This window comes from Heteronotia binoei, chromosome 14, assembly GCF_032191835.1.
Source record: "Heteronotia binoei isolate CCM8104 ecotype False Entrance Well chromosome 14, APGP_CSIRO_Hbin_v1, whole genome shotgun sequence".
NCBI lineage: Eukaryota > Metazoa > Chordata > Lepidosauria > Squamata > Gekkonidae > Heteronotia > Heteronotia binoei.
The window spans coordinates 57,846,196-58,134,553 of record NC_083236.1 but is presented as its reverse complement, the minus strand read 5'-3'; the positions used below and the strand labels follow the sequence as shown (position 1 = coordinate 58,134,553).

General features: G+C 45.9%; 1 protein-coding gene across 1 annotated transcript; it reads left to right on the top strand.

Annotated features, from left to right (window-relative positions):
• The first annotated feature begins 81,873 nt into the window (after window positions 1-81,873).
• Window positions 81,874-266,208, top strand: TOX3 (TOX high mobility group box family member 3). Its single transcript, XM_060254450.1, has 7 exons — window positions 81,874-81,999; window positions 209,390-209,455; window positions 220,694-220,951; window positions 250,383-250,652; window positions 257,800-258,027; window positions 260,999-261,079; window positions 264,377-266,208. Exons 1-7 carry the CDS (start codon window positions 81,898-81,900, stop codon window positions 265,112-265,114), a joined length of 1,743 nt encoding a protein of 580 aa, XP_060110433.1. The 5' UTR covers window positions 81,874-81,897; the 3' UTR covers window positions 265,115-266,208.
• Window positions 266,209-288,358: the final 22,150 nt, after the last annotated feature.

Sequence of the window (288,358 nt, the reverse complement as noted above, 5' to 3'; positions counted from 1 at the left end):
CAGGCCTCTGAGCAAATGGCTGTCATCTGCTTCCTTCTCCCTCTCACTTGCTTCCTTCTGCACCATAGCTTTCCTAGCCAGGCTTCCTCAATTGCACAGGAGCTACAGAGCAAAGCCTCTATTTTCTCCATTGGCTGAGGCTCCTCTCTTGGGGATGAAGGGGGAGAGGGATAACTTGCTTTGCCAGGCTCTGAGCCAAGCCTCTCTTCTTTCTATTGGCTGAGGCTCCTCCTTCTCTCGGTCCCCTAGGGAAGGAAGGAAAGAGCCAGAGCTTCCTTTGCCCAGTTCCTTGGGTTGCACAGGAGAGATACAAAGAAAGAAAGCACCATTAAGACCAACAAGTGCCAATGTTTTAAGCATGTTTTATTTTAAGTTTTAAAAAATCTTTAATTCTGTTTGTCTGAGTTCTTTATAAAGTTTATATCTCTGCTACCTGGCATTACATTTTATGACACACGTGGCCCGGTCCGACAAGGACTCATTTATGTCAGATATGGCCCTCATCACAAATGAGTTTGACAGCCCTGACCTAGTGTATGTGCCTCTCTCTACAAATTTTTAGTGTTCTTATCCCCAGTTTCTGGCATCATACGAGGCTTTGAATTATTGTCTCGCTCCCCCATACAATTTAGTTTAAAGCCCTCCTTATTAAGTTAGCAAGGCTGTTACCAAGCTCCCTTTTTCCTACCGTTGTAAGGTGCAAACCATCAAAAGTATGTCTGTAACTTACAGACACATACCTGAATAGCCTACTCAAGATTGCTACAGCACAGACATTGTCTCCAGTTTTTGATGTGGTAATTCAGAGCAAGAGGTGTCAGTTATCAGAAACTGCTGTTAAATAAACAAAATATTGCAAGATAGCTAATTGGTTAAGCATATTTTATTTTAAGTTTTTTTTTTTTTTTTAAAAAGATTTAATTATGTTTGTCTGTGTCCTTTATCAAATTTTTTATTTCCGCCACCTGGCATTAGATTTTATGACATGCATGGCCTGTCCTAACAAAGTCTCATTTATGCAGGATCCTGCCCTCATAACATGTTCCCCAGAGAGTACTGAGATCGGGAACCCAATATCTTCTCGCTATCCCCGGGCCAAAAGAAGCCCGCCTAAAATCTACTAGGGACAGGGCCTTCTCTGTTATGGCCCCTACATGGTGGAACCAGCTGCCGGAGGAGGTGAGGGCCCTGCGGGACCTTATTCAGTTCCGCAGGGCCTGTAAGACAACCCTCTTCCGGCTAGCTTACACCTAATGGACATAGGAAATTAAATGTAGCTCTGCCAGATTCTTGCTATACATACTGTTGTAATGCTTAATGTTTTTAAGGTTTTAAATGTTTTGAATGTTTTAAATGTTTATATATTTAAATACCAATTTAATTTTATGTTTGACTACCTGTTGTGAGCCGCCCTGAGCCACCTTGGTGGGAAGGGCGGGATATAAATCATAAATAAATGAATAAAATGAGTTTGACACCCCTGTTCTACCTACTTTGAGGACCTATCTGGTCACCAGCATGTCCAAGTTGTCAATATCCCCTTACAAATATTAGTTAAGTAATATGCAATGGCAGCATTTCAGCAATGTGATTGGCCGGGTAGTTTGCTTGCTGAACACAGGGCTGGCACTAGGGAGTTGGTCAGGTAGGCCATTGCCTAGAGTGGCACCTGGCCACAGGGGTGAGCTCCTGCAGGCTCCTGCATGAAGCGCTCGTTCCCAACCTCATTGCCGCACTGCCGCACTTAGGCCCGCCCACCTCAGTGGACCCTGGCTCATGTAGGGGAAGCAGGCCTGTGCTGCTGGTGGCCTTCCTGTGCCATGGAGAGGTATGAAAGGTGGTAGGGAGGAAGCCAGAGGAACAGGGCCCCACTTGGCCCATGCTGGGATTGGCGATGGCAGTGCTGGATGCTGGAGTTGGCAGCCGGGGTCACTGTGGCTGAGCCACCAGGTAGGGTTGCTAAGTCCTCTTCATCCCCCGGAAGGGGACATTTGTGTGCATGATGCACGCGATGAAATGATATCACCCGGAAGTGACGTCATCAAAATGGCAGCACCCGCACGGGGCTGCTCTAGCTATTTGCTTGCTGAACACAGGGCTGGCACTAGGGAGTTGGTCAGATAGGCCATTGCCTAGAGTGGCACCATACAGTTTTACCTCCCAAATGGCTAGAGTGTCCGGGAAAACCATAGGGTTTTCACAGAAACGCCTAGAGCGGCCCCGCATGGTTGCCACCATTTTGATGATATCACTTCCGGGTGATGTCATTGCACCAGCGATGCAGGGAGAGGTTCGTCCCGCTGGCCCAATGTGAACTAGTGGTTGAGAACCTCCTGGGCGGGAGAGTCCTCGCCCGGACCGGGGGGGGGGGGGTCGGCAGCCCTACCACCAGGGGTCATTGCCGCTGCCAGAGCCACTTCCTCCATCCATCAGAGACAGTGATGAGGGGAGGAGAGGCGGGCAAGATGACGCAGGAGGAAGTGGTGGGCACTCCAAGGGAGGCAGGTGGGGAGTGGTTTCTTCAAACCCAGGGCTTGGTGGGATTGGGAGGGGTGAAGTAGGGTGTCTTGGGGGGGGGGGAGGGATCAGCTGCCCTCCCCACCTGGATTGGGAGAGTCCCAGGCTGAGCTCCGTTGTCGCATCTCTCCTCCACCACTCCTGTGTTCTACAAAATCATCCCATTTAAATGCTTCAGGTATTTCCAAACCCAAAGTTGGCAACCCTACTCTATCTCTGTTTCAATCCCTATCTCTATCCGTTTCTGTCTCCACCTTGACACAGCGGGTACTTCCCTTCTGCCACAACACAAACTGACCAAGAAATAGCTGAAGTTTCCTTCACGAATACAACCATGAATAAAATCAGCCTCCACAGCAGGCTTAGAGAATCTGTGCATTAAAGATTAATTTTCATATTATGAAAAAAAAAGGTGCACTATCTACATCGTCGCTGGAAAATGAATTAGATCAACTTCACTGGCGGCTTAGAGGCATTCTGTTTGAAATACCGGAATCTAATTCAAGAACGCCGCGCTCTGGTATTGTAATGATTTATATTCCCCTCAATAAGCTCTTCTTTTCACACAGCATTAAATCCTCGCACCATCTTGTGGAGTCAGACAACATCATGAGGACTAGACCATCCTGATACCTTAATTGCTATTATAACCTTAAAAATCAAGGCAGCAATTTTTGCAACTGTTCTATTGACATTTTTTTAAAAGAATGTGCATTCAGAGAGTTTGAGATGGATTGCGTTTTTTAATTTTAAAATGAGGCAAATACCTCTCCCCCCCCCCCCCCCAGCCTCCCCGAATATTCTGCTGTGGATTAAAACCCAAACAGAAAGAACTGCCAGGGTGAAAACAAAAGAATTTATCTCCACTGATGTAGCTTGACATATGAACAAGAGACTGAAGTGTTGCCATGGCAATAAATGTGTTGGACTTATGCATGCATTTTCTGCTATAGGATTTTGATTAATGGCATCGACTAAGTAGCCAAAGGAAGAAAAGAAAAAAGGACAGAGAATAGAGATGGCCTGGAATGAATGGGCTTGTTTCACTATGTATTACAACAAACCAGCCATTTCCTGGTACCTGTCCGTCGTACATCACAGAATCTCTTCGGTTTCTCGGTTTGACTTTGGGAGTTGCCTTGTTAACATTAGGGGGAGTTGTTAGTATTGTCTTCCCCGGGGCATCTGTAAGCTAACAGCACAAGCCTAAATAGAATTATACCCTTCGAAAATTCAGTGAAGTTAATAGGATTAGAAAGGTAGAACTCTGTCTGGATCCGATCGCACAGAGAATCTTAGGGTAGGTAGCAGTGTTCCACCCAAGCTGCAGAGTCTTGTGAGCAAAAATTCTACTTTGTGAGCTACTGGCATTGAAGTTGTGAGCTACTGCATAAATTAGTGTGCCTTGGGGTCATTCCTTCCTGAGCTAAGACAAAAATGTGTGAGCTGGAGGCTAAAAATGTGTGAGCTAGCTCACGCTAACTCAGCTTAGAGGGAACACTGGTGGGTAGGCAGCTGGATGCCTCTTGTCTCTAACATGGAGGATAGGCTGTCATGCCTCCCCTCCTGGAATATACATGGACTTCCCAATTGTCTGGGCCTGACAGGGTGTTTGCCACCCAATCTCCAACCCTTCAGACATGGAAGAGTGGGAGAAAAAGATGGCCCCCATGGTAATGGTCTAGGAATTCCCCTTTAAGTCTCTATGGCATTCACCACCCCTTTGAGTGAAGGGTACTATCAGTGAGAATTTCCTTCCAGTCATTTGGGACGGGGGTGGGGGGTGGAATTACAAGTAGAACTAAATCTGTATATTGGGATCGATTGTCACAAGAATGCTGCTGATGACACCCAGCAATATCTGTTGATGGATGGCCAATCAAACGCTGCCCCAGAACATCTGGCTAGGGCATTAGAAGCCATGGCTGTCTGGTTACATCAGAGTCACCTGAAATTGAATCCATCAAAGATGGAGGTCCTAGCTCTAGGTCATGGAGGGGCGGATTTAGGGATTTTGGGTTTTTTTTTTAAAAAAAACAAAACTATTATTGTAAGCCACCTTGAACCATAAGGAAAGGCGGGGTATAATGGTTTTAATTAATTAGTTAGTTAACAGGGAAACACCCTTTTGATTAATCCCGATTGGGGACCCTGGCTTGGAAGGAAGAGTACAACCGTACAAGTGCTATTGAAATTGAAATTAAATTGAATTGAGTTTTTATTGAAAATGTATACAAATAAATACAACATACATGTTTAGAGGCACTAAACCCTCTGAATCCCAGAGCCAGGAGACGATGTCAGGGGAAGGTTTTGGTTTCTATGCCCTGGGCTTTTTTTTTTGGAAGCAGGAACTCCTTTGCATATTAGGCAACACCCCCCTGATGTAGCCAATCCTCCAAGAGCTTACAGTAGGCCCTGTAAGAAGAGCCCTGTAAACTCTTGGAGGATTGGCTGACTCAGGGGGGTGTAGCCTAATATGCAAAGGCGTTCCTGCTACAAAAAAGCCCTGTCTATGCCCCATCGTTGGCCCTCCAGAGGAAATGGTTGCCCACTGTGTGAGACAAGATACTGGACTAGATGGACTACTGGTCAGATCCAGTAGAGCTTTTCTTACGTTCTTATAAATATATAAATATTTTAAGCAAAATATTTTGCAGTTCAGATGTAACCAACCAACTCTGGGTTTTTTTTGTGACAAGTCTTTAATGGTCAAGAGCCAGTTTGGTGTAGTGGTTTAGTGTGCGGACTCTTATCTGGGAGAACCAGGTTTGATCCCCCACTCCTCCACTGGCACCTGCTGGAATGGCCTTGGGTCAGCCATAGCTCTGGCAGAGGTTGTCCTTGAAAGGGCAGCTACTGTGAGAGCCCTCTCCAGCCCCACCCACCTCACAGGGTGTCTGTTGTGGGGGAGGAAGGGAAAGGAGATTGTGAGTCGCTCTGAGACTCTTCGGAGTGGAGGGCGGGATATAAATCCAATATCTTCTTCTTCTTCAAGCCCCATTGACACCTTGGATTCATTCTCATAATCATGAGCAACCGTTCGTCATTCAATGCAAAGTATATCATTTTTTTTTCTGAATGGAAGACAAAAAAAAGTGGCATTCAGGAGAGTCAGAAACTGCACTCATTTGTTCAGTATTAATATTTGAAATAAACTTCAGTCTAGGGGCGTCCTTTTGGAAACAACCACTGACATTGCAAATACATTATTGTCTGTAAGGAAGCTTCCTTTGTTCTGTTCTTTCTAAACAAAATGGTATGCGTTTCTCATTTTCTTTCTCTTTTTTTTTCCTTTAAAAAAAAATCCGTTTCATCTTATATTGGAAAAATACAATGTGACATCTGGAGAATAAATCGTTCAGTCAGCCAGAAATACGCCTTGTAAAAATTGCTTAGGTTTCTGTAACGAGATTATTTACTGCAACTGTTCACCTAAAATGCAGTGCACTTTTGAAATGGACCTTTTATGAAACGCATCAAGCTCTGTGGAAATGTATTCAGCGCATTAATCTACAACACTGCACACTTTACAACACTTTGGGAATGGATTTTGAAACTCAAAGCCATCTAATGAGACTCAGAGATTGTACACATGCCTGCAAAGAGCGGTCACGTTTTATGTTAAATCCCGACAATATTTTACATAGTGCAATGGGATTGGGGGGAAATTAAGAAACAAAAAAGGGTCCCAATCCCCTGCTGAGCATTGCCCGCTAACTTTGGTGGGCTACAATTTTCTTCCTGCTCGTGGAAAATGAATTGTGAGCCTTCAGGAGCAGTTGTCAGACTTTCTACATTCAACCTTTCACTGTTGACAACTGGATAAATGCATTGGGGATGCTCTAGGTTGATCCTGCACTGAGTAGGGGGTTAGAGTAGATGGCCTGTACGGCCCCTTGCAGCTTATAGAATCATAGAATTGGAAGGGACCTCCATGGTCATCTAGTCCAACCCCCTGCACAATGCAGGAAACTCACAAACACCTCCCCCTAAATTCACAGGATCTTCATTGCTGTCAGATGGCCATCTAGCCTCTGTTTAAAAACCCCCAAGGAAGGAGAGCCCACCACCTCCCGAGGAAGCCTGTTCCACTGAGGAACTGCTCTAATGGTCAGGAAGTTCTTCCTAATATTGAGCCGGAAACTCTTTTGAGTTAATTTCAACCCCTTGGTTCTGGTCCTACCTTCCGGGGCCGCAGAAAACAATTCCGCACTATATGACAAGCCTTCAAGAACCTGAAGTTGATCGTGAGTTCTTGCAGAATGCAGAGATCACAAGTAATCTACAGCTGTTTGACTTCTTGGGATTATTAAATAATAATAATATAATAATAAATTTTATTTCTACCCCGCCCTCCCTTGCTCCTGAATACAATATTCCATCTTGTGTCATGTTTGGGACTATGTATATCCAGGGAAGCTTGGTCCAGGGTAAACGTTTCTCACGCAACATACTTGCTAGCTTATACATTCTTTGATTCCTATGAAGTGGATTCCCTGGAGACTAACTTCTGAAAGTACTTTGCAAACAGCGGCTGTCCTACAACAGAGTTAGCTTCACAATTACCTGTGAAAATCCAGGTTCTGAGTCCGCTATCTAAACCAGGGGTGTCGCTCATTTGTTATGAGGGCCAGATCTGACATAAATGAGATCTTATTGGGCCGGGACATGTCAGGTTGGGCCAAGCCATTGGGCTAAGCTATTTAAGATTAGGTAGCAGAGATATAAAATTTAAAAAGAACACAAACAAACACAAATATATATATAGTTTAAAAAAACTTAAAACATGCTTAAAAGGTTAGCACTCCTTGGGTTTAAAGATGCTCTCTTTGTATTTTTCCCAGGAAGCTCTGGCTCTTTCTTTTCTTCCCTAGGGGACTGGGTGTGGGGGGAAGGAACCTCAGCCAATAGAAGGAAGAGAAGCTTGGCTCAGTAGCTCTCTGTGCAGTTGAGAGAGCCTAGCAAGGCAAACTATTTCCCCTTCCTCCCCAAGGGAGGAGCCTTAGCCAATGGAGAAAGTAGAGGTTTTGCTCTGTTGCTCCTGTGCGATTTAGCAAGCCTTGCAAAGCAAGCTGTGACGCAGAAGGAAGCAAGAGAGAGGGAGAAGGAAGCAGATGACAGCCAGTTGCTCAGAGCCCTGCTAGGAGCCCTCTGGAGGCCTGATTCGGCCCCCAGTCTGCATGTTTGACATCCCTGACTAAACTGTGTGTCTTGCAACGTTTGTTTATGTCTGAGTTGTCACCAGCAAGTGGCCTCCAGGAATTCTGGGCTGCTACTTTTGAAGTGTCCTTGAAACGAAGGAACTCCTGTCAGGGAGGAATAAAATAAAGAATACAACAGAGATCACACATGGGAGCGACGTGATTTATAATGACAAACTCTTATCCAGGAAGTGTCTCAGCTGTGACAGAGATGTACTGCTTGACATAGGTGGACACCAAGTTCAACCACTTGAAAAGGTGTTTGCAGACCGGGAGGGTTTTTGATGACCTTTCTGTTAAACCGAGGGAGAAGTGTGTTGTCTTGAATGATCACAATGAAAATCACAGTTAAAAGAAATGATCTCCGTCAAGTTCACAGCGGATGAAAATGAAGAACCGGGGGAAGACGTGCAAAATCAGATTGAAAGACAATATTTCTCCTGGCATGGAGATGTAACAGGAAATGCATAAGTCCCCAGAGAGGGGCTGTGGCTCAGTGGTAGAGCACCCAAAGAGTGATTAGCACAAGGAATTCACTGCCATAGGAGGTGGTGGCAGCTACAAGCATAGACAGCTCCATGGGGGGATTGGATAAACATAGGGAGCAGAGGTCCATCAAGTGGCTATTAGCCACAAGGATCAGAGGTGTCAAACATGCATCCCAGGGGCTGAATCAGGCCCTCGGAGGGCTCCTATCAGGCCCCTGAGCAACTGGCTGTCATCTGCTTCCTTCTCCTTCTCTTTTGCTTCCTTCTGCATAACAGCTTGCTTTGCAAGGCTTGCTCAATCGCACAGGAGCCACAGAGCTTTCAGACCAACGAGTGCTAATATTTTAAGCATGTTTTATTTTAAGTTTTGTTTTTTTTTAAAAAAAATATTTAATTTTCTTTATCTGTGCCTTTTAAAAAGTTTATATATCTGCTACCTAATCTTAAATAGGTACACACATGGCCGAACCTGAAATGGCTCAGCCCAATAAGGCCTCATTTATGTCAGATCTGGCCCTCATTACAAATGAATTTGACACCCCTGGATGTGGGAACTCTCTGTCTGGGACAGGTGATGCTCTGTATTCTTGGTGATTGGGGGTGGGCAACAGTGGGAGGGCTTCTAGTGTCCTGGTCCCACTGGTGGACCTCCTGATGGCACCTGGGTTTTTTTTGGCCACTGTGTGACACAGAGGGCGTTTTCGCACTGACCTTCAAGTAGCGCGACCACCCTCTTCACAACGGAGGATCTGCCCGGATTTCGCACAAGAAGCGCCGGCGCACCCAAAAGAGCCGGCTACTTCCGTCGCGAAACCTGCTCAAACGTTTTCCTGCTTCTTGGCGGTTTCCGTTTGAGCGGGTTTCGCGACGGAAGTAGCCGGCTCTTTTGGGTGCGCCGGCGCTTCTTGTGCGAAATCCGGGCAGATCCTCCGTTGTGAAGAGGGTGGTCGCGCTACTTGAAGGTCAGTGTGAAAACGCCCAGAGTGTTGGACTGGATGGGCCATTGGTCTGATCCAACATGGCTTCTCTTACGTTCTTATCCCCTTGGCATGCCACAAGGAGTTTGACTCCCTTTTTAAACGAGTCAGGTTGGAGGTGATGCGAAACGCTTCCAATTGACAACCTGGAGAGCTGCTGCCAGTCTGAGGGGACAATCCTGACTTCGATGGACCAACGGTCTGATTCCCTAGAGGACGGCTTCCTGTGTATATGTACAGTTTCTAAACTTCCGTGCACTAGCAAGTAAAAAGATGGAGACTGAGATGTATGAGCAGAGACATCCTCAGCACCTCCATATGTCTGGCTTCCAGCAGCTGACGGACCAGTAGTCTGACTTGATTTTAGACAACATTATATGTTCATACTGGGACAAGAGATAAAGTTGTCTTCCGTTCTTCCGATGACCAGTGTTGATGTTTGCAGAATGACTGCAAACCACAAAGCTCCTTTTAAATTCTGCTCCTGACCTGCTGGTTCTGTTTTTAGACACACTTGAAGAAGAACATAAGAGAAGCCATGTTGGATCAGACCAATGGCCCATCCAGTCCAACACTCTGTGTCACATAAGAACATAAGAGAAGCCATGTTGGATCAGACCAATGGCCCATCCAGTCCAACACTCTGTGTCACATAAGAACATAAGAGAAGCCGTGTTGGACCAGGCCAATGGCCCATCCAGTCCAACACTCTGTGTCACATAAGAACATAAGAGAAGCCATGTTGGATCAGACCAATGGCCCATCCAGTCCAACACTCTGTGTCACATAAGAACATAAGAGAAGCCATGTTGGATCAGGCCAATGGCCCATCCAGTCCAACACTCTGTGTCACATAAGAACATAAGAGAAGCCGTGTTGGACCAGGCCAATGGCCCATCCAGTCCAACACTCTGTGTCACAGAAGAACATAAGAGAAGCCATGTTGGATCAGGCCAATGGCCCATCCAGTCCAACACTCTGTGTCACATAAGAACATAAGAGAAGCCGTGTTGGACCAGGCCAATGGCCCATCCAGTCCAACACTCTGTGTCACACAGTGGCCAAAAACCCCCAAGTGCCATCAGGAGGTCTACCAATGGGGCTAGGAGCCCTCCCACTGTGCCCCCCCAAGCACCAAGAATACAGAGCATCACTGCCTCAGACAGAGAGTTCCAAAAATATACTGTGGCTAATAGCCATTGATGGACCTCTGCTCCATATGCTTATCCAATCCCCTCTTGAAGCTGTCTATGCTTGTAGCTGCCACCACCTCCTGTGGCAGTGAATTCCATGTGTTAATCACCCTTTGGGTGAAGAAGTACTTCCTTTTCTTCAGTTCTAACCTGACTGCTCAGCAATTTCATTGAATGTCCACCACAGATTTATACCCTGCCCTTCTCTCTGAATCAGCGACTCAGAGCAGCTTACAATCTCCTTTATCTTCTTCCCCCACAACAGACACTCCATGAGGCCGGTGGGGCTGAGAGAGCTCTCTCAGAAGCTGCCTTTTCAAGGACAACCTCTACGAGAGCTATGGCTGACCCAAGGCCATTCCAGCAGCTGCAAGCGGAGGAGTGGGGAATCAAACCCAGTTCTCACGGATAAGAGTCTGCACACTTAGCCACTATACCAAACTGGTTCTCTTGATGGTCATTCCTATTCAGGGAGGCATATTTCTCCCCCACCCCTCTTAATTCTTGAATCCGATGCTATCTCATGCTAGAGAAGAATACTCCAACAAAGAACTAGCAGAGCTACCCAAATGCAACAGCGGGGATTGTGTTTACTTTTGATGTGTGTGTGTTTTTTTTGAGGTTGGCTCCTGCGGTTGCCAGTTTATTGCAGATTTGGTACTTAATAGAGCTAAACCAGCTGGTCAATTTAAACAAGAGAAGGACCTACTAGATGCTACTGTATTCCGAAATGGTACTAATAAACTTTAATAGATTCCATCTAACAACTGGGTATGAATTAGACACAGGGCTGGTGGCAGAGGTAATAACTCCAGGCACTGAATGATAGTGGGATCAGACTCTGCACTGTGTTTCAAAAGCACTTTCATCAAGGTTCTGAGATTCGAAGCAGATATTACTATTGATTACCACTTACTCTTCCCTGAGTATTAAAGAAAGCAGCAGACCGCTCCGGCATGAAGCGAAAAAATAAAAGGGGAGGAGGGGGGAAGAAAGAGAGAAAGGAACACAGCAATTTTCTTCCTCGGTTCTTTAACTGGGAACAGAGTCTTCTCTTGGGGTTTTTCTCTCGCAACTCACACAAAGGAAAAAAAAGGAGTTGGCAAGCAATTGGTGGAGATGTCAAGGGGGGAAAAACTGCAACTGTGTCTTTTCAGAGGGCCGGTGTGCCCTAGCTGTTGGAATGTCAGATGGAGAAGGAGGAGATCCAAGGTCGAAGCCACCGCTCTAAAGTTAACTGGATGATCTTGGGCCAGTCACCAGCTTGGGTCCACTGTTAGTGAAACTGGAAAGACGCAGGGGTGAAATTCTAGCAGGAGCTCCTTTGCCTATTAGGCCGCACCCCCCCCCCCTTGATGTAGCCAATCCTCCAAGAGCTTACAGGGCTCTTATTCCAGGGTCTACTGTAAGCTCCTGGAGGATTGGCTACATCAAGGGGGGTGCAGCCTAATATGCAAAGGAGCTCCTGCTAGAATTCCACCCCTGGAAAGAAGGGTCTCCTTCGACCACCAAAGAAGGCTTTGTTGGGCACCTGCGGGGAGAAAAGCCATGTGCCATGGGTCCTATAGTAAGGCGAGGAAGTGCAGGAGAATCAATGAAAAACCTGGCAGGATCCAATTCATGATGGTGAATCCTACCCCCACTTCACTGAGCAAAGTTCAAAGCCTTCCTCCACCTAAGAAGTCTTCTTCTAACTTAGGGTTGCCAAGTCTGTGTTGGAAACTACTTTGGGGGTGGATCTAGGAGAGGGTGGGGTATGGAAAAGACTTTGGGGCTGGATCCAGGAGAGGGTGGGGTTTGGGAGGGGGAGGGGCCTCAGCATGGTACAATGCCATAGAGAGTCCATAGAGAGCCAGTTTGGTGTAGTGGTTAAGTGTGCGGACTCTTATCTGGGAGAACTGGGTTTGTTTCCCAACTCCTCCACTTGCACCTGCTGGAATGGCCTTGGGTCAGCCATAGCTCTCGTAGGAGTTGTCCTTGAAAGGGCAGCTGCTGTGAGAGCTCTCGCAGCCCCCACCCACCTCACAGAGTGTCTGTTGTGCGGTGGGGAGGTAAAGGAGATTGTGACCACTCTGAGACTCAGACTCAGATAGAGTCTGTCTGACAGCTGGTCAGATAGAGCTGGGTGTCATCAGCCTACTGGTGGCAACCCAGCCCAAAACCTAGGGCAATCTGGACAAGGGGGTGCATGTAGATGTTAAATAACAATGGCGAGAGAATGGCTCCCTGCGGCATTCCACATATAAATGGATGCAACAAGGAAGCCTGCTCGCCAAGCGCCACCATTTGTCCCTGTCCCCGGAGAAAGGTGGAAAACCATTGTGAGGCTACCCCAAACTCCGACGACGGTGAGGCGGTGAGTCATAAGGTAGTAACCGACGGTGTCAAACACTGTCGACAGATCGAGATGTATCAGCAGCGCTGACTCACCTTGATCCAGATGCCGTCTTAGGTCATCTGTGAGACCAGGACAGTCTCCGTCCCACGGCCCGGGTGAAAGCCGGACTGGAATGGGTCCATGGGATGTCTCATCCAGGAAAACCTGTAACTGCTCCGCCACTGCTTTTTCAACTATCTTACCCAGAAACGGCAAATTCGAAACTGGGCGGTAGTTGGCCAAGACCCTGGGGTCTAATGATTTTTTCCCCCCAAAAGTGGACGGACCACTGCCTCTTCAATTTCTCTGCAAAAGTCCTGTGGAAAGGGACGAAGTTGACAATATCACCCAGAGAGTCCCTGATACCATCCCAGCAGGCTTTCACCAGCCAGAATGGACAAGGATCCAGGGGCAAGTGGTAAGCTTCACTGCAGCCAGAATCCTCTCCATATCCTCTGCAAGAGCCTGCTGAAGCAGTCCAATATAGGACCAGAAGACAGTCAAGGAGCTTCCAGTTCGCATACTGTATCAGTCGTGGTGGGTAGGTCCTGGTGGAGAGTCAAGACTTTATCTGAGAAATATGTCGCAAAGGTCTCAGAACCAATATCCAATTCCCTACCTTTTTGATTGCCCGATGGCTAAACTGTTAATGATCGAATTACTATGCAAAGGAATTCCTGCTACTAAAAAAAAGAAGATATTGGATTTATATCCCACCCTATACTTTGAATCTCAGAGTCTCAGAGTGGTCACAATCTCCTTTACCTCCCCCTCCCCCACAACAGACACCCTGTGAGGTAGGTGGGGCTGAGAGAGCTCTTACAGCAACTGCCCTTTCAAGGACAACTCCTGCGATAGCTATGGCTGACCCAAGGCCATTCCAGCAGCTGCAAGCGGAGGAGTGAGGAATCAAACCTGGTTCTCTCAATAAGAGTCCGCACACTTAACCACTACACCAAACTGGCCCTGAGGAGATGGATGTTTAGACAGGGGCAAGTTATGCCCTACCCTTCCACAAAGGAAAGACGACTTGGAGGTGCCTGTAAGCATCTTCTATCACTGCCACCATTCGTCCCACTGACTGGCATGCCATCTTTTGTGCCGGCCTGATGCCATCATGACAGATGGCTGACGGACTGGAAGCAAAAAGCAATGATCTGAGAAGACCAACCACCCGAGTGTGCTTTTCGTGGTTCTCCCCCCCCCCACTTTTAAACCCGAGTTTCTATCCCGCTTTCTCCTTCGTAAGACTCTCCAAGCGGTTTACAAGAGACGAAACTATGAAGGCGGCATAACGACAGCCCCAAACTTCCCGCTCAAAAACGGTTATGAAAATAAGACGGCAGGCTATACTAAAAAAAATAATAATAACGATCAGCTGCTTCCAATACTGGCATAAGCTTGGCAGAAGAGTTTGGCGAGAGGTTTCTCTGGAGATCTGCTTCCCGGAGAAGTACATCCAATTTTGTTTCGAATGGTAATTCAGCCTATACTCTCTACACCTATAATTAAAGAGCTGTGACAGGTGACAGCCGATGCTGGATATTCCGGTGCCTGCGCCAATTCAGTTGAACTCAACATTGTTCCGTATCGGTTGAAGGAGAAGGGATTACGAAGGATCGGGTCTTCACCTCTGGCGTGATTCTCCTGCATTCTTGCCGTTTCCTCTGGCTGTTACAAGCGGGGTATGGAACGTTATCCCCCCCTAGAAGGAGATTCAAAGTATAGAGCGGGATATATACTTTTCCTTAAAGCTGGCAGATAACAGTTTGCTTGCTGTACCGTCAAACTAGACGCCAAGTCCCTGACATGATAAATATTTGATAACTGATGCTAATCATTTGCGGTTGGCAGTTCTGCGTGGGTCCTTCTTTACCGTGTGACAGAACTGCATTGGCAATCCTCATTCAAATGGGCAAAGTCAATTTGCGCTTCCAGATATGAAGGACACCTATATTTGAGGAGGGGGGAGTGAAGGTATCCCAAGAAGCTGGGATGAATGTGAAATAGGATTATGATCTATGAATCTAGCTGTACTATACTTGGCATGCAGAAAGTCCCAGGTTCAATCCCCGGCATCTCCAGGCAGTATGTAATGTCGCTCTGCCTTAGACCCTGGAAGGCCACTGCCACCCAGAGTAGCAATACTGACTTTGATGGACCAGTGGTGTCTGATTCAGTAGAAGACAGCTTCGTGAGTTCGTGAGTCAAGGGCGAGACACAGTTATTTGTGAAAGGAGGGAGGAACTGGAAATGTTGTAGAAGATCCACGATCAGGGTTTCTCACTTTTAAATAACTGTTTCTCAGTCCTTTTAAATAACTGTTTATCAACCGTTTACCAGTTGCTGTTTTGCTGCAAAGAAACCTCAAGAACAGAATGGAGAGGGAAATTGCTGAATTTCAAATTATTATAGAACGTGGAACAAACCCCTTCTCGGGACTGAACAGGGATATTGGGTTTTTTTTATCTCATCACATATACTAAACCCACTTTCACCAAGTATGGCGATATATCCACAGTATTCCAATGTATTTCTCTTTTAGGATAGTGTATCAGAATAATGGTTTTTTTTTTTTGTATTGACATACTCAAATAAGGGATATTGGGTATTTATCTCATTACATATACAAACCCATCTTCCACTATCTTTTAATCTATTATTTTTTTCTAATGGCAAACTAAAATGATGTTTATATGTGTGTTACATGTTTAAATTAAACCTCTGAGAAACCTATGCCCTCATTTTAACCCAGAGCTAACATTACAACAGACTCCTATTTATTGCGCTTCACACCCAGGATACCTTAATGACATAGACATCAATTTGCTGTTCTGATTTATATTGCCTTGGTTGTTGTCTCAGCCCAGTCAACACAAACTAACAATCACCAGACCCCAAGTTGTGATTCTTTCAATCTTTCAAACATTTCCATGACTTTGCATACCAACTCACTGCCCACTTTCTCTATATTTAGGACTGCTTGTCATTCCATCCTATTGAGAGCCAGTTTGGTGTAGTGGTTAAGTGCATGGACTCCTATCTGGTTTGAGTTCCCACTCCTCCACTTGCACTGCTGGAATGGCCTTGGGTCAGCCATAGCTCTCGCAGAGGTTGTCCTTGAAAGGGCAGCTGCTGTGAGAGCCCTCTCAGCCCCACCCACCTCACAGGGTGTCTGTTGTGGGGGGGGGGAGAAGATATGAAAGATTGTAAGCCGTTCTGAGTCTCTGATTCAGAGAGAAGGCCGGGGTATAAATCTGCAGTCGTCTTCTTCTTTGTCATGTTGGGTCTTCCTCTTTTGCTCTGTCTTCTTCAAATCATAGAATCATAGAGTTGGAAGGACCCCCAGGGCCATCTAGACTAACCCCCAGCACAATGCAGGAAACTCACAAATCTTCTTCTTCTTTTTCTTCTTCTTCTTCTGAAGTGTGCTTCCAGCACACAAAAGCTTCCATTCTGATTAAAACTTTGTTGGTCTTAAAGGTGCAACTGGACTCCTGCTTTGTTTATCAGCCCTGTTAGTGATACAGCAGACACTGTGCTGTCCTTCAGACCCCCATGGAGGTAATTGGGATTTTGGCAGGAAAAGTGATATTTAAGTGGGAGAAAAATCAAAGGAAGGAATAGTTAACCAGCTCCCTCCCCCCAATTCTCCATCCTTCAAAGCAGCTGCCGGGTGTGGGGAGGGGGCTGCTAATTAATTTAAACAAACAGTCAGAGATCTTAATCACAGATCTTCCCGCTTGACCCTTCCTAGGCCACCTAGTGATTTCATGGGGATATTCAAACCAGGGACTTCTTGTATGTTTAAAAGCTTAATCACCACACAGGCATTTGATTGAGGCGGCGGGTGTCCTATCCCATCGGCTGACCCTATGCTGCAAGACCACCTCTTCTGGACTACTGAGTTCAGTATATTATGATGCGCCTGACTGAGTGGCCAAATTGTACTGTTAGCTTTTATGGGTTTTTAATTGTTGTTTTACTGTTTTAAAATGTTGTTATGCGCCCTGAGCCCATCCAGGAAAGGGCTGAATATTAATTATCTAAAATAATAATAATAATAACAACAATAATAAAGCCAACAATAAAGCCAAGTCAAAAATCAGTGGTAAATATCAGCAGGTTCCAATGTGAGCGAATAATAAAGTCAAAAAACACCGGAATAACAATAACACTTTTACACAATATGGTGTATATGCAAGCTACATTTATCAAAATACATACATAGCAATAGTCATCATTAGTAACTTATAAACCACTCCTGATACTAAATTCACAAATGATCATAATACAAACGCAGCTGGAAAAAGAGTTCTTTTCACTCCCCCATACTGTCTGCTGTATGAAGATAATAAGGTACAGTTCCTCAGAGGCAATTGCCTTCCTGCTGTTCTCCCTTATGTTCAGCAACCTGGGTGGAGTCCTCAAATCTCCAGCACAGCTTGTCTCCGAGAGAGTATGGGACCGCAGCCGGGGATTCCTCACGGTTTCAGATCTTCGTCAGCCTTTTTCCCCTCAGTATTTTATCCTGGAGCCTCAGTACAACATTTAACGACTTGGATTAATGCATGTTAATTGCTCTTTCTGTTTCCGGCTGAAGCACGATACATCAGTTCTTCACCCCACTCAGAGATGAACGGATATGAACATATGAAGCTGCCTTATACTGAATCAGACCCTCGGTCCATCAAAATCAGTATTGTCTACTCAGACTGGCAGTGGCTCTCCAGGGTCTCAAGCTGAGGTTTTTCACACCTATTTGCCTGGACCCTTTTTTGGAGATGCCAGGGATTGAACCTGGGACCTTCTGCTTTCCAAGCAGATGCTCTACCACTGAGCCAATAAGATCATGCGGGGTTGCCAGAAATTTTTGTGTTTCAGGACCTTCATGCAGTAAGAGACGTTGCCTCTGCTCATAGGGATGCCAGCCTCCAAGAGGGACCTGGCAATCCCCCAGGATTGCAACGAATCACTAGGCAACAGAAATCAGTTCCCCTGGAGAAAATGGCTGCTTTTGGAGGATGGATTCTATGCTTTATACTGAGGTCTCTGTCCTCCCCAGGAGTCTGTCCCAAATCTCCAGGAGTTTCCCAGCCTGGATCTGGTAACCCTATCCCCCCATTCCTTGATGAAGACCGGGGTGGGGGGCTTGGCAAACCTAGCTATAACTCCTGCCCCAGTCCTTCCCAGTTCCCTTATGTGTAGTGTTCCCTCTAAACTGAGTTAGCGTGAGTTAGCTCACAGATTTTTAGCCTCCAGTGCACACATTTTTGTCTTCGCTCCGGAAGGAGGACCCCAGAGCGTACTCACTGATGCAGCAGCTCACACCACTTTAATGCCAGGAGCTCACAAAGTAGAATTTTTGCTCACAAGACTCTGCAGTTTAGAGTAGGGTTGCCAAGTCCAATTTAAGAAATATCTGGGGACTTTGGGGGTGGAGCCAGGAGACATTGGGGGTGGAGCCAGGAGACATTAGGGGCGGAGCCAGGAGCAAGGGTGTGACAAGCATAACTGAACTTCAAAGGGAGTTCTGGCCATCACATTTAAAGGGACAGCACACCTTTCCAATGCCTTCCTTCCATAGGAAATAATGAAGGATAGGGGCACATTCTTTGGGGGCTCATAGAATTGGACCCCCTGGTCCAATCTTTTTGAAACTTGGGGGGGTATTTTGGGGAGAGGCACTAGATGCTGTACTGAAAATTTGGTGCCTCTATCCCAAAAAACAGCCGCCCCAGAGCCCCAGATACCCGCGGATCAATTCTCCATGATTTTCTATGGGAATAAATCTCCATAGGGAATAACAGAGTTCTCAGCAGACATTTCCCTCCCCTCCCCCCGCTTTCTGACGACCCTGAAGCGGGGGGAGGGCCTCCAAACCGGGGGATCCCCTGCCCCCACCTGGGGATTGGCAACCCTAGTTTAGAGGCAACATCATGTGTACTCTTTCTTCGTTTGCTATGGAGAAAAAATAACTTAAAGGGAGAGAGACAGGCCTCAGATTCAGCAGGAGCTCACAGTAGTGCAGCTCCTGAACTTTTCTGAGGGTTCCCCCTCTTCCTTCCCACCTACCTTCTCCACTGAATAGTAGGTGTATCTGCATAACAATCGCTGCATTAGGAGGGTGGGCACTGGGCAGCCAGCCAGCCAGCCACCAGGGGCTTTGCCACACCCCCAACAGCCCTCATTAACCCCTGGAGAAGCCTGCACCACCCCTTTCTCCACTTCATATGTGATTTTGGGCTGGCCTTTTGATTGGGGGGGTGGGGTGGCCCAGGAGAGCAAAGCCTGCGTCGGCTGGCTGGATCTCTAGACAGGCCAAGCAGGCGTCACTCGCCCAGGGCTCTCCATTCTTGCATTGGGTTGCTTTTGGCTGGTATATGCTAATGAGTTATACTAATCAGCTCCACCACCTATTTTTCTACAAAACAACCCCTGAGTGTGCTGACTCTTTTCTGGGAGAACTGGGTTTGATTCCCCACTCCTCCACTTGCACCTGCTGGAATGGCCTTGGTTCAGCCATAGCTCTCACAGGAGTTGTCCTTGAAAGGGCAGCTTCTGGGAGAGCTCTCTCAGCCCCACACACCTCACAGGGTGTCTGTTGTGCGGTGGGGAGGTAAAGGAGATTGTGAGCCGCTCTGAGACTCTAATTCAGAGAGAAGGGTGGGGTATAAATCTACAGTCTTCTTCTTTGTCATGTTGGGTCTTCCTCTTTTGCTCTGTCAACGAGAATTGTCGTATCAAACCCATACAAGAGAAGTGTTTCTGGTTACTGTAAATCAGGGCCTTTTTTGTAGCAGGAATTCCTTTGCCTATTAGGCCACACACCCCAATGCAGCCTATCCTTCAAGAGTATACAGTGCTCTTTGTACAGGGTCTACTGTAAGCTCCAGGAGGATTGGCTACATCAAGCAGTGTGGCCTAATAAGCAAAGGAGTTCCTGCTACAAAAAAAATAGCCCTGCTGTAAATCGACACAATACATTCTCCTTAAGTCATTTTGCATTAGAGGCATTCAATTTCTTTCTCTCCCCCTCCCCCATTTTAAAAATCTTTATTGAATTATCAAAGCGCCAATCTAAATAACAGTAACGGTTAAAACATGCATTGGCAAAAAAAAAAAAATTAGAATAACATTGAAACCAAGGTGTGCAGAAATAAAAGAAAAAAATACATCACTACATAAGCAATAATACATATTGATATTTAACAGGGACTAATGCATACTCAATAGCTTTTCAGGAAATTAGATTAACCACGTTTAAGAGAGAAGCAAAGTCTTCCTTTGATGCCAAGTAATCAAGAAATGGGAACCACATGGAGACAAATTTTGATTCCAAAGAATCGTATGTCTTAGACAAAATGGAGTTCAATTTCTTCCCGGTTGCTCGAGTCACATTTCCAGAGTTTTGAGGGGGAGTGGGGGGAAGTGATTTTTTGAATTGTCAAGATGGCTATTGCTTGCCTGCACCCAAAACAAAGCATACCACCTCACTTCACTCTATACTTATTTGTTTTGTTGTTGTTGTTGTTGTTTTTTGCTATCCAGTCAAATAGATGGGGGGAGAGGTGGAAAGTAAGCAACTTTAACTTAATCAATTTCCCAAGCTGCCAGCTGGTTTGGCAAACTGATTTAAAGAGGGAAATGCCTTCTCCAAGCCAGCCAATGGGGTGGTGGGGACTTTGAGAGCCACACAACATGTGTGGAAGAGCCATTGTGGCTCCTGAATCACAGTTTGGCCACCCCTGCACTACTAGAACAAAATCCATGGAATACAATGTTCTCTGTCTTGGCTACTCATACTTCAAAGTCAAAGCAACGGGGCTTCCATCCAAAGAAATGTCTTTAGGATATTTGATCGTAAGTGTGATTCATTCAGCCATGCGAATTTTGTAACCCCTTAAATCAGTGGTCCGCAACCTTTTTTGCACTAGGGACCAGTTTCGTGGAAGACAATTTTTCCATGGAACGGTGTGGGGGGGGGGGGTGGGCGGGGGATGGTTTTGGAATGATACAATTGTGCACTTTATTTCTATTGGTTTGGTGTGGTGGTTAAGTGTGTGGACTCTTATTTGGGAGAAGCAGGTTTGATTCCCCACTCCTCCACTTGCAGCTGCTGGAATGGCCTTGGGTCAGCCATAGCTCTTGCAAGAGTTGTCCTGGAAAGGGCAGCTTCTGTGGGAGCTCTCTCAGCCCCACCCACCTCACAGGGTGTCTGTTGTGGGGGAGGAAGGGAAAGGAGATTGTGAGATTCTCTGAGACTCTGAAATTTGGAGTAGAGGGCAGGATATAAATCCAATGTCGTCGTCTTATTATTATTGCATTGTAATACATAATGAAATAATTATACAACGCACGGCCCGGTTGCTAACAGGCCATGGACCGGTACTGGTCCACGACCCAGGGACTGGGGACCCCTGCCTTACATGATCGTAGAGAGATCATCTCTGTTCCTTCTCCAGATATATCCTAGGCTACCGTGGCATATAACAGAGTCGTTTTCCTCGCATTAAATGTCTGACAAGATGTGCTGTGTGCAAAGTGGTACCCATCTCGGTATTCCGAGAGCAGCCAGATTCAAGATAGGCCCATGCCAGGGCCATATGGTGCGATGGAAGCCACTGGAGGCTCAGAATAGCTGTGGATTGGAATCAGAGTCAGGAAGAAGAAAAAAGGCCTCCTTGAGTGACGTGGCAAGCCAAAATTTTAGATGTCTTTTTTTGTCCTTCCCGCAGTGAAATCCAACCCTACATTGGTGCTTCTGTGTCTGAATAATCTCCCAGATCTGTGTGCCAAGAAAGAGGAGGAGGAGGAGAGAAGAGATTGGATTTATACCATGCCCTTCGCTAACCAAAGGAGTCTCAGAGCGGCTCACAAATCCCCTTTCCCTTCCCCTCTCCACATCAGACACCCTGTGAGGTAGGTGGGGCTGAGAGAGCTCTCCCAGAACTGCTCTGGAGCAGAACAGCCTTGAGAGAACTCGTAAATAACAAAAATACTCTCCATGTCCAAAACAATTATTCAAATCTAATTGAAGATTTCAACATTTCATGTGCAAATGACAATAGTACAGCGAAACAACCATCCTGTGCGTGCAACTACGCCACTGTCCGTAATAACGTTCATAAAATAAAGTCCGACGAAAAAAGAACCGGTCCAATCTTGTTTCAGATCTTTCTTCAGGGACCGTCTTTCTCATGCATAGGTACAGTAGTGTGAAGGTCCCACAGTTCATTTATAATTCACTGCATTCCAGGCTTTCTCTAATTTCTATTCTCCTAAGGAAACACCGCTGCCAATTTCCTATCTGTCGGTATAATCAACGAAAAGGGATCACAGTTAATAAGACAGGTAACACAAAAAACAACTACTATGATGTGCTGGCTAACAATATTTATTAAAATCATTTTAAAACCTTTGCAAATATCTTTTTGTTCTTCATATTATGACAGAGATCCATTTTCACATTTCAATATGACAAAAAAAAAGGAGTCCTATATGAGCAACCAGATGTAAGCTCATTTCATCAATGGACTTCCTCAGGAGTAATCTTACATGCCATTCTTCCAGGGTTACCAGCCTTTTTGTTACAACCCAACGTAAATGCTCTTCTACACCATCTTCAAGTTCTTTCATCCCGGAATAAACCAAAATTCCAACAACAAGGCATACCACAAAGCTGAATGGGAATACATAATCCTTGCGATTTTATATTGTTGTGAAAAACTTACCACTCAATAACATTTAAGTGCATGTACTTCTATATATAGGACTTTTTTGTCATACTGAAATTTGAAAAAGTACAAAAAGATATTTGCAAAGGTTTTTACATGATTTCAATAAATATTGTGAGCCAGCACATCACAGTAGTACTTTTTTGAATTTCCTATCTGTCAAGCATTTGATCGTGTTCCTCCGTGGTCCCGCTACCTACTTGAGAGAACTTGTGGCTGATCCAAGGTCACATCAGCAGGTGTATGTGAAGGAATGGGGAATCAAACCCAGTACTCCCAGGTAAGAGTCTGCATACTTAACTATTACAACAAACTGGCTCTAAGTATAGCTACAACAGGAAGTAGGGATTAGATTTATATGCTGCCCTTCACTTGTAGTCTCAGAGCGTTTTACAATCTCCTTTCCCTTCTCCTCCGCACAACAGGCACCCTGTGAGGTAGGTGGGGCTGAGAGAGCTCTGACAGAAATTGCTCTTTCAAGAACAGCTCTGACAGAACTTGCGACTGACCCAAGGTCACACTAGCAGGTACATGTGGCAGAGCAAGGAATCAAACCTGGTTCTCTCTGATCAGAGCCCATGCTCTTAACCACGACACCAAACTGGCTCTATATGTATCTATATGATTGTGTTCTTAATGGTAGGTATCAAAATAAGGAGGCGGCATGGATTCAAACAGCCGCTCAGTTCAACTAGTCCAGTTCTTTCTCTGTCTGGAGCCGCAGTAGTACAACTTCCTTTCTCCCTGTTCCTGGTGCAGGTGGAGATGAGGTGATGGATACATGGTACGGACGAGGGCAATCTAAAACACTGGTCTGGATTGAAAGAATGGAGTTGTCAATACACCACCAATCAGTCTGGGAAGCCATGCGCCCATCGTTGGATATTGCAGTATTGTTGTACTATACCAGCCATCTGCAGCTGGATATTTCAGTGGGAAACAAGCCGGTTCACTTGTGAACAATTGCTATAGCAGATCGATTGCTCGGGCGCCAATGTTCCAACATGGATCTGGCTTGCCCTTGGCTGAAAGTGAAAAGGTAAAGGTGGTCCCTTGTGCAAGTACTGAGTTGTTACTAACCCATGGGGTGTTGTCATGATGTTTTCTTGGCAGACTTTTTGGTATGGGGTGGTTTGTCATTGCCTTCCCCAGACATCTACTCTTTCCTCCCAGCGAGCTGGGTACTCATTTTACCAACCTCGGAAGGATGGAAGGCTGAATCAACCTTTAGCCAGCTACCTGAATCCAGATTCCGCTGGGATTGAACTCAGGTCATGAGCAGAGCTTGGACTGCAGTGCTGCAGCTTTACCACTCTGCGCCACGCTGGGTCCATTTTTTTGGAAAGGCCAGGATAGAAATCTAAAAATAATAAATAAATACATATCATGAATTCCACTCTTGGAGTCTCAACGTAACACCTAGTTTGCTTCTTCCCAAAGAAGTCCATGGTTTCTTAGCAGCATTGCTTAACAGTGAATGTGGAAGAAGGCAGTTTTGGTGGAAGGGGGCATGGTGAAGTCATATCTCATCGGATCTCAGAAACTAAGCAGGATCACCGAAGAGGGCACCAAGGAAGACTCTACAGAGGAAGGTGATGACAAACCATCTCTGCTTCTCATTTCCCTTGAAAGCCGTTTGCTGGGGTCACCAAGGATGGATGGGAGACCACCAAGGAAGACTCTGCAGAGGAAGGCAATGACCAGGTTGAAGGAGCTGGGGATGTTTAGCCTGGAGAGGAGGCGGCTGAGAGGTGATATGATCACCATTTTCAGGTACTTGAAGGGCTGTCACATAGAGGATGGTGTGGAATTGTATTCTGTGGCCCAAAAAGGTAGGACCAGAACCGATGGGTCGAAATTAAATCAAAAGAGTTTCCAGCTCAACATTAGGAAGAACTTCCTGACCGTTAGAATGATTCCTCAGTGGAACAGGCTTCCTCGGGAGGTGGTGGGCTCTCCTTCCTTGGAAAATTTTCAAACAGAGGCTAGATGGCCATCTGACAGCTATGAAGATCCTGTGAATTTAGGGGGAGGTGCTTGTGAGTTTTCTGCATTGTGCAGTGGGTTGGACTAGATGACCCTAGAGGTACCTTCCAACTCTATGATTCTATGACAAATCCCCTCTGCTTCTCATGTGCCTTGAAAGCCCCTTGCTGAGGTCCATACTTGGAAGGGAGACCACCAATAAAGACTCTGCTGAGGAAGGCAATGGCAAACCACCTCAGCTTCTCACTTGCCTTGAAAGCCCCTTGCTGGGGTCCATACTTGGAAGGGAGACCACCAATAAAGATTCTGCAGAGGAAGGCAATGGCAAACCCCCTCTGCTTCTCACGTGCCTTGAAAGCCCCTTGCTGGGGTCCATACTTGGAAGGGAGACCACCAATAAAGATTCTGCAGAGGAAGGCAATGGCAAACCCCCTCTGCTTCTCATGTGCCTTGAAATCCCCTTACTGAGGTCCATACTTGGAAGGGAGACCACCAATAAGGATTCTGCAGAGGAAGGCAATGGCAAACCCCCTCTGCTTCTCACTTGCCTTGAAATCCCCTTGCTGAGGTCCATAATTGGAAGGGAGACCACCAATAAAGATTCTGCAGAGGAAGGCAATGGCAACCCCCCTCTGCTTCTCATGTGCCTTGAAATCCCCTTGCTGAGGTCCATACTTGGAAGGGAGACCACCAATAAAGATTCTGCAGAGGAAGGCAATGGCAAACCCCCTCTGCTTATCACTTGCCTTGAAATCCCCTTGCTGAGGTCCATACTTGGAAGGGAGACCACCAATAAAGATTCTGCAGAGGAAGGCAATGGCAAACCCCCTCTGCTTCTCACTTGCCTTGAAATCCCCTTGCTGAGGTCCATACTTGGAAGGGAGACCACCAATAAAGATTCTGCAGAGGAAGGCAATGGCAAACCCCCTCTGCTTCTCATGTGCCTTGAAAGCTCCTTGCTGGGGTCCATACTTGGAAGGGAGACCACCAATATAGATTCTGCAGAGGAAGGCAATGGCAAACCCCCTCTGCTTCTCACTTGCCTTGAAATCCCCTTGCTGAGGTCCATACTTGGAAGGGAGACCACCAATAAAGATTCTGCAGAGGAAGGCAATGGCAAACCCCCTCTGCTTCTCACTTGCCTTGAAATCCCCTTGCTGGGGTCCATACTTGGAAGGGAGACCACCAATAAAGATTCTGCAGAGGAAGGCAATGGCAAACCCCCTCTGCTTCTCATGTGCCTTGAAAGCTCCTTGCTGGGGTCCATACTTGGAAGGGAGACCACCAATAAAGATTCTGCAGAGGAAGGCAATGGCAAACCCCCTCTGCTTCTCATGTGCCTTGAAAGCCCCTTGCTGGGGTCCATACTTGGAAGGGAGACCACCAATATAGATTCTGCAGAGGAAGGCAATGGCAAACCCCCTATGCTTCTCATGTGCCTTGAAAGCCCCTTGCTGGGGTCCATACTTGGAAGGGAGACCACCAATAAAGATTCTGCAGAAGAAGGCAATGGCAAACCCCCTCTGCTTCTCATGTGCCTTGAAAGCCCCTTGCTGGGGTCCATACTTGGAAGGGAGGCCACCAAGGAAGACTCTGCAGAGGAAGGCAATGACAAACCATGCTGCTTCTCACTTGCCTTGAAAGCCCCTTGCTGGGGTCAGGACTTGGATGGGAGACCACCAAGGAAGACTCTGCAGAGGAAGGCAATGGCAAGCCACCTCAGCTTCTCACTTGCCTTGAAAGCCCCTTGCTGGGGTCAGGACTTGGATGGGAGACCACCAAGGAAGACTCTGCAGAGGAAGGCAATGGCCAACCACGCTGCTTCTCACTTGCCTTGAAAGCCCCTTGCTGGGGTCCATACTTGGAAGGGAGGCCACCAAGAAAGACTGCAGAGGAAGGCAATGGCCAACCGCCTCTGCTTCTCATTTGCCTTGAAAGTCCCTTGCTGGGGTTACCGTAAGTTGGTTGCAGCTTGACAGCCTTTACATAGTTTCAGTGGACATGGTTTGGTTTTTTTTAAAACTTACCAAAGTGGAAGGTGAACTTGACTAAGCTGACAGGTTGGGTTTATTTACCTGCCGCTAAGGAAGGGAGAGAATTATTGGTCTGTTTTTAGTATTTCAGTCCCATGAACACTGAAGTAAGCAGGTTTTCAAGGTAGAGGTTTTCAAGTCCCCCCTGACCACCAGTAGAGGGTCGGGGGGTGGGGTTGCCAATTCCCACTTGGGAAACTTCTGGAAATCTGGGAGACGAAGCCTGGAGAGCACAGGGATTTTAGTGGGGTTCAGTGCCAAAGAGTCCACCCTCCCAAGCATCCATTTCTTCCAGGAGAATCGATCTCTGCTGTCCGGAGATGAGCTGTAATTCTGGGCGATTCCCAGGTGCCACCTGAAGACGGGTGTCCCTATTTCAAGATGGCTCTCAAACAGGGGAATGAAACAATGATAACGGTTTGTCAATAAAACACTCGCCTCGATAACGACATGATAAACAGCGTCCTAAGTTAAGCAACATTACTTTCCCCCTCCTTTTTTTCTAAAGGAAATGTTTTCACCAGACTGCGCTTTCATATTGTAAAATCAATGATTATAATGTGCAAGGGAAATGATGGCCTGTGTATGATTTGTCGGATATATTAATTACTGATCTCACCACATGAGGGTGCATTGAGAAGACGGCCTTGTCAGTGACAAATTGCCACTGGAAAATGCTGAAGCTGTCTTGGGGTGTTCTTGCGACACGAACAACAGTGACGTCTGTTGGCCAGGGGTTTTTTTTTTGTAGCAGGAACTCCTTTGCAGATTAGGCCATGCACTCCCGATGTAACCAATCCTCCTGGAGCTTACAGTAGGCCTCATACTAAGAGCCCTGTAAGCTCTTAGAGGATTGGCTACATCAGGAGTGTGTGGCCTAATATGCAAAGGAGCTCCTGCTACAAAAATGAAGCACTGATATTGGCTAACAATAGGAACAATACATAACAATAGGACATGACTTGCTTGGTCAGAGCAAATAGGCCAATATTAGGCTTCCAACATTGATCCAAACCAGGGCTTTTTTTGATGGCAGGAACTCCTTTGCATATTAGGCCACATCCCTCTTATGTAGCCAACCCTCCAAGAGCTTACAGGGCTCTTATTACAGGGCCTACTGTAAGCTCCAGGAGGATTGGTTGCATCAGGGGTGTGTGGCCCAGGGGTGGAATTCTAGCAGGAGCTCCTTTGGTTGCATATTAGGCCACACAGCCTTGAGGCAGCCAATCCTCCAATAGCTTACAAGGTTCTTTTTTGTAAGCTCTTGGAGGATTGGCTATATCAGAGGTGTGCGGCCTAATATGCAAAGGAGTTCCTGCTACAAAAAAAAGCCATGTAAAATAATGGAGTTTTGTGTCCGATGGGGGAGAGAAAATATGTAGGAGGAGGAAGGAGCCGCGGCCTGGGGAAAGGTTTGGAAAAGTTTCGCCTGTTTTAACTTCTCTCCTTCCTCCCTCCCTCCCCTTTCCAAGCAACAGAAAGAGCAGCCAAGAGCACAAGATATGAAACATGGCACTACAACCCTACTGAACCCATAAAGATAAAAGACGGTCCCTTGATCCTATCCAAGTTTGCGGATGACACTAAATTGTTCAGGGTAGTGAGAACCAGAAAGGATTGTGAGGAACTCCAAAGGGACCTGTTGAGGCTGGGTGAGTGGGCGTCAACGTGGTAGATGCAGTTCAATGTGGCCAAGTGCAAAGTAATGCACATTGGAGCCAAGAATCCCAGCTACAAATACAAGTTGATGGGGTGTGAACTGGCAGAGACTGACCAAGAGAAAGATCTTGGGGTCATGGTAGATAACTCACTGAAAATGTCAAGACAGTGTGCATTTGCAATAAAAAAAGGCCAACGCCATGCTGGGAATTATTAGGAAGGGAATTGAAAACAAATCAGCCAGTATCATAATGCCCTTGTATAAATCGATGGTGCGGTCTCATTTGGAGTACTGTGTGCAGTTCTGGTCTCCGCACCTCAAAAAGGATATTATAGCATTGGAGAAAGTCCAGAAAAGGGCAACTAGAATGATTAAATGGCTGGAACACTTTCCCTATGAAGAAAGGTTGAAACGCTTGGGACTCTTTAGCTTGGAGAAACGTCGACTGCAGGGTGACATGATAGAGGTTTACAAGATAATGCATGGGTGGAGAAAGTAGAGAAAGAGGTACTTTTCTCCCTTTCTCACAATACAAGAAGTCGTGGGCATTCAATGAAATTGCTGAGCAGACAGGTTAAAACGGATAAAAGGAAGTACTTCTTCACCCAAAGGGTGATTAACATGTGGAATTCACTGCCACAGGAGGTGGTGGCAGCCACAAGCATGGCCACCTTCAAGAGGGGTTTAGATAAAAATATGGAGCAGAGGTCCATCAGTGGCTATTAGCCACAGTGTGTGTGTATATATATATAAAAAATTTTGGCCACTGTGTGACACAGAGTGTTGGACTGGATGGGCCATTGGCCTGATCCAACATGGCTTCTCTTATGTTCTTCTGTGACACAGAGTGTTGGACTGGATGGGCCGTTGGCCTGATCCAACATGGCTTCTCTTATGTTCTTCTGTGACACAGAGTGTTGGACTGGATGGGCCGTTGGCCTGATCCAACATGGCTTCTCTTATGTTCTTCTGTGACACAGAGTGTTGGACTGGATGGGCCGTTGGCCTGATCCAACATGGCTTCTCTTATGTTCTTATGATGACGGGTTTCCCCGAAACGAAATTGGACTGGTTCTTTTATGATTTGTTGGTCTTTAATTATATATGGTTTGGGGACAGTAGGAGTGTTGTGCACAAGACGGTTTTTTTTGTCTGTACCACTGTATTGTTTAAGAAATCATAGAAGACTTTGGATTATACGGAATACTTTTTTCTACACGGGGTGAGAGTGTCATTATTCTACAGATCTGTTTCCCTTCGTGGTCCCATTCTCCACTGATGACAAAAAAAAAAAAGCCCCAGCAAACCGTGATTATATCCAAAGGTACCCTTCTGCTAGAAGCCCAGGTTAACTCAATCTTGCCAAATCTCATAAGCTAAACAGGATCAGCCAAGGTTAGTGCTTGGATGGGAGGCCACCAAGAAAGCCCGGGGTTGCTATGCAGAGGCAGGCAACGGCAAACCACCTCTGTTTGTTTCTTGCCTTGAAAACCTTGTGAGGTAGGGTTGCCAATCCCCAGGTGGGGGCAGGGGATCCCCCGGTTTGGAGACCCTCCCCCCACTTCAGGGTTGTCAGAAAGCGGGGGGGGGGGGGGAGGGAAATGTCTGCTGGGAACTCTATTATTCCCTATGGAGATTTATTCCCATAGAAAATCACAGAGAATTGATCCGCGGGTATCTGGGGCTCTGGGGGGAAGCTGTTTTTTGGGGTAGAGGCACCGAATTTTCAGTATAGCATCTAGTGTCACTCCCCAAAATACCCCCCAAGTTTCAAAAAGATTGGACCAGGGGGTCCAATTCTATGAGCCCCAAAAGAAGGTGCCCCTATCCTTCATTATTTCCTATGGAAGGAAGAAATTGAAAAGGTGTGTTGTCCCTTTAAATGTGATGGCCAGAACTCCCTTTGGAGTTCAATTATGCTTGTCACAGCCTTGATCTTGGCTCCACCCCTAATGTCTCCTGGCTCCACCCCCAAAGTCCCCAGATATTTCTTGAATTGGACTTGGCAACCCTACGGTGAGGTTTCCATTACTTGACTGTGAACTGATTTTAAAAAAACCAAAACCCTTCTGCTCACAGAATGAGTCCCTTTGCTTACAGAAAAGACCTTTCCATGAGTGAAAGGACACCTTTGAATCCAGCTTCATGTTTCGAATCCAGCCGAATGACTAACTTAAAGCATCTCTTTATGGCAGATATCACCAGATCCCGAGGCAAGAACGTCTGTGCCATAGTGATCTTAACTCCTTAGATACAATCATATAAGTGTAGACTGCCCTCTGTATGAATCCCCTTGGAAAAGATTGCTTTCAAAATTATTAAATTCTAAAAGATACCTGAGTAACTATCTTCAATGTCAGTTCCTTCTGGATGATTTGACTCCTGAAATTTCCAAGGTTCTTGCCATTTTTCTCGTTGAAGTTCTCAAAATTTGAGGAAATTTTAGATAGCATCAGGGCTTTTTTTTTGAGCAGGAACGCACAGGAACGCAGTTCCGGCTGGCTTAGTGTCAGGGGGTATGGCCTAATATGCAAACAAGTTCCTGCTGGGCTTTTTTGTGAAAAATGGTGATGTCAGGGGGTGTGGCCTAATATGCAAATGAGTTCCTGCTGAACCTTTTTCTGAAAAAGAAAAAAGCCCTGGATAGTATTATCTTATCCTTTGTAATTTTTTATGGAATTTTACGCATGATTGATTTTATATATTGTGAACTGGACATTTTATGTATTCTGTGATTGTTGATATGCCAATAAGGGGTCTATGATGATGAACTAAGAGCATCTGGAAGTCAATCATGAAGACAATCTGATTTTCCAGTGTGTTCTTCTTCAGTATTTGGAGGTTAGCTAGCCTGGATAATACTAATGGATAGATTTATCATTATATATTTGCCCCCCCCCCCCCCATGTTAAAGCCATTTAAGTGAGTTAGAGATCACCATATCTTCTTGGTGATGCCAAGTTTGGTGTAGTGGTTAAGTGCGCAGACTCTTATCTGGGAGAACCGGGTATGATTCCCCACTCCTCCACTTGCAGCTGCTGGAATGGCCTTGGGTCAGCCAGAGCTCTGGCAGAGGTTGTCCTTGAAAGGGCAGCTGCTGCAAGAGCTCTCTCATCCCCACCTACCTCACAGGGTGTCTGAGGTGGGGAGGGGGGGAGAAGGTAAAGGAGATCGTGACCGCTCTGAGACTGATTTCCCACTAGCCTTACGCTGCTCTCACGCTCCTCTTCTCTGTGTGGCTTCCATTGAATTTCACACTATCTGCCCCGGGGCTGCAACTAGCTTCGTCTTTTTCGTGTGGCAAATAGAAACTGATTTTTAGAGGATCTTGTTTGCTGCACAAAAAAGGCAAAGCTAGCTGCAGCCTCGGGGCAGATAGTGTGAAATCCGACAGAAGCCCCACAGAGAAGAGGAGCGTGAGAGCGGCATAAGGCTAGTGGGGAATCGGTCTGAGACTCTGAGATTCAGAGCATAGGGCGGATATAAACCTGATATCATCATCATCATCATCATCATCATCATCATCATCATCATCATCATCTTCTTCTTCTTCTTCTTCTTCTTCTTCTTCTTCTTCTTCTTCTTCTTCTTCTTCTTCTTCTTCTTCCATTTTTCCCATTTCATTTATTAGCTTCTATGACCAAAGATCTTAAGCTCAATCAGGATGTAACAATCGTCAAAACATGCATTGGTATACAACAGAACTAACCATATTCACAGAATTCAAATATTACAGTCAAAACATTCAAATCTAAAAGTGAATAAAATGTTAAAACAGGAATTTCTAATAAAACCTATCGTACAGTTAAGTAAACCTAAAATAGTCATGTTAACCACATATATGACAGATTCCATTACCATCAGATCAATCCAGATTACTGTCGCTTTGCAGATAAGATTGTCGTTAAAAATCTTCTTCTTCTTCTTCTTTCTTTGAGAAACCTATGAACACAAAAGCTCAATTATCAGACCCTTGGTCCATCAAGATCAGTACTGTTGAGGGGTGGCAAAACGTGCTTAATGTTAAAGCCACATAGAATAAAAGTGAGATGTTTGAAAGCTGCAAGACGTGTCAGAGTTTGAGGGAGGGAGGGAGGGAAGGAAGGAAGGAAGGAAGGAAGGAAGGAAGGAAGGAAGGAAGGAAGGAAGGAAGGAAGGAAGGAAGGAAGGAAGGAAGGAAGGAAGGAAAATAGGGAGGGAGATGTGGAAAGAAAGCAACTTTAAATGCATTCTCCAAGCTGCTGTCTGGCTTGGCGAAGTGATTTAAAGAGACAAATGCCTTCTCCAAGCTGGGCAACAGGGCAGTGGAGGTTTTAAGAGCCACACAGTGTGTGTGAAAGAGCCACAGTTTGGCCACCCCTGGTATTGTCTATTTAGACTGGAGGTGGCTCTCTGGGGTCTCAGGCAGAGGTCTTTCACATCACGTATCACCTGGCCCATAACTGGTGATTCCAGGGATTGAATCTGGGACCTTCTGCATGCCAAGCAAAGGCTCTACCATCACTGAGCTTTGGCCCCTCCCCTACACTGATCTGCAAGGCTCTTTTCATATGTTCTGAAGGACAAGAGAAACAGTCGTAAGATGACAACGATCAGCAAATGACAGGGAGCCAGTCAGCAAAACAAATGAGCATCTGGCACTTCAGGATGTCCATCATCAAAGAGAATGGCATGCTAGTCAGGCCCTGGAAAGAGCATAAACATAAATGAGGCAATATAAATCCTTGTTTTGTTAATCTGCCTTCTGTTACTTTAGCTCTGCAAAGGACACACTCTCTCTCTCTCTCTCTCTCTCTCTCTCTCTCTCTCTCCAGTTGGTGCTCCTAATTGTATGACCTGATTCAGCAAAGCTGAAGGGAAAAGGTTCTGCATTGCAGACCCAGCTTCTTGTTGGAGAAGATGGTCAGGATAAAAGTTGCCCATAACAAGGGAGTCGGGATGACAGCATAAACGTGAGCCTTGAGCCTCAGTGAGAAAGGCGAGCTATAAATGCAGGCAATACGCAAAGAAATGCAGCTGCTCCAGTCTGAGGTTTACCAAAATCAGCAGGGCTTTTTTTTTGGTAGCAGGAACTCCTTTGCATATTAGGCCACACACCCCCTGATGTAGCCAAGAGCTTACAGGACTCTTAGTACAGGGTCTACCGTAAGCTCCAGGAGAATTGGCTACATAGGGGGTGTGTGGCTTAATATGCAAAGGAACTCCAGCTACAAAAAAAGCCCTGTTTATGCTTTTGTAATGTACTGGGTTTGGAGACATTCAACAGCAAACATACTTTATTGCATAGTACATCACAAAGACAACCTGGCAGGTCCGGGTTCCCGCTTATATGTATTTACCCGGACAACCCACTTCTCAGTCAGGTTCAATCCAGACCAGTTAAAATTCATGTCACAGATCTTCATAGGCGGATAGCATCTGTCCCTTACAGTCAGGTGACCCGCGGTTTCCTGCAGTTCACCTCAGTGTGCGTAGCTGCGCTGTGTTGGAATTTCAGGGACTGAAATGCAATGCACGACAGCATCAGTTCTCTTTTTGGACTTCCGGTCAGTTCCACAATCGTAATTCCTATTGCATTGTTCGCTTCATGTCCCATCCTGTCGATTTGCATTGCCTCACTCTGCATAATCCGCTTGAAGCCCAAGAAAGAAAGGCGGACTGTGGATAATGTAAATAAATAAATTTTATATCGGCATTAATAAAGGAATTGCATATGCTCCCCCCTCTCTTTTATCGCCTGCTGGTTTTGCTCCTACGGAGCCGTGCTATCAGTTCTGAAACAGCTAGGTCAAAACCGTGTCATGATGTAAAAAAGAAATGGATGGAGTGGGAATTTGTCTGCAATTTGATTGATAGAAAGCCCCCAAATCTGTTGTTTCATTATAAGCAGATGTCACGTTGAAAAGGTTTTCTCCCCCCCTCTCCCCCTCCTGGATGTTGTCTTTGCCGGTTTTGTCTTCTGATCGAATGCCAAAGAAGAAATCTGCTTGTTATTTTGGATTTGGGAATTTTCTTTAAATAAACATATTAGTTAAGTATGTAAATCTGCTTATCGTTGCTTAAGGAATACTGCCAGGGTGTGAAACATCTGGGACTCACGATCAACTGATGAACTAATTTACAAATTTAGTACGCTGAGCCCCGGCTCCTGTCGAGTTATTGTGTTTGCTTCATTCGGCTGTTATCAGTACAGCGATTTTCTAGGAGTTTGGCTTGTTGAAAAAGTTCCAAGCCTTGCAAAAGCCATGGCCCCCTGCTCTGCTCAGGCCAATAGCATAACCTCCCGGTTCCCAGGGAGAATTGATTCTGAACATTAATTGTTAATGTTTCGGATTAAGACTGGCATAGTTCTTGGTTCAGTTCTCTGACCTAGTCGCCATCGAATTCTAAAGACGGATTACGTGACCTGTAACAAATAAAGCACATAAGAACAGTCGTTAATTGGGGATTGTTTGACGGAACGCTCTCTCGTTTTTTATGGACCTTCCTCTTCTGAGATTAGAGATGATTTTCTGTTTGCTTCACCTTTAAAATCTGCGATGAATCATTTACATAATGCTTTCTGTATGGGTTAGTCCGAGCCATGAAATTACCGATCGCTTGTATGAACTGAAGCTGCCTTCTACTGAATCAGACCCTCGGTCCATCAAAGTCAGTATTGTCTATTCAGACTGGCAGCGGCTCTCCAGGGTCTCAAGCTGAGGTTTTTCATGCCTATTTGCCTGGACCCTTTTTAGTTGGAGATGCCAGGAATTGAATCTGGGACCTTCTGCTTACCAATCGGATGCTCTACCACTGAGTCACCGTCCCTCCCCAAAGCTCCCTGTTTTCTCGTTCTGAGCTGGAACAAGATCAGTTCTTCCAGGGCTTTTTTGTAGCATGAACTCCTTTGCATATTAGGCCGCAGCCCCCTGATGTAGCCAATCCTCCTAGAGCTTGCACTAAGAGCCCTGTAAGCTCTTGGAGGATTGGCTACATCAAGGGTGTGTGACCTAAAATGCAAAGGAGTTCCTGCTACAAAAAAAAGTCCTGGTTCTTGCAGACCTAAGTTCAGCCAGGGAATACAAAGAACAATTAAAACTTGACTCTTTCCAATTGAAGGGTCTCGGATAGCAAAAACATTTCCCTGCTCAGTTCTTGGAGTGCCACTGCCTGTCAGAACTGACAGTACTGAGCCTGACAAACCAAGGGTCTCACACAGTACAAGACACCTTCATATGTTCATATGATCAGCAGTCATTAGTTTGGAGCCAGTTTGATGTAGTGGTTAGATACATGGGCTCTAATCTTGGAGAAATGGGTTTGATTCCCCATTTCTCCATATGCAGCTGCTAGATGACAGCTCTCAGAGCTGTCATCTCAAGAACAGTTTCTGTCAGAGTTCTCTCATCCCTGCCTACCTCACAGTGTCTGTTGTGGGGAGAGGAAAGGAAAGGAGTTTGTAAGCCACTTGGAGACTCCAAGTGAGGGACAATATAAATCCAATTTCTTCTTCTTCTTTTTGTCCTCCTCCTCCTCTCTTCCTCCACCTCCTCCACCTCCTCCTCCTCTTCTTCTTTGATGATGACTGGAAACATTTGCTGCATTGTTTCTAGCTTGCAGAAACAGCTGTAATGATACTAGTGTTCCAGACTTACCACTTACTCAACAGTGACAACTGCAAAATGAATAGCTCATTACAAGATGACATAAGATTCCGGTATTCTCAGATCACGAGAACTCTGAAGCTGATATTGTTTGGAGATGAGCACCATCAACATGACCGCTTGGTTCTCATCTGCTCAGCCTGTATATGTGTAAACAAAGGATCCATATATTTCCAGTATTTCCATTGTGCAAAACTACTGATCCTAAACTTTGCCCTGGAATACCTTTCTTGAAGTACAATATTTGTACAACAATAATAAAGCTACCATTGAGCCTTGACCTCAAAAACTGACTTTTTCAGGTATGAGGTGTCAAGAATCTTGTAATTTAGAGATGCTATCCTCCAGGTGGGGCCTGGGGATCTCCCAGAATTAAAACTTATCTCCAAACGACAGAGATCAGTTCCCCTGGAGAAAATGGATGCTTTGGAGGGTGGACTGTAGGGTATTGTGCCCCCCTGAGATCCAGGGGAGACCTGGCAACCCTACAAAGAGGTCACTGTTGAATTCAGTAGGCCATACATACCATGGATCCATGTCTTCAGCTTACAGTTCTAGGAACACATAGAAAGGGGAAAGAATGGACACGGTTATGTTAGGGGGGGCAGTGGAGAGAGAAGAAATGGTTAAGAATTCATTGGCTTGCATCCGCGGGGCAGAGTGGTAAAGCTGCAGTACTGCAGTCCAAGCTCTCTGCTCACAACTTGAGTTCAATCCTGGCAAAAGCTGGGTTCAGGGAGCCGGCTCCAGGTTGACTCCAGGTTGTCTTCCATCCTTCAGAAGCTGATAAAATGAGTACCCAGGTTACTGGGGGTAAAGTGTAGATGACTAGGGAAGGCAATGGCAAACCACCCCGTCATTATGTGACATCACCCCAGGGTTGGAAACAACAGGTGCTTTCACAGGGGACCACCTTTACCTTTTTAAGTCTAGAGCATTTAGCATCAATAAACCTCAAATTGAACCAGAAGATAACCACAGCGGTCGGTTAAGTTCATATAGGTGTAGGGCTGCCAACTCTGGGTGGTTGAGAAATTCTTGGAGATTTGGAGATGGAGCCTGCGGCGACAGGGTTTGGAGAGGGGAGAGACTTCCGTGGGGTATAATTTCATAGAGTCCACCTTCCAAAGAGGCCATTTTCCCTAGGGGAACTCACTGGGGTATTTGATTAATATAGCAGAGTTTTGCTCAGTCATAGAAGCATGATACTGAGTGCAGTCAATAAATCTCCCAAGAAGTATATTGCAAAAAAGGAGAGGTAAACTTACATTTATTCATGTAGATCCAGTTCACATTCAGTTTGCAGTCAAAAGAAGACAAAGAAGCCTATTCTAAAGAGTACCTTCCTTATTACAAATGGCCAGCTTGTCCAGCATCATGAGTGGAGGAGCATGAGGGCATTGTCTCTATAGGAGAGACCCATGAGCAGTGCGCCCTCTAAGCTGAGCGTGAGCTAGCTCACAGATTTTTAGCCTCCAGCTCACACATTTTTTTCCTAGTTCAGGAAGGACAACCCCAGAGCACATTAATTTATACAGCAGCTCACAACTTTAATGCCACTAGCTCACAACTTTAATACCACTAGCTCACAAAGTAGAATTTTTGCTCACATGACTCTGCAGCTTAGAGGGGACATTGCAATTGGAAGTGTGCCTCCATGGAAGGCCATGTGTAGCGAGAGGACAAAGGGAGAGAGGAGGGGTCAGAGGGCAGCTCTCAGGTTAAGACAAACGGAGGCACTCCATTCAATGAGATAACAATGAGACACACATGGAGTGATGTAGCTGCCCATAGTGCCCTGGCATGCTGAGTCGCTCACTCCAACAGAACGACTATCTTCATTCTGGAAATCAGCTGTTATTCCAGGAGATCTCCATATCCCACCTGAAGTTTGGCAACTCTATTTGGATGCAGGAGGCCCTTATGGTATACTGGTTCCCAGCTGGCCCTCAGCAAAGAAGGGCACTCATACCGGCCAGATTTAATGAACTGCCATTGGCTACCTTCTTGTCAAAAAATGTCAAAAAAAATTCCCTATGAACGTAGCCGATCCCCCTGTAGTTTGGGAACTATTGAATCCGATCGATTTCCCACTAACGTTATACTGCTCTCACTCTCCTCTGCTCCTCAGGGCTTCCACCAGATTTCACTCTATCTGCCCTGGGGCTGCAACTAGCTTCGCCTTTTTCCTGCAGCAAACAGAAACTGGTTTTTAGAGGATCCTTTTTGCTGCGCAAAATAGGTGGAGCGAGTTGCAGCCCTGGGGCAGATCGTGTGAAATTCGACAGAAGCCCTGCTGTATCCTTGCCCCAGCACTTTTTAATCTTTTTTAAAAACGATCTAGCCCCTGTTTTATATGCAATTGATGGGCATGCCCCCAAAATTGCTCACCGTCACGTTCCCATCCTTCTGTATGCGGATGATGCCATCTTGCTGTCATGTTCCCAAATTGGATTGAGGCGTTTATTGTACCAGGTTATGACCTATCTCAATAATAACGAGTTAACCCTGAATTATGGGAAAACAAAGATCTTAGTTTTCTCTAAATCCTGGAAGCAACAACTATGGTCAGTCCAGGGTAACCCTATTGAACAGGTCAAAACTACCAAATATTTGGGGATTAATTTTTCCTACAATGGGAGCTGGGCAGCCCATCGTAAGTGCGCTCTAACAGTGGCAAGAACTAGTGCCTTGGCTATTGCCCGTTTTTTCTATCTTAAAGGGAACCGATTTGTCCCCATGGCCCTAAGAGCTTTTCACGCGAAATCTAGCCCCCAACTCTTATATGGTGCTCCTATATGGATCAGCGCCTTCGATTACACCACTGAAGGCCTGCGATCCTTCTGTTTGAGGAAAATACTGGGATTACCCAATTGTGTTCCTTATGCTGCAATTTGCATGGAAACTGGACTGTTGCTGCTGGAAACTCGCGCCTGGCTTTTGACTTCTAAGTTTTGGCTGCGCCTTTTATTCAACTCTGATCAGAACTCTTTCACCTTTTTGATGCTGATGGACCATCATGCATCCCAATGGTTGACCCTGATCCAAAAGAAAATCACATCCATAGGAATTTCCTTGGATGCATTTTACCTATCTTCTGCTCCTGCCGTATTTCAATCCATCAAACGCAGATTACTAGACATCCAGTCGCAACGTCTAACTGAGGCAGCTCAGAAAACTTGCTCCCCAAGCTATCTGGGTTTATCCCAGACCCCCGGGCTATTAGCTCCCTATTTCCTCTCCTTAACTGACCCTCACCAAAGAAGAGCATTCATGCTGGCTAGATTTAATGCACTACCTTCGGCCATTCTCTCTGGAAGATACCACAGAATCCCCCACAATCTTAGACGGTGCCCTTGTAGCCAAGGAGTCATCGAAACGGTCCCTCATGTTCTTCTGGACTGCCCTTTCTATAGCAGTCCACGAGTAAAATACCTAGACGCTTTGCTCTCTGACCATCAAGGCCTTTCTGACAATGCCAAGGCCCGCTTTTTACTTCACGGGAAACACAACTTTGTTACCACTCATGTTGCTTGCTTTTTACAGGTTGCGATCCAAATCAGAGAGGCTTTTACTCATGCATAGCCCAAAGCTATTTTTATGTCATTTAACTTTTGCTGGTCTTTTATTATATCCCATTGTGTCACTGTTGGTTTTAAGGTATACTGTATTTTTGTATTGATGCCAATAAAGGTCTATGTATGTATGTATGCACAGACAGAAGCCCTGCAGAGAAGAGGAGAGTGAGAGCAGCATAAAGGTAGTGGGAAATCGGTTTCTGTTTCTCACATTTTTTTAACTTGTCCGCTTTACATTAAGTTCCGAGGAAAATTTTTGAATCCCTTTCTTTGTACATGGTGTGGCCTTCCTGACAGAGGTAAGGTCCAACAGTTACTTTCTGGTTATAACCCTCTTATAACCTCTAATGTCGCCTCTTTCCTTCAGCTTGCAATTCGAACCAGGGAAGCTATTAACAGGGTGTCTGTTGTCGGGGAGGAAGGTAAAGGAGATTGTGAGCCACTCTAAGACTCTTTGGAGTGGAGGGCGGGATATAAATCCAATATCTTAATCTACCTCACAGGGTGTCTGTTGTGGGGGAGGAAGGTAAAGGAGATTGTGAGCCACTCTGAGACTCTTTGGAGTGGAGGGTGGGATACAAATCCAATATCTTAATCTACCTCACAGGGTGTCTGTTGTCGGGGAGGAAGGTAAAGGAAATTGTGAGCCACTCTGAGACTCTTTGGAGTGGAGGGTGGGATATAAATCCAATATCTTCTTCTTATGCCATGCTTTGTTCTTTCACTGCATTTTAAAACTTTTAGCTCTTAACATCTTTGATATGCCAATAAAGGTTGTCTGTCTGTCTTTCTGTTTGGTCCCAAGCTGTATGTAACCTCATCCACCCATAACATACACATTTTCTGTGTTTTCTGTGGCCGCAGAAGGTAGGACCAGAGTCAGTGGGTTGAAACTAAATCAGAAGAGTTTCTGGCTCAACATTAGGAAGAACTTCCTGACAGAGCGGTTCCTCAGTGGAACGGGCTTCCTCGGGAGATGGTGGACTCTCCCTCCGTGGAGATTTTTAAACAGAGGCTAGATGGTCATCTGACAGCAACGTAGATCCTGTGAATTTAGGGGGAGGTGTTTGTGAATTTCCTGCTCTGTGCAGGAAGTTGGACTAGATGACCCTGGAGGTCCCTTCCAACGCTATATGATTTTGTGAACCACCTACAGACCAGTTCTCCCTATTCCCACCCGAATCTGATTCCTTACACAGGCTGCTGTAGGGGCTATGCTCTCCAACTTCTTTGGACACGAACTAGAGCTGAAGGGAGCTGCCAGTTTGGTGTAGTGGTTAAGTGCATGGACTCTTATCTGGGAGAAGCGGGTTTGATTCCCCACTCCTCCATTTGCACCTTCTGGAATGGCCTTGGGTCAGCCATAGCTCTGGCAGAGGTTGTCTTTGAAAGGGCAGCTGCTGTGAGAGTCCTCTCAGCCCCGCCCACCTCACAGGGTGTCTGTTGTGGGGGAGGAAGGTAAAGGAGGTTCTGAGCCGCTCTGAGACTCTGAGTGGAGAGCAGGATAAAATCCAATATCATCATCTTCTTCTTCTTCTTCTTCTTCTTCTTCTTCTTCTTCTTCTTCTTCTTCTTCTTCTTCTTCTTCTTCTTCTTCTTCTTCTTCTTCTCCTCCTCCTCCCCCCCCCCCGGCTATTTCCTGCCAGCGACAGAGCCTCCGAAGTATATTTCCCCCTTTTATTCCCTACATAAGGTAACCCTCAGTCTGCTATGATGACGCTCGCGTGCAAGGGAGACCTTGCATACATTACCGTGCAATTCGTCTGACCTTGTCCCTTCCCATTTGTGTTGCTGTGGCTCTGAAAGACATAAAGGGAAGTGAGTGAAGGGATGACGAGGACAAAAGCAAGAGCATCTGGGGATGCCAAGTGTCACTGGCAATCGACTTGTCACTTAGGGCAATTATCCCTAGACAAACTACGGCAAGGTCAGGCGATGATGTCTAAAACCGGCGGTGGCACTTTGGGGTGGATGGTCATCGCAACGTCCGCATGGATGCCTGCTATGGAAACGCCACACGGCCTTGGAAAGCTGTCAGGTCCCAGGTGTTATCAGTCGTTTATGGATAGAAGAAAGGACATATGTCCTGGGGCAGTGATCTTGGAACTATCCATCCATCCATTCATGTTATTTATATTGTAGCCCACCTTTCTCATAGAGACTCGAGGCAGATTACAGGCTGTAAATCAGTGCCATCAACGGTATGAGACATCTACTAAGCCAGGGGTGTCAAACTCATTTGTTATGAGGGTCGCATCGGACATAAATGAGACCTTGGCGGGTCGGGACATGTTGGGCTGGGACATGTGCGTACCTATTTAAGATTAGGTAGCAGAGATATGAACTTTATAAAGGGAGGAGCTTCAGGAGGAATGGTGGCTCAGTGGTTGAGCATCTGCTTGGTAAGTAGAAGGTCCCAGATTCAATCCCCGGCATCTCCAACTAAAAAGGGTCCAGGCAAATTGGTGTGAAAAACCTCAACTCGAGACCCTGGAGAGCCGCTGCCAGTCTGAGTAGACATTGCTGACTTTGATGGACCGAGGGTCTGATTCAGTATAAGGCAGCTTTCATATGTTCGTATATTCATATGACACAAACACAACTAAAGATTTTTTTTTAGAAAAACCCTTAAAATAAAACATGCTTAAAACATTAGCACTTGTTGGCCTTAAAGGTGCTTTCTTTGTATTTCTCCCATGGGATCCAGGGAACTGAGCAAAAGAAGCTCTAGCTCTTTCCCTTCTTGGAGCGCAGAGACCTAGCAACTGTGATCCACGCAACTGTCACCTCAAGACTAGACTACTGCAATGCTCTCTACATGGGGCTGCCCTTATACCGAACACGGAAACTTCAGGTAGTCCAGAACGTGGCGGCCAGGCTGCTATTGGGACTACCACGGTGGGAACATGTGCAGCCTAGGCTGCGGGATCTGCATTGGCTGCCGGTTGTGTACTGTGTTCACTATAAAGTGCTGGTCATCACCTTTAAAGCCCTATATGGCCGAGGACCTGCCTACCTAAGGGACCGCCTCTCCCCATATGTTCCCCAGAGAGCACTGAGATCCAGCTCTCAAAATCTTTTAACAATCCCTGGGCCAAGAGAGGCTAGACTGAAGACAACCAGGGAGCAAGCCTTTTCAGTAACGGCCCCTCGATGGTAGAATCATCTTCCAGAGATGGTACGAGCCCTGCGGGACCTGAATCAATTCCGCAGGGCTTGCAAAACATTTCTTTTCCAGCTTGCCTTTGAAACAGAACCTGGCTAAACTGATGTGTAGCCACCCAGCCATCTTGTGGATATTATGACTCATAGTAATTTAGCACCTATTTTATTTATTTTAACTAATTTATTATGTAATTGATTATTTAAAATTGTTGTTTGTATTGTATTGTTTTATTGAATCATGGAATTCCATGCCTGTGAGCCGCCCTGAGCCCGCCTTTGGCAGGGGAGGGCGGGATATAAGAATCAATTTATTATTATTATTATTATTATTATTATTATTATTATTATTATTATTATTATTATTATTATTATTATTATTATTATTATTATTATTATTATTATTATTATTTCCTTCCCTCCCCAGGGAGCCAAGATGGGGAGTAGCCTCAGCCAATAGAAGGAAGAGAGGCTTGGCTCAGTAGCTCTACTGTGCGATTGAGAGAGCCTGGAAAAGCAAGCTCTGCTCCCTCCCCGTTCCTCCCCAAGGGAGGAGCTTCAGTCAATGGAGAAAATAGATGTTTTGTTCTGTAGCCTCTGTGCAATTGAGCAAACCTGGCAAACCAAGGAAGCAAAAGAGAGGGAGAAGGAAGCAAATGACAGCCAGTTGCTCAGGAGCCCCCAGGCTGCATGTTTGACAACCCTGGACTAGGCAGTAGGTGATGTGAAGAACCTTTACCCAAGGCCCTGAAGAATCACTGCCAGTCTGAGTTAGGGCTGCCAATCCCCGGGTGGGGGCAGGAGATCCCCTGGTTTGGAGACCCTCCTCCCGCTTCAGGGTCATCAGAAAGAGGGGGGAGGGGAGGGAAATGTCTGCTGGGAACTCTATTATTCCCAATGGAGATTTATTCCCATAGGAAATCATGGAGAATTGATCTGTGGGTATCTGGGACTCTGGGAGGGCTGTTCTTTGGGGTAGAGGCACCAAATTTTCAGTATAGTGTCTAGTGCCTCTCCCCAAAATACCCCCCAAGTTTCAAAAAGATTGGACCAGGGGGTCCAATTCTATGAGCCCCAAAAGAAGGTGCCCCTATCCTTCATTAGTTCCTATGGAAGGAAGGAATTGAAAAGGTGTGCCGTCCCTTTAAATGTGGTGGCCAGAACTCCCTTTGGAGTTCATTTATGCTTGTCACACCCTTGTCCTGGCCCCGCCCCTAATGACTTCTGGCTCCACCCCCAAAGTCTCCTGGCTCCACCCCCAAAGTCCCCAGATATTTCTTGAATTGGACTTGGCAACCCTAGTCTGAGTAGATAGTATTGACCTTGATGGGCCAAAGGTCTAATTCAGTACAAGGCAACTGCATGCCTTCCTTGATGGTCTCCCATCCAAGCACTGACTCTGCTTAGTTTTCAAGATCTGATGAGACTGGCATGCCACCTTCTCTCCACAGTAGGACTAGGACTACAAATGTTTAAAACACAGCAAACTGTATTAGACAAGATCTTTCAAGCGGTGCAGAAAATGGCATTACGGAAGCAGGCAGTGCAGTGAGAACTGGAGAATACATAACACGATAATGCAACAGACAAGAGAGACCAGAGCATGAATGCGAATTAAGATGGCTACTTAGCACCACAATCAAGTCTTGTTTTGAGCAGGAGCTCACAGGAGCGGAGCTCCGGAACCTCTACATTTTATTGTGCTCTTTCTTTCTTACCTCCCCCCCAAATACTTGCTTCTGGACTCCACTGTTCAACCCCCCCCCCCCCAATGAGAATTTTGCTGAACTCTAAAATTTGACAAACTTTCTAATATTTCCCCCACACACACACAAAAAAATGAGAAAATAACCCAAACGTATAAAGCAGACAGAAGGAAATCTTCCTCATGCCACTGTGGCCACATAGGAGAAAGTAATTTAAAAAGTATGCGGGGAGGAAGGTTTTATGATGACCATTATAATTCAAAAACCCTTTTAAGGTAGATGCTGACGTGATATAATTTTGTATACCTTCCGGTTATGTCAGGTATGTGTGGCATTGAATCACTTCTCCAAGCCAAGCCAGCTGGCGGCTTGGAAAATGCATTTAAAGTTAAAGTTGCTTTCTTTCCCCTCTTCTTCCCTCCTTTCTGCCCTCCATCTATTTTCTTCCTTTCCTCCCTCCCTCCCTCCCTCCCTCCCTTCCTCCCTTCTTTCCTTCCTTCCTTCCTTCCTTCCTTCCTTCCTTCCTTCCTTCCTTCCTTCCTTCCTTCCTTCCTTCCTTCCTGTCTTGTGACTCTCAAACATCTGATGTTCACGTCTTGCGGCTCTCAAATATCTGATGTTTATTCTAATCAAGTTTGGCCACCCCTGAATCACAGTAAATCTATAAGTAAAAATTTCACAAGTCACCACAGAGAAGGAACGGACTGTTGTAGAGGTTAAGTGAACCAGGGAGTTCAAGTGAGCTGGGAAACAACATTAGATGAAGACAACCATTGTAATTTCTACAGCTGGAGTGTATTCCCTGGGAATAGAAGAAATTTAGATTCCTTACCGCCAAATGAGACCTTTTAAAGCTGACTTAACGTCTAACAGAAGGCTGCCTCCTATAACAGACTGAATTTTTTTTTTTTTCGAAATTATTATAATCCGCCGCTTGACGGCTAGTTGCTTGTCGTGTTTTCTGATTGGCAGGCTGACACAGGTCAAAGCCCCTTTCTCGTTTCTACGGTATGATCTCATTGATGGGCTTTTGTCGGAATGATGGTGTGTTAGCCCCACACAAATAGCCAGTTACTATAACAGCAGTAACTGAGCAGCAAGTGTGAAGAACAAGAGGGAACTCAGGAGATGTACAAAGAGGAGATTGACTGCAAGGAAGGCTCGGAATAAGATTTCCTGCTAATGCTCTTCACAATAACAGATTGTCAGATCACAAATGAACTTACTTGGGGAGGGGTGGGGAGAGACGTTCACTGTCATGTGTGAAAAGAGAAGGCCGTGTCAGACTTTCTTTCAGCTGCACGAACAGCTGAATTGCACTTGCCGAGAAAGCGTGTGGGGAGATCTGTCAGGAAATCGATTAATAACCCTTTAAAAGGCTATAGAATTCCTTTGGTAACCGAATTTCGTTCTGTTATTTTCAAATAACATTCCCCCCCCCCCCCTAATCTGCAACATCATCTTTAATATCGAAGCGGAGCCTAAACAGGGTTTTTATGCCCACACAAAACCCATGTTGACACGCTCTGTTTTACAAGATAAAATGAATGAAGGCGTCGTATCGTGGATGCTGATCTATCCCTTTCGTTTTAAGTGAGAGGGTGGGGGAGTTGACATTTGTTTTATAACGATGAATCCAATCCCCGAGCTTATTACTGTAGTTTTCTAAGCAGACAATGGGTTTTACTAAAAAACTGATGCTTCTGAAATTCTCTGAACAACTCCCACTCCTTGCAAGTCTCCCCACACCCTCTACTGCTTGCCAAAAGGGATTTGGCCAGGGTTTTTTTTTTTTTTTTGTAGCAGGAACTCCTTTGCATATTAGGCTACACCCCCGGATGTAGCCAATCCTCCTGGAGTTTACAGTAGGCCCTGTATGAAGAGCCCTGTAAGCCCTTGGAAGAGTGGTTACATAAGAGGGGTGTGGCCTAATATGCAAAGGAGTGTTCCGGCTACAAAAAACTCTCCCTGGATTTGGCAATGATAGCTGTAATTCCAAGAGATCACCAGGCCATACCTGGAGTTTGGTAGCCCCTTAGAGAATCATTCTGGGGGAGGAGGGCAGAGGGCTGGTGTCTTGGAAGTCATTTGCTAGATACAGGGGTGGCCAACAGTAGCTCTCCAGATGTTTTTTGCCTACAACTCCCATCAGCCCCAGCCATTGGCCATACTGGCTGGGGCTGATGGAAGTTGTAGGCAAAAAACATCTGGAGAACTATCGTTGGCCACTCCTGTGCTAGAACAAAGGACCTAATCCAGACATACAGCTGAATGCCGCAGTCCTGGCAAGGCCAGCAAGTCAGCAATGCTTTTCCCTTCCAGATCCCACTCTGCTGCGGGGTATGGGGGGGGGGGGGGGACTTGTTCTTCTCATGCATGAAGCTTGCAAGGCACAATGACATCACCCAGATGTGATGTCATCATGCCGGGGGTGCTTTTGGACTCACGCTAAAAACTCTATGGTACCATAGAGTGTTGCCGTTAGTCCTAGAGTGTCACACTGGAAACTCTCTAGGATTCACGGTAAAACTCTATGATACCATAGAGTTTTTAGCGTGAGTCCTAGAGCGTCCCTGTGTGATGTCCAAATCTCTGCTTGCCCAGTCCAATCACCAGGACCCTGTTTGTTCAAATGACCCAATGGCATTCTAGCGTGGGAACTTTGAAGTGTATATAGTTGGTCTCATTGGCCCAGTTTAGGAGACTTAGTGTGTCTATCACCATGCTGTAATCACTAATAAAGAGCTGTGATCAACTGCAACTAAGCCTCCTCATGCATCGAAAGGGGCCACAAGAATTTTAAAAGGTAAAGGTAGTCCCCCTGTGCAAGCACCAGTTGTTTTCGACTCTGGGGTGACGTCGCATCACAACATTTTCACGGCAGACTTTTTACAGGGTGGTTTGCCATTGCCTTCCCCAGTCAGTTACAAGCAGGGTACTCATTTTATCGTCCTTGGGAGGATGGAAAGTAAGTCAACCTTATCCTTATTCTGTCATATGTTTTTACTGGCGTCTTTGTTCTATCTCATGTCTTCAAGGAATCTTACATCAAGAATAGCCCCCATTCCTGTCCTGTACAGTTTCTACCCCTAGCTTGACATTAAAGTGACATCGAATTCCTCACTCTTAATAAAACACACGCACACGCTAATTTAAAAGAATAAATAAATCATCAACAAACATATTTTTAACATTTATCCTACTCTGCCCTTCATCTATTAAAATCTGTTTCTCCCCCACCTTCCGCTAGTGCAGAGAAACTGAGCCATTCTAAGGGAACTTTACTCGGTGAATCTTAAATAGTCTGCTTGAGAAAGATGGTGTTTTGTTGTCAGACCCCTTTCAGTTTCGAAAGATTAGAAAGTGATAGTTGTGTCAAGTCCTCTTAAAAATAATATGCCTTCATGCAATGTCTTAATGTAACACTATCTTACATAGCAGATGTTCAGGGAGCGCTTTCTCCCCTTACGCAACGATGAAGGCATACCAATGTTCTGAGAGCGATTTACCTTTTAGAACTGACAAGTGTCAGAGAGAGAAAAGGAGGGGGGAGGGGCGAGAGAGGACAGGTTTTCTAATCTACATCAGAGGGACACTCTGGAAATGAGTTGGAAACGGGCGCTGGCAAAGGGGAGAAGGTAAAAAATAAGAAGCATTAAATCAAATATATATATATATATATATATATATATATATATATATATATATATATATATATATATATATATATATATATATATAAATAGCAACGGTGGAAGTTATACAGCGATCTCTAGTGCCGTCAGACCCATGAGCTGCAGAAGGAGGGGGAAAAAAACACACCCCGCTATTTCTTATGGGATGCGGTGATAAAGAAATTACATACTTATTTGAGAGGAACATAAATAAAGATTAATAGGTTAATGAGTTATTTTCCTTTCATTACTACACCATTGTACTTTATTATAATTGCTTTGCACTCATTTAATTAAATTTGAACCGGGGCCAACGCGAGATAATTTGTTTTCCCTGTACTAAACAATGAGTATGCAGATTGGAAGTAGTGAAGCAGTAATCAGCCCTGTGTTTTGCAACACTTTTCTACTCGGAGTAGACATTACAATTGATAATTTGATTGTTGCGGCACTCTGCATAATATATTTTAAAGCAACATTAACATAATGGAAATTATGTTGTGTGCCTAATCTGGGCTGTTCATTGTGCTGGCGGGTGAATGAATCCCCTGTCAGGTTGACAGAGGAATAGAATGAATGGCAGGTGTGCCCGAGGTCTTACCTGTCTCCTTTTGGTTGTGTCTGGCCTATCTATGTCTTTAAAGGTTTCTGCCAGCTTGGTGTTGTGGTTAGGGGTGCAGACTTTTATCTGGGAGAAGCAGGTTTAATTCCCTACTCCTCCTCAGGCGCCAGCTGGAGTGACCTTGGGTCAGTGATAACTCTCTCAGAGCTGTTCTGCGCAACAAAAGTTTCTGTCAGAGCTCTCTCAGCCCCACTTACCTCACAGGGTGTCTGTTGTGGGGAGGGGAAGGGAAAGGAGATTGTAAGACACCCTGTGACTTCAAGTGAAGGGTGAGGTTTAAATCCAATCTGTTCTTCTTTTAAGCAGAGGTTTTTTTTTTTTTTTGTGGGGGCTACTCACTTTTGATCTGTGAGTAGTGAATATCATGGTGAAGAAGAAAAAGGAATCATTGGTCAGATTCCCAACTGACATTTTGCCTCCTCTACAATATGTGGTGTTTGGTGGGTCACTCACATCTATCCCATATGCAACGTGAGAGAAGAATTTTGGGCCTACTTTACAGGCCTGTCTAGTGATGCCAGCCCCCAGGTCCCAGCAGAAACCCAACCCCCAAACAGTGACATCACCATGTGACATCCTCAATGACATCACTTCCAGGTGACATCATTGTGCCAGGGATGTTGCATGGTGATACATGGGCTAGGGCCTTCTCAGTGGCAGCACCGACACTATGGAATGCTATCCCAGAGGCCACAAGAGCCCTGTGGGACCTCTCCCAACTCCACAGGGCCTGTAAAACTGAACTCTTTCAACAGGCCTACAACAACTAATGTGGGATGAGGCTGCCACTGCTATGCCGCTGAGCAATGCTATCTGTAAAACCACTAACAGAGTAACAGATTAAAAGAACTGAGGTATCGATATAATCCGCCTGTGTTACAAAATGTCTTCCACAGCACCAAATGTTTATATATATTTATAAATTGTTTATATATGTTTTTTTATCCTTTAACAGCTGTGATTTAAATTGTTTTTATTATGACTGTTAGCTGCTCAGAGTCCGCTTGCGGAGTGGGCAACATATAAATCCAAAGTAAATAAAAATAAAAATAAATTAAATTAAATAAATTATGGTTTGGGGGCAAACTCATAAGAGAACATAAGAGAAGCCATGTTGGATCAGGCCAGTGGCCCATCCAGTCCAACACTCTGAGTCACAGAAGAACATAAGAGAAGCCATGTTGGATCAGGCCAATGGCCCATCCAGTCCAACACTCTGTGTCGCATAAGAACACAAGAGAAGCCATGTTGAATCAGGCCAATGGCCCATCCAGTCCAACACTCTGTGTCACAGAAGAACATAAGAGAAGCTCTGTTGGATCAGGCCAATGGCCCATCCAGTCCAACACTCTGTGTCACAGAAGAATATAAAAGAAGCCATGCTGGATCAGGCCAATGGCCCATCCAGTCCAACACTCTGTGTCACACTGTGGCCAAAAAACCCCTAGGTGCCATCAGGAGGTCCATCAGTGGATCTGACAAAATGGACATGTAATGTTCAGAACTTTGGAAGCGTTCAGCTGTTACTTAGAATTATGATGTAGGGTTGCCATGTCAGGAGTGGGGAGAGAAGGGTTGCCAGCTCCAGGTTGGAAAATTCCTGGATATTTGGGAGGCGGAATCTGGGGAGGACCTCACTAGGGATACAGTCATACAGTCCACCCTCCAAAGCATCCATTTGCTCCAAGGGAACTGTTGTCTGTAGTCTGGAGATGAGCTGTAATTGTGAAAGATCTCCAGGCCCCATCTGTAATTCCAAGATCCTTGGCTCTTGGAACCTCAGGGGCAGTCCGGTAATGGGTCTGGGTTGGATCCAATAGTCTCCCCCTTCTGCTAAGCCTTCCTTGGATGGAGATAGACTTCCTTCAATGGGGGGCATTTTTCTCCAACAGAGGACCAACGGGTTAGATCTTGGGTTAGATCCTGAGGACCAGTCCTGCTAGTGGTTTCCTTTCAAATGATAGGGAATCCTGTTTCAGTTAGCAAAAACAAGGTCCGTTTGAAAAGTGCAATGCCTTTTCCATTTCCCATGAGATCTAGAGCCAAATTGTAGCAGCTCATATGTGCAAAATCATGTTTTTACATACCTATGGGTATCCATGTATTCTTTCTTTCATATCCACATAAATTTCTTTCACATTTGTAGTCTTTCTCCCTGGGCTGTAGCCAGGATTTCATATTTGGTGGGGTCCACAGCAGGTTTTGTTGTTGGGGAGGGGGGTGCTGTGGGGCCACCTGGCTTGGCAGCCCAGAGCTCTTGGCACTGTAAGCTGCCTTGAGTCCCACAAGCTAACCCCCCTTCACCTGGGCACTCATAGCAGCTCTGCTCCCTCCACCCCTTTCTTAAGTACTCCACTCTCAGAGAGACAGAAGCCTGACTCCCCCCCCCCCTTTGCTCTGCAGGGTGTGTTAGTAGGGTTGCCAATCCTCAGGCGGGGGCAGGGAATCCCCCAGTTTGGAGGCCCTCCCCCCATTTCAGGGTCATCAGAAAGCGGCGGGGGGGGGGAATGTCTGCTGGGCATTGACATCTGCCTCCGTTCCTGAGGACTGGAAGGTAGCAAATGTCACCCCCATCTTTAAAAAGGGTTCCAGAGGAGATCCGGGAAACTATAGGCCAGTCAATCTGACTTCAATACCGGGAAAGTTGGTAGAAACCATTATCAAGGACAGAATGAGTAGGCACATTGATGAACACAAGTTATTGAGGAAGACTCGGCATGGGTTTTGTAAGGGAAGATCTTGCCTCACTAATCTGTTACATTTCTTTGAGGGGGTGAACAAACATGTGGAAAAAGGAGACCCGATAGATGTTGTTTACCTTGACTTCCAGAAAGCTTTTGATAAAGTTCCTCATCAAAGGCTCCTTAGAAAGCTTGAGAGTCATGGAGTAAAAGGACAAGTCCTCTTGTGGATCAAAAACTGGCTAATTAATAGGAAACAGAGAGTGAGTATAAATGGGCAGTATTCGCAGTGGAGGACGGTAAGCAGTGGAGTGCCGCAAAGCTCAGTACTGGGTCCCGTGCTCTTTAACTTGTTCATAAATGATTTGGAGTTGGGAGTAAGCAGTGAAGTGGCCAAATTTGCGGATGACACTAAATTGTTCAGGGTGGTGAGAACCAGAGAGGATTGTGAGGCACTCCAAAGGGATCTGTTGAGGCTGGATGAGTGGGCGTCAACGTGGCAGTTGAGGTTCAATGTGGCCAAGTGCAAAGTAATGCATATTGGGGCCAAAAATCCCAGCTACAAATACAAGTTGATGGGTTGTGAACTGGCAGAGATTGACCAAGAGAGAGATCTTGGGGTCGTGGTAGATAACTCACTGAAAATGTCAAGACATTGTGAGATTGCAATAAAAAAGGCCAGTGCCATGCTGGGAATTATTAGGAAGGGAATTGAAAACAAATAATCCAGTATCATAATGCCCGATGGTGCGGTCTCATTTGGAATACTGTGTACAATTCTGGTCACCGCACCTCAAAAAGGATATTATAGCATTGGAAAAAGTCCAGAAAAGGGCAACTCAAATGATTAAAGGGTTGGAACACTTTCCCTATGAATAAAGGTTGAAACGCTTGGGGCTCTTTAGCTTGGAGAAATGTCGACTGTGGGGTGACATGATAGAGGTTTACAAGATTATGCATGGGATGGAGAAAGTAGAGAAAGAAGTCCTTTTCTCCCTTTCTCACAATACAAGAACTTGTGGGCATTCGATGAAATTGCTGAGCAGTTGGGTTAAAACGGATAAAAGGAAGTACTTCTTCACCCAAAGGGTGATTAACATGTGGAATTCACTGCCACAGGAGGTGGTGGCAGCTATAAGCATAGCCAGCTTCAAGAGGGGATTGGATAAAAATATGGAGCAGAGGTCCATCAGTGGCTATTAGCCACAGTGTGTGTGTGTGTGTGTGTGTGTGTATATATATATATATATATATATATATATATATATATATATATATATATATATATATATATATATATATATATATATATATAATTTTTTTGGCCACTGTGTGACACAGTGTTGGACTGGATGGGCCATTGGTTTGATCCAACATGGCTTCTCTTATGTTCTTATGTACACCATTATTCCCTATGAGGACCGATTTCCATAGGGTATAATGGAGAATTGATCTGCAGGTATCTGGCGCTCTGGAGCAGCTGTATTTTGAGGTAGAGGCACCGAATTTTCAGCATAGCATCTGGTGCCTCCGCACAAAGCACCCACCAAGTTTCAAAAAGACTGGACCAGGGGTCCAATTGTATGAGTCTCCAAAGAAGGTGCCCCTATCCTTCATGATTTTCAACAGAGGGAAGGCATTTACATGTGATGGCCAGAACTCTCTTTGGAGTTCAATTATGCTTGTCCCAAACCTTGCTCCTGGCTCCACCCCCAAAGTCTCCTGGCTCCACCCCCAAAATAACCTGGCTTCACCCCTAAAGCCCTCAGATATTTATTGAATTGGACTTGGCAGCCCTATGTGTTAGGGAACATAAGAACATAAGAGAAGCCATGTTGGATCAGGCCAGTGGCCCATCCAGTCCAACATTCTGTGTCACACAGTGGCCAATATATGTGTGTATATATATACATACACACACACACACACACACACACACACATATATATACTGTGGCTAATAGCCACTGATGGACCTCTGCTCCATATTTTTATCCAATCCCCTCTTGAAGCTGGCTTTGCTTGTAGCCGCTACCACCTCCTGTGGCAGTGATTTTCACATGTTAATCACCCTTCGGGTAAAGAAGTCCTTCCTTTTAAGGGAAGGGAAGAGAAACAAGCGAAAAGACCAGCGGCAATGCTATTTCTTGTTTAGAGTGGCGGTGAGCAAAGAGGACAGATTGGGGGCCCTCCAATGGAGGAGCCATAGAGTTGGAAGGGGTGGGTTGAAAGGATGGGCCTGGCCCTTCCCAGGCTCCACTGTAGCTACAGGCCTGCTTTCTCATCCGTTTTGGTCCTCCATTTGCGTCGATCTGCTCATAGGGAAGATGCCTGCTTTGGATTTCCACATTTCTTTTTAAAAAAAAAACCGTACCAATGTCTTCTGCCAAGTGCCTTGTGTATCCGGCCCACCCTGTATTCGCATCTGAGAGCAGCTCTCCAAACCAAGCCTGTAAGAGGAGCCGTGGGCTAAAGCCGCGTAAAACAGAATACTTTCTGAGCTAAGCAAACATTCAGTCGGTGTTTGTCCTTTGACAAGGGACAAGTGGCTCTGCTTGCGCAGGCGTCTGACTCATCCCATTATTTACCTACTCACATTTACCAAGTGAAGTGTTTTTGCTCTGGCTGGAAATGAAGATTGATCATATGTTGCAACAGTCACATTAACCTGCCTACCGGGTGGTGCTTGCGTCGTTTGGGGCACACGGCACACTCCCCTTACTCCCAAGAACATGATGAACCATGGTCGGGGCTGGCGTCAGCATACTTCGAGATAGGACAGTTGCCTGAGCCCAGGTTTTTTTGCAGGGGAAGAAGAAGAAGAAGACTGCAGATTTATACCCCGCCCTTCTCTTTGAATCAGAGTCTCAGATCGGCTTACAATCTCCTTTATCTTCTTCCCCCACAACAGACAACCTGTGAGGTAGGTGGGGATGAGAGGGCTCTCCCAGCAGCTGCCCTTTCAAGGACAACTCCTGCGAGAGCTATGGCTGACTCTGGGCTATTCCAGCAGCTGCAAGTGGAGGAGTGGGGAATCAAAACCAGTTCTCCTAGATAAGAGTCTGTGCACTTAACCACTACACCAAACTGCGGCAGAGCCCCCTTCCCCAACCACATACTGCCAGGGAAAGACGGCACTCCTGAAAATGAATGGTGGTTTTCATGGTGTTCCCATCTGTAAGAACATAAGAGAAGCCATGTTGGATCAGGCCAATGGTCCATCCAGTCCAACACTCTGTCACACAGTAGCCAACCCCCCCCCCCAAAAAAAAACCCCAGGTGCCATCAGGAGGTCCATCAGTGGGGCCAGAACGCTAGAAGCCCTCCCACTGTTGCCCCCCAAACACCAAGAATACAGAGCATCACTGCTCCAGACAGAGGGTCCAACAATATGCTGTGGCTAATAGCCACTGATGAACCTCTGCTCTGTATGTTTATCCAATCCCTTCTTGAAGCTGTCTATGCTTCTATGCTATGTCTACGTACTAGAGCTGCCAAGTCTCTCCAGGCAACCAGTGGGTATGGGGGAGACTTACAAGGAGATAGAGAAAGGCCTAAGTGCTGATGGATCTAAAGTCATACTTTAAAAAGTAAAGGTAGTCCCCTGTGCAAGCACCGAGTCAATACCGACCCATGGGGTGATGTCACATCACAATGTTTTCTTGGCAGACTTTTTATGGGGTGGTTTGCCATTGCCTTCCCCAATCATCTACACTTTACCCCCAGCTAGATGGGTACTCATTTTATCGACATCAGAAGGATGGAAGGTTGAGTCAACCCTGAGCCAGCTACCAAACCCAGCTCCTGCTGGGATCAAACTCAGGATCTGAGGCAGAGCCTGGACTGCAGTACTGCAGCTTACCACTCTGTGCCACGGGACTCCTAAAGTCATACTTAAAATGGACTATCTACTTCAATGCTTCAAATTACAGTGGAGCTGTTAAGAACCAGGATCACATCGTCGTCGAATTTATACTTGCCCTTCACTCAGGGTGAGGTCAGACGTTCATTATATCCCGTTACCGGCATGAGTGGAGTCCGGAAGCATGTCGGATTTTCAGTGGTTGTCCATACGTCAGCATCTGCCAATGGTGGTTAGGCCGTGAAAGTCCCGTGCTGATGCGCCTTGATTGTGGATTACTTTGATACTGCTTTAAATCCGGAGCAGAACACTTACAATGTTTCCTGAGCGGATTTTCTGCGTTTGAATGCGCTATCGGTGGCGACTCGTCGGAAGTGCACTAGCGCTTCCCGCCACAAGCACCCTACAAGGGATATCATTGCGCAATTGAATGATCGAACAAGAGTTGGCTCGATAAATAGCTTATTTACGGAAATAAAACTCAATTTCGAAAATAAATGTTAACTACATTAACTATGGATGTGAGCTGCTTAGAAATCCTGCGCTTTTTTCAGCATGCGAAGCATCTCATTCCAAAAAAGTAGTGCAAACCTCTTAACGAACGTGCATGCGCAGAAATGCTGAGTCTACTTCCTCTTAACGAAACCAAACAGCGATAGCGGGCGTCACTGCGCCTGCGCTAATGCGGATCGCCGTCTCTTGAAAAGAAGTCCGGTAGAGTGCTCTGATCAACCAGCGACGAGATCAACACGGGCAAGCATGGGAATACGACTGCTGTCTGATCGGGGAATTTGTGCAATGGATTATAATAGAGACGCTTTAAAGATGGATCTAATGGTAAGTGTGACCGCAACCTCAGAGTCTCAAATGCTGAGTTCCATCGACAGAACAATAAGCATTCGTTGTAGTTGTTTTCAAACTCTGCAGAAATGCTAGGCCCCAATTTGGATTGGAACCACAGGAAGAAGAGGGGGGAGAGGGAGGAGAAAGAAGAAGAGGAGAAGAGCTGGATTTATACCCTGCCCTTCATTTGGAGTTTCAGAGCAGCTTACAATCTCCTTCCCTTCCTCTGACCATAACAGACACCCTATGAGGTAGGTGGGGCTTAGAGACCTCTGAGAGAACTGTGATTGGCCCAAGATCACCCAGCCAACCTCATGGAGAGGAGTGGGGAATCCAACCCGGTTCTCCCAGATTAGAGTCCACCGCTCTTAACCGCTACACCAAACTGGCTCTCTGAAAGTTGATTCCTTCTTTCTTGGGTTAGAAGTCTAAGGATCAGGCCAGGTGCTAGAGGTTCTAATGACCCAGGCCAAAACCCGCCCCCCCCGCCCCCCAAATGGTACTATGATGTCACCGGAAGAGACGTCATCGGGACACGAAGCCCAAGCACTTGGCCCACCTCTGTGCCCGGCCCTGTCCCACTTCAAAGAGAGCTGGAAAGACCAGGCATGGGGCAGGCCGAGCCATGCATTCTTTCTTTAAGAACGCATGGCTTGGCTCGCCCCTTGCCTCCCCCGACTTCGCCAAGGCTTCCTGAGCCTCAACGAGGTCCAGATGGCAGCGGGCACAATCCGAGCACACTCAACGTGCTCGCTACCATACCCCCTCAGCTCTCAGAACTGGGCTCTGAGCATGATAGCTGTCATGCCCCCCAACTTCGCCGAGGCTTTCCGAGGCTTGGGAAGCCTCGTCAAGTTCAGGAAGGCAGTGGGCGCACTCAGAGCCAGACTCTGAGCATACTTGCTGCCACACCCCCTCAACTTCATCGAGGTTTCCCGAAGGTCGGGAAGCCTCGGTGAGGTCAGGAAGGCAGCGGGCACAGCGCTTGAGGAGAGGGGGCGCCTCATGGCACACCTAGGCCAGGTGGCGCCCTAGACGGCCACCTACTTGGCCTACTCCAACGCATCGGCCCTGAAAAGGATTAGCACAGGCAAGGTCAGCTGTGATATCACATTACTTCCTGTCCAAAGTTTGCAATTCATTGGGTTCCATGCTACCTGGGGGAGGGGAATTAAATTTGATTTCCCAGGTTAAAAAGTTTGGAGACCGCTAAGCTAAAGGATTACCTGCTGAGTCTTAGTTACTGTGGTAATCCCTAGCATAGCCATAGTAATTATAGAACTGCCCACTAATTCGCTTTTCTTTCCTTCTACGCATGTTGGCTGTGTTGGTCTGAAGAAGTAGAACAAAAGAGGAGTCAATAGCACCTTTAAGTCCAACTCAAGTTTTATTCAGAACTGTGCCGGATTCCTCGTCTGATGAAGTGTGCTTGGAGCACACGAAAGCGTACGTTCTAAATAAAACTTGGTTGGTCTTAAAGGTGCTATTGACTCCTCTTTTGTTCTTCTATGCATGGGATTGACTTTACTCTTCTCTTTTCAAGACAATTGATTTTTTTAAATTAAAAGGATCCTGGTCCAGGGACCTTGGTTCCGCCACATCCAATGGGCGAATAAACAGGTGTGGTTGTATCTCTAGAAAAGGGAGGGGGGTGATAATGTATTATTCTGCACACACTGGCCTATGATAGAGGTTTACAAGATTATGATAGAGGTTTACAAGATAATGCATGGGATGGAGAAAGTAGAGAAAGAAGTTCTTTTCTCCCTTTCTCACAATACAAGAACTCGTGGGCATTCGATGAAATTTCTGAGCAGTCGGGTTAAAACGGATTGAAGGAAGTACTTCTTCACCCAAAGGGTGATTAACATGTGGAATTCACTGCCACAGGAGGTGGTGGTGGCCACAAGCATAGCCAGCTTCAAGAGAGGTTTAGATAAAAATATGGAGCAGAGGTCCATCAGTGGCTATTAGCCACAGTGTGTGTGTGTGTGTGTGTATATATATATTTGCCCACTGTGTGACACAGAGTGTTGTACTGGATGGGCCATTGGCCTGATCCAACATGGCTTCTCTTATGTTCTTATATATCCAGTCATAGATGGCAGGAAGTTGGTTTCGGAGAAAGAGTCATTTAATCCAGAGGAACCCTCCGTAGGCTGAAGAAGAGCTTCAAACTTTGCTCCGAAGAGTGACAAGATAAGTGAGACTTTGCTATGAGAATGCAAAGCCATGAATTGCAGGTACATTTCTAACCCAGTTGATGAATGTCAACTGGACACACAGGTAATAATAATAATAGATTTTATTTGTATCCCGCCCTCCCCACATAAGCGGCTCAGGGCGGCTAACAGCATTCTATACATTTACATTAATGGATAAAAACTTTAAATTTAACAATTAAAAGATTAAACATATAAAAACCAGTTAGTATATTTAAAATACATAATTTAAATTAATTTAAATTTATCTTTATCTTTATCTGGCAGCAATAGTGATATTCTGACGCTGGTTCTGCCAGTTTAAGTAGTTCCATAGTAATGTAGGTGGCGGATCCCTCAGGTAGGGCGTTTTCTGGTTGGCTCCAGAGTTAGCTTGGTATAAACCCCCTACTTCAATAACTTTTTAGCATTCGGCGTGAGTTCCAGCACAGTGGCTGTGCTGAACCCCCTTGGAAAGCGCAATAGTAAAGATAGACAGACAATAACCTCTATTTAAGAACAGACAGGAGGCATATTTGAAGCACTGCAGACCTGTAATCTTGACTTCGGCTCTGGAAAAGCTACTGTAAACATTAATCAGGGAGAAAATTGTGCAACCAGCAAGAATGTCCTGCTTAGAAGAAGAAAAAAACAAAACTAAAAAAAAAAGAAAAGCCAGCAACCTCAGGTAAAACGAGACACGTCCTTCAGAGGTATAAAACCAATGTGGCTTCCAAAAGGAACAGGTGAGATTGGGGGAGAGTGGATGATACAACTAAAAACACCGATTCGCGTTGCTTGGAATGGCATAACACCAAACTGTTCTGGACACAGAATGGCAATCTATCGGCACAACACAATATTATTCTGTCAGTGCTCAGCAGGGCACTTTGAAGGGTTTCTTCCCTGATTATGGAGTGAATCCAGAACAAACAGAAAAAGGCGCAACGAGTGCTTACGCGTGCATACCATGAGAAGCAGTCGGGGCAGGAAGATATTGGCTACTTACAAAAGGTTATAGAAATGAAATCTGTGCTGTTCTGAAAAGGGGGAATTAGGAGGGCGAATCTCAGGGTTTCAGAGAACACCACAGGGAATTGGGAAGATGAATGCTACAAGGTTGGTTTAAGGTATTCTGCAATGAAGAACAAGGGATTGTGACCCAAGGAGACCTGGAAAATATACAAAAGAACACACACACACACAAATGAAAGTGTCTGTGGGTTGTATAATTCCACTTAGTTCAGTTAAGCATAGAGCCTTCCTTTGGCCCAAGCAGCCTGATGGGACAGCCTCTTCCATCAGAATAATACAATGTAGTTGGTTACAGATTTAGAAGGTGGAGGAAGATATGAAGATGAGGCACTCCACAATTAAGAAGGATACATTTACACATCTCTCTCCAATTTTGAAATACTAATTTGCTTCACTGTTCCCCGCCCCCCCCCCCCCCGGAATTAAATCCAAACAATGGTGACCTTATTAACGTAGCTTGTTATTCCTGTTTGCTTAAGTTAAAACATCTTCATTATATCGTATGCCAACTTGCTGCTCATACATTGAATGCAGCTTTGTTGGTCTTAACGGTGCCACTGGACTCAAGCTTTCTTCTACTGTCACAAATCTGTTGGCCTTTAAGGTGCGACTGGACTTTTACTCTTTTCTACTACCGCAAGAATATGAGTCCATCAGATGGACTCACATTCTAGCTGTGTTGGGGAGCGACGGTGGCTCAGTGGTAGAGCAGCTGCTTGGTAAACAGAAGGTTCCAGGTTCAATCCCCGGCATCTCCAACTAAAAACGGTCCAGGCAAATAGGTGTGGAAATACCTCAGCTTGAGACCCTGGAGAGCCGCTGCCAGTCTGAGTAGACAATACTGACTTTGATGGACCGAGGGTCTGATTCAGTAGAAGGCAGCTTCATATGTTCATATGTTTGGGGAAGGATGGTGGCTCAGTGGTAGAACATCTGCTTGGTAAGCAAAGGGTCCCAGGTTTAATCCCTGGCATCTCCAACTAAAAAGGGTCCAGGCAAATAGACATGAAAAACCTCAGCTTGAGACCCTGGAGAGCCGCTGCCAGTCTGAGTAGACAATACTGACTTTGATGGCCCGAAGGTCTGATTCAGTATAAGGCAGCTTCATATGTTCATATGTTTGGGGAGGGATGGTGGCTCAGTGGGAGAACATCTGCTTGGTAAGCAAAGGGTCCCAGGTTTAATCCCCGGCATCTCCAACTAAAAAGGGTCCAGGCAAATAGGCATGAAAAACCTCAGCTTGAGACCCTGGAGAGCCACTGCCAGTCTGAGTAGACAATACTGATGTTGATGGACCGAGGGCTTTTCTTGTATTTTACAGCCACCTGGTTCAGTATAAGGCGGCTTCGTATGTTCATATGCTTCATATCTGAAGGAGTGAGCAGTAACTCATGAAGGCTAATATCCTGCGTGACTAATTTTGTTAGTCACTAAAGTGTTACTGGGCTCTTGTTGTTTTCTGCTGCAACATGGCTATCCGTCTTCATCGGTCATCTTACAGTTTTCTTTATCAAACAAGTTTGGTGGTAGTACTAAGCAGGCCTGCCGAAAGCCAGGAGATCCTGCACTCCAGGCTCCCATCACCAGGGCTTTTGTTTTTGTAGCAGGAACTCCTTTGCATATTAGGCCACGCCCCCTGATGTAGCCAATCCTCCTGGAGCTTACAGCAGGCCCTGTACGAAGAGCCCTCTAAGCTCTTGGAGGATTGGCTACATCAGACGGTGTGGCCTAATATGCAAAGGAGTTCCTCCTACAAAAAAGCCCTAACTCTAGTAATTGCTGGAAAGGGATTTCAGGACCTACCACAATCACGTCTGCATTTTCTCTGTAAGTGATACCATCATGCTCAGAATGCCAGCCTCCTGACCGTTTCTCCACCCCTAGCTCTTCCAGCCCTAAAGCCCCACAAACCGAATGGCCACCAGGGGCAAAGACAGGTCTACCAGACAGCTCTTTTATTCCATGAAGAAAACAACCAAATGTCTCTATGGCTGCGATCACACACACACAAAAGGATGCACTTTCAATCCACTTTCGGTGCACTTTCCAATTGGATTTTGCCAGTTTACACAATAAAATCCAGTTGGAAAGTGCATTGAAAGTGCATTGAAAGTGGATTGAAAGTGCATCCTTTAGTGTGTGTGTGATTGCAGCCTATCTCCGTTTGCAGGGCTTTTTTGTAGAAAAAGCCCAGCAGGAACTCATTTGCATATTAGGCCACACCCCCTGACGGCAGCATCGTTTCGCGCGGGGCTTTTTGTGGGAAAAGCCCAGCAGGAACTCATTTGCATATTAGGCCACACCCCCTGCTGGCACCATTGTTTTGCGCAGGACTTTTTGTGGGGAAAGCCCAGCAGGAACTCATTTGCACATTAAGCCACACCCCTGATACCAAGTTAGCTGGAACTGCGTTCCTGTGCATTCCTGCTCAAAAAAACCCCTCTATCTGCAAACAACCTATGTTGTCACTAATCACTTATCAAGGAGCTCTTCTGCCATGAATGGACCTTAACATGTGATAGGGATGTTTTTCCTTTAGAAGCTTCTCGTAGTGTGTCCTCTTTGTGGTTCCTCTTCGTCAGTTGTAATAAAATGAATAAACAGAACCGAATGCCCGAACAAGCCATTTGTCTCCTTCATTTCCTAGGCCTCCAAATCATCTCCATTGCAGTTCACTTGACTTTCGCCGGGCTGCTTTTTTCATGCAAATCTTCTCATCTGACTCGTAAAACATTTAATATTTTGCATATACTCCTTCAGAGTCCATCATAAAGAGGCAGAGTTGCTCCACAATGGTTTGTGGCTGGCGTATTGTGAGGCTGCTACAAAAGAACAAGAGGAGGTTTTTTTGCTTTCTTTCGGGTCACAAGGTCAAGCCTGGGTGGATTAATTTTGCAGAGTCCCTTTGTTATAAATAACAAACAAGGCCATTTATTTTCATTGCCTTGTTTCTAATTGCATGCATCTCCTTTGGAGTATGAACTCACTAAACAGGTGGCTGAAATGCTGGAAAGGGGGAAAGGGGGGGGTGGTATTTGAAACCATTCCAGAAAAGCCGGCAGGTCCCACTCTAATAAAGCAGCAACAGGAGTTTAAATTTTTCACTGGAAAGTAGGATACACACCTACCAGAAAGCAGAGAGACTTTAGTGTGCCATCGGTGGATTCGTGCACACAGAGAACAGAGAGGAAGGGGGTGAATTTTTTCACTGCCGAAAGCTGTGCTAATGTTTCAACAAATTTAGCATGGTGCATTTTTGAAGCGGGGGGGTGGGGGGGGGAACCGCGGCCGCAATCCATCTCTCTCCACTGTTTCAGGTATTATTTTACTGCCAATATTGTGTTACTGGGAAATAATGTAATTTGTCTTTACTGCAATGTGTTAGGATTAAAAAAAAAAAAATTGGAATTTTTAGGCTGGGACTAGGTGTATGGCTGGTCCCCAAACCAGTAGTTTTCTCTCTGTTTTTGGCAATTTATAATATGTTTCATTGCAATCCCAACCAGACAAGAATCCTTTAACAAGCGACGATGTTGTGACATTAGGCAGCCAATGAGAGGTGCATATGTAATGATGTCACCAAGCCAACTTCGAATAAGAGCAATGCTTCCTAGATCCATGTTACCCTTGTTCTTCAGTGGCAAACTTTAACCTTTTATTCCAGACAAGTTTCTATAACACATTGGCTTTTAGACCCCCCCCCCCCCAAAAAAAAGTTAAAATACAAAGGAACAGAATATTAGTCCTTCATTTCATTATTAATCCCCCTATTAATCCTGGGGGATTTCAATGCCCATGTTGACGATGCAGCACCCTCGGAGGCCCGGGACCTAGTGTCATCCATAGAGACACTGGGACTCAGCCAATTGTTTCGATTCCCACTCACCAGGCTGGCCATATGCTCGACTTGGTCTTTGAGGCTGGGATAACCCCGGATCTGGTAGATGTGGATACAGTTCCATGGTCAGATCACAGTGCCTTGAAAGTCCGTCTGGACTTGCAGCCCTCCTCCTGCTTCGGCGAGGAGCAGATTTATGTTCACCAGCGGAGCCAACTGGACCCGGAGTGGTTTCGGGAGGCTCTGCAGGATCCAATGCCCCCAGGCGGTTCGTTAGATGAGTTAGTGGAAAACTGGTATTCCCGGCTATCCATGGCCATCGACGATATCGCGCCCCGGCACCCTCTTTGCCGCCGCACCAAACAAGCCCCTTGGTATACCTTGGAGCTGCAGAGGATGAAACGGCAGCTTAGATGGCTAGAGCGAGTGTGGCGGAGATCTTATGACAAGGAGTCTAGAACTTCCTATAGAACATTTACAAAGGTCTATGAGAAGGCAGTGAAGTCCGCTATGAGAGATTTCTATGCGGCCTCCATTGCATCTGCGAAATTGCACTCAGCTCAATTATTTAGAATGATTCGATCACTGACTACGGTGCTGGCAGGCAATCAAAAGTTTAGAGAATTGGATATCGGCTGTGAGACTTTTGCGACCTATTTCGCAGATAAGGTCTTGACTCTCCACCATAACCTTCCAGCCACAATTGATACAGTATGTGAACTGGAAGCTTATTGCCCGTCTTCGGGGCCCATGCTGGACCGTTTCAGCTGTCTCTCCCAGGAGGATGTCGACAGGATCTTGGCTGCAATGAAGCCCTCAACCTGTCCCCTGGACCCGTGCCCATCCTGGCTTGTTAAGGCAGGTGGGGATGACATTCAGGGGACCTTGGTGGAGATTGTTAACCTATCTCTGTCATCAGGGGTATTCCCAGCCAAGTTAAAAGAGGCAGTGGTGCGCCCGCTTTTGAAGAAGTCTTCTCTGGACCCTTCGGTCCTGGCCAATTATCACCCAGTCTTGAATCTAATGTTTCTGGGTAAGATAATTGAGAAAGCGGTGGCAGAGCAGTTCCAAGCTTTCCTGGAGGACACATCTGTCCTTGATCCCTTCCAGTCTGTCTTCCGCCCTGGTCATGGGACGGAGACTGTTTTGGTTGCCCTCACAGATGACCTTAGAAGGCACCTGGATCAAGGCGGATCAGCGCTGCTGTCTTTCAGCAGCATTTGACATGGTCGACTATGATCTAATAACCCACCGCCTTGCCAACATTGGAGTTCAGGGGATGGCCTTACAGTGGTTTTCCTCCTTTCTCTGTGATCGGGGACAAAGGGTGGCGACTGGCGAGCAGTCCTCCCTATGTCACCCACTAGAGTGTGGTGTACCACAGGGAGCTATTCTCTCGCCAGTGATGTTTAACATCTATATGCATCCCCTTGCCCAGATTACCAGAGGTTTTGCGCTGTGGTGTCACCAATATGCAGATGACACTCAGCTCTATCTGTTGATGGATGGCCATTCAGACTCCACCCCAGACCATCTGACCAGGGCGCTGGAAGCAGTGGCTGGTTGGTTGAAGTTGAGCCAGCTAAAACTTAATCCAACTAAGACTGAGGTCCTGTATATGAGTCGCGGGGGGCTGGGACCAAGCATCCGGCTCCCCACCCTGGATGGTGCACCTCTTGTACCAGCTCAGAAGGTGAGGAGCCTGGGTGTGACACTGGATGCCACCTTTCTATGGAGGCCCAGGTCAAAGCTGTTGCACGGTCTGCCTTTTTCCATCTCCGGCAGGCCAGGCAATTAGCGCCTTTCCTAGTTCCTTGGGACATAGCTACAGTGATCCATGCCTTGGTCACTTCCAGGTTGGATTACTGTAACTCGCTCTACGTAGGCTTGCCCTTGAGGCTGACCTGGAAACTCCAGCTGGTGCAGAATGCGGCAGCACAATTGCTGACTGAATCGCCTGCACGGGCGAGCAGTCAGCCGGTGCTATGCAGTCTGCACTGGCTACCAATTGAGTACCAGATCCACTTCAAGGTGTTAGTATTGACGTTTAAAGACTTGTGCGGCCTGGGACTGGCATACCTGAGGGATAGGCTTCCCAAACCTCCCGCTCTGGCAGGAGACTTCTGGGTTCGCAACCTCATCTCCCGCTCTTCAAAACTCTGGAAGCGGGGGTGGGGGTGGAGGGGGGGGAAGAACATACCTTTAGGCTTCATGTTGTAGAGCTCCTGAGCCGTTTGCAAAATGTCTGCCCCTTTAAGGCTGGGCAGGAAGCAGAAAGGGCTTCTGAGAACGGGCCCTCCCTTTCTTTTGCTTTCGTTTTCACAGGAAGTAGAGTTGTCCGGAGGAAGATCTGGTAAGTGTGTGTGTGTGAGAGGGAGGGGGCAGGGGATTCCCTAGTTTGGAGGCCCTCCCCCCTTTAGAAAGCGTGGGGGGGAGGGAAATGTCTACTAGGCACTCTATTATTCCCTATGGAGAACGATTCCCATAGGGAATAATAGAAAATTGATCCGTGGGTATTGGGGCTCTGGGGGGCTATTTTTTGAGGTAGAGGCACCACATTTTTAGTATAGCATCTAGTGCCTCTCCCCAAAATACCCCCCAAGTTTCAAAATGATTGGACCAGAGGGTCCAATTCTATGAGCCCCAAAATATGGTGCCCCTATCCTTAATTATTTCCTATGGAAGAAAGGCATTTTAAAAGGTGTGCTGTCTCTTTAAATGTGATGGCAAGAACTCCCTTGGAGTTCAATTATGCTTGTCACATCCTTGTTCTTGGCTCCACCCCCAATGTCTCCTGGCTCCACCCCCAAAGTCTCCTGGCTCCACCCCCAAAGTCCCCAGATTTTTCTTTGATTGGACTTGGCAACCCTACTGAGGGACCGCCTCTCCCCATATGAGCCCCGGAGGTCACTGCATTTGGCCTCCCAACATCTTCTGACCACCCCTGGCCCAAAGGACATCCGCCTTGCTTCAACCAGGGCCAGGGCTTTTTGGCCCTGGCCCCAACCTGGTGGAATCGGCTCCCTCTGGAGATTCAGGCCCTCCTGGATTTATTACCATTCCGGAGGGCCTGTAAGACGGAGCTGTTCCACCAGGCCTTTGGCTGAGGCGGGCTGGCATCCTTAATTAGTCACACCATCTGACTGGCCTCCCCACAGTGATACTGACTACCATCTGAACAGGGACTACCATCTGGACTGGAGATCAGGCCGACGTAACTGCCATTTTTGGACACCTAAGTTAGGCGTCTACCTTTTCCACACTGCCTTGATTTGCACTTAAAATTGAGCTATTGGCTCAACTGTCTTAAATTTTACCTTTTAAAATGTCTTAACTGTTTAATTTTTTAATTTATCTATGGATGTATTGTTGGTTTTAATAGTGTGATATGTTGGAATCCGCCCTGAGCCCTCTGGGAAAGGGCGGAATAGAAACCCACCGAAATAAATAAATAGAAATAAATAAATGATCACATATTCAGTCTTCTGTCTGGGAATGAAATTTGCTCAACTCTAGCTGCTGCCAAATATATTTCAGCTGCTCTTAAAACTCTGAACCATGCCCATTATTAAGCATTAAGTTAATCAAGAAGCCGGCCTGTTGATTCTTCAGCACGTGCTAATTTATGCTATTTTAAAATTGGAGGGTTTTTTTCTTCTAAATTCAGAAATAAAATACTGTTCCTTGGTATCTTAACTTTTAATTATTATTTTTGTCTAAATGCCAATGTGCTATATAGACTTCTTCTAGAATGAAAGTTAGCTTAGAGAAAATGGCCAGTATTCTAATACCTCAGTAGAGATCTATGGTGTGACCTTATTAGGAAGGCCGGCTCTAGACCCAGGGGTGGAATTCTAGCAGGAGCTCCTTTGCATATTAGGCCACACACCCCTGATGTAGCCAGTCCTTCGACAGCTTACGAAATAGAGCCTTGTAAGCTCTTGGAGAATTGGCTACATCAGGGGTGTGTGGCCTAATATGCAAAGGAGCTCATGCTTGAATTCCACCCCTGCTTAGAATGACTGGCACCCTAGACAAGGCTAGCTTCTGCCGCCCCCGCCCCCCCCCACACTGATGATGTCACCGAGTCACATGGGGTGCCCAATTTGGCACCCACAGAAGGCTAGTGCTCTAGGCAATTGCCTACGTTGCATCACAAGGCAATCACAATTGCCCACGTTGCATTTCAATCCCCAGTGAAGTTTCTGTTCCTATGCTCCTTTCCTCTGTCAGAAAACTGTTATCGCCTGCAAAGAAAATTAGCGTAGTTTGAAGCCTTTGAAAGATCAAATATTTGCCTGGTCTATGAGAAAGTTTTTTTATTAAAACACTATGCAATTTTAACTGTGTTTGGAAGAGTGGGCTGAAACATATCTAAAGATTCTTCTTTGTACTCGTGGTCCCAGAAAAACCAGTTGTACCAGCTGTGGATTGGTCATTGGTCAACCTTCTTTCCTTGAAATAAATAAGACTGAGGAATCACCGGACCATGTGCTGTATAATTTCTGATCTGCTTTCATCCGTTTGCGCAATCAAACACATACTGAGAATGTTGACCATGCACAAGTGTTTTCTTCACTCCTTAGATAATGAATTTCAGGTAGGGTTGCCAGGTCCAATGGGGAAGGCAATGGCAAACCACCCTGTAAAAAGTCTGCCGTGAAAACGTGATGTCACGTCACCCCAGAGTCGGAAATGACTGGTGCTTGCACAGGGGACTACCTCTACCTTTACTACCAGGTCCAATTCAAGAAATATCTGGGGATTTTGGGGGTGGAGCCAGGAGACATTGTGGGGTAGAGCTGGGAGCAAGGTTGTGACAAGTATAATTGAACTCCAAAGGGAGTTCTGGCCGTCAGATTTAAGGGACTACACAGCTTTTAAATGCCTTCCCTCCATTGGAAACAATAAAAGAGAGGGGCACCTTTTTGGGGTTCATAGAATTGGATCCGCTGGTCCAATCTTTTTTAAACGTGGAGGGTATTCTGCGGGGGGGGGGGAGGGACTGAATGCTATGCTGAAAAATTATGCCTCTACTTCAAAAAACAGCTCCCCCCAGAGCCCCAGATACCTGTGAATCAGCTCTCCATTATACACTATGGAATTGGTCTCCATAGGGAATAATGGAGTGCCCAGAAGACATTCCCTCCCCCCTGCTTTCTGATGATGCTGAAGTGGGGGGAGGGCCTCCAAATTGGGGGATCCTCTGCCCCACCTATGGATTGGCAGCTCTAATTTCAGGGGTAGACAGGTTGGTCTGCAGTAGAATAGCTAGATTCAAATTCAGTAGCACACAGAGACCAACAGAATTTTCAGGGTAAGAGCTTTTGCAAACCTTTATTCTTGGAAGCTAATCCCTCAGAAATCTAGAATGCTACTGGACTCAAATTTAGATAAATTAACCTTCTCAGATTATATTCACTATCTAGGGCTGCCAAGTTCCCAGGCCGGGCAGGTGTTCCCCTACCCCGGAGATTCCTAACCTGCCAGCCCATATTGGGCCGGTGGGGGGATCCTCCACCGATATCACCAGTGTGATGACATCACTTACAGTGACATCATCACACCAGTAATGTCACATGCCGGCCACTCTAGGAGCTTCCAGGAAAACTCTATGGTTTTCTCAGACGCTCCAGCAATTTGGGAGGGAAAACTCTATGGTACAATAGATACCATATTGTACCCTCCCAAATTGCTAAGAGTTTCTGGGAAAACCATAGAGTTTTCTTGGAAGCTCCTAGAGGGGCTGGCATGTGACATTGCCAGAGTGATGACATCTCTTGCCCACACGCTCCACATGCACGAAAACAGTCCCTTGGTAGAGATGCGAGCGACTTGGCATCCCTAGCACTATCTCAATTATTGCACAGGAAAATAGAAAGTTGGGCCAGATGGACTTCAGTTCTGAGGTTCTTAAGGAGGTGTGCTAAACCGGTGTCAGAAGAAATCTGCTCAGTTCATCATCATTTTAAGAACATATGAAGAGCCCTGCTAGGTCAGACCACTGTGGGTCCATCTAGTCCAGCATTGTGTCTTGCACAGTGGCCAACCAGTTCCTCGAGAGGGCACAGAGGCCAAGGCCTCATAAGAACATAAGAAGACCCCTGCTGGATCAGACCAATGGTTCATCTAGTCCAGCATCTAGTCTCACACAATGGCCAATCAGTTTATCTGGACAGTCAACAACATGGCATAGAGGCCAACACCTTCCCCTGATAAGACCATAAGAAGATCCCTGATGGACCAGACCAATGATGGTCCATCTAGTCCAGTATCCGATATCACACAGTGACCAACCAGTTCCTCTGGATAGCCAACAACTGGGTATAGAGGCTAAGGCCTTCCTAAGAACACAAGAAGAGCCCTGTTGGATCAGACCAATGGTCCATCTAGTGCAGCATCCTGTCTCACAGTGACCAACCAGTTCCTCTGGATGGCCAAAAACAGGGCGTAGAGCTTGAGGCCTTCATAAAAACATCAGCAGAGCCCTGCTGGATCAGACCAGTGGTCCATCTAGACCAGCATCCTGCATCACACAGCGACCAATCAGTTCCTCTGGATGGCCAACAACATGGCATAGAGGCTGAGCCCCCCGCCCCCCCACAATGTTGCTTCCTGGCTCTGGGACTCAGGACTGTAGTGCCTCTGAACCTAGAGGTTCCCCTCAGATGCCATGGCTAGTAGCCACTGATAGACTTCTCCTCCATAAACCTACATGATCTCCTCTTAATAAGAACATATTTTTGCTTTTAGCACTCATTCACACAATCAGTTTCACCAATCAAGTTCAGTCTGGGTTTGGGAGAACAACACCCCTCCTCTCCGCTTCGTTGGCTGTTCTATAAGTTTACTCAGGGCTTTTTTTTTTTTTTTGTAGCAGGAATTTCTTTGCATATTAGGCCATGCCCTCCTGATGTAGCCAATCCTTCAAGAGTTTACAGGGTTCTTCATACAGGGCCTACTGCAAGCTCCAAGAGGATTGGTGGGAGCACATACAGCCAGGTGGGAGCAAATACAGCCGGGGCTGCGGGAACTGAACTGGCTGCCAATAGTATACCAGATTCGCTACAAGGTGCTGGTTATTACCTTTAAAGCCCTGTATGTCATAGGACTTGCCTACCTTGGGGACCGTCTCTCCCCACGTTCCCCAGAGGGGATCACAAAATCTATTAATGATCCCCAGGCTGAAGGAGGCCAAATTAAAGACCATTAGACAGGGCCTTCTGAATTGCAGCCCCCTGCTGGTGGAATCAACTGCCAGAGGAAGTGAGGGCCTTGCGGAACCTTGTGCAGTTCCGCAAGGCCTGCAAGACCATCCTCTTCCAGCTGGTGTTTAATTGACATGGAGCTTCTATCGCAGAGAGTTGGAAGAAATACCGTCGTCACTGAAGTATATAACATTGAAGAGTTAGCACTAAATTAATTTCTCTGTTTTACTTATCGAATGTGTATTTTATAGTATTTATTGATTTTAATTGTTGTGATTTTATATTGTGAGCCTCCCTGAGCCTGCCTCGGCGGGGAGGAGGGGATATAAACAAACAAACGAATAAATAAATTGGCTACATCCAGGTTGTGCGGCCTAATATGCAAAGGAGTTCCTGCTACAAAAATAGCCCTGAGTCTACTTGCAGTCTGCTCGCCTGAGACGGAAAAGACTGTATTCTTTCCTAAGACATTCTCCAAAGCCACCAGTAATTCAGCTGAAAAGCTGTGTTTTCTTCCTAATCACGGAACGAGATCTTTGCTTACTATGCCAGCTATTGATTGATTCTAGAGGTTTATATACGGCTGCCTAAAGGGTACTTTACATTTTAAAAAAAAAAATCGACAAGGTTACCTATTATGAACGAAATCCTTGGCTGAAGTGTTCCACTCACTGTACGACATCAGGCTGTTTTAATTACACTCTCCGAACAGAGCGGGCTACTTACGGAACATGGAAAACACATCGCCTATGTAAATGTTCTGAAGGATCTGTCTGGTTATAAATGGGATTCTAGAAGCTTTGATTAAATTCAAGATGCGAAAGGCTGAAACCTTTTACGAACCTCCTGAGGATAAATAGAGGAAACGCTCAGCCTGTGCCAAATATCCCAATTTTTTTACCGTTTTGGACCCAAACAGAAGGCTTTTTATGGGGTGGAAATGCACAAGAAAAAGACTTGGATGGTGCGGTCATCCGCTTCTGTAGAAGCAAAAAACCAGTCCTTTGGGGCCGTTTCCCCCCAGACCCCTGAATCCTTTCCTTCCACCTTAGATACAGCAAGTCTCAGGGCTTTCTTGTTGTTGTTGCAGGAACTCCTTTGCCTATTAGGCCACACAGCCCTGATGTAGCCAATCCTCCAAGAGCTTACAGTAGGTCCTGTAAGAAGAGCCCTGTAAGCTCTTGGAGGATTGGCTAAATCACGGGTGTGTGGCCTAATATGCAAAGGAGTTCCTGTTACAAAAAAAAGGCCCTGGCAAGTATTATGGTGTTACGAGATACTGGGGGTAGCCATTTCGATTTGGCTTTTGACTACGCTGAGAGCAAGTGGAGGAAGAGACTGGGTGAAGCTGAAATTACTTTGAGGGTGATATTCCGAGACAGATCGACACCTTACCTATGTAAGTGCATGAAGCTGCTGTATGCTGAGACAGAGCACTGGTTGATCAAGGTTGGGGAGCGACGGTGGCTCAGCGGTAGAGCATCTGCTTGGGAAGCAGAAGGTCCCAGGTTCAATCCCTGGCATCTCCAAAAAAGGGTCCAGGCAAATAGGTGTGAAAAACCTCAGCTTGAGATCCTGGAGAGCCACTGCCAGTCTGAGAAGACAATACTGACTTTGATGGACCAAGGGTCTGATTCAGTATAAGGCAGCTTCATATGTTCATATGTCCTGTCTGCTCTGAACGGCAGCAGCTCTCCAGGGTCTCAGGTGGAAATTTTTCACATCACCTTCAACCTGACCTTCTTAACTGGAGATGCTGGGGATTGAACCTGGGACCTTCTCATGAATGCTTGATACGAGTAAACTCCCAGACTGACAACAGGGCAAACACCCCCTTCCTCGAGGCTGTATTTGATCAGGAAAATAGTGTGTGTGTGTGGGGAAGCCTTAGCAACCCCATTGCCTCTTTGAGAGCTAGTGTGGTATAATGGTAAAGAGCAGTGGACTCTAATCTGGGAGAACCAGGCTTGACTCCCACTCCTCCACATGCACCTGCTGGGTGACCTTGGGTCACTCACAGTTCTCACAGATTTGCTTTCTCAAGAACAGTTATCTCAGAGCTCTCTCAGCCCCGCCTACCTCACAGGGTGTCTGTTGTGGGGAGAGGAGGGGAAGGCAATTGTAAACTGCTGAGACTCCGAGTGAAAGGCGGGGTATAAATCCAGTCTTCTCTTTCACCACCACCTCCTCCTCCTCCACCACCACCTCCTCCTCCACCACCTCCTCCTCCTTCTCTTCTTCTTCCCCCCTTCCCATGGTTCCAATCCTGTGGGACCTCAGCATATCACATGGTTAGGCCCTAGAGGCTGTATTCAAATCTCCACTCTGTTTAAAAGCATGCAGGGTGAACGGGGGCCTGTCACTCTGTCTCAGCCTAATCCGTCTCTCAGAGTCTGTGAGAAGATAAAATTCTGTGTACGTGTGTTAGGGTTGCCAAGTCCAATTCAAGAAATATCTGGGGACTTTGGGGGGTGGAGCCAGGAGACTTTGGGGGTGGAGCCAGGAGACAGTAGGGGTAGAGCCAAGATCAAGGCTGTGACAAGCATCATTGAACTCCAAAGGGAGTTCTGGCCATCACATTTAAAGGCACAGCACACCTTTTCAGTGCCTTCCTTCCATAGGAAATAATGAAGGATAGGGCCACCTTCTTTTGGGGCTCATAGAATTGGGCCCCCTGGTCCAATCTTTTTGAAACTTGGGGGGGGGGGTATTTTGGGGAGAGGCACTAGATACTATATTGAAAATTTGGTGCCTCTACCCCAAAAAACAGCCCCCCCAGAGCCCCAGATACCCACGGATCAAGTCTCCATGATTTTCTATGGGAATAAATCTCCATAGGGAATAACAGAGTTCCCAGCAGACACTTCCCTCCCCTCTCCCCGCTTTCTGACGACCCTGAAGTGGGGGGAAGGCCTCCAAACCGGGGGATCCCCTGCCCCCACCTGGGGATTGGCAACCCTAGCGTGTGTGCATACAATTCAATCTATTATTTATTTATTTTATTGAATTTGTATCCCACTTTCCCTGCTTAGAGGCTCAGAGCGGATAACAGCGTGACGACAATATTGTAAACGTGCATACAATAAATATAATAAACAGCCAGTAATAAATATGATAACACACCATGTTAATATTGACAATATAACAAATAGCAATGAAAATGGCATAAAACTCAGGGGGGAGTGGTATACGACATGTCTGGTCTAACAGGGGAGGGGAGAAAAGGGGGAGAGAGGAGAGGCCCGTCAAAGATGGAACCCATTGCTTTCCTCAATCATAGGTCCAGCGGCAATATTTCACAGACCCTGCGGAACTGCATTAAATTGTCAGCTCCTTGGAGATAGGTAGTAGGGGGATGCATAGCTCAAGGGTAGCCAAAATTGCTTAAGGTAAGAGCCACATAGACTAAACATCAGATGTTTGAGAACCACAAGACATGAATGTCGGATGTTTGAGAGCTAGAAGACAGGAAGGAAGGAAGAGAAAGAAAGAAAGAAAGAAAGAAAGAAAGAAAGAAAGAAAGAAAGAAAGAAAGAAAGAAAGAAAGAAAGAAAGAAAGAAAGAAAGAAAGAAAGAAAGAAAGAAAGAAAGAAAGAAGTACTTTTCTCCCTTTCTCACAATACAAGAACTCGTGGGCATTCAATGAAATTGCTGAGCAGACAGGTTAAAACAGATAAAAGGAACTACTTCTTCACCCATAGGGTGATTAACATGTGGAATTCACTGCCACAGGAGGTGGTGGCGTCCACAAGTATAGCCACCTTCAAGAGGGGTTTAGATAAAAATATGGAGCAGAGGTCCATCAGTGGCTATTAGCCACAGTGTGTGTGTATATATAAAATTTTTTGCCACTGTGTGACACAGAGTGTTGGACTGGATGGGTCATTGGCCTGATCCAACATGGCTTCTCTTATGTTCTTATGTTCTGAAAGAAAGAAAAAGAAAGGAAGGAAGGAAGGAAGGAAGGAAGGAAGGAAGGAAGGAAGAAAGAAAGAAAGAAAGAAAGAAAGAAAGAAAGAAAGAAAGAAAGAAAGAAAGAAAGAAAGAAAGAAAGAAAGAAAGAAAGAAAGAAAGAAAGATAGATGGGGGAGAGGTGGAAAGAAAGCAACTTTAACTTTAAATGCATTCTCAAAACCACCAACTGGCTTGGCTTGGCAAAGTGATTTAGAGAGACAAATGTCTTCTCTAAGCTGGCTGACATGGTGGTGGGGGCTTCGAAAGCCACATAATATGTGTGAAAGAGCCATATGTGGTTTCCTAGTTGCAGTTTGGCCACCCCTGGTATAGATAGGTGTTGCTAGTGCCCCCCCCCATGAGGTGGGGCAGCTGGCCAAGGCCGGGGTCTTCTGGTGGGACCCACTGCCATCCCCCTCCACCCGCTTCTCTCCCCTGCTGCCCATCTACTTGCTGTGAGCCCTCCCACCACCCGCACTCCTAGCTGCACCCAGTGTCCAACATCAGGGCTTTTTTGGCACAGGAACGAACAGGAACAGAGTTCTGGCTGGCTTGGTGTTAGGGGGTGTGGCCTAATATGACAATGAGTTCCTGCTGGGCTTTTTTTCTACAAAGAAGCCTTGTGTGAAATCGGGTGGAATTCTAGCAGGAGCTCCTTTGCATATTAGGCCACACCCTCCCGATTCAGCCAATCCTCCAAGAGCTTACAAAAAAGAGCCTCGTAAGCTCTTGGAGGATTGGCGATGTCGGGAGGGTGTGGCCTAATAGGCAAAGGAACTCCTGCTAGAATTCCACACTGTGTGAAATAATGGTGACATCTGGGGGGGTGGCCTAATAGGCAAATAGGTTCCTGCTGGGCTTTTCCTATAAAAATAGCCCTGCCCAACATTTTATGGGAAGAGTGAGGACTGGAAAATGAGCAGCTGGGTGGGGGAAGGTCAGGAGACTAGGCAGTAGGGGAGGAGGATGCAGGCAGGTGGCAAGGAAGTGGTCACCATCTTCAAGGACTTGAGGGCTGTCATCTAGAGGAGGGTGTGGGATTGTTTTCTGTGGCCCCGGAAGGCAGGACCAGAACCAGTGGGTTGAAATTAAATCAAAAGTTTCCAGCTCAACATTAGGAAGAACTTCCGGACTGTCAGAGCGCTTCCTCAGTGGAACAGGCTTCCTCAAGGGGTGGTGGGCTCTCCTTCCTTGGAGGTTTTTAAACAGAGGCTAGATGGCCGTCTGACAGCAATGAGGATCCTGTGAATTGAGGGGGAGGTGCTTGTGAGTTTCCTGCATTGTGCAGGGGGTGGGACTAGATGACCCTGGAGGTCCCTTCCAACTCTATGATTCTAAGTGGGGGGGGGGGGCATGATGGAAGCAGAGGAAGGGAAGTGCCCCCAAACCCCAGGAGCTCTCTGCACAGGGTTAACTGGAACTAGGGACTGTCCCTCAGTGTTGCTCGCAGACGCTTAACACTGCAGAGCAGAAGACTAAGATGGGCTGTTTTTCTTTCAAGTTTCCATTGAGACCATGGTAAAGCCGGTGTGGTGTAGTGGTTAAGAGTGGCAGACTCTAATCTGGAGAACCGGGTTTGATTCCCCACTCCTCCTCCACATGCGGCCGGCTGGGTGACCTTGGACCAGTCACATAGCTCTCTCAGCCCCACTTACCTCCCAGGGTATCTGTTGCAGGGAGGGGAAGGGAAGGCGATTGTAAGCTGCTCTGAAATTTCCTCGGGTAGTGAGAAATGAGATATAAACCCCAGTTCTTCTCCTCCTCTTCTTCCTTCAGATGAGAGCCAGTTTGGTGTAGTGGTTAAGTGCACGGACTCTTATCTGGAAGAACCAGGTTCGATTCCCCGCTCCTCCACGTGCATCTGCTGATGTGGCCCTGAGTCAGTCACAAGTTCCCACAGAGCTGTTCCTCTCCAGAGCAGTGTCTGTCAGAGCTCTCTCAGCTTCACCCACCTCACAGGGTGTCTGTTGTGTGGAAGGGAAGGGAAAGGAGATTGCAAGTCGCTCCGTGACTCCTTTGGGCAGTGAAGGGCGGGATATAAATTCAGTCTCTTCTTCTTCCTCCTCCTCCTTCATGGTTCCTTCATTTTCTTCTCAATTAGCAAGATACCAGTATGAATCACTAACTATATTACATGCAGGAAGGTGCTACAGTACAGGGAAACCATAGGGGTGGGAAATAATTCACTTGGAGCATTTTGCAAAATTAGGAAGAGATCGGAAAGGCATATGTAACACCTTGTGCCTTTGGAATGAAAAAAATAAGGAATTAATGTCGGAATAGCCACTTGCATAGAGGGAAAAAATACAAATCGGGCTGACTCAATGAAGCATTTAAAAATATATATATATTTGGGATATGTTCCAAAGGGTTGGCTTTTTGGCCCATAGAGGCCCACAACTCCGTCTCATGTCTGTTAGCCCCCATCTCTTCGTCTGCCAACACTCCTTCCTTACAGCTCCTGAACATGTGGTGTGGACTGGACTTCCCTCATTGGCCACTGTGTGCAATTATTCACCTCCCCCACAATCTTAACTACCCCCCCCCCAGCCCTCCTAATGTTCTTTAGCTTCCCACAGCATGAAACCCTTGAGTACGTCATCACAAACACCACTCAAAACCATGTCTGAATCACTGTATTCACATCCATTCCTTCTTGTTTTTCTCAATCTGGGCAACCTACATGCAAGATTCATGTTATTTTCTGTACCAAACTGGCTTTCTCCCCCTCCTTTGGAACCAGACATTCATAATGCATGAAGAAACCCTATGTAAGATTCAGGAATCACAATGCAATCCTAAACAGAGTTTCAGCCTTATAAAGAAGGAGGTCACTCTGTTTAGGATAGCGCTAGCAATATCTTCTGGGCATTCCATACTAGGGTTACCAAGTCTAACTCAGATAATATCTGGGGACTTTGGGGCTGGGGCTGGGAGACTTTGGGGGTGGAACCGGGAGATTTTCCCTAAAATAAGTAAATAAAAACACAGCAGTGCAGTTCCCCTGAATACAGTCTCCGTTTCCTCACCCGAGCAGTTGCAAATCATCTCTCTCTCTCTCTGTCTCTCTCTCTCTCTCACACACACACACACACAAACACACACACACATAAGCAAACATAAAACAATTTGCAATCCCACACTCATTTGGTCTCACTGGGGCAATTTACTCACAAGTTGCTGAACTTCCAATAACACAGAGAAACCAAAGGTTCAAGTTTATCCTTTACTATGCAAACAACCTCTGAAAAGCTTGTACAACCAATGGAGGGTCTGGGCTGCTTCACAGCTACTGGCAGCAGCCACGTTGTTCTCCCTGCTCACCCCGCCCCCATTCAGCCTTAAAGACACAGACACACCATTCAAAAAGGAAGCCTTTGAAAGCTTTCTCCTAGCGTTCTGAAGGGGGAAGGCACATGGTGGCTGTGGGGGCAGAGCTTCCCCACCCACTGGGGAGGGACGGTGGCTCAGTGGTAGAGCATCTGCTTGGGAAGCAGAAGGTCCCAGGTTCAATCCCTGGCATCTCCAAAAAAGGGTCCAGGCAAATAGGTGTGAAAAACCTCAGTTTGAGACCCTGGAGAGCCGCTGCCAGTCTGAGAAGACAATACTGACTTTGATGGACCAAATGTCTGATTCAGTATAAGGCAGCTTCATATGTTCATATGTTCACTGCTAACCAGCTGACTGGGAGGGGGGGAATGGCTGCTTTGGAGGGTGGCATTACCCCACTGAGGCAAAGCCGTAGCCAGGATTTTAAAAGTTGAGGGGCTTTTTAAAAAGTCAGGGAGCACCCTTCCCCATCCACCTCTTCTCAGAAGCTTTCTGGGATAGGGGCAAAAGCTGGAGGCTCTGAAAGTGGCCAGGTTGAGGCAGCTAACCCTAAAACTTAGGAGTCAAGAAGGAAGTGCATCTCATGTGCAAAAAGAAAAAAAGTAAACTGTGCCCTGGAGAGTCCCCAGGAGTCAGGGGACCCTGCCTGGAAGTCAGGGGGCAGTGCCCCCACAGGCCCCTCTGTGGCTACAGGCCTGCACTGAGGTCCTTCTCCAAACACTGTCCTCTTCAGGCACTGCCTCCAAACTTCCAAGAAACTATCAACCCGGATTGGCAACCCTTGCTGGGATGCTGTCTACCCCATTTCCGCCTCCCCTATTAATTTTCTGGGGAACTCAGGCTGGCATACGTGAGACTCTCCTCCTCTATTTTTTCTACACAACAACCCTGTGAAGTAGATTAGTAATGAGAAAGCAGCTGTTCCAAGATCCTTTAGGGTAGGGGTGTCAAATTCACGAGGGCCGGATCTGACATAAATGAGACCTTGTTGGGCCAGACTATGTGTATACCTATTTAAGATTAGGTAGCAGAGGTATAAACTTTATAAAGGACACAAATACAATTATATATATATATATATATATATATATATATATATATATATATATATATATATATATATATATATATATATATATATATTTTAAAAACTTAAAACATGCTTAAAACATTAGCACTTGTTGGTCTTAATGGTGCTTTCTTTGTATTTCTCCCATAGGACACAGGGACCCGGGCAAAGGAAGCTCTGGCTCTTTCCTTCCTTCCCCAGGGGACCAGGAAGGGGAGGAGCCTCAGCCAATAGAAGGAAGAGAGGTTTGGCTCAGTAGCTGTGCTGTGAGATTGAGAGAGCCTGGCAAAGCAAGCTATTCCTTCCTCTCCAAGGGAGGAGCCTCAGCCAATGGGGAAAATAGTGGTTTTGCTCTGTAACTCCTGTGTGATTGAGCAAGCCTGGCAAAGCAAGCTGTGATGCAGAAGGAAACGAGAGAGAGGGAGAAAGAAGCAGATGACAGCCAGTTGCTTGGGGGTCTGATAGGAACCCTCCGGGGGCCTGATTTGGCCCCTGGGCTGATGTTTGACACCCCTGGTGGAGATGGCATAGTTTAATGGTTAGAATGTTCGACTTGGACCTGGGTTTGAATCCTCACTCTGGGTGACCTTGGGTCAGTTGCTGTATCTCAGCCTAACAACCTGCCTCGCAGGGCAGTTGTTGTTAAACCAAATCAGAGCCAGGGAGAAGACCGCTATGCAATTTGGGTCCTCGCCAGGGAGAAAAGTGAGCTACACACGAAGCCAAGAAAACGAAAACATTCCGACCAAGACTGCATGCGGGCTCTCATGCGAGGGTTTTTTGCCTGCCACTTTGTGCACGCATACCCTGTTGCAACATCTGGATGTGTGTGGCCCGGCCTGAATGTCCGAAAACGTGTCCCGGCCTGAAAAACAAACCCGTTTGGATCGCAGCCGCGGAATGATCTGTGGGCATGCTCATGAGACCTGGGCAGCTCACGCAGAAACAACATGACCCTCTATCCCACTCCCCCCCAAACTTCGGGGGTTCAATCCTCAACGCCCTGCCCGGCCAACCAGTCCATAAGAACATAAGCGAAGCCATGTCGGATCAGGCCAGTGGCCCATCCAGTCCAACACTCTGTGTCACACAATGGCCAAAAAAACCCGAGGCGCCATCAGGAGGTCCATTAGTGGGGCCAGGACATTAGAAATCCTCACTCTGTTGCCCCTCCCAAGCACCAAGAATACAGAGCATCACTGCCCCAGACAGAGAGTTCCAACAATACACTGTGGCTAATAGCCACTGATGGACCTCTGCTCCATATGCTTTTCATAAGAACATAAGAGAAGCCATGTTGGATCAGGCCAATGGCCCCTCCAGTCCAACACTCTGAGTCACATAAGAACATAAGAGAAGCCATGTTGGATCAGGCCAGTGGCCCATCCAGTCCAACACTCTGAGTCTCATAAGAACATAAGAGAAGCCATGTTGGATCAGGCCAGTGGCCCATCCAGTCCAACACTCTGAGTCTCATAAGAACATAAGAGAAGCCATGTTGGATCAGGCCAGTGGCCCATCCAGTCCAACACTCTGTGTCACACAATGGCCAAAAAACCCCGAGGCGCCATCAGGAGGTCCATTAGCAGGGCCAGGACATTAGAAGTCCTCACTCTGTTGCCCCCCCCCCCCCAAGCACCAAGAATACAGAGCATCACTGCCCCAGAAAGAGAGTTCCAACAATACACTGTGGCCAGTAGCCACATATGGACCTCTGCTCCAGATGTCGATCCAATCCCCTCTTGAAGCTGGCTAGAAGAACACAAGAGAAGCCATCTTGGATCAGGCCAGTGGCCCATCCAGTCCAACACTCTGTGTCACACAGTGGCCAAAACCCCAGGTGCCATCAGGAGGTTCATCGGTGGGGCCAGGACGCTAGAAGCCCTCCCACTGCCCTTCCCAAGCCCCATGAATACAGAACATCCCTTTCCCCAGACAGAGAGTTCCAACAATACGCTGTGGCTAATAGCCACTGTAGGACCTCTGCTCCAGATGTCGATCCAATCCCCTCTTGGAGCTGGCCGCGCTGGTAGCCGCCACCTCCTGTGGCCGTGAAGTCCCATCTCGCCCGTCCAAGCTGGCACCCTAGGCCAGGCTAACTTCTAGCACCCCCCCCCCCCACTGATAACATCACCCAGTCACATGGGGGGGGTCCCAATCTGGTTCCCCCAGGAGGCCGGCGCCCTAGGCAATTGCCTAGTTCGCCTAGTGGCAGGGACGGCCCTGCGTCCAACCGCCATAGGATCGGTCTGCGCGCTGGGGGAGGGGAGGTTAGTAGCGAGCCACCCCACCCCACCCCCCCCGCCGCCGCCAGCGGCCAAAGCCCCTCGAGGAGCGCAGCCGGGGCGTCCCTCTCCGCAGTCCCCCTCGCTAAGACCCTCGGAGGGGCGCGGCTTGCCCACCCTCGCGGGCGCCCCTCCCTGCCGGCTTGCAAGAGAAGAAGGAGGAGCGGACGGGGCGGGCGGAGAGAAGAGGGGTGGGGAGGGGGGGGATCCGAGGGTCCCTCGTGCCTGCCGCCGAGCGCACGCGCCCCCCTCTCCTCTCCCGGGGCGGGGGGGAGCCGAGCTGCCTGCGCCTGGCTTCCTTTGTGTTGGCTCGGCTGGGGCTGGGGAGGCAGGAGCCCGGCGCTGGCGAGGAGGAAGGCTTCGTCCCTGCCTCTCTCTCTCTCTCTCTCCCCCTCTGCGAGCGCCCCCCCTCTCTTTGCAACGCCCCCTTCCCTCTTCTGCAAGCGCCCCTCTCTCCCCTGCAAGCGCCCCCACTCTGTTGGCAAGCGCCCCCTCTCTCCTCGCGACGCAGGACCCTCCTGTGCCTCCTCCCTCTCTCTCCCCTCCTGCCCACTCTCCGCCCGCCCCGCGCCCGGCCGGCCCCTTTCACCTGCGCCTCCCTCCCCTTCCACCCCCCCCCTCCACCGGCTCACCTGCCGCCGCTCTCCCTCGGCACTCCCTCCCCCCCCCCTTCTTGCGCCGCCGTCTCGCTCGTCCCCTCCCCTCCCTCCTTCCCTCTCTCGCCGGCTCCCTTCTCCTCCCTCCCCACCCCCAGTCCGGGAAGCCCGGCTTCTCCCCTCTCGCTCCACTTTGCGCAGCCCCAACAACTTGCTGGACGGTCAGGTCCCTCCCTCTCCCCAAAGCCGGGGCCAACTTGGGAAAAGGTGGATCTATCGGAGGGGGGGGGAAGGGGGGAAAACTGAACTTGGCGCGGAACCCCCCCACCTCTCCCCCCCTCCCCAGCTGGGACCCTTCCCCTGCCGGCCCCCCCTGCCCTCTCCGGGCGCTCTCTCGTCTCCTCCGCCTCCCCAAGCGAGGCGCCCCTTCTTCGACATGGATGTACGATTTTATCCCGCTGCCTCTGGAAGCGCTTTACCCGGAGACCCGTCCAATCTGGATTTTGCCCAGTGTTTGGGTTACTACAGCTACAATAAGGTGACTCTCTCTCGCTATAATAACTCTCTCTCCTCCCCTCCCCCGCTTGCACTGTTGTGTTGATTTATTATTATTATTTCTTTTTTTGGGGGGGGGGTCAGGTTTTAAAGTGGGGGGCTTGGATCGGGCTGCATCTTCAAACTTTATGGTCCGGTGGGACTTGCATTTTTTTTTTTTTAAAAAAGAAACTTTCACAAGCCTTATCTAACTCTGCCCCTCTCCAATTTCTGTCTCTCTGCGAGGGACAAACAAAGCCATCTCTGATTCCGTCCGTCCCCCCCGTCCCCCCCACCCCGCCAAGAGGGGGGGGGGGGAAATAATCTTTTAATTCGGGTCGTTTTGAAACAAGAGCATGATTTGCACCCAGAGCTTTATGTTTATGTGCGTGTGTGTGTGGGAGGAGAAACTCCATGCTCACGCGTAAAATGTGTGACTTGCTGAAGGTCCACTGTTTCACCGGGCAAACTGCTGAGAAAGGGAAAAAAAAGTCTGTTGTGTTGTTTCTGGGCAAAATGGGCTTGTGCGAGTTCTTTTTTAAAAAAACAACAACAACCCAAAAACAAAAAAAAAACATGCAGTTTTCTTTCTTTCTTGGAAGCCGGGAACAATGGACAGTTTTGCTGAGCCTAGGAGAAGCAAATTGGGAATTGTTAGCTGGGAGTCAGCAGCTGCTGGTCTCTTTCTTTCTTTCTCTCTCCCTTTCTCTCTCTCTCTCTCTCTTTGGCTTTTTGTTAGGTTGAGTCAGCCTCCAAACTGTTTCTTTGGCTCTTGGCGTTTGGAGATGTTGAAATGAAGGCTGGCCAGAGAGGACCCATCTTCCCTGACCCCCTTCTTTCCTCTGTGTCCCCCCCCACCCCAGCCCTGTGTTCTTTTTCACTTTCTGCCAGTTAAGCAAAGACACGAGTGAATGCTCCCGGTTCCAGCTGAGTTTGCTTGCATGGAAGTTTTTATGGATATCCACACGTCTCACTCTATGTGTTCACTCTATTTACATCTCACTTTATGTGCTCAGGATGGAAGCTCTGCGGGCAGCTCCAATCCGTTGTGGCTTAAGTGTGCATGTCTGAACATCCTAAAAGTAACAAACCTTCCCCGCCCCCCCCCCCTCTCCAATCTGTTGGGGAAGTTCTGGCACTGCTTAGCTCTATGCCTTATTTACATCTTTTTTTCTTGAGGGATGGTGAGAGAGGGCAGAGCCCCTGTAACAGCCAGAAGGGGACGGGCATTCCCTGCGGCTAAATGCATTTGCGAAAAAATATGCTTCAACCAGAGCGAGTCTTGTTTTCGCCAACAGCCGGCGGAGGACAGGGAAATGCAAAAAGAAAAAGAAAAAAAACCACCTCCCCGGCACAGTGACACCGTGACTCATGCTATTCAGAAAGGGACTGCTCTGTTTGCACTGTGCTGTGTCAATAGCAGATGAAGTTAATAGCAAGGAGCCTTCGTATGGGCATATAAAGATCCCTTTCACAGCAAGTGCCCCCCCACCACCCTGCAGCCCCCCAGACCATGCTGTGTTTACCCAGCCCTCTGGGGCCTCTTGCAAGATGCTGCCTGAGATTCTGAGAAAGGATGCTATATGAACTGTTCGCTGTTGGGGGGACACTGGTTTTTGCAAACGCCGCTTTCTGGATAAAAGTTGGAGAGGGTGGAACGTTCTTCTAAAGAAGGAGTGTGTATGGCAGGGGGCGGAAAGGACGGTGTTCTGTCCATGTAGCCAGAAGTTGGTTGTGGGAAAACGGTTGCGCGGCAAAGGTGTTATCGAGACAAACTTTATTTGAAGGTGGCGGAGGTTTCAGACGATCCCTGGGTGCGCCAGGTGTTGTTGACAGCTGATCCGATGTTCGCCTTGTCCTATCCAGCCAAAATGTGCAGAACTCAACGGGTACTAATTGAACCAGTCCTGGGATATGTACGCATGCGCATGCTCTTGAGAAATGCAACCCTGGGATAAGCGTGCCGCTGTGTTGATAGTATTTTTTAAAAAGCAGAAGGAGGGATTGGAAGATAAAATTTAGGGCCTGGATTGGAAGACAAAATTTAGGGGCCTGGAGAATCATCCTCGAGTCGCAAGTCTTTTAAGAAGCTCGGCAGACTCTCAATAACTTTGCATGCCCCTCTGGAAGTGCAGCCCCGTGTGGAAAAAAAAAGACTTTAAAAGTTGCTGTTATTTCAAGCATTAGCTCGCTGCAGTTTGTATTCGTGTACAGAACTTTGGTACTGTGCACTACGCCCCGCGTGCCTTTTGGTGTGGGCGCTTCCAAGCGTGGAACTCTGACTCTTTCTTTCCTTTACTGTTGCGCCGGGCTTCTGTGGAGCTCAAATAGGTCCAGAATTAGATGTCTGTGAAGGTAGATCGATGGTAGGACGTTCTGAGTGCATTTCTCATTCATCTTTGCGGCGACGAGGGAGGGAAACGGGGGTTGATTTGTCAGCACACAATGTTCTGCTTGCGTCTGAATGCCGTTTTGGACCTGTGGCAGGTACCGGTAGGGCTGACTCTAGACTGTCTGGCACCCTAGGCAAGGTTCGCTTCTGGCGCCCCCCTGCCCTGATAACATCACCAAGTCACATGGCAGCGTCACCTAATTTGGTGCCGCCAGAATGCTGGCGCCCTAGGCGATCACCTAGTCTGCCTTTTGGAAGGGCCGGCCCTTGGTATCAGGTGCCTGGGGATTTGATCCAAAGCGTGGTGGGAAATGAGAGCTGATGACATCAATAAGATGAGCTAGAAAATCAGTTTTTAGGTTCATGTTATGGCTGCGATCCTGGTGCGTTCTTTCCATTGCGGGACGATCGTGTGTGTTGTTAGGTACCAGTTGTTCTGAGAATCAGGTTGTCTGTCTGTTGCCACAACATTGTTAAACGCAACCGTACAAGTTGCATAATTGGGATTGGATCATTGTTTCAGGCAAAAACATGGTGCACACAGAGCAGGCCAAGCACCTGGAAATTGGCGTCCTCCTCTAAGAACATTTCTGTATAAGGCTGGATTAGAAAAGGTTCGCTCCAAATACATAATCCGTGTTTTTCAGCTCCTGATGGTATGCTCAAATCCTCTAGCACTTCCCTGGAATGAACGGGGTATCCTTGGAACATATGGGTAGAGAAGATACAATCAGCCATTCAGCCTTAACACCTTATGGCATTGGGCAAGCATTTGTAATGTTTCTGGACATTATGTGGCTGGCTATAACTTTGCATATGTAGTGTTCTTTGAGGAGGCCCCAACTGTTCACAGTCTCTGGGACTGCGTCGAGGAGTTCGCAGGTCCATAGGATGGGCATCGAAACCAGGTTCTGTCCAAGAAGAGATACATGCCCCAATCCAGCAGTTCCAGAGTCTTCATTTGTTTCCTTCCCTGCATGAGGATCCCGCAAGACAAAAATGATCCATACGCCATCCTATGTCTGAGTAGGAGCTCTCTTGCATAGCTCTCTTCAGGTGCATGTATTGCCAGCCCCGTAGCTAGGGGCTGTGGGGGGGGGGAGAGCCATGGGGCACTGTGGGGCAAGGGGGCCCTATAAATCATGCAAGAGGCTGGTGAACTCTCCTGCCACCCCTCTCACATGATCTAGAGCCCATAATCAGCTGATTTGGCCTTTAAACGGCATGGAAAGGGCAGCAGCTGCTCCTGAGTGCCCCTCCTGCATGATTGAAATCAGGGGTGTCAAAAATGTGGCCCAGGGGCCGAATCAAGCCCTTGGAGGGCTCCTATCAGCCCCCTGAGCAGCTGGCTGTCATCTGCTTCCTTCTCTCTCTCTCTTGCTTCCTTCCGCACCACAGCTTGCTTTGCCAGGCTTGCTCAATCGCACAGGAGCTACAGAACAAAACTTGTATTTTTTTCCATTGGGTGAGGCGCCTCCCTTGGGGAGGAAGGCAGGGAGGGAGAGCTTGCTTTGCCAGGCACAGCAGAGCTACTGAGGCAAGCCTCTCTTCCTTCTATTGGCTGAGGCTTCTCCCCCCCCTGATCCCCTGAGGAAGGAAGGAAAGAGCCAGAGCTTCCTTTGCCCAGTTCCCTGGACCCCATGAGAGAAATACAAAGAAAGCAACTTTAAGACCAAGTGCTAGTGTTTTAAGGATGTTTTAAGGTTTGTTTTTTTTTTTAAAAAATACTGCATTTGTGCCCTTTATAAAGTTTATCTCTCTGCTACTTAATCATAAATAGGTACACACATGGCCCGGCCCAACCCAACATGGCCTGGCCATGCATGGTCTTATTTTTGTCAGATTGGGCACTCATAACAAATGAGTTTGACACCCCTGATTTAAATTTTGCAGGAGGGGGAGGAAGGGGGCAGCCCTTGGGATATGGGGTGAGGGCCAGGGCTTTTTTTGAGCAGGCACAGGAACACAGTTCCAGCTGGCTTGTTGTCAGGGGTGTGTGGCTTAATATGCAAATGAGTTCCTTCTGGGCTTTTTCTACAACCCCCACAACAATGGTGATGTCAGGGGTGTGGCCTAATATGCATATGAGTTCCTGCTGGGCTTTCTCTTTAAAAAAAAACCTATGCAAAAGTGGTGATGTCAGAGGGTGTGGCCTAATATGCAAATGAGCTCCTGCTGGGCTTTCTTCACAAAAGTGCCTATGCAAAACAATGGTGATGTCAGGGGGTTTGCACTAATATGCAAATGAGCTCCTGCTGGGCTTTTTCTATAAGAAAAGTCCTGCGCGAAACAATTGTGATGTCAAGGGGTGTGGCCTAATATGCAAATGAGCCCCTTCTGGGCTTTCTCTACAAAAAGCCCTATGCAAAACAATGGTGATGTCAGGGGGTGTGGCTTGATATGCAAATGAGTTCCTGCTGGGCTTCTTCTACCCAAAAGGCCCTGGTGAGGGCCCCCCAAAACTATCAGGGGGCCAGGCTCCATGGGCCCCTGGTTCGCTACGGGCCGGATTGCCAAGCAGATGATAGGGAGGGGAGAAAAAGAATGGCAGAGTTGGCCTCCACACCCCCAAGGACCTGTTCTCCCCTCCGCCTCACCCAGGTCAGCTGTTCCACTTGGAGGAAGAAGAAGAAGATATTGGATTTATATCCCACCCTATACTCTGAATCTCAGAGCAGCTCACAATCTCCTTTACCTTCCTCCCCCACAACAGACACCCTGTGAGGTAGGTGGGGCTGGAGAGGCTCTCACAGCAGCTGCCCTTTTAAGGACAACCTCTGCGAGAGCTATAGCTGACCCCAGGCCATTCCAGCAGGTGCAAGGGGAGGAGCGAGGAATCAAACCCAGTTAAAGGACAGGAGAAGGCATGGTTAAAGCCCATATTCTGCTGAGTCACAGTATTGCAGACCAGGTTGCTGTTCTCTCTGGCACACAGTGCATCTTTGTTGCCACGATGGGCTGGACTGATACACAAAAGACTCTGTGTGTGTGTGTGTGTGTTTATGACATTATAAGTTAAATTATTACATGCTAGAGCATGTGGCTTCCATAAATAGATCTGTTTCAGAGAAAGGGAAAGATAATGTAGAGGATGTTTCCCAAGGCAAATGCAGCTGCGGGATCCCAAACACTCAGCGCAAACACTACAGTTGAGTAAATAGGTGGGTGAGATAATAGGAGGAGCAGATGGCCAACTGGGTTTCTGGTGCACCACTCACAGTGCAGAGCTTGGCTGCTGTCCTCCACCGCTGGGCCTCTCGACAGGCAACTTTGTTCAAACCAGGCAGGGACGTTTAATTTCTCCCACTGTTCCTGCTAGGTGTGATTTCACTGTGGCCAGATCCTGTTTGTGGTGGAGAGCAACAGTCGTCGCTTTGGCGCAGCATTGCCCCACAGGGGATGGTTTTTTGGCATTGCGATCTATTATACAGTTCTGGGGCCAAATCAGGCCCCCAGAGGGCTCCTATCAGCCCCCCCCCCCGAGCAACTGGCTGTTATCTGCTTCCTTCTCCCTATGTCTTGCTTCCTTCTGCATAACAGCTTGCTTTGCAAGGCTTGCTCAATTGCACAGGAGATACAGAGCAAAACCTCAGTTTTCTCCATTGGCTGAGGCTCCTCCCTTGAGGAAGAGAGGGGGAGGAATGACTTGCTTCACCAGGCTCTCTCAATCGCACAGCAGAGCTACTGAGCCAAGCCTCTCTTCCTTTTATCGGCTGAGGCTCCCCCACACTCCCCTGGGGAAGGAAGGAAAGGGCCAGAGCTTCCTTTGCCCAGTTCCCTGGATCCCATGGGAGAAATGCAAAGAAAGCATCTTTAAGACCAACCAGTGCTAACTTTTTAAGTTTTTTACAAATATATATTTTGTCTGTGTTCTTTATAGAATGTATATCTCTGCTACATAATCTTAAACAGGTACAAACATGGCCCAGCCTGGCTTGACCCAACCCGACATGGCCTAGCCTAACAAGGTGTCGTTGATGTAAGATCCGGCCGTCATAACAAATGAGTTTGACACCCCTGGACTACCAGAGGAAGCGTCTTGTGGCGCTCTTGTTCCATTATGTTTGGGTGGGTGACTTTTGGTGTGAGAGCCAGTTTGGTGTGAGAGCCCGTTTAGCATAGTGGTTAAATGTGCAGGCTCTTATCTGGGAGAACCAGGTTTGATTCCCCACTCCTTCACATGCACCTGCTGATGTGACCTTGGGTCAGCCACAAGTTCTCTCATGGCTGTTCTGCTCAAGAGCAGTTCTGGGAAAGTTCTCTCAGGCCCACCTACCTCACAGCCAGTGTTCCCTCTAAGCTGAGTTAGCGTGAGCTAGCTCACAGATTTTTAGCCTCCAGCTCACACTTTTTATTTGTCTTAGCTCAGGAAAAATGGCCCCAGAGCACAACAATTGATGCAGCAGCTCACAACTTTAATACCAGTAGCTCAAACAAGGTCTCATTTATGTCAGATCTGGCCCTCATAACAAATGAGTTTGACATCCCTGTTTTAGAGCAGTGGTCCCCAACCTTTTTGCCAAGTCTAACTCAGATAATATCCGGGGACTTTGGGGGGTGGAGCCAGGAGACGTCCCCTAAAATAAATAAATAAAAACTCAGCAGTGCAGTTCCCATGAATAGTTTTCATTTCCTCATCCAAGCAACTGCAAATAATCTTTCTCTCTCTCTCTCTCTCTCTCTCTCTCTCTCTCTCTCTCTCTCTCTCTCTCTCTCACACACACACACACACACACACACACAGAGAAGCAAAAATAAAACAATTTGCAATCCCACACTTGTGTGGTCTCACTGGGGCAATTTACTCACAAGTTGCTGAACTTCCAATAACACAAGGAAACCAAAGGTTCAAGTTTACCCTTTACTATGCAAACAACCTCTGAAAAACTTGTACAACAAACGGAGGGTCTGGGCTGCTTTCACAGCTACTGGCAGCAGCCACGTTGTTCTGCTTGCTCACCCCGCCCCCATTCAGCCTTAAAGACACAGACACACCATCCAAAAAAGGAAGCCTTTGCAAGCTTTCTCCTAGCGTTCTGAAGGGGGAAGGCACATTGTGGCTGTGGGGGCGGAGCTTCCCCACCCTCTGCTAGCCAGCTGACTGGGGGCGGGGAGGAGCCTGAGAAAGTGGGAGAACCCCTGCTGGGACCTGGGGATCGGCAAGCCTATCAGGGGGGAGAGTGAGAGAGAGTGATTAAAATGTGGGATTTGCTGCCCGAGGATGTGGCAATGGTCATAGGAATAGACAGCTTTCAAAGGGGATTAGATAGATTCATGGAGGAGATGCCTATCACTGGCTAGTAGGCCTGGTTTGGTGTAGTGGTTAAGTGTGCGGACTCTTATCTGGGAGAACCGGGTTTGATTCCCCACTCCTTCACTTGCAGCTGCTGGAATGGCCTTGGGTCAGCCATAGCTCTCTTATCTGGGAGAACCGGGTTTGATTCCCCACTCCTCCACTTGCAGCTGCTGGCATGGCCTTGGGTCAGCCATATCTTTCATAGGAGTTGTCCTTGAAAGGGCAGCTGCTGTGAGAGCCCTCTCCAGCCCCACCCACCTCACAGGGTGTCTGTTGTGGGGGAGGAAGGGAAAGGAGATTGTGAGCCGCTCTGAGACTCTTCGGAGTGGAGGGCGGGATATAAATCCAATATCTTCATCTACCTCACAGGGTGTCTGTTGTCGGGGAGGAAGGTAAAGGAGATTGTGAGCCGCTCTGAGACTCTTCGGAGTGGAGGGCGGGATATAAATCCAATATCTTCATCTACCTCACAGGGTGTCTGTTGTGGGGGAGGAAGGTAAAGGCGATTGTGAGCCGCTCTGAGACTCTTCGGAGTGGAGGGCGGGATATAAATCCAATATCTTCATCTACCTCACAGGGTGTCTGTTGTGGGGGAGGAAGGTAAAGGCGATTGTGAGCCGCTCTGAGACTCTTCGGAGTGGAGGGCGGGATATAAATCCAATATCTTCTTCTTCTTCTGGTGTTGGGCCGGGTTGCGTGTGTCATAAAATGTAATGCCAGGTAGTGGATATGCAAACTTTATAAAGGACAGACAAATACAATTAAAGATTTTTTTTTAACAAAAACTTAAAACATGCTTAAAATTGCACTATCTTGTTTATTTAACAGTCTCTTATAACTGACACCTCTCGCTCTGAATCACTGCATCAAAATCTGGAGACAATGTCTGTGCTGTAGCAATCTTGAGTAGGGTGTTCAGGCGTATGTGCAAGTTGCAAACCTACTTTTTATTTATTGGCATTCATTACAGAAATCTCATGGTCAATGCTTTGAGCCTAAGGCCTGGGGGGAAACATGAAATGGCTGGGCATTGTGAGCTTTTGTGCATAAATTGCTTCATGTGCTGGTCAGCCAATGGAGAAAATAGAGGCTTTGCTCTGTAGCTCCTGTGCGATTGAGCAAGCCTGGCAAAGCAAGCTGTGATGCAGAAGGAAGCAAGAGAAAGAGAAGGAAGCAGATGACAACCAGTTGCTCATGGGCCTGATAGGAGAGACTGACAATATTTTGGGGGGGGAGGGGAGCCGCAGCTTTTGAGAGTCAAAGCTGCCTTTGTTGGATCGTGAGAAAGTCCATAAGCAGCAACTGAGACACCAGCTTCTTTGGTTTTTTAAAAATATGCCTCGCCCACTGTTACTGATCCGTTGCCAGGGCCGGATTAACAATTAGGCCAAGTAGACACTTGCCTATGGCCCCTATGCCTTTAGGGGCCCCAAGATGGCTTTCCCCCCCAATTTCCCCTGCTTGCAGCCCTCCCAGCCTGCACCTGACCCACTGTTTGCCCGACTTGCCTGGTGCGGCTGCTGCTGGCGTCATCACCAAGTTTGCCTCTCTTTCCCTCTCCCCTGCAGCTTTGTCAAAGGGGCTTTGGAAAAGGTGCCTGCAGGCTGCAGTAGAGGCCACGGGCGGCATGGCGGGCGTTTCGACTCTGAGATAATTTACAAGGGGGGCCCTGAGACTGCCTAGAGGCTCCTAGAGGCCTTAGAGACTGCCTAGAGGCCTCCATAGGGTTTAATTTGGCGCTGTCCATCGCTGTGCTGCTGGAACGGCAGGTTAGAGCTGGGCACATTCTGCACTGTGGCTCAACGTTCTCAAGGCCTCGCTGTGAGGTCTAACAGGCCCAGCGATCCCTGCTACACGTCCCATTGTTGGACAAAAAAAACCCGAGGAGGTAGGGCCAGAGTTCTTCCGCAGCTGAATGCACGCAGGACCAGCCGCTATTCTTGGTAAAGCTAATTTACCCCGGGGGGAAAATGTCACAAATACTTACGATGCAAACAAGCCATTGGGGACGGTGGCCGACTGCTGTGCATTTGGTAACTAGGTGTTGGTTACTAGGGATGCCTGATGCCTCTGAGCAGCGAAAGCATCGGCTGCTGGTGGTTGACTTTGTTAAGCCAGTGGGAAGCGATGTGAATGCACAGAGAGAAAGAGAGAGAGAGAGAGAGGTGCCAGTGTTGTATGTTTGGTACATTATTAGGGTTGCCAATCCCCAGGCGGGGACTGATTTATTTTTACAACAATATGAAAAACTTAAGAATTTTGTATTTCCATTCAGCTTTGTGGTATTTCTCGTTCTTATTGTCTTGGTTTATTGCGGAATGAGAGAGAAGATGTTGCAGAAGAACATTTACACTTGGTTGGTACTAGAGGCTGTTAACCCTGGAAGAAATATAGAAAGGATTACTCCCAAGGAAGTCTATTGACAAAATGAGCCTACATCCGGGTGCTCATAGGACTTTTTTTTTTGTAATATGGGCATGTTAGAATCGGACCTCTGTTACAATATGAAGTATTAAAATAGGACCTTTGTTTTGTAATAAGGGAATGTTAGAGTTGGACCTCTGTTCCAATATGAAGTATTGAAATATATGAAGGTTTTTAAATGGTTTTATTAAACTTTGTTAGCCAACGTATCACAGTAGTTTAACTTTCATCGCTGGTCTCATTAACTTTGATTTCTTTTTTGTTTATTATAATCCCCAGGTTGGGGTAGGGGATCCCCCGGTTTGGAGGCCCTCCCCCCACTTCAGGGTCATCAGAAAGCAAGGGAGGGAAGGGAAATGTCTTCTGGGAACTCTATTATTCCCTATCAAGACTTATTTCCATAGAAAATAATGGAGAATTGATCTGCGGGTATCTGGAATCTAGGGGTGCTGTTTTTTTAGGTAGAGGCACCATGCTTTCAGTATATCATTCAGTGCCTCTCCCCAAAATACCCCCCAAGTTTCAAAAAGATTGGACCAGGGGGTCCAATTCTATGAGCCCCAAAAGAAGGTGCCCCTATCCTTCATTATTTTCATTAGAGAGAAGGCATTGAAAAGGTGTGCGGTCCCTTTAAATCTGATGGCCAGAACTTCCTTTGGAGTTCAGTTACCCTTGTCACACCCTTGCTCCAGGCTCCACCCCCAAAGTCTCCTGGCTCCACCCCCAAAGTCCCCAGATATATCTTGAATTGGACTTGGCAACCCTATACAGTATGGGTTTTTAACGATTAGCGAAAAGGGATTAGATTAGGGAGGGGCTGTGGCTCAGTAGCAGAACATCTGTTTAGCATGCAGAAGGTCCCAGGTTCAATCCTGGCATTTCTAATTAAAAGGGCCAGGTGGCAGGCAATGTCTCTCTACCTGAAACCCTGGAAAGCCACTGCCAGTCTGAGTAGCGATGCTGATGTTGATGGAGCCAGGGTTTCTTTGTAGCAGGAGCTCCTTTGCATATTAGGCCCCATCTCCCTGATGTAGTTGATCCTCCAAGAGCTGACAGGGCTCTTCGTACAGGGCCTACTGTAAGCTCCAGGAGGAATAGTTGCATCAGGGGTGTGTGGCCTAATATGCAAAGGAGTTCCTGCTACAAAAAATGCCCTGGATAAACCAATGGCCTGATTTGATATAAAGCGGCTACATGTGAGAGAAGAAGATATTGGATTTATATCCCGCCCTCCACTCCGAAGAGTCTCAGAGCGGCTTACAATCTTCTTTACCTTCCTCCCCCACAACAGACACCCTGTGAGGTGGATGGGGCTGGAGAGGGCTCTCCCAGCAGCTGCCCTATCAAGGACAACCTCTGCCAGAGCTATGGCTGACCCAAGGCCATTCCAGCAGGTGCAAGTGGAGGAGTGGGGAATCAAACCCGGTTCTCCCAGATAAGAGTCTGCACACTTAACCACTACACCAAACTGGCTCTCCAGAGTTCCATTCACAGGAGGGACCATGACTCAGTAGCAGAGCATATGCTTGTCGTGCAGAAGGTCCCAGGTTCAATCCCTGGCAACTCCAGTTAAGAAGAGTAGATTTTATACTCTTGGAGCAGCTTGCAATCACATTCCCTTACTGTCCCCACAACAGACACCCTGTGAAATGGGTGGGGCTGAAAGAGCTCTGAGAGAGCAGTGACTGACCCAAGGTCACCCAGCTGGCTGCATGTGGAGGAGGAGTGGGGAATCAAATCTGGGTCTCCAGATTAGAGTCCACCTGCTGTTCTTAACTGCTGCACCAAACTGGCATTTCAAAAGGACCAGGCAGTAGGTGATACAAAAGATTTTAGATTGAGACCCTGGAGAGCTGCTGCCAGTCTGAGTAGGCCGTACTGACCTTGAGAGACCAGGTGTCTGATTCAGTACAAGGCAACTTTATGTGTGCGTATGTAGAGATTGAGAGCTAGTTGGGTGTAGTGGTTAAGTGTGTTGACTCTTACCTGGGCGAACTGGGTTTGAGTCCCCACTCCTCCACTTTCAGCTGCAGGAATGGCCTTGGGTCAGCCATAGCCCTCACAGAGCTGTCCTTGAAAGAGCAGCTTCTGTGAGAGCTCTCTCAGTCCCACCTATCTCACACAGGCTGTTTGTTGTGGGGGAGGAAGGTAAAGGAGATTGTTAGCCGCTCTGAGACGCTGATTCAGAGAGAAGGGCGGGGTATAAATCCAGTAGTATCATCATCATCATCTTCTTCTTCTTCCAAGCACCACCATGGGCAAATAGCAGTTCTGAACTGGTAGAGACTGCTTGGCCATATTGCGACTGTATTACTTGACAACGATCTCACTAGAGTTGCAACCATTTGGTTGCATCTCCATGCATTCTCCGCCTGGGTCTTTGCAATGCGATTACATCCGCCGGGCTTTGATAGCGAAACCTCCGTGTTTTGGACGAAGCGCCCAAACAAGTTTACACACAACAAGGACGTCAACGAAACCATCCCTGCTTACTAAATGGGGCTCTGTGCTAATTTCATACCGTGCTTGTTTTGACAGAGGGTTAATTTGATGATGTGCTGACACAGAAGCAGAAGCGCGGGAGGTATTGGGGTGCTGCGCTTCTGAGAACACGACACGTCTCTTTATAGCCTGTTGCTTCTGGAAAGGCTATCTTTTTAATAAAATAAAAAAAAATGAGATCGAATTTTTTTTTCTTTTGGAAATAAGAGTGCGCTTCTCCAGATTTTTAAAAATGAACTTCAGCCGTGTCGTAATTCTTGATGTAACAAAATGGTGGTGCTTGTGAAGTCAATACAACTAGATTCTCTCGCTCTCCAGAGCCAGTTTGCTGTAGTGGTTAAGTGTGCAGACTCTTATCTGGGAGAACCGGGTTTGATTCCCCACTCCACTTACAGCTGCTGGAATGGCCTTGGGTCAGCCATAGCTCTCGTCGGAGTTGTCCCTGAATGGGCAACTGCCAGAGGCACACAGAGGTACTTGGCAACCCTAAATTGGGTGCCCAACGGGGGCTCTATCCTTTGCACACGCTGTCCAGCGTAGACTTCAAGCTCCCAGTCATAATGCTGAGAAGTGAAAGCCAGTGTAGTTCAGTGGTTAGGGGGTCAGACTGGGTCTGGAGAGACCTGGGTTCAAATCCCTATTCTGCCATGAAATAAATTGCCTTGCTGCCTAAGCTAGACTTGCCAACTCTGGGTTAGGAACTACCTGGAAATTTGGGGGTGGAGCCAGAAGAGAGTGGCATTTGGAGAGAGGAGGACTTTGGATGGATGGAGGAACTTCCAAAGTGGCCATTTTCTCCAGGTAAACTGATCTCTGTCGCCTGGAGATGAGTTGTAAGAGCAGAGTTCTCAAGCCACTAGGGTTGACAGTCCCCAGGTGGGACAACCAGGTGGGGGCAGGGGATCCCCTGGTTTGGAGGCCCTCTCCCCTCTTCAGGGTTATCAGAAAGTGGGCGGGAGGGGAAGGAAATGTCTGCTGGGCACTCCATTATTCCCTATGGAGACTGATTCCCATAGGATATAATAGAGACTTGATCCATGGTTATCTGGGGCTCTGGAGGGGGACTGTTTGAGGTAGAAGCACCAAAATTTGCAGCACAGCATCTACCGCCTCTCCTCAAAACACCTCCCAAGTTTCAAAAAGATTGGACCAGGGGGTCCAATTCTATGTGCCCCCCCCCCAAAGGTGCCCCTATCCTACATTATTTCCAATGGAGGGAGGGCATTTAAAAGGTGTGCGGTCCGTTTAAATGTGATAGCCAGAACTCCCTTTGGAGTTCAATGATGCTTGTCACAACCTTGCTCCTGACTCCAACCCCAGTGTCTCCTGGCTCCACCCCCAAAGTCTCCTGGCTCCACGCCCAAAGTCCCCAGCTATTTCTTGAATTGGATATGGCAACCCTTCCAGCCACCACCTGGAGACAGGCAACCCTAGCCTAACCCACCTCGTACGGTTGTTGTAATGATAAAAAGGCAGGGAGACACATGGGTGCATGCTGTCCAGATGAAGGGTTGGATGAAAATAGGTGATAAACGGAATTGCTTAGAGGAATGGGAGGGGATGTGGAATCATTACACATGTTTGGCCAATTCGAGATGACTGTGGAAGTCTTGTTTCTAGGAACACTCTTGTGCCAGAAAGTCAAATTCACTCAGGCCCTGGCTACAAATAGACGCTAATACCTCTCAACAATTTAGGCTTAGATTTAATTTTCCAAATGATATAGAAAGGGGGAACCGCGGAACATTTCTGTCTTGTTGGCCTCTCATTTTAAAGACCTTTCTGGAAGCAGAGGGTGGGGGGAATATGACGGCATGAAAAATGTGGCAAAAATAAAGCCCGCTCCTTTGAAAGATGCCAGCTGCTCAGCACTCTGCTTCTATCTTGAGCCCTTTTATGGTTCTGCTGACGGAGAAGTAATTTGGGGCACTGCCTTGTAGTTCAGTAGCTTTTAAAATAAACCTTTCTCTCTCCCCTCCCTAGTGCCTTTGCTGGAAATGTTCAGCAAGCTGCCAGTTGCCAAAGATACTGTTTTCTTAGGCTGCTAGGAAGAAAAGGGAGGGGGGGAAGGAAACATCTCAAACACAGTTTGTTGCTCGAGTGACCTGTCTTTTTCTGTATAGATGCATTAAAACCCTTGACTTTGTCAGGAGGCCGTCTTAGACACACACACACACACACACACACACACACAAACACACACACAAACACACACACACACAAATCAATCCATGACTACAGATGAAACTGCCTTATACTGAACCAAGCAAGAGTCAAGTCGCACCTTTAAGACCAACCAAGTTTTATTCAGAATGTAACCTTTTGTGTGCTGGAAGCACACTTCATCAGACAATAGTATGGAATGGCAAGCGGTTCTAAATACAGAGAAAGTGGGCAGTGAGTTAGTATACAGGGTCACTGCCCCCTTTCTCTCTATTTAGGACCGCTTGCCATTCCATCCTACTGTCTGATGAAATGTGCTTCTAGCGCACGGAAGCTTCCATTCTGAATAAAACTCGGTTGGTCTTAAAGGTGCGACTTGACCCTTGCTTTGTTCTTCCGCTTCAGACCAACACGGCTGCCCACCAGGATCTGCCTTATACTGAATGAGACCACTGGTCCTTCAAGGCCTATATCAGGGGTGGCCAAACTTGCTTAACATAAGAGCCACAGAGAATAGATGTTTGAGAGCTGCAAGACAGGGAGGGAGGATGGAAGGAAAATAGATGGGGAGGGAGTGAGAGGTGGAAAGAAAGCAACTTTTAACTTCAAATGCATTCTCCAAGCCACTGGCTGGCTGGGCTAGGAGAAGTGATTTAAAGAGACAAATGCCTTCTCCAAGCTGGCCGACGGGGTGGTGGGGGTTTTGAGAGCCACACAATATGTGTGAAAGAGCCACGTATGGCTCCCGAGCTGCAGTTTGGCCACCCCTGCTATACACTCCCTGCCTACCTTAGGGACCGTCTCTTCCCATATGTTCCCCAGAGAGTACTGCGATCTGGCTCCCAAAATCTGCTCGTAATCCCCGGGCCAAAGGAGGCCTGGTTGAAGTCAACCAGGGACAGGGCCTTCTCAATAACAGCCCCTTGCTGGTGGAACCAGTTACCGGAAGAGGTCAGGGCCCTGCGGGATATTGGACAATTCCGCAGGGCCTGTAAGACAGTCCTCTTCCGGTTGGCCTATAACTAACCGGCACCAAACCACCAAAGTACCAAAAAAACTGAAGGAAGTGTATAGATTGCATGTTGTTGGACGGATGCACTGTTTTTAATGTTTTTTAATGTTTTAATTTCTTAACTATGTAAATTGTTATTATATTTAAAATTTGAATTCTATGTTAGAATTTCTGTATTGTGAGCCGCCCTGAGCCTGCCTCGGTGGGGTAGGGCAGGATATAAATCAAATAAATAAATAAATAAATAAATAAATAAATAAATAAGATGGCGTAAAACTTTGGGGAGAATGGTGCATAATGTGTCTGGTTTAAAAGGGGGAAAGGGGAGAGAGGAGACAGGGGAGGCCAATCTCTAAAGATAGAACTCATCGCTGTCCTCAACTATAGGTCCAGCAGAATTCCATTGGGTCCAGCTGGGCCCAGATCTCAGCTGGAAGAGTGTTCCATCAGATCGGAGCCAGGGCTGAAAAGGCCCTGGCATTGGCCAAGGACAGGTCTTTGGGCCAGGGATTTTGATCACTAGAGCAAGGGTAGCCAATGGTAGCTCTCCAGATGTTTTTTTTGCCTACAACTCCCATCAGCCCCAGCCATTGGCCATGCTGGCTGGGGCTGATGGGAGTTGTAGGCAAAAAACATCTGGAGAGCTACCATTGGCCACCCTTGCACTAGAGCATTCAACCAGGGCAGTTTATAGACCAGGACTTGGATCCAATGGTGCCCATTCCCTAAGTAGAGAAGCTTCCTCTGGCAGAGGAAGACCCTTTGGGTTGTATAAGGGAGTCACTGGAATCAACTCAGTTCGTATCTATTGTGTTTAAGCTGAGACCATGGCTCAGCGGTAGAGCAACTGCTTGGCATGCAGAAAGTCCCAGGTTCAATCCCCGGCATCTTCCACCTGAAAGGCTCAGGTAGTAGGTGATGTGAAAGACTTTTCCCTGAAACCTTGGAGAGCCACTGCCAGTCCGAGTAGACAATATTGAACTTTGGAGAAGGGCTGTGGCTCAGTGGTAGAGTGTGCCGAGCAGATGCGGCCTGAAGCTCTCCTGCTTTTACCACTGATCTCCAACTGGCAAAGAGCAGCTACCCGGAGGAAATGGCTGCCTTGCAGGCTGGGCTCTGTGGCATTGCTGAGGCCCTGCCCAAACCCGCCTTCTCCTGGATCCATCCTCAAAGTCTCCAGGTATTTTCCAATAGCGACCAGGCAACTTAATTCTATTTTACTTTGCATGCAAAAGGACTCAGGTTTGATTCCCAGTATTTCCAATGAAGGCAGTGAATCAGATTATGATGTTTGGCGGGGAGGGCGGGGTATAAATGAAATTAAACATAAACGTGAACAGATTATGATGCTTTTATTGTCTTATTTTAATTTTATTGTTTTGTTGATATTTATTGTTTTATTGATAGTTTATAGGACGGTGTTGTACACCGTCCTGAGCCTAGTTCCAGGAATAGTGGTGGATACATTTCATTATATACATATAAAGAAATAAATCTTGGGCAGCATGAATGAGCCCCATGGCACAGAGCGGTAAAGCTGCAGTCCAAGCTCTCTGCTCACGACCTGAGTTCGATCCCGGAGGAAGCTGGGTTCAGGCAGCCGGCTCCAGGTTGACTCAGCCTTCCATCCTTCCGAGTTCGGTAAAATGAATACTCAGCTTGCTGAGGGGGGAAATGTAGATGACTGGGGAAGGCAATGGCAAACCACCCCGCAAAAAAAAAATCTTCTGTGAAAACGTGATGCGACATCACCCCAGAGTCAGAAACAACTGGTGCTTGTGCAGGAGACTACTATTTTTTAACCTTTAGCACAAATGACCAATCAGAACTACTGCTACTCATAGATGATACATAGACGGTGTTGGGTAGATGTTCCGGTGGTCTGCTTTGGTTTAAGAAGCTCTACACATCCCTGGTTTTAAGACTTTCTTTTTTGTTTTGTTTTTTGCTGTAAAGTCACAGCTGTTGGGTTTTCAAGGCAGGAGACGTTCAGAGGTGGTTTGCTTTTGCCTGCCTTTGCATAGCAACCTTTGGCTTCCCTGGTGGTCTCCCATCCAAGCACTAACTCGAGCTAATACCGTTTAGCTTGCAAGACTGGATGAGATCAAGCTAGCCTGAGCTACTGCCCTTCATATAAGCCTTATCAACTTGGGTTCTTTTAGAGACCTTTAAGCGCTCTGTCTCTCTTTGTCTCTGGGCGTTTTCGCACTGACCTTACTCCGGAGTGACGTCCCTCTTCACCGCGCAGCGTCTGCGCGGATTTCGCACTAATAGCTCCGCAGAACCCGGAAGAGCCGCTAAGTCCCGCAGCTTTTGCGTCGCAAATGTAAACTGGTTTTTGGCAGTTTACATTTGCGATGCAAAAGCCGCGGGACTTTGCGGCTCTTCCGGGTTCTGCGGAGCAATTAGTGCGAAATCCGCGCAGACGTTGCGCGGTGAAGAGGGACGTCACTCCGGAGTAAGGTCAGTGCGAAAACGCCTTCTCTCTCTGTCTCTCTCTCTGTGTCTCTCTGTCAGTCTATTTCTCTATCTGTCTCTCTTATGTGTCTCTCTGTCTCTCTCTCTCTGTGTGTCTCTGTCTCTCTCTCCCCTTCCCTTCCGCCTCTTTCTTTCTCTTCTCTCCTCTCTTTTTTGCCCAGGGGGCACCTCCTCTTGATTTCATGTCAGTGTGATGGTTGCTGTTGATCTCATGCATTTGATAATTTTGATTGACTGCCCACCAGAACTAACCGGAGGGCTGGTTTACATATCGCTACTGACACATGGCAGGCTTCTTCGCATTGCTTTGGATTGTGGCAGCTGCTAAGCCATTTGTCTGTACTTGGGATGGTTTTCCTCTCGACCTGCTAAAACCTTCCTTTTGGGTTGCCGTGATGTACTTGCTATGGGGAAAATCTTCAAGTGCTTGAAGGGCTGTCCTATAGAGGATGGTGTGGAGTTGTTTCCTGTTGCCCCAGAAGGCTGGACCAGAACCAATGGGTTGAAATTAAATCAAAAGAGTTTCCAGCTAAACATTAGGAAGAACTTCCTGACAGAGCGGTTCCTCAGTGGAACAGGCTTCCTTGGGAGGTGGTGGGCTCTCCTTCTTTGGAGGTTTTGAAACAAAGGCTAGATGGCATTTGAACATATGAAGCTGCCTTACACTGATTTAGACCCTCAGTTCGTTGAAGTCAGTATTGTCTACTCAGACTGGCAGCGGCTCTCCAGGGTCTCAACCTGAGGTTTTTCACGCCTACTTGCCTGGACCATTTTTAGTTGGAGATGCCGAGCATTGAACCTGGGACCTTCTGCTCACCAAGCAGATGCTCTACCACTGAGCCACTGTCCCTCCCCTAATGGCCATTGGACAGTGAGGCTGATTCTGCAAACTTAGGCAGATCATGAGAGGGATTTTCCTGCACTGAGCAGGGGGTTGGACTAGATGACCCTGGGAGTCCCTTCCAACTCTTTGATTCTAAGTCAGCCTTGTAGCATGTGGCACCCAGTGTCTTGCGGATGGATTTAAAAAGCAGTCTTGCAATGGGCAAGCCCAAAATGTGAGAGTAGCCTGAAGACGAGCATGGCCAACCTCCGAATGGGGTCTAGTGATCTCCTGGAATGACACCTGATCTCCCATGGATAGAGATCACTTCCCTTGGAGAAGATGGCAGTATACCCTGCTGAGGTTACAGCTTTTGTCTGGGTTTCACCCCAAGATCTCCAGGCATCCCTGAATCAGGAGTGGGCAACGCTACTGAAGACTGGTGAAAGGTGTGGAATCGAGGGCTGCTGGGAAATAACATTACTAAATATATAAATACATGGGGGGGAGGGGTTGGTAGAAAAAAGCCCAGCAGAAACTCCTTTGCATATTAGGCCACACATATTAGGCAAGAACTCCTTTGCATATTAGGCCAAGTCAGCCGGAACTGTGTTCCTGTGCGTTCCTGCTAAAAAAAGGCCCTGTAAATAGGTCTTCCTTAGGTTAGGAGTACCCCAACACCATTCTAAGTAGAGGCAGAGGCAGGGTTTTTTTGTAACAGAAACTGCTTTGCATATTAGGCCACACCCCTCTTATGTAGCCAGTCCTCCAAGAGCTGACAGGGCTTTTCTTACAGGGCCTACTCTAAGCTCCAGGAGGACTGGCTACATCAGGGAGGTGCGGCCTAATATGCAAAGGAGTTCCTGCTACAAAAAAAGCCCTGGGCAGAGGGATAAGGTGTCCTTATCTCTTGTATCTGGGAGATAGATGTCTGATTGACTCCAAGCTACATGACTCAGTGTTTTGCTTTGGAGAAGGCAACGAAACCTTGTAAAGCTGGGGGATTAAGAGAAAGGGCTTTGTAAGAATGAAGAAAAAGCTTTTTTGTGGATTAGCTGGGGCTGAATAATTCTAAATCAAATTTTAAATGAAAAGCAGACTATCCTGAGCAAAGGCCTTTTTAGTGTCATTCAGGTAATAAAGGAATGCGTCAGGTTGCCTATACTAGGTCCAGCGGTTGACTGTTGCAGTTGGTATCGTTTCTCGTAGTAGCTCCCCGATCCCAGTCTCGTCTGATCTCATCAGAGCTTGAAAGCTGAGCAGGGAGGAGACTTGTTTGGGAGACCACCAAGGAAGACTGGGGCCTCAGCGCAGAGGAAGGCAATGGCAAACCACCTCTGCTTGTCTCTTGCCTTGAAATAGGGTCGCCTGTCCTCCAATCCGGATGGGGGTTCCCACACTTTTGCGGGTTCCTCTCCACCCCCAGCCAGATGGCCAGCGGAAGGAAGTCCTGCATGCAGATGCCCTGAAACACGGCATGATGGCATTACCCGGAAATATTGATATACTCAAATAAGGGATATTATCTCATTACATATACTAACCCACCTCCCACTATATTTTAAGGTACCTTTTTTTCTAAGGACAAACTAGAATGCATTTCTCTTTTAGAACAGTGTATCGCCGTATCAGAATATTTTGGTTTTTTGTATAGATATACTCAAATAAGGGATATGGGCTTTTTATCTCATTACATATGCTAACCCATCTCCCACTATATTTTAATGTACCCTTTTTTCTAATGGCAAACTAGAATGTATTTCTCTTTTAGAACAGTATCAGAATATTTTGGTTTTTTATATTGACATGCTCAAATAGGGATATTGGCTGTTTATCATATTACATATTCTAACTCATCTTCCACTATATTCCAATGTATTCTTTTCTTCTATTGGCAAACTATAATGTTGTTATAACTTCTTGAGATACTAATGCCCTCCATTTAAACCCACAACTAAGAAGCCAGAATGACACCCAGATTTATGGCACTTCACACCTATGACATGTCTGTTTTTTATCACCTTCCACTGCTGTTATAGCCCAGTTAACAATACTAAAGAAACAAGCACAGACCCTAATTTGTGATTCTTTTAATCTGCTAAAAACATCCCCATTACTCTGCGTATCAACTCACTGCCCACTTTCTCTGTATTTGAAGATGGCTTGCCATTCCATTTTGTCTGCTTAAGGGCATACGAAAGCTTACATTCTGAATAAAACTTAGTTGGTCTTAAAGGTGCACTTGTCTACTGCTTTGTTCTATTACCCGGAAGTGACATCATTGCACTGCTGACACTGCACAGTGATGTTCTGGGTTTTGGCTAAATCTCTATGGTAAATTTGAGCTAAAGACCATAGAGTTTTGCCCAAAAACTAGAGCGTTGCTGTGCATCGTCAGTGGCATGCTGACATCACTTCTCTTTGGTGTCATCATCATGCCACAGGAAGGTTCAAAGACTCCCCAGCTGGGAAGAAGGTAGAATGTGTCAATCCTATTTTGAAAACTTCATGAGGTGGAACCATTAATTGGTGCAACTCAATGGCACTCTTTACTTCACTGTCTCCTCTGACTTTAGTCAGTGGCTCTCATGACTTTTGTAAAGTTTGTGTCTCTTAGCTGATTTTTTTCACTCCATCAGTGTGCTTTTCTCCAGTTTTGTATTTTGTGGCAACAGGTGCATGAGCAACATTTTTTTTTAATGTCCTGGAATGGCAAGGGATTATGTTTATCTTAGATTTCCTATACCTTTGACCAGGTGTGGCCAAACTTACTTAATGTAAGAGCCACATAGAATAAATGTCAGATGTTTGAGAGCTGCAAACAGGAAGGGAGGGAGGGAGGGAGGAAAATAGATGGGGAGGTGGGAAGAAAGCAACTTTAATTTTTCATTTCATTTCATTTATTAGCTTCTATGACCAAAGGTCTTAAGTTCAATCAGGATGTAACAATCATCAAAACTTGCTTTGGTATATAACAGAACTAACCATATTCACAGAATTCAAATGTTGCAGTCAAAATATTCAAATCTAAAAGTGAATAAAATGTTAAAACAGGAATTTCTAATAAAACCTATTGTACAGTTAAATAAACTTAAAATTGTCATGTTAACCACATATATGCCAGGTTCCATTACCATGGGATCAATCCAGGTTGCTGTTGTTTTGCAGATAAGATTATCGTTAAAATTTTTGTAACAAAATAGGTGGTTTAAAACTTTAATTTTAAATGTATTCTCCAAGCCACAAGTGATATAAGAAGACAAATGCCTTCTCCAAGCTAGCCAACGGGGCGGTGAGGGCTTTGAGAGCCACACAATATGTGTGAAAGAGCCACATGTGGCTCCCAAGCCACAGTTTGGTCACTCCTGCCTTTGACATTTGTAAGCCGCTTTGAGTCCCACGTTGCAGGAGAAAAGCGGCATACAAATGTGCTAAATAAGCAATCAATATTAATTAGTGTAATCAGGGCTTTTTTTAAAAGCAGGAACGCACCAGAACACAGTTTTGGTTGGCTTGGTTTCAGGGGGCATGGCCTAATATGCAAATGAGCTTTGGTAGAAAAAGCCTAGCAGGAACTCATTTGCCTATTAGGTCACACCCTGTGTGAAGCAATGGTGCTGCCAGGGGTGTGTGGCCTTAATAAGCAAATGAGTTCCTGCTGGGCTTTTTCTGCAAAAAAACAGCCCTGGGTGTAATAGCATGAGATTTTCAGTGTGGGCAGGGTTTTTTTTGAGCAGGAACACACAGGAACGCAGTTCCGGCTGGCTTGGTGTCAGGGGCTGTAGCCTAATATGCCAATGAGTTCCTGCTGGGCTTTTTCTACAAAAAAAGCCCTGAGTGAATGACACCAAGTACCCTTATCCAAGGCAAGAAAAAAAATATGAGACCTGAATGCAGCCTTGGGGTGTGTGTGTGTTGTTTTGTTTTTGACTTCTCAATGGTCAGACTCAGGGCTTGCTTTGAGCAGGAGCGCACAGGAACGCAGTTCCGGCTGGCTTGGCATCAGGAGGTGTGGTCTAAGATGCCAATGAGTTCTTGCTGGCCTTTTTCTACAAAAAAGCCCTATGTGAGACAATGGTGATGTCAGGAGGTGTGGTCTAATATGCAAATGAGTTTCTGCTGGGCTTTTTCTACCAAAGCTCATTTGAATATAGGGTTGCCAAGTCCAATTCAGGAAATATCTGGGGACTTTGGGGGTGGAGCCAGGAGCAAGGGTGTGCCAAGCATAATTGAACTCCAAGGGAGCTCTGGCTATCACATTTAAAGGGACAGCACACCTTTTTAAAGGCCTTTCTTTCATAAGAAACAATGGATAGGGGCACCATCTTTTGGGGCTCATAGAATTGGACCCCCTGGTCCAATCATTTTGAAACTTGGGGGGTATTTTGGGGAGAGACACTAGATGCTATACGAAAAAGTTGGTGCCTCTACCTCAAAAAATAGCCCCCCCCCAGAGCCCGCAATACCCACAGATCAATTCCCCATTATTCCCTATGGGAATCGTTCTCCATAGGGAATAATAGAGTGCCCAGTAGACATTCCCCCCCCCACACGCTTTTTAAAGGGGGGGGAGGGCCTCCAAACCAGGGAATCCCCTGCCCCCTCCCTCTCACACACACAAATACTTACTGGGTCTTGTTCCTGCAGAACTTTACTTCCTCCGAAAACGAAAGCAAAAGAAAGGGAGGAGCCCTTTTCCGAGGAAACTGTTACTGACCCTTTCCCATGAAGCCCTTCCTGTTTCCTGCTCAGCCTTAAAGCTACACATTTTTAAAAGGCTCCTGTTTGCAGGTTTCTAAACCTCCAGAAGCTCTAAAACTATATGGTGACTGTGGGGGCGAGGCTTCCCCCCAACGGCCAGCTGGCTGGGGGAGGGGGGAAGCCTGTAAAAACAGGGGATCCCCCGCTGGGACCTGGGGATTGGGAAGCCTATTTGCATGTTAGGCCATGCCCCCTGAAACCAAGCCAACCAGAACTGTGTTCTGATGCATTCCTGCTTAAAAAAAAAAAAAGCCCTGATTACACCAATTAAGATTGATTGCTTATTTAGCACATTTATATGCTGGGGGTTGGCTACATCAGGGAGGTGTGGCCTAATATGCAAATGAGTTCCTGCTGGACTTTTTCTACAAACAAAGCTCTGGTCAGACTTCTGTTAAAATAATTTTGAAAAACCCGCTCAGAGAAATGAAGAGGGCAGTGGAACCCAAGGCCAGTGACTGGCTCCCTTTCAGTAAGCCTTGGTGCTGCATAATGGTATGAGGCTAATTAAATTGTGCCATGTGCAATGTTTTCTTTCCCCCCCTCCCCCTCCTCCTCCCTCGGATCAAGGGAAGCGACTCCTTTCGTATTGAACAAACGCGCAGAGAAGCTGTTTTTAAGAAAGCAATTAATGTGGCAGAAACCGATACATCCTGCTGCTCGAAAATGATTTCCCTGCAATTTTCTTTAAGGAGGAAAAAAAAATCAACAGAGAATTTTTTTTCAAAAAAAAAAAGAATAGTGGTTTAACAGCCGAATACAGCCTTGTGTGGGATCATTTGGTTTTTCTCACGGCTTTTTTCTTTGTAGCAGGAACTCATTTGCATATTAGGCCACACACCCCTCATGTAGTCAATCCTCCAAGAGCTTACAGCAAGGGTGTCAAACATGCAGCCCAGGGGCTGAATCAGGCCCCCAGAGGGCTCCCAATAGGCCCCTGAGTGACTGGCTGTGTCTTCCTCCTCCCTCTCTCTTGCTTCCTTCTGCATTACACCTTGCTTTGCAAGGCTCTCTCAGTTGCAGAGCTATTGAGCCAAACCTCTCTTCCTTCTATTGGCTGAGGCTCCTCTCCCTCCTAATCCCCCGGAGAAGGAAGGAAAGAGCCGAAGCTTCCTTTGCCCAGTTCCCTGGATCTCATAGGAGAAATACAATGAAAGCACCTTTAAGACCTATGAGTGCTAGAGTTTTAAGCATGTTTTAAGTTTTTTTTAAAAAAAAATCTTTAATGATGTTTGTGTCCTTTATAAAGTTGATGTCTCTGCTACCTGATGTTAAATAGGTACACACAAGGCCTGGCCCAACGTGGTCTCATTTATGTCAGATTTGGACCTTTGAACAAAATGAGTTTGACACCCCTGGCTTACAGGGCTCTTCGTACAAGGCCTACTGTAAACTCAAGGGGGATTGGCTACATCAGGGAGGTGTGGCCTAATATGCAAAGGAGTTCCTGCTACAAAAAAAGCCCAGCTTTTTCTCCTCCCACTCGCAGGATGATTTTTCATGCTGTAGAATGCCTCTTCGATTAAAATGTCATCCTTTTAGATGATAACCCCTATTGGAAGCCTGTCTTCACTTTACACCGGGGTGGGGAACGTCAGCCCGAGGGCCCTCGAGATCACATGGTCTGGCCCTCAGGGATTGCTGGGCCGAGCCCCACCCTCTCTCTTCTGTGAGCATTGTGAAGGACTGCGGCTGGGTTATGTGGGTGCCTTTAAAGGTCTGCTGGGAGCAGCTGAAGGGAGGGAGGGAGGGAGGGGTGGCAGGGGTGGGAGCCAGTTACCACCAGTTCAATTTGCATGTGATTATCCCAGATGGTGTGGCCTAATATGCTAATGAGTGTGTGACCTAATATGCTAATATTAGGGGATGTGGCCTAATATGCCTGGACCTAGGCATTTGAAAGGGCAGCTTTTGGGAGAGCCCTTTCAGCCCCACTACCTCACCTACCTCTCTTTTGGGGGAAGAAGATAAAGGAGATTGTGAACAGCTCTGAGATTCAGATTATAGGGTGGGATATAAATCCAATATCATCATCATCATCATCATCATCATCATCATCATCATCATCATCATCATCATCTTCTTCTTCTTCTTCTTCTTCTTCTTCTTCTTCTTTTTCCTCTTCTTCTTCTTCTTCTTCTTCCTTCTTCTTCTTTCTCTTCCTCTTCTTCTTCTTTCATACTGCAGTCACTCAGTGCTTTAGCACTGATACATCTACTTTAATGTGTGTGTGTGGGGGGGGCATGTGGAGTTGCAGTAGATGATGCCATGATGTCACCTCCGGGAAAATCCCAGAAGTGACATCATTCCTCTCTAAGAATCACCAGAAACTCTATGATAGTAGAGGCTGAACATCTGCCTACCAAGAGCGATATCATTGCCTCACCTATTTAGCAGAATCCTTTCTTGGCCTGTCAATGTGGTGGAGTGGTTAGTTTGCTGGGCTTGGCCCTGTGGGACCTGAGTTTGAGTTCTCGCTGTCATGAAACTCGCTGGGTAACCTCAGGCCAGTCACAGTCTCTTGGCCCAGCCTGCCTCACAAAGATGCTTCCAATGATCTCCTTGGAAGAAGGGCAGGATATAAATGCACAGCAGACGGAAAAGAACAGGTAAGAACAGATTGGTTGGTCAACAGTGCACAGGACTGGCCTTGCCGCCCCCACTCAGCCTTCCTGGGTCTGTGCTTTGGCTGAGTAGGGATGGTGGAACAGTGTGTGGGGGTAAATGGGGAGGGGACGTCTGCCACCCACCCCTGTGATGCTGGCACGCCATAGGTGGCTGCCTGCTTGGCCTACTGGGACACGCTGACCCTGACAGTACAGCAATGGCGGTTATCCATCAGAGGTAGGTCAAGACAGGTAGCTGTGTGAGTCTGCCTGTAGCAGCAGAAAAGGGCAAGAGTCCAGTAGCACTGCAAAGACTAACAAAATTTGTGGCAGGGGATGAGCTTTTGTGAGCAGTCTGTTATGTGCTGTTTGTCATCTTTTGATGTTAGGGCCTGCGGCTCACCCAACTCACTCACCCATCCGTCCGTCCGTCCATCCATCCAGAGGCGTCACTAGGGTGGGTTGCACCCTGGGGTGTAACTGATTCAAGTCACCCCCCCCCCCCATTGGGCATCACCCCTTTTGGAGGGCTGCGTCACCCCCTCCGTACACAACCCCGCCCACTTCACATGGCCCCTCCCTCATCCACCCTCTGGTCACATGACCAGCCCCCCGTAATCCAAGATACCAGTTTTGCAGCATTTAAGTTTCCCCCACTCACCCACACGCTTTTAGCTGAGCCGGCGGCAGCGCGGCCCCGGTTTCAGAATCCCGGCCAGCCCACACACAGCAGCAGCGTTCTAGTCCCAGGGCCAGCCCCTTCCTGTTGGGGGGGGGGTCATGGGTCAGTGCCTGGGGCCAATGAGAATGCTCTGGGGGAGGGCCGATGGCCCCCTTGGCCCCGCCCTAGTGATGCCGCTGCATCCATCTGTCCGTTCGCCCACCCACCCATCCACCTGCCCGCCCGCCCACCCACCCACCCACCCAGCCAGCCACCCAGCCAGCAAGCACAGCAGTTGCAAGCAAAGGTTACCTATTTGCAAACATGGATTGGGCTACAGATTGAGAAAAAAAAATTATTTCTTGGGGGACAGGAATCAAGCACACTTTTTGTTGCCTTTTCAGCAACTATGGTAAATATATTGATTTTGTTTATTTAAAGCTGGTATATGCTGCCTTTCAACCTGGTCAGGGTCCACTAGGGAGTGAACGTCAACACCATTAAAACGTAGGGTTGTCAACATTTCCAAATGTTGGAAATGTAAAAGACACGAAGGTTCTTTCTATCATATGTGGTGGACTTGTGATAGAGCAAAAAGATATTGGCAGATGATTCAACAAGAAATTTCTAAGATCTTGGGATATGACTTCAAGAAAGATGCAGGGACTTTTCTGTTGGGCTTACAAATGGAAAAACTTCCAAAAGAAGATAGAACTATAATTTGGTACTTGCTTTCAGCGGCTAGGACATTGTATGCGCAGTTGTGGAAGCAAGAAAAAAATACCAGAGAAATGGGATTGGATTACAAAAGTTATGACATGGAGTGAAATGGACAAATTAACAAGAACTTTAAGAGACTATGATCTAGAAGTTTTTAAGACGGAATGGAAAAAATTTAGAAGATATGTAGAAAAAGAGAGGAAGATAAAAGGTTATTGGACTATTTTTGATAATGATTAAGTTTTAGAGGAAAGGAGAATGTTATTTTTTTCCGTTTTCTTGTTTATTAGTTAAGGGTACCTTTAAATATTAGTAAATTGAGTTAATAACACCGGCGGGAGTCAAGTAACGGGGGGAGGGATGGATAGAAGGTAATATATGGGATAGATAAAAAAAGGAAGTTATTACTGTTACAAAAATTGAGATCGATACCATATGTTACAAAATAACACATTTAACCACTTTTAGTCCGCACATTTAACCACTGGCTCTTTAGAAGAAGTGTGCATGCTTCTACCCAGAATTCTACCTTGCCAGTCTTAAATGTGCCGCTGGATGCAAACTATGTTCTGTTCCTTTAGACCAGAGATATCAGACTCATTTGTTATGAGGGCCAGATTTGACATAAATGAGACCATGTCAGGCTGAGCCATGTGTGTCATGAACATACGAAGCTGCCTTATACTGAATCAGGCCCTCTTTGGTCCATCAAAGTCAGTCTTGTCGACTCAGACTGGCAGTGGCTCTTTCTCCAGGGTCTCCAGCTGAGGTTTTTCACACCTACTTGCCTGGACCCTTTTTAGTTGGAGATGCCAGGGATTGAACCTGGGACCTTTTGCTTATCAAGCTCTACCGCTGAGCCACCGTCCCTCCCCTAAATGTCATGCCAGGTAGTAGGGATATTAACTTTATAATGGACACAAACAAAAAGATTTTTTTAAAAACTTAAAACGTGCTTAAAACATTAGCACTTATTAGTCTTAAAGGTGCTTTGTTTGTATCATTCTTGTACAGTCCAGGCTCTCTCAATTGCACAGCAGAGCTACTGAGCCAAGCTTCTTTTCCTTCTATTGGCTGAGGCTCTTCCCCCTCCTGATCCCCTGGAGAAGGAAGGAAAGAGCCAGAACTTTCTTTGAAGCAAGCTATCCCTCTCCTCCCTTCCTCTCCAAGCGAGGACCCTCAGCCAATGGAGAAAATAGAGGTTTTGCTCTGTAACTCCATTGCGATTGAGCAAGCCTTGCAAAGCAAGCTGTGATGCAGAAGGAAGCAAGAGAGAGGGAGAAGAAAGCAGATGACAGCCAGTTGCTTGGGCGACTGATAGGAGCCCTCCGGGGGCCTGATATGGCCCTCAGGCCACATGTTTAACACCCCTGATTTAGACCAACTTCCCACATGAACCTAAGGGCAGTAGTGGAATGGACATGCCTTCCAGTTGTCTTCCCTACAAAAACAAACTGTTTTCACTACTGTTTTCTTTTTCAGTAGCTCCTTAGAGACCAACCACATTGGGGGGGGGGCATGAACTTTGACTCTCTTTTGAGAGCTTTGACACTCGAATCTAGCTGTTCTGTTACCGACCAACTCAGGTACCCTCTGCAACAGGTCTCTCTATGGCTCAGTGGTTGAACAGGGACGTTGCGTGCAGATCTGTGGATCGGTGCTTGACAACCCTAGTTAAAGAATGGCAGGTAGCAGATGTTGGAACAGCTTTCATAGTTTCTGAAACCCTGGGGAGCTGCCGCCGTTCATACCAGACAACACTGAGCCGTTTAGAAGAATGACGCCTGTCAACGTATCACAGGAAGAAATATGTGGGGAAGGGTCTGCGTAGCGCAGCGGTAAAGCACATGCTTTGATGTTTGAATGCAGATGGGATCCAGATTCAGTCACTGGCCTCTCTAGATGAACAGGCTTCGGTGGCAGTATTAGGAAAGGCCTTTACCTGCCACCCTGGGGAATTGATGCCAGGCATAACAAGACAAAGAACTAGAGGAACCAGCAATGGAACTTAAGGCAGCTTTTGGCAAGAGAGAAATTGTGCGGATTTGGGGACTAAATATCAGCACACCTGAACTGTTCTCTCTCCCTCTCTCTGTTCTATGTCTATATCCATACACACACCTGTCTGTCACCACCGCCACCATCAAGCCACACATAAGGAACTTTCACACACACTAAACAATGCACTTTCAATCCACTTTCGTGTCGCAGCTGGGCTTTTCTGTGTGAAATGGCAAAATCCACTCGCAAGCAGTCGCTGAAGTGGACTGAAGCAGCATTATTTAGCATATGTGAAAGCTCATGCATACATACACACATACTCCCTCTAAGCTGTGGAGTCTTGTGAGCAAACATTCTACTTTGTGAGCTACTGGCGTTAAGATTGTCAGCTCCTGCATACATTAGTTTGCCCTGGGGCCATTTTTTCCTGAGCGAAGACAAAAATGTGTGAGCCAGAGACTAAAAACCTGTGAGCTAGCTCACACTAATTCAGCTTAGAGGAAACATTGATACACACACACGCATGCACACTCACATTTAGGCTTTTTGTGTATTATTCCTATAGAAAGTTACAGTTAAAACAATGTATACATTTTTTTAAAAAAAACACCCTGCTATGCTGACTTGTGATGCTGCTGATTTTGAGAACAGCAAATATTTAATGGCTGTTTTTTTAATGCTGCCTTTTACAGTTATTGTTGCTGAAATGCGCCTCCCTTTGGAATGAGTTTAGAGAGCGTTCGCTGGTTGGATGAAGATAACCTGCAGGGTTCCATTTTGCTAAATGGTTTCTTATTGGTATTTGAGTGGTGTGGTTTTCATAGACAGGTGTTAATTTCAATAAGGCTTGAAGCTGTGGGACAATGCAACTCTCTTTCTTGTGTCCCCCCTCCCCCGCAAAAAAAAAAAGAAGCAACGCGTAAAGATGGATTGCAACTGTGTGACATGATGAAGATCTTAGTTTCATAGCTGTAGTTGTTTTTTTCCCCCCTCTCATCAAGATCCTTTGTGGTTGTAATTTGTTATTGCAATCTAAGACTGACTTTTTCCTTTTTTTGCATTATTGCATGTAATTAGAAGCTATATATACCCTGGCAGCTGGAACCTCAAATCAGTTCTGGCAAATCCCGTGTTCTTTTAAAGCGGGACTGTATTAGCAGCAGAGTGCTTTAGGCCTAAGCTGTGAATCTTGAAAAACGGCTGCAAAGATAACAGTTTAATAAATAAGAACTAGGGGGAATAAGTTACAAGTATATCCACTTATAAAAACGTGATAACTCTGAGGGACGTTGCAGAAATACAAAACCCACTGCTTGAAACGGCAGCAGTGTTCGGTGCTTTCCTTTCTCTGGTTTATCAGATGTTTTGTGTAACGTGGCAAAATTACTCCTCATGGGCTGGATTTCACACCGCTCACTGTGGCAGCGTGCTGGCTTGGAAGTGAGCCGGCGGAAACAGGAGTGCCCTGGAACGTCCAGACAGTGCACAGCCTGCCCCTGGAACCGGGATGTGCCACTGGTGTCCTGGATGAGCTTCCAGAGCACTCGTGCACCCGTCCCTGGCTCCCCGGGTGCTTCCAGGTCGTCCAGACAGCAGGGGATGTGCCACGGAGCTGCCTCAGTGGTTAGGGACCACTTTGGACGTGGTACCTTTTTGAACCGGCTGCAGGACAAGTAGGGATGGGTTGAGGGTGGGAGCAGGACGGCGGGCAGAGGTGAACGTGTGGATGCACTTTTCTTGTCCGTTTGCTTGCTGTTCCTGGGGCGACTTAAACTGCCCGTCTGGCACCAGCCATGTAGTTGTATATGCTGAAGTGCACAAAGAATCCCAGTCTAGAACAGATTCCCCACCATAGGCTTCCCAACACCCCCGCCCTGCCGGGGGATCCCTGAATTAGCAGCCTAATCCCCCACTCCTTAAAAATCTGATAGCGGGGGTGGGGTGTGTGGAACAGCGTCGTGTCTCTTTCCCTGCCTGGCTTCTCCCTTCCTCCGAGTCACAAAGACCCGCCCACCGCTGGCCTGCTATTTGCTCCAGTCTGGCCTCCCTTCGTGAGGTGCATGCTGGGACTTGTAGTCCTTGCATCCTCTCATGTCTGCTGAGCATTATTCTCTATGTGGAGATTGATTCTCATAGGGTATAATGGGGAATTGATCTTGAGGTTTCAAGGGCTCTGGGGGAGCTGTTTTTTGAGGTAGAGGCACCAAATTTTCAGTATAGTATCTAGTGACTCTCCCCAAAGTATCTCCCAAGTTTCAAAACGATTGGACCAGGGGGTCCCATTCTGTGAGCCCCAAAAGAAGGTGTCCCTATCCTTCATTATTTCCTATGGAAGGAAGACATTTAAAAAGGTGTGCGGTTCCTTTAAATGTGATGGCCAGAACTCCCTTGGAGTTCAATTATGCTTGTCACAGCCTTGTTCCTGGCTCCGCCCCGATGTCTCCTGGCTCCGCCCCCAAAGTCTCCTGGCTCCATCCCCAAAGTCCCCAGATATTTCTTGAATTAGACTTGGCAACCCTACCCCACCACCACCCCCCCACACACATATTGTGCTGTAGGAAACCACCTTCTGGCAATTACAACTGATCTCTTGGAATTACGACTGATCTCCAGGTGACAGAGGGAGTTTCCTGAGAGAAAAAGGGCTACTTTGGAGGGTGGAGTTATACTCAGTTGAGGCCCCTCCCCTTCCTAGGCCCCACCCAAATCCTCTAGGAACTTCCTGACTCAGAGTTTGCAACCCAACTGCATGTGGAAATGGTTTCTTGTCAAGGTGTTCCTTTTGTAAGGGAAACTCCATCGGTCACAGCTTTGACAGTTTGCCTGTTTTGGGTACCAAGCAACAAACAGATGGTTACTTTTTTCATTTGTCTCCGATTTCTGGCAATCTCCTTTCTGTAGACTGTATGGAAGAAGCCTATCAGAGAAGAATAGGTTGGCTGCCCTGCTTTGAGACGATATTTACACAACACATATCTTGCGCTTGTTTGTATAGTCATCGATAATTGCTACTCTTTGGGTTCCCCTCTTCATTGTTCAGCCGTCTCAGTGTGTCATTCTGAAACTCTGAATGCCGTGTGGCGGCGTTTCCTAACTGTGATGCCAATGGAAGACTCGGAATGGGTTCTAGTTGTCAAGTGCATTTTAATGCCTGACATATTTCGGAGGTCCAGCGGGTGTATATTGAGGTCTGTCTGCCCGGGGTCTCTTTCCCCAGTGCTCACCAGCAATGCTCCTTCTAAGTCTTGCGAACAAAAATTCTACTTTGTGAGCTACTAGCATTAAAGTTGTGAGTGAGTGCTTTGGCTCCTGCATAAATTCGTTTGCTCCGGGACTTCCTTCCTGAGCTAAGGCAAAAATGTGTGAGCCGGAGGCTAAAAAAATCTATGAGCTAGCTCCCACTAACTCAGCTTAGAGGGAATACTACAAGTCCCCAACGTTGGAATTTGTTGATTTAGAACATTTCTGTCCCTCCTCTTTTTATGTTCAAGCAGGACCTGCCAGAGAGAGACGTAGGCCCATACCCATTTCTGTTTTTGAGACTCCTAGGGTTGTCAACCTCCAGGTGGTGGCTGGAGATTTCCCAGGTTTAAAACTGATCTCCGGGGGACAGAGATCAGTTCACCTGGAGAAAATGGCTCCCTTGGAAGGTGGAGTGTATGATATTCTATTCTACTGAAATCCCTCCCCTCCCCAAACTCCACCTCTCTCAGGCTTCCTCACACTTCCAGGTGTTTTGCAACCTGGAGTTGGCAACCCTACTCCTCATGTATATACACACACACACATATACATACACATATATGCATACACACACATTAGGGTTGCCAAGTCCAATTTAAGAAATAGCTGGGGACTTTGGGGGTGGTGCCAGGAGACTTTGGGGGTGGAGTCAGGAGACTTTAGGGGTGGAGCCAAGATCAAGGCTGTGACAAGCATAATTGAACTCCAAAGGGAATTCTGGCCATCACATTTAAAGGGACAGCACACCTTTTCAATTCCTTCCTTCCATAGGAAATAATGAAGGATAGGGGCACCTTCTTTTGGGGCTCATAGAATTGGACCCCCTGGTCTAATCCTTTTGAAACTTGGGGGGTATTTTGGGGAGAGGCGCTAGATGCTATACTGAAAATTTGGTGCATCTACCTCAAAAAACAGCCCCCCCCCAGAGACCCAGAGACCCGCGGATCAATTCTCCATGATTTTCTATGGGAATAAATCTCCATAGGGAATAACAGAGTTCCCAGCAGACACTTCCCTCCCCTCCCCCCGCTTTCTGATGACCCTGAAGCGGGGGGAGGGCCTCCAAACCGGGGAATCCCCTGCCCCCACCTGGGGATTGGCAGCCCTAACACACATATATATACACACATACATACACATACATATTTATATATTCATGTACACACACACATATAAAATGAAGAAATGCCCAGTCGTATGATGAAGATCGTCTTGTTCCAATCCTGTCACTGTCTTTCTGCGACTATATGTAAAACTTAATTTGTTAAGGTTGCCAACTCTGGGTTGAGAAATTCCTGAATATTTGTAGGTGGATCTTGGGGCGGGTTTGGCTGGCGAAGGAGTGGGGACATACATTCAATAAAATGCCATAGAGTTCTTCTCCCAAAGCAGCCATTTTCTCCAGGGGAAGCGATCTCTGTCATCTGGAGATCAGATGTAATTCTGGGGAATCTCGAGGATTCCAATTTACCTGCAGACAACGGGTGTTTGCAACCATTCTATTTGGAGGTGACATCAAAAGTCTATATTTGAGGCCTGCCCCCTGGGGGCAGAGGATCACCCGGTTTGGAGGCCCTCCCTCCACTTCAGGGTCATCAGAAAGCAGGGGAGGGGGGAGGGAATTATCTGCTGGGCACTCCATTATTCCCTATAGAGACCGATTCTCGTACGGTATAATGGAGAATTGATCCATGGGCATCTGGGGCTCTGAGGGGCTGTTGAGGTAGATGCATCTGGTGCCTCTCCTTAAAACGCCCTCCAAGTTTCAAAAAGATTGGGCCAGGGGTTCCAATTCTGTGAGTCCCAAAAGAAGGTGCCCTTATTCTTAATTGATTCCAAGGGAGGGAAGACATTTAAATGGTGTGTGGTCCCTCTAAATGTGATGGCCAGAACTCCCTTTGGAGTTCAATTATGCTTGTCACAACCTTGATCCTGGCTCTACCCCAAAGTCTCCTGGCTTCACCCCCAAAGCCCCCGATATTTCTCGAATTGGATTTGGCAACCCTACCCCCCCCCCCGATGATAGGCCCTGCGTTCAAGGTGGCTAGCAGTTCTTAAAAGGAACAAATTTTGAGTCCAGTGGCACCTTTAAGACCAACAAAGTTTTGATTCAAGGTATGCGCTTTTATGTGCGTGCATACTTCTTCAGACATAATGGAATGGAAGAAAACCATTCAAACTTACAGAAAGAGAGGCTGAACAGCAAATTAGCATATAACGCAATGAAGATATTTTGAGACAAAACAGAAATAACCAGTTAAGTGTATAGAGCAACAGCTGTATGGATTTAATTAAGAGGGAACAAAAGTTGAAGCAATAAATATGTCAAAATAGGAGATAAATGTGTAAGGGAATCCTTTCTAATTTGAAAAGTTAACTGAGACTCCTTTACAATGCCCCATTCATCTCCTCTCAAGTGTGAAGGTAACAAACAACATTTTTTTTTATTTTGTTGGGATGGGTTACAGTGTTATGTAGGGAAATATATTTCAGTTTCCATTGCAGTACATTACAATCATTATATGTTTTTCTAAATACTATCAACCACAAAGAGAGGAGAAAAGAAACTAGATCAACCAAGCAAAAACCTCCAAAGGAAGTTTAGAGTACTAATAAGGAGCCAAAAGTGAAAAACATCAATAGTTTTGTTTATAATTATTGATATTTTTAAGTTTTGGTTCTTTACTAATACTCTAAACTTCCTTTGGAGGTTTATTCTAAATACTATAGCAATATATCGTTCTCTGAAGGTATTATGTCAGAAAAATCTGTTCCTATATTTTGGATTGTATTACAAACTTTATATCAATATATTGTATAAAAAATGCACTGAAAAATCAGACCAACAAAGCTACCCACCTGGATCTATTTGTATTCAAAGTGTGATTTTTGTGCGCACACATTGGAATGGAGGTTCGCAGTTCACACAGTACAATCAAGTTGGAAACTGTATTGAAAGAGGATTGAAAGTGCATTATTTAGTGTGTGTGCTCTAGGGTTGCCAGGTCCAATTCAAGAAATATCTGGGGACTTTGGGGCTGGAGCCAGGAGACTTTGGGATGGAACCAGGAGCAAGGTTGTGGCAAGCACAATTGAACTCCAAAGGAATTCTGGCCATCACGTTTAAAGGGACCACACACCTTTTAGATGCCTTCCCTTCCTTGGAAATAATGAAGGATAGGGGCACCTTCTTTTGGGGCTCATAGAATTGGACCCCCCTGGTCCAATCATTTTGAAGCTTGGAGGGTGTTTTGAGGAGAGGCACTGGATGCAATGCTGCAAATTTGGTGCCTCTATCTCTAAGGATTAGCTACATCTGGGGTGTGCGGCCTCAGGACTTTTTTGTAGAAAAAGCCCAGCAGGAACTCATTTGCATATAAGGCCACACCCTTGATGCATTCCTGTGTGTTCCTGCTCAAAAAAAAGACCTGTGTGACCTAATATGCAAAGGAGCTCCTGCTCTAATTTCACCCCTGGTCCTTTCAACTAGAGATGCTGGGGTTTGAACCAGGGACCTTCCGCATGCAAAGCCGACTCTCTTCTGCTGAACCGCAGCCCCTCAAGAGATACTTCTGCTGATTAGAAAGAGGGAAGGGGCATGACTGGCAGTTTACTCCCTAATGCCTCATTCTTGTCTGTGTTCTCATTAAGCAGAAAACAATTCACCCACCACAGGGACAGGCCGTTGCTCATTTTGCTAATCCAAATCAGATTCTTTTTGGTTGTTGAACAAAGTAGGAGTCAAGTTGCACCTTTAAGACCAGCATAGTTTTATTCGGAACGTACGCTTTCGTGTGCTCCAAGCACACTTCACCAGACGAGGAATCCGGTACAGTGAGCAGAGCTACATATAGCTGGCAGGCAGTGGTTCAGAATGCAAAATGGTACACATTTCAGATCCAGTGAGAGAATAGTAAAATCAACAAATTGAGCAAACCTTTGATCTGGGTAGCATGAGCATGCGAAAGCAATAAAACAGTAATATGCAGGGCTTTTTTTTTGTAGAAAAAGCTCAGCAGGAACTCATTCGCAACTTAGGCCACACCCCCAGATGTCACCATTGTTTTGCACAGGGCTTGTTTGTAGAAAAAGCCCAGATGAACTTATTTGTATATTAGGCCAAACCCCCTGATACCAAGCCAGCCGGAACTGCATTCCTGTGCGTTCCTGCTCAAAAAACCCCCCTGATAATACGTCAAAATGTGAGAATGTCAATCACTCTATTATATAAGCCAGGGTCAAAAAGAGGGCATTACTTTCTCAGTAGTTTTTTCCCATCCAACTAATTTACCTTTTAACACGTAACATGCACATAGTTTGCCATTAGAAGAAAAAGACATTAAAATATAGTGGAAGTAGGGTGACCATAATGTCTGAAGGCCAGCCAGGGTCACCTTGGGGGGGGGAAGGTAGGGGTGCGCGTGCGCAAAGCGCGCCGCCGGAAACAGGAAGTGACGTCACTTCCGGTGACGTCACTTCCGGTGATGTCATGCCACCGCTGGAAACAGGAAGTGACGCCACTTCCTGTGACATCATTTCCCCCACGTCACCTGCCGGAAACGGGAAGTGACATCACTTCCTGTGACATCACTTCCCCCAAATGACATCATTTCCCCCAAATGCCACTGCCGGAAACAGGAAGTGACTTCACAGCACTTCCTGTGACGTCCCCAAAAATCCCCCAAATATCACCGCCGGAAACAATTTTGTTCTCAAATCCTGTATATACTTCATCAGTATATGGGATAAGGCACTTTCTCAACTGTGCTGCATAATGCAGCCTATTTATTTTGTCCTGTTTGCTCTGTTGGCTCTATCTGCGCCACCTTCATCACTTTCGGGGTGTGGATCCCCCAGTGGGGTGGTCTCCCGACTCCCTCCGCCGGCTATTTCTGATAGCCCTGCGCCCCCTCTTTCATTTGATATGTGTCCCGTGCGGGTGCCACCCTCCCGCCAGGAGATGCCGCAAAATGAGCCCCCTTGAGGCTTATGGCGGCAGGGCTCGGGGGAAGCGAGCTAGACTGCTGTTCTTTTGAGGGGTTATAGAGTGTTTTGAGCCCGTCCCTGTGGCATCGGTCCCATCGTTGTGGGACCCAGGGGGCCGGCGCAGCGGCACGCCGAAGCAGCCTGTCACTAATAACACAGGTCGAGATGCAGGACAGGAACCCGGAAGTGACCGACAGACTGCTTCAGGTCTGGCCACCCTAAGTGGAAGATGGTTTTAGTATGTGTAATGAGATAAACAGCCAATAACCCTATTTGAGTATGTCAATGCAGCTAAAAGTTTTTCATGATAGTGGTTTTAAATTCCTGCCTTCAGGAATCCCTGAATGCTCGTCTGTATGGAAACCCTACATGTCATACAAGATTGTTCAAAGGACTGTGATCAGTTCATAGCTTATTGGGCCTCTCCATTGCCCCTTGGGAATGGAAAGCGGTCCTTATAACACACCCAGAGCTCCCTGTGGCTGTTGGTTATGAAGGAAGCTCCGGAGTGGTGGGTAAGCAGTCTTTGAGGGACACGATGCTGTTGTTATTGTTCCTGTTGAGGCTCTCCTGATTAGCTTCCAGGGAAACTAAAAGGTCCCTGGAACGCAGTTGGAAAGCCACCGGCTTATTAAACAGGAGCCGATGTAGCTGGCTGCAAGCCATTTAATAGTGTACCTTAGTGGTCCTGATTATTGTAGCCATGCTCTTGGAAGACATGAAAACCTAACAAGATTCGACATCTACCTCACTTAACATAAGAACCTAAGAGAAGCCATGTTGGATCTGGGCAATGGCCCATCCAATCCAACACTCTGTGTCACACAGTGGCCAAAAAACCCCATGTTTATTGTGCAACTGCCTGGCAATTCACTGTAAATGTTTTTGACCCAGAAGTAAGTCCCACTGGATTAAATGGAAGTTGCTTCCACAATAAGTATGTTTAAGATTGCAGGCTCATTTGTGTGGAAGTTAAGGAAGATTTGGAGGTGTTTCCAGGTATCCCCCCCCCCCCCCCCGCTTTTAATTCTGAAGGACGCAGTTTAATTCTGGCTCAGCTGGGCTATGCACAATCTTCCCACTAAGCTGCAGAGTCTTGTGAGCAAAAATTCTACTTTGTGAGCTACTGGCATTAAAGTTGGGAGCTACTGAATACATTATTCTGCTCTGGGGTCATGCTATTTTTCCTGAACTGAGACAAAAATGTGTGAGCTGGAGACTAAAGATCTGTGAGCTAGCTCACGCTAACTCAGCTTAAAGGGAACACTGGTTATGCAACAGGCATGTTTCGTTTAGCTTTCTTGTCGGGATCTTGATGTGGTTAGGTAGGTTTTAGTCAAAGGCAGCATGCGGTGCTGCGGCTCTTTTCCAGATTGGGTCCGAGCGCTGGAAACTCTTGCTTTGCTTTGTTCTTCTCTTGCAATTATTTCTGATAGCATGAGCACAGGTGGTGGAGGTAAAAAAAATATACCACTTTGCGTAGCAGAACCGCTTGATTCCTTGTGGTTACTGTCAGTTTCTAAGTGGACACATAACATAACAGGTGATTTTTACATGTTCTTCCTTTCTCAAAACTACGCTTCTGGGGTAGCTCATGAAAAGATGTTTCATCTCACCAAGGCATTATATATATTTTTTTTTAGCAAGAATGCACAGGAACGCAGTTCTGGCTGGTTTGTGGCAGGGGGTGTGGCCTAAAATGCAATTAAGTTCCTGCTGACCTTTTTCTGCAAGGAAAGCCGTATGGAAAATGGTGATGTCAGGGGGTGTGGCCTAATATGGAAATACAAAGGTGCCCCATATAACATTTGGGCGAGGGCCTTGGCCTTAAAGACCTTGACTGCAGCCGCCACGTTCTGCCCCCCAGAGGTCCAGAAGATAGGGAGCATGTACTATAAAAAAAAATATGGAAATACAAAAAAGCCCTGCGTCTCGCTATCTGGCATTGTCATGCTGACGTTATTTCACAAAAGGGCCTTTAGCGATGCTGTTGAAATTTTTGTACCTGCAGTCGCTTAACTTGAATGTCTGCTGCTCCGACCATCGTTGAGTCTTATTCATAGCCGTTTACTCAGCCTGGTAGTCAGGGCTTCTTTCCCATAGAAAGACCCCAGTAGGAACTCATTTGCATATTAGGCCACATCCCCTGACATCACCATTGCTTCCCCCAGGGCTTTTTTTTTTTTGTAAATTAACAGATTATTGGTATTATCTGAAATGGGCTTTGGGACTAATTTTTAACTGCAATTAATGCTATATATGCTGCTCCAACTGCAACTCTTAAAATCAACTCTATAAGGTCGGACAGTATAGCTCTTCAACGGGGAACCCATCAAGGTTGTCCGTTGTCACCTCTCCTGATTGCTTTGGCCATAGAGCCACTTGCCATGCTCATACGAAAGGATACAAATATTCACGGGGTCTGTATAAGTAGGGTTGCCAAGTCCAATTCAAGAAATATCTGGGGACTTTGGGGGTGGAGCCAGGAGACTTTGGGGGTGGAGCCAGGAGACATTGGGGGTGGAGCCAGGAGCAAGGGTATGACAAGCATAATTGAACTCCAAGGGAGTTCTGGCCATCACATTTAAGGGGACAGCACACCTTTTTAAAATGCCTTCCTTCCATAGGAAATAATGAAGGATAGGGGCACCTTCTTTTGGGGCTCATAGAATTGGACCCCCTGGTCCAATCGTTTTGAAACCTTGGGGGGGTATTTTGGGGAGAGGCACTAGATGCTATACTGAAAATTTGGTGCCTCTACCTCAAAAAACAGCCTCCCCAGAGCCCCCGATACCTTCAGATCAATTCCCCATTATACCCTATGAGAATCGATCTCCACATAGGGAATAATGAAGTGCCCAGCATACATTTCCTTCCCTCTCCCCCCCACCCCCGCTTCTGGCCACTCTGAAGCGAGGGATGGGCCTCTCTACTCATGAGTTGCAGCCAATTTCTTCAAAGTAACACAGACACACCATCCCAATAGGAAGTGTTTCCAATCGGAGACTGAAGCCTCCGGAGGTGGAAAGTCACATGGTGGCTTTGGGGGCGGGCTTCCCCCCACTGGCCAGCTGACTGGGGGTGGGAAGGAGCCTGGGAAAGCAGAAGAACCTCCCCCTCCCGGGACCTGGGGATTGGCAAGCCTATGTATAAGTGATAAAGAATATAAGTTATTGCTGTTTGCTGATGATTTACTGGTGTTCCTTTCTCAGCCTGCTCTATCTCTCCCAAAGTTGCAACGGGCTCTTGATATCTTTAGTATGATATCAAGTCCCCGGGGCTTCTTTTTGTAGAAAAAGCCCAGCAGGAACTCATTTACATATTAGACCACACACCCTGGGGTGGAATTTTAGCAGGAGCTCCTTTGCATATTAGGCCACACACCCCGATTTAGCCAATCCTCCAAGAGCTGACAGGGCTCTTTTTTGATAGATCCCAGTAGGCAGCTGTGTTGGTCTGAAGCAACTGAACAAAGCAGTAGACAGACAAGTGCACCTTTAAGACCAACTAAGTTTTATTCTTTTTTGTAAGCTCTTGGAGGATTGGCTACATCAGGGGGCTATGGCCTAATATGCTAAGGAGCTCCTGCTAGAATTCCACCCCTGCACACACCCCAACTCCAAGCCAGCTCGAACTGCATTCCTGTGTGTTCTTGCTCAAATAATACTGGTAGTAACTCTCTGAAGGCTTTGGTGGAGAGAGAGGTTTTTAACCAACACTAGTTCTTTAACTGGAGATGCTAGGATATGAACTCTGGGCATGCAAAACGGGCGCTCTGCTCCTGAGGAAACAACATTGCCCTGTTTATACTTAAAACAAGCGCGTTATGAAAAGTTAAACCACTGCTATAGGAAAAACACTGTTGCACAATACACAAAGTTATAACAAACAGGTTTCTTTCTAAGTGGAAAAGGGTGTTTGGAATTTTTCTTCTTTGGGAGGGTCAGTTCTGGCCAATACTTTGTTGTGTAGGTATAGAAAACTGAGAGGAGCAATAGTTCAAGAAAAGAAGAAGATATTGGATTTATATCCCGCCCTCCACTCCGAATTTCAGAGTGGCTCACCATCTCCTTTATCTTCCTCCCCCATGACAGACACCCTGTGAGGTAGGTGGGGCTGAGAGAGCTCTCCCAGAAGCTGCCCTGTCAAGGACAACTTCTGCCAGAGCTATGCCTGACACAAGGCCATTCCAGCAGCTGCAGGTGGAGGAGTGGGGAATCAAACCCGGTTCTCCCAGATATGAGTCCATGCACTGAATCACTACACCAAACTGGCTCTTTTTATTCATATACAAACATGCTTAAAAGCTGTGTGATTCTCTTTAAAAACAAAAACAAACAATACATTTGGCCTGGAGAGTTTCCTAGTTCGGGTTCCCCACCTGGCACCTTTTTGGTAGGGTTGCCAGGTGTGTGTTGGAAAATACAGCTTCCCTTCAATCGCACATTTTGGGCTGTTAGTAGCTGTTGCTGAAGCATTTAAAAAAAAAAATCTGTGCAGCCAATTAGAAGCTCTTCCCACTCTCTAAAATCACTTTGAGGGTACCAAAATCATTTGAGGTGTTAAAGTCATTTGTTGCAAAGAACAGATCTGACATAAAGGTCGCTTTGTCTGGCCGCGCCAGGTGTACCATAAAATATCATGCCATGTACTGGAAATACAAACTTTATAAAGGACACAGGCAATGTTCCCTCTAAGCTGCAGAGTCTTGTGAGCAACAATTCTGCTTCATGAGCTACTGGCATTAAAGTTGTGAGCTACTGCATAAAGTAGTGTGCTCTGGGGCCATTTTCCCTCAGCTAAGAAGAAGAAGATATTGACTTTATATCCTGCCCTCCACTCCGAATCTCCGAGTCTCAGAGCGGCTCACAATCTCCTTTACCTTCCTCCCCCACAACAGACACCCTGTGAGGTGGGTGGGGCTGAAAGGACTCTCACAGTAGCTGCCCTTTCAAGGACAACCTCTGCCAGAGCTATGGCTAACCCATGGCCATTCCAGCAGGTGAAAGTGGAGGATTGGGGAATCAAACCCGGTTCTCTCAGATAAAAGTCCGCATTCTTAACCACTACACCAGACTGGCTCTCTAAGACAAAAATGAGTAAGCTGGAGGCTAAAAATCTGTGAGCTAGCTCAAGCCAACTTAGCCAAGAGGGAACACTGGACAAACCCAACTAGCAATACTACTTTATATTCAAATGCAAACATACTTAAAATATTAACACTCTTAGGCCCTGTTCACATAGTGTGTGAGTCCGTGTTAAACTGACCCAGTTCTGTTCCAAATATCTTTGTTCTGGATATTATCGATCAGTCTGCCCTACTGCAATTCGGATCACTCTGCGGTGAAACCGTCTTCTGCTGTCCACACGACGGCACCATGCAGTTTTTTTCTTCCACTATCATGTGCACGTGTGCATAATGCGCACATGAGCATATGCACACATGCACATAGGTTAAAACATTGTGTGATTATGCGGTTATCTGCATATCGCTAAGTAGTAAAAAAAAAAAATGGCGACAGTATATTGGATGCCTGAAGCTCCTTTTGCTCTGGGACAGCCTTCAGACATCCGGAAGTTGGTTAATATCGCAGGAGAACTATCCAGACGAAGAAAACTACGAGGTGAAACCGGAGAACTCAAAAAACACCACAAAGGAGAAGGTAACAAAATAATCCAGTTCCGAGAAGGATGGGGCGGGGGGGCCTACCATGAGACAGATGGTATTATGGGGGCCTACCATAATACCGTGAGACAGATGTTGCTGTCTGATCAGCCACTTTAAATCCGGAAGGAAACAGCAGTGACATCTGATTATACTGTGCGTCTGAACAGGGCCTTACAAAATTTCTTTAAAGTATCTCCCTGATGCCTTCCCTCCCACTTCCGCCACCCTTAGCACTGGGACAGTATACAGGGGCATCATGCACAGCCTTTATAATCTGGCATGAAAGGTATTGACCAGTTGCTTGCACACCGGATAAGAGCCCTGGATGGACTGGTTCTGGCCCGCAAGCCATATGTTTGACGTCCTTGATCTATGAACTCCATGTTTGTAATCTGAAAGAATTTCCTCTCCTGAAAAATCAAAGATAAATATTGCTCAACAGTCATTATCAAGGATCCTACTTGTGGAAATGTACATATATAATAATAATTATTATTAAAAACCTGAGTTAGAAAAGCATTGGAAGTCCTAACTTGATTTCCTTGTTTCCCTGAATTTGTCTAGCAACACTAATATTATTTCAGCATGGTACTTTGTGTTTATTAAGGTAATGTTCTGCTAAGATATTGCACTTATATTTTCTCACTTCATGAAATTTTCAATAGGAGGGGACGAGTTCTTAGATCGCTATTTTGTAAACCACGGTGCCATTTATATTCAAGCCTGTATTTTAATATAGCATCAATATTTAACTACTTCATGAAATGAAGTGTGACTTTTATAGCAAAAATGTCAGTCTTTGCAGTTCATTAAATTCATTTAAAGCATAGCTGTCTCAATTCTTTTTTTTCCTCTTCTTTCCCGGAGAAATACAGAACTCTTAATGGAGACGTACATTTAAAATTTAGCATGTATTCCACACACACACCCGTTTCCGATTTGCAAATCCTTACAAATGTAAACTATTGTGTTTTTTCCCCCCTATTTCCCTTAAGCTTAATAGGTGTCACTTAACATAACACATGCAACTGTTTATCACAGTTGGATGTGACCGGTGGGATGCTACAAAGGATATTAAGATGTCACAAGCGATTATGAATCTGTGGAGTTCTCCGTGTGGTATTAAAAATGCATTATTTGAAACTCTGACATTGGGAGAAATAAACCAGATATGAGTTGAAATTTAATAACGTGCCGATTCCAGTGGGGGTTTTGAGTGGCAAACTTCTGTTTCATAAAATCCAGTGCCCTTTTGTGAAGAGGAGGAGTTACTGGCTTGCTAGGGATAGCTGATAGATCCAAGCAGGCAGCCATGTTGGTCTGAGGCGATAGAACAAAGTCAGAGGCCAGTAGCACTTTTAAGGCCAACAAAAGTTTTATTGAGAATGTAAGCTTTCATGTGCATGCACACTTTGTCCCATTTCATTGTCTGAAACACCCCAAAGCTTACATTCTTGATAAAACTTTGTTGGTCTTAAAGGTAGTACTGGACTCTAGCTCCCCCTAAGCTGGGTTAGTTTGAAAACGATTCCCATAGGGTACAATGGAGAATTGAACTGGGGGTATCTAGGGCTCTTTGGGAGTTCTTTCATGAGACAGAGGCACCACATTTGCAGCATAGCATCCAGCTAGGCTTCCCAACCCCTGGATTAGCAGCCTCATCCCTCGCTCTCCAAAAATGTGGAAGTGGGGAGGTGGGGGTGGGGAAACGGCGCAGTGTCTCTTTCCTTGCCTGCCTTCCTCCTTTCTCCCTTCCTCCGGGTCACAAAGACCTGCCCACCGCCCGCCTGCTATTCGCTCCAGTCCGGCCTCCCTTCGCGAGGTGCATGCTGGGACTCGTAGTCCTTGCGTCCTCTCCGGCTGCCACAGGCGTCTCCTTAGGGAGTCTGGCCGGCGGTGGGGGGGGGGGGGGGAGCTCCGCCCCCAGAGGACCATGTGCGTTTCTACCTCCAGAGGTTTCAGTCGCTGATTGAAAGGTTTCCTCTTGGGATGGGGTGTCTGTGTTACTTTGAAGAAGTTGGCAGCAACTCGTGAGTAGAGAGGCCAATCCCCCTTCAGTGTTGCCAGAAATGGGGAGGGGGGAAGTGTGCTGAGTACTTCATTATTCCCTATGTGGAGATTGATTCTCATAGGGTATAATGGGGAATTGATCTGGAGGTTTCGGGGGCTCTGGGGGTGCTGTTTTTTGAGGTAGAGTCACCAATTTTTTAGTATAGTATCTAGTGACTCTCTCCAAAGTATCCCCCTAGTTTCAAAACGATTGGACCATGGGGTCCAATTCTATGAGCCCCAAAAGAAGGTGCCCCCATCCTTCATTATATCCTATGGAAGGAAGACATTTAAAAAGGTGTGCGGTCCCTTTAAATGTGATGGCCAGAACTCCCTTGGAGTTCAGTTATGCTTGTCACACCCTTGTTCCTGGCTCCGCCCCAATGTCTCCTGGCTCCACCCCCAAAGTCCCCAGATATTTCGTGAATTGGACTTGGCAACCCTACATCCAGCCCCTCTCCTCAAAAAACCCTACCCCCCAAATTTCAAAAAGATTGCACCAGGGGGTCCAGTTCTATGAGCCCCCAAAGGCGTCCCTATGCTTTTATTATTTCCATTGGAGAGAAAGCATTTAAAAGGAGTGTGGTTCCTTTAAATGTGATGGTCAGGACTCCCTTCAGAGTTTAGTCATGCTTGTCACACCTAGGGTTGCCAATCCCCAGGTGGGGGCAGGGGATCCCCCGGTTTGGAGACCATTCCCCCGCTTCAGGGTCATCAGAAAGCGGGGGGAGGGGAGGGAAATGTCTACTGGGAACTCTATTATTCCCTGTGGAGATTTATTCCCATAGCAAATCATGGAGAATTGATCCGTGGGTATCTGGGGCTCGGGGGGGGGGCTGTTTTTTGGGGTAGAGGCACCACATTTTCAGTATAGCATCTAGTGCCTCTCCCCAAAATACCCGCCAAGTTTCAAAAAGGTTGGACCAGGGGGTCCAATTCTATGAGCCCCAAAAGAAGGTGCCCTTATCTTTCATTATTTCCTGTGGAAGGAAGGAATTGAAAAGGTCCTTTTAGATGTGATGGCCAGAACTCCCTTTGGAGTTCAATTATGCTTGTCACAGCCTTGATCTTGGCTCCACCCCTAATGTCTCCTGGCTCCACCCCCAAAGTCTCCTGGCTCCACCCCCCAAATCCCCAGTTATTTCTTGACTTGGACTTGGCAACCATAGTTACACCCTTGCTCCCAGCTCCACCCCCAAAGTCTCCTGGCTCCACCCCCAGAGTCCCCAGATATTTCTTGACTTGGCAACCCTAGGAATTGAAGTCTGGAGGTCAGTTGTAATTCCGGGAGAACTTCAGGCCTCTCCTGGAAGTTGGCTACCTCAATCACTGCATTTATTTAATTACCAAGCCCTGCAGCAGGATTAGAGATGCTTAAGAGTTTATTTTAAAACGTGGTACAAGCCTACACTCAGTCTTGCTGCTCTCATTAATAGCAATTATGATGGGCTATAATTATGCGGCAGTTTAAAATTGATGCTGTTTTGTACAACACTCCGGGGTCTTTGGAGACCAAAGGGGGGAAAATATAAACACTTTAATGAATGAATGAATAAATAAGGAGCAACACAAACAGAAAACACAATCTATAATCTTTCAGAGGACAAAGTGTTGTTCCAGCCTTACTGGAGGGGGATTGAACTAGCCAACGTCTAACTGAAAATAAATTGATCAGCCCCCATACCACCCCAAATCATCAAATGCTCAAAGATGTGTTTTGATAGGCAGGAGTCGTTTTGTAGAAAAATAGATGGTGGAGCTCATTAGCATAATTTATTAGCATATGCCGCTGCCCCCTAGCCAAAAACAACCAGATGCAAGAAAGGAGAGCCTCAGGCAAGTGAAGCCTGCATCTCTAGCCAGCCCAAGCAGACCTCGTTCAGCTGGGGTTCGCCTTGGCTGCCCCCCCTCCCTGCTAGTCAAAAGGCCAGCAAGCCAATCGCCGCCCCAAATCACAAAAGAAGTGGAGAAAGGGTGGCGTGGGCTTCTCCAGAGGTTAATGAGGACTGCTGTGGGTGTGGCAAAGCCCCTTTTTGTTGGCTGGCTGCCCGTTCTTTCTAATATTCCAGGGATTGTTATGCAGCTGCACCTGCTATTCAATGGACAAGATAGGTGGGGAGGAGGAGGGGGAACCCTCAGAAAGGTTCAGGAGCCGTGCTTCTGTGAGCTCCTGCTGAATTCAAGGCCTGTTTATAGGGCTGCCAGGTCTAGGGTTGGGAAATACCTGGAGATTTTTTGGGGGTGTGGGGGGTGGAGTCTGAAGAGGGTGGGATTTGGGGATGGAAGGGACTTCGATGGGGTGTAATGCCATAGAATTCACCTTCCAAAGAAGCCATTTTCTCCAGGTGAACTGATCTCTGTTGCTTGGAGATCAGTTGTCATAACAGGACATCTCCAGCCATCACCTGGAAACTGGCAACCCTGATAATTTATCGTTCGTTCAATTTTAATACCATCAACAACCAGCACAAATCAGAAAAAAATTGCAAAAGCTAAAAAACCCCCAAAGCTAAAATACTTACAAAATATTCGAACTTCGCATACGATAGCAGTGGGAAGTTATATAAAATAGCAATTAAAATTTGGCTTCAGAACATAATATATCATTGTGAACTTTACACGCCGTTGAAAAGACCCTTGCACAAGGAGCTGTAATCCGTGGGTTCGCTCCCATAAGAAACTTCCTAGTGATCTCCAAATTAGAAGGACTGAAATGGCCCTGAAATCTACTTATTACGGGACTAATTAACCCTGCCCGTATCTCCTGGTAAAATTGGCGTGAAAGGAGAACCTGTTCAACACTTTCGATGTCCCCTGCTCCACAAGGGCAGACCCGCTCATTCTTAGGGATTTTTCTATATCTCCCCTCTAAAACTGCAGAGGGGGAGCGCATGCCATCTAGCTAGGGAAAAGGCTACCACGAACAGGGGATTCCAGGGATGAGAGATACGCTGCTGGTGCAGGTGAAGGTGAAGCTAACAAGACCCACCAATAGTGACATAAACAGAGCTGCTTCTTTATTGAGCAGTCAATGATGAGTGTCATCCAAAGAAAGTTAGAAACGCTGGCAATATATATATATATATTAAATAAAATAAAGAATAAATATGCAGGAAATATTTGGTGTTTCATTGATTTTGAAAGGGTTCCTGCATGCTCAGATTTCTCCAGATGGCCCCTGTGGCTAGATTATATTCAAAGATTATATAACTGGGTGCAATTCGTTTTTGGTCCATTTCCCGAAATTGTCTAGGCCAGGGGTAGGGAACGTTGGCTTTCCAGATGTTTTTTGCCTACAACTCCCATTGGCCATGCTGGCTGGGGCTGATGGGAGTTGTAGGCAAAAAACATCTGGAGAGCCAACGTTCCCTACCCCTGGTCTAGGCCAACAATTTTAAAAGGCATGTTGAAGAGCTGCTATTAGATTTATCCATAACTTTACTCCCCGACAATCTGTGATTGGCCCCACCTCCTAAGGCAGCCATTTTGTGGTTGCACCCACACCCTGTGTTAGAATTCCAAAGGTCCTCAGAGTCGCAAAAGGTTGGGAACTCAGAGACAATAACTGCCCCTCCTCACAGTGTCAGACTTAAAGTGGTGATAAAGATCTTTGTTTCTTCATCTCCACTAACAAAGTTGTGAGCATTAAAGGTAGTTTAGTATTGCAATCCTGAACAGAGTTATCTCCTTCTAAACCCATTGGCTGTACATTCTAAAATAACTTACGTTGCATGAGAAAGCTTCCCTTTCCATAGATTTTTTTCCTGTAGAATTATGTAACAAAATCAAATTTCTCAAGAACTGCATGAAGAAGGATTGGCCATAATTCACTGGAAATGCTTCCTGACCCATTGACATTACAAAGTGAGTAACTCTTTGGTTGTCTTTAAATATGGCCCAACAAAGTGTTTGACAAATGGAACAATTAGTGTTCTGACTGGAAAACACACAAACTATGTGGTGTACTATTGATGTCTCAGTGGTCAAGCATAGGCCTCATTTTGACCTGGAGCTCACAGGAGTGGAGCTCTGGAACCTCTAAATTTTATGGTGCTCTTTCTTTTTAACTCCCCTCCCCCCCCCCAAAAACAACTTCCTTCTAGGGTTGCCAAGTCCAATTCAAGAAATATCTGGGGACTTTGGGGGTGTAACCAGGAGACTTTGGGGGTGGAGCCAGTAGAAATTAGGGGTGGAGCCAATATCAAGGTTGTGACAAGCATAATTGAACTCTAAGGGAGTTCTGGCTATCACATTTAAAAGGACGGCACACCTTTTCAGTGCCTTCCTTCCATAGGAAATCATGAAGGATAGGGGCACCTTCTTTTGGGGCTCATAGAATTGGACCCCCTGGTCCAATCTTTTTGAAACTTGGGGGGTATTTTGGGGAGAGGCACTAGATGCTATGCTGAAAACTTGGTGCCTCTACCCCAAAAAACAGCTCCCCCAGAGCCCCAGATACCCGCGGATCAATTCTCCATGATTTTCTATGGGAATAAATCTCCACAGGGAATAATAGAGTTCCCAGCAGACATTTCCCTCCCCTCCCCCCATTTTCTGACGACCCTGAAGCGGGGGGGAGGGCCTCCAAACCGGGGGATCCCCTGCCCCCACCTGGGGATTGGCAACCCTACTTCCTTCCGGGATCCATTGTTCAACCCCCCCCCCCCCCCGTGAGAATTTTGCTGAACTCTTAAGATCTGACAAACTTTTTCATATTTTCCCCCACAAAAAATGGGAAGATAACCAAAACATCTCAAGCAGACAGATGGAAATCCATCGTGCCACTGTGGCCACAAAGCAGAAAGTCATGTTAAAAGTAGGATGGGAGTAAGGTTTTATTAGGACCCATGGTAATCCAAGACTCATTTGAAAGTAGATGCTCAGCTGATATAATTGAGTCCACCTTCCGGTGATTTCAGGGCTGTGTGGCACATGCAAATGAGTTATGTAAATAAGTAGTGCTAAGGAGCTCCAGCACCTGTTTTTCTATAAAATGACCCCTGGCCAAGTACGTGCTTTGATTTGGTGCTGGAAAGTGCCTTCAAGTCTCAGATGATTTTATGGTAACTCTGTAGGGCAGGGGTGGCCAAACTGTGGCTCTTTCACACATATTGTGTGGCTCTCAAAGTCCCACCACCTCATCAGCCGTCTTGTAGGCATTTGTCTCTGTAAATTGCTTTTCCAAGTCAAGCCAGCCGGCGGCTTGGAGAATGCATTTAAAGTTGCTTCCTTTTCACTTCTCACTCCCCTCCAGCTATTTGCTTTCTTTCCACCTTTCTTACCCACCCAGAGAGCCACTTTGGTGTAGTGGTTAAGTGTGCGGACTCTTATCTGGGAGAACCGGGTTTGATTCCCCACTCCTCCACTTGCAACTGCTGGAATAGCCTTGGGTCAGCCATAGCTCTCATAGAGCTGTCCTTGGAAGGGCAGCTTCTGGGAGAGCTCTCTCAGCCCCGCCCACCTCACAGGGTGTCTGTTGTGGGGGAGGAAGATAAAGGAGATTGTGAGCCACTCTGAGACTCTTCGGAGTGGAGGGCGGGATATAAATCCAATATCTTCATCTACCTCACAGGGTGTCTGTTGTGGGGGGGGGGGAGGTAAAGGAGATTGTGAGCCCCTCTGAGACTCTTTGGACTGGAGGGTGGGATATAAATCCAATATCTTCATCTACCTCACAGGGTGTCTGTTGTGGGGGAGGAAGGGAAAGGAGATTGTGAGCTGCTCTGAGACTCTTCGGAGTGGAGGGCGGGATATAAATCCAATATCTTCATCTACCTCACAGGGTGTCTGTTGTGGGGGAGGAAGGGAAAGGAGATTGTGAGCCGCTCTGAGACTCTTCGGAGTGGAGGGCGGGATATAAATCCAATATCTTCATCTACCTCACAGGGTGTCTGTTGTGGGGGAGGAAGGTAAAGGAGATTGTGAGCCACTCTGAGATTCAGAGTGGAGGGCAGGATATAAATCCAATATGATCTTCTTTCCTGCCTGTCTTGTGGCTCTCAAACATCTGATGTTCGTGGCTTGCGGCTCTCAGGCATCTGACGTTTATTCTGTGTGGCTGTTACATTATGCAAGTTTGGCTACCCCTGCTGTAGGGTTTTCCAGACATGAGATGTTCTGAGGTAGTTCATTATTGCCTACCTCTGTTTAGTGACCCTGGACTTCCTTGGTGGTCTCCCATCCAAGTATTGACCAATGTCGACGTTACTTAGCTTCTGAGATCTTAGCTTCTGAGATCATGATAGCCTTGGCCAGTACTCCCTCTAAGCTGTGGAGTCTTGTGAGCGAAAATTCTACCTTGCAAGCTACTGGCCTTAAAGTTGTGAGATGCCACATCAATCAGTTTGCTCTGGAGCCATTTTTCCTGAGCTAAGACAAAAAAGGCGTGAGCTGGAGGCTAAAAAAACTGTGAGCTAGCTCAGCTTAGAGGGAACACTGGCCTGGACCTCCAGGTCACGTTTAGTCCTCAGCATCTGCATTTAGTTCTGCATTTAGGTAAGAAAAATCCCATGCATGGTTATAGGATGGGGGAGACTTGTCTTAGCAGTAGGATCTAGGAGTCTTATTGCATCATACACTGAACTTGAGCCAGCAGTGTGATGTGGTGGCTAAAAAGGCAAATGCAATTTTGGGCTGTATCAACAGAAGTATAGTGTCCAGATCACATGATGTGATGGTATCGCTTTACTCTGCTGTGGTAAGATCTCACCGGGATTATTGTGTTCAGTTTTGGGCACCACATTTTAAGAAGGATATAGACAAGCTGGAACTGGTCCAGAGGAGGACGACGAAGATGGTGAGGGGTCTGGAGACTAAGTCCTATGAGGAAAGGTTGAAGAAGCTGGGGATGTTTAGCCAGGAGAGGAGGCGGCTGAGAGGTGATATGATCACCATCTTCAAGGACTTGTAGGGCTGTCATATAGAGGAGGGTGTGGAATTGTTTTCTGTGGCCCTGGAAGGTAGGACCAGAACCAATGGGTTGAAATTAAATCAAAAGAGTTTCCGGCTCAACATTAGGAGGAACTTCCTGACCGCTGGCGTGATTCCTCAGTGGAACAGGCTTCCTCTGGAGGTGGTGGGCTCTCCTTCCTTGGAGGTTTTTAAACAGAGGCTAGATGGCCATCTGACAGCAATGAAGATCCTGTGAATTTAGGGGGAGGTGTTTGTGAGTTTCCTGCATTGTGCAGGGGGTTGGACTAGATGACCCTGGAAGTCCCTTCCAACTCTATGATTCTATCTCTAGTAACAATGATCTCAGGGCCAGGAAAGACCCATGTTTTAATCTCTTGCAGAGCTGATCAGCTAGTGTAGGCAATGAAAGTCGTGTGACGCATAGGTTAGAGTATTAAGAAGAAGATATTGGATTTATATCCCGCCCTCCACTCCAAAGAGTCCCAGAGCGGCTCACAATCTCCTTTCCCTTCCTCCCCCACAACAGACACCCTGTGAGGTGGGTGGGGCTGGAGAGGGCTCTCACATCAGCTGCCCTTTCAAGGACAACCTCTGCCAGAGCTATGGCTGACCCAAGGCCATGCTATCAGGTGCAAGTGGAGGAGTGGGGAATCAAACCTGGTTCTCCCAGATAAGAGTCCACACACTTAACCACTACACCAAACTGGCTCTAGGAAACTTGGGTTCAAATCTTTACTCTGGGAAATGCATCTGGCACCAAGCAATGTAGAAATGTTTATCGTTTATCACTTTTAATCTATTTTCCCCCTCATCATATATGCTTTCTGTCTTTTTAAAAGCAATGTCATTTTCTGACTGGCCTTTTAGAAGACCGTTTACCTTGTTTAAAAAAACTATCCACCTGGGCTGTTCACCCTCTGTCTACCTGTGCCAGCTTTGGTTATGTCTATTAGGATGTTTCTCTGTTTCTTTAAGTATAGGTAGGTCTATGTACATCCAGGGGTTTTATTTTTTTTTTTTAGCAAGAACTCCTTTACGTATTAGACGTAAATAACTCCTTTACGTACACCCCCTGATGTGGCCAATCCTTCGAGAGTTTACAAGGCTCTTAGTACAGGGCCTACTGTAAGCTCTTGGAGGATTGGCTACATCAGGGGTTTGTGACCTAATATGCAAAGGAGTTCCTGCTGCAAAAAAAGCCTGGTGTACATCTGTCCATGTACACTGTACTACTGGTGGAAAATACTGAAGGCTTGAAAGGACTACTGATGAAGGTTAAAGCAAAAAGTGCCAGAATAGGATTATAGCTGAACATCAAGAAGACAAAAGTAATGACCGCTGGGGAATTGCACAACTTTAAGGCTGACAATGAAGAAATAGAAATCATTAAAGATTTCCCATTCCTTATGCTATCATCAACCAAAAGAGAAAGTGAAGCCAAGAAATCTGAGAGAGATTGAGAATGGGAAGGGAAGAAGAAGGAGACCATAGATTTATACCCCGCCCTTCTCTCTGAATCAGAGTCTTAGAGCGGGTTACAATCTCCTTTATCTTCTCCCCCCACAACAGACATCCTGTGAAGTGGGTGGGGCTGAGAGGGCTCTCACAGCAGCTGTCCTTTCAAGGACAACTCCTGCAATAGCTATGGCTAACCCAAGGCCATTTCAGCAGCTGCAAGGGGAGGAGTGGGGAATCAAACCCGGTTCTCCCAGATAAGAGTCCACGCACTTAATCGCTACGCCAAACTGGCCATGAAGGAACTAGAAACAATTCTTGAATGTAGGTAGGGAGATCAAGATAATTCATACCATAGTATTCCCCATTGCTGTGTGAAAATTGGAGAATGAAGAAAGCTGACAGGAAGAAAGTTAGTTTATTTGAAATGTGATGTTAGAGGAGAGTTTTTCAGATACCATGGAGCTTCAAAAAGACAAATAAGTGGGCTCTAGGTCTTATCAAGTCCAAATTCTTCCTAGAAGCTAAAAGAACTACATTAAGGCTGTTGTACTTTCATCACATTACTAGAAGACAAGACTAACCGGGGTGGGGGGGTGGGAGGGAACAATCATAGGAAAAGTTGAAGGTGATAGGAAAAGTGGAACACCCAACATGAAATGCATTGACTTAAATTTTTTTTTTTACATTTAAAAAGTTTTATTATAAGTAACACAAAAATAAACACCAAACATAAAACAAGACATACACCACGTACAATAAACAATGAAGCCTAGGAATCAAACTCGGTAAATTACATCACATTCCATCCTTATTTCCCTTTCCAAATCAAATATCTTTGTATTCAACCTCTTTCCATATTCTATTATTCGATTCAATGTCTGTTTTCTTATTTTAACTTATGACCTTCATCCACTCATATAATGGTTTCCAGGTTTCTATACATTCTTGTAAATTACCTTCTTTCAACGTAACCGTTAAAAAAATCCATTTCAGCAGCCTCGTACAATTTTTGTAGGAATTCCTCCCTTTTTGGTATCTGTTGGGTTTTCCAATATCTGGCATAGTTTATTTGAAATGTGATGTCAGAGGAGAGTTTTACAGACACCGTGGAGCGCCAAAAAGACAAATAAGTGGGCTCTAGGTCTTATCAAGCCCGAATTCTTCCTAGAAGCTAAAAGAAAGGCTGTTGTACTTTCATCACATTACGAGAAGACAAGACTCAACGGGGTGCGGGGCAGGAGGGAACAATCGTAGGAAAAGTTGAAGGCGATAGGAAAAGTGGAAGACCCAACATGAGACGCATTGACTTAACTCACTGTTTGTTGCTGCCCGGGCTTTTTTTTTTGTAGCAGGAACTCCTTTGCATATTAGGCCACACACTCCTGATGTAGCCAATCCTTCGAGAGCTTACGGTAGGCCCTGTAAGAAGAGCCCTGTAAGCTCTCAGAGCATTGGCTACATCAAGGGGGTGTAGCCTAATATGCAAAGGAGTTCCTGCTACAAAAAAAAACACCCTGGGATCTTTTACTGTATTAAACATTGATGATGACGACTCAACAAAGAGAGCCGTGGCCTTCAGTGGGCGAGGCCAGAACAAGGCTGTTTAAGGTTAGGACATTTTGGAGGTCATTAATTCATAGGGTCTCCATAAATGGGAAGTGATTTGATGACACGTAACACACACAAACACAATATCCCAAAGCATAAGTGTCAGTTGTATATTCTTTTCTGGTAACTGTCCTCTGTTCTTTTGGTAGGATGCTTAGGTAATAATATACACCATTTTGAGAGTTCAGAGCGCTACAAGATAATGCAATGAATAGCAGGGCTTTTTTCTAGCAGGGACTCCTTTGCCTATTAGGCTACACCCTCCTAATGTGGCCAATCCTCAAAGAGTTTACAGGGCTCTTAGTACAGGGCCTACTGTAAGCTCTTGCAGGATTGGCTACATCAGGGGTTTGTGACCTCATATGCAAAGGAGTTTCTGCTACAAAAAAAGCCCTGAAATAGTATACCAGTCCTATAAGGGTGGCCAGTGCCATTCTTCCGTATTGCAAATGGGGGACTGAGATTGAGAGCTACTAGCCTTCAGCCCCTAATAAATTCGTGGCAAAGGCAAGACTTGCGTCTGTGACTTCCCAAATCACATCTTAAGGTGAGCAAACTCATTCCATAGGAAAAGCGGCCTTACCCAAATCCACTTTGTGCTCACTGGATAAGCGGTTTAATGAATTAAGAATTATTATTCAAATTCAGGAGATGTTTGATCGGTGACCTTGTGAACTGCGGAGTTCACACCTTCAAGCACGGGTACAATGGAAAAATATTTTATTAAGTACTAATTTTGGCGGCGATTTAAAATGTAGCTGGCTTTCCAGGCATTAATCTTTTCTTTCCCCCTTCTTTTTTAATTCACAGTTGATGGACTGGGTTTTACGCCATCAGCCCCCGAATAGGGCACTCAATAACTATGCAAAATATCTATTTCTCCCGTGGGTATTTGTGCTTTGATATATTCTGATCCTTATTAAATTCAAAAAGGATCAAATTTATAGAGTTTGGACAGAGATTTATTAAAAATACGGCGAGTGGTCAGCTTGTGGAAGTGCAGGGCTGCTTGATGATGTGGGCCTTTTACTCGAAGAATAGTAATTACTGAGAATCAAGTAACTACGCAAGAGCTGAAGCAGGGGTGCGGAATGCATTTATTATGAGGGCCGGAACTGAAATAAATGAGACCTTGTTGGGGACGGCCCATGTGTGTTGTAACATGTAATGCCAGGTAGCAGAGATACAGGGCCTTTTTGGTAGGGAAAGCCCAGCAGGAGCTCATTTGCATATTAGGCCACACCCACTGGCACCAAGCCAGCCAGAACTGTGTTCCTGTGCGTTCCTGATTAAAAAAAAAAAGCCCTTCAGAGATATAAACTTTACGAAGGACACAGACAAGTACAGAGATTTTTTTAAAGCTTAAAATAAAACATGTTTAAAACATTAGCACTCGTCGGTCTTAAAGGTGCTTTCTTTGTATCTCTCCCATGGGATCCAGGGTATTGGGCAAAGTAAGCTCTGGGTTTTCCCTTCCTTTCCCAGGGGACCAGGAGGAGGAGGAGACTCAGCCAATAGAGGGAAGACTTTTTCCAGGGTCTCAGTATCATTAAGCCCACCCCTGTACATTTCCTTGAGAACTAGTTTGGTGTTGGGTTAAGAACAGAGGACTCTAATCTGGAGAATCAGGTTTGATTCCCACTCCTTCTCCAAGTGAAGCCAGCTGAGTGACCTTGGACTTGGCACAGTTCTCTCAGAACTCTCTCAGCCCCACCTAGGGGCTGTCTGTTGTGAGGAGAGGAAGGGAAGGCAATTGTAAGCTGCTCTGAGACTCCGAGTGAAGGGCGGGGTGTAAATCCAACTCTTCTTCTTTTTCTCTACTGTTCAGGTTGTGAGCTCTGGATTCGGAAATATTTGGAGATTTTGGGGGTGGAGCTTAGGGAGACAAGGTTCAGGGAAGGGAAGAACCTGAACAGGGTAGAATGCCACAAACTCCACCCTCTAAAGCAGCCATTTTTGCCAGGGGAACTGACCTTGCTCATCCGATACTCTGTTGTAGTAAAAAAAATAGATTGCATTTCTATCCCATCCTTCACTCGCAGTCTCAGAGCAGTTTATAATCTCCTTCCCTTCCTCTCCCCACAACAGACACCTTTTGAGGTAGGTGAGGGTGAGAGAGCTCTGAGAGAACAACTCTTGAGAGAACAGCTTGGAGTGAACTTGTGATCACACCAGCAGCGGCATGTGGAGGAGTGGGGAATTGAGCCTGGTTCTCCCAGATTAGAGTCCATGCTCTTAACCACTGCACCAAACTGGCTCTAAACCCCAAAATAGCAGGAAATCTCCAGGCAGCATCTGGAAGTTGGCAACTCTGTATCCAGATAGATCTGTTTCATTCGATCGGGGCAGCTGTGGTTACCCTGATGTTCAAACCTGTGTGACTGTTTCTCTTCCCAAGACCCTGCTCGAGTAGCAGAGAAGTTAAGGAAAACCAATTTGTCGCCGTATTCTAGTGATGTTATCATCTGGACAGCATTTGTTCAGATCAAGTCAAAGACATTTTGGGTTACAAATCACATTGCGTGCCTCATCTTCCTCGTGTCTTTATAAATCCCGGGAACTTGGAAAGCTGTAGTTCAAAAACGGGATGTCTCTCAAAAAAATCTTTTGCCTTTGAAAAAAAATCCCCCCCCCCCCCCAAGATTACACTACAATCTTGTTAGGTGTAATAACTTTTCCACTGGAAGCATCGTACCGAAAAGAAAGGATGGATATCTACACTGAGGTAATATGCAACTGTCACCCTCCCCCCGCCCCATAGCCAGTGCACCTCCTATAGCCTTTTTTTAAATTTTTTTTTAAACAGAGTCTTTTCAGTTTGAAATACTTTCATGGCCCTCCTGTTTGACTAGGTGCCTCACGTTTTTCATTCTGTACCTTCTAGCACCTGTGCTGGTGGAAAATGGATTACTTTCAGGCATACTCCTCTGCAGTACTTTTATTTGTTAAAGCTTTCAGAATACTGTGAGAATCTCAGCCAAGAAGAGCGGAAATGAGCAGGCCGTGCCCGCTGCCTTTCATCAGCAAATATTAGTAAAGTGTTATGTAAATGCTAAGCATTACTATAACGAATACTAAATGGAGGTAGCTTGTGCCATTTGTGTGTGGCAAAAAACAGACTAGAGACATAGAAGGGACGTATTCGGCGGACTATTTAATAGGGTTGTCAGCTCTGAGTTGGGGTTGGGAAATACCTGGAGATTATGTTTTTTGGGGGTGGAGTCTGAGGAGGGCAGAATTTAGGGAATGGAGGGACTTCAATGGGGTATAATACCATAAAGTTTACCTTTGGCAGTAGCCGTTTTCTACAGGTGAACTGATCTCTATTGACTTTAGATCAGTTATAATCCTGAGAGATCTCCTGCTGCCACCTGGAGGCTGGCAAACTGGAGTCAGTTTGGTGTAGTGGTTAAGTGCTCGGACTCTTAGCTGGGAGAACCGGGTTAGATTCCCCACTCCTCCACTTGCAGCTGCTAGAATGGCCTTGGGAAAGCCATAGCTATCACAGAGGTTGTTCTTGAAAGGGCAGCTGCTGTAAGAGCTCTCTCAGCCCCACCTGCCTCACAGGGTGTCTGTTGTGGGAGGGGGGGGAGGTAAAGGAGATTGTGAATGTTCTGAGACTATGAGATTTAGCGTATAGGGCGGGATATAAATCCAATGTCATCATTGTCTTCTTTTTCTTCTTCTTCTCTCCCCATATATGCCCCTTCGAGCCTTGCACTCAGCTGACCAACATCTTTTGGTGATCGCCTGCCCAAAAGATGCCTGACTAACCTTGAGTAGGACCAAGGCTTTCTCGGCCCTGGCCTCAACCTGGTGGAATAAGCTCCCCCCTGGAGATCAGGGCCCAGCTGGACCTTCTGCAGTTCCGCAGGGCCTGCAAGACACAGCTCTGTCGCCAGGCTTTTGAACGAGGACGCGGGCATCATTTATCCACTAGGCCCCTCCTGTCACTTTCTCTGCAAATGAGCTTAATGTCGACTCGGTCCCTCAAGAACTGAAACCAGTGATGCTTCATTGGATCTATTAGATCATATGAAATTAATTTTAGTCACCATCTTTGTACCGTGGCACAGAGTGTTAAAGCTGCAGTACTGCAGTTCTAAGCTCTGCTCACGACCTGAGTTCGTTCCCCGGAGGAAGCTGGGTTTTCAGGTAGCCAGCTCGAGGTTGACTCAGCCTTCTATCCTTCCGAGGTTGGTCAAATGAGTACCCAGCTTGCTGGCGGGGAAAGCATAGATGACTGGGGAAGGCAATGGCAAACCACCCCTTAAAAAGTCTGCTGTGAAAACGTTGTGAAACCAACGTCGCCCCAGAGTTGGAAACGAGTGATGCTTGCACAGGGGACCTTTCCTTTCCTTGTACATTAGACTGTGGTTTTAATGTTGTTGGTTTTTAAATCTGTTTATATGTATATACATATGTTTATATGTAGCCGGCTCAAAGTTGAGTCAGACTTCCATGCTTCTAAGGTCGGTAAAATTACCCAGCTTGCTGGGGGGAAAGTGTAGATGACTGGGGAAGGCAATGGGAAACCACCCTCCTAAAAAAGTCTGCGTTAAAACGTTGTGATGCCATTAAAATGGAGAGCCAGTTTGGCGTAGTGGTTAAGTGTGTGGACTCTTATCTGGGAGAACCGGGTTTGATTCCCCACTCCTTGGGTCAGCCATAGCTCTGGCAGAGGTTGTCCTTGAAAGGGCAGCTGCTGTGAGCCCTCTCCAGCCCCACCCACCTCACAGGGTGTCTGTTGTGGGGGAGGAAGGGAAAGGAGATTGTGAGCCGCTCTGAGACTCTTCGGAGTGGAGGGTGGGATATAAATCCAGTATCTTCATCTACCTCACAGGGTGTCTGTTGTGGGGGAAGAAGGGAAAGGAGATTGTGAGCCGCTCTGAGACTCTTCGGAGTGGAGGGCGGGATATAAATCCAATATCTTCTTCTTCATCACCCCAGAGTTGGAAACGACTGGTGCTTGCACAGGGGACTACCTTTACCTTGGCCTTCCCTCTAAAGCTGCTATTTGTTAAGGTGGGAGACGAATCGGAATAGATTTCCCAAATCATTGTCCCCACAGTGACTCCTTGCGCATCTCCAACTTGCTGCTATCATTTAATGTTTTGGATTAGATGATGGAAGAGATTCAGCGCATGCTGAGGAAACCAGTCAGCGGCGGCTTGTTTAGACAAATACTGATAATTTTTAATCAATATCGTATGGTAGTGTGTGCAGTATAGCCAGGAGATCCTCAGATTGTCCGGCAGCCAGAAGTTCTAACTCTTTTTAACATTATGCCGCACTAGGTGGAGTGCTAGACTTGTTTTTAAGGCAAGACTTGTTTTGGAGCTGATTTCCAATTCCCATCCTAATATAAAAAGGAGTTCCTGCTACAGGGGAAAAAAAAAAAACCTGATTGCAAGGAAGGGCTAATTGGAGTCAAGATGCATAAATGAGCAATAAGTATAGCTAAGATTGGATTAAACTGGTTGGTAAAACTTGTGAATAGCAGCAGATTAGCATAAAGATTTAACAAACAGATGTGAGGAATGAATGATTTAGCAGCATGTGTAGTCAGATAAGAACCCGATATCTCTGTTAAGCCCTCAAGGCTCCATTGTCCTGTGTTACAATAACTTGTAATTCGGCAATGTCATGTTCTAGTCTGTTTCTGAAGTTACTTGGCAATAAAATAGCTTCTTTGAGGTCCCCCATTGTGTGTCCTGGAAGTTTGAAAGAAGTACTTTTCTCCCTTTCTCTCAATACAAGAACTTATGGACATTCAATGAAATTGCCAAGCAGTTAGGTTAGAATGGATAAAAGGAAGCACTTCACCCAAAAGGTGATTAACACATGGAATTCACTACCACAGGAGGTGGTGGCAGCTCTAAGCATAGATGGCTTCAAGAGGGGATTGAATAAACATCTGGAGCTAGGCTTCCCAAATCCCCCGCCTAGGCGAGGGACCCCCGATTTGGAGCCTCCTCCTCCCCCCGCTCACCAAAAATCCAGAAAGCGGGGGGGCAGGGGGGTGAAAGGGGGAATGGCGGCCCTTCCCACCCAGCCCTGATCCCAGCAGCTTCTCCTCGTCCCTTCCCTTTCTACCGATCTTCGATGCTTCTCCTCGTCGCTTCCCTTCCCTTCCCACTCTGGATCGCTGCAGCTTCTCCTTGCCCTTCCCTTCCCACCCAGCCCCGATCACAGCAGCCGTTCTTCCATTTTCCCAGGCTGCTTCCTGCCCCCAATCAGCTGGCTGGCGGGGGGGGGGGGAAGCCTCGCCCCGCCTGCAAAGGACCATGTGCCTTTGCACCTCCGGAGGCTTGATTGAAAGGCTTCAATTTGGGATAGTGTGTCTGTGTTGCTGTGAAGAAGCTGGCAGCAACTCGTGAGTAGAGAGGCCAATCCCCTGCATCAGATTTGCCAGAAACGGGGGGGTGGGGGTGGGGGGGGGAGGGGGGAGGAGAGGGAAACGTCTTCATTATTCCCTATGTGGAGATCGATTCTCCTAGGGTATAATGGGGAATTGATCTGGAGGTTTCAGGGGCTCTGGGGGAGCTGTTTTTTGAGGTAGAGGCACCAAATTTTCAATATAGTATCTAGTGCCTCTCCCCAAAGTACCCCCCCAAGTTTCAAAACAATTAGACAAGGGGGTCCAATTCTATCCCTATATCCCAATTCTATGCCCCTATCCATTATTTCCTGTGGAAGGAAGACATTTAAAAAGGTGTGCTGTCCCTTTCAATGTGATGGCCAGAACTCTCTTGGAGTTCAATCATGCTTGTCACACCCTTGTTCCTGGCTCCGCACCCAATGTCTCCTGGCTCCACCCCCAAAGTCTCCTGGCTCCACTCCCAAAGTCCCCAGATATTTCTTGAATTGGACTTGGCAACCCTATCTGGAGCAGAGGTCCATCAGTGGCTATTAGTCACAGTTTATCGTTGGAACTCTGTCTGGGGCAGTGGTACTCTGTATTCTTGGTGCTTGGAGGGGGGGGGGGTGCACAGTGGGAGGACTTCTAGTGTCCTGGCCCCGCTGATGGACCTCCTGATGGCAGTTGGTTTTTTTGGCCACTGTGTATCACAGTATTGGACTGGATGGGCCATTGGCCTGATCCAACATGGCTTCTCTTATGTTCTCCTCCTCCTCTTGAATTTATTAAAGGTATTACATGAACAGGGTTTAGGTTTCTGTTACCTCGGAAACATGACTCCATTCACTGTGTCAGAGGTCAGTGCAAGCCAGAAGACATGATAGATTTGTTGTTATTTTTCCAAGCGTGCGTCGGTTTAAGCAATACGTGAAACAGAATATACATAACATAAGCCCTTTCCGAGGGTAGTCGCGTTGGTTTCCGGTAGAACAGCTAAATGCAAGTCCAGCAGTGCTTCAGAGAGTCAAAACTTCAGTCAGGATTCTCAGCAGTCTAAGCTTCAGAGAGTCAAAACTCCCTTTGTCAGACAAAGCGAGAACAATCCGTGCGCTGCTGTTGCCTTGCCTTCCATAAGTGTAATATGTAATTGCATATGCTCGCTGCCTGGGGCCTATAATCATCTCATGGCTGTTGTAAATGAGCTCAGGGAATAATTTAAATGACTATATCAGTGACAAGATTCGAGAGTGTTTACTGAACTGAACGGAAGTATTTGTAGTATTCCTTCTAATGCAAGAAAAAGAAGCTTAGGCTGTGCCGGATTTCTCGTTGAAACGGTAAACGTGGGTTTGGGCTTTGCAACTCGGGGCAGTAGCCAGTCCCCAGACGTGAATGCCAAAATAACCATGAGGAGGTTGCCGGGTCCAATTCGAGAAATATCTGGGGACTGTGGGGGTGGAGCCAGGAGCAAGGCTGTGACAAGCATAATTGAACTCCTAAGGGAGTTCTTGCCATCACATTTAAAGGGACGGCATGCCTTTTCTCCACGCCTTACCTCCACTGGAAATAATGAAGGATGGGGGGGCACCTTCTTTTGGGACTCATAGAATTGGACCCCCTGGTCCAATCTTTTTGAAACTTGGAAGATATTTTGAGGAGAGGCATTGGATACTATGCTGCAAATGTGGTGCCTCTGCCTCAAAAAACAACCCTTCTAGAGTCCCAGATACCTGTGGATCAATTCTCCATTATACCTTATGGCAGGGGTAACCAATGGTAGCTCTCCAGATGCTTTTTTTGCCTACAACTCCCATCAGCCCCAGCCAGCATGGCCAATGACTGGGGCTGATGGGAGTTGTAGGCGAAAAAACATCCGGAGAGCTACCGTTGGCCACCCCTGCCCTATGGGAATCAGACTCCATAGGGAACCCAACCAGCTTTTTTGCTCAGTCTCCCTGAATCCCCCTCTTTGCTGCAGCTCTCGCCCCACATGACCGTCGTCCATGCAAGTCCCATGATCCCCAGCACAGCCTTTTTGTTGACTCATTTTTCTTGATCCATTTCCATTTTTTCACTAGCAAAAAAGCTGGTTGGATGACCTTCCAGCAGCCCAAATTGAATTTTAAAAAATAAAATAAAGTGATTTTGCGGTAGTTTTAAGATAAATGGTTCTAATGCTGGATAGTGTTTTTCAGATCTCTCTCTTCGTTCAATATTATTGCGTAGAGCGAATGGCCGTTACAAAATTGATCTATCTGCAGGGCTTTTTTTTGTAGGGGGGCGGGAGGGAAAAAAAAAATCCAACCAGAACTAATTTGCATATTAGGCCACACCCCTGACGTCACCATTGTTTCGTACAGAGGTTTTTTTGTTTAAAAGCCCAGCAGGAGCTTATTTGCATATTAGGCCACACCCCCTGACACCAAGCCAGCTGGAATTATGTTCCTGTGTGTTCCTGCTCAAAAGAAGACCTATCTGCCTGTTTTTTTGTTTGTTTTTTGTCTTAAAAGAAGTCCTCAGATTGTTGACAGTTATCTCCTTGTTTAGTGTGGCATACATTAGCACAGGATTCCCCAACATGGCACCCCTATACACCATGGGAACTTCCCTTGATGCCCACCAAGCATTTTAGAAAGTAGGTGGAACCAGGGGTGAAATTCTAGCGGGAGCTCCTTTGCATATTAGACCACACACCCCTGATGTAGCCAATCCTCCAAGAGCTTACAAGGCTCTTTTTTATAAGCACTTGGAGGATTGGCTACATCAGGGGTGTGTGGCCTTATATGCAAAGGGACTCCTGCTAGAATTCCACGCCTGGGTGGAACCATCGTAAGTCAGGACTTGGTACTGGCTGTCCTCTTTCAAATGAAAGGGTTTTCTATTGGGGGATCAGGAGAACTGGTAAAAGCATCTTGGATTTCTTTTGTCAATGCCTTGTTTCATTCCACCTTCAGGATTTCTTTCTTCTCGGGAGGTTGGGTAGGGAGGTGTTCCAGTTGGCGCCATCTCTTGAGGTAGCCCTTTTGGAATGGTTCTCACCCTTCTCTTTCGAAGTGGCAAAAAGGCTCCCAGGATTAAAAATGGTCGCTTTTCATTGTAGTTTCCTAATTCAGAACTAAACCCTCAAATTTTCTGAATATTAAGGAAAGCTTCTGCCTTCTGCCATTGCCATGGATCTAGAATATAGGGTTAATTTTTGAAAAGGACAAATTTCCCAGAATTGCATACTTGGTGTGAGGTGAATTAAGGCCAAACAAGCAATGTAAACGCTTCAAAAAGAAGTGACCTGCCTGATCATTCCTAATCCTGGGTTTGATAGATTACACCATTTTTTTTTCTTTTGTTTTAAGACGTGACGTTACTTCTCTTGAATCCTGTCGATTGCTCTTTTAGAGCTTGTTGGTTAATTAATGCAGCTTAGATAGTAAAAACTTCTTAATTTGAAGATAACATATGAGCGACAAGGTATTAATTTCACCAAAGATAACATGCTAATTAAAAGGTTTCAGCACAGTTGGCTAAGGTTAACGGTGCCTTGAAATTCTTGAAATGGAACCTTAATTACATTATTCTCTCTGAATGCTGTTTCTCTACCTCCCCCCACCTCCAGAGTGAGTGTGAAACTGCGTCTCGTGTAGTTTCCTATATTCAATCGCCAGGGAAGAAATACTTTTGCGTCGTTTGTTTCTTTTGTAGTGAAGCTGCGCAGATAAGGAAGAAATGGGAATATAAACCAGTGAAATGGGTGGCATAAAGCAGTCCCACCTTTCATCCCCATACAAAATGTATCTGTGCATACGCATGTGTTACAGGAGGGCAGACAGAACACAAGCCTATTACTGTATTATAATTCATAAAGCAGCAATTGCATGCGTAGTTATTTAAAGAGGAACAAACGGAGAACACAGGCCTCTGCCTTGAAGAGCTTGCAAGGTTTTTTTTTTGTTTAGACCAGGTAGGGTTGCCAATCCCCAGGTGGGGTCAGGGGATCTCCGATTTGGAGGCCCTCCCCCCGCTTCAGGGTCGTCAGAAAGCAGGGGGGAGGGGAGGGAAATGTCTGCTGGGAACTCTATTATTCCCTATGGAGATTTAATCCCATAGAAAATCATGGTGAATTGATCCGCGGGTATCTTGGGCTCTGGGGGCTGTTTTTTGGGGTAGAGGCACCACATTTTCAGTATAGCATCTAGTGCCTCTCCCCAAAATACCTTCCAAGTTTCAAAAAGATTGGACAAGGGGTCCAATTCTATGAGCCCCGAAAGAAGGTGTCCTTATCCTTCATTATTTTCTATGGAAGGAAGGCATTTAAAAAGGTGTGCTGTCCCTTTAAATGTGATGGCGCCAGAACTCCCTTGGAGTTCAATTATGCTTGTCACGCCCTTATTCCTGGCTCCGCCCCAATGTCTCCTGGCTCCACCCCCAAAGTATCCTGGCTCCACCCCCAAAGTCCCCAGATATTTCTTGAATTGGACTTGGCAACCCTAAGACCAGGGGTGTCATACTTATGTGTTACTAGGGCCGGATCTAGGCTTCCCAATCCTCAGGTCCCAGCAGGGGATCCCCCAATTTTACAGGCTTCCCCCCTCCCCCAGCCAGCTGGCCGGCGGGGGAAGCCCCGCCCCCACAGCTATTATGCACCTCCACCAACGATTCCCATAGGGAATGATGGGGAATTGATCCGTGAGTATCAGGGGCTCTGGGGGGGCTGTTTTTTGAGGTAGAGGTGCCAAATTTTCAGTATAGCATCTAGTGCCTTCCCCCAAAATACCTTCCATGTTTCAAAAGGATTGGACCAGGGGGTCCAATTCTATGAGCTCTGAAAGAAGGTGCCCCTATCCTTCATTATTTTCTATGGAAAGAAGGCATTTAAAAAGGTGTGCTGTCCCTTTAAATGTCCCTTTAAACTCCCTTGGAGTTCAATTATGCTTGTCACACCCTTGCTCCTGGCTCCTCTCCCAATATCTCCGTGCTCCACCCCCAACGTCTCCTGGCTCCACCCCCAAAGTCCCCAGATGTTTCTTGAATTGGACTTGGCAGCCCTAGTCGGCTCTGACATAAATGAGACCTTGTGGGCAATGTTCCCTCTAAGCTGCAGAGACTTGTGAGCAAAAATTCTACTTTGTGAGCTACTGGCATTAAAGTTGGGAGCTGCTGCATAAATTAGTTTGCTCTGGGGCCGTTTTCCCTGAGCTAGGACAAAAATGTGTGAGCTGGAGGCTAAAAATCTGTGAGCTAGCTCACACTAACTCAGCTTAGAGGGAACGTTGCTTGTGGCGCCAGGCCATGTGTGTCATAAAATGTAATGCCCGGTAGCAGAGATATAAACTTAAGAACATAAGAACATAAGAGAAGCCATGTTGGATCAGGCCAACGGCCCATCAAGTCCAACACTCTGTGTCACACAGTGGCAAAAAATGTTATATACACACATACACTGTGGCTAATAGCCACTGATGGACCTCTGCTCCATATTTTTATCTAAACCCCTCTTGAAGGTGGCTATACTTGTGGCCGCCACCACCTCCTGTGGCAGTGAATTCCACATGTTAATCACCCTTTGGGTGAAGAAGTACTTCCTTTTATCCGTTTTAACCTGTTTGCTCAGCAATTTCATCGAATGCCCACGAGTTCTTGTATTGTGAGAAAGGGAGAAAAGTACTTCTTTCTCTACTTTCTCCATTCCATGCATTATCTTGTAAACCTCTATCATGTCACCCCGCAGTCGACGTTTCTCCAAGCTAAAGAGTCCCAAGCGTTTCAACCTTTCTTCATAGGGAAAGTGCTCCAGCCCTTTAATCATTCTAGTTGCCCTTCTCTGCACCTTCTCTAAAGCTATAATATCCTTTTTGAGGATATTTATAAAAGGACACAGACAAACACAATTACAGATTTATTTATTTTTTTAAAAAAAAACTTAAAACATTTTTAAAACATTAGCACTCGTTGATCTTAAAGATGCTTTCTTTGTAGTTCTCCCATGTGATCCAGGGAACTGGGCAAAGGAAGCACTGGCTCTTTCCTTCTTTCCCCAGGGTACCAGGAGAGGGAGGAGTCTCAGCCAACAGAAGGAAGTGAGACTTGGTTCAGTAGCTCTGCTGTGTGATTGAGAGAGCCTGGCAAAGCAAGCTATTCCTCCTCCCCTTCCTCCTCAAGGGGGGGAGCCTCAGCCAGTGCAGAAAATAGAGGTTTTGCTCTGTAGCTCCTATGCAATTGAGCAAGCCTTGCAAAGCAAGGTGTGATGCAGAAGGAAGCAGGAGAGAGGGAGAAGGAAGCAGATGACAGCCAGTTGCTTGGGGGCCTGATAGGAGTCCTCCGGGGGCCTGATTCAGCCCCCGGGCCGCATGTTTGACACCCCTGGTTTAGACAATATATATGCCATGTAGGGTTGCCAGTCAAACTATTTCTTTTTGCTCAGGTTTCCAAGTAAGGTTGCCAGGCTCCAGGCAGGGCCTGGAGATCTGCTTTTATAACTGATCTCCAGCTGGCAGAGATCAGCTCCCCTGGAGGAAATGGCTGCTTTGAAGGGTGGACTCTGTGGCATTGGACCAAGTTGAGGCTCCCCCTCCCCAAATCCCGCCCTCTCCAAGATCCACCCTCAAAGTCTCACGGTATTTTCCAACAGAGACCTGGCAACCCTATTTTCAAACGAGGGATTCCATCTTCTTACACCGCTTTTGCTGTTTATCACTTTTAGGTTGCTGAATGCTGCTGTTTTTGTAACTTCAGCATGATTTTTATGACTCATTTTATCTATAAAATAATCAAAGCATTTTTGTCTTGGCAAAACCGGGCAACCTGATTGGTTGAGACTGGGTGGGACTGTGGTGCATCAACCTGTGGCTCATCAAACTATCAATCAAGAGTATTTGCATGCCATTGGGTTGAGTCTGCTCCTCTCGCCTACCCGAGTGGCTGTTGCTAGCCAGCAAAGTTGATTCTGTCAGTAAAACACAACCAACCTTAGTTCCGGCAGTTACTGCCTCTCGCTACTCTCCCATTGGCTAAACCACCTGTCGCGCTGATTCACAGAGGAGAGAAAGAAACCAACTGTATTGCCATAAGTATCGGATTCATAAGAGTGAGATCTCACAAGAGATTTGGCCCAACCTAGCCATGCCTCCCCTCCGGATTTAATGTACATAATCACATGTATATCTGCCCCGCCCCCCTGAGTCCCACCCATACTTACGTCATTTTAGGACAGGCTGGGACCAGATTAAATAGCTACTGGGAACTTCCCGGCAGCTAATCTCTAAAGTGCATGTAGAGAACGTTTCCCAACTGTCTGAATGGCCAGGGTATGTGATGCCTTGACACGCAGGAGTAGTCGTGAGTGCTTCTCTTGCATGTGTACGGCCCGTGCCTCTCTCAGCAGCCGGACAGGGGCTGTGTGATTGTCACGGCACTCATCAAAGAGCACCGGCTTTTTCAAAGCCAGGATACTGCCATGTCAGATTCCCAGTTTGAGCCCACACATAGTTTAACGGGGGAGTAACTGATTTCCTTTCATTTATTATGACTTCTTCGAGATGCCATCGATTCCTCTCCCTCCTTACCTGACACTTTCGGTTTCTCCCTTTGTGCCCTGAGGCCAAAGCAGCAGTTTAAATGGCTATAAAAGCTTTACTGCGATCACACACACTAAATAATGCACTTTCCATCCACTTTCATTGCACTTTCCAACTGGATTTTACTGTGCAAAGGGAGTCATAGAATCATAGAGTTGGAAGGGACCTCCAGACTCATCTAGCCCAACCCCCTGCACAATGCAGGAAATTCACAAATACCCCCCCCCCCCCCCAATTCACAAATACCACCCTTCCCCTAAATTCACAGGATCTGCATTGTCATCAGATGGTCATCCGGCCTCTGTTTAAAAACCTCCAAAGAAGGAGAGCCCACCACCTCCTGAGGAAGCCTGTTCCACTGAGGAACCGCTCTGATGGTCAGGAAGTTCCTCCTAATGTTGACAGTGGCAAAAATCTAGCTGGAAAATGTGCTGAAGGTGCGTTATTTCGGGTGTGCGATCACAGCGTATGTCTCTGGTTCTCGAAGACTTTAGGTGCGCTCATTCATAATTGGGTATGACGCTGTCATGTATTCATGCAGTCATTTGCAACTCAATTATCCTGTGTGGGCAGAGACTTGTGGGTCATGGCTATTCTGTGATAGTCCAGTATTCAACGCAAAGTGTGGATGCAGCTGGTGTGTGATCCCTGGCCCTTTCCCCCCCGGGGCATTCCTTGTCTGTGTCATCCCTTGGGAACTTTTCTGCTGGTGCCCTGAGGCCAAGCCAAGCAGAACTAAAGCACAGGGAATCATATAAATATATTTGACATCAGATTAAAACAACCTGATTCAGAAGATCAATTTGGAGACTCCTCCCCACTCCCATCCACAGTGGCTGAATGCAAGGTTTACATCTTGTTCTTCATGGGGGTACCCTTGACTCTGACTCGGGAACTGCAGCTCGTGCAGAACGCCGCAGTGCGGTTGTTAATGGGGCTCCCTCGGTGGGAGCACATTCAACCAGTGCTGAAAGAGCTGCACTGGCTGCCTATTGTGCACCGAGTCCGTTTCAAAGTGCTGTTCTTGACCTTTAAAGCCCTATATGGAGAGCCAGTTTGGTGTGGTGGTTAAGTGCACGGACTCTTATCTGGGAGAACCGGGTTTGATTCCGCACTCCTCCACTTGCACCTGCTAGCATGGCCTTGGGTCAGCCATAGCTCTGGCAGAGGTTGTCCTTGAAAGGGCAGCTGCTGGGAGAGCCCTCTCCAGCCCCACCCACCTCACAGGGTGTCTGTTGTTGGGGAGGAAGGTAAAGGAGATTGCGAACCGCTCTGAGACTCTTCGGAGTGGAGGGCGAGATATAAATCCAATATCTTCTTCTTCTTCTTCTTCTTTCCCCATATGTTCCTCAGAGAGCATTGCATTCGGGAGTTCAAAATCTGATCAAGGGAGGCCAAACTAAGCTCTACATGGGCCAGGGCCTTCTCAGTGGCAGCACCACTGCTGTGGAATGCTCTCCCAGAGGCCATAAGAGCCCTGTGGGACCTCTCCCAATTCCGTAGGGCCTGTAAAATTGAACTTTTCTGACAGGCCTATAATAACTAAGTGGGAGAAGGCTGCCACTCTGCTGCTGAGCAATACCGTCAGAAGGACCACTAGCAGATCAACAGAACGACATCATCGATATAATCTGATCCACCTCTGTTAAAAAGTCTTGCATTGTGCCAGATATTTAGTTTAAATTGTTATCTGTTCAAGCGTTATCGTTTTTTTAAAAATTGTAACTGAAGTTGTTGTTTTTCAACGTGACTGTTAGCCGCCCTGAGTCGGCTTGTGGAGTGGGCAGGATGTAAATCTGAGGGAAATAAATACATCCATGGATTAGAAATGCAAATACTTGCACAGCATGCAAGACAGCCCCACGAAGTGCACTGAACCTGTGGGGAGTGGGGTTTGCCAAGTCTACTTACGTGGCCAGTGGTTGGTGGGCGAGAGGAGCCTTTCAAGAGTGGGGAGGGGAGGGTCGCATTGCTGTTTGTGACATTGCTGGTGCATTGATTAGGTTGTGTTGCATCTGTCATTGGGCTCAATTCAGATGTTATGGACTCCTCTAAGTCTGCTCTCTGGTTAGGGTTGCCAGGTCCAGCTCAAGAAATACATGGGGACTTTGGGGGTGGAGCCAGGAGCAAGGGTGTGACAAGCACGATTGAACTCCAAAGGGAGTTCCTTCCGGCTATCACATTTCAAGGGACCGCACACCTCTTTAAATGCCTTCCCTCCATTGGAAAAGAATTAAGGATAGGGGCACCTTCTTTCGGGGCTCATGGAATTGGACCCCTTGGTCCAATCCTTTTGAAACTTGGGGGTGTTTCGAGGAGAGGCATTGGATGCTATGCTGCAAATTTGGTGCCTCTGTCTCCATATACAGCCCCCTCAGAGCCCCAGATGTTGTTGTAGTTCAGTTGCACAGTCGAGTCCGACTCTTTGTGTTCCCATGGGCCAAGTCACGCCAGGCCCTCCTGTCTTCCACCATCCTCCGAAGTCTGCTCAAATTTGCGTTAGTTACATCAGTAACGCCATCCAGCCATCTCATCTTTTGCCGTCCCCTTCTTCTTTTGCCCTCCGGGGGCCTGATTTGCCACCCCCGGGCCACACGCTTGATACCCCTGCCATAAATGAAGCAAACAGTGTTGGAGAAGAGAGAAGAATTTGAAACCTCTGTCTCTGTACTGCAGAGCTTCGCCCTTCTTCTGTTTCTTCCCAACTGAAGCAGTTAATCAAGGAGACTTTCTTGTACTGTATATACCATCCATGGGTGCTATCGCGCGGGGAAATTGTCGCGATATTATCTCGGCTCCAAAAAAGCCGTTTGCGTTTGGTCCATTTCGGGGCTATCAGACAGCCGCCATTGAAGCGGCAGGATCACAACAGCCGTCTGTGGTTGGCCATTCACACTGCTAGCGTGCCTCAACCACAGACCCACTGCAGAAAGGGTTTTTTTTTTCTTCAAAGTCCCTTCGTGTGAGTGCTCAAACAGAGAAGCGCACAAGCACTCCTCATAGCGGGATTGGGGGGGGGGGATAGAATGCGTCAGAAATGGTTTGGCAGGATCACACTGATCTTCCGCTTGTGAACATATGAACATATGAAGCTGCCTTATACTGAATCAGACCCTCGGTCCATCAAAGTCAGTATTGTCTTCTCAGACTGGCAGCGGCTCTCCAGGGTCTCAAGCTGAGGTTTTTCACACCTATTTGCCTGGACCCTTTTTTGGAGATGCCAGGGATTGAACCTGGGACCTTCTGCTTCCCAAGCAGATGCTCTACCACTGAGCCACCATCCCTCCTACATATGAAGCTGCCTTCTACTGAATCAGACCCTCGGTCCATCAAAGTCAGTATTGTCTACTCAGACTGGCAGCGGCTCTCCAGGGTCTCAAGCTGAGGTTTTTCACACCTATTTGCCTGGACCCTTTTTTGGAGATGCCAGGGATTGAACCTGGGACCTTCTGCTTCCCAAGCAGATGCTCTACCACTGAGCCACCATCCCTCCCCTTGTGAGTTGCGCCTGGGTGTTCAGACGGTCAGCGAATGTGTGACCTAAATGTGATTCAGGGGGAAACTACAGGGAAGATCCAGGTGGCTTTTTAATGTGGATAGGAGGTGTCTGGAGACGGGGTGAGTACAGGTGCAGCTCGGAGGGCAGATGTGCTGATGTGATCAGGGGTGTGACAAGCACGATTGAACTCGTTAAACGGACTAACATAGGAGGATCAGATTATATTGATGTCGTTAATTCCTCTGTTTATCTGTTAGCGGTCCTCCTGATGGTATTGCTCAGCAGCATAGAGTGGCCGTTTGTGATAGGCTGTTTTTTTTTGTAAGCTCTTGGAGGACGGGCTACATCAGGGGTGTGTGGCCTAGTATGGAAAGAGCTCCTGCTAGAATTCCACCCCTGCATGTGATCGTGCACATTTAATCTGAATGGGAAGTGTGGCTAGGTCGGGCCAAATCTATTTGTTGGTTTGTTTATTATTGTAAGAGCCCCGTGGCGCAGAGTGTTAAAGCTGCAGTACTGCAGCCCTAAGCTCTGCTCACGACCTGAGTTTGATCTCCGGCAGAAGCTGGGTATTCAGGTAGCGGGCTCGAGGTTGTCTCAGCCTTCCATCCTTCCAAGGTCGGTCAAATGAGTACCCAGCTTGCTGGGGGGGGAAAGGTAGATGACTGGGGAAGGCAATGGCAAACCACCCCGTAAAAAGTCTGCCGTGAAAACGTTGTGAAAGCAGCGTCACCCCAGAGTCGGAAATGACCGGTGCTTGCACAGGGGACCTTTCCTTTCCTTATTTAGTAGGCTTATATTCCGCCCTTTTCCATAGACGGGCTCAGGGCGGATCACAACATACAATAGCAACAATAAAAACCTACAACTTGTGTGATAGCACCCCATGTGGTGTTAAGCTTGAACAAAAAGGGGCATGTGCAGTGGCAGACTGCCTAGGCGTCTTGTGTGTGCTGTGTGCCGTCGAGTTGCTTTATGATGATTTATGATGATCATTCAAAGTAATGACCTCCAAAGTGTCTTCTAATCAACAGCCTTACTTAGGTCTTGCAAACCGAATCCCGTGGCTTCTCTTATTGAGTCAGTCCATCAAACGTTGGGTTTTCCTCTTTTCCTGCTACCTTCAGTTTTTCCTAGCATTACTGGGTTTACCAGTAAGTGATGTCTTCTCATGATGTGACCAAAGTACAATAACCTCAGTTATTGTTTTAGCTTCTAGGAGGAATTCAGGCTTGATTTGATCTAAAAAGGTAAAGGTAGTTCCCTGTGCAAGCACCACTCGTTTCCGACTCTGGGGTGACGTTGCTTTCACAACGTTTTCATGGCAGACTTTTTATGGGTTGGTTTGCCATTGCCTTCCCCAGTCATCTACTCAGCAAGCTGGGCACTCATTTTACGGACCTCGGAAGGATGGAAGGCTGAGTCCACCTGGAGCCGGCTACCTGAACCCAGCTTCCGCCGGGATCAAACTCAGGTTGTGAGCAGGGAGCTCAGACTGCAGTACTGCAGTTTTATCACTCTGCGCCGCGAGGCTCTAGAACCCATTTATTTGTCTTTTGGACAATTGTCTGACGATTGTGGAACTCCCTTCCCTTTGTAGTCCATCGAAAACGGAGCTTGGGGACTTTCCAGAAGATGAGTTCAGCTCTTTGGGCTAGTATTCAACAGGCACGAAGAAATTTAATCCAAAAAAACCCCCAAACTGTCAAATTAAGGAATGAACCATTACCTTTTCTCCTCAGGAACAATTCTCAGTGTGTGGGATAGTCTTGTGGGTTATAACATGGTGTATGAATTAATGATTTCTGTTTCAAATACACTGGAGAACTGTTACGGAAGCATGTAATTCACCCAACCCGTGTTATCAGATATTATCAGAAAAGCATAGAGTCTGGCAACGTGGAATTGATAATAGCGTTGTTTCTGTAAGGGGAACTGGATCTGGATACAAGTTTTTATTCTTATGAGGTTGTGGTAGGCCAGCCAAACAAACAAGGGATAGCCATCTTTAGTGCATCAAGCTGTAAGGTTGTTCAGATATATTGCTTGCTTCCCCATATGTGACTTGGGAATTGTTTTCACAGATATTAACGCAAGGGAAATTTTAACACTGGGTTTACAATAACTTGAAAGGGAAGAAAACCCCCAAGCTTGATAAACCTGATTCATGCCAGCTTCTATTCCTGAAAAGTTAACTTGCATCGTCAGTTCTGAGCCAGACATTTCCTAGACCAACACTCCTAATATAAATTCACTTGAAGAACAAGGTCACTGAATGGAAATATATCTCAGCCTAACATTCCTTCCAAGGTCGGTAAAACGAGTACCCAGCTTGCTGGGGGGAAAGCGTAGATGACTGGGGAAGGCAATGGCAAACCACCCCGTAAAAAGTCTGCCGTGAAAACGTTGTGAAAGCAACGTCACCCCAGAGTCGGAAACGACCGGTGCTTGCACAGGGGACCATTCCTTTCCTTATTTAGTAGGCTTATATTCCGCCTTTTTTCCATTGTGGAAATTTCCTACTGTGGAAATGTAGAGACTGGCTTGAGAACAATTTTTGCCTTGCTGAGGAACAGGTTGGCTTCGGAGAAGATTGTGCCTTATTAAACCACTGCATGCTGTTGGACTATTTGATTTGTAAAATATTCCTCAAACTCAAGTGTGTCATTATATGCTGCAGGTGGCTGATGGTGGGGAGGAGCCTGCAAAACTGGGGGATCCCCCACCAGCACCTGGGGGCTGGCAAGCCTAGGACCTGCTCAGGATCTGGAGTTAGTACAATTGGTTGGCCTGGGTAGGTAATTAGGGCTGCCAAGTCTGATTCAGGAAATATCTGGGGACTTTGGGGATAGATCCAGGAGCAAGGGTGTGACAAGCAAGATTGAAGGGTGTTGGACTAGATGACCCTGGATGAACTAGATGACCCTGGAGGTCCCTTCCAACTCTATGGGCGTTTTCGCACTTACCTTAAGCCGGAGCGACGTCCCTCTTCACCGCGCAGCGTCTGCACGGTTTTCGCACTAATTGCTCTGGAGCACCTGGAAGAGCCGCCAAGTCCTGCGGCTTTTGCGGCACAAATGTAAACTGGTTTTTGGCGGTTTACATTTGCGCCGCAAAAGCCGCGGGACTTTGCGGCTCTTCCAGGTGCTCCAGAGCAATTAGTGCAAAAACTGTGCAGACGCTGCGCGGTGAAGAGGGACGTCGCTCCGGCTTAAGGTAAGTGCGAAAACGCCCACTGATTCTATGAACTCTGGCAATCACATTTTAAAGGGACTACACTTCTTTTAAATGCAATTGATAAGATGTTTACGTGTATAATTCTTATTGAGCAGGAGTATTTATTAGCTGATTGTATGCGGCTTTTTGCCGCTTGGGAGAGCCAACTGTGCCCCATGAAATTGACCATTGTGTCTGTATGTACATTGAAATGAGCACTGGTTCCAGAATAACTGAATGATTGTCAGACGAAGGACACCACCGAAACATGCCCTCTACCAGAAGCGTGTCACTTTCACCTTGCATTCATTATTCTGGAGAAGAATGCTAGCATCCTTAGTGTACTGTATATAATTAATTCTATCTGTCAGTGGATTCTATATCCACATCAGTTGTTGGACCCTATGAATGTTTTCAGATACTATGTTCTGAAAATTAATTCTGTTTGAAGATATATGTATGTATGTGATGTACAAAATAGTTTCTTATAAAACTTGCTAATAAGCAACGTATTATAGTAGCATTGTTTAGTCGTTTGGTGCACTAAATATATTTGTATTAAACATTAGAACATAAGAGAAGCCATGTTGGATCAGGCCAGTGGCCCATCCAGTCCAACACTCTGTGTCACACAGTGGCCAAAAAACCCCATGTACCATCAAGAGGTCCACCAGTGGGTCTAAAAGCCCTCCCACTGTACCCCCTCCCAAGCACCAAGAATGCAGAGCATCACTGCCCCAGACAGAGGGTTCCAATAATAGACTGTGACTAATAGCCATTGATGAACCTCTGCTCCATATGCTTACCCAATCCTCTCTTGAAGCTGTCTATGCTTGTAGCCGCCACTACCTCCATTGGCAGCGAATTCCATGTGTTAAATCACCCTTTGGGTGAAGAAGTACTTCCTTTTATCAGTTCTAACCTGACTGCTCAGCAATTTCATTGAATGCCCGTGAGTTCTCGTATTGTGAGAAAGGGAGAAAAGTTTTTCTTTTTCTACCTTCTCCATCCCATGCGTAATCTTGTAAACCTCTATCATGTCACCCCACAGTCGACGTTTCTCCAAGCTAAAGAGCCCCAAGCATTTTAACCTTTCTTCATAGGGAAAGTGTCCCAATTCTTGAATCATTCTGGTTGCCCTTTTCTGGACTTTTCCCAGTGCTATAATATCTTTCTTGAGGTGCGGCGACCAGAATTGTACACAGTACTCCAAATGAGGCCACACCATCGATTTATACAGGGGCATTATGATACTGGCTGATTTGTTTTCAATTCCCTCCTTAATAATTCCCAGCATGGCGTTGGCCTCTTTTTTTATTGCGGTTGCACACTGTCTCGACATTTTCAGTGAGTTATCTATTACGACCCCAAGTTCTCTCTCTTGGTCAGTCTCTGACCCATCCATTGATGTGGTTTCCTCTAGGCTTTCAACCTCGCTGTGTTTTTTCCCTTATTTGTCAACCCGCTTGGGGATTGGCAACCTTATCTAAGGTAATGCAAAAACTTGGGGGGATGGGGAATGGAAACCATCAGTCTTGTATCAAAAGCAGGTGTGAGTGCTTAGACTTCAAAACAGTAATCAGTAAGCATCACCCAGAATCAACACCGGTCCTGTAGCGAGCCTGTATCAAAGGTGGCGAGGGCTTTGACTACACCATAAGTAATTATCCTTCTTTTGAGCAAGTCTCTACCTCCAGACCACTCAGGGTCGGTTTCTGAAACATCAATATCTTCTGATGCTGAACGTTCCCATTTTTTTTTTTTTTTAAAAAGAATCTCTGTGGAATTCAGAGAAAAGAAGATTTGCTTGGATTGAGCTCCTCTGCTTTTTCACTCATCAGCTTGTTTCTTGATTTGGGGTGTGCAGTTCCAAACGGAGGCTGGCAGGTTAACAAGCCCTGCAGAGGGAAGCAGCCCCGGCTGCAGAAAAGGATCTGAGAGCTTCATAAGCAGGAATTGTAATGATTGGATGCTACAAATTGTCTTACATTGTTATTAGAAAGCATGTTGAGGAAGTCAAGGGTAGCTGAAGCAGTATTTTTAAAAACGTGCCATAAAATGCCTTTAATTTCCTCTTTAAACTGGAATGTATCTGGTAAGAGGGGTTCCCCCATCTGATATTTTTTTTCACAGTTTCCAGGTTTGCTTATCAGAAATAAAAATTAGAATGAAGATTCTAGATGGAGGCCATCTTTCCTTTCCTTTCCTTTCCTTTCCTTTCCTTTCCTTTCCTTTCCTTTCCTTTCCTTTCCTTTCCTTTCCTTTCCTTTCCTGTGTAGTGGTTAGTGTGCGGACTCTTATCTGGGAGAACTGGGTTTGATTCCCCACTCCTTCACTTGCAGCTGCTGCAATGGCCTTGGGTCAGCCATAGCTCTCGTAGGAGTTATCCTTGAAAGGGCAGCTGCTGTGAGAGCTCTCTCAGCCCCACCCACCTCACAGGGTGTCTGTTGTTGGGAAGGAAGGTAAAGGAGATTGTGAGCCTCTCTGAGTCTCAGAATCTCGGAGTGGAGGGCAGGATATAAATCCAATGTCGTCATCATCATCATCATCATATCATCATCATCATCATCTTCTTTTTTCCTTTCTCCTCCTCTCCTCCCCTCTCCTCTCCCCAGAATTCAAAATCAAGCATAGCGTGGCCTTAGATATGCGTGGCCTTAGATATGGGAAATGGGTAGAAAGCCCTAACACGATGTCTGCGGGGAGTGAGGATTCACTTATTGGTATCATGGAATCAATGGGAACAATGGTATAAAGAACTTCTGAAAGAGAGACTTACCTGGATGATTAATCAATATGTTATTAGGGCTGTACATTTTGAAATATAATTTGTATGGTCGAGGAGCGAGATCCAACAAAATGAGATCAGACCTGTTTTATAGGGTGCTTTCACACATGCTACATAATGCAGTGGATTTTGCCCTTTTGCACAGTGAAATCCAGTTGCCAAGTGCACTGGAAGTGGATGGAAAGTCCATTATTTAGTGTGTGTGTGTGTGTAAGCACCCCATATATAAGGTTACCTAGTCCAATTCAAGAAATATCTGGGGACTTTGGGGATGGAGCCAGGAGACTTTGAGGGTGGAGCCAGGAGACATTGGGGTGGAGGCAGGAACAAGGGTGTGACAAGCATAATTGAACTCCAAGGGAGTTCTGGCCATCACATTTAAAGGGACAGCACACCTTTTTAAATGTCTTCCTTCCATAGGAAATAATGAAGGATAGGAGCACCTTCTTTTGGGGCTCATAGAATTGGTCCATGGTCCAATCATTTTGAAACTTGGGGGGTACTTTGGGGAGAGTCACTAGATACTATACTGAAAACTTGGTGCTTCTATCTAAAAAAACAGCTCCCCCCAGAGCCCCCGAAACCTCCAGATCAATTCCCCATTATACCCTATGAGAATCAATCTCCACATAGGGAATAATGAAGTGCTCAGCGGACGTTTCCCTCCCCCCCCCCCGTTTCTGGAGACTCTGAAGCGAGGGATTGGCCTCTCTACTCACGAGTTGCTGCCAGCTTCTTCCAAGTAACACAGACACCCCATCCCAAGAGGAAGCCTTTCAATCGGAGACTGAAGCCTCCGGAGGTGGAAAGGCACATGGTCCTCTGGGGGCGGGGCTTCCCCCTGCCGGCCGGCTGACTGGGGGCAGGAAGGAGCCTGGGAAAGCGGAAGAATCCCTGCTGGGACCTGGGGATTGGCGAGCCTACTCATATATGTGTGAGTGTATGTGTTTTTTTGGGGTTTCTTTAGGTTGAAACTTGGGGTGCCTTTATTTCAAAGCAGGGTTTCCTTTTAGGTGAGGGTTTTTTTAGGTGGTTCTACTCTTGGAGGCCTCTACGCCTTACCTTTGAAATCCCTTCTCCCCCCCCCCCCCGCCCCCACTCACTGTAATAGCTGTTTTATGCCGAATTGGTATTCATTTTAGTTAATACAGAATAATCAAATCACCCACCATTATGACTGGGGCATTGAAAAAAAGGAAAATAATGGGGACATAACAAATCTCCTAATGTAATGAAACTCACATTGTATTCGATTAAGAATGCTAAAACCACTGGTTCCAGCTCACTAGAAACAGTGATTGAATAAGGAAAATAGAAGGCACTTCCATTGTGAAACTGTATGTACCAATTTAAACACAGTTGCCTTTTTCTGAGCCAGAAAGGGGATGAATAGATCCGCGGTCCGCAGGGCGTATTTTCAGCAGGAACGCAGAGGAACACAGCTCTGGCTGGTTTAGTGTCAGTGGGTGTGGCCTAATATGCAAATTAGTTCCTGCTGGGCTTTATCTTTAAAAAGTCCCATGTGAAATAATGGTGAGGTTAGGGTGTGTGTGGCCTAATATGCAAATGAGTTCCTGATGGGTCTTTTCTGCAAAAAAGAGCCCTGGTGCTCCGTATTGGCCTGAGCAGTTGTTTTGAACAGGGCAGCTAAAGTTGCTATCCTCTAGGTGGGGCCTGGGGAGCTGTTGGCTTACTATTTACTTCCAGACTACAGAATTCACTTTCCCTGGAGGAAATGGATGCTTTGAGGGGTGACCTCTGTGGCATCATACCTTGTTGAGGTTCCACCCTTTCCAAAGCACTACCCCCAGTCCCCAGACATTTTCCAACCTGGAGCTGGCTACTCTTGGAGCAGCCCTACCCTTGGAACATAAGAGAAGCCGTGTTGGATCAGGCCAGTGACCAATCCAGTACAACACTCTGTGTCACACAGTGGCCCAAAAAAACCCAGGCACCATCAGGAGGTCCATCAGTGGGGCCAGGCCTCTAGAAGCCCTCCCACTGTGGCCCCCCAAGCACCAAGAATACAGAGCATCACTTGCCCCAGACAAAAAGTTCCTACAATACGTTAATAGCCACTGATGGACCTCTGCTCCATATGTTTATTCAATCCCCTCTTGAAGCTGTCTATGCTTGCAGCCGCCACCGCTTCCTGTGGCAGTGAATTCCACGTGTTAATCACCCTTTGGGTGAAGAAATACTTCCTTTTATCCGTTCTAACCCAACTGCTCAGCAATTTCATTGAATGTCCACGAGTTCTTGTATTGTGAGAAAGGGAGAAAAGGACTTTTTTCTCTGCCTTCTCTATCCCATGCATAATCTTGTAAACCTCTATCCTGTCACCCCTCAGTCGATGTTTCTCCAAGCTAAAGAGCCACAAGCGTTTTAACCTTTCTTCATAGGGAAAGTGTTAGGCAAAGTGGCAGATCTGGGGTGTGTGGTAACATTAAAAGGTAATTTATTGCATTTGCCCCTGAGGTGCTATTTTGGTTTTGCTGCCAGAAGCACTGTATGTCTGATCTTAATAGTAGTTATGCTGGTGTAATTTGTTTTATTTACTTACACCTTGCTTCTCCTCCAGAGTTAGGGTTGCCAATCCCCAGGTGGGGGCAGGAATCCCTTAGTTTGGAGGCCCTCCCCCTTTTTCAGGTCATTAGAAAGCGGGGGGGGGGGGACAGAAATAAATGTCTGTTGGGAACTCTATTATTCCCTATGGAGACTTATTCCCATAGAAAATAATGGGGAATTGATGTGCAGGTATCTGGGGCTCTGGGGGCGGGGCTGTTTTGTGAGTTAGAGGCACCAGATTTTCAGTATAGCAGTATAGTATAGCATCCAGGGCCTCTCCCCACCCAGTTTCAAAAAGATTGGACCAGGGGGTCCAATTCTATGAGCCTTCAAAGAAGGTGCCCCTATGCTTCATTATTTCCAAAGGAGGGAAGGCATTTAAAAGGTGTGCTGCCCCTTTAAATGTGATGGCCAGAACTCCCTTGGCAGTTCAAGTATGCTTGTCACGCCCTTGCTCCTGGCTCTACCCCCTATGTCTCCTAGTTCCACCCCCAAAGTCCCCAGATATTTCTTGAATTGGATTTGGCAATCCTCTCCAGGGGGACAGCATTCTCCTCTCCTCCATTTTATCCTCACTGAGTTGCTGTGAGTTTTAGAGGGTAGTTTCAGAGAGTAGCTCGGTTGTTCTGCAGTAGAACTGCTAGATTCACTCCTAGATTTTGGGGGCATGAGCAGGCCTCAGATTCAGCAGGAGCTCACGGGCGCAGCCCCTGAACCCTTCTTATGCTCCCCCCTCCCCACCTACCTTGTCCATTAAATAGTAGGTACACCTGCGTAACAATCCCTGGATTAGGAAAGTGGGCAGCCAGCCAGCCACCAGGGGCTTTGCCACACTCCCAGCAGTCCTCGTTAACCCCTGGAGAAGCCCACACCACCCTTTCTCCACTTCTTATGTGATTTTGGGCAGCGGGTGGCTTGCTGGCCTTTTGATTGTGGGGGGGAGGGCAGGAGAGCCCCAGGAGAGTGTGGCCTGCTGGGATGGCAGGCCTCGCTCACCCCGGGCTCTCCTTTCTTGTGTTGAGTTGCTTTTGGCTGGTGAGGGGGATGACATATGCTTACGAGTTATGCTAATGAGCTCCACCACCAATTTTTCTATGAATGTTCAAGAGTCAGTGCTCCCTTTGTCAGATACTTTGTCATGTATTGTACGGATACAATGAATTTTAATGATTTTATTGTAATTCATTTTAATATTATGTATCTTAATCTGTTGCGAGCTGCCCTGAGCCCGACAGGGAAGGGCGGGATATAAATATAATAAAATAAAATTCATACTTATGGGTGTAGGTTAGCCTGAGGGTGTGTGACTGACCCATGGTCATACAGCAGGCTTCCATGATGGTCCATAGGTTTGCCAGGCAGGGCTGCCAATCCCCAGTTGAGCGCAGGAGATCCCCCGGCTTGGAGGCCCTCCTCCCGCTTCAGGGTTATTGGAATATGGGAGGAGGGAGGGAAATATCTGCTGAGCATTTCATTATTCCCTACACCATAGAGTATAATGGAGAATTGAACTACAAGTATTTGGGGCTCTGGGGAGGGCTGTTTTTTGAGGTAGAGGCACCAAATTTTCAGCATATCATCCGGTGCCTCAAAAAAACCTCCCCAAGTTTCCAAAAGATTGGACCAGGGGGTCCAAGTCTAAGAGCCCCAAAAGAAGGTGTCCCTATCTTCCAATGTCCCCAATGCACATTGGGGCCAAGAATCCCAGCTACAAATACAAGTTGATGGGGTGTGAACTGGCAGAGACTGACCAAGAGAGAGATCTTGGAGTCATGGTAGATAACTCACTGAAAATGTCAAGACAGTGTGCGTTTGCAATAAAAAAGGCCAACGCCATGCTGGGAATTATTAGGAAGGGAATTGAAAACAAATCAGCCAGTATCATAATGCCCCTGTATAAATTGATGGTGCGGCCTCATTTGGAATACTGTGTACAATTCTGGTCACCGCACCTCAAAAAAGATATAGCATTGGAAAAAGTGCAGAAAAGGACAACTAGAATGATTAAAGGTTTGGAACACTTTCCCCATGAAGAAAGGTTAAAACGCTTGAGGCTCTTTAGCTTGGAGAAACGTCGACTGCGGGGTGACATGATAGAGGTTTACAAGATTATGCATGGGATGGAGAAAGTAGAGAAAGAAGTCCTTTTCTCCCCTTCTCACAATACAAGAACTCGTGGGCATTCAATGAAATTGCTGAGCAGTCAGGTTAAAACGGATAAAAGGAAGTACTTCTTCACCCAAAGGGTGATTAACATGTGGAATTCACTGCCACAGGAGGTGGTGGCGGCTACAAGCATAGCCAGCTTTAAGAGGGGATTGGATAAAAATATGGAGCAGAGGTCCATCAGTGGCTATTAGCCACAGTATATATATATTTGTGTGTGTGTACACACACATATATATATATTGGCCACTGTGTGACACAGAGTGTTGGTCTGGATGGGCCATTGGCCTGATCCAACATGGCTTCTCTTACGCTCTTATGTTCATTATTTCTAATTGAGGGAAAGCATTTAAGAGGTATGCAGTCCTTTTAAATGTGATGGCAGAACTCCCTTTGGGGTTCAATTGTTCTTGTCACGACCTTGCTCCGGCTCCACTCCATCTTGACCTATCTGAAGAAGTGAGCAGTGACTTACAAAAATTCATCCTCTGCCACAAATTTTGTTAGTCTTTTAGGTGCTACTGGACTCTTGCTTTTTCCCACTGCTACAAACAGACTAGCATAGCTGCCCATCTTGTTTTATATTGTTTGTTTAACTGGTTTCCTTTTCCAAGCAGAGACCAAGATTTTTAGACTTTGCCATCAAGTAAGCGCACACCTTCTCCCCTCACCCCTTTCCCTCACCCCTTCACAAGAAAATGGTTTGAGTCTGACAGGATGTTCAAAAGCCAGCAAAGGGACTGCCTAATGAAGATGAATGAAGAAAATTGCCTGTATAAGAATCACACGTTGGGCTCACTGGCCAGGTTGCCGAAAGTGTGTGATGGAACCTCACAGCTCCATTTATCAGTGTCATATTTTGGGGAAAAGTGAGCGGCGTTGTTCTCATTTCTCCTAGACGGATAGGTCAACTTTAATATATATGGTTCTTGTAGGACATTTGTTTGATGTATTTCCATTAGCTAGGCAATAATAGAAAAGCAGTGGAGAGAAACATAGAACACCTTTCCTCCCTCCTCTTTTTAAAAGTTGAAATACGATATCTGCTAATATTCTATATTGCTAGGCTTACTGTTTAATTTTTTTTTTATGTTTCGTGATGTGGCCATATATAGATATATTGCATCCTTGTAAAAATAACAGGGAGACGGCATGAAAGAAGTATAAAATATATGACTGTGAACACGTAAATTTTTATCCCTGAATATTCTCCCCGAGCTTCTTTCATATTTCGTGTTTCTGTGCTGAAAGAGTTGACAGGGTGAGAAATTTTAGAAAATATTTCAGAATAAAGCAAGTCAAAAACTTTCGAGATTAGGAGGAGGTGTGTGTGTGTGTGGGGGGGGAGAACCCGGCCAGCTCATTTAAAATGCGCACACAATTTGGGATTTGCCCATTGGAGCATAAAGAATTTTTTCTTTTCTTTTCTCCCCCAGATCCCAATTATGCAAATTAAGCATTTTCATCTTATTTAATGGAAAGAAACCAAAAGTAATCATGAGTTATTTGATTTCCCCTCCCATTATCACATTTTTAAAAAGACATTCCATCAGTATCTTTCTAAAACGGCAGCTTTCGACTTATTTGGTGCGACACCAACTTGGTAAGCACCAAGCAATTTGTTAGCCGATTTTATTTCCAGGTGTTTTTTTTGCAGGCAAATTCTGCAAAAAGTAGGCTGAAACTTCTGATGCATTGTATTATGCAGCTAAGATAACTTCATTCTTTTCTGTGTGTGTGTGTTTTAAAAAAAACCCAAACCAGGTGTTTTTAAGTGCAATGCATACATTCCAGCCATATGTTTCTGTAATTTAAATTAATTTGGTACAGTCGTACTGTTAATCTTTGGTGACTTGCTGATTGGCATTTTGCAGACATATTTCTGGAGGGCACCCAAGACCATTTTCTGCAGACTTTCTGGCAGGAGCGGAGAGCAACCTTTCCACAAATTGGAGCCTTGTACAGCAACTGGGAAGCAAGCCAAAATTTAAATTAGACAATAACCTCTGCACCGTATATAGCTTGTATTCCTCAACAGTAGGGAGAGTGATTTGTTTAATACAGTCAGCCCGGTACTGAATAATAGCCTGATGGATGAGTCATTCTTTGGCAGTATATTTTTTTCCCCCTCACAAAACCCCCAAAATTGTATAGGTTGAACAACTGGTTGGTAATGTAGTTATTTAACTGTTGTCCAAACAGTAACTATTAACCGAACAAGAAAAGGGTCTGTGAAAATTCGCCATCGGCTTGGGTTTTGTAGAACGAGTGTTTTGTTTCTCATTCCATCTTCTTTGTGTGTGGGAGATTTTTTTTTAAAAAATAAACATGACTCCTGATTTTTGCACACAGGCGCGGAGACAGCGGTAAACATGTTATATCATCGTTGGAGGGTTTCTTCTACTTCTGCGTCTGCAAATATTGACCTTGGCACATTCTGTTTCGGTGTAATTAAATTTAGTATCCATCTGTATTTGCGGCTCTGTAATTAGGGCTTGGGGTCTTCCTTTTGGTTGTGGTCGCCTCGGCCCGGTGCATTGTTTCCTTTGCATGTTAAAAATGTGTCACTGACAATTGATATCCATGAAAGCAAGGAGATCTTTTCTGTTCAAACAAGAGTCTTTTCTCTTGAAAGGAGTGGGGGGAGGAGGGGGCACTTCATACTAGTCCAGTTCATGTTTATTTAAAAGCTTAAAATCATTAGACCAAATCTTACTTTTTTTTGTCCCACAGAAAATTGATTTTGGTCACAAAAAAAAAAAATGTAGGGACTGAAAGAGAATATTCAGAAATATGCAAATCTAGCCAAGATAGAAATCGCCTTCAGCAGCTGCACAAAAGCAGTGTGTGTGTGTGTGTGGGGGGGGGTTCTTCCCCCCCCCCTCCTAACCCCAAGAGCTTATTTAGCTGTGGTGTGAATATTGCTGAACAGAATTGTCACCTGCCTCTATTAAAGCAGTTTGGGGGGAGGGGGGGGGGTTATGTGTGTCAGGAATGGTGGTGGAAACCCTTTCTGAGTCAAACGTCCTATAATGCTTTCCCTTTCCTGCCGGTCCTCGCATTTATAAAATAAAACTCACATTGTGTAAATATTGAACAATACAAAGAAGTCTTTCATAACAGTTTGTAGTGCACCACACTCGTTGGAGCTGTGCCAAACAGTAGCGAGAAGAAAGGAGGTGACAATCAAAAATTATTATTATTGCAAGTGTAGAACCTGTTATAAGGCACTGTCTTATCGGGAAGTGTCAACTTGAGAGAAGCCAGATGCTTTACTTTAAAACTTAAACTCTTACGTAGATGATTCTGTTTGTTACACCCTAATCCTGCCTCTGATAGGGTCACTTGAAGTACTCCATATTAAGATCTGTCTAGTAGAGTTTTGTTTTGTTTTTAAATAAATGTCTAGATAGCAGTGATGTTGAACGTGGTATACGTTGTCATTGGGCTTCTGTTTGGAAGTCATAAGAAACCATGGCCCCAGTGCCAGATTAAACCCTGTGGAGGCCCCTAGGCAGTGCCACAGGGCTCGGTACTGGGTCCCATGCTCTTTAACTTGTTCATAAATGATTTAGTGTTGGGAGTGAGCAGTGAAGTGGCCAAGTTTGCGGATGACACTAAATTGTTCAGGGTGGTGAGAACCAGAAAGGATTGTGAGGAACTCCAAAGGGATCTGTTGAGGCTGGGTGAATGGGCATCAACATGGCAGATGCGGTTTAATGTGGCCAAGTGCAAAGTAATGCATATTGGGACCAAGAATCCCAGCTACAAATACAAGTTGATGGGGTGTGAACTGGCAGAGACTGACCAAGAGAGAGATCTTGGGGTTGTGGTAGATAACTCACTGAAAATGTCAAGACAGTGTGCGTTTGCAATAAAAAATGCCAACGCCATGATGGGAATTATTAGGAAGGGAATTGAAAACAAATCAGCCAGTATCATAATGCCCCTGTATAAATTGATGGTGAGGTCTCATTTGGAGTACTGTGTGCAATTCTGGTCGCCGAACCTCAAAAAGAATATTATAGCATTGGAGAAAGTCCAGAAAAGGGCAACTAGAATGATTAAAGGGCTGGAACACTTTCCCTATGAAGAAGGGTTGAAATGCTTGGGGCTCTTTAGCTTGGAAAAACGTTGACTGCGGGGTGACGTGATAGAGGTTTACAAGATAATGCATGGGATGGAGAAAGTAGAGAAAGAAGTACTTTTCTCCCTTTCTCACAATACAAGAACTCGTGGGCATTCAATGAAATTGCTGAGCAGACAGGTTAAAATGGATAAAAGGAAGTACTTCTTCACCCAAAGGGTGATTAACATGTGGAATTCACTGCCACAGGAGGTGGTGGCGGCCACAAGCATAGCCACCTTCAAGAGGGGGTTAGATAAAAATATGGAGCAGAGGTCCATCAGTGGCTATTAGCCACAGTGTGTATATGTGAGTGTGTGTGTGTGTGTATATATATATATATATATATATATATATATATATATTAGGGTTTGTAGAATCTTTCGGGCTCAAGTGCCGTGTTCTACTGGAGAAAGTTTTTCTTCCAGACGTTTCGTTCTCGGCTGCGGAGAACATCCTCAGTGGTGTTGCAGCCGGAGCAGGTGCTCTGACCTTCTTGGCTGCTGTGCATTGAGTGGGGCCAGGGCTGCTGGAGAGCTGCTATTTCTAGGCTGGAGGGGGTGTGGTGAAAGGGCAGTTGGTTTGTGGATGTGCCCATTGTTTGGTGGGGCTTATCACTACCCTTCCATGAAGCCCCACCAAGCCCCACGAAAGATTCTACAAACCCTAATGATGTTACCAGCCATGAAAACCTGAAATCTTTGAAAACATGAACTGGACTGATAAGTTAATGAGAAAGTACAACAGACACATAACAATACACATGGCTTTTTATGTAGCAGGAACTCCTTTGCATATTAGGCCACATACCCCTGATGTAGCCAATCCTCCTGGATCTTACAGTAGTCCCTGTACAAAGACCCTGTAAACCAGGGGCGGGGAACCTTTTTTCTGCCAAGGGCCATGTGGATATTTATAACATCATTCATGGACCATAAAAAATTATCAGCTTAAAAAACAGTGCTCCGCCAAGTGAGAACGATTCAGGCCAGCGTAATTAATACAAATAATTGTTTTTCTATTTGAAGTCATGTGAGGACAGCCTAATCTGGCGCACGCACACACATACACCCGGCCTGCCACCCTAGGCAAATGCATAGGCCCAGGGCTTTTTTTTGTAGGAAAAGCCCAGCAAGAACTCAGTAGCATATCAGACCACATCTCATAATATTAGCATATTAGGTCACACACTCATTAGCATATTAGGCCACACCGTCTGGGATAATCAGGCGCAAACTGAACTGTGACAGCAACTTTTCAGGCTCTGCAGCAATTCTGGCCGGCCAGCCAGGCCGCAGACTTTTATGTGGACATGTCGGCAATCAAACCCAGTTTTCCAGATTAAAGTCCGCTGCTCTTAACCACCACACCAAACTGACAATACGTACTCACCAAACTTGATCACTCAGGCACTGTCCTCGAATCTCCTGGCATTTAAGAGCTGGTTTGGTGTAGTTGGTAAGTGTGCGGACCCTTATCTTGGAGAACCGGGTTTGATTCCCCACTCCTCCACTTGCACCTGCTGGAATGGCCTTGCGTCACCCATAGCTATCGCAGGAGTTGTCCTTGCAAGGGCAGCTGCTGTGAGAGCCCTCTCAGCCCCACTCCCTTCACAGGGTGTCTGTTGTGGGGGAAGGAGATAAGGAGATTGTAAGCTGCTCTGAGTCTCTGATTCAGAGAGAAGGGCAGGGTATAAATCTGCAGTCTTCTTCTTCTTCATTTACTGAGGCAATGGTGGGAACCTCTAGTCTGGATACACGTGAGTTCTCTGGCACTGGAGTTAAGCCCCAGCCCATGTTGACCCAAGGGACTGGTTGCTGCTTTTGTGCTGTATAAACAAAATGCGAGGATGAGCCACTTGGGTGGAACCGTGTACTAGGTCCACTTCTGGAGCAACATTCCAGGTAGAGACACACATGCCAGTAATCATACAGGCGAGGTTAGGCTTTAACCTTTGAACTCTTGGAATGCTACTGTTGGTAGTAGAAGAATAATATAAATCAGGGGTGTCAAACTCATTTGTTATGAGAACTGAATTTGACATAAATGAGAACTTGTCCGGCCGGGTCATACTGGGCCGGGCCATGTCAGACTGGGCCATATGCGTACCTATTTAAGATTAGGTAGGAGAGAGAAAATCTCTATAAAGGACACACAAACACAATTAATGATATATATATTTTTTAAAGCCACCTTAAAGCATACTTAAAACATTAACGCTCATTGGTCTAAAGGTACTTTCTTTGTATCCCTCCCATGGGGCTCAGGGAACTGGACAAAGGAAGCTCTGGCTCTTTCCTTCCTTCCCCAGGGGATGAGGAAGGGGAGGAGCCTCAGCCAACAGAGGGAAGAGAGGCTTGACTCGATTTTGCTGCTGTGCACTTGAAAGAGCCTGAGAAAGCAAGCTATCCCTCCTCCCCAAGGGAGGAGCCTCAGCCAATGGAGAAAATAGAGGCTTTGTTCTGTAGTTGCTGTGCGATTGAGCAAGCCTTGCAAAGCAAGCAGTTATGCAGAAGGAAGCAGATGACAGCCGGTTGCTCGGGGGCCTGATTTCGACCCCCGGGCCACATGTTTGACACCCCGATGTAAATATTGGTGTTGAAGAGGTATCAGAAAGCTTCCATCCTTCCTGTTACCTCAGCGTCAGTAGTGCTGATAATTTTGGTATCTGGCTGAACTTGACACCCCTCGCGTAAACAATAAGAGTCTTCTGCTCGTACTTGGCATCTTCAAAGGTAGATTTTTTTTTTTTTGGTTATACAAGATTAGACTTTGAACAAGACCGCGCTTATTTACTAGGTGCCAGCTTCTCTTGCACTTTTGGAATTTTCCAGGCCCCCAACGTTGCTTGTAAAATCCTGGTCTTGAGAACTTGACAGAAGGAAGTCTGTAAGAGAATCTGAATTACTGTTTTTGTTGCTACAAGCTGGGCTCAGAAGGAAAGTGTCCACAGAGGAACACTAAGGAGAAAAGGAACAGTGTGGAGGAGCGGCTTTTAATGTTATTGATATGACTCTGATTTCCAAGGTTCATGACTGCAGAGGGCCTACCTTCCCCCAAGCCAGACGTTAGTAGCAAGGAGATTTGTGAGGGATAAAATAAGCAATTGTAGTTAATAAATGCTGGAAGTCATCTTTTCAAACGAGCATAATGTTGGAATGCAGGAACGCTTGAATTGTCCTGCCAGTTTTGTATTGTATCTTAGGTATCCTGTTTACCAGTTTGGTTTACCAGAGCCAGTTTGGTGTAGCGGTTAAGCGCGCGGACCCTTATCTGGGAGAACCGGGTTTGATTCCCCACTCCTCCGCTTGCAGCTGCTGGAATGGCCTGGGGTCAGCCATAGCTCTCGTAGGAGTTGTCCTTGAAAGGGCAGCTGCTGTAAGAGCTCTCTCAGCCCCGCCTACCTCACAGGGTGTCTGTTGTGTGTGTGTGTGTGTGGGGGGAGGTAAATGAGATTATGACTGCTCTGAGATTCAGAGTATAGGGTGGGATATAAATCCAATGTCATCTCCTTCTTCTTCTGGGTAAACACATGAAGCTGCCTTATATTGAATCAGACCCATGGTCCATCAAGGTGTGTCTTGTCTACTCAGACTGGCATCTGCTCTCCACAGTCTTTCACATTACCTGTAACCTGATTCTTTTACCTGGAGATGCTGGGGATTGAAACTGGGACTTTCCGCATGCTGAGCAGAGACTCTGCCACTGAGTCATGGTCCATTCCCATTTATTGGTTAGATCCAGGTGGGCAGCTGCATTGGTCTGAAGCAATAGAACAAATTTGGTCTGATTTCTCACTAGGCTTGTTCCAATCTCTGAGCCCTCCCCCCTCTCCCTGGTGCTTCTGTCCAGTTTCATACAAGCTGCCGCAGGGTTGCAACTTGCCCTGCCTCTTTTCCATGGCAAGCAAAAATCGATTTTCAGAGACTCTTGCTTGCCACGGGAAAGAGGCAGGGCAAGTCACAACCCTGCGGCAGCTTGTGGGAAATTGGATAGAAGCTCCGGGGGGAGGGGGGGCGGAAAGGGCTCAGAGACTGGAACAACTCTAGTGAGAAATCAGTCTTGGAGTCCAGTAGCACCTTTAAGACCAACAAGTTTTCATTCAGAATGTAAGTGTTCAAGTGCATGCACACTTTGTCAGACGATGAAATGGGGCACAGTGAGCAGTTCTACATATGGGCAGTGGTTAAGCATGCAAAATGGTACAACGTTAGAATTTAAACTCTGGAGGAAGGACTCTCTCTTGCTTGAGATCTTCAAACAGAAGCTGGGCAGCTATCTGTATGAGATGACGTTTTAGAATCGGGTTTCCTGCACTGAAGCAGCTCTGTGGCGCAGAGTGGTAAGCTGCAGCACTGCAGTCCAAGCTCTGCTCACGACCTGAGTTCGATTCCAGCTGAAACTGGGTTCAGGTAGCCAGCTCGAGGTTGACTCAGCCTTCCATCCTTCTGAGGTTGATAAAATGAGTCTCCAGCTTGCTGGGGGTAAAGGGTAGATGACTGGGGAAGGCAATGGCAAACCACCCTGTGAAAAGTCTGCCAAGAAAATGTTGTAATGTGATGTCACCCCATGGGTTGGTAACGACTCGATGCTTGCACAGGGGACTACCTTTACCTTTCTTTTTTTCCTGCAGTGAGCATGGAAGGTGACTGCATGGCCTCTAAGTCCCCTTCTAACTCTCTGGTTCTGTGCAACAACAAATTGAAGTCTGCATTGAAGAATGAATTAATTGCATTGGACTTTGCAGAACAAGAGTGAGGGCAGCCTGATGCTCAGCCATATAGTTGCAAACGGACGTTTTAGCATCGCCTATGAACAGACCCAGCGAACGTTCTGATTTCTGTATAAGTAGAGAAAGGGATAAGAGCCCCGTGGCGCAGAGTGGTAAAGCTGCAGTATTGCAGTCGGAGCCCTCTGCTCACAACCTGAGTTTGATCCCAGCGGAAGCTGGTTCAGGTAGCCGGCTCCAGGTTGACTCAGCCTTCCATCCTTCCGAGATCAGTAAAATGAGGACCAAGCTTGCTGGGGGGAAAGTGTAGATGACTGGGGAAGGCAATGGCAAACCATCCTGTAAAAAGTCTGTCATGAAAACGTTGTGAAAGCAACGTCACCCCAGAGTCAAAAACAACTGGTGCTTGCACAGGGGACTACCTTTACCTTTTAGAGCAAGGGAACTTGGGAATATCCTCCTGTGACTTCAATTAACGCATAAAAAGAACATCCAGATGCTTTTGTCACCTATCACAGCGGGTACAGTTTTGTCCAGGAGGAAGCTAGCAAAGAAAGGAGCAATGATCATAACATCACCAAGGTGAGGTTACAGAATCAGCGCTCCCAACATGAATATTTAGAGACTTCATACTGGTTTTGTTGTCAATGAAAAAGGAGGAAATCTTGAACCATCTGCAAAATCATAGAGGTAGTTTGGGTCATTGTGTACATTTTAAGAGATCTGAAAATGCTTGTCAACCAGAGAATCATAGAGTTGTAAGGAACCTTCAATGTCTAGAAATGCTTTGGGTTGAAATAGAGGGCCCAAATTTAACTATGGGAGTTTGTTATCGCCCACCAAATCAAAAGATAGAGGATGATTATAATATGATGGAAGGATTAAAGATAGCAGCTAAACGCAAAAACTGTTGTAATAGGTGATTTTAACTACCTGCAGATTGATTGGGTCAATATGTGTTCTGGTCGAGAGAAAGAGATTGAGTTTCTTGATGCTCTCAATGACTGTGCTATGGAGCAGATGGTCTCAGAACCTACCAGGGGTGGGATGATCCTGGATTTGGTCCTAACTAATGCCCAAGACTTGGTGAGAGATGTAAAAGTGATCGCACTGCTTGGGAGCAGTGACCATAACGTTATTGATTTCACCATTTGTATAAATAGAGAGCTGCCCCATAAGACCGGGGCAACCACGTTTAACTTTAAAAGGGGTAAATTCTCTGAGATGAGGAGGCATGTGAAGAGGAAACTGAAAGGAAAGGTAAGTACAGTCAAAACCCTTGGGGAAGCTTGGAGGCTATTTAAAACTACAATCTTAGAAGCTCAGTTAAAATAAATATCACAAGTTAGGAAAGGCACTAACAGGTATAAGAAAAGGCCTGCATGGTTAACAAACAAAGTAATGGAAGCTGTAAAAGGTAAGAAGAACTCATTTAAGCAGTGGAAAGCTAGTCCAAGTGAGATTAATAAAAGGGAACACAGGCTGTGGCAAATCAAATGCAAGACTGTGATCAGGCAGGCAAAAAGGGACTATGAGGAGCATATTGCAAAAAACATAAAGACCAACAATAAAAATTTATTCAAATATATTAGAAGCAGGAAACCAGCCAAAGAGGCAGTGGGGCCCTTGGATGACCAAGGGATAAAAGGATTACTGAAGGAGGATAGGGAAATGGCTGAGAAGCTGAATGCATTTTTTGCCTCCGTCTTCACTGTGGAAGACGAGAAGTGTTTGCCCGCTCCAGAACCACTAATTTTGGAAGGGGTGTTGAAAGACCTGAGTCAGATTGAGGTGACAAGAGAGGAGGTCCTACAACTGATAGACGAATTAAAAACTAATAAGTCACCAGGTCCGGATGGCATACATCCAAGAGTTCTGAAAGAACTCAAAGTTGAACTTGTAGATCTCCTGACAAAAATATGTAATCTTTCATTGAAATCTGCCTCCGTTCCTGAGGACCGGAAGGTAGCAAATGTCACCCCCATCTTTAAAAAAGGTTTCAGAGGAAATCCGGGAAATTACAGGTCAGTCAGTCCCACTGATTCTCCTCATTCCACCAAGTTTCTGAAATTCCCACAATGTCTATGTTTTCCCCCAACACTAAACATTCCAACTCTCCAATTTTTCTTTGAACACTTCTAGCATTTGTATACAAACATCTATAATTTCCCAGGCAAGTTAGGCCCGCAACCTTCCTCCTTCTGTCTCGAGACTTTGGCAGACAGTCCATACTGTTTGTCACCATCTCAGTGGAGAACTCTGATCCATTACCCGGTAGAAAAGTAATAGCTAACCCTTCATCTCTTTGAGATGAGTCCTCCTGAACCAGAGACATTTCATCTCCTGTCGGCTTTCCCCCAAGATTTAGTTTAAAAACTGCTCTGCCACCTTTTTGATTTTAAGTGCCAGCAGCCTGGTTCCTTCTGGGGACAAGTGGAGACCATCTCTTTTGTATTGTTCCTGCTTATTCCAGAAAGCATCCCAGTGCCTAACTAACTTAAACCCTTCCTCCCTACACCATCGTCTCATCCACACGTTGAGACTTCTAATTTGTGCCTGTCTCTCCAGCCCTGCACGTGGAACAGGTAGCACTTCTGAGAAGGCTACCTTGGAGGTCCTGGCCTTAAGTCTCCTGCCTAACAGCCTAAATTTTTCCTCCAGGACCTCACGACTGCATTTTCCCACATCGTTGGTGCCAACATGCACCATGACCACTGGTTCCTCCCCAGCACTGTCTATCAGCCTATCTACTACACGCGTAATGTCTGCTACCTTCGCACCAGGCAGGCAAATCACCATACGGTCAGTACGTGGTTTTGCCACCCAGCTGTCTACTTTCCTAAGGATTGAATCACCAACTACCAAGACCCCCCCTTCCTCCCTGCCCAGGGATAGTTCCTTGGTTCATCTGCCTATCTACCTACCTGGAGGCTGAATAATCGAAAATAGACCATGAATAAATAAGTAATACATACAATTATATCAACTTATGATAAATTCATTGAAGGTAGAGTTGCGATATGAGAAACAGTCTCTAGTTCCAATACAAAGTTGAATCTTTTTCTCTATGTGATACAATACAATTTAATCCAATCCAATAAAGTGCTTGGGCAAGATGTCTCTATAGTCCAATAAATTTCCCAAATTGTAGTCGTACTGAGATGCCCAATTACTGATTCCATTTTGGCCCTTCTGAAACTAATCTCAGAACTGTTTCAAATATTATAACTCTACATTAAACAAATTTATTATACATTGATATAATTGTATGTGTTAGTAATTTATTTGCGGTCTATTTTCGGTTATACAGCAGTTCTTTCCATGCACCTCTTTGTTGTTTATCCTACCTAGAGGCTGGCATGCCTACTCTGTAGCCTGCAGATTGGTTGTAATTCTGGGAGAGTCCCAGCCCCTCTTCCCCTTTCCTCTTCCTTTTTCTAGTTTGCAGGAGATCCTTTTGAATAGCAGGGAAAACTCTCCTAGGCTAGCCCAGTCTCATCAGATCAAAGAAACTAAGCGAGGTCAGCTCTGGCTAGTATTTGGATGGGAGACCTCCAGGGAATACCAGTGTCATGAGTCCTGACGAGGAGGAGCTGGAAGGATTAACAGACCTGGAAGAGTTGCCAGCCAGTTCCTCAGCTGAACAAACAGCAGCTGGCCCATCAATCACTCTCCAGGCACCAGTGTCTCAAGACACTTGTTGACGATCAATCTCCTCCAAGCTCTCCTCCTCCCATCTCAAGAATTTGAAGCAGGCTCCGGAAAGAACTTTCAGAGCGAAGACATGAGGCACACTGAGGCTTCAGATCTCTCAGCCCTGAGTTCTAGCAGAGTCACTGCCACCCAGGGAGCAGGCTGATTGAGACTCCCATATAGCTCCCACCCAGGACCTGGTAACCTTGTGGAAGCAACGTCTATTCTCTGGCTTGCATCCGCGCTGCTTCCTGATCCTGACCTGCTTGATTTCCTTGGCACCCTGACCTTTTGGCTTTTGGACATTGATTTCTGATTCTGGTTTGTGATTCTACATTGGTGACTTGGCTCCTCCTTGACTTCCTGGACTTTGACCTTGAACTGGCTTTGGACTTCTGCCTGCCTGCACCCTGAGAACGTGACAATCAGGGTCAAGACGTGGAGGCAGGCAATGGCAAACCACCCGTGAACATCTCTTGCCTTGAGAACCCCTTTGGTGTTGCCATAAGTAAGCTGTGACTTGATGGCACTTTCCGCAGAGATGAAGAAGAATTGCAGATTTATAGCCCGCCCTTCTCTCTGAATCAGAGCAACTTACAATCTCCCATATCTTCTCCCCCCACAACAGACACCCTGTGAGGTGGGTGGGGCCGGAGAGGGCTCTCACAGCAGCTGCCCTTTCAAGGACAACCTCTGCCAGAGCTATGGCTGACCCAAGGCCATTCCAGCAGGTGCAAGTGGAGGAGTGGGGGATCAAACCCAGTTCTCCCAGATAAGAGTCCGCGCACTTGAAAAGAGGGTGTGCCTTGTGCACCTGCCCTGCAAGCGGCAGATTTGCCTCTTGCAGGGTAGGAAGAGAAGAAAAAAGATATTGGATTTATATCCTGCCCTATACTCTGCATCTCAGGCTGGTTCCCCACTGTGAAATTGACACGATTTTATCCCATTGCGGAAAAAATCCGCTTCAATTTGAACCGTGTCTGGGCAATCGGACAGCCTCTGCTGAAGGGGCAGGATCCCAGCAGCGGCCAATGGTTGCCCATTCACACTGTAGCCTGGCTCAACCACGGACCCAATGCAGAAAGGGTTGTCTATTTTAAAAAGGCCCCTGTGTGTGCGCGCAATCGGAGAAGCAGACAAGCGCACCTGGGAGAGGGGTGAGAGGAAAAAAACACCCCAACCTTGCCGGAAACGACTCAGCATGATCACACAGCTCTTCTGCTTATGAGTCACCCCGGGGCATTCAGACAGTAGCTGATTATGCGACCTACATCCGATTCAAGGGGGTGATACTGGAAAATCCAGCTAGCTTTTTGATATGAATTGGAGCTGTCTGGAGACGGGGCGAGAGCGGGTGCGGTTCGGAGGGCAGATGTGCTCGCGTGATTGTGCACTTTTTATCCAAATGGGAGGCGGGGCTAGGTCGGGGCAAATCTCCTGTGTGAAACCACCCTCAGAGCGGTCACAATCTCCTCTACCTTCCCCCCCGCCCACAACAGACACCTTGTGAGGTGGGTGGAGCTGAGAGAGCTTTTGACAGCAGCTGCCCTTTCAAGGACAACTCCTGCCATAGCTATGGCTGGCTTGAGGCCATTCCAGCAGCTGCATGTGGAGGAGTGGGGAATCAAACCCGGTTCTCCCAGATAAGAGCCCACACACAATCTCCTATATCTTCACCCCCCCACAACAGACACCATGTGAAGTGGGTGGGGCTGAGAGAGCTTTTTACAGCAGCTGCCCTTTCAAGGACAACTCCTGCAATAGCTATGGCTGACCCAAGGCCATTCCAGCAGCTGCAAGTGGAGGAGTGGGGAATCAAACCCTGTTCTCCCAGATTAGAGTCCGTGCACTTAACCACTACACCAAACGGGCTCTCACCAAACTGGCTGCTGCTGTTGTGGGTGGGGCTTTTCTTTGCCAGCCAGCTGGCCAGTGTCCAGGGGGGAGCCTGAGAAATTTGGGGATCCCCCATCCCCACCTCGGGACTGGCATCCCAAATGTTCTGCCTCTTACTAAGGCCCCATTTTGCAGAAAGGTCTATCCTCCATTCTCGCTGTCTGTGTAGGGAATACCTAGGAAGCTCCAGGGTCTATGTGATCATTCTGAAATATTCATTATATTGCTAGCAGTTAAGCTTGCAAAGTCCTCAGTGACACTATCCTCTTCAAGAAGAGTGGAATGGTATGGATATATCGGGGAACTAAGGCACTTGTAAGTACATTCATCTGTTATGTTTAGCCTAAAAATGTCTCGATTAATCTTTCATTATGATTCTTACAAAATACCTACATATGCTTCACCCTTTCTACATTAATTTTTTTTTTTACATTTACAACTCAGAATAATTTGATAGTATGTAATTGAGCCCAATAACGTCCCCAATTGAAATTCACAATTTTCGCTTAAGTGAGTGAAATTTGATATGAGAGTCTAAGAAAAGCTACTTACGGACCAATTGTGGCATAATCATATCGCTTGAAATTCATGGGAGAAAATATTACAGTAATCTCAGATACAGGGGCATAAAACCCGTTCCTTGCAAGAATATGCTGTCGTAGGTGCTAAGAAAAATTCCACTCTTTGGCCATCGATCTGTATCTAATAAGATGTGTGTGCATTTTATATATCTGTATAATAATATGATTCCTATCCTGACTGGAAAAGGGTTTTGAAGATGATGGGCGAGAGCATACATAACGAAACTGTTCTTAATCTTTGGAACAGTCTTCACAGCATATATGTATTTAAACATGACAGAGAAATTAAGACACTCAAATGATAATCCTCACCAGGAACTGACTGGTATGTCTGTATGATGCAGGGGTGGAATTCTAGCAGGAGCTCCTTTGCATATTAGGCCACACACCCCTGATGTAGCCAATCCTCCAAGAGCTTACAAGGCTCTTTTTTTGTAAACTCTTGGAGGATTGGCTATATCGGGTGTGTGGCCTAATATGCAAAGGAGCTCCTGCTAGAATTCCACCCCTGGTATGATGGGTTGGCAGCTGGAGCTCCTGGGGCAGATCCAGGTCTTTGAAGTGTACCAGGTGGCTTCCAGTTTTGATCAATGGCAACAAATTTGTTATCAAGAAGAATTCCACAAACTTGATTGCTAGATTAGGCTTCTGGCAGCTCCCCTGGAGGGTTCTGGGTAATATCCCAGAAGAAAAATGAAAAAGAAAAATAACACCTCATCTACTTACAGGAAGTTCTTACCATAGAGTTTCTGGTGATTCCTGGAACTACCCTTGTCGCTTCCAAGGTTGCCAATCCCAAGGCGGGAGAAGGGGATCCTCCGGTGCGGAGGCCCTCCCCCTACTTCAGGGTCATCAGAAAGTCGGAGGGAGGATAATGTCTGTTGAGAACTCTCTTATACCCTATGGAGACCAATTTCCTTAGAGTAGAATGGAGGATAGACTCATGGGTATCTGGGGCTCTAGGTGGGTAGGGTTTTTTTTGAGATAGACGCACCAAATCTTGAGCATAGCATCTGGTGCCTCTCCTCAAAAAAACTGCCAGTTTTCAAAAAGATTGGACCAGGTTGTCCAATTCTATGAGCCTCAAAAGCCCCATCTTCCATTATTTCCAACAAAGGGAGGGCATTTAAAAGGAGCATAGTCCCTTTAAAGGTGATGGCCAGAACTCCCTTTGGAGTTCAGTTGTGCTTGTCACAACCTTGCTTCTGGCTCCACCCCAAAGTCTCCTGGCTCCACCCCCAAAGTCCCCAGGTATTTCCTGAGTCAGACGTGGCAACCATACAACCCCGTACTAAGCTACTGACCACAGCTCAGTTTGAGAAATGAACAAAACTTGGTGTCTTCATCTTTTTTTTTTTAAAAAAAAAAAACACCCCAGAATTTGTACTTGTTAAGTGTTTGATGGTTTGATTTTTATGGCCTAGGCTAGTCCCATCTCAACAAATCTCTGAAGCTCTAAGCAGGGCCAGCCCTTGTTAGTACTTGCATTGGGAGACCCCCAAGGAAGTCCAATGTCTCTGTGCAGAGGAAGGTCATGCCAAACCATCTCTGTTAGTCTCTTGCCTTGAAAACCCTATGGCAGGAGTGCCAAACATGCAGCCCGGGGACCAAATCAGGCCCTCGGAGGGCTCCTTTCAGCACCCCCTCGAGCAACTGGTTGTCATCTGCTTCCTTCTCCCTCTCTCTTGCTTCCTTCTGCATCACAGCTTGCCTTGCAAGTCTTGCTCCAATCGCATGGGAGCTATAGAGAAAAACCTCTATTTTCTCCATTAGCTGAGGCTCCTCCCTTGGGGAGGAAGGGGGGGGTGGAGGCAGAGCTTGCTTTGCTAGGCTCTCTCAATCGCACAGCAGAGCTACGGAGTCAGGCCTCTCTTCTATTGGCTGAGGCTCCCTTCCTCCTGGTTCCCTGGGGAGTGAGGGAAAGAGCCAGAGCTTCTTTTGCCCAGTTCTGTGGATCCCATGGGAGAAATACAAAGAAAGCACCTTTAAGACCAACAAGTGCTAATGTTTTAAGCATGTTTTATTTTAAGGGCTTTTTTTTTACCAAAGTCTTTAATTGTGTTTGTTTGTGTCCTTTATAAAGTTTATATCTCTGCTACCTAATCTTAAAGAGGTACACACATGGCCCAGCCCAATATGGCCTGGCTGACAAAGACTCATTTATGTCAGACCCGGCCCTCATAACAAATGAGTTTGAAACCCCTACCCTACGGGGTCACCATAAATCAGTGATGTGATGGCACTTTACACACAGAGAGAGGTATTTAAAAGGTAAAGGTAGTCCCCTGTGCGAGCACCAGTCGTTTCAGACTCTGGGGTGACGTCGCATACGATGTTTTCATGGCAGACTTTTTTACGGGGTGGCTTGGCATTGCTTTCCCCAGTCATCTAAACTTTCCCCCCAGCAAGCTGGGGACTCATTTGACCAACCTCGGAAGGATGGGTCAACCATGAGCCAGCTACCTGAACTCAGTTTCTGCCGGGATCGAACTCAGGTCATGAGCAGAGAGTTCTTTATGTAACTATAATTAGCGTGCACAATCTCACACTGTACACATGGACAACAATTTGTTGGATAGTCAGGGCTGCCCGTAGACTGTCTGGCACCCTGGGCAAAGCTAGCTTCTTGCCCGCCCCCCTGCACTGGTAATGTTGCTGAGTCACATGGAGGGGCACCCAATTCAGCACTTCCAGAAGGCTGGCGCCCTAGGCAATCACCTAGTTTGCTTAGTGACAGGGCCGGCCCTGTGGATAGTACATATCCACCTGAAGCAGCCTGGATAGACAAGACTAGCCTCAGTCTGGCAGAGTTTGGAAGCTAAGCAGAATCAACCTTCGATAGTTCTAGGAGAGGAAACCACCCAGGAAAATCAGGATCCAGCTATGCAGAGGAAAGCCACAGCAAACTACCCCAGCTCGTTTCTTGCCTTGAAAACACCTTGCAGTGTCACCATGCCACTTGAGAGCACTTAATTAATTTAATGCAACTGGGGGGGAAGGGAGCTAGAGTCTTGCAGCACCTTCAAGACGCCCAAATGTTATTCCATCGTAAGCTTTTGTGGACCTTCTGATGAAGTGAACTCTGTCCCCTGACAACTTCTGCTGGGATAAAATGCGTTCATCTTTCATGTGCAGCAAGAGTCCTTCTTCTTAATATCCACTTCAAGGTTCTGGTACTGACGTTTAAAGCCTTATGCGGTCTGGGACCAACATACCTGAGGGACGGCCTTTCCCCATATATGCCCCAGAGGTTGTTGCAATCGGCTACAGAACACCTGACCACTCGTGGCCCAAAGGAAGTCCAACTCGCCTCGACCAGGGCCATGGCCTTTTCAGCCCTGGCCCCTGCCTGGTGGAATCAGCTCTCTGTGAAGATCTGAGCCCTACATGAGCTACTGCCATTCCCTAGGGCCTGCAAGACCGAGCTATTCTGCCGGGTTTACGGCTGAGGCATCGGACGTCCTATTCCAGCTATTATTCCATCCGTTGTGGCGACATTGTGTCCTACTGCAGTGCTATCCTGCCATTACTACCATCATTTATTCTGGGCCTATAACTGCTTACCTTTATGATATGCCCTTCCCACCTGTGGTACACTTTATTGTTTTATTGTTTTTACTTGTTTAATTTGAATGTATCGTTTTAGCTCTGAACTGTAGGTTTTTTAATTGTTGTTATTGTATGTTGTGATCCGCCCTGAGTAGGCTTCCCCCCCCCCCCGCTCTGCCGGGGGACCCCTGAATTAGCAGCCTAATCCCCCGCTCCCTAAAAATCTGATAGCGGGGATGGGGGGGTGGAACGGCGTCGTGTCTCTTTTCCTGCCTGGCTTCAGGCTTCTCCCTTCCTCCGAGTTACAAAGACCCACCCACTGCCAGCCTGCTATTCGCTCCAGTCTGGCCTCCCTTCGTGAGGTGTGTGCTGGGACTTGTAGTCCTTGCATCCTCTCACATCTGCTGAGCATTATTCTCTATGTGGAGATTGATTCTCATAGGGTATAATGGGGAATTGATCTGGAGGTTTCGGGGGCTCTGGGGGAGCTGTTTTTTGAGGTAGAGGCACCAAATTTTCAGTATAGTATCTAGTGACTCTCCCCAAAGTATCTCCCAAGTTTCAAAACGATTGGACCAGGGGGTCCCATTCTATGAGCCCCAAAAGAAGGTACCCCTATCCTTCATTATTTCCTATGGAAGGAAGACATTTAAAAAGGTATGCAGTTCTTTTAAATGTGATGGCCAGAACTCCCTTGGAGTTCAATTATGCTTGTCACACCCTTGTTCCTGGCTCCGCCCTGATGTCTCCTGGCTCCACCCCCAAAGTCTCCTGGCTCCACCCCCAAAGTCCCCAGATATTTCTTGAATTGGACTTGGCAACCCTAGCCCTGAGCCCGTTTACGGGAAAGGGCGGAATAGAAGCCTACTAAATGAATAAAATAAAATTTTCTTTGCTGCAACAGACCAGCAAGGATACCCCAGAAAAAACATTGTTATCACGCAACAAAAGGGTTGCCAGGCCTCACCCCCTGCTGTCAGTCATCTGCCCAGCAGGGGGGACGTACCAGGAGAGACAGGGAGGCCCAAGCTACATCCGTGGTGAGGGGATGAAGTCACTTCTTCTGTGCATCAGAATTAAGACACAACAAACAGGGAACACGGTCTGTACAGTGCAAAGCCAGCAAGAAAACCAGATCGTGACAGAATAGCAATCCTCTTAAACATCCTCGGGGAGCTGACTCGAATTGCGGTATTTGAAAACAGTGAAGGCTTTATCTGGTTCTGTTTTTGAAATAACTGTGAACGTTTTCAAGGAGACTGTATAGCAGGGTGGACCATTGCTCTCTCCAAAGAGACAAAACGATCATCGCTCAAGGTTCCTGAACCCCAGTTTTTGGGAGAAGAGTTTCCAGGTCTAGAGAACTCAGGAAAAGGAAAAGAAAGGTCCCCTGTGCAAGCACCAGTCGTTTCCAACTCTAGGGTGACATTGCTCTCACAACGTTTTCATGGCAGACTTTTTACGGGGTGGTTTGCCATTGCCTTCCCCAGTCATCTATGCTTTTCCCCCATTTTACCGATCTCGGAAGGATGGAAAGCTGGGTCAGCCTCGAACCGGCTGCCTGAAAATCCAGCTTTCGCCGGGGATCGAACTCAGGTTGTGAGCAGCAAGCACCTAAAATGAGAGACACTGGACTGTATTATTAGTTTGAAGTGCTTAGTTTTTTTGAGACTTTCTCTTTGCCTGTTGGGTGGTGCATCAGAAGTGATATTACATCAGTGATGTTTGAGCAGCACTCTGGTATTTGGGTAAAAACTCTATGGCAGAATTCTACCATAGAGCTTTAGCCCAAACACAAGAGTGTTTGTTGTGGGGGGAGAAGATATAGGAGATTGTAAGCCCCTCTGAGTCTCTGATTCAGAGAGAAGGGCAGGGTATAAATCTGCAGTCTTCTTCTAAATCCCTCCATTCAGGGCTTTATTTTGTAGCAGGAACTTCTTTGCATATTAGGCCACACACCCCTGTTGTAGCTAATCCTCCTGGAGTTTACAGTAGGCCCTGTAAGAAGAGCCCTGTAAGTTCTTGGGGGATTGGCTACATCAGGGGGTGTGCGGCCTAATATGCAAAGGAGTTCCTGCTACAACGAAAGCCCTGCTTCCACTGCAGCTATTCCAGTAGAGTTGATAAGAAATACATCATTCTTGTTCCGCCCACTGCTGTCCCCCCCCCCCCCCTTGGGCATCGTACTGAGAGAGAAGATCCCAGTTTCTTCCTTTCCAATGCATTTGGAAAAGACACTGTAGTCAATGATTTATGATCTGGGGGCCTAAAACAGCAACCCCAAACCCTGGAGCTCTTCTCATAGATCCTTACATGGCGGAGAGGGGGGCGGAGAAAGCACTGATTAGTGAACGCTGTCTGCAGTATATAGTTGGAATGACAGTAGCTGTCGGCAGACGAGTCTATTGCAAAGGAAGGCATCAAAGGAATTATCTTTTTTATGAAGAGAGCAGATACTAATTTTATTTATATTTTGCATGTACTAGAATGTTCCGTAGAGCCAGGCCCCGCCCCCCCTGCCCCGAATCTGGTGCTTGTTTTCTTATTTTGGGAACACAATACAGTACGTTGCGATTCTTTTGCCGTAATCTTGTTAAAGTCGCAATGGTCCAGCATCTTTTTAAATTGCAGGCCATTTATTGTCAGGGTTGTCTCATTTTCCCCCTGACTCCCCACCAGCAAGCTAGACTTAGCACTCTCCATTAATTTAATTTGGCATTTCATTCAATCACAGAGGCCAAGAGCATGATGGATTGAAAAGCCAAGCTTAAAAAGCCCACGTAAACACTTGATTCGTGCCCTTTTCAGACATTGCATTTACCAGAGAATGGTGATTATTGGTCTGACCACATAACCAGACCTACCCAAATATAATGGAAATGTTCTCTAGTGGGATTATTAAGAAACAGCTGTGAAAACCTGCGGAGCAATTCAGTTCTGGTCTTCGAGTACAGCTTTTGGATCGTTGTGTCTCCTTCACCCATAAGGATAGGACAGCCTCTTATGAATTAAATCGAACAAAACTGGAGTTTGAGCCCAGGTCTTTGCCCATCATGACACTGTGGTTTTTTCTAAGGATGCATTTTACAATATGGTCTAGGACCTTTATGGTCTAGGACCTGCCTACCTTTGTGTCCCGCCCAGCCCGGGCAGGGACTGCGCGGAGGAGACCCCCCGGCGCCTGCCAGCCGCTCCAAGCCCCCGGCATCGTCCCAAGAGCCCCCCCCCACCTCTCCAAGCCCCTGCGGAGGCCCCACCCCTCACCTCGACTGACGGGGCGAAAGCAGCCACCCGAGCGACGCCTCCCAGACGGCGAGCCCGGCTTCGAGTCCGTGAGGTCTGGCCGGGGCAAGACGCCGGAGAGCAAGAGGGAGAGCCATTCAGCTCGTCGCAGCACGAGACGCTCCCTTGCAGCACGCCGCTGAGGGCTGGGACGCCCGAGGCACGCCCAGTCAGCCCGTCCCCGAGGCACCTCTCCTGGGCGTCTGGGGCTTTGAAGGGGGGGAGGAGCCAGAGAGGGGCAGGTCCTGGGAGGGGGGAGGATGGGTCGGGAAGCATAAAAGGAGGGAGGGAGGAGGTCGCTGAGGAGAGCTGGCTGATGCGCAAAGAGGCTGCCTCGCGAGAGAGAGGGACAGGAGCCATAGCACAGCCAGGAGGGAACGGGGGCCTGCGGTGAAGTAACCCAGTGCCCACCCCCCTGTTTCTGAGACCTCCGGGGAACGCCCCAGAGTGCCCGGGTGGGGCAACGGCGACGCCGGGGGACCGGGAGGGGCACCAAAGACCTGACACTTAGGGACCGTCTCTCCCCACATGTTCCCCAGAGAGTGCTGAGATCGGGGTCTCAGAACCTCCTTACAATCCCTGGGCCAAAGGAGGCCCGTCTGAAAACAACTAGGGACAGGGCCTTTTCGATTGCAGCCCCCTGTTGGTGGAACCAGCTCCTGGAGGAGGTGAGGGCCCTGCGGAATCTCGGACAGTTCCGCAGGGCCTGTAAGACAACCCTCTTCCAGCTGGCATACAACTGACCGATATCTGAATATCCAAATTCATGAATATCAGCATATTTGAACATTGGAATACTTGAAGAACCGACTTTTAGGGAAGATGTAGCATAGTATATTGATAAATGTGTTTTTTTTATGTATTTTGCTGTATTAATTATTAATGTATTTTAAGCTGATTTATTGTTAGAGTTTTATGTTGTAAGCCGCCCTGAGCCCGCTTCGGTGGGGTAGGGCGGGATATAAATCGAATGAAATAAATAAAAAAATAAACAATATAGAAGCCCTTGTTAGTATTATGTAGCCTGCTGTGAAGCATGCTAGATCAAGAACTGTCAAAGTGACAGCTAATCACATGACAAGAGTCACAGGACTAATTAACCTGGATGATGCAAGGACTGGTAATATCTGGATCTGTTCAGAGGAGTCAGCAGTTACCTGATTGGTGGGCTATCCTATATAAGCAGCAGAGTGCCAGAGTGGTTTTTCCTCTCTTTGTATATGGATTACTGGCGGAGCACTTTGCTACTTTGGACTGTACTTGTATATAACTTCACTGTAAATATCTGTATAATACACGGTTTGTTATACTACCAAACTGGTGTGCTGGCTCTTCATATCAACGTTCCTGTTGCTAAGGCAAGTTACTGCCTTGGTCTACCTGCACTCAGCGCACGCTCCTGCCGCCAGCCCTGTGATGCAGAGTGGTAAAGCTGCAGTACTGCAGTCCGAGGTCTCTGCTCACGACCTGCGTTCGATCCTGGCGGAAAGCTGGGTTCAGGTAGCCGGCTCCAGGTTGACTCAGCATTCCATCCTTCCGAGGTCGGTCAAATGAGTCCCCAGCTTGCTGGGGGGAAAGCATAGATGACTGGGGAAGGCAATGGCAAACCACCCCGTAAAAAAGTTTGCCGTGAAAACATTGTGATGTGACGTCACCCCAGAGTCGGAAACGACTGGTGCTTGCACAGGGGACTACCTCTACCTTTTATCTTTATTTTACAATATGCAACAGGCAAGAAAGATTCACCCACATACAAGCTTTTAAATGTCCCTAAAAGTGTATTCTAGCTTCTGATTCAAATGGACTTGCCGGGCACAGCCTGAAGATCTCCCAAAATTGCAAGTGATTTCCAACCTACAGAGATAGGTTTCCCTTGAAAAAATGGCTGCTTTGGAAAGTGGACTCTATAGCAATCATACCCTGTTGATGTCGTCCCCACCCCATTCCCAAACCCTACTTTTATCAGGGCCCATTCCCAGACCTCCATGAATTTCCCATCCTGGAGTTGGCATCTCAAACTTAAAAAGCATGAAACAGACACAACTAATGTGCAGTCCTAAGAATGCTTTCTTGGGGGTAAGCCACATTGAACAGGCTTGGGTAGGATTCTGAGGAGATCTGTTTAGGATGATCATTTCCACTGGAAGTGAGGTCACTGCCACAGGAAGTGGCAGCGGCTACTAGCAGAGACAGCTTCAAGAGGGGATTGGATCAACATATGGAGCAGAGGTCCATCAGTGGCTATTAGTCACAGTGTATTGATGGAACTCTCTGTCTGGGGCAAGTGATGCTCTGTATTCTTGGTGCTTGGGAGGGGCAATAGTGGGAGGACTTCTAGCGTCCTGAACCTCCTGATGGCACCTGTTTTTTTTTTTTAGTGACTGTGTGACACAGAGTGTTGGACTGAATGGGCCATTGGCCTGATCCAACATGGCTTCACTTACGTTCTTATGTCTTTTTCAAGAGCTGGGATCAATAGTTTTGTATGGAATGGTAAAGCCTTCCACAGTTACAAAAGTGGTCGTCGGGCAAGGAACCTCAGGAGCAAGAGACCTCAGCATCTTTCTGAGAGTTTTATTGTCTTCCAGAGTTTTTTTTCTTGTTAAATTATTCTTTGAGCTCTCTGTTTGAAGGACTTTTGCCTATAGAGTGGATTTGTATAATGAGATGTGGATTGTGAGACTTAGCAGTCCTTTGTTATTGCGGGAGAGATATGATGATTTTGTTACTGATGAATATATATGAATAGAGCATTTCAAGTTGTTTTGTACCAACTATTGCATTCAAAATAAGTCATATAAGAGATTTACTTGTTATTGAGGAGTGTATTTTCCTGTGTTTTGTGCAGTTTTGTATTGTTGTCCACCTACATCTGCCCACATTCGCTTGGCTTCTTTTGACTGGCTTTTTCAATATGGCTGTATTGTTTATTGGTAAGCCTCCTTGTATGGATTTTGAACAGGTGGCATACACGATTTCTAAAGAAAATAGAGGCATCCGGATTCACATTAAAACAATGTATAAATCTGTTTATGTAGGTTTTGTACAATGCAATTGAAGAGCTCCGTGGCGCAGAGTGGTAAAGCTGCAGTACTGCAGTCAGAGCCCTCTGCTCACGACCTGAGTTCAATCCCAGCGGAAGCTGGTTCAGGTATCCGGCTCCAATTTCAGCCTTCCATCCTTCCGAGGTCAGTAAAATGAGTACCCAGCTTGCTGGGGGGGGAAGTGTAGATGACTGCGGAAGGCAATGGCAAACCACCCCGTAAAAAGACTGCCGTGAACTCGTTGTGAAAGCAACATCACCCCCAGAGTCGAAAATGACTGGTGCTTGCACAGGGGACTATCTTTACCCTTTTTTTTTTTACAATGCAATTATTAATCTTCTGGCTTGGTGCCATAATAAAAAAAGATATTATATGAAACAATGTATTCCCCAATGTGATGTCCATGAGTGCTGTGGAACCCCGCCCCCGCAAGTGTTTTCAGAATGTGGGCAGAGCCAGGTGGGACGTCTGACCAGCAAGGCTTCTGATTAGCCATTGGACGTTTGATTGGCTGTGGAGATTTAAAAAAAAATGCGTGTTTGGTAGCAGCTGCCAAAAGGATCATCACTGTGTGAGTGAGGGTCAGCTGCAGTGGCCATTTTGTGGCTGGCTCCACCAGCTGTGGCAGCCATTTTGTGGTGGCCATTTTGTAGCTGCGCCCATCATGCTTTGTCAGAATTCCAAAAGGTATGAAAAACACAACCCAAAAGTTATAGCGACCAAAATTACTATGAGCTATAATAATCTCTTAAATTACAATTTTAAGTAAAGACAACAAGAGGATTCACAATTTCTCCAAAGCGTACAACATTCAGGATAAACATGTAATATCCATAAAGTACAAGTATAGAGTCTCAATGGACAGGAAGTCAACTTAAGGTTCCTGCTTCAAATTATCTTCAAGCAAAGGATACTCCACTAATATATCTCTGTACACAAAAGCTTCAGTGAACAAAATTTCCAACATTTCTTCAGTATTACAAAAACTGTCAAAAAGGTTTTAAAGGATTCTTAAAATGCATTCAGAAAGGACAAAAAGGCTGCAGTCACAGACTTCATAATCCACCTTCAACCAATTCCAGTGCACTTTACGACTGGATTGTGCATTGCAAGTGGATTATTTAGTGTGCGTAGGGGTGGAATTCTAGCAGGAGCGCCTTTGCATATTAGGCCCCACCCCCCTGATGTAGCCAATCCTCCAAGAGCTTACAAAAAAGAGCCTTGTAAGCTCTAGGCTTCCCAATCCCCAGGTCCCAGCGGGGGATCCCCTGGTTTTACAGGCTCCCCCCCCTCCCCCAGCCAGCTGGCCGGCGGGGGAAGCTCCACCCCCACAGCCATTATGCACCTCCAGGAACGATTCCCATAGGGAATGATGGGGAATTGATCCGCGGGTGTCAGGGGCTCTGGGAAGGTTGTTTTTTGAGGTAGAGGTGCCAAATTTTTCGTATAGCATCTAGTGCCTCCCCCCAAAATACCTCTCAAGTTTCAAAAGGATTGGACCAGGGGGTCCAATTCTATGAGCCCCAAAAGAAGGTGCCCCTATCCTTCATTATTTTCTATGGAAGGAAGGCATTCTAAAAGGTGTGCTGTCCCTTTAAATGTGATGACCAGAACTCTCTTGGAGTTCAATTATGCTTGTCACACCCTTGCTCCTGGCTCCACCTCCAATGTCTCAGAAAACGTGCCAGATGTAACCATCCGTTTTTCTTAAGACATTTATTGATGTATATGGCCTGCTTTTCATCCTGACCCAAGGTGGCTTGCGAGCCACTGCTGACAGATGTCAGTGCCATGACACACAATCACTATTCTGATTGTGAACATCTGAACCTGCTTTGCAGTGTCAGAAGATTAGTTTGTCTAGCTCAATATTGCTTGCTCTAACCGGCAGTGGGTCTCCTAATAGTATGAATAAGCACGTAAGAGCAGTGGCGGAGTGGGTCTAAAAATATCGATCGCCAGGAACCGTAGGGGGCCCACCCGCAACTATAAGGCTATCCTTTAATTTTTGTAAGAAACAAATAAAAATTTCAAAAAAACACGTAAGAGGGAAAAAGGTACCATTAAAACTTTTGCAAAATAAATATATGTATTTTAGCAATTACTGTGTACATACATTGGACATATCACTGGCAGTATGCAGTAGATACTAAATGTAAATGCAGACTGCATTTTCTCCAGGGGAGCTGATCTCGGCCAGCTGGAGATCAGCTGTAAAAGTGGGAGGTCCCCAGGCCCCACCTGGAGGCTGGCAACCCTAAATACAATGCAAATTTTAGCTGCTTTACAGTAATAATACTGGAACTTCTATTACATTTTCAAGCTGCTAAAAAGTCATTAACATTTTTCACATTGCCTAAAGTTTATGGGGGGCCACTTGCCACCAGGCAAGCTGACACCCTGGCCAGTCCGCCACTGCGTAAGAGGGGGCATTGCTCAGTGGTAGAGAATGTGCTTGGCATGTAGAGGCGTCTCCTGGTTATACGGCATATTTTGTCATGCTGTGTTGTGTTGCGCTGCTTGATGGGTCTCTGACTGTAATGAACAGATTGACGGATTGTAGAGGCATCTCCAGCTAAAAGGACCAGCTAATGTGAAAGACCCGTACCTGAAACCCTGGAGAGTCCCTGCCCGTCTGAGTGGACAACACGGGCCTTGAGGGACTGATTCAGTAGAAGGCAGCTTTGTATTGGTCGAATAAAGATCTTTCCCATTTCCCTTTAACTGGAGATGCCAGGGATTGTTTTAAATCGGATTTTATCATTCTAGCTGCATTTTAATTAGAAGAAGTGCGGTTTTTTATACCCTGCTTTTCTCTACCTTAAGGAGTCTCAAAGCGGCTTGTGATTGTTTTCCCTTCCTCTCCCCACAACAGTCACCTTGTGAAGTAGGTGGGGCTGAGGGAATATTGAGAGAACTATGACTGACCCGAGGTCACGCAGAGGCTTCATGTAGAGGAGGAGGAGTGGGGAATCAAACCCCGTTCTCCAGATTAGAGTCCACTGCTCTTAACCATTACACCACACTGCTTTAATGTTACAATATTTATTTATTTATTATTAGATTTCTATCCCGCCCCCCGCCAGGGCAGGCTCAAGGCAGCTGAGATTCACCACCTTGTGGACTCTGACTGGCTGGAAAGATTGCATAAAATGTTTTAAATAAAGAAATAAGACATGGGATCTTTGGAATACAAAGTAAGTTTGAGATGTGGGCCCTCCTCAATTTAATTAATTATCAAGGTGACAGCAGGGCTTTTTTTTTTAGCAGGAACTTCTTTGCCTTTTAGGCCACACTCCCTGATGTAGCCAATCCTCCAAGAGCTGACAGAGCTGTCAGTGCAGGGCCCACTGTAAGCTCCAGGAGGATTGGCTACACCAGGGGGGTGCAGCCTAATAGGCAAAAGAGTTCTTGCTACAAAAAAAAAAAGCCCTGGGCAACAGATTATTATGACTTCTGAACTGAGAAATTTGAAGCGTAGTTGCGTTTGGACAAAAGGTTTTGAAAGGTCTCGGATACATAAACATATTTCCCAACATCCGCTACCTGATATCTATCTATCTATCTATCTATCTATCTATCTATCTATCTATCTGTCTGTCTGTCTGTCTGTCTGTCTGTCTGTCTGTCTGTCTGTCTGTCTGTCTGTCTGTCTGTCTGTCTGCCTGCCTGCCTGCCTGCCTGCCTGCCTGCCTGCCTGCCTGCCTGCCTCTCCGTCTCTCAGTCTGTCTGTCTGTTTGTCTCTCTGTCTGTCTGTCTGTCTGTCTGTCTGTCTGTCTGTCTATCTATCTATCTATCTATCTATCTATCTATCTATCTATCTATCTATCTATCTATCTATCTATCTATCTATCTATCTATCTATCTACCTACCTACCTACCTACCTACCTACCTACCTACCTGTCATCTTTGTCATCATCATTATCAATCATCCTCAGGGCTCTTTTGGTAGCAGGAACTCTTTTACATATTAGGCCACACACTCCCCTGATGTAGCCAGTCCTCTAAGAGCTTACAGTAGGCCCTGTACTAAGAGCCCTGTAAGCTCCAGGAGGACTGGCTACATCAGGGGTGTGTGGCCTTATATGCAAAGGAGTTCTTGCTACAAAAAAAAAAAAGCCCTAGACTTTGTTTAAAGTATTTTTGTTTGGGATGTGGGGAGAAAGTAGGCAGTCTTGGGTTTTTTGGAGGGTTTTTTTTTTTTTGCTACATTCTATTGCCAAGAGCAGACACTTTTGTAGTGATCTGGCTAAATGATGTGCAGAAAGAAAGTTTTAAGAAATACAGTTGTAATTCTTCAAGCTTGTCATCCATGTGAAACCTCCCCGCTGAAAGGAAGCGGGAGCTGTAGAATCAGGAGCGGCAAACACTAGATCAAAGCAAAAGAGGCAGAGTGGATAGAGTTGCCGACATTGGATTGGGAAATATGGGCTTGTGATATGGGATTGGAGGCTGACCTGGATAGTGTGATCTTGCCACATCTTGTAAGCTAAGCAGGGTCTGCCCTGGTTAGGATTGCTAGGACCCCTTGTTGCTCCACTGAGGGAATCTGGGGGTATTCTGGGACATCCCTGGTGCAATGACATCCTCTAGAAGTGACATCATCACATCAGGGCTGCTGCACAATGACGCTCTCGTTTTGGGGCAAAGCTCTGCGGTAAAACCGGCTTCAAACCATAGAGTTTTGCTCTCAAACCGGAGCTTCGCTGCACATCTCAGATGTGAAGATGCCTCTTCCAATCAATGCCATCACGTTGGGGATGCTGTGCAGCAGTGTCACTGTTTGGGGGACAAGGTTTCCCCAGCTGGCTGGAAGTGGGGAGAAGCCCTGAAAACCGGGAGAACCCCTGCCATGACCTGGGGACCGGAAACCCTAGCCCTGGTTAATATTTGGATGGGAGACCACCACCACCATTAACAACAACAATAATCTTTATTGGCATGATATCGAACATAACAGGGAACCAATCCATCCATCAAATGGCAATTTGCAAATATATTAAGCGCCTCCTAGATATAAAAAATTTGCAACAGTTTCAATTACCAATTGGTTCCGAGTTGACAACAAGAAGACAATTTTATATTTGTCGGTCTTTGCTGTTTGCTCGCTCAAACAGGGATCAATGAGTATGGATAGGGCTGTCTTTTGAGCAGGAACGCACCGGAACACAGTTCCGGCTGGATTGGTGTAAGGGGGTGTGGCCTAACATGAAAATAAGTTCCTGCTGAGCTTTCCCTACAAAATAGCCCTATGTGAAACATTGGTGACATCAGGGTGTGTGGCCTAATATGTAAATGGGTTCCTGCTGGGCATTTTCTACAACAAAAGCCCTGAGTATGGAGCACAGGTCAGAATAAAAAGTACAGTTTAGGAACAAAAGTTCCAAAGTTCCTATCTCTGGACATGCACAAGTACACAGTCTGTTAGCATAGGGGGAGACCACCAAGGAATACAAAGGTTGCCATGCAAAGGCAAGCAAGAGCAAACCACCTCTGAATATCTCTTGGCTTGAAAATTCTATGGGGTCTTTATAAATCAATTGTGATTTGATGGCAAAAAATGGGGATGGAGCCTGTAGTGAGTGGCATTTGCAGAGGGGAGGGACTGCAGTGGGTATAATGCCAAAGAGTCCACCCTCCAAAGTGGCCATCTTCTCCAGGGAAACTGAATTCTGTAGCCTTGAGATCAGTTGCCGTTCTGGGAGGCTTCTAGGAACCGCTTGGAGACTGGCAACCGTATGTGTGGAGTAAAGTTTTTTGCAGGGGTGGAATTCTAGCAGGAGCTCCTTTGCATTTTAGGCCACACACCCCTGGTGTAGCCAATCCTCCAAGAGCTTACAACAAAGAGCCTTGTAAGCTCTTGGAGGATTGGCTACATCGGGGTGGGGGCAGCCTCATATGCAAAGGAACTTCTGCTAGAATTCCACCCCTGTTTTTCTGTATTGTCCCAAATCAAATATTTTCTCAGTTAGGATGCGGGTGGGGGGTGGAACCCTTTGTTATAATGATTTATAGCAGCACCCAGTGGATCTGCGAGAATCCACCGAATTAAAAGCCATTCATAACAAGCCTGATAACAGATACTAAAGATACGCACGAAGCGCTTTGTAATGCCTGCTCCCCCTCCTTCAGGTGAGAGCTTTTTAAATTACTTGGACCATTGGAGCCACCTGCTCGACTTCAGATGCCGAGAGACTCGCGTTCCAGCAGGCACCCGCGCATTTCAGTGTTAACATTCTTGCTGATTTTTCCCTTCATTTCTCTAGGGCCAATACTAATTAATGGATACAATTCGCAGCTGATTAGCTGTGGATCCAGCAGTAATTACATTCACAGAATAACCATTCCAAGAACAGTTTGGAAGCCCAGTTCTTATTTCAAACAAAAGGCAGGCATGGACTGGGAAGTTAAAATGGCCCTGCAGGAAGCTAGACTGAGTGGCGCTTGCAGCATCTCAGGGACCCAGGGCTTTTTTTTTTGTAGCAGGAACTCCTTTGCATATTAGGCCACACACACACCCCTTATGTAGCCAGTCCTCCAAGAGCATACAGGAGGCCCTGTAAGAAGAGCCCTGTAAGCTCTTAGAGGATTGGCTACATCAGGGGGGGTGTAGCCTAATATGCAAAGGAGTTCTTGCTTCAAAAAAAGCCCTGCAGGGAACCCAACTTTGTTTGCTCTGGTTACCAGCTTCCCTCCCACGACTGTTGCCTGCTGGGAACTTTCCTTGTAAGTCAAATGGCCAGTCCACCTAAACCGTTTAAAGTAGTTTTCGCTGAGTTGGGGAATGTAAGGAACCTTCAGTGGTTCTGCCTGTCTGAATTCCACTCTACTCGATATTAAGGTCCCAGATATCCTGATTTGCTTTCCATTGCAGTACTAACTAGGGTTGCCAACTGCCTGGAGAGGAAATATATATATATATATATCCTGTCGCTTTAATAAAGTGGAGGCTTACTGGGATGTTTTTACCAAGTGACATTGTTTACCACCATGCCATGAAACGCTTCCGCTCCCTATTTCCACGCGCTCTCTGTGTGTAAAGGGATGTCAAATGACAGCCAACTTATGGCAACCTGTAGGGTTTTCAAGGCCAGAGATGAACAGACGTGGTTTGCCATTGCCTGCCTCTGCATAGCAACCAGGGGGTGGAATTCTAGCAGAAGCTCCTTTGCATATTAGGCCACACCCCCTTGATGTAGCCAATCCTCCAAGAGCTTACAGGGCTCTTCTTACAGGGCCTACTGTATGCTCTTGGAGGATTGGCTATATCAGGGGTGTAATGGCCTAATATTCAAAGGAGCTCCTGCTAGAATTCCACCCCTGATAGCAACCCTATACTTCCTTCCTTGGTGGTTTCCAATGTAAATACTAACCAGGGTCGACCCTGCTTAGCTTCTGATATCTAACGAGATCAGGCTATCGTGACTCATCCATGTCAGGGTTTCCACACATTAAAAAGCTAAAGGTAGTCCCCTGTGCCCTTCTTAAATCTTCGTTCGCGAAGCCAAGCCGAGAGAGAGAGAGAGAGTCCCCTGTGCAAGCACCAAGTCATTACTGACCTATGGGCTGATGTCACATCAACTTTTTGTTACGGGGCGGTTTGCCATTGCCTTTCCCGGTCATCTACACTTTGCACGCATTATGCCCCGGTTATTTTTATTTTATTTGTTTGGAACTTATATTTTTTTGGGTGGCTTTTTCCCCCAAGGAGCCCAAGGTGGCTTACAAACGTACACAAAACTCCTACAATGAACTACATTAAAAACATAAAACCAGGATTTTAAATTGTTACTTGGGGCTGCTATTAATCAAATCCTGTCCTGAATAAAGCCATTGGACTAGATGGCCCTGAAAGTCCCTTCCAACTCTGATTCGGCTGCCTCCTAAAGATCAAAAGTGAGGGGTCCCGGCACATTTCCTTGAGGAGGACATTGCATAATCCGTGGGGCTGCCACTGGATGTGTTATTTTTCTCCAGGCATGTTGGCAATCACAGCACTTACACATTGGCAATCTGATTCCTTCCTCCCTCTCTCCTTCCCTCCCTCCCTCCATCCATCTTTGGATAACTCTAACTCAAGCAGAACTTTGGCCTGGATCACGTGGCTACCTTCCACTAAGTTGGGCCCATCAGACAATTCTTCCGCCAACAGAGGAAGATTTTGGTCCATTAGAGGAAGGCTCTTCCCCACACAAAGGATCATTCTCCACTGAAGGAATCCTTTATCCCTTGAAGGAAGACTTAGCAGAACAAAAACCATAGGATCCAACAGTGGAAAGGAGTCATAGGTGTGTAAGGGAGGGTACATAAGAAGAACCCTCCTGGAGCAGACCAGTGGTCCATGTAGTCCAGTATCTTGTCTCACAGAATAGTCGACCAATTCTTCCAGAGATCCAACAAGAGGGCACAGAGGCCAAGACCTTTCCTGATGTTTCCTCTCAGCACTGGTATTCAAAGTTTATGAATCTGAATGCTGAAGTTCCCTTTAAGCACCATGGCTAGTAGGCACTGAGAGACCAGTGCAGAACTAGAATGTTGTGGCAGTCCATCATAAGGGCTAGCAACTTGCTCTTTGGTGCCAGTTTGGTGTAGTGGTTAAGTGTACAGACTCTTATCTGGGAGAACCGGGTTTGAGTCCCCATTCCTCCACTTACAGCTGCTGGAATGGTCTTGGGTTAGCCATTGCTATCACAGAGCTGTCCTTGAAAGGGCAGCTGCTGTGAGAGCCCTCTCAGCCTCACCCACCTCATAGGGTGTCTGTTATGGGGGGAAATGATATAGGAGATTGTAAACCACTCTGAGTCTCTGATTCAGAGAGAAGGGCGAGGTATAAATCTGCAGTCTTCTTCTTCATCTTCTTGTTTACAAGCTGTGTTTCTTAGGAAAATGACTTCTGTTTCTAGCTTGACTTTTCTCCATTTCTAATGTACTCTCAAAGAAGCCCATGCTGATAGTTGCTCCATTTCAGCTGTCTTTTTCTCCCTTTTCTTAAGTGTGCGTGTGTGTGTTTTGCAGCAAGTGTACTGAGAGAGCAACTCTTTTAAGAACCATTAGTGTTCCTCATGTAAATCCGACTTTGTTCTCAGTTCAGCGACACGAGAAAAGTCTTATCGTGTCAGTTTTGCAGCTCTTGAATGAGTAATGAATAGTAAGACTGTGTGTTAAAAGTCACCATGAAATCTTGATTTGAGGGAAAGGAGTAAATGACTGCTGGAGTAGGTGCTTTGAGAAATGGCACGCGCCAGTGACATTTTATCCCTTTTATAATATTTATTTGTGGAAATATAAATCGCCACAGAGGTTGCCTGAGACAGACTGGCTATTTCTGGTGAGCTTTGGCTTAAATTTGCCCTGGGTTAGGCATTCAGGTGGATACCAAGTGCCAAGGTGAAAAGAACAGCTAAAATTTTCCCCATTCTGTCATGCTTATAGCCAGGGGTGGAATTCTAGGGGGAATCCTCAGAAAAGTTCAGTGAGCTTCTACTGAATTCAAGGCCTGCATATTTGCATAAAAACTGGAAAGAATTTGAATATTACACATGATAGATAGATAGATAGATAGATAGATAGATAGATAGATAGATAGATAGATAGATAGATAGATAGATAGATAGAGAAGTAAGTAGGTAGATAGATAGATAGATAGATAGATAGATAGATAGATAGATAGATAGATAGATAGATAGATAGATAGATAGATAGATAGATAGATAGATAGATGATAGATAGATAGATAGATAGATAGATAGATAGATAGATAGATAGATAGATAGATCACTGTATATTCCACCTTCCTGGAACTTTAGACTACTTACTGTACATTAGATGATGATTAGTTTAGAAATACGATTGAAATGCTGATGGTATGGTTTAACTCCTTAGATAGGATTGTCAACCCCCAGCTGGGCAAACCGGAAACTGCAGTGTACTGATTAGCAAACACTAGAAATAAACCACTGCTTTTTTATGTTGCAAATAAATGCTTAAGCAATTTCTTTCATAATGATGCAATTACAAACCAAAATTCATTAAATGTCCATAGAAAAATCAAAAAGTTATTTCACATCACTCTTGTAAGGTAGTACTTTACAGTCCACTGTCTCAGTTCTCCTTGGCTGGAAAGACGTAGACAGCACCACACTTGTATATGATTCCTCCTATGGGTAGCAGACCGAAGTCTGACAGGTGTGGCGGCTGCATAAGTCCTCGGTTCAGTTCTGTGTTTTGTTCACCTTCCACCGGCCGCTTTCTTTTAGCTTTGGAACCCGTGCTAAGGGCAATTGCTCACACATTACAATACAATGTTACTTTGCAGCTTGCATGAATGGTTCTCCATTCGTGCAAGCTGCAAAGTAACATTGTATTGTAACATTTTATTGTTCACTCTTTCGTGTCTCAACCTTGCTCCTGGCTCCACCCCCAAAGTCCCCAGATATTTCCTGAGTCAAACCTGGCAACCCTATATTATAGCCTTGTTAGTTTTTTTTCCCCCTGCAGCCAGAAGCTGGAGGTTCTCTTTCTTCTCTGCTCACCACCGTGTTTCTTCAGTTTGAGATCTTCTTATCCTGATCAGGCAATATGCTTTTGGCTACGCATTAAAATGCCACTTGTGTGTTACCTCAGGATTATCTATATGCAGGGCTTTTTGTTAAAAAAATTAAAAAGCCCAGTAGGAACTGATTTGCATATTAGGCCACACCCCTTGACACCAAGCCAGTGTTCCTGTGTGTTCCTGCTAAAAAAATTAACAAAACCCTGTCTGTATGAGGTCAGAGAATGTAGGTGGCTGTATTTGGCTGTTGATATTCATGGACAGAAGTAAAAAGTTAGCCTGGTTAGGGCATCTCATCAGGCCTGTATATTCACCTGCTTCTTCACAACTATCAAGGGTGGAATTCTAGCAGGAGCTCCTTTGCATATTAGGCCACACCCCCTAATGTAGCCAATCCTCCAAGAGCTTACAAGGCTCTTTTTTGTAAGCTCTTGAAGGATTGGCTACATCAGGGGTGTGTGGCCTAATATGCAAAGGAGCTCCTGCTAGAATTCCATCCCTGGTTATGGGAAACATTATGGCTGAACTCTGTGATAATTGATCATTTTTTTATTTCTCAGAAATTTTCATCCAATTTTGAGGCAGTCTGGTTTCCCATCATGGAATATTTATCAAAATATAAGGGTATTCCCGATTTGATTGATACACTCTGATTATAGCAAACTTATCAGATTTTAAATTCCTTAGACTATAGACTCTTTATTGAGAGAAAGTGTTTGAAACAACTGTGATCTAGACATCGAAAATTACCAGTCTGTGTTCAAAATATGCATATTTTAGTTAAAATGCTGTAATTTATTAGTCTGACTAAATTTATAACTATTGTACTGTACTATAATATTTTATCCTTTTATGTTTACGTTGTGAAAATACAATAAATTGTTAATTTAAAAAACTGAAGATGACTATGGATTGCAAAACTTCAAAAGATAGTAAGGGAGGGAGGAAGGGAGGAAGGAAGGAAGGTGCTTAGTCCTGAATTAGACTATTAAGAACATAAGAAAATAAGAGAAGCCATGTTGGATCAGGCCAATGGTCCATCCAGTTCAACACTCTGTGTCATACAGTGGCCAAAAAACTCAGGTGCCATTAGGAGGTCCACCAGTGGGACCAGAACACTAGAAGTCCTCACACTGTTGCCCCTCCCAAGCACCAAGAATACAGAGCATCACTTGCCCCAGACAGAGAGTTCCAGCAATATGCTGTAGCTAATAGCCACTGATGGACTTCTGCTCCATATGTTTATCCAATCCCCTCTTGAAGCTAGCTATTCTTGTAACTGCCACCACCTCCTGTGGCAGTGAATTCCACATGATAGAACTATCGATCTGTCAGGGTTCTGCTCTAATTGGTTGTGGCTTTCCTGGTTCTCAAGGGGATGTCTTTCAGATCAACTATGATCTGGCCTTTTAGATGCTATGGACTGAAACTGGGTCCTTGTGTCTACAAAATAGATGCTCTGCCACTGAGCCTTGGCCTCTCTCGCCTTTAAATCACAGGAATCTGCCTTCTACTGGTCTAGTAAGGACAATATTGTCTCCTGTGATTTCCAGCAGGACTCAGGCAGAGGTTGAGGTCTACCTGATCCTTTTAACTGGAGGTGCTGGGAACTGAACTTGTACGAGAAGCTGGGATTCCAGAAACTGAACTTGCATGAGAAGCTGTTCTGTTTTACTTAAAACCCTCCGGCTTCTTATTGTACTTCACTAGGGTTAGAACATAAGAGAAGCCGTGTTGGATCAGGCCAGTGGCCCATCCAGTCCAACACTCTGCGTCACATAAGAACATAAGAGAAGCCCTGTTGGATCAGGCCAGTGGCCCATCCAGTCCAACACTCTGCGTCACATAAGAACATAAGAGAAGCCCTGTTGGATCAGGCCAATGGCCCATCCAGTCCAACACTCTGTGTCACATAAGAACATAAGAGAAGCCAAGTTGGATCAGGCCAATGGCCCATCCAGTCCAACACTCTGTGTCACATAAGAACATAAGAGAAGCCCTGTTGGATCAGGCCAATGGCCCATCCAGTCCAACACTCTGCGTCACATAAGAACATAAGAGAAGCCCTGTTGGATCAGGCCAGTGGCCCATCCAGTCCAACACTCTGCGTCACATAAGAACATAAGAGAAGCCAAGTTGGATCAGGCCAATGGCCCATCCAGTCCAACACTCTGTGTCACATAAGAACATAAGAGAAGCCAAGTTGGATCAGGCCAATGGCCCATCCAGTCCAACACTCTGTGTCACATAAGAACATAAGAGAAGCCATGCTGGATCAGGCCAGTGGCCCATCCAGTCCAACACTCTGTGTCACATAAGAACATAAAAGAAGCCATGCTGGATCAGGCTAGTGGCCCACCCAGTCCAACACTATGTGTCACATAAGAACATAAGAGAAGCCATGCTGGATCAGGCCAATGGCTCATCCAGTCCAACACTCTGTCACACAGTGGCCAAAAAAACCCCCAAGTGCCATCTAGAGGTTCACCAGCTAGAACTCCTTCCATTGTGCCCCTCTCAAGCACCAGAATACAGAGCATCACTGCCGCAGACAGAGAGTTCCAACTATAAGCTGCAGCTAATAGCCAGTGTTGCCAGACCTCTGGTCCTGCCAGGGGATCCCCCAGCCTTTGAGGCTCCAATCTGCCAGCTGGCCGGCAGGGGAAACCCCACCCCAAACAGGGACATAATTGTGTCCCACTTGGACATCACTTGGAAGTGACATCATTGTGTTGCTTACGTTGTGTGAGAACAGTGGGGTTCTGCGGCAAACTCTATGGTTCTGTAGCAAAAAACCATAGAGTTTTTGCTCAAAACCTAGAGTGTTGTGCTTCTGTGTGATGTCATCGTGAAATGGCTGAAATGGTTCCAGAACCCTCCCACCAGCAGCAGAAGGATGCGGCAATCTGACAGCAATGAAGATCCTATGAATTTAGGGGGAGGTGTTTGTGACTTTAGAGCGGTTCCTCAGTAGAACAGGCTTCCTCGGGAGGTGGTGGGCTCTCCTTCCTTGGAGGTTTTTAAACAGAGGCTAGATGGCCATCTGGCAGCAATGAAGATCCTGTGAATTTAGGGGGAGATGTTTGTGAGTTTAGAGCGGTTCCTCAGTGGAACAGGCTTCCTCGGGAGGTGGTGGGCTCTCCTTCCTTGGAGGTTTTTCAACAGAGGCTAGATGGCCATCTGACAGCAATGAAGATCCTGTGAATTTGGGGGAAGGTGTTTGTGAGTTTCCTGCATTGTGCAGGGGGTTGGACTAGATGACCCTGGAAGTCCCTTCCAACTCTATGATTCTATGAAAAAAAAATTCTACGAAAAAGAAAAGTATTATTATGATGATTCTTGGATTCTAAGTGTTATCGCAAACCCCTGTTAAAGGGCTGAAAGTTAAAGGGTGGGGTTGGGAATGCCAGAGCTGAAAACCACCATTTTGCAGGCATCGCCAAGCTCCTCCCACCCAGCCAGGGCTGGCCTTGCCGCTAGGCAAACTAGGCAATTGTCTAGGGCGCTGGCCTTCTGGGGGCACCAAATCGTGCGCCCCCATGTGTCTCAGTGATGTCATCAATGCGGGGGAAGGCACCAGAAGTTAGCTTTGTCTAGTTTGCCAGACAGTCTAGGGCCAGCCAGACACCCACCCACCCCTGTTGGACTGCAGGCCAAACTTCCCTATGGAGCCGTTGTGCCATTTCCTCTTTAAGTCAGAGCAAAGGAGGCTTGGATTGCTCGAGTTAAAAGGGAAAGCTACAGAAACTCCATGATTTACGCTTAGAAAGACATTCCCCAATAAAGCAGGAACATGCTGGGTTGGCCAAGGCTAGCTTGATGTTCTCATCAGATCTCGGAAGGAGAAGAAGACTGTAGATTTGTACCCCGCCCTTTTCTCTGAATCAGAGACTCAGAGCGGCTTACAATCTCCTATATCTTCTCCCCCCACAGCAGACACCCTGTGAGGTGGGTGGGGCTGAGAAGGCTATCCCAGCAGCTACCCATTCAAGGACAACCTCTGCCAGAGCTATGGCTGATCCAAGGCCATTCCAGCAGATGCGAGTGGAGGAGCGGGGAATCAAACCCGGTTCTCCCAGATAAGAGTCCGCACACTTAACCACAACACCAAACTGGCTCTCAGAAGCTAAGCAGGGTCAGTCCTGGTTAGTCTTTGGAAGGGAGATCCCCAAGGAAGTCAAGGGTTGCAACGTAGAGGCAGGCAATGGCAAGCTACCTCTGAATGTCTTTTGCCTTGACATTCATATGGGGTCACTATAAGTCAGCTGTGACTCGATGACGCTTTCCACCGCCATGTGGTGTTCACCTGGGGGGAAATCCCTGCAGGGAAGAAGCCCTCCTGTCTTGAAGTTGCGGAGGTGTAATGATTGGTATCAAACTAGGAGTGGGGCGAATTGCGTTTAGTAGCAGCCCCCCACTGGTGGAACCAGCTGCCGGAAGAGGTTAGGGTGGAAGACCACACTCTTCTAGCTTGCTTTCAGCTGACCTTTGAGACCTATAACAGCAGGATGAATCCAGGAAATACTGACGTCATCGTAACTGAATAACACCAAAAGTTTATTAGCACAAACTGTTTTAAATTGTTTTTTATTATTTAATCGATTTTATTATTATGAGGTACCAGTGTGTTAGTCCTTTACTGTTATTATGACCAATGTTGTAAGCCACCCTGAGCCTGCCTCGGCGGTAGGGTTGCCAAGTCCAATTCAAGAAAGATCTGGGGACTTTGGGGGTGGAGCCAGGAGACATTGGGGGTGGAGCCATAAGCAAAGTTGTGACAAGCACAATTTAGCTCCAAAAGAAGTTCTGCCTATCACATTTAAGGGGACCACATACCGTTTTAATGCCTTCCTTACATTAGAAATAATGAAGGATAGGGGCACCTTCTTTTGGGGCTCATAGAATTGGACCCCCTGGTCCAATCTTTTTGAAACTTGGAGAGCATTTTGATGAGACTCATCAGATGCTACACTGGAAATTTGGTACCTCTACCTCAAAACACAGCCCCTCCAGAGCCCCAGATACCCCAGGATTAATTCTCCATTATACTCTATGGTCCAGCAGACATTTCCCTCCCTCTCCCCCCCCCCCGTTTCTGATGACCCTGCAGCTCCGGAAGGCCTCCATATCGGGGCTCCCCCGCCCCCACCTGGGGATTGGCACCTCTACTCATGAGTTGCTGAACTTTCAAGGTTTTCATAGTAACACAGGGCAACCAAAGGTTCAAGTTTATCTTCACACTATGCAAACGACCTCTGCAAGGACTGTGCAACAAACGGAGGGTCTGGGCTCCTTGCTCAGCCATTGTTCTGCCTACTCCCCCCACCACTTTAGCCTTAAAGACGCAGACACACCATCCAAAGAGGAAGGCTTTCTCAAGTAGAGACTGAAGCCTCCGGAGGGGAAAAGTCACATGGTGGCTGTGGGGGCGGGGCTTCCCCCCACCGGCCAGCTGACTGGGGTCGAGAAGGAGCCTGGGAAAGCGGGTGAACCCCCGCTGGGACCTGGGGATTGGCAAGCCTACTTGGCGGGGAGGGCGGGGTATAAATTTAATAAACTTAAATTTCACTTAAACTTTATATCTCTCTGGTTGCGAAATTCACTGGCTGACCTTGGTCCAGCTCTCAGACTGACCATACCTACAGTGCAGCGAACAGATGAGCATGAAAGAGAGGCAACCGTGTTGTAAGTCATCCTGAGCTCTTTGGAGTAAGAGTGAAATTTAAAAATGAAATTGATGCCGGTGTGGACATGTGTAGCCAAAAGTTCTTACAGGGAGTGGATGGGTACAGGAGTAGGCCCTTCTAGGGTGCAGTGGAAACTTGGCTTCTGCATAGCAAGAGTCATTCACTGAATATGAACTTGTGTGGAGCGAATGATAATCCAGGACAGTTGTCCCCGATTCTTCAAGAAGGGATTGCTGAGATGTGGATTACCCTCGCCCTTTTGTTCCTTGTGGATGGCTACATCCACAGAGGAGAGATGTAGTTCACAAGAAGAAGAAGATATTGGATTTATATCCCGCCCTCCACTCTGAAGAGTCTCAGAGCGGCTCACAATCTCCTTTACCTTCCTCCCCTACAACAGACACCCTGCGTGGTGGGTGGGGCTAGAGAGGGCTCTCACAGCAGCTGCCCTTTCAAGGACAACCTCTGCCAGAGCTATGGCTGACCCAAGGCTATTCCAGCAGGTGCAAGTGGAGGAGTGGGGAATCAAATCCGGTTCTCCCAAATAAGAGTCTGCACACTTAACCACTACACCAAACTGGCTCTCCATATCATGGAGAGCATATCATGGTAGATCAAAAATTAGTGAAAGCATTTTTTGTATCTCCTCAAATAAAGTGACACTGCCCCCCCGATAAGCCATTTCTTGCATCTGGACCAGAAAAGTGCTACAAATGTGGTGGTACAGGGTTGCCAGGCCCAAGCAGGGTTTCTCTCACTTTTGGGGGCTTCAATCCACTGCAGGCCAGATCACTAGCAGAGGAAACCCCACCCCCCACCATGTGATGTCCCTGATGCGATGATGTCACTTCCAGTGACATCATCATTCCAGAGACGTCGCACAGGGATGCTGTGGTATTTGGGTAAACTATTGTTTTGAGAGCAAAAACCTCCAGAGGTTCACCCAAATAACAGAGTGTCCCTGTGGACAGAGTGTCCTTGCCCACTCCCAAAATGCTCCCTGAACCCCCCTCTGGACAGGCAAGGGCACCTGACAAACCTAGGTGGTACTCCTGTGTGTCTAGCACAGCAATTTGGCAATTTGAGGTTCACAATTGATACCTGAATATGAGAGTTCTTCAGCTCCTTCAGTGGTGAATATAATGCAAGAATGTGTATATATTTGTTAGTTGTATCTTTTCATGTAACATGGTTATACAGGCTTTTTTAAAAAATAGTTTGACAAATTTGCAGGAGGTGGTTCTGTCAATGTCTGTTATCATTTAGCTGGGCACTGTTGGGTGTTGACGGCTGTTGCTCTGATCCAGCAAAGCAATTCTGATGTTCCTCCTGGACCACAGGGGTCTTCAATCTGTTTGAGTCTGTGGATGCTTTTGGCATTCTGACAAAGGGTGGCGGGTATAATAACAAAATGGCTGCCACAGGAGGTGGGGCAAGTCATAAAATGGCTGCTGCAGGGGGAGGTGGAACCAACAATAAAATGTCAGCGAGCAAAGTCATATATGACCCTTCCAGTACCTCTTCGACATTTCAGACAGAAGCTCTGTTTAACAGGATGCATTTTTGCCCAGCCAATCAGAAGCCTGCCTAGCCCAACCTGCTTTCTGAAAGCTCCAGGAAAGGTGTTGACCTTTGGACAGGGGACCCCTGTTGTATAACATTCACTGAATTCTTGGAAGTCTTTATATATAAATCTGTCTGTATATCATCTTTCTATCCATTCATCCATCCATCATATATCGTCCGTCCATCCATCCATCCATCCATCCATCCATCCATCCATCCATCCATCCATCCATCCATCTATCTATCTATCTATCTATCTATCTATCTATCTATCTATCTATCTATCTATCTATCTATCTATCTATCTATCTATCTATCTATCTATCTATCTATCTATCTATCTATCTATCATCTATCTATCATCTTGTCTCAGCATTTCTGAAAATGATTCAATTGCCTATCCAGGGTATTCGCTGGTGCTGATTTTTCTAGGTCTACTAAGTTTGGGGTTGATGGGTCTACTAAGTTTGGGGACATCTGTAGCCTCTGGTTTCTTTCTCCGTCACCCACATCCAAGTATTTATTAAAATCCAGATGGCACAATGCTCCGTCTGAAATGTTAGCACTGCCAAGAGCCTGACAATATAATATTATGAACTATGTTGTTCTACTAGTATTAGAGACAGTTCTTAAAACTTGGGGGTTTATTTATCCTTACGCTACGGCCATATTCTGTTGGTGCTCAAAACCTTATGTTCCTTTGTAACGGGCTGTTTTTATATTAAAATGTTGGTTCCTATTTGTTTTTGTTTCTTCCAGTTTGGCAACAACAACAGCTACATGAATATGGCGGAAGCAAATAATGCATTTTTAACTGCAAATGAGGTAGGTATAAGTGGGGTATGGGGGTGTGAGTGCGATTCCCTCCCCTTCTGCTCTCAAATTCTGGTTGTTGTTTTTTTGCTTTGAGGTTTGTTTATTTTAAAGATTTTCAACAGATGATGGTTGAAGTGTTGTGGGTTGGTGGGTTTTTTTTTTTTTTGGTATGTGTTTTATGGAGCACAAAAATAAAGACTTTAATGAAAGAGAAAACAACCTGATAGCTCTCCATTATCAGTCAATTTAGTTGTCGGTAAGACTGTTACTTACATAGCATGTCAACAGAAATAAATCTGTCATCTGTCTGTCTGTCTACCTTTCTTTCTATCCATACAGCCATCTGTATAAATGTATGTGAGAACAGCAACACATAATATAACTAGCATATAATAATATAACCAGAAGGAAACAAATGAAAGGCGCAGTAGGTTTACATCTTTAAAGCAAACAGTGGAAGCAGTCGTTAGGCACTAATGCGCTAATTATGGTCATGGATACAAACATTTTATTTTTAATTTGGGTGCTTAACACCATTAGGAAAACAAAGAGGAAGCGGCACAGTTGGTGGTATCGTTTTTGTCTTCTGGGGGAAAACAAGGAAGAGACTTTTCAGCAGGGAGTGTTCGATAAGTTGGCTTAAGGAAGAAGCACTAGATCTGAATTGATAGGGCCTGACCAGGTCACGGGGCAACGGATTTGGCCTCCAGCTTCAAAGGATTGGGGCTGGGGTTACAGGAAGAAGGGTGTGCCGTCTGCTTAAAAATAGCCTTCATTTCACACACACACACACACACCATCATCAGCCAGTTAAAGAATACTGCTCAAGGATAGTGACATCAGTTCTAGATGGAGCTGCCTTTTTGCCAAAGAAAACTGTTGGTTTCCATTGTTACATGCCTACCCTGTGGATGTGCTTTTTGACTTCTTTCTGCACTCCAATATACTATCTGAGAGGGGATGCAGTGAGTAGCACACAGCATCTGAATGACCATGATAGATAATTTCCTACGATTCGTAAAAACATGAACACAGCATTGACCTTTTCACATCCGTTTTCCAGAGGGCTATCTGTGTCTTTCCGTTGCCACAAAACAGAAGTCCGGTGCCACCTTACAGACAACATTGATTCCAGCATGGATAAATAAATGCTAGTTTATGGTGCCACCGACCCTGCATTTTGGGTTTTACATCAAATCCAGGAAACCTCTTTTTCCTTTTTTTGTTGGATAAAAAAAGTTACTGGGTGGAAAATAGTTCAAGTAAAGTGTGGTTAGGTTGTATGTCGTGTTCTTACGGATTGTTTTTTTCCCTTAAACAATGGCTGCCATTTCTCCCTCTCTCTCTCTCTGTTCCCCTTTCTCCCTCCAACAAGACTGCTTAGATAAGGGAAGATTGCTTTGGCACTAGCTTCAGTGTTAGTTGTGATAATGAACACAAACCCCCATCTGTAATGACAACATGATGTTTCATTCTGTAGAATTTCATTTCTCCATTTGAATCAAACATTGATGAAAGCTCTACTTGCCAGCAGCTGTTCAAAGACAATTTAATTCCAGCTGTGATAATTCACCGTGTCAGACATTGGCTGTTATATGTTGATACAACAGCTCTCCAGATTTGCATTTTTATCAAAAGGAACAAATGTTTAGAACATTGCTGTGCAGATGGCATTTAACCACACACACACACACACACACAGAAGCACACACACACACACAGGCACATAGGGTTTTGTTGTTGAGCATTGTAGCCTCCCTCTTGCCCCTCAAGAAATCAGAGCGAGATATATATGGAAAGTTACCAGCTTTTAAAAATTGTGGTTGATAAGATAAACCCTTGAAAATGTTAAGAAACTCTTGTGGGCATGATGGTACCTTTCTCCACTGTCAAATTACATATCATTCAGACCTTTTTTTCTTTTTGCAGTATAAATAGTCCAGTGATTTGGAAAAAGATTCTGCTAGGAGGTATCCCCACCCACCAGCTTAGATTACGTTCATTTTATCCACATCTGTGCATCACTTTAAGCAATCATGGTATGGAACACGGTTTGATGGGGGGAAAAAACACCAATTGGTATACACAATATCCCCCCTTCCCCGCTCTTCACCACATGTTTGTAAAAAAAGATATTGGAAACCTGATAAATATCACTTCTGTAGAAGATGTTTGAAATATCATGCAGTTCAGTTATGTATATTTGGGGGGTTTATTCCTTTTTTTTTTTTTTACATCCTCTGGAATCTGCTTCCTCTTTGCAGCCATGCATCAAGCTTGTACTGTTGTTTCTATTTCACAGAGTAAGATTTGCACATTCGTATTTGCACTGCCGTGCATGTCTAACTTTGCAATGACTATTCATTTGTTTGAAACATTTATCGGTTGCCTTTTGTCCTTACAGAGCTCAGGAAGGCTTGAAACGTAGATAAGGCACACAAAATAAAATAATTAAAACCATAAAACCCAAAATTTAAAAATCCCGTCTCCGTAGCGCTACCAAACTTAACCAAGCGTTGTCCTGTATTAACTACCTTACAAGAGAAATTCAATTACTTGACTCTTTTCTTGTAAATGGACAAAGGTACTTTGGAGTATGGGCATTTCCAACCTAAAATCTATTTATCCCCCCCTCCTTCAGATGAATAAATTAAAGTGGTAAGTGTGGCATTCACATATCACAAGAGCCTCTCAGAGAAAGAACTGGCACATCGTTTTTCTTTTGTTGTTGTTGTAACTTGTTTCTGTGTCGTGACGGCAGTGACCCAGTTATTATTTTTTTTTCCACGATTTCCAGAAGCACCTTAAATATTTATTGAAATAATATTTCAAGTGTTAATTACTGTGGTAATGAAAACAGCCAAATGCCACATATCAGGAATGAGTGTTTATCCATATTGTTAATGTGATATGTTAGATTTCATTAAGCAGTAATGGGGTAGCAAATGACTCACAAATTGCCGTTGCATCTGTTACAGGGCGGCATTAGTGCCAGGCTGAACTGCAAATGTAGCTGGAGGGTTATATTCATTAGCCATCCGCCTTCCGCGGCCAATCCATCCTTTGGTGCTAGTGAACTTGCAACTTTCCCCAGTAAGAAAATGCCACTCTGTTTTTTGGGGGGTGGGGAAGTCTCCAATAAATGTGTTCATACTGTACAACAGCTTCCAGAAATGGACCAGAGTGGCTGTGTTTTCTGTGTGGGGTGTGTAGAGTTGCCAGTCCCCAGGTCTTAGTGGGGGTTCCCACATTTTGGGGGGCTTCTGCCCACACAGCTGGCCACAGAGGAGGACCCCACCCGCAAACAGCAATGCCACTGCATGATGTCTTTGATGTGATGATGTCACCTGGAACGCAGGGCTCTTTTTCGAGCAGGAGCTCCTCTGCACATTAAGCCATGCCCCGCTGATGTAGCCAATCCTCCAAGAGCTTAGAGGGCTCTTAGTACAGGGTCTACTGTAAGCTCCAAGAGGATGCTACATCGGGGTGTGTGGCCTAATATGCAGAGGAGCTCCTGCTAGAAAAAGAGGCTTGGCTGGAAGTGACATAATCACATTGGGGATGTTGCATGGTGACACTCTGAGTTTTGCCCAAACACCAGAGCAGCACTGCATGGTGTCCCTGATACAATGACATCACTTCCGGTTGACTTCATTATATCAGGGACTCCCAGAACACCCCCAAATCCCGCTACCAGTGTGATGAGGGGACCTCATAACCCTAAGTGTGTTGTAGCGATGCCAGCCTCCAGGCACTTAAACATGTGTTGAAAGAAACTGGAATCTCTAAAGACTCCTTCAATGTGTTTCCTAGGGTAGCCACACACACCCCAGTAGAGGGGGGGGGGTGGTCCCCTGCTGCCAGGAATTTCCATCTAGCTACCAATCAGCTGGCTGGTGGGAGCACTTATCAGTATAAAGAAGAAGGCCCATGTTGCCAGTGTCACACAGGAAGTGATGTCATCACACCAACCATTTCTGGGTAGACGGTCTGGTATTGTGGCAAAACTCTATGATGGAAACCAGTTTTATCACACAGTTTTTGCCCAAATGCCAGAATGTTGCCTGGAAGTTGCTGGAGTGACGACATCACTTCCTGTGCAATGTCACCAACACGGCTTGGGTCTTTCACATTCTCATGGGAAGTCCCCCACAATCCTCCTCCAGTTGCCAGGAGGGACATGGTAACCTTAGTGACTCCTGCAGACAATTACTGTCTGGCACCTCATCATCTCTTGTGTGTGCCCAACAGCAGGACTTTTTTTGAGCAGGAACGCACAGGAACACAGTTCCAGCTGGCTTGGTGGCAAGCCTAATATGCAAATGAGTTCCTGATGGGCTTTTTGTGATGAGAAATCCAGCAGGAACTCATTTGCATATTAGGCCACACACCCTGGCATCACCATTATTTCACACAGGGCTTTTTCTACAACCCCTCCCCCCATCCAACAATGTCATTTGATAGGTTTTATGAGTAAGCAAAGGGGCTCTTTCCTCTCCCACTCCCCTTTCTTCTGTTTTTCGGTTTCCATTTTTCTCTCAAGCAGTTATTAATTTATATCATCATTAACAATGTGGATGACAATTTCCAGCCTTTAATGAGATCTCTCACTGAACACATCATTTTTAAATTAACTGGCATTAAGTTATTCTTTTCAGACAATGGAAATAAGTCATAAAGGAAGATTCCTCCCTCCAAAAACAATCTTGCACCCCTGTCATCCACCGGTGCGGTAAAATTTAAAGTAATGAAAACAAGGCATTAATTATTGAATAAATTAGCTAATATATTAAAGTGTTTATCTCTCTGCTTTCCTCATAGCTCAAAGAAGGGCCCTAAAACAAGAGCCGCCCTGAGCCCGCCTGAGCCGCCCTGAGCCCGCCTTTGGCGGGGGAGGGCGGGATATAAGAATAAATTTATTATTATTATTATTATTATAAGATACTGGGTATTGTCCAAAGTACAATTTTAATTACTGTACTCTCTCATATTTCCCTCCCCCAAAGTAGCCACTTGCCCCTTTCCAACTTTGTTTCCAACACCTTGAAATTTCCAAGGCAGCCTGTGTGACTACGCAGTTGTGTGGCTTCTGGGATGAAACAGTTCAAAAGGGCCATACACATTCAGAGCTTCCAATGGAGTATTTCCATGAATGGAAGGAAATCCTTCTGTGAGTGGAAGGCCCCCTTTAGGATACACATGAAGCTGCCTTATACTGAATCAAACCGTAAGTCCATGAAGGGTAATATCGTCTACTCAGACTGGCAGCAGCTCTCCACTGTCTCAAACTAAGTTCTCTCACATCATCAACAAGCTGATGCTTTTACCTGGAGATGTTGGGGATTGAACCTGGGGCCTTTGGCATGTCAAGCAAATGCTCTACCACTAAGTAGAGTTAGCAGGGGGTGGAGCCAGGAGGCTTTCACATTCCCTAAAATAAATGAATAAAAATATGGCAGTGCAGTTCCCTTGAATACAGTCTTCATTTCCTCTTCCCTAGCAGCTGCACATCCTCTCTCTCTCTCTCACACACACACACACACACACACCAGCAGCTGCAGCAAACACAAACAGTTTGCAATCCCACACTTTTGTGATCTTACTAGGGCAGTTTACTCACAGAGTTGTTGAATGTAATAATCTGCTGTATATTCAACCAAGTTCTTCAGACTGACACAGGAAAACCTGTGCAAATGACTTCTGAAAGGAATATAAAACAAATGGAGGCACTGGGATAGTTTCCCTTTCTTACTCACAGCTCCACAGCTCGCTGGGTGCAGCCACCGTTGTTCTGCCAGCTCACCCTGCCCCATTCAGCCTGGTTTCTACAGATTTAAAGACATACACATCTTCCAAAAAGCAAGCTGTTTCCAAGCTTCTTCTAGCCTTCCAAGGTGGAAAGGCACATGAGGGCTGTTGGGCGGGGCTTTCCCCTGCAGGCCAGCTGACTGGGGATGGCGGGAAGGAGCCTGCAAGATGGGGGATCCCCCTCTGGGGATCAGAAAGACTACCACTAAGCCACAGCCACTCCCCTGTCCAGTGTATAGTTCCCATTTGAACTGGACCCATTGTTGCTATGTTTAGAATATTTATTTGGCATGCAGAAGGTCCCAGGTCCAATAAGTGCCTTCCACATAAGAACTTAAGAGGAGCCGTGTTGGATCAGGCAGTGGCCTATCCAGTCCTACACTCTGCATCACACAGTGGCCAAAATCCAGGAGCCATCAGGAGGTCCACCAGTGAGGCCAAAACTCCAGAAGCCCTCCCATTGTTGCCCCTCCCAAGCACCAAAAATAAAGAGCATTGCATCCCTACACACAGTGTTCCATCCAGCCATTAGCCATGCTGACTGGGGCTGATGGGAGTTGTAGGCAAAACACATCTGGAGAGCTACCATTGGCCACCCCTGATCTATACCTTGTGGCTACTAGCTACTGATGGACCTCTGCTCTGTATGTTTATCCAACCGACTCTTGAAGAGGTCTATGCTTATCGCTGCCACCCCTTCCTGCGGCAGTGAATTTCACGTAATTACTCTTTGGGTGAAGAAGTAATCCCTTTTCTCTGTTCTACTGCTCCTCTAGAACTTAAAACTTGAGACCCTGGAGAGCTTCTCCCAATCCATGTAAACAAGACTCATGATGATAGGTCGAGGTCTCATTCAGTATAAGGCAACATCATGCGAATACTCATCAAACTCATCAATACTCATCGAGAGGGATGGTGGCTCAGTGGTAGAGCATCTGCTTGGGAAGCAGAAGGTCCCAGGTTCAATCCCTGGCATCTCCAAAAAAGGGTCCAGGCAAATAGGTGTGGAAAACCTCAGCTTGAGACCCTGGAGAGCCGCTGCCGGTCTGAGAAGACAATACTGACTTTGATGGACCAAGGGTCTGATTCAGTAGAAGGCAGCTTCAGATGTTCATATGTTCAAACTATCAGTCCATCATGCTGTCTACTCAGACTGGCAGCAACTCAGCAGGGTCTCAAGTAGAGATGTGAAGGCCCAGAAAAAAAAACAGACAAATTCAGAAAAAAAAGGTTTTTTCCCCTTTTTTTCCCTGAAGCCTTTTTTTGTTTTTTTCTGAAAAATTAAAAAGAAAAGAAAAGAAATGATTATGAAACGTTTTAATTTAACATGATGAATAAAATATTTTAAGACAAGGTGTTCAAATATTTTCCAAAGCATTTCTAAAAAATAGGTTTGGTATCAGATTATTCTAATTTCTGTGGACTAAAGACAAGCAAGTCCTAGGTCATGCCGATTCATTGAAACTTAGTCCTACACTCAATGCACAGCAGCCAAGAAGGTCAGAGCGCCTGCTCCGGCTGCAACGCCACTGAGGGTGTTCTCCGCAGCTGAGAACGAAACGTCTGGAAGAAAAACTTTCTCCAGTAGAACACGGCACTTGAGCCCGAAAGACTCTACAAACCTTAATTAGTCCTACACTCCCTTCTATACACTTCCCCCCTCTTCAGTTCTTTTTATGAGCCACTTGTGGGAAGGGCGGGATACAAATCTCGAATAAATAAATAAAAATAAATAAAATGAGAATGAGGAGTTTTTTTATTTAATACTGTGGAGAGGAAATATGAATAATTGTTACTTCTGAATTTTTAAAAATTGTTTTGTGCTGTTTTTTTTTTTTGTCTGTTCCACATAAACTAGTAAACAGTTCAGGAGATTGTTGCTCCATTTGTTACAATTACAAAAAAAATATTATTTAAAAAGTAAATTCTGTTTGTAATAATGGTTTGGATACCCTATATTTTTAACATGCTAGTTGCGATAATGTCATGCCGAGTAAAATTGTCCATAGTCATATTTTATGTTCCTAAAGTAACAGAATGACTTTCAATCTGGAAAAGAAAAAATAAGTGCTTTTTTTCAATTTCTAAAAAAATTTTCCCCAAAAATTTCATTTTTTTTTCAAAAATTTCCTTTTTTTTCTGGGAAAAACCTGGGGTTTTTCCCCGAGCTTCAACATTTCCGGAAATTTTACATCTCTAGTCTCAAGTAGGTCTTTCACATCACCTACTTGGATCTTTTAAACTTTATTTATTTATTTTTATTTATTTGATTTGATTTATATCCCGCCCTACCCCACCGAAGCGGGCTCAGGGCGGCAACTGGAGTTGCAGGGACTGAACCTGGGGTCTCTTGCGTGCAAAGCAGGTACTGTAGCAGTGAACCAAGATCTCTCCTCTAGCTTCAGGCCTGATGTTAATTATGAATGGAAATCTATTGGTCTGTGCCATTTGAAAAGTATGAAAACCAGGGCTTCTTCGATGAGGCTCAACAGTTAACCACTCTACCACTGAACCATGGCCCCTTTCCTTATACTTTCCACTTTCATAGTAAACCATACTTTGTCATGGCCACTGAGCCTACAAATTATGGTTTGCACTCATTTCCCCTCTGAATTTTGAATCCATTGCTTGAAATATTGGTTTATTTTTTATTTATTTATTTATTTAGAATTTATATCCCGCCCTTCCCACAAGTGGCCCACAAGTGGCTCAGCATTAGATCCAACATAAATTAAACAATATTTAAACATGTAAGGGAATAACTTTAAAACAGATAAAACAGATAAAACCATAAAAATTAATAAATATTCCAATATATACAGAGATCTGGCAGGTTGCACTAAAATTCTCAAGCTAGGTGTAGGCTAACCGGAAGAGGGTTGTTTTACAGGCCCTGCGGAACTGAACAAGGTTGTAGGATGGAACAAACCATAGTTCTGTGATCCAGAGGCAACACCAAACTGTGGCTTTTGATGAAATTCTCCCTTGCTGCACTGTATTAAAGTATTATTGTATTTAGACAATTTGTGTGCCCCTTTTCCACAGAACCTGCTCTAGCTGACCTGCAAAAGAAAACATACAAAACAAAATGGCATAAAAAATTGTAACAACAAACCATTAAAAAACTAAACAAGAGTATAATTCTTTGGCCACTGTGTGACAGAATGTTGGACTGGATGGGCCATTGGTCTGATTCAACATGGCTTCTCTTATGTTTTTGGCAAGAACAACCTAAAACAGGGGTGGCCAACGGTAGCTCTCCAGATGTTTTTTGTCTACAACTCCCATCAGCCACAGCCATTGGCCATGCTGGCTGGGGCTGATGGGAGTTGTAGGCAAAAAACATCTGGAGAGCTACCGTTGGCCACCCCTGACCTAAAACATAGACAAAAGGTAAGCAATTGAGCCTGAAAGGTCTATCAGGATGTGTCTTCTTCGTCTGCCATGTAGCCACTTTGTTTGAACCAAGCTACCTCTGTAGGCACATAGGTAACCCAGAGACAATTCCTTGTTCACGGGTGGTGGTGGTGGTGACGGAAAGTGCCATGAAGTCACAGCTGACTTATGTTGACCTTGTAGGGTTTTCAAGGCAAGAGATGTTCAGAAGTGGTTCGCCATAGTCTGCCTCTGTGTAGCAACCCAGGTACTGACCTTGCTTAACTGTCAGGATGTGATGAGACTGAGCTAGCCTGGGCCATCCAAGGATGTTCATGAGTACACACACTTTATTTGTGGGCATTCTGTGTGTGGGTGGGGACATTGCGCAATGTCCTCGAACCAGTGACATCACACCATCATGAGTCTGCTTGCAGAGAGGGCGGGATAGAAGACTAAAGTAATAAATAAATAAATCATCACATCGGGGACATTGCGTGCAAAATATTCCAGTTTTTGAGCAAACTCTCTGATTAAATTGGGCTTAAACCATAGAGTTTGCTGAAAAACTAGAGCATTCCCCATGCAGCGTTCCCCATATGATGACATCATTTCCAGATGATGTCATTATATTGGGCATGATCCTGTTTAGGAGAGGGTTTCCCCCCCGCCAGCTGCAGAAATTGGGGGATCCCCTGCTAGGACTGGCAGCTTTCCTTCTTTCCTCCCTTCCTCCTGCCCTCCCTCCCTTCCTTTTCTTCCCTCCTCTCTTCCTTCCTGTATTCTCTTTCTCCCTAGTAGGGACTCACTTATGACATTCTCCTCTGCTCCATTTTATTCTCACAACAGCCCTGTGAGGTCGGTCAGGCTGAGAGAATGTGTTTGACTCAAGGTCACTCAGCCAATTTCTATGACAAAGTGGGGAGTCATACCTGGGTCTTTCTCAGAACCTGCTCTAACCACTATACCAGGCAGCCTTTCATTAAGCTTGAATAGCTTGGAACTTGCATGTAGAAGCCCTTTGAACCTTGGCTCAAAATATTTTAGTAGGGTTTATTTCTTAACAAATCTACCGTTCACGCACATACTCCTTTGGCCCCCAAAACAAACCTTCCTTGATGAACCACCGGCCTATAAATACCTGGGTTGCTAACAACCACCTTTGTATCAAAAGTCCATTATGCTTCCTAAAAGGAGTCGGAGAGAACTTAGAAACTGGATTCTAATATTTCACATTTATGGGTTGTAAAAGGGTTCTGAAGTATTCACTGCCAGATTAATGTTGTGTGTGTGTACCGCTGAAATCGTCAGCGTTTTATTAAAGCACCCGCATAATGTGTAGACTCTTTGTGCTGTTTTTACTAACGTATCAATAAACAGGCAATTTGTTATACAGCCAAAAAAAAAGAGCCCCAAACCCCAATGTAGCTGATGTTCACTCTAACAACAAAGACAGATGTTGCTAATTAAGAGTGCATTAAAAAACAGTTAATACTGATACACCATTAAAGCCATATGATAATGAGACTTAAATCTTTAATCTGAAGGATCCATAAAATTGGGCATATGTGAATCCTGCTACACTTGTGATGTACAGAAAACAAACAAAACTGAGAGCGAAATCATTCGAGATAGAAAGAGTCCCTTTTATTATGCATTACTGGACTATTTGTATGAGCCCCGTGGCGCAGAGTGGTAAAGCTGCAGTACTGCAGTCTGAGCTCTCTGCTCACAAACCTGAGTTTGATCCCGGCAGAAGGAAGCTGGTTCAGGTAGCCGGCTCAAGGTTGACTCCGCCTTCCATCCTTCCGAGGTCGGTAAAAGGAGTACCCAGCTTGCTGGGGGGAAAGCGTAGATGACTGAGGAAGGCAATGGCAAACCACCCTGTAAAAAGTCTGCTGTGAAAACGTGATGCGATGTCACCCCGGAGTCGGAAACGTCTGGTGCTTGCACAGGGGGCTACCTTTACCTTTTTAACTGGACTATTTAGAAGTGCTTCAGTGCCATGGAGTTGGTTTTATTTATTTCTCTCTTTCTCTATGTCTCTTTTTTTTCCCCCTTTAGCAAACATTCCACACTCCAAGTCTTGGAGATGAAGAGTTTGAGATTCCACCCATAACGCCACCTCCTGAGTTGGATTCCACCAATCTAGGAATGGCAGATATACTCCTACCTTTCCAAGGCCTAAGTGACCAGCTAGCCATGCAGGGGAATGAATTCACTCCCCAGTTTCCACCACAGAGCTTGGATCTTCCTTCCATTACGATATCCCGAAACCTTGTAGAGCAAGACGGCGTCATCCAAAGCAATGGGTTGCATATGGTAGGCGCTGATCTTTCTTCTTTTCACAGCAGTGTCTTATTACAGTGGAGATTTTTTTTTTAAATTCATTTCTGTTCACTGTATTCGTAGTCTGCATTTCTCTCTCTGAGACTCAGACCTGATTCCGTGGTGTAAATTGATAACAGTCCATACGAAGAGACGTCTAGGAAGCAGTGTCGGTTGATATGATCAGTATTAGCAGACATTGAATGAGTAAAGTACTTGGACTAGGATTAGCGGAATCCAAATGTGCATAGGATGTTAGGCATGTTCGGCATACCTTTGGGACTCCCTCTCCTGGCTCACCCAGAGAGCATTATGCTCTGGTGATCAAAATTTGTTGCCAATTCTTGTCTGCTGCTGCTGCAGTTCTGCAGGGCCTGTAAAATTGAGTTGTTCTGCTGGGCCTGTGGTTGAGGACAGTGACGGGTTTCATCTTTGATTGGCCCCTCCTCTCTCCTCTCCCCTTTTCCCACTCTCCTTTTTAGACAAGACTATATACCAGGGGTGGCGAGACTTCCTTAACATAGAGTAAACGTGAGATGTTATCGCTTTACTCTGTGATGGTATCGCTTTACTCTGCTCTGGTAAGACCTCACCTGGAGTATTGTGTTCAGTTTTGGGCACCACATTTTAAGAAGGATATAGACAAGCTGGAACGGGTCCAGAGGAGGGTGACGAAGATGGTGAGGGGTCTGGAGACCAAGTCCTATGAGGAAAGGTTGAAGGAGCTGGGAATGTTTAGCCTGGAGAGGAGGTGGTTGAGAGGTGATATGATCACCATCTTCAAGTACTTGAGGGCTGTCATGTAGAGGATGGTGTGGAATTGTTCTCTGTGACCCCAGAAGGTAGGACCAGAACCAATGGGTTGAAATTAAATCAAAAGTTTCCAGCTCAACATTAGGAAGAACTTCCTGACCATTAGAGCGATTTCTCAGTGCAACAGGCTTCCTCGGGAGATGGTGGGCTCTCCTTCCTTGAAGGTTTTTCAGCAGAGGCTAGATGGCCATCTGACAGCAATGAAGATCCTGTGAATTTAGGGGGAGGTGTTTGTGAGTTTCCTGCATTGTGCAGGGGGTTGGACTAGAGGTCCCTTCCAACTCTATGATTCTATATTTGAGAGCCGGAAGGAAGGAAATAGATGGGGAGGGAGGAAGAAGTGGAAAGAAAGCAACTTTAAATGCATTCTCCAAGGCACCTGCTGGCTTGGCTTGGAGAAGTGATTTAAAGAGAGAAATTCCTTCTCCACCATGGTCAGTGGGGTGGTGGAGGCTTTGAAAGCCACACAACATGTATGAAAAAACCATATATGGCTCCTGACCTCCAGTTTGGCCATCTGCTATACACTATCCCCCCTTGAGTTTTATGTCATATTTTAGCATATTGTTATCTTATCATAGAATGTATTTTATCCTGCATTATTGAGGATTTTATTATATTTATTGTATTGAATGTTTTTTATCATTATGTTACTCTGAGCCTGGAGAGCGGGATACAATTCCAATTTATAAAATAAAATGATACAGAATGTGTCTGTAATGATGAAAAATTGTGTTCCATCAGTAGGAAAAACAATAGCAGGGTAACACATGCGTTGTATATGTACACATGTCAGCGCTTTCAAGTCACAATCAGTTTATGGTGACCCCAACAAGGGGCTTTCAAGGCAAGCGAGAAGCCAAGGTGGTTTGCCATTGCCTTCTTCAGCAGAGTCTTCCTTGGTGGTCTCCCATCCAAGGCTTTTGATAACCCCAACAAGGGGCCTTGAAGGCAAATGAGAAGCCGAGGTGGTTTGCCATTGCCTTCTTCTGCAGAGTCTTCCTTGGTGGTCTCCCATCCAAGGCTTTTGATAACCCCAGCAAGGGGTCTTGAAGGCAAATGAGAAGCCAAGGTGGTTTGCCATTGCCTTCTTCAGCAGAGTCTTCCTTGGTGGTCTCCCATCCAAGGCTTTTGATAACCCCAGCAAGGGGTCTTGAAGGCAAATGAGAAGCCGAGGTGGTTTGCCATTGCCTTCTTCAGCAGAGTCTTCCTTGGTGGTCTCCCATCCAAGGCTTTTGATAACCCCAGTAAGGGGTCTTGAAGGCAAATGAGAAGCCGAGGTGGTTTGCCATTGCCTTCTTCAGCAGAGTCTTCCTTGGTGGTCTCCCATCCAAGGCTTTTGACAACCCCGGCAAGGGGCCTTGAAGACAAGTGAGAAGCAGAGGTGGTTTCCCATGACCTTCTTCTGCAGAGTCTTCCCTGGTGATCTCTCATCCAAGTACTGACCCTGCTTAGCTTCTGAGATCTCACTACCTTGAGCTAGTGCCTACTGGAAATTTGATCAAGTGGTCTTAGTTGACGTCAAAAAAGAAAAATTGAGCAGATTGGCTCTTTGAGGAAGCATTGTATGTGAAATGTGACCCAAGCTGACAGGCACATAAGGGAACATCACCTTTGGAGCCAGGATTTGTAAGGAATTAAGATACCACACAGGATTGAACAAGAATAGAGAAAGACTGGACAGTATCTGGACATTGAAATTCTGTGGATCCTTTCCTTTTGTGAAACCTTTTGATATACTGTGTATTTGGTATTGTTGGAAACAAACATAGACAAATAAGAATTACTTTGTTTATATTTTTATTGTGTGTTTTGTACACAGTTGTTGTTTTCTAGCTTCTGAGATGTGGCAAGTTCAGGCTATACTGTACTGCCTTCCCTCCCCACTGCATCTTAATTCACAATGGTATAATTTATACTCTCTTTCCCTGTACAAAGCACGTTCCTGAACTGCTTTTAACAGCTACTCCATTCTATGCTCACTGTATTTATTTAATTTATTATTTTAGATTTATAACCTGCCCTCCCCACAAATGGGCTCAGGGCAGGTAACAACAGTCAATAAATATATAGTTTTTAAAAGTTCATAGAATTAAAATCGTATTACGCACGAAAAAATTGCAAATACTACAGATGCCGGTATTAGATTTCGTTTCCTCCTAAATATCCTCTTGGAAATCTAGGGTTGCCAATCCCAAGGTGGGGGCAGGGAATCCCCCAGTTTGGAGACCCTCCCCCGCTTCAGGGTCGTCAGAAAGCTGGGGGAGGGAGGGAAATGTCTGCTGGAAACTCTGTTATTCCCTATGGAGGTTTATTCCCATAGAAAATCATGGATTTACATCTAAATTTTACAAAACTCTTAAAGATGAGATAACACCCAAACTGATGAAATTGTTAAATACGATAAGAGAAAAAGGGAAAATTCCAAATACTTGGAGGGAAGTGGTAATTTCTTTGATTCCTAAAGAAGATAAAGATGCCACAAATGTAAAGAACTATAGACCAATTTCATTGTTGAATAATGACTATAAGATCTATACAAGAATTTTGGCAGAACGATTGAAGCAATATTTGATTAACTTTATTAAAAAAGACCAAGCCGGATTTCTTCCTAAAAGACAAATAAGAGACAATGTAAGAGCTGTTATTAATGTTGTGGAATACTATGAGAAACATCCAGAAAAGGAAGCGGCCTTATTCTTTGTAGATGCAGAAAAAGCCTTTGACAATTTGAATTGGGACTTTATGTTTGCGGTAATGGAAAAAATTAATTTAGGGGAACATTTTATAAAAATGACGAGAGCAATATATATGGAACAACAAGCAAAATTGTGCATAAATGCAGATCTTACCAAAGAATTTAAGGTAAGCAAAGGTACAAGACAAGGGTGTCCGTTATCACCATTGCTGTTTATAATGACTCTTGAAATTTTATTACAACAAAAACAAAATTATAAAGAAATAGATTAAAAATCAGAGGATTCTCCTACAAATATAAAGCATTTGCAGATGATATTGTGTTCATAATAGAGAATCCGATCCAAGTGTCACCATTGTTGTTAGCCAAGATAAAAGAATATGGAGAGTTAGCAGGAGTATATATAAATAAAGAGAAATCGAAATTTCTATGCAAAAATATGCAACCAAATAAAATTAATGAATTGCAAGGGGTGACGGGCTGTGAGGTTACTACTAAAGTTAAGTATCTTGGAATAGAGATAACCATGAAGAATATTGATCTATTCAAAAATAACTATGAAAAATTGTGGTGTAAGATGGACAAAGACTTGATGAAATGGAATAGACTTAATCTGTCCTTATTGGGCAGGATAGCTGCAATTAAGATGAATATCTTGCCAAGAATAATGTATTTGTTCCAAACTATTCCGATTGTAAAAGATACCAAACAATTTAACAAATGGCAAAGGAAGATTTCTGACTTTGTATGGGCCGGAAAGAAACCAAGGATTAAGATGAAGATTTTAATAGATGCTAAAGAGAGAGGTCGTCTTCAACTTCCGGATTTAAGATTGTATCATTATGCGGTTTGTTTGACATGGATTAAAGATTGGATAATGCTGTTAGACAAAAAACCTTTATGGTTAGAAGCTCATGGGAATAAATTCGGCTGGCACGCATATTTATGTTATGGGAAGAATAAAATGGACGGATTTTTCTCTCACCATTATATTAGGAACAGTTTATTAAATACTTGGATAAAATATAAAAAATATGGAGACGAGAGAAAACCGCTGTGGATAGTGCCAGCAGAAGTAATAAAAATAACAGCTGAATCCGATGAAGAAAGAGCGATGTCATATAATCAACTGCTCAAGATTCAAGGAGACAAAATTGAATTAAAATCTTCAGAAGAGTTAAATAATAAGTATGATTGGTTTCAAATGCAACCAATGAAAAGCTTGATGGGAAATGATATTAAATCGGACGGAATTAGACGTGAGCAAACAGAATTAGAAAGAGTCCTGCTTGGAGATAATGAAAAATTGATATCGAAAGTATATAAATTATTATTGAAATGGTCTACAGAAGAAGAAGTAGTAAAGTCTCAAATGGGCAATCAATGTGAATAGAGAAATACAAATGGATACGTGGGAGCACCTTTGGAAGAACTCGATGAAGATTTCAACTTGTCAGAGTATCAAAGAGAACTGTTTTAAGATGATGTATAGGTGGTATATGACTCCGAAAAAACTGGCTAGGATGAGTAAGAAAATGTCGGATAGATGTTGGAAATGTAAAAAACATGAAGGTTCTTTTTTTCACATGTGGTGGACTTGTGAAAAAGTGAAAGAATTTTGGATGATGATACAACAAGAAATCTCCAAAATTCTGGGTTATGACTTTAAAAAAACAGCAGAGACCTTTTTGCTTGGATTACAATTAGAAAAATTTCCAAAGGAAGACAGGACATTAATTTGGTACTTGCTCTCAGCGCTAGGACATTGTATGCGCAGCTGTGGAAACAAGAAAAAATACCAGAGAAATGGGACTGGATTATGAAAGTTTTATCGTGGAGTGAGATGGACAAACTAACTAGAACTCTAAGAGACTATGATCTAGATATATTCAAAAAGGAGTGGAAGAAATTTAAAGGATATATGGAGAAAGAGTGGAATGTAAAAAGACATTGGACAATTTTTTAGTATGGATGAGGGAAAAAAAATATTGAACTTTGATTAGTTACTGGTACCTTTAGTATTGAACTTAAATATATAACTTCGGGGAAGTCAAACAAGGGAGGGAGGGGGGATTGAAATATCATATGGGTTAGTACAGGAAATGTATAATTAAGTTTTGTAACCATATGTTATCAATAAATTGTTAAAACACAAGAAAATCATGGAGAATTGATCCACGAGTATCTGGGGCTCTGGGGGAGCTGTTTTTTGGGATAGAGGCACCAAATTTTCAGTATAGCATCTAGTGCCTCTCCCCAAAATACCCACCAAGTTTCAAAAAGATTGGACCATGGTGTCCAATTCTATGAGCCCCCAAAGAAGGTACCCCTATCCTTCATGATTTCCTATGGAAGGAAGGAATTGAAAAGGTGTGCGGTCCCTTTAAATGTGAGGGCCAGAACTCCCTTTGGAGTTCAATTATGCTTGTCACAGCCTTGATCTTGGCTCCACCCCTAAGGTCTCCTGGCTCCTGTTAGAATTCCACCCCTGCTGAGGGTCAACTTGCACCTACCTTGCGTGTCTTTGAGGCACCGCGCTAAAACACCTTTCTACCTAGGCTTTGGGGTGTGTAGCCTAATATGCCAAGGAGCTCCTGCTACAAAAAAGATTCTCTCTCTCTCTCTTTGTGTGTGTGTGTGTGTGTGTGTGTGTGAGAGAGAGAGAGAGAGAGAGAGAGAGAGAGAGAGAGAGAATCTTTTTTGTAGCAGGAATTCCTTTGCATATTAGGCCACACATCCCGATGTAGCCAATCCTCGAAGAGCTTATAAGACTCTTTTTTTTGTAAGTTCTTAGAGGATTGGCTACATTGGGGTGTGGCCTAATATGCAAAGGAGCTCCTGTTAGAATTCCACCCCCGCTGAGGGTCAACTTGCACCTACCTTGCGTGTCTTTGAGGCACCGCGATAAAACACCTTTCTACCTAGGCTTTTAATGAGGATTTCCCCCCCTTTCTTTCCAGCATTTTTACTGGTCTGCTTCTGATCTGAGCTTTGTTTTATGAGTAGGTTTATTCTGTTTTGCTGTGGGCTTTTTTGAACAGCTTTTTGTTTTGATATTGCTAAAGTTGGGAAGAATGCAATATTTTCTTCACCTTCAGCCAGCCGATGGATTTCAAGCCACATGATTCAGATTTTTTTTTTTAACGTGCAACCTTTCGCGGTGATTCCGCCTGCGTGCTGCTTCAGCGGAGCTTCATTAAGGCCATTTCCCACAAGTTTGCCTCTTCTGTGTCTCAGGAATAATGCTGGTGGTTGCACGGTGGTGGGAAATGCATGTGTCTCCCTGCACTCCAGATTCCTTCAACATATGTTTAGAATTGTGACCTTCAAGGCAGCATCTCGTGTAGATCGTGAACATGCTCTTCTGTCATAAAGTTAACTGTGTGGAACCATTTTTGTTTGCAGAGCTTGTCTCTCTTTCGTAGCCTAATAATGTAACATCGCTAAAACAGATCCTAGTCTCCCCCCGCAGAGTAAAAGAGTTTGACCGTTTTCGCACACAGCTTACCACGTTCCTGTTCTCTCCACAGCATCTGTCGGATTTCCCATTATCTGCCCCGAAGTTACAGGAAGTGTCGTGGCTTTTGCGTAGCAAACGTAAACTGGGTTTTAGCGGTTTACGTTTGCTACACAAAAGGCACTTTTTGTAACTTACAGGCACTTCCTGTAACTTCGGGGCAGATAATGGGAAATCCAACGGATGCTGCGGAGAGAACAGGAATGTGACCCCGTGGTAAGCTGTGTGTGAAAACAGTCTTTATCTCTCTCTTGTTTTCCCTTGTGCACCCAGGTCCGCTTCATGTAGGGTAGCTGGCAACCAGTAGGAGTTGGGGGGAGGGGAGGCATTGCTATTAGGTAGGGTTGCCAATCTCCAGGTGGAGGCAGGAGATCCCCTGGTTTGGAGGCCCTCCCCCCACTTCAGGGTCATCAGAAAGCGGGGGGAGGGGAGGGAAATGTCTGCTGGGAACTCTGTTATTCCCTATGGAGATTTATTCCCATAGAAAATCATGGATAATTGATCTGCGGGTATCTGGGGCTCTGGGGGGGCTGTTTTTTGGAGTAGAGGCACCAAATTTTCAGTATAGCATCTAGTGCCTCTCCCCCAAAATACCCCCCACGTTTCAAAAAGATTGGACCAGGGGGTCCAATTCTATGAGCCCCAAAAGAAGGTGCCCCTATCCTTCATTATTTCCTATGGAAGGAAGGCATTGAAAAGGTGTGCCGTCCCTTTAAATGTGACAGCCAGAACTCCCTTTGGAGTTCAATTATGCTTGTCAGCTCCACCCCTATTGTCTCCTGGCTCCACCCCCAAAGTCCCCAGATATTTCTTGAATTGGACTTGGCAACCCTACTATTAGGCAATGGTGTGACATCGCTTGCAAGGAAAAGCCAGAAGTGATGCCAGGCTTTTCTAGAAATTGCCGGAAACGCTATAAGAAAAAAGGTCAAGGTAGTCTCCTGTGCAAGCACCAGTCGTTTCCGACTCTGGGATGACGTCACATCACGTTTTCACAGCAGACTTTTCGCGGGGTGGTTTGTCACTGCCTTTCCCAGTCATTTACACTCCCCCCCCCCCAGCAAGTTGGGTACTAATTTGACCAACCTCGGAAGGCTGGAAGGCTGAGTCAACCTCGAGCCGGCTACCTGAACCCAGCTTCCACCGGCATCTAACTCAGGTCGTGAGCAGAGGGCTTGACTGCAGTACTGCAGCTTTACCACTCCGTGCCACGGGGCTCTAAACGCTATAGTAAAAGCATAGAATTTCCAGCGATTCCTAGAGTGGACTGACAGCACTTCTGGGTTTTCCCCAGAAGTGATATCACTTCATCGCTTGGCAGCTTTGTTCATACATTATATTTCTCCAACTGGCAGCTTCGAGCTTTGAGGAAACTATGAATGCAAATGAAAGGGCAAGCCCAAATATTTTGTCCTGGGGTGGGAGAGACACTGGAGGGATATTGATGCGAATAGCTCTCTCAAATTCTCCTTCCAAGTCCTCATTCCTCTCCCAGATTGTCGTATTCTGAATGTCTAGTCTTTCTCCCGACAATGAGGAATATGAAATGTCAGACATTATTCACGGAGAATGTGCACTTTATTAAACTGGTAAATATTTATTAATAACAGAATCCATCTTTACATTGTATATTTCGTGAATTACTGTACCTTAAAGCCATAGAAAAAAATTGCCGCAATAAAAGAAAATGTAAAAAAGGCATTTTAACGATGAAATTTCATTTCATGGTCAATTGGGCTTACTATATCGGAAAGAACTAAATACAGGACCGTAAAATAATTACGATTTCCATCTTCACTCGTAGAACAACGTCTTTATGAAGTAGCGTTCAGCTTGTCAGCATTTATTATACCTGTGCTGGCAACTTACTAATCAATATTGATGGACAGCTGCTAGATATTCCAAGAGGCTGGGAAGGCTTTCCTCAAAGAAAACCATTAAAGGAAAGATAATTTTTTTTTAAAAAAGATAGCAGGCATATACACCACTGTGTTGGATAGCTTCACTGCAAACGATGGCGATTTTAATTGGTTCTGTAGGTTGAGTCTGTCGAAATGTCCAGTCGAATTTCATCTTGAAAAAATGTCATGAAATTTTCAAGCACAAATACAGAAGAAATGAAATGTACTGGAGCAGAGCTATGATTAATACAGTAGTGTGTCTTTTGGCTTTGTTCTGAGCTGCACCTGACATGTTCACCTATAAACTTGAATGCAAAATCGCCAGAGGCCATGAGTAAAAATAGGTTGCGCCGAGGTTCCCCTATGGTTCCCTCAGGGTGCAGAGTGGGCCAGCTACATAATAGTACTTTTTCGCAGACTTCTCTTAGATTTGCTGTAGGAAGACTGCTGGAATAATAAATAAGACTCTGCATTCCATTTCTGACTTTGGGAGAGCTACATTTTTCAGTTCATTCTAGAGTGCAAGCAGAGCCGTTATTAAAAATGACTGAGCTGATGGATTAACAGTGCTCCTTTCTGGTTCCAAAAAAAGAAGGGCACTGTTGATGAATGGGGTTGGATTTTGTACCCCTCAGCCTCTGTTACTGCTTTTGTTTAAAGAGAGAGTGACAATTTGTCACATTGTTAATTAGCCTCATTATTATTGATGGGGGAGACAAAACAGATTTATCTTAGTTTTAAGTACACAGCAGTACAACAGGGCTTCCTTTTACACTTCCAGTAGAAAATGAAAACAGGCAAGAAAAGATTTAAAAAAAAAAAAGTGCAATAGGATTCGCATTTGCATTTTAATAATATGCTTATTTTTGTTGTGCGTGCGGTTTTTTTTTTTTTAAGTCAACATTTGTGCATGTATCACTGGAAGGAAAATAGAATGCGTTTGAGTCTGAATTCGGAAAGCACCTGGGATTTAAGGTGTGGGGTGGATGCCTGTGTGCGGGCGCACGCATGCACAAACAGATGGAAATCAATTGCCACATGCCATCCAAAGTCATTGCAGACTAAAGCACAGTTGACTGTTTAGATGATCACCCGAGAAATTATTTTAATCTACAAAAGACGGCAATTCTATAGAACCGCAACTTGGTGCTCAGTAGGGTTCTGTCTTTTTTTTATTCTTTCTCTCTCTCTCTCTCTCTTCCCCCCTCCCCTTCTTCCCTCACTCCCCTCTTTAAACATCTCTCTATAATCTGCCCAGCCTGCTGAGTGCGGCTGACATCAGTAGTACATCAATTTCAGAAAGTGGATTATTTTTACTAGACAGCTATTGTGACATATTGGGTCAGTCATAAATGAAAGATATTCATGCAAGCATGCAATACTTGTAATGAAGTCTCACTCTGACCTTCTGTATGATTGATTCTGTAATTTAGTTTTCTCAGGCACTGCCTGAAATGAAATGAAATCATGTTGAACAAGTTTTGAATACCCACAGTGCACCAGGAGAAGAAAAATCTGTAGCCCCAGAGGCTTGAGAAAGGAGCAGCTGTACGATTTATCTCCGTGCTATTATAGCCTTTGCCAGCATTCAACATTTTCTCTCTCTCTCTCTCTCTCTCTCTTTTTTTTCTTATTTGGCTTAAGTACTTAATTCTGCAGGTAGCTGTAAATGGGAAAATAAAATGCTGTTCAGATTTAAAATGACAGGACAGGAGTATGTGCGGGGGACTGATAAAATATCTTGAATAGAACTGACCTTTCATGTAACAGAAAGTTACTGGGGAATTCATCCTAATAATTACCATATAGATTATTTTTATTTCTTCCCAGCAATGAAACATTTCAGAGAGCAGTGGGGCTGATTGAATGAAAATTGAACTTGTTAACATTCTTTTCAGCTCGGCCTGTTGTACATAACAGAAGGTTAGCTTTGATGAATTTCAAAATTCCCTTTCTGATATCTAAGGAACAGACGGTAAAATAATTGCCTCTTTTCAGTCTGCATTTATTCCCCCCCCTTCCTTTTTTTCCCTTTTATTATTAAAAAAAAATTACCTCCGGGTCTTTACAAAAATGCGCTTTTGGGGTAGAGGTGGGGACCAATTTTTTCCCCCCTCCTAAATTTCTATAAGTTTGATTTTAGGGTTTGTTTTTTTAAAACATTGCAATGCTACCATTGCAAAATTATAACGAGATTTAATTTTGGGGGGAGGGAATTACAACCAGGGACCATCTTGGTAGATTTGCCAACCTCCAGAGAGGGGCGGGAGATTACGACAGATCTCCAGACCACATTCGTTATTAATTTGTTTATTTGAAACATTTTTTTCCATCTCTCCTGCATAAAATGGCTGCTTCGGAAGGTGGACTGTATGGCCTTATACCCTGCCAACCTCCCTCCCCTCCCTAAACTCCACTCACCTAGGCGCCACCTTCAAATCTCCAGGTATTGCTGAACTTGGAGTTGACAACCTTACTTTGTAGCCTGTGGAAGGGGCTTTTGTTAAACAATCGTCGTTTTCGCACTTACCTTATTCCGGAGCGATGTCCCTCTTAACCGCGCAGCGTCTGCGCGGATTTCGCACTACTTGCTCCGCAGAACCCGGAAGTCCCGCAGCTTTTGCGTCGCAAATGTAAACCGCCAAAACCCAGTTTACATTTGCGACGCAAAAGCCGCGGGACTTCCGGGTTCTGCGGAGCAAGTAGTGCGAAATCCGCGCAGATGCTGCGCGGTGAAGAGGGACGTCGCTCCGGAATAAGGTAAGTGCGAAAATGACCTAGGAGAATCTTTAGTACTATTTTGAACAATTGAGGACCTGTGTTCCTTGCGATATCACAAACTAACCTTGAGAGTCTACCCATTTTCTAAAGCAGATAGATAGCCATGTAGGGGAAAGACTTCTGTCCATGGAAAAAACAGTCCACAAAACTGTTTTAATAGACCTTTGGGCTCTAGTTGATACATTTATGAAATAGGTCATGGAACTGAGGTAGGGTTTCCAATCCAGGAGATTTCTGGGAATAACAGCTGATCTTCATATATATCACTTATTTATTTATAATGTTTATTCTGCTTTTGAAGGAAATGGCTGTTTTGGGAGATGGACTGCATGGCATTAGTCTACATGGTCTATAGTGTGATTATTAGTCTGCAGTGTGTAGATTAGTCTACAGTGTGATGTGGTAGCTCAAAAGGCAAATGCAATTTTGGACAATATCAACAGAAGTATAGTGTCCAGGTCACGTGAAGTGATGGTATTGCTTTAATCTGTTCTGTTAAGACCTCACCTGGAGTATTCTGTTTAGTTTTGGGCACCACATTTTAAGAAGGATATCAACAAGCTGGAACGGGTCCAGAGGAGGACGACAAAGATGGTGAGGGGTCTGGAGACCAAGTCCTATGAAGAAAGATTGAAGGAGCTGGGGATGTTTAGCCTGGAGAGGAGGCGGCTGAGAGGTGATATGATCACTTGAGGGCTGTCATGTAGAGGATGGTGTGGAATTGTTTTCTGTGGCCCCAGAAGGTAGGACCAGAACCAATGTGTTGAAATTAAATCAAAAGAATTTCCAGCTCAACGTTAGGAAGAACTTCCTGACTGTTAGAGCAGTTCCTTAGTGGAACAGGCTTCCTCAGGAGGTGGTGGGCTCTCCTTCCTTGGGGGTTTTTAAACAGAGGCTAGATGGCCATCTGACAGCAATGAAGATCCTCTGAATTTAGGGTGAGGTATTTGTGAGTTTCCTGTATTGTACAGGGGGTTGGACTAGATGACCCTGGAGGTCCCTTCCAACTCTATGATTCTATGATTCTCTGGTCCCTCCCCATCCTAAACCCTACTCTTCAGGGCTTCATCCTCAAATGCCTGGGTATTTCTGAACCTGGAGTTGACAATCCTAAACAGAAGGTGCCAATATAAGAAGAATTGCAGATTTATACCCTGCCCTTCTATCTGAATCAGAGACTCAGAGTGGCTTACAATCTCCTATATCTTCTACCCCCACAACAGACACCCTGTGAGATGGGTGGGGCTGAGAGGGCTCTCACAGCAGCTGTCCTTTCAAGGACAACCTCTGCCAGAGCTATGCCTAACCCAAGGCTATTCCAGCAGGTGCAAGTGGAGGAGTGGGGAATCAAACCCAGTTCTCCCAGATAAGAGTCCACGCACTTAACCGCTACACCAAACTGACTTGGACAACTTCTAAGTCTGTTATTTATTGTTATTTTTATTCTGCTTTTCTGTTTGATCCCCCAAAGCAGTAATCAAATGCAACCATTCCAAAAATGGAAAAAAAAATACACTCATTTCAGTTTACAAATTAAAGTTGTAACATAAACAGGCCCATAAAAAGACACACAGGTGGGAGAGAGTGAAGACTGCAGAAAAGAATTCTACAACATTGAACTCAAAAACAAAACAAAAGAATCAAGAACAAGTTCTAAACAAACATGAAAGTCCAGCTTTTGGGAATTATTTACTTTCTTTGAACACATAAGGGGGTGGCGGAGAACTGTTAGCATTCCCAACTTTCAGGTGATGTCTGGAGATCTCCTGGGATTATAGCTGATCTCCAGGTGACAGAGATAATTTCCCCTGGAGAAAATGGCCGCTTTGGAAGGTGGACTCTAGGATATTATACTCCATTGAAGATTCTGTCCTCCTTATGCTGCATTCCCCTCCCACCAAATCTCCAGGTATTTCCCAACCCTGAGCTGGCAATCCTAGGCAACTGTTAAGTTTACACAGCGGCATTTTTGTCTGTTTTCCTCTTCTGGCTTTCTGTCAAGTTATCTCCCTTGCTTCAAATGTGAGTTACCTGCATAATATCAATATTAATTTTTAAGAACTGTGTTGTTGTCACAAAGATACAGTCAAACAAAGCAAGTCTTGTACATATTTAAAAAGGTAAAAGAAAGAAAAAAGTAAAGCACCGAGTCGTTACCGACCCATGGGGGTGACGTCGCATCACAACATTTTCTTGGCAGACTTTTTTATGGGGTGGTTTGCCACTGCCTTCCCCAGTCATCTACACTCTCTCCCCAGCAGGCTAGGTGCTCATTTTGCTGACCTCGGAAGGATGGAAGGCTGAGACAATCTTGAGCTGGCTACCTGAACCCAGCTTCCGCTGGAATCAAACTCAGGTTGTGAGCAGAGCTTGGACGGCAGTACTGCAGCTGACCACTAGGAGTTAAATGTTGATGTTTACTGCTTCCAAACTCTTATTTTAACTTTCTGATAAAGTAGGGTTGCCAGTTTTGGGTTCAGAAATACATGGAGGATGGAGCCCAGGACAGTGGGACCGGTTTCGCACTAGGGCTTGTTTCGAGTGGAGAGCCCTTTTGATCCCGGCGCTTCACTCCGTTTTCGCACAAGTTGCCCCAGAGCTGCAAGTTGGCACACCATTCTCCCGCGGCAAGCAGAAGCCACTTGGAAGAAGATCCTGCTTGCTGTGGAAGAGCGCCGTGCCAACTGGCAGCTCCGGGGCAACTTGTGCAAAAATGGAGAGAAGCCCCGGGAGCAAAAGAGCTCTCCACTCAGATCGAGCCTTGTGTGAAATCAGCCCGGGATTTAGGGAGAGGAGGGACCTCAACAGGGTATAATGGCATGCTCTCCAAAGCAGCCATTTTCCCCAGAAGTGAAGTAAACGAACGGACGAACATGAACAAATGGACATATTAGGGGAGGGAGGGTAGAGCATCTGGCTCAATGGTAGAGCATCCACTTGGGAGGGAGGGTAGAGCATCCGCTTGGTAAGCAGAAGGTCCCAGGTTCAATTCCCGGCATCTCCAACTAAAAAGGCTCCAGGCAAAAAGGCGTGAAAACCCTCGAGACCCGGGAGAGCCGCTGCCAGTCTGAGTAGACAAAGCTGACTTTGATGGCCTCAGGATCTGATTCTGTATAAGGCAGCTTCATATGTTCATATAAGTTCAATGTTTCTATGAATGAATGAATGATAGAGAGAGAGAGAGAGAGACAGACAGACAGACAGATAGATGTAGTCAGAGCCTGACCTGGATAACCCAGGCTAGCTTGATCTTGTCACATCTTGGAAACTAAGTGGGGTTGACCTTGGGTTGGTATTTGGATGGGAGAACATCAAGGACTACCAGGGTTGTGACTAGGGATGTGTGCTCGGTATAAACCAAGCTGGAAAAAAAATACCCCCCAAAATACCTTATAGGTATTTTCCAGGTATTTTTTTCAGCTGGTTACTGAGTGGGCTACTAATGCAGCTACCCAAAAATAACCAACCCCAAAAAGCCTGAAGATTTGGATTTTTCATGACCACCAGATAGTTGCAGTTAAAGGGCATTTAAAGTGCTCTCAGTCCCTTTAATTGCCTTTATGTGAACTCTCAGCTTGGAGAAGGCATTTAAGGGGAATGTGAGCCCTTTAAATGCCTTTGGAGTTCACTCGCCTAGTCATGACAGGAAGGCAACAATGACAGACCACCTCCAGACGTCTTTTGCCTTGAAAACTCTAATGGGGTTACCATAGGTCAGCTGTGACTTGATGGCACTTTCATTATTTTTATTGAATTTATATCCCACTCAGGTATATATGTAGTCTGGAGATCGGTTGTAATTCCAAGAGATCACCAGCCCCCATCTGGGGGTTAACAACCATCTGATAAAGTGATGAATGAGAAATGGCCAACTGTATAAAACTATTCGGGCTTGTTTCCTTTAGGAATTGCACACCTTTAATGTATGCCAGGGTGGCCAAACTTGATTAACGTAAGAGCCACACAGAATAAATGTGAGATGTCTGAGAGCTGTGAGACATGAATATCAGATGTTTGAGAGCTGCAAGATAGGAAGGAAGGAAGACAAATAGATGGAGAGGGAGGAAAGGAAAGGTCCCCTGTGCAAGCACCAGTCGTTTCTGACTCTGGGGTGACGTTACTTTCACAGCGTTTTCATGGTAGACTTTTTTACGGGGTGGTTTGCCATTGCCTTCCCCAGTCATCTACACTTCCCCCCAGCAAGCTGGGTACTCATTTTACCGACCTCAGAAGGATGGAAGGCTGAGTCAACCTGGAGCCAGCTACTAGGGGTATGGAAAAAAAATTCTGAATTAATCAGATTCGGAAATATATGGTGCCAAAATATTTGGAATATCGTATATTTCAGAATACCAGTATTCAGAATAGCCATATGTACTGGAGATATACGGCTATTTCCAAATATACAGCCCCATTATAGCCTATGGGCCATTGAAATCAATGGCAAAATAGGGTATATTGAAAGCCTCCTGGAAAGGAGGGAGTTTGAGGGAGAGCCCCCAAATTTGCTGGGGACCTGCAGGGGATTCTCCTCTACTAACCTGCCAAGTCCCAAAAAGATTAGGCCATGGGTTCCCATTCCAGGGGCATCCAAAGAGGGTGCCCCCTATCCCACCATTATACCCTATGGGCCATTGAACTCAATGGCAACACAGGGCATAATCAGAGGCTACTGGGGGGCAGGGGGTTTGAGGGAGAGCCCCCCAAACTGCATGAAACCCGCAGGAGACTCTCCCCTACAAAACCCCCAAGTCCCAAAAAGATTGGGCCAGGGGGTCCCTGTCTTTGGGCTCCCCAAAAGGTCCATTGCCACCAACACTGGGGAAAGCCCCATTATCCACTTCCTCCACTATAATTGCTGTGGGAAAAGTGGCTCTGGACAGAGGGGAGTTTGAAGGAGAGGCCCCAAAACTGCAGGTCAGCTTCAGGGGACTCCCCCACATGCAAACCCCCCTGGCCCCAAAAGACAGCACCCATCTGTGGGCACCCCAAAAGGAACACTGTTCCCAATTATGAGAAAAAAACAATTAGAGCCACTTCCCCCACTATAATTATCGTGGGGAAAGTAGCTCTGGGGAGCAGGGGTTTTTGAGGAGAGCCCCCCAAACTGCTGTGCAGCTTCAGGGCACTGTCCCACACAAAACCCACAAGGCCAAAAAAAAATTGTACCAGGTTGTCCAATTCCTGGAACACCCAGAGCCAAACCTAACTTCACATCAGAGAATCTCTATAGGACCCAAATGCACTACATCCATCTATCTACTCTATGAACCCTGCTGGCCTGGAGCCAATATAAACCCAGTTGGCAACTTCACTGCCACACAAAACACAATCTGACTAGCTGGGGAGGTTGGGGATTAACAGCAGTGGAAGTGGCAGATGAGCTGCTTCCACCCCCCTTCTCCTCAGCTACCAGCACTGGGCCCGCCCTGACTCTGCAGCGCTTGACCTTCTGGGAGAGCTTGTCTTGCCAGTGATCAAGCTCGTTGGCCCACTCAGCGATCGTGCCCTTAAGGCGTGGATCTAACTTGATTGCCATCATGTAGACCTTATCCTGGGTGAAAGTCTGAAAGCGGCCCTCAAGCCCTTCCTGCAGCCTAACAACCAGGGCGCGCACCACTGGAGGAACGTCTGCATGGCTTTGAGCTGGCACTAGAAATGAAGCCAGGTCCTCATGGGCCATGTGGACCATGGGGACGACCAGTGTGATGCTCACCGTATCAGACAAGAGCATTTCTCTGTGGGTCTTGAAGGGCCCAAGAACCTCCAGTCTGAGAAATGACCACCCATTCCTCTTGGGTGAGACGGTTCTCATCCCAAAAGACCCTCATCTAATTTTTAAAAAATTAATCCAGTTTAGGGCTTTATCTTCTTTCAAAATTCAACTAGGCCAGATAGGGACAATTTAAAAAGATTTTAGGTTTCTCATAAAAGGCAGCGTGACTACTAGGCCACATCAGGCTCCCTTTTAAAGAGACTAGGGTTGCAGTGCATCTTGCTTTCAGCCACTGAAAGCCGCTGCAGATTTCCATAGGGTAAACCACAGCTTCTCTCTAGTTATAGGGGACACCTGATTTCTAGTTTGCAAGGAAATCCGGTTTGTCCCAGGATCTAGTTAGGAGAAGTTTAACTAGGAGGATATAACAAGGATTGCCTTCATCTCAAGGTACCCTTTTAAAAACTGTAGCCAGGTAGAGGCAGGATCACCTAGTCACCTAAACTTTACCAGACTACTACTACTATCCCAACCCAAAGAAGGACAGGTTAGGGACCAAAAAACAAACAAAAGTTTTGGTGGGAGGGTTTTTAAAAAGAAATCAGGGCACCTGTTGGTTCAGGGTACAGTATAGTGAGTTAGGTTTGTAAAAAAAAACCCACTCTCAGTTCAGGTTGTGTGAGACTGGCCAAGGATGACATGAGTGACAGGCAGCAGAAGAGGGGCCCTGGGGGCAAGGCCAAGGAGAAGACTAGAGGGGTGGAGGGGAGGGGGAGGACCCGCACACTTAACCACTACACCAAACCGGCCAGCGCAGCACAATCTCTCTCTCACACCAACACCAACACAGCAGTAATGGAATGGAGTCCAGCCAGGCAGACTCCTTAAAAAGGTTCTCTGGCCCTACACAGAACAGTTTCAAAAAATACCACTGCTCTGTGATTGGCCAGAGAACAGTGTTTACTTGGATACCCAAGTAAACAAAAGAACAATGTTGCTGATGGCTGGGGGATTAGTCCAGCCATCAGCTACACAACAGACCTGCAATGCATTTTGCAAATGCATGCTTTGGATTGGCTGCTGGGGCTCCTCTCCCCCTCCCTCCCTGATCCCAGGGAGGCTATGGGAGAAGGCTTCCAAAGGCGGGAAAGGAGGCAAACAGCTTCCCTGAGGCTGCAGAAGCTCCTTTCCCGTCTTTTACATTGGGTTCCATATACTTCCGAATATTGATTTGGAAGTATACGGGGAGCCATATTCGGCTCCTGTGTAATGCATGCGAGCTGGATTCGGAAGTATACGACGCCGTATACTTCTGAATCAGGAGGTATTCGGAGGTCTATTCAGTTCGGCCGAACCGAATGCACACCCCTACCGGCTACCTGAAAATCCAGCTTCCGCCGGGGATCAAACTCAGGTCATAAGCAGAGCTTCGGGGGAGATGGAAATAAAGTAACTTTAAGTTTAAATATATTTTCCAAGCTGCCAGCTGGCTTGGCTTGGAGAAGCGATTTAAAGAGAGAAATGCCTTCTCCAAGCTGGCCAACAGGGTGGTGGAGGCTTTGAGAGCTGCACATTATGTGTGAAAGAGCTCCTTTTGCTTCCCGAGCCATATTTTGGCCACCCCTGATGCATGCCTTTAATTTTCTTTCTCAAAACTTGCATGTTTTATATTTGATATGCATTTGAAAAGGGGGGGGGAGTCTAGTGTTGTCGATTACCAGCACGTTATAGCGTTTCTTAATGTATCACAAATAAAACAGTTATTTCATGGTTCATTAATGTGTTTAGTGTCTGGAACCCTTTATTAAAAGAATCCTTTGTAGTTATGAAAATGTTGATGGTGATAGTTAAAAAGTGAGGGGGAGTGGGGGGGGGAGATCCTAATTATTGACTGCAACCATTTGCTCGATGTTAAGAGCTGTGTTTTTCTCACCTGAGGAAGTGCTTATCAACTTAATTTATATCCATGAAACCCTGGTCGATTGCATTTAAGCAGGACGCGAGCAAGAGTATTATTTAGCCTGGTCCATTTAAGGAATAGCTCTATCTGCCTTAGGCTTAATTTCCCAAATTCCTTCTTGACTCTGATAGAGTTGGCAGTCTGGGGTGGAAAGCACATTGTGATTTGGAGGTGGGAGGCATAGTATTGGCCGTGGAAAATGGCGGACATTGTTTAGACTGGCTCCTTTCCCCCCCTTCCCTATGAATAAAGGTTATAATGCTTGGGGCTCTTTAGCTTGGAGAAACATTGACTGAGGGGTGACATGATAGAGGTTTACAAGATTATGCATGGGATAGAGAAGGTAGAGAAAGAAGTACTTTTCTCCCTTTCTCACAATACGAGAACTCGTGGACATTCAATGAAATTGCTGAGCAGTCGGGTTAGAATGGAAAAAAGGAAGTACTTCTTCACCCAAAGGGTAATTAACACGTGGAATTCACTGCCACAGGAAGTGGCGGCAGCTGCAAGTATAGACAGCTTCAAGAGGGGATTGGATAAACATATGGAGCAGAGGTCCATCAGTGGCTATTAGCCACAGCATATTGTTGGAACTTGCTGTCTGGGGCAGTGATGCTCTATATTCTTGGCGCTTGGAGGGGCAACAATGGGAGGACTTCTAGTGTCCTGGTCCCACTGATGGACCTCCTGATAGCACCTGGGGTTTTTTGGCCATTGTGTGACACAGAGTGTTGAACTGGATGGGCCATTGACCTGAACCAACATGGCTTCTCTTACATTCTTATATTCCTCTTACCACTGTTATAATCACAATAGCCTGACAGCATTCTCTTTTCGGGCAATGGGCAAATCTGGGAGACCAAAAGGGAAAACGCCAACACCAAAAAATGGCACTCTAATATCCTATTTGGGCCTGGACAATATCTCTAACGTACCCAAACCATTGCCGAACACCAAACCTAAAACGGTCGTGGAGCAAGACAGAGACACCATTAGCAAGCAAGATCTCCGAGACAGTCTCACAGACCTTAAAGCTATCTTGCTGCAAGAAATGCTTCACATTTTGAAAGATTTGGAGGCATGGTGGAGACCTGGGGAGAGTGTCATTTGAGGAGGGGAGGGACCTCAGCAGGGTATAACACCATAGCTTCCACCCTCCAAGGCAGCCATTTTCTTGAGGGAAGCTGTTCATGCTTGTTTGGAGATTAATTGTAATAGCTGGAGATCTCCAGGTACCACCTGCAGGTTGACCACCCTATAATGACTCAGCAGTCTTTAATCCAGCCTTGGCTTTTCTGCTGTATTTTCACTTTTGAGAAGAAGACCGCAGATTTATTCCCCGCCCTTCTCTCTGAATCAGAGTCTCAGAGCAGCTTACAATCTCCTTTATCTCCTTCCTCCACAACAGACACCCTGTGAGGTGGGTGGGGCTGAGGGAGCTCTCGCACACAACACTTTAAAGGGCAATTCCTACCAGAGCGATGGCTGACCCAAGGCCATTCCAGCAGCTGCAAGTGGAGGAGTGGGGAATGAAACCCGTTTCTCCCAGATAAGAGCCCGCACATTTAACCACTGCATCAAACTGGCTCTCAGAAGGCTACAGATGTAAAGCTTAGAAGTCTAAACTAATATTTTATTCACTGGGAGAGCCAGTATGGTGTAGTGGTGAAGTGCATGGATTCTAATCTGGGAGAAACGGGTTTGATTCCCCACTCATCCTCCACATGCACCTGCTGAGTGACCTCGGGTCAGTCAAAGTTCTTGAAAGATCTGCTTTCTCAAGAACAGTTCTCCAAAGAGCTCTCTCAGCCCCACCTACCTCGAAAGGTGTCTGTTTTGGGGAGGGGAAGGGGAGGCAACTGTAAGCCGCTCTGAGACTCCAAGTGAAGGGTGGGGTAAAAATCTAATCTCCTCCTCCTCATTATAATTATTATTAATTATTATTATTAGGTGTGATCTAGCAGCCGTTTCTACCACCATCCTGTACTACCCTAATCCTGCTCCTGAAAATGTAGCTCGCTGTGCAGACTTTCTTGAAAGTTCTTGAAAGATCTGCTTTCTCAAGAACAGTTCTCCAAAGAGCTCTCTCAGCCCCACCTACCTCGAAAGGTGTCTGTTTTGGGGAGGGGAAGGGGAGGCAACTGTAAGCCGCTCTGAGACTCCAAGTGAAGGGTGGGGTATAAATCTAATCTCCTCCTCCTCCTCATTATAATTATTATTAATTATTATTATTATTATTATTAGGTGTGATCTAGCAGCCGTTTCTACCACCATCCTGTACTACCCTAATCCTGCTCCTGAAAATGTAGCTCGCTGTGCAGACTTTGCTTGTTGGCGCCTGCATTTCGAGTGACTGGTCAGCTGGACTTGCACTGTAATATTTTCCAAAGTGGGGTGGCCATAAAGAAAATGATGACTTTGAGTTGGAAAACCAGCGAGCGGTCCCTTGGTCTCCAGGCCCCTGAAGTGCCTCCTATCTCACCGCCTATCTACTTTGCAGCAATTTCAATCTTCCATATTATAGAGGAAGAGGTCTTTTTTTTAAAAATTTATTTATTTTTAAAAAAGCATTGACCCTTGGGTATACACACACAGCGAGAAAGCCATTCCCAAAATATTATGCTGACATTTGGAGAGGTCAGACCCTTGTAGGCAATTTCATTCCGGGCCAAATATTGGTTTGCCCCACTCAAGGGTGCTGTGGAAAGGGTCAGAAGGAAACAATTGTTGGTGTGCTTGGCAGTTGGGAGAGCCATGCGAGAGTCAAACACTATGAAAACGTGGAGGACATGCTGAGATGTGCGCGTCGAGGTCAATGAGGGTTTTTCCTTTTCTGTCTTCCAATCCGCACGTGTTGTTATGCTTCAGTTTTTCAGTGATAAAAGCAGTTGAACTGAGTAGCATTCTACAATTAGATTTAGTCAGGTATCGGGTTTGGAGGGAAAAACAAATCAACATCGCTGTGGAATCCGAAAGCAGGTTCATTCTAAACCAACACACAATACACAACTGGTTCAGGAATATCATAACGCCTGTAGCAAATGAACTGAGACTGGCTCTTATCCATTTTTGTCGCCTTAAACGTTTTAGCAAAAGCTTGGCAGGTTATCTCATGATTGTCCAGAAAACGTGTTCTTCAGTCACTTAAAGGTAACGGAGCCCATACACTAATAAATGTGAAATTCAGGTGATTTGCAGTGTTTGCTGGAGCAAACATGTTCTATTCATGATAGAGGCCCCAGTTTTCTCTATGGGTGTTTTCGCACTTACGTTTTACTGGCGCGAAGACCCTCCTCACGCCGGCGGATCTGCAGTGATTTCGCACTAGAAGCGCCGGCGCAGCCCATTGCGCCGGCTACTTCCGTCGCTAAGCCAGCGCAAACGGAAACCGCCAAGAAGCAGGAAAACGTTTGCGCTGGCTTAGCGACGGAAGTAGCCGGCGCAATGGGCTGCGCTGGCGCTTCTAGTGCGAAATCACTGCAGATCCGCCGGCGTGAGGAGGGTCTTCGCGCCAGTAAAACGTAAGTGCGAAAACACCCTTTGTGTTGGGCATGGAAAATCTTTCAGATTGCCAGAACCCGGGGGTGGAATTCTAGCAGGAGCTCTTTTGCATATTAGGCCACACACCCCTGAGGTAGCCAATCCTCCAAGAGCTTAGAAAAAAGAGCCTTGTAAGCTCTTGGAGGGTTGGCTACATCAGGGGTGTGTGGCCTAATATGCAAAGGAGCTCCTGCTAGAATTCCACCCCTGCCACAGCCCAGTGTCAGATCTAGGGCTGCTTGTTCTGGGTTGGCAAATTTCTGGAGATTTGGGAAGGGGGGAGGTGGATCCTGGGGAGGGCGGGATTTGAGAAGAGGAGGGACATCAGTGGGTTATAATGCCATAGCGCCTGCCTTTCAGTTTGGTGTAGCGATTAAGAGAGGTGGGCAGGGCTCTAATCTGGAGAACCGGGTTTGATTCTCCACTCCATAGGCAGCAGCTGGGTGAACTTGGGACAGTCCCATTTCTCTCAGAGCTGTTTTCTCAAGAGCAGTTCTCCTTGGGAAATTTCTGGAGATGTGAAGGTAGCATCTGGGAAAGTTGAAGTTTGGAGGGGGGAAAGACCTCAGCAGAGATGTGATGCTCTCCAAAGCTGCCATTTTCTCCAGAATCTGGAGAACACTCATATTACAAATTCCTATGGGTCCAAGATAGACTTTACAGCTCTGGATTAGGGAATTCTGGGAGATTTGGAGGGTGGAGACTAGGGAGGGTTGGGTTTGGGGAGGGGGAGGAGAGACCTCAGAAGGATATAATCCCTTTCAGCCCTGGCCCCTGCCTGGTGGAATCAGCTCCCTGTGGAGATCCGGGCCCTACCTGAATTACTGCCATTTCGTAGGGCCTGCAAGATGGAACTGTTCCGCCAGGCCTATGGATGAGGCAGCGGGTGTCCTATTAGTCCATCATTTGGGCCTCCCTTGTGGTGACATCATGCTTCATTACAGTGCTATCCTATTGTTAGTACCATTGTTTAAGGTGAGCCTACGACTGGTTATTGATATACTGTGCCCTGTCCGCCGGTGGTGCGTTTTAGTTGTTGTTTTTACTGTTAATTTTAATTTGGCATTTTAACTTTGATATGTAGGTTTTTAATTGTTATTTTTATATGTTGTGATCTGCCTTGAACCCGTTTACGGGAAAAGGCGGAATATAAGACTGCTAAACAAATAAATGAATAAAATAAAAATACAATGCATAGAGTGCAATCTCTCCAAAGCAGCCATTTTCTCTAGCCATGTTACTCTGTTGCTGCAAAATAGTAAAGAGTCCAGTAACACCTTTAAGACCAGGGCTTTTTTTGAACAGGAGCACCCAGGAACGCAGTTCTGGCTGGCATGGCCAGGGCCTCCGCTCAAAAAATGTTCTCAGGCAGAGGGAAGGCACCAGGCAGCCATATATTCCCAGACTGCACGCTCCGTCCTCTCTGCCACCTTCAGCCTCCAATGGGCTTACGGAGAGAGTGAGAAATAGGGAGCTGCCCATGAGCAATCCCTCCCAGGAGAAGCTGGGCCTGCCACTGCCCACTCTGCCACACATGGCTCTTTCTCTCCAGTTGTGTTTTTTTTTTTTTTGAGGGGGGGAACAAGGTCTCTCATTAGGCTGTGTGAGAATGCACATCCATGAAATGCAGCCGATAGCACTGTACTGTTCTATGTCAACATGCAGACAGCAGGGCTCTTTTTGTAGCAGGAGCTCCTCTGCATATTAGGCCACGCCCCCCTGATGTAGCCAGTCCTCCTGGGGCTTACAGTAGGCCCTGTACTAAGAGCTCTCTAAGCTCTTGGAGGATTGGCTACATCGGGGGGGGGGGGGGAGCGTGGCCTAATATGCAGAGGAGCTCCTGCTACAAAAAGAGCCCTGGCGGAAAATAACTTACTGAATGAATGGCATCACTTCCGGTGGCGGCAGGGGTGTGTGGCCTTATATGCAAATGAGTTCCTGCTAGGCTTTCTCTACAAAATAGCCCTGATTAAGACTAACAAATCTTATTGTAGCGTAAGCTTTCGAGAAACACAGCTCTCTTCTTCAGATGCATGGAGGGTCTGACGAAGAATGATGGGAATAAGATTCCCAGGCCAAGAAGAAATGATAGCAAAGCAGAGTTACATCTTTCTAAGTCCACTGAAGTCAACAACCTTCAAACTTTGCTTAGCCTCACACTGCTGAAAAAGTGGGGATACCAGCCTCTACGTGGGAACTGGGGATCCCCCTGAATTACAGGTTATCTTCGGACTACAGAGAACAGTTCTCCTGAAGAAAATGGATGCTTAGGAGGGAGGACTGTAGGGCGTTGTGCCCAACTGAGATCCGGGGTGGGGGCGGGAACCTGGCAACCTTACGAAGAGGTCTCTGTTGAATTCAGTAGGCCATACATACATGCAGGGCTTTTTTTTTTTTTAGCAGGAACTCCTTTGCATATTAGGCCACACCACCATGATGCAGCCAATCCTCTTGGAGCTTGCAGCAGGCCCTGTACTAAGAGCCCTCTAAGCTCTTGGAGGATTGGCTACATCAGGGATATGTGGCCTAACAGCAGTGTTCCCTCTAAGCTGAGTTAGCGTGAGCTAGCTCACAGATTTTTACCTTCCAGCTCACACATTTTTGTCTTAGCTCAGGAAGGATGACCCCAGAGCAGACTAATTGATGCAGGAGCTCACAACTTTCATGCCAGTAGCTCACAAAGTAGAGTTTTTGCTCACAAGACTTTGCAGCTTAGAGGGAACATTGGTTCCTGGTACCAAAAAAGCCCTGCATGCATGCCTTCAGTTTCCAGTTCTAAGAACACGTAGAAAGGAAAGAATGGACACAGTTGTACTGTGTGTGGTGTGTGTGAAAAAAAGAAGAAATGGTTAAGAATTCATCGGCTTGTGGACCAAATTGGATTTTGGGTCTGTGTAAGTCTGGAGAATTTAGCATCAAATCGAACCGAAATGACAAGATTTAGACTAAACCATTTGTTCACCTGCGCCTTTCTAGACTGCTTTCCAGGGATCGGGGCTATGGAAAAGCTGTAACAAAGCAGACTTTTGAAAGTAAGGAACCCACCTAGAAATAGCCCTCCACGTGTCTTGTACCCATAGGCACGCTCGCACACAGAATCAAATTATGTTTTCTCTTCATTGGTCTCCTAATTCTTTTAACATCCAGAAATTCTTCCTTAGGCAGTAAATCCCCCTCTGTAAAAGCAAAGGAGGTCTGACTTAATATGCAGAAAGTGAAATACTTTAAAAAGACTTTGAATGACTTCCAGATGTCCCTGCCAATATTAGAGTTCCTTTATAGTGAACAGTAGTAAAAAAATTGCAGGAAAAATACCCTGCGGGAAATAGGCAGTTTTAACCAAGACATGCATTTTGGACATTTCCATAACATGACTTCTCTTTGTTGGCATTTGAGTTGTCCGCTAAGAAAATTAGTCAAAAATTGCCGTGAGAATTTGCAAGGCCAGGGGGACTGAGTGTTTGAGCCCCTCCCCTTTTTTCTTTTTACTGCATTTTGTGCTGTGTCTCTATGTCAGTATCCTTCTCCATTCGAAAAATACAATGGATACACGTATAATCTGTTTTTTTTTTTAAACTGTATTACATTCAACAAAATTGAATGTAGGGTTGCCAAGTCTAATTCAGAAAATATCTGGGGATTTTGGGGGTGGAGCCAGGAGACTTTGAGCAGAGCCTGATTTTCCCAATCCCCCAAAAAATACATTAAAAATACAGCAGTGCAGTTCACCTGAAGAGTCATCATTTCCTCATCCCCCAATAGCTGCAATTCTAGTAAAGGAAAGTGTAAACACACAAAAAGCAGCCCAAATGCACAGAGTTTGCAAGCTCACATTTTTGTGATTTTCACTGGGGCTTTTCTCACAGGAACTCCTGTCCTTCAGGCTAAGACTGGCAAATAAAAAGAGACAGAGGTGCAGTTTTCCTCCATCCCATAAACAGGTTCCTATACAAAGACTCTGAAAACAATGCAAAACAAGCACAGAGACACACACACTTACTGGCTCTGGTTCCTCCACAAGAACATCTGATAAGTACAGGGGCTACGCCGCTCTCTTTCACACACTCACACACACTTACTTGCAAAACAAACAGGGATTGTGCTCTCAGGAGGCTCTGCTGCTGACCCTTCCCCATGAACTTCCTGCTCAGACTTAAAGGCACACACATACATTTTAAAACAGGACCTGTTTGCACGTTTCTAAGCCTGACGGAGATCCAGAGTTACATGGTGGCTGTGGGGGCTTCTCCCCGGCGGCCAGCTGGCTGGAGGTCGGGTGGATGCTGTAAAACAGGGGGATCCCCCGCTGGGACATGGGGATTGGGAAGCCTAACTGAATGCCTCAGTATGCTATAACACCCTGGAGCTCAAAAACAGAGCAAAAATGCACTATTGTGTTTTCTTGCAAAATACAGCTCTCTTTCGCAAATGAGATTTGCCTTTTGTGCCCTGACCTGGATAGCCCAGGCAAGCCTGATTATGTCAGAATTTGGAAGCTAAGCAGGTTTGACTCTGGCAAGTACCCGGATGGGAGACCTCCAAGGAATACCAGGGCCGGGATGCAGAGGCAGGCAATAGCATACCACCTGTCTGAACATCCAAGCCCCAGTAGGGTTCACCAGAAGTCAACAATGACTTCCAGGCATGCACACGTGTACACACAAACACACACACAAATATCCCCCCCCGGGGTGGAATTTTAGCAGGAGCTCCTTTGCATATTAGGCCACACACCCCTGATGTAACCAATCCTCCAAGAGCTTACAAGGCTCTTTTTTGTAAACTCTTGGACGATTGGCTACATCAGCGGGGTGTGGCCTAATGTGTAAGGGAGCTCCTGCTGGAATTCCACCCCTGCCCCCCCCCCAAAAAAAAAGATTTGCCTTTTTGTGTGTGGTTTCTGGTCCACAACTTAATTAAACTCGGGGTGGAGAGGGAAGACTGAAGACTACCTATCAGAACTTGAGCATTGCCGGTAAATATCTCTTGCCACTCTTAGCTGGGAAGATAGTTTTATTGGTCACCTTTAATCCAGGCTGTCAACCAAACTATTGGTCTGCAGAGGGGGGGGGGGGCGGGGAAGCCATATGTTAGAGTAGGGGCTGGGATCTGGGAGAGCTGAATTCAGATCTCCATGCTGCCACAGAAGCTCGCTGGTTGACCTTGGACCAGTCACTTTCTCACAGCCTAACCTACCCCATCGGGTTAAGACGGGTAACCGTGTTGGTCTGTTTGTACCAGTAGAGAAGAGCAAGAGTCCAGAAGCATCTTCAAGACTGACAACACTTCTGGCAGGGGATGAGCTTTTGTGAGTCACTCCTGACTTAGAATAATAGAATCATAGAGTTGGAAGGGATCTCCAGGGTCATCTAGTTCAACCCCCTGCACAATGCAGGAAATTCACAAATACCTCTCCCTAAATTCACAGGATCTGCATTGCTATCATATGGCCATCCAGCCTGTGTTTAAAAACCTCCAAAGGAGAGCCCACCACCTCCCAAGGAAGCCTGTTGCACTGAAGAATCACTCTAATGGTCAGGAAGTTCTTCCTAATGTTGAGCCGGAAAATCTTTTGATTTAATTTCAACCCTTTGGTTCTGGTCCTACCTTCTGGGGCCACAGAAAACAATTCTACACCATCCTCTATATGACAGTTTTTCAAGTACCTTAGGATGGTGATCATATCACCTCTCAGCCGCCTCCTCTCCGGGCTAAACATGCCCAGCTCCTTCAACCTTTCCTTGTAGGACTTGGTCGCCAGACCCCTCACTGCCTAACCAACTTCTTTAGATATTTTAGATATGTTCTAGCCGCATCTGAAGAAGAGAGCAGTGACTCACAAAAACTCATACGGTACCACAAATTTTATTAGTCTTTAAGGTGCTACTGGACTCTTACTCTTTTCCTACTACCTCATTGGGTTGTTGAGAGGATAAAATGGAAGAGAGCAGAATGACACAGGTTGTGGGGAGAAGAATGGAAGGAGAGTGTAAACAGCTCTGAGAAGGGAGGGGTATAAATCCAATCTCTTCTTCTTTTACTTACAAATGTCTTAAATTAATCAATAAACAAATGCTTTTTAAAACAAAATAGTTTCTGAGAAGAAAGAATCCCTGGATAGCCAGACTATCCGTCAGGAACATATGAAGCTGCCTTATATTGAATCAGACCCTCAGTCCATCAAAGTCAGTATTGTCTACTCAGACTGGCAGCGGCTCTCCAGGGTCGCAAGCTGAGGTTTTTCACGCCTACTTGCCTGGACCCTTTTTAGGTGAAGATGCCGGGGATTGAACCTGGGACCTTCTGCTTACCGAACAGATGTTTTACCGCTGAGCCACCGTCCCTCCCCTATGTTTGAGAAATGAAATAGAGTCCCAAAGCAACTCTCTGTGTCTCTTCCTGTAGACTGCTTTGTGAAGTCTGCAAGGTCTGCTGGCTGCTTTCCTAAACCTGCTACTTTAACTGGTCCTTTCCTCCATTTCTCTCCTTTACTCTTCAGGATCACAGTCACACGGACGGGTCTCAATACCGCCAAGACCACTCCTTGATTATGAGATCTATTGTCCATATGACCGATGTTGCTCGTTCAGGAATTATGCCTCCTAACCAGCTGACCACCATCAACCAATCCCAGCTCAGCGCTCAACTGGGGCTGAATTTAGGCGGTGCCAACCTGCCGCACACTTCGCCATCCCCTCCCGCTAGCAAGTCAGCAACGCCTTCCCCGTCTAGTTCGATCAACGAAGAAGACGCAGACGACTCAAACAGGGTAAGTTGCATGTACTGGGAGAAGGTGGTGTCGTATAGCGATTGAGTCACAAATCAGGTAGTTTCTGAAGGTAGCCTGTAGTAGAAGAGGTAACAAAGGGAGCTTTGCTCCTTGAAAGCTTATCCCCTGAAGATCTGGTTGGTCTCTAAGGTACTACTGGACTCAAATCTAACAAATCAGGTAGTCTCTGATTTGAATTTTGATTCAGCCACATCTCCCTAGGTTGCATCCAATGCTCCCTCTAAGCCAGGGGTAGGGGGCCTCCGTCCCGAGGGTCATATGCGGCCCTCAGGGTCACTTGGTGTGGCCCTCGGGGATTGCTGGGCCAAACTGAGCCATGTGCCAAGCCCCTCTGGCCAGCGAGGATTGTGGGGTCCAGCCGCACTGTGCAGCAGCCTCCCCAGGGCCAGGCAGGGATCACAGGGCCCAGATGTACTGTGCGGCAGCCTCCCTGGGGCCTGGCTGGTCGGCCAGCCAGAATTGCTGCAGGGCCTGGAAAAGTTACTGTCACAGTTTAGTTTGCACTTGATTATCCCAGATCGTGTGGCATAATATGCTAATGAGTGTGTGACCTAATATGCTAATATTAGGGGATGTGGTCTAATATGCTGAGTCCCTGCTGGGCTTTTTCTACAAAAAAGCCCTGGACCCATGCATTTGCCTAGGGAGGCGGGCCGTGTGTGTGTGTACGTGTGCCAGATTAGGCTCTCCCCACATGACTTCAAATAGAAAAACAATTATTTGCATTAATTTTGCTGGCCTGAATAATTCTCCCTCAGCGGAGCACTCTTTTTTAAGCTGATAATTTTTATGGCCCACGAATGATATTATAAATATCCATATGGCCCTTGGCAGAAAAAAGGTTCCCCACCCCTGCTCTAAGCTGTGGCATCTTGCAAGTGAAAATTGTACTTTGCGAGCTACTGACATTAAAGTTGTAAGCAACTGCATAAGCTACTTTGCTCTGGGGCCATTTTTCCTCAGCTAAGACAAAAATGTGTGTCAGAGGTTAAAAAACCGTGAGCTAGCTCACACTAACTCAGCTTAGAGGGAACACTGGTAGCATCCATTCAGCCATCCCATAACATGGGGATATCTGACAGAATTTATGAACTTTGAACAATCCTCTTGCATGGATTTTCCTCTGTAAGGGACCTCCAGCATCCAACATTTGCTTTTTCATGAGCCATAGCAGGCTAATGTAGAAAGGGGCAAGTATGAAAAGGTTCAACCAGTGGATCATCTGTAAGATAACAACCGAATGACTTTCGCAAAGGGATGGGAACCAAAAGCATCCCTGACAACTGTTCGTCCAGCTTGAAGATGGCTAGGGAAGAGAGCTTGCCACCTCCCTAGGCAGCTGATTCTACTGTTGAACTACTCTTTGTTTACAAAGTTCTTTAGAAAATTTCTAATATCCAGCTGGTACCTTTCTGCCCCTAATTCATTGTGAGTTCTCTCCTCAGCTGCCAACAGGAACAGCTCCCTGCCCTCCTCTGTGACAGCCTTTCAAACACTTAGAGCAACCATGCCCCTCCAGAAGCCTCATCTTCTCCAGACTGAACATTCCCAGGTCCCTCAGCCTTTCCATGTAGGCCAGGGGTGTCAAACATGTGGCCCGGGGACTGGATCAGGCCCCCGGAGGGCTCCTATCAGGTCCGTGAGCAACTCACTGTTGCCTGCCTCCTTCTCCTCCTCTTGCTTCCTTCTGCATCACAGCTTGCTTTGCCAGAGCAAGCTACAGATCAAAGCCTCTATTTTCTCCACTGGCTGACCAGCACGTGAAGCTACTTACATACAAAAGCTCACAATGTCCAGCCCTTTCATGCTTTCCTCTGTGTCTCGGGCTCAAAGCATTGACCATGAGATTTCTGCAATGAATGCCAGTAGATCAAAAATAGGTTTGCAACTTACAAATATACACTGGGACAACACCTGAACAGCATATTCAAGATTACTATAGAACAGACACTGTCTCCAGATTTTGATGCAATAATTCAGAACAAGAGACTATTAAATAAATAAAATTACAAAAGTGCTCATGTTTTAGGCATTTAATCGTGTTTGTCTGTGTCCTTTATATAAGGTTACCGATCCCCAGGTGGGGGCAGGGGATCCCCCCGTTTAGAGACTTCCCCCCCCCCGCTTCAGGATCATCAGAAAGCGGGGGGAGGGGAGGGAAATGTCTCCTGGACACTCTATTATTCCCTATGGAAACTTATTCCCATAGAAAATAATGGAGAATTGATCCACGGGTATCTGTGGCTCTGGGGGGGACTGTTTTATGAGGTAGAAGCACCAAATTTTCAGCATAGCATCCAGCACCTCTCCCCAAAATAACCCCCAGGTTTCAAAAAGATTGGACCAGGGGGTTCAATTCTATGAGCCCCCAAAGAAGGTGCCCCATCCTTCATTATTTCCTATGGAAGATAGGCATTTTAACAATGTGCAGTTCCTTTAAATGTGACAGCCAGAACTCCCTTTTCAGTTCAATTATGCTTGTCACACCCTTGCTCCTGGCTCCACCCCCAAAGTCCCCAGATATTTGAGACTCTGAGATTCGGAGTGGAGGGCAGGATATAAATCCAATATCTTCTTCTTCCTTGAATCGGACTTGGCAGTGCTACCTTTATAACGTTTATATCTCTGCTACCTGGCATTGCATTTTATGACACAAATGGCCCGGCCCAAGAAGGTCTCATTTATGTCAGATCCATCCCTCATAACAAATGAGTTCGACACCCCTAATATAGGCCTTGGTTTTCAGGACCCTGATCCTCCTCATCTCTCCTGCCTCTTCTCCATTCTGTCCACATCCTTTTTGAAGTGAGGCCTCCAGAAGCGTGCAGAATACTCCTGGTGCGGCGTACAGTGAGACTACGACATTTTGCATTTTGGATGTTACGCCTCTGTTGATGCAGCCAAAGACTTCGCCTTTTTTTTATTTTTCGCCTTTGCATCGGACTGACTACTCACATTTAGCTTATATTTAGCTTCATATTTGAAGTGCTTTGAATACATAGACAGGGCTACACAGCTGCTAAGTATTGTTACCAGCAGTTGCTTTAGTACTGCCACAGTCAATGTGTTTTTTAATAGGCCGGTACTCGATGGCCGTGAAAGAACGTCTTTATCTAGCTGTATGAGATTTGCTTATTGTAAAGGCACACTGCCGCTATTCTCCGGCTCTTTAAAAGGAAGGCATTGCTAGTGCAAGGTTCTTTATGACGACTTTCATAGATGCAATAATTCCTTTTTGTCATATCTGCTCCCAAGCCCTCGGACAATTCAGCCTTCCTTGCCTGATCTATCTGAATGCAAGCCTCTTTGTATGCATACAATATGTGTGCGTTAAAATACCTGCATATTTGGATGGATGTAAAAAGCGACCTTTACCTCCTCGTGAAAGTCTCTGAGATTCATTTTCATCTGGGATTAAGTGACCATAAAGAGGGAAAGACATCTGCCTGAGAAAGATCGTTTGAACAATGATAATGTTTATGGATGTAAACAAATAAATGGGGTTTAGTGGCTGGATTTATATCTAGCACAGTTGGCATGAGGTGGGTTTTTTTTTTTTTTTTAGCCTTCCCGTAGTTAGTATTGAGCCTGAGGGTTAGAGACGATCGCAAGGAGTTTAAATAAAAAGACTGGTTGTACAGGTCAACAAATTCCAAGGAGGACTATGACAGTTATGTCTGAGGCCCAGAATTAATAACATAGATCCATCAAACGCCCTTTCACCAGATTAGGCCTACAAGCGATATAAGACATCTACTGAGGGAAACTCAGTACTGACTGAATATGGCTTTATCCGTTTGTTCTGTTACCTAGAAAAGGAACTGAACCAGAGTAAAGAGCCCTTAATAAGAGAGCGGGAGGATAAAAAGTCCTTTCCTCTTCCTTTTACTATGGAGTATAGGGTTGCCAATCCCCAGGTGGGGGCAGGGGATCCCCCGGTTTGGAGGCCCTCCCCCCGCTTCAGGGTCATCAGAAAGCGGGGGGAGGGGAGGGAAATGTCTGCTGGGAACTCCATTATTCCCTATGGAGACTTATTGCCATAGAAAATAATGGAGAATTGATCTGCTGATATCTGGGGCTCTGGGGGGGGGGCTGTTTTTTAAGGTAGAGGCACAAAATATTCAGCACAGCATCTAGTGCCTCTCCCCCAAATATCCCCCAAGTTTCAAAACCATTGGACCAGAGGGTCCAATTCTATGAGCCCCAAAAGAAGGTGCCCCTATCCTTCATTATTTCCTATGGAAGGAAGGCATTGAAAAGGTGTGCGGTCCCCTTAAATGTGATGGCCAGAACTCCCTTTGGAGTTCAATTATGCTTGTCACAGCCTTGATCTTGGCTCCACCCCTAATGTCTCCTGGCTCCACCCCCAAAGTCTCCTGGCTCCACCCCCAAACTCCCCAGATATTTCTTAAATTGGACTTGGCAACCCTAATGGAGTATCGTATTTCTGTAATTTTTATAGACTAATGATTCTGCTGTCAATGGCTACTAGCCATGGCAACTGAGGGGAACCTCCATGCTCAGAGGCACTAATCGTCTGAATCCCAGAGCCAGGAGGCAACATCAGGGGAAGGCCTTGGCCTCCGGGTCCTGTTGTCGGCCATCCAGAGAAACTGGTTGGCCACTGTGTGAGAGAGGATGCTGGACTAGATGGGCCATTTTGTGAGGCCATTTTGCATGAACTTGAGGACTACACCCTTGGTATCCAGTTTGCCAATGGAAGTGGGAGCTCCTGCTGCAATAAAGTTCTCTTGGTAGCAAGATGGTTGACTTAAGTGGTCTTGTATGCTAAAGAAAGTTATTTGCTAATTTATGAAAGGGTGTATGCCGGACTCTGCATCTTCCATAATCAACTAACTGACTGACTGACTAGGCAGTGTGTGTAGTGTAACCAGGAGAGCTTAAGATTGTCTGGCAACTAGAAGTTCTAGCTATTTTAGCATTATGCACTACAATGTGGCAAGCTAGACTCGTGTTGTTTTTTTTAATGTAAGAGACATTTCAGAGGTGCTTACCTGGGCTATCCGTAATTCCACTTTGGAAAGCTTTTTCACTTAGCCCTCATTTCCAGTTCAGAAAATATGATGCTTATAATTATCCTTTTCAAAATCATTATTTAAATATAAATATTTTATTGCTGCATTTACTCAAAAGGAAAACTGTGGTAACTTAGTACATTATTTCACATACAGGGCTTTTTTTTGTCACAGGAGCTCCTTTGCCTATTAGGCCACACCCCCTGATGTAGCCAATCCTCCTGGAGCTGACAGTAGGCCCTGTACTAAGAGCCCTGTAAGCTCCTGGAGGATTGGCTATATCAGAGGGTGTGGCATAATATGCAAAGGAGTAACTGCAACAAAAAAAAAGCCCTGGCCTACTTCTACATTAGATGAGTTTAACTGCCTTTATTACTGAACTATTGGATTTTTAACTTGTTATAATCCTCCCTGAGTCGGCTTGTGCGGAGGGTGGAATAAAAATCTACTAATATAAGTAAATAAATCTTTATTTTCATCCAGAAAAAGAGGCAATCACCTTACATTTATGTATTTATTTAAAACTTGAATCAACTACCTTCATTCCTTACGGAGGTTGGGACAGCTTTTGCCTTCCTCTGTAGGACCTTCCTTGATGGTGCCCTAACCAAGTACCTACCCTGCTTAGCTTCCAAGATGTGACAAGATTGGGCTATATCAGGGCTGGCCAAACTTGCTTAACGCAAGAGCCACATAGAATAAATGTCAGACTGAGAACCACAAGGCATGAACATCAGATGATTGAGAGCTGCAAGATGGATGGATGGGTGGGTGGAAGGAAGGAAGGAAGGAAGGAAGGAAGGAAGGAAGGAAGGAAGGAAGGAAGGAAGGAAGGAAGGAAGGAAAGAAAATAGATGGGGAAAATAGGGGGAAAGAAAACAACTTTAAATTCATTCTCTGAGCTGCCAGCTGGCTTGGCTTGGAGAAGTTATTTAAAAAGAGAAATGCCTTCTCCAAACTGACCAATGGGATGGGGTGGGGCTTGGTGAACCACACAATATGTGTGAAAGAGCCACATGTGGCTCCTGAGCCACAGTTTGGCCACCTCTGGGCTATACCATGCCACCTTCCTTCCCCAAGATAGCTTACAATACAGATAAAATACATAATAGCCAAAATTTAAAATCACAATTTGTGACTGCTAGTAACTTAATTAAATACAACCCTAAATAAAATTGTCTTCAGCTTCCTCCTAAAGATTGAGACTTAGGGGGCCAGGGGACGTTGTTCCATTTTCATTCAAGTTAGACATTTTGGAACAAGCAAGAAACCCTTTTTCATACAGATTTCTTTATGTGAGTCATCTTGTGTCATGACTCAGGGGGGTCTTACCAATTGTTGCCACCACTCTGGGTTAAGGGTCTCCCTTGAGAAGGTCCAGAGTACCCTCCCAAGCCTCTCTTAGGGCGTGAGGACCAGGGAGTGAACAACAACAAAAAGGTTTATATCAGTGCAATATAAATTAACAAGGTGCAATAAAACAGTAAAAGGGTGAAGGGAAAACAAACAAACAAACAAGATGCCCTAACTTACTGTCCCTACTGTCTCAGTCAGACCTAGCCTACTCACCCTTCCTCTAAGGGCAAGGGTCTCTTCCTGGCAGCAGCTCCTCCTCAGCTCTGCCTCCTAGGAAAAGAACATCCCCTTTCTGGGCTTGGCCCTTTTATCTTCTCCTCCCAGGCCCCACACCTCTCTGGGCCAGTTTCCCTCCAAAACCTGGTCACCCAATCAGAGAGACAGGAGGGATCCTGGGAAATGTAGGCTCTTCCCAGTAACTCCTAAGCAGGCTTCGCTGGGGCCTGCAGGCCTTACTAGGCCCAGGATTGTGACATCTTGCATCAGGGCCATCTTCCTTGTGGGTAAATACGATATAATTTTGTCATCAGAAATTATTTGCATAATTAAATTTTGTCAAGCACAGTTCTTAATTTTTCTTCCTCTAATTTGGGTTATCCGGGCATATACCATAGACCTTGTGTGTGTGTTAATAGACTACAAAAAGTCTTGGGTTAACACCAAGCTGATTTTCATAACGAACATTTCATGCTGAAAATGAACAGTAGTTTTGTTTGTTGTTCGCTCTTTATTAGACTACTGGAGAGAAGAGAGCCGCCCCGGATTCTGGCAAGAAGCCCAAGACTCCAAAGAAGAAGAAAAAGAAAGACCCCAACGAACCACAGAAGCCGGTGTCAGCATATGCCCTGTTCTTCAGGGACACGCAAGCAGCAATTAAAGGGCAGAATCCCAACGCTACCTTTGGAGAGGTTTCAAAAATTGTTGCCTCTATGTGGGACAGCTTAGGAGAGGAGCAGAAGCAGGTAATCGTATTAACATTTTTTATTAATTTTTGAAGTAAAGCAGTAAATACCAATATTAATATGTGTATACAGTTAATTGATCTTATTAAAAACAAGTTATAAACTAGCACAAATACATAAATAATAAATATTGAGGAAGGATATTAAGTGACATAAATGTAACTAGACATGCTAACCATTCACTATTTGAGGAAAGGTCAAGCTGAGTATCAAGATACAATCGATCCGAAAAATACTTACATTATTTTAAAAAAATGTCATATATATTAATTCCTGACTGCCTAAATATATTCTATATATATTATGCAGGTTAATCCAAAAAATTACTATTAGGTAATTACCATTAGGTGTGATCCATGACTAGCACGGTAAGAGAAAATGAAGGTAAAGAACAAAAGAAAAGAGAGAGAGAAAATAAGAATCTAAAAAATAATTTTAAAAATAGTAGTAGCTTATAAGTAGAGAAGATCAAAAAATTCTGGTTTGTGTAGTTGAATGTTGCTGCTTGCTGTAATGAATTCAATAAAAGGAAACCATTTCTCTGTGAATTTTGAGTGTACGTTGTCAGAAGCAGGTAATCAAGGGACCTTTGGAAAGATGGGGAGGAGGTCGACAGAGACAGTGGAGTAATGAATGGAAAGATGCCAAAGATTACAGTCCATCTAATTAAACACCAGTGGCATGATCCTTTCAGCTTTGTTAATTAGGAATTTGACATGGGTTTTGGGACTGCAGCTAGGCACGTCTGTCTTCTTCCTGAGAACCAACCTCTGGATCAGCTCCTGGTTGTCTTGAAATGGCAGTGATGTAATATTTTGCATTTAAGTACAACAAAAATAGATAGCCAAACAGGTTAAAAAAAGGTAAAGGTAGTCTTCTGTGCAAGCACCAGTCGTTTCCGACTCTGGTGACATCGCATCATGATGTTTTCACGGCAGACTTTTTAACGAGGTGGTTTGCCATTGCCTTCCCCAGTCAGCTACACTTTCCCCCCCCCCCCCGCAAGCTGGGTACTCATTTTACCGACCTCGGAAGGATGGAAGGCGGAGTCAACCTCGAGCCGCCTACCTGAACCTAGCTTCCGCCGGGATGGAACTCAGGTTGTGAGCAGAGCTTAGGACTGCACTACTGCAGCTTTACCACTCTGCGCCACGGGGCTGCTTAGCCAAACAGGCATGACCCTTAATCAGCTGCCGTACCAAAAACAGAAACGACTTTGCTCATTTCTTTACACTTCAGGTTTACAGCAGGCTGGTTTTTTTTCTGGAAAAAGAGGTGCCAGGTCTCTCAAGAGGGAAATGAAGGCGAAACACATGGGGTTCTTCATGAACTTTTAAACATTTTTCAAGAATTTTGTTTCCATGAAGAAGCTTCCGAACTCCATTCTGTCATGTTCCCCCAGAAAAAAAAGCCCTGGTTTATAGTGTGACAGAGAAATAGACACAACGTTATGGAGCAGGAGTGGCCAATCCTGTTTATCATAAGAGCCACATAGAATAAACTTCAGATATTTGAGAGCTGCAAGAATGTCAGATGTATGAGAGCCACAAATAGATGGAGGAGGGAGAGGTGGAAAGAAAGCAACTTTAACTTTAAATGCATTCCCCAGACCTCCAGCTAGCTTGGCTTGAAGAAGTGCTTTAAAGAGACAAATGCCTTTTTGGGGGTGGGGTCCTTGAGAGCTACACAATACATGTGAAAGAGCCCCATGTGGCTCCCACGCCGCAGTTTGGCCACTCCTGGTATAGACTCCCTAGGCATATCCTTATATTTTACTAGCTATTGTGTGTTGTAGAGTCAGGTTCAGAGCACAGTTAGAGAGCCAGTTTGGTGTAGTGGTTGTGCACGGACTCTTATCTTGGAGAACCAGGTTTGATTGCCCACTCCTCCACTTGCAGCTGCTGGAATGGTCTTGGGTCAACCTAGCTCTCATAGAGGTTGTCCTTGAAAGGGCAGCTTCTGGGAGAGCTCTCTCAGCCCCACCTACCTCACAAGGTGCCTGTTGTGGGGGTGGGGGGGTGGAGAGGTAAAGGAGATTGTGACCGCTCTGAGATTCAGAATATAGGGCGGGATATAAATCCAATATCTTCTTCGTAGTGACTGAGGATGCTTAGTTTTCTGTATGGATGCAACAGGTTTTGTAGGCTTGGGTTAAGTAACATTTGGACATCCTTGGAAGTAACTGAGATCTCCTTCTAGCTGAAGTGGTGAACTTGTTTCTGGCTTATATCATTTCAGGCCAGAGCTTTTTTTGGTAGCAGGAACTCCTTTGCATATTAGGCCACACATCCCTGATGTAGCCAATCCTCCTGGAGCTTACAGTAGGCCCTGCACTAAGAGCCCTGTAAGCTCTTGAATGATTGGCTACATCAGGGGTGTGTGGCCTAATATGCAAAGGAGTTTCTGCATCAACAATAAAAGCCCTGTTTCAGACTGCAGGGGTTTGTGTGTTTGTGTGTGGGGGCGGGGTGTTACATGATAAAATACTACTCCATAAATAAATGAACACGATTGTACCCCAACAGAAATAAGAACTATTGTATTTTATAGACAGTACCTTAGAAATTATAATGAAGGGGATGAAAGGGAAAATATTATCAATTTGTTCTATATGATTATCTTCAACAAATGCAATTATGTTGTATAGCACTTTTTTTTCTTTCCCTTTTCAGTACTCCCACTGTTTTCGTATTTTTTTGTTTTGTTTGACCTTATCCCCTGGGATCGTACAGCCTATGTGCAGACTCTCTCAGTGAGAACTAAGCCAGACATACGTTTTGGTTTGACCCTTTTAACGGAGAGGGAGATCACGTAATGCTGGATATTTGCTTTGGGGAATCCAAATTGCCGTTGTCCCTTTTGACTTTCTGCTTTTTTTACGAGCCCATAACATCCCCTCTCCAGGCAAGAGCTATTTTATGGTGTGGAGTTTATACAATGAAGGTGGTGTTAATTGTAGTGTCTTTAACAGGTATATAAAAGGAAAACCGAAGCGGCCAAGAAAGAATACCTGAAGGCGCTCGCAGCCTACAGAGCAAGTCTCGTTTCCAAGGTAAGCCCAACACGAACTTCAATCAACTGCACAGAAGCTGGCGTTTAAATAGAGATCTTGCTGCCTTATTAAAAATAAATAAGCATAGGATCTTTATTTTGTTTCATCCGCTATCCAAAAACATCTTCAGCTACTTGTACTCAAGAAGGTCTGCACCAACGTTTCTCATGAACACTCCTTCCCTGCATTTGCTTCATTGATTTTTAAACAACTATTTGCATTATAGAATAAATAACTGATAATTAGGAAAAAAATGAAATACATCGATAGATATCCTCCCCCCGCCCCCCCTTGAGAATATTTGTAGCAAATTTTGCAGGAAGTATTGAAGGTAAAGAGGAAAAGAATACGAATGCATTTTAGGAGGATCCAGGATTCTCAAGCCATGCTACGATATAAACACAAGCCGAATTTTCGGAAAAGCACTAACACACATCTCGTACAAGGAACACAGCACATACCATCTCACTTACCTGCTAGATTTAGTGACTGTTTGGTAGTGACGTATCCTGCACATGTCTAGATGGTTTCAATTAGGGCTTTTTTTGTAGCAGGAACTCCTTTGCATATTAGGCCACACACGCCCCTGATGTAGCCAGTCCTCCTGGAGCCTACAGGAGACCCTGTACTAAGAGCCCTGCAAGCTCTTGGAGGATCGGCTACATCAGGGGTGTGTGGCTCAGGGGTGGAATTCTAGCAAGAGCTCCTTTGCATATTAGGGCACACCCCCTTGATGTAGCCCATCCTCCAAGAGCTTACAAAAAAGAGCCTTGTAAGCTCTTGCAGGATTGGCTATATCAAGGGTGCGTGGCCTCATATGCAAAGGAGCTCTTGCTAGAATTCCACTCCTGGAGTGGCCTAATATGCAAAGGTGTTCCTGCTACAAAAAAAAAAAAAAAGCCCTGGTTCCAACACTTGAAGAAGAAGAAGATGAAGATATTGGATTTATAGCCCGCCCTCCACTCCGAAGAGTCTCAGAGCGGCTCGCAATCTCCTTTACCTTCCTCCCCCACAACAGACACCCTGTGAGGTAGATGAAGATATTGGATTTATATCCCGCCCTCCACTCCGAAGAGTCTCAGAGCAGCTCACAATCTCCTTTACCTTCCTCCCCCACAACAGACACCCTGTGAGGTAGATGAAGATATTGGATTTATATCCCGCCCTCCACTCCGAAGAGTCTCAGAGCAGCTCACAATCTCCTTTACCTTCCTCCCCCATAACAGACACCCTGTGAGGTAGATGAAGATATTGGATTTACATCCCGCCCTCCACTCCAAAGAGTCTCAGAGCGGCTCACGATCTCCTATATCTTCTCCCCCCACAACAGACACCCTGTGAGGTGGGTGGGGCTGGAGAGGGCTCTCACAGCAGCTGCCCTTTCAAGGACAACCTCTGCCAGAGCTATGACTGACCCAAGGCCATTCCAGCAGCTGCAAGTGGAGGAGTGGGGAATCAAACCCAGTTCTCCCAGATAAGAGTCCACACACTTAACCACTACACCAAACTGGATCTGATTTTTGTATGAGAGAGCCGGTTTGGTGTAGTGGTGAAGTGTGCGGACTCCTATCTGGGAGAACCGGGTTTGATTCCCCACTCCTCCACTTGCACCTTCTGGAATGGCCTTGGGTCAGCCATAGCTCTTGTAGGAGTTGTCCTTGAAAGGGCAGCTGCTGTGAGAGTCCTTTCGGCCCCACCCACCTCACAGGGTGTCTGTTGTGGGGGGAGAAGATATAGAAGATTGTAAGCCGCTCTGAGTCTCAGATTCAGAGAGAAAGGTGGGGTATAAATCTACAGTCTTCTTCTTCTTACTTGAGAGACGGTTGGAAATGGTGCTGGAAGAACCAGGTGCGTTTGAGTCTTAAACATGGACAGATGGTTCGTGTTTAAAGTTCAAATCTTTGCATATTGGTAAATGATACTGGGTATCCTTGGACAACATCATGATCTTTCAGATGTTTGCAGTTGGACCTTTTTTCACTATGTCGCAGTTCAAGCATCACACAAAACGGTGGATTATTTTACATACAATTCATTTGCAAATCCAGGATTCGGTTTGCAGATAAGTTTTCAGACCCTGGTTCCGTCTACAAGTAGCGGTTTCATCACCTCTTATCCTCTCCCCACCCATGTCCCAGCAGAAATGCAGATAATATCCAGATAGGGAAGTAAGATGATAGCTATAGTAATAAAATGAAGCTAATTCCTTGTATGCCGTTATGATGATCTTGCCTTCTTTCCTCCCTCAGACGCAAGATTTTGCCTTTTTTCTTCTTTCTTGCTGAGCAGTCCCTATATTTGTTTGTCTGCTTACTGTCCTACCACACACACACACACACACATATATACCCACACATAGACACAGGCAGATGGAGATGGATGGATGGATGCTGGTCCAAACCAGGGAACTGAGGGAAGAGACAAAATCACCTTTAGCTTCTGAAATGACACATGAGAGGCTTTTGAACATTCAAAATAGCATGTTTTATTTAACTTAGGGCGTTTTCGCACTGACCTTAATCGGCAGCGACGTCCCTCTTCACCGTGCAGGATCTGCGCGGATTTCGCACCAATTGCTGCGGAGCACCCGGAAGAGCCGCAAAGTCCCCCGGCTTTTGCGGCGCAAATGGAAACTGGTTTTTGGTGGTTTCCATTTGCGCCGCAAAAGCCGTGGGACTTTGTAGCTCTTCCGGGTGCTCCGCAGCAATTGGTGCGAAATCCGCGCAGATCCTGCGCGGTGAAGAGGGACGTCGCTGCCGATTAAGGTCAGTGCGAAAACGCCCTTAGAGTAGAATGGTCAGGTTTAAGCAGGGGTTGGATGTGCGAGGTGAACTGATAATAAAACTGATAATAAAACAGGTAACTTTAAGACCAACAAAGTTTGCTCACAAAAGACTGAATTAGATTTTGTTGGTCTTAAAGATTTCACTGTGTATGCATCCATGTGTACTATGGTATAGTGGTTAAGAGTCTCAGATTAGTATCTGGGAAACCCGGGTCCAGATCTCCACTTGTGTCATGGAAGCTGGCTGGGTGACCTGGGGCCAGTCACATGCTTTCAGCCTAACTTGCCTCAAAGGGCTGTTGTGAGGATAAAGTAGAGGAGAGGGGAATGATGTAAGGCACTTTGGGATCCCATTAGAGAGAAAGACGGGGTATAAACTAATTAAATAAATATAAAAGCAGGTAACTTAAAGAAAGGATACTTAAAATGTGGATACATCCTGCACTGTATGCACAAAGCAAAGCAAAACCTAAAGAGGAAGCTCTTCAGTGTCTTCTGTCTCTTCAATGCAGGCTGCCGCAGAATCAGCTGAAGCCCAAACCATCCGCTCTGTCCAACAGACGCTGGCCTCCACCAATCTGTCCTCGTCTCTCCTCCTGAACACGCCTCTTTCCCAGCATGCAACCGTGGTGACGTCGCCCCAGACTCTGCAGCAGCCCCTCCCCCGGGCCATCGCTCCCAAGCCATTGGCCATGCGGCTCCCCATGAACCAGATCGTCGCCTCCGTCACCATCGCCCCCAACATGCCGACAAACATTCCCTCCCCCTTGATCAGCTCCATGGGATCCGGCATGGTGGGGGCATCGGCCTCGGCCCCCTCCCAGGCGAGCCCGTCCTTGCAGAGCCAGCAGCACCAGCTGCAGCAGCTCCAGCAGATGCAGCAGCAGCAGATGCAGCAGCAGCAGCTGCACCAGCAGCAGCTGCACCAGCAGATCCAGCAGCAGATGCACCAGCAGCATTTCCAGCATCACATGCAGCAGCACTTGCAGCAGCAGCACTTGCAGCAGCAGCAGCACCTCCAGCAGCACATGCAGCAGATGCAGCTCCAGCAGATGCAGCAGCAGCAGATGCAGCACATGCAGCACCCATCGCAGCCTTCCCCGCAGCAGCAGCAGCATTCCCCTGCAGGCTCGCAAATCACTTCGCCAATCCCGGCCATTGGCAGTCCACCGCCTGCCGCCCAACCGCACCAGACCCAAATACAAACCCAGACACAAACCCAGCTCTTAGCGCAGGCCAGCATTTTCTGAAGTAGCGCGTGTCTTGCGCAGCTCTGCTCCGCATTTCCGAATCGGGCCCGGGGCTCAACTGCGTACGGGAGCAGTTCGTACATCGTTGGTGGTGGTTATGCACGGACGCATAACAGATCGAGGGAGCCTCCTATGCTGTCTATTAGATAGGCAATAAAGAACTACAGTGTAGCTGTGTATAATCTTTTAGGTGACTATAAATACCTTTTTCTTTCTTTTTGGTCTCCTTCCCCCGCCCCCCCTTTCCTAAAACGAAAAAGCTGTGCTCTCTTCTTTTCTCTCTCTCCATGCGATGCCTTTTTAATTTATTTCAAGCTGTACCTACATGATGTGAATCAGACGGTCGTGGTTCTACCGGGGCATTACGAGTTGGGGGGAACCGCTGGCCTTTTCACCATTTGGAATGAATCGCTGTCCTTTCTTGCAGAATCAGTTAACGCACTTCAAAACAAGTTGGGTTCTTTTTTATATATCTATATTAAAAATTGAACTCGCAAAGCCCTTTAAAAGCACAGTTGTAACTACCTGTAAAATGTCGATTGGATTTCATACAATCATGCTCATACAACATGAGTAATTGATGCTGTTTTTCTCAGTCATAAAGAGAACACTAATGTAAAAAAAAATCAGACTTTTTCTTTGCCAAAGCTCCTTTTCTTTTCCTTTTTTAAAAATGTCTTCTGAAGAAATACGAGTGAAAGTTTTTAAATGTCAAAGCCTATCTTATCATCTTCGCTATAATTTCTCCAAATACTGCAGTACACTTTGTAATAAAATATATTCTTAACTTGCTCTGCTCATTCCACCTTAAAAAAAAAAATGTGAATATTCTATTGTGTTTGGGTGACAACTTTCAGATTTATTACACTGTATTTTTTAAAAAAGGAAATGCACTTAAATTAAAAAAGCCCTGTTATTACAAAAAAAGGAGAGAAGGAAAAAAATGTGAGTTTTTTTAAAATGCTGTAATATCAGTAGACTATTTAAAAGGATTGCCACATCTGCATAATCAGTGTAAATATTTTCTTTTAAAAAGTTGTAAGTTTTTCATATCATGTGTTGTAAAGTTTTCATAAATGAGGCTTTAATGTAAACACTGGTAACATGAACGATTTAATTGCTACATTGCTTAATTGTGTTTCTATGCTGTTTTATACTTTTTTATGAGTTCTCAGAGCAGCAATTAAGTTTGTATTTTGCTTATCTAAAACAAATGCTTTTATCTTGCTATAGAATAAACACATTTCAGTAAAAAAAAAAAAAGTACCCCAAATATACCCCATTAAGTCCTTTGCAAGATTAACCAGTTCACTCTTAATCAGGAGCGTCGAACACATTGTTATGAGGGCCAGATCTGACATATATGAGACCTTCTTGGGCCGGGCCATGTTGGGTTGGGCTGAGCCATGCTGAGCTGGGCCATGTGTGGACCTATTTAAGATTAGGTAGCAGAGATATAAACTGATAAAGGACACAGACAAACACAAATATATATATATATAAACATACTTAAAACGTTAGCACTCATTGGTTTTAAAGTTGCTTTCTTTATATTTCTCCCATGGGATCCAGGGAATTGGGCAAAGGAAGCTCTGGCTCTTTCCTTCCTTCCCCAAGGTTCGGGGGGGGAGCCTCAGCCAATAGAAGGAAGAGAGGCTTCTGTGCATTTTAAAGAGCCTGGCAAAGCCAGCTGTTCCTCCCCCTTCCTCTCCAAGGGAGGAGCCTCAGGCAATGGAGAAAATAGAGGCTTTGCTCTGTAGCTCCTGAGCAAGCCTTGCAAAGCAAGCTGTGATGCAGAAGGAAGCAAGAGATCGGGAGAAGGAAGCAGATGACAGCCAGTTGCTCAGGGGCCTGATTCAGCCCCTGAACTGCATGTTTGACACCCCTGCTCTAAATGATCATGGTTAGATGCCTGCTTCTGTGGCTGGAAATACACATGAGAAAGCCGTGCCTAAACAGCGAAACCACAAGCAAAAGCATGCAGCTAATGACTGCAAAATATTTACTGGAGAACAATGAAATACTTAAAACATGTATCTCTGTATAAATAAATCTTAGTGACAAAAAACAATCTTTAGCTGGTTCGAGAAGCTCTAAAGCAAATGCACACAAAATGATTGATGTGAACACTTATATGTTCTAAAGGGAGCGGCCGCTCCAACTTCTGTTGCTCACATGGATCCCAATGAAGCTTGATTTAGTAGACTCCATACAAAGCCTTATGAGTCCAAAAGTCCCAAGAATATGGAAAAAAAGGTAGCGCAGAGAAGAAGGTAGCGCAAAGGCACGCCGGCAAGTAAACTGTTTCCCAGATGGCTTTGTCAGGCGCTTGTGTATTGAGGGGACTATATATATATATATATATATATATATATATAGGCTTTTTGTAGAAAAAGCCCAGCAGGAACTCATTTGCATATTAGGCCACACCCCCTGACATCACTGTTTCATAAAGAGCTTTTTTGTCGAAAAGGCCCAGCAGGTGCTCATTTGCATATTAGGCCACACCCCCTGACACCAAGCCAAATGGAACTGCATTTCTGTGCATTCCTGCTCCAAAAAAGTCCTGCTCATGGTACAATCACCAGTTACACGTCGATGCTGGCGTCACCCAAACACTCCAAAATATTTTGCAATCATTAGCTTTGTACTTCTGTGGCCGGTGCATTGCAACAAAAGTCACAGCTGCATCATGTACCATTATTGTGGTGGTGGAAACGGCTATTGTTACAGCCAACCTATGGTGAACCTGTGGAGTTTTCAAGGCAAGAGACGAGACCCACAAAGGTGGGTTGCCATTGCCTGCTTCTGCGTAGCGAACCTGAACTTCCTCGGTGGTCTGCTATTCAAGTCACCACACCTCAAAAAAGATATTATAGTACTGGAAAAAGCACAGAAAAGAGCAACTAGAAAGATTAAAGGGTTGGAACATTTGCCCCATGAAAAAAGGTTAAGGTGTTTGGGGCTTTTTTGCTTGGAAAATGTCGACTAAGGGATGACGTGATAGAAGTTTACAAGATTATGCGTGGAATAGAGAAGGTCGAGAAAGAAGTACTCGTGGGCACTCAATGAAATTGCGGAGAAGTTAGAATGGATAAAAGAAAGTACTCCTTCACCCAAAGAGTGATTAACACATGGAATTCACTGCCACAGGAGGTGGTGGCAGCTACATGCATAGATGACTTCAAGAGGGGACCGGATAAACATGGAGCAGAGGTCCATTAGTAGCTATTAGCCAGGGTATAGATGGAACTCTCTTTCTGGAGCAATGATTCTCTCTATTCTTGGTGCTTAGGAGGAGAAACAGGGAGAGGGCTTCTAGTGTCCTGGCCCCATTAGTGGACCTCCTGATGGCACCTGAATTTTTGGGCCATTATGTGGCAGTGTGTTGGACTGGTTGGGCCACTGGTCTGATCCAACATGACTTCTCTTATGTTCTTAAGTACTAACCAGGGATGACACTGCTTGGTTTCTGAGATCTGTTGAGATCAGGTTGGCCTGGGCTATCCGTATGAGGGCACCATTATTGTACCTGCACCTGAACAAAATTAGGGTCAAGTGGTTATGTTGTGGAAGAGGTTATCCAAGTGTAATTTACCCCCAGCACTTATGCTGCTGGAGATAAGCCCTGGATGGAAGTTGCGGGTATCATCTGTGCAGAACACTGGTTGGGCATGTTCTTCAAATCTGGATGGGACACTTGTTCTCTGGGTTACCCATATTCAGGGCTGTTTTGGTAGCAGGAACTCCTTTGCATATTAGGCCACATACCCCTGATGTAGCCAATCCTCCTGGAGCTTACAGTAGGCCCTGTATGAAGAACCCTGTAAGCTCTTGGAGGATTGGCTACATCAGAGGGGTGTGGCTTAATATGCAGAGGAGTTCCTGCTACAAAAAAAGCCCTGCCCATATTCTGTGTTAGTTTGAGGAGGCCGCTCTTTCACTGTCACCAGCACATTGAAAAGAAAGACCTTTTCCCTTTCACCACATCAGCTAATGCGCGTGAAGGAGGGGACCAAGATGAATGATATTGTAAAACAAAATTCACAACTAAGAGGAAACAGCCTTGTGGCCTACAAAATGCTTTCGTTGGTGACATCCTAACAAACACCAGTGTGTGCTGTTAAGAGCACTGTGTGTGTTGGAGCCTGATAAGCTTTGGTAAGGGGTTAGGGAGGGACGGTGGATCAGTGGTAGAGCATCTGCTTGGTAAACAGAAGGTCCCCAGGTTCAATCCCCAGCATCTCCTGTTAAAGGGACCAGGTGGAGGGTGATGTGAAAGACTTGAGGGATGATGGCTCAGTGGTAGAGCATCTGCTTCGTCCCAGGTTCAGTCCCTGACATCTCCAACTAAAAAGGGTCCATGCAAAAAGGCATGAATACCCTCAGCTGGAGAGCCGCTGCCAGTCTGAGTAGACAAGACTGACTTTGATGGACCTAATCTCAGAAGGTGGGGCCACCTGAAAGAAGAGGGGTTGTGGCTCAGTGGAAGTCCCTCTGCTTGGCATGCAGGAGGTCCCAGGTTCAATCCCCGGCACCCCCAGTTTAAAAGGATGAGGCATGAGACTATGTGAAAGACCTCTGCCTGAGAGCCTGGAGAGCCACTGTCAGCCTGAGTAGACAGTACTGACCTTGATGAACCAACAGTCTGGTTCACTGTAAGGCCGCTTCAATGGTGGTGTGTGTAGGTAGGCCCTCCCAAGTTGCCCAAAATGATTGGGTAGGTTCATAAGCAAGGGGCAGGGAGGGGGGCGGTCTTTCAGTTCCTCTCAGTCTATCCTAAAGGTCACACCAACTAGACTATTAGTGTTCCTACAGACTGGCAGTCACTGTCCAGAGTCTCAAGTGCGGATTTTCAGCTGACCTTTCACCTTGAGCGCCTTTAACCCGGCAGTGCAAAGGATTGCATCTAAGGTATTCCAGATTCAAAGGACGTGTTCTATCACTCAGCTATGGCCCCTCCTTCAAACGGCTCCTGTTTGCAAGGGAAGGGATAGGCAGTGTGGTGTAGTGGATAGAGTGGTTGGAAAGGAAAGGAAAGGAAAGGAAAGGAAAGGAAAGGAAAGGAAAGGAAAGGAAAGGAAAGGTCCCCTGTGCAAGCACCAGTCGTTTCCGACTCTGGGGTGATGTTGCTTTCACAATGTTTCCACGGCAGACTTTTTTACGGGGTGGTTTGCCATTGCCTTCCCCAGTCTTTTACACTCCCCCCCCCCCAGCAAGCTGGGTACTCATTTTACTGACCTCGGAAGGAGGAAGGCCGAGTCAACCTTGGGCCGGCTACCTGAATCCAGCGTCTGCCGGAATTGAACTCAGATAGTGAGCAGAGCGTTCAGATCACAGTACTTCAGTACTGCTGCTTTACCACTCTGCGCCATGGGGCCTCTTTTAGAGTGGTTGACCAGGGTTCAAATCCCCAGTTCTACCATGGAGGCTTGCTGGGTGACCTTGGGCCAGTCACAGACTTTCAGCCTAGCCTATCTCATAGGGTTGCCATGGGGAAATGGAGATGGGGAAGATTATATTCTAAGCTGTTTTGAATCCCATTTTTTTGGGGGGGGGGAGAGGTGGAAAGCAGAAGATAAATAAATGCTAATTCATGAAGTCAGCATTAGGTTGACTCAAAGACAAAAGCTGCCGGTGCCATCAAACTGAATGGAGACTGGTTTCAATGCCAGTGAACTGAATGGAGACTTGCTGGGCTGCAGCATTTGAGGAGGGGGGGAGGGATAGTCACATCTGTAGCTGCAGTTTGGTATCATTAACATGGCTATGCCAGAGAGGCAGAGCTGAACACAAGCCAGCATTTTGTTTGCCTGAGATTAGAATAAGGAGGGCTGGTCGAGGCAGGAAGGATGCTTCATGCATCTTGCTAAGAAAAGGAAGGAAGGAAGGAAGGAAGGAAGGAAGGAAGGAAGGAAGGAAGGAAGGAAGGAAGGAAGGAAGGAGGAAAGAAAGGAAGGAAGGAGGAAAGGAAGGAAGGAGGAAAGGAAGGAAGGAGGAAGGAAGGAAAGAAGGAAGGAAGGAGGAAAGAAAGGAAGGAAGGAGGAAAGGAAGGAAGGAAGGAAAGGAAGGAAGGAGGAAGGAAGGAAGGAAGGAAGGAGGAAAGAAAGGAAGGAAGGAAGGAAGGAAGGAAAGAAGAAGGAAAGAAAGAAAGGAAGGAGGAAAGGAAGGAAGGAAGGAGGAAAGGAAGGAAGGAAGGAGGAAAGGAAGGAAGGAGGAAGGAAGGAAGGAAGGAAGGAAGGAAGGAAGGAATAGCCAAAATCAGACCTCCTGCAATAGCAAAAAAGCTAAAACGATGAGCAATATATTTCAAGTATGCATTTGAGATGGAAAAAAGGTATGGGGCGGAGTTAAAAATGTAGATTGTTCTGACTGAAGTCAACACTGATTGTGAGAGCTTTGGCTGTTTCCACACATTCAGGCTGCCCCACACTGTTTTCATCACCACTGTGAATGCAAAGAGGCATGCCCATTGCTGATGAAGCTTCCGCTCTTGGGAGAGTCTTCATCCCACCACACCAATAGATAGGGCAGAGAAGTTTTAGATTGTGACCCCTGGGTTAGACCCACTAGTCTCCTATATGGTGCGATGGAACCTAAAACAGGTGTGAGTCTTGTGACTCCTTAATAACCAAGGCATTGTTTGTTTGTTTTTTAAAAAAACCCTGTGTGCGCATATGTTTTTCCTAAAATCTCCAAGCGCTTTCCAAGTGTACATTTCCAGATATGAGAAATCATCGCCACATCATGCCATGCTGAGATGTGCAAAGGAGTTCCTGCTACACACACAAAAAAAAGCTCTGATAGCACCCGCATTCCACCCAAGCTCTGCCTTGTCTGTTCTGTACTGCAGAAGGGGAGCAACAGACATCGTTTGGTAGTCTGTTCCAAAGGGATGGAGCTGCTATGGAAGACATTTTTTGCCTAGGCTGAAACTCTTCCCAAAAGCAGGGCCTGGTGTAAAGATCATGTGAGCAGAGGCAAGCCAAGGACGTCTGTGTGGATGATGATGATGATGGTGGTGGTGGAGGAGGAGGATTTATATCCCACCCTTCACTCTGAATCTCCTGGTGTAAAGATCATGTAAGCAGAGCCAAGCCAAGGATGTCTGTGTGGATGATGATGGTGGTGGTGGTGGTGGAGGAGGAGGAGGAGGAAGAGGATTTATATCCCACCCTTCACTCTGAATCTCCTGGTGTAAAGATCATGTGAGCAGAGCCAAGCCAAGGACGTCTGTGTGGATGATGGTGGTGGTGGTGGTGGTGGTGGTGGTGGTGGTGGAGGAGGAGGAGGAGGAGGAGGATTTATATCCCACCCTTCACTCTGAATCTCCAAGTGTCAGAGCAGCTCACAATCTCCTTTCTCTTCCTCCCCCACAACAGACACCCTGTGAGGTGGGTGGGGCTAAGAGGACTCTCACAGCGGCTGTCCTTTCAAGGACAACTCCTGCGAGAGCTATGGCTGACCCAAGGCCAGGCCCCGGTTTCAGCGGGGGCTCACAGGAGCGCAACTCCTGAACCTTTCTGTGGGTTCCCCCTCCTCCTTCCCACCTTGCCCATTGAATAGTAGGCGCTGCTGCATAACAATCCCTGGATGAGCTCCACCACCTATTTTTCTACAAAACGACCCCTGCCCAAGGCCTTTCCAGCAGCTGCAAGTGGAGGAGTGCGGGAATCAAGCCCGGTTCTCCCGGATAAGAGTCCGCGCACTTCGCCACTGCACCGAACTGACTCTCATATGATCATATGAGCAGAGGCAAGCCAAAGAAGGGGGAGGGGCTGTGACTCGGTAGTAGAGCATCTACCTGGCATGCAGAAGCCATGAGTTTAATTCCTGGCACCTCCAGTTCAAAGGAACAAGTAGACGTTTGACGCAAAAGGCCTGTGCCTGAGACCCTGGAGAGCTGCTGCCAGTCTGAGTAGACAATACCGAGCTTGATGGACCAAGGGTTTGATTTAGTCTAAGGCAACTTCATGTGTTCACATGTGTGTTCAAGGAAACAAGGTCTCTCAGGTCTAAAGCCAACCTCTTACCCACTACTCATTCTGATATTCTTATCTTCAAGCCACCCTATTTGCTCATTTTAGCTCAGATGTCAGCTTAGAATCTGGGACAACATGACTGGGTCCAGAACTGCTGGCTTAGGGCGGCAGCGTGCCCACCCGGAAGTGAGTCGGCACAAACAGAAGCACCCTAGGATGGCTATATGGCATGCGATTCGCTGGCGGGGCAGGGGCGGGTGGCGTGCGCTTCAGAGGAGCATCCACAGCGCTCAAACCAGGGAGCCAGTTTGGTGTAGTGGTTAAGTGCGTGGACTCTTACCTGGGAGAACCGGGTTTGATTCCTCGCTCCTCCACTTGATTCCCCACTCCTCCACAAGGAATGACCTCGGGTCAGCCATAGCTCTCGCAGAGCTGTCCTTGAAAGGACGGCTGCTGGGAGAGCTCTCTCAGCCTCACCCACATCACAGGGTGTCTGTTGCGGGGGAAGGAGATAAAAGAGATTGTAAGCCGCTCTGAGCCTCTGATTCAGAGAGAAAGGCAGGGTATAAATCTGTGGTCTTCTTCTTTTTCAAGCACTTGAACCGCTGCGTTTCTGGTTGATCCTGGGCAGTTCATACAGCCAGGAAGGCGCCTCGGGAGCAGTCCTTCGATTTGCTACCACTTCTGAAGCGATAGCTTTTTGAGGCACGACTGGGATGCCTACAGGTGGGGGTGAGTGAAGCAGGACGGGAATCAGATGTGCCTGTTTGATCGTGCTTTTTTGGTCTGCATTCTGTCCCTGTGCCGGCTCAAAATGCCAGTCTGGATCCAACCCTTGAGTCCAGTTCTCCACTCAGCGATGAAGTTCACTGGGTGACCTTCAACCAGCCACTCTTGCCCAGCCCCGCCTACCTCGCAGAGTTGTTGTGTGTATTAAACACCAGGGAGAACAACCATGTTTTTTTTTTTTTATCATACACGTATAACCACGAATTACCTTCCTTTGAGGAGGCATAAGAACATAAGAGAAGCCATGTTGGATCAGGCCAATGGCCCATCCAGTCCAACACTCTGTGTCACATAAGAGAAGCCAGGTTGGATCAGGCCAATGGCCCATCCAGTCCAACACTCTGTGTCACATAAGAACATAAGAGAAGCCACGTTGGATCAGGCCAATGGCCCATCCAGTCCAACACTCTGTGTCACATAAGAACATAAGAGAAGCCACGTTGGATCAGGCCAATGGCCCATCTAGTCCAACACTCTGTGTCACATAAGAACATAAGAGAAGCCACGTTGGATCAGGCCAATGGCCCATCCAGTCCAACACTCTGTGTCACAGAAGAACATAAGAGAATCCATGTTGGATCAGGCCAATGGCCCATCCAGTCCAACACTCTGTGTCACATAAGAACATAAGAGAAGCCATGTTGGATCAGGCCAATGGCCCATCCAGTCCAACACTCTGTGTCACATAAGAACATAAGAGAAGCCATGTTGGATCAGGCCAATGGCCCATCCAGTCCAACACTCTGTGTCACATAAGAACATAAGAGAAGCCACGTTGGATCAGGCCAATGGCCCATCCAGTCCAACACTCTGTGTCACAGAAGAACATAAGAGAAGCCACGTTGGATCAGGCCAATGGCCCATCCAGTCCAACACTCTGTGTCACAGAAGAACATAAGAGAAGCCACGTTGGATCAGGCCAATGGCCCATCCAGCCCAACACTCTATGTCACAGAAGAACATAAGAGAAGCCATGTTGGATCAGGCCAATGGCCCATCCAGTCCAACACTCTGTGTCACACAGTGGCCAAAAAAACCCCAGGTGCCATCAGGAGGTCCACCAGTGGGGCCAGGCCACTAGAAGTCCTCCCACTGTTTCTTCCCCCAAGCACCAAAAATACAGAGCATCACTGCCCCAGATGGAGAGTTCCATCAGAACCCTGTGTCTAATAGCCACTGATGGACAGTGCTGCTGAACAGTAGGTAATAGCCATTGATGGACAGGTGAAGGAGACAAACATAATTGGGAGACTATAACCCACCAACTCAGCAACTCCAGTAAATATTCCCAGGCTAGGCTTTGGGGGTCTGTCTCTCTGGCATGGACTCACGAGGCAGGCATTATACATTCTCTTTGGAACGGATCACAAGGATGCTGTTGTGTTCGCCCGGCTTCCCCCTCCCTCCCCCGTCCCCTCCCCCCGTGCACTAGAAGAGCAGTTTGACCAGTATCCCCCGTTGTCTTGCATGATTAATTACAGCATCTGTCCTGTCAGAAGCTATAATGAAGAGGTCTTGATAAAAATTGCAAATTACCACTGGCAACAATCTTAAACTGCTTATGATAAAATGAAAATTAAAAACAGCAAGCGAGACGCCTGAGCAGCATCCTAATCTGGGCAGAGAATAAAGCCAAACAGAGGTGGTGTCCATGGCTACTGTTCACGAGACGCACACCAGCATAAAGTGAAATATAATTCCATACAGTTACAGTGTGTGAGACAGAGAGCGGCGTCGGGCTGAGAAATGCTGATACGCATCTCTCTATCCGGCTTCAAATAATGCTTGCAGAACGAGGCCCAGAATCACCAAATGGGTTTTGGGTGCGTGTGTGCATTTTATACAGTGAACGCCCCCCGTGCAATGCCGTATAATCTTCTTAGATTTTTTTAAATGAACATATACTAACAAAAATGCCCAGCTACCAGAGAAGCTTCCAAAATCCCCTGCTTTTGAACTTTCTCCACTGATTTTGGAGTCCCTACGTGCCTGCCTGGTTTCCAAAAAGGAACAGTAGCTTTAGGAATTCCTCATTTACTGGATATTTTACAAGACTGACCTATGTCGCATTCCTCTTGCCTAAGGCTGCTGAAATCGATGGACTTAGACTACAGTAACTGCAGAAGATTTCTCTGCGCATTACAGATTTCAAGGACAGGAAACCTTGACCGGTTTCACACTCGCCTTATGCCGCTCTCACGTCCGTCTTCTCAGAGCGACGTCCTCCCAATTTCCCACTATTTGCGTCAGGGCTGCAGCAAGCAGCGAGGTTTTCGCAAAGCAAAGGGAAACTGGTTTTAGCAGTTTCCGTTTGCTGCGTGAAAACCGCGATGTTTGCTGCAGCCCCGGAGCAAATAGTGGGAAATTGGGAGGACGCCAAGCTGAGAAGACGGACGTGAGAGTGGCGAAAGGTGAGTGCAAAATCGGTCCTTGCGTTTTTCAGTTGCCAGGCCTGTGATTCCTTCTTTCTTTTTGTATCTTCCCCCACCATCCATCTCTGTGTTATTGACATACACTGATAAAACATCTCAAATAAAACAGCCTTTGTTCATCTGGTTTCATTGAGTTTTTTGGGATGCATTTTGCACCCAATACACAAGAGCACAAATTAAACACATTGCATCAAAGTAATATTGATGTAATCATAATTCCAGTTCTGTGGAGATTGCTTTTGTGTAATGTTTACTTGTTCCGCAGCAAAGCAGAAGAGAAGGTGCAAAGGAACAGGAAGGATTATACACAAAGGTAAACTGTTCATGTTCTATATCTATAATTTTGTAGAAATTCTTAAGTGGAATTACAGAGATGTAGCATGACATGTAGAGTGCAATCCTAGAACGGTAAAGGAAAGAAAGAAAGAAAGAAAAAATCTGCTGTGTGATTCAGCTATCCAGTAAGTTGTGACTCTGAAACATTTTAATGAGACTTGCCCTGGAGAACCTCCAGGACAATTGGGCTATCTTCGTATATGTATACATTTATGAATGTGTCAGTTTCAACTTATTGATTGTGGCCACAGAAGCTCTTGCTATCCTCCCTGAAATCTTTCAACAGACGTCTTCAAAAAAGAATTGCTAAAATGAATGTGACAGTAATTGTATATTCGATCCGTAATTGCGGCCCTGAAAAGCCATGATGCATCTTTGGGAAAATGTCATAAGTGATAAGGGTTAATACCCCTAGAAGTCTGTTGTCCATGGTTTGCATCAAGAAGCAGGTGCCACTCCACTCATTAAAGGATTTTGGAAATCCAGAGCTTTGTAACAATTGAAGAAGCACTGAAGATACATTGAAAGGTCTAGAAACAAATATTCTTAATTAAGGTAGGTTTTTTTTAAGTATCAATCAATCAATCAATCAATTTATTTGGCCAATGACTAGTACAAGTCAAAAGCAAAAACTATTCAGTAAAACATTTAAAAATAAAATTGATCTAAATATAACATGAATATCTCTAAAATGTAACATTTAAAATCCATACATAAGAACTTAAAATCTGGACCTATTATATAGCTCTAAAATTTAGAATCTATACCTAAAATTTCACGCCAAATTCTACAAACTGCTGAGAAAAATTTAGCACGGCTAATAGTGACCTGTGGATTTGCACCCATCAAAAGCTTCCTTAAAATATCTGCATCAGAACAACCTAAGTAATTATTAAGCAGAGGGGAAATTACGTTAGATCTAACTTCCTGATAGAAACGACAACAAAACAGTACATGTTCTATAGATTTCACCTCATAAGTGCCATATGGACAGGTTCTCTCCTTCATGGGAGTTTTTTTTAAATCTGCCATCTACAACTGCAGATGGGAGGGCTCGCCATCTTGCCAAGGTGAAAGCCCCCCATTGACTAGGAATCTCCAAAATGGAGCGGTAGGGTGCTGGGGCGACCACATATTTTAGCTTCTCTGGAGTTAGGAAATTTGGGGTATCATTGCTATCCCCTTGGCACTCTATATCAAGCAATCTTTGACCATTGATCTTGCTTGATCATTAATTAAGGTAGTTTGTTTTTTTTAAAGTAAACATCAGGGTATATCTTTACTTCTGAACTCCATCATCTGGCCATCCATCCATCTAGGAATATCTTGTTTCACTTTATATATATCAACTGTTACATGCTAGGTCGAATGCACACATCATTGGATACTGCGCTAGCACCATAACTGAGCAATAATTTACAACTGAATCAACCTGTGTGGACAAGCCAGTCCTGGAGACGAATGTTCGTTATATCACCATGGTAGTGTAATTTCTGATAATATAAGGGATGCTGCCATAGTTGGTTAAATATTTTTTAAAATCAGAAATGCCCCAACTTGCTAGGGTGCAGTCCAGCATGTGGTTTGCACAAGGCCTACTGATTTCAATAGCCTGGTGCATTTAGTAGAGTCACAACATAGCCTTTAGTGACATTCATGCACAATTTAAACCGGAATAGTATACGGACATAAATGATTTCTCCCCCCCCTCCCTCTGCTCTCATCCTGTGCTTCTCAATAATGTTTTTTCTCCTGTCATTAATATGTACTTTCCTCCTCCTCCTTTTCCCAAGGTTTCTGCCACTTTATCACCCCTGTTAACTACATTCTCCTTTCACATTAACCTAGGCTGACATATGATGAAAGAACATACGGAGTTTTAATTTTTAGCTGAAATAGGGTCATTAGTTTCCAACTTTGAACAAAAGCTTTAAATACCTTTATGGGGCAGAGAAGCCATGATATATTACCACCTGACTGTTGTGGCTTGAAGGGTTTTCTCCCCTTTTTTTGGGGGGGGGGGGAGACAGATGGATTAAATATTTCAAGTTTAACCAGGGGGGACAATGGAAGGTTTAGACATTTGAGTTACCCCCCCCCCTTTCCCGTTTCTCACTTCATGGAGTATTTTGTAGCCCCGGACTTTCGTTCTAACCTTTTCCTCCCCGCTTTGTTTGTCTTTTGTTTCGCAACAGCTGTTATTATCGTTTTTTGGTCAGCTGTGATTGCTGGAGGCAAAAGAGGACCAGATGGTGTTTTGCGATGCATGAATGGCGAGAGAGAGGAGCTGGGATTGAATAGGCCAAGTTTGAATGGTGTCTCTGCACCACCTGCCCCCTTCAGCAGCGGCAGCACACATCAGAGGAGTGTGATCTGTCTCCGACCAACTCAAATCAGATGGGAACGGAGAGAGCCTTGTTGGATTCCCTCCATATTTATTGATCTTCCATGCACTAACAACATAATGCAGTGCATAGTCAATTTGAATTAATTGGATATGACACAGCGTGTACATGTAATCTATCACCGTGCTCATCTGGTATGCTTTGGGGATTTTTCTTCCCCCATCACAAGAACATGCAAATATGTAACAATGTGCATTAATGCACTAAGGAGGCATGGATAAAATGATAGAGGGCTTTTGCGGGGGGGGGGTATAAAATATCATTTTAGGCAGACTCTCGTAATGATTCATGTTTATACGTGGGCAGCAGAAGGGGAAATGAATTTGGAAGAAGGATGCTCTCATTCCAGTTCTGTTTGCTGTAGTTGACTGGCACATAATGCCAATGTTCTCACCTCCCAATTCAACATTGCGAGATCTAGGCATTTAAAACACACACAACTGCCCCCCAAGATCTTGGATCTGGACATCACTGGATATTGCACAATCGTTACATTTAAAATAACCATTTGCAACTGGGTTTTTCTGGGTGGAAAAGACAATCCAGTTGCCAGTCATGGCTATTGTGCTGTAATAGTGCAAAGCCTAATGGTCGGTGGATGCAGCCAAAAATCTTTGTCCTAATCCAGCTGTAGGTGTACTTTTGAAAAGAATGTACAGGTTGCATCACAAAGGAAATGAACATTTGGCAACGCATATTGTCATACAGCGTTGATTTGTTTTGGATGTGCCTTTTGATGCACATTCAAGTACTCATCCAAGTGATACGTATATGGAAACAGTGCAAACAGCCACACCCTTCAAAGTCCATTGATTTCAACAGAGAGAGCTGTAACCCTGCTTAGTACAGCACCGGAAACCTATTTTAACATGTGCATATCCTTAGACGAACCAGGGCAATTGCATTTTGCAATCTGATACTCAGTGTACCGTTTTGACGCAAATGGTTTATTACTACGATCCAAATCCAACGAGTATAATACAAAATGGTAGATCGAATATATAAATATATAAGACAATACGTTACACTAAAAAAATCGGCAATCATAAAATAAATTTCAATGTTAAAACATATAAAGTCATAGTTCTCGTAAAAAACAGAATTGGGGAGATCCTTCAGTATATTAGCTAGAGGGTGTAAACAGACTAGGAAGTGGCTTTCAAAAGCCAGTCCTGAAAGAGACACGCCATGGAAATCAGACAGCACTTGCCCACCTGGCAGCATAGTCATGGGGTGCACAAGCGAAGGATGGAGCGATCACACCACTCCTGTGTATTCATGGAGCACCCGGGCCAATCAGACAACCATAAACATGCCATGGAATTCCCCCTTTGACTTTGCCACTGGGAAGTTCCCGGTAGCTGTTTAATGCAGTCGGGAGTCATCAGATGACAAGGTAAGGGTGACTGAAGCACAGGTGACAGATGAGAGCCAGTTTGGTGTAGTGGTTAAGTGCGCGGACTCTAATCTGGGAGAACCGGGTTTGATTCCCCACTCCTCCACTTGCACCTGCTGGAATGGCCTTGGGTCAGCCAAAGCTCTGGTAGGAGTTGTCCTTGAAAGGGCGAGTGCTGTGAGAGCCCGCTCAGCCCCATCCACCTCACAGGGTGTCTGTTGTAGGGGGAGAAGATATAAGAAATTGTGAGCCACTCTGAGACTCTGATTCAGAGAGAAGGGCGGGGTATAAATCTGCAGTCGTCGTCGTCTTCTGTGTGCATGGGATCACATCACCGAATGCCATCCTAAATCGTACAGAATTAGCACCAAATTGTTTAAACTGTTTTAAATTGTTTATTTTAATGTTTTTATTTTTTATGCTATTATGTTTGTGAGCCGCCCTGAGCCTGCTTTGGCGGGGAGGGCAGGATATAAATAAATTAAACTAACTAAACTAAATTTTAATTCGGAGGTGGGGGTGTGGCTACAGCAGGCCAAAATGTCCACCTGATTGCACCCACAGATCTCCTACACTTCAATGCCAACCATCCATATTTAGCAACCTCTCCTGCTTCTTATCAGAACACATTTTAGAGAAAAGGAAGGCTCTATGCCTCCCTGGCATACCAATTCATAAATCAGGATTTTAAGGGGCTATGTAGATGACTGGGGAAGGCAATGGCAAACCACCTTGCAAAAGATCTGCCAAGAAAACATCATGATGTGGCATCACCCCATGGGTCGGTAATGACCTGGTGTTTGTACAGGGGACTACCTTTACCTTAAGAGGAGTCCTGTGGTGTAGAGTGATAAGCTGCAGTACTGCTCACAACTTGAGTTCAATCTCAGTGGAAGCTGGGTTTTCAGGTAGCTGGCTCAAGGCTGACTCAGCCTTCCATCCTTCCGAGGTCGGTAAAATGAGTACCCAGCTTGCTAGGAGCAAAGTGTAGATGACAGGAGAAGACAATGGCAAACCCCCCCATACTGAATAAACTTGGTCCCTACTGAATAAACTTGAGTAGGATTGTGAGAACGCAGCCTCGTGGCACAGAGTGGTAAAGCTGCAGTACTGCAGTCCAAGCTCTCTGCTCATGACCTGAGTTCGATCCTGGTGGAAACTGGGTTCAGATAGCCGGCTCAAAGTTGACTCAGCCTTCCATCCTTCTGAGGTGGGTAAAATGAGTACCCAGCATGCTGGGGGCAAACCACCCCATAGCAAAAAGTCTGCCAAAAAACGTCATGATGTGATATCACTCTATGGGTCGGTAACAACTTTGTGCTTACATGGGGGACTACCTTTACCTCTACCTTTTCTGCCCCTAGTGATTCCTGGAGGTCACATTTAAAAGCCAACTTTGGGGAAAGTTTGCCACCGAAAAAGCTCAACTGCTGAAATGCCGCTGAGTTTTCAGTTTGGTATTAGGACATGACACATGACGTAGCAAAACATCTTATCTCAAATTAACAGACCATTAAATGCCTTTGAAGAAGCTCTGTCAGACACAGAACCTAAACTTAAGGGTAAAACAGCAATTATATACAAGGCACTTACTCAGTATAAATTAAACAAAGGAAATTCCCAACAAAAAGCATGGATCAAAGACTGTGGCAAACATATTACAACAGAAAATTGGTTTAGCATTTGGTCGTCAAAACTATACCATACTCCTTTATTAAACTTACGACTACAAAATGTTAAATTATTCTCCAGGTGGTATTTAACACCACTACAAATATTTCATGCAAAGAGAACAACTAATGCAAATTGTTGGAGAGGATGTAACAACATAGGTTCATTTATTCACTGCTGGTGGGATTGTCCTTTAATTTTAAACTTCTAGAAATTAATTATACCAACAATTGGACAAATTATAAATCACAAAATATCCCTTTTCTCCCAAATTGATTCTGTTAAACCACTGGAATAATAAAGAAGTGCCGAAACATAAAGCAGAATTCACATCATTGCTTTTACTGGCTGCAAAAATATTAATTGCACAACAGTGGAAATCAACATCCCTGCCATCTAAAAGGCAAGGGTTTTTAAAAATTTTGGACGTTTACAACTATGGACAAGATTGCGAGCAATTTGGATCAATCAAATGTTAAAGAAAATAGTAACCAAAAATAACTTTGTAGAAAAATGGTTCCCTTATTTCGAATTTATACAGAATCATCAAGGTGCTTTATGTAAATTACCAGAGAAATATGTAAATTTTGTATATTATTCAGATTCTTAGCAATATGATGTAAACACGGCAGAATGGCAGAAGTTGTAGTTACCGTTGTGGTTTGATGTTTAGGTTGCTTGTTTGTATTGTATTACATCTATTTAACAATACAATTGGTTAATTTTTTTTTTTAAAAAAAGTGGGGGTAGCTGTGTTATTCAGTTATACAGGGGTGACCAACGGTAGCTTCCCAGATGTTTTTGCCTACAACTCCCATCAGCCCCAGCCAGCATGACCAATGGCTGGGGCTGATGGGAGTTGTAGGCAAAAAACATCTGGAGAGCTACTGTTGGCCACCCCTGAGTTATGGCAAAATAAAAATCCAGTGTCACTGGAGCAACCCACTATGGCAGGAGCCTCCCACTAGAAGCCCTGTTGTTTGGAAAACAGGGCAGGAGAATGAAGCATTAGTTTGGTGCCGCAAGGTTACCTCTGGGGTGACTCCAAAAGGGACATCACGATGTAAAGAAAAGCTTGGACTCCTCCAGAACTCTATGGTAAAACCAGAGTTCTGGGTGGTGGGGGGGATCCTAGAGCATTGCACCAATGTGATTGCATCACTACTGAGGTCATGCCAGAACTGTAGCATCAGAATGATGCCTGTTTGCCTTCCCTAAACCTCCCACAAGTTGCCAGCTCTGCGTTGGCAACTCTAAAGAGGCACCTTAAGGACTCTCAGCATTTCTTTCAATAGGAGCTTTCATGAGTCTCTGCTCACTTCTTCAGATATAGAAATGAGACATCATACTGGGAATTCTTCTTAGGGGAAAAAGACAGATTCCCAGGATGCTCTCCCTTTTCACATATCTGAAGAGGTCACCTGTGACTCATGAAAGCTCCCAATGAAATACTTGTTATTCCTTAAGGTGCCGCTACAGTCTTGTTCTATTTTACATGATATAGCAACCTCTCTGAAGCTAAGCAAGTGTGAGTCTGTGATTGTGTCTTTTGGTGCCTGGACAGGAGATTGAGCCTATGCGGGGCTTTTTTTTGTAGCAGGAGCTCCTTTGCGTATTAGGCCGCACCCCCCTGATGTAGCCAATCCTACCGGAACTTAGAGGAGACCCTGTACTAAGAGCCTTGTAAGCTCATGGAGGATTGGCTGCATCAGGGGTGTGTGGCCTAACATGCAAAGGAGTTCCTGCTACAAAAAAAAGCCCTGATCCTATGTACACAAGCTTTGGTTCCACAGTGCAAGAAGAGTAGGATTTAAAGCGAATAATGTTTGTGCTACATTTTGTGTCTCTTCCATGGCAGTTGTGTGGATGTGGAATAGATAGCTGAAGTGGGATTTTTATAATATTCTGGGACTGATCCTGTGTATTTTCAAAACTGATAGTCTGTCTACCAAGGGTTGCCAGCTGGAGATCTCCTGGAATTACACCTGATCTTCATACGACAGAGATCAGTTCCCCTGGAGGATATGGCTGCTTTGGAGGGTGGACTCTATGGCATTGTACCTCCTGAGGCACCTCCCATTCCACAAACCTCACTCTCCTCAGGCTCCACTCCTCAGTCTCCAGGAATTTCCCAACCCAGAGCTGACAACCCTAGCCCCCCTTGATAGATACACACACACACACACTATATAATTGTAACATATAATTACTAGCAATTCCCATATATGTGAATTTAGGGGGAGGTATTTGTGAGTTTCCTGTATTGTGCAGGGGGTTGGACTAGATGACCCTGAAGGTCCCTTCCAACTCTATCTATCTATCTATCTATCTATCTATCTATCTATCTATCTATCTATCTATCTATCTATCTATCTATCTATCTATCTATCTATCTGTCTGTCTGTCTGTCTGTCTGTCTGTCTGTCTGTCTGTCTGTCTGTCTGTCTGTCTGTCTGTCTGTTTACACACACACACATACATAGTTATAGTTATATATAGTTATATAATTATATAGTTAGATATAGTTATATATGGGGTGGAATTCTAGCAGGAGCTCCTTTGCCTATTAGGCCACACCCCCTGATGTAGCCAATCCTCCAAGAGCTTACAAGGCTCTTTTTTGTAAGCTCTTGGAGGATTGGCTACATCAGGGGTGTGTGGCCTAATATGCAAAGGAGCTCCTGCTAGAATTCCACCCGTGGTTATAGATAGTTATATATATACATATACAGAGAGAGAGAGAGAGAAAGAGAGAGAGAGAGAGAGAGAGAGAGAGAGGTATATATCTATATAGTTATATACACACACACATATATGTATATACACAGAGATATATATAGTTATATATAGTTATTGTTTGTCACTCAGCAGTCTGCCTTTCCAGTCTGTTTCTGAAATTCTTTTTCAATAAAACAATAACTCGAAAGTCCCCAACTGTGTGTTCTGGGAGGTTGTTGTGTTCTTCTACAGGTTTCTCAGGTTTGTGATTCTTGATGTCAGTTTTGTGTCCATTTCTCCCTTGGCATAGGGTTTTTGTACAAATTTCAAAACTCTCCTTATAGTTTCCTTCTTCAACTCACCTGACCAAAAGTAAACAGAAAATTAAAAAGAAACACTGATTAGTTTACACAACTGTGTCTTACTCTTACTGTATCTTCCAGCAATGTGTTTTCTGTAGGGCTGCCAATCCCCAGGTCCGGGCGGGGGTTCTCCCACCCGGGAGGTTCGCAACCCACCGGTCCACATTGGGCTGGCAGGGGAAACCTCCCCCAACATTGCCGGCGCAATGACATCACCCGGAAGTGACGTCATAAAAATGGCGGCACCCATGCGGGGCTGCTCTAGGCATTTCCGGGAAAACTTTATGGCAGAAATTAAAAAGTAGAGCTATTAAGTGAAGTCAGTGGTACTGAATTCAGTAAGCTGGGAAATAGTGACATCTATGAAAATGTTCTGGACTGAAATGCAGTCACCCAGATTTGCCATTTAGTAACTGATAACTTTGAGGAAACACCTACTGGTGTTTTGCTGCAGGCTATTACGGTTGTGCTGCAGGCTATGATGTTACAGGCGTGGAGCACAATATTTGTGTGCATGCGAGGGTGTGTTTGGGCAAACTCTGGGCCTCCCCCAATGAGACCTTAACTGTCCCTTTGAAATCAGACTGCTTCTCGTTGCAGCATTATCGGGCACAAAGCCCTATATGGCCGAGGACCTGCCTACCTTAGGGACCGCCTCTCCCCATACATTCCCCAGAGAGCACTGAGATCTAGCTCTCAAAATCTTTTAAAAATCCCTGGGCCAAGAGAGGCTAGATTGAAGACAACCAGGGAGCAAGCCTTTTCAGCAATGGCCCCTCGATGGTGGAATCAACTTCCAGAGATGGTGCGAGCCCTGCGGGACCTGAATCAGTTCCGCAGGGCTTGCAAAACCTTTCTCTTTCAGCTTGCTTTTAAGACAGAACCTGGCTAAACTGACCTGTAGCCATCCAGCCATCTTATGCATGATTGTGATCTATAGCACCTTATCTATTTTAATTAACGTATGTAACTGAATTGTATTTTAAAACTGTTGTTTACATTGTATTTTATTCAAATCATGGTATTCCATGTCTGTGAGCCGCCCTGAGCCCACCTTTGGCGGGGGAGGGCGGGATATAAAAATAAATTTACTTTACTTACTTTACTTTACTTTCCCAGACTAAGCAAAAAAGCTACATACTTGGTTCAATCTCTCCCTTGAGTTCAAGCTCTCCAGGGGAGAGCAAACACAAATAGGAGAGCTGTCAAAAGAGGTTTTAGTGCTTGACCTTAAGAAACATTAGAGTGCCAAGTCTCTCTCTCCTTCCTTACCTTTTTTTTTTTTAAAAAAAACGTTGCTGTTCATTTTCACTGTTTATCCTAAAGCAGGGGTGGCCAACGGTAGCTCTCCAGATGTTTTTTGCCTACAACTCCCATCAGCCCCAGCCATTGGCCATGCTGGCTGGGGCTGATGGGAGTTGTAGGCAAAAAAACATCTGGAGAGCTATCGTTGGCCACCCCTGTTCTAAAGCAAGTTCCCCACCCCACACGACCCCAGCAGAGCGAACAGCACTTCTGTGGAATTCCTGAGTAGTGACCAAAACATCTCTGTGAGAGAAAAAAGGTGCTTCTGTTCCCTTTGGCACCCTCTTAGAGCCAGTTTGGTGTAGTGGTTAAGTGTGCGGACTCTTATCTGGGAGAACCGGGTTTGATTCCCCACTCCTCCACTTGCACCTGCTGGAATGGCCTTGGGTCAGCCATAGCCCTGGCAGAGGTTGTCCTTGAAAGAGCCCTCTCCAGCCCCACCCACCTCACAGGGTGTCTGTTGTGGGGGAGGAAGGTAAAGGAGATTGTGAGCCTCTCTGAGACTCTTCGGAGTGGAGGGCGGGATATAAATCCAATATCTTCTTCTTCTTCTACTTATTGTTAAGGCATTTTAACAGGAGCCCTGTGGCGCAGAGTGGTAAAGCTGCAGTACAGTAGTCCAAGCTCTCGCCTCATGACCTGATTTCGATCCTGGCAGAAGCTGGGTTCAGGTAGCTGTCTCAAGGTTCACTCAGCCTTCCATCCTTCCGAGGTCAGTACCCAGCTTGCTGGGGGGAAAGTGTAGATGACTGGAGAAGTCAGTGGCAAACCACCCAGTAAAAAGTCTGCCATGAAAACCACTCCAGAGTTGAAAATGACTGGTGCTTGCACAGGGGACTACCTTTACTTTTCAAGGCATTTTAAAAGTGTGGGACCAAATACGTGCAAATGACAGGTGACTTTGAGGAATTTTAGTTTAGGCAAATTTGAGGAATGGCTTCAAAACTGGAATTTCTCACAACGCTTAATGCCTCCAACTCAGCCTGCATTCAGTCATGCAATAAAACAGGAACTGAGTAAAAGAGTCACTTAATTGCAGTCCCCAGCTTGTACATTTCAAAAAGGGCTGAGGGGGAAAAAATATCAGTTTTCCATTTTGAAATGTCTGTCATCATACAGTAGCAGAATATCTTATGTTTTCCACAGATGGTGTTTATATAGCATACATGAGCAGAGGGTTAGAGATAGTCATTAAAAAGTCCTTTTTATAATTACTCGCAATTCCCATTGTATAATTGGAGGGCTTCAGCTGTTATATTAAACATTTGATGAAATTAGAACGCAGTTATGTTTCGAGCCCGCTTATTAACAGTGAGGGGGAGGCTGTAAACAGCCAACCGGCCAAGTTTATTGTGTTTACTCTCAAAATTTTTTGATGCGATGCAAAATGCCAGGAATGGGTGCTTGTTCTCGGTGTTAACATTTCTGTTAATTAAAATTGAATTGTGCATCCTCTGAGAAGCTGGCCGTCCCGGTTTCTATCTCTCAGGAGTGTTTGGGATGGGGGAAATGATCCTTTTGGAGAAGGGTGGGACTAGACCTTTTACCAGTTCAGACTAATCTGCGGAATTATCCTTTTTTATGTGTTAAAAAGTATTTGTATTAATTTTTTCTCTGTGTGTGTTTTTTTTAAACAACTGTGGTTGAAGTGCCCACATAATTCTGCTACCACCATGGGATAGTGTTTTGAGGATTTGATACATGAAGGGATCGATTCCCTGTGGGGTTCTTTAAATTGTGTATTCTTCACTTGCTGGGCCTTGTGAGGAAACGTGGAAAGACTGTTGCCCTTCGTTTCTTGTCTTTAAAGTGGCAGAGATTTCCTTGAGTTAGAGGACTTTTCCGCAC

Bases quoted from the DNA above. Each gene is read 5' to 3' on its own strand.
- TOX3 (XM_060254450.1), top strand. From the start codon at position 81,898: ATGGATGTACGATTTTATCCCGCTGCCTCTGGAAGCGCTTTACCCGGA. The intron at 250,653-257,799 runs GTAAGTTGCATG...GCTCTTTATTAG, and splicing joins ACGCAGACGACTCAAACAGG to ACTACTGGAGAGAAGAGAGC. The intron at 261,080-264,376 runs GTAAGCCCAACA...TCTTCAATGCAG, and splicing joins GAGCAAGTCTCGTTTCCAAG to GCTGCCGCAGAATCAGCTGA.